Raw genomic sequence first — 288358 nt, forward strand, 5'->3', positions numbered from 1 at the left:
TTATATGGTCAATTAATCTTTGACAAAGCAGGAAAGAGTCTCTTCAACAAAAGGTGTTGGGAAAACTGGACAGCTACATACAAAAGAACAAAGACCACTTTCTTTCACCATATACAAAAATAAATTCAAAATGGATTAAATACCTAAGTGTGGCACCTGAAATCATAAAAATCCTAGAAGAGAACACAGGCAGTAATTTCTCTGGCATTGGCCATAACTACACTTTTTCTAGATATGTCTCCTAAGGCAAGGGAAATAAAAGCAAAAATAAACTCTTGGGATTACATAAAAATAAAAAGCTTCTGCACAGTGAAGGAAATAATGAACAAAACTAAAAGGCAACCTACAGAATGGGAGAAGATATTTGCAAATGACACATCTGATAAACGGTGAGAATCCAAATGTATAAAAAAGAGATGCAACTCAACACCACAAAACCAAATAGTCCAATTAAAACTGGCTGAAGAAATGAACAGACATTTCTCCAAAGAATACATACAGATGGCCGATAGACACATGAAAATAAGCTCAACATCATTCATCTCATTATAGTTTTGATTTGCATTTCCCTGATGATGATCGTCAGACTCTTGATTTCAGATCAGGGTCATGAGATCGAGCCCCACATGGGGAATGTACACTGGTGTCTCCACTTTGGAAAACAGTATGGAGTTTCCTCAAAAAGTTAAAAATAGAACTACCCTAAGATCCAGCAATTGCACCTCTGGGTTTTTTTTTTTTTTAAGATTTCTTTATTTATTTGAGAGAGAGAGAGAAAAAACAAGTGGGGAGAGGGGCAGAGGGACAGGTAGACAGTGGAGCGGGGACCCTAATGCAGGGCTTGATCCCAGGATCCTGAGATCATGACCTGAGCTGCAATCAAGATTTGGACATTTAACCAACTTAGCCACCCAGGTGCCCCATCGCTCCTGGGTATTTACCCAAAGAATATAAGAACACTAATTCAAAGTGATACATGCATTCCTATGTTTATAGTATACCTACAATAGATAAGGTATGGAAACAGCTCAAGTGTCCATCAGCTGATGAATAGATAGAGTGCTGTGAATTCTGTAAGATGGATGAATTACAGACCTGTACCTCTAAAACAAATAATATATTAAAAAAAAAAAAGATAGTAGGAAGGGAAAAATGAAGGGGGGGAAATCAGAGTGGGGAGATGAGCCATGAGAGACTATGGACACTGAGAAACAAACTGAGGGTTCTAGAGTGGGGGGGGATGGGTTAGCCTGGTGATGGGTATTAAAGAGGGCACATATTGAATGGAGCACTAGGTGTTATACACAAACAATGAATCATGGAACACTACATCAAAAACTAATAATGTAATGTATGGTGATTAACATAATAAAATAAAATAAATTAAAAAAATAGTATAACACCCAGCACTCATTACCACACATGCCCTCCTTAATACCCATCACCCAGTTACCCCATTTGGGTGTTATATGCAACTAATGAATCATTAAACACTACATCAAAAACTAATGATGTACTATATGTTGGCTAATTGAACATCAAAAAAAAGATAAAGAGATGGTGTATACACACACACACACACACACACACACACACACACACAAACTGAATATTAACCAGCCATCATAAAAAAGAATAAAATCTTGCCACTTGCAACAACATAATGTTAAGTGTAATAAATCAAAGAAAGACAAATACCTTATGACTTCATTCATATGTGGAATTTAAAAAACAAAACATACAAAGAAAAAAAAAGAGACAATCCAAAAAACAAACTCTTAACTATGGAGTGGTTTGGGGAGGTGGGTGGGGGAATATGTGAAATAGGTGATGGGGATTAAGGAGTGCACTTGTGATGTTGAGTACTAGGTGTTGTAGGGAATTGTCGAATCACTCTATTGTGCACCTGAAACCAATATAACACTACGTTAACTATACTGAAATTTAAAAAAAATAAATTAAAAAAAAACAAACAAAAATGAAATGTGGTATATCAATAAAAAATTCCTAATAATTGAAATACTTAAGGCTTTATATTCTTCCTGTACCCTATACTAATAGGAAAGAAAAATATGTTGAATATTAACAAAGACACCTAAATATATAAATCCATCCATTTAAACACATATGCAAAGATATTACAGAAAATAAACTAAATGGAGATACTCGTTTCAGGAAAGGTGTGAAAATTTTTCTTAATTAACATACAGTACTAAAGGAAACGTTAATTTTGATTTCTGTGGTTGCCAAACACTTTAGGTGCAGGAACCTGTGATTACACTTCTAGGTAAATGCCCACTACACAAAACAAATCAAAGAGGAACTGCTCTGGTTCAAGTCAGTGGTGTGGGGGTGGGGTGAACCTAGAGCCCCACTCACTCAGGCTCTATCAAAATAGCTGCAGAGAGCAAGATGGCGGAGGAGTAGGAGATCTGGATTTCGTCTGGTCCCAGGAATTCAGCTGGATAGGGATCACACCATTCTGAACACCTACGAACTCAACCTCACATTGAAGAAAAGAATAGCAACAACTCTCTGAACAGAAAAGCGACCACTTTCTGGAAAGTAGGACCTGAGGAGAAGTGAATCCGAGGTGATATTCCGGAGGATAGATGGCAGGGGAGGGGGCCTCCATCAGCCGCTTCTGCCAAGTGATAGAACCATGGAGCACAAAATCGGAACTTTTAGAAGTTGGCTCCACTGAGGAACGTTGCTCCAGTGGCTACGCAGGGGGTGGAACCCTCGCTGGGACAGTGTGGTCTCAGGACCCTCGGGGTCACAGAAAGACCGGGGGTACCTGAGTGCGGCAGAGCTCCCAGGTATCAGAGTGGGGAAGCCGGCTGCAGAGACGGAGCCGAGGAGTGGGCTCTCAGCTCAGGGTTGCCATAAACCATGATCCACGGCACAGTCCAGCCACTACTCCTCCAGCAGGGACCCAACAAGCAGCAGATCTGGGGAGACTCCCCTTCCTCCCCGGGGAGGAGCGGCATGGGAGAGCACTGCAGGGATCTGCTGGGTTTGGAGACTCCAAATGGGGTTGGGTGCCAGAGATAGAAATGCTCGGTCACAGGCCAGGTGCACACGGATCGCGGCCAGAGACCAGGGAGACATGAGTGATGGACAGCTTTTCTCTGGGGGCGCACTGAGGAGTGGGGCCCCTGAATTTTCAGCTCTTCCAGGGCGGAGATTGGGAGGCTGCCATTTCCACTCTCATCCTCCAAAGCTTGCAGGGAACAAAAGTCCCTGAGAGCAAACCCGAGCAGATGACTTAGACCAACCCGGCAAGGGCGGGGCAATTCCGCCTCCGGCAAAGACATTTAAGAACCACGGCAACAGGCCCCTCCCCCAGAAGATCAGCAAGAACAGCCAGCCAAGACCAAGTTTACCAATCAACGAGAACTGCAGAAATCCAGCACTAGGGGAATACGGCACATAGAATTCATGGCTTTTTTACCATGATTCTTTAGTCTTTCAAAGTTAATTTTTTTTTAATTTTTCTTTTTCCATTTTTCAACCAACATCTTATCAATCCTTTTTTCAAAAAATATTTATTTTTAATTTTTAGAGTCATATTTTATCCCTTCATAGTTACCCTTCTTTTTGTGATATATATATGTTATTCTATTTAAAATTTTGAGACACAGTTTCTTCTAACATATCAAAATATACCCTAAATCTCTAGTGTATGGCTTTGTTCTAGTCTCCTGCCTGATCACATTCTCTCCCTTTTTTTAAATCCTCTTCTTTTTCAACTAACATCAATTCCTTTTAGAAAATCTTTTATAATTTTAATATTTACAGTCATATTCCATCCCTTCATCATATTAACCCTTATTTTGTACATATATAAGTTTTTCTTTCTTTAAAATTTTGGGAGGCAATTTCGTCTAACATCCAAAATTTAGTGTGTGGCACTGATTTATGCACCAGCCTGATCATATTTGATCATATTCTGTTTTTTTTTGTTTTGTTTTTATCTTTTTTTTCTTATTTATTTTTTTCTTTCTCTTTCTTTTCCCCAGGTTACAGGTCTTTTCTGATTTGTTTGTGTATGTTTTCTGGGGGACGTTGTTACCCTGTTAGCATTTTGTTCTCTCATTCATCTATTCTCCAGAAAAAAATGACAAGACGGAAAAATCACCTCAACAAAAAGAACAAGAGGCAGTACCGACTGCCAGGGACCTAATCAATATGGACATTGGTACGATGTCAGAACTAGAGTTCAGAATGATGATTTTAAAGATACTAGCTGGGCTTGAAAAAAGCATGGAAGTTATTAGAGAAACACTTTTGGGAAAAATAAAAGAACTAAAATCTAACCAAGTTGAAATGAAACGGGCTATTAATGAGGTGCAATAAAAATGGGGGCAGTAACTGCTAGGATAAATGCAGAAGAGAGAATTAGTGATATAGAAGACCAAATGATGGAAAATAAAGAAGCTGAGAAAAAGAAAGATAAACAACTACTGGACCACGAGTGCAGAATTTGAGAGATAAGCGATACCATAAGACAAAAGAACATTAGAATAATTGGGATCCCAGAAGAAGAATAAAGAGAGAGGAGCAGAAGGTATATTGGAGCAAATTATAGCAGAGAACTTGCCTAATTTGGGGAAGGAAACAGGCATCAAAATCCAAGAGGGACAGAGAACCCCTCTCAAAATCAATAAAAATATGTCAACACCCTGACATCTAATAGTAAAACTTATGAGTCTCAGAGACAAAGAGAAAATCCTAGAAGCAGCTCGGGAGAAAAGATCTGTAACCTACAATGGTAGAAACATTAGATTGGCAACAGACCTATCCACAGAGACCTGGCAGGCCTGAAAGGACTGGCATGACATATTCAGAGCACTAAATGAGAAAAATATGCAGCAAAGAATATTATAACCAGCTAGGCCGTCATTGAAAATAGAGAGATAAAAAGCTTCCAGGACAGGCCCGGCCCGGCTTGGACCAGGCGGCAGCTCGCAGAGGCGCTTCCCCAAGTGTGACGCAGGGACTCCTCTCCCTGCCGCCCGCCCCCAACCTCACCTCCACCTCCCTCACTCCCTCAGTGAGCCCAGCGCGGCCCAGCGGCCAGGGCGGCGACCTGGGGCGACGCCGAGAGAGCGGGCAGGCTTCAGAGCGCTGGGCAGCCCCAGTCCGCGGCCGGTCGGTGCGCGATGGGCGGGCGGCGGGTGCCGGTCTATATGGCGTTGGCTCTGTCGGGCCTGGCTGTCCACCTTTCACGCTTGGCTGCCCCCACTCGTATGGGGTCTTCTGCAAGGGGCTGACCCGCACGCTGCTCATCTTTTTCGACCTGGCCTGGCGGCTGCGCATCAACTTCCCCTACCTCTACATCGTGGCTTCCATGATGTTCAACGTCCGCCTGCAGTCTAACCACCCCACGGCAGCCAAGGAATTAATCGGAAATGCAGATCCAGCCAACCTCTCCCAGCCCAACGTCCCTCAGTGGGTCTGCATTGCCTGCTGATGGAGGCCACGCTCCTTACACCGTGACCAGTGCCTCTCGTTAGCCCTGGTTGGCTTCACGCCCCTTCCCTTTGCTCTTTTTGCTTCTACTTCAGCCTCCAGTAATTCTTGTTTATTTTCTCCCAGTGTATTCTCTTTACATTTTTTAAAAATGTAACACACTTACACACTCACCTAGCTAGGTCCCCTGGTTAGAGAAACTGCAGCTTCCTGCCCCTTGTTTCTCTGTCCCCATAGCCAAGCCTCTCAGCTACAGCTGCTTCTCCTTATGCATATTTCTCTGTCTCTGAATCACACGCTTGTTGCTTCCTGACTCTTCACTCTTAGGCTTCGTCTTTGTCTCACTGTGGGAGATGGGCTGTCCGCTCTCAGGCTGCTTCTGCCTCACGTCCCACGTTTCCATCCCTCCTTTCTCCCAGCAGAGTTGTGTGTTTTCGTTAGATTGTTCTTCTTTAGTCTGGCCTCTTAGAAAAATTTCTAAATAGAGTTTATGTATTTATTTTCCATGTATTAATGCTCTGGGGTTATGGTTGTTTTTTAAAGGACCATGGGTCAACCTTTTTTTTAAATTCCTCAATTAATGAAGGAACTAGTGAGATGTTATAATCAGCTTAAAAGAGAATTTAGACAAAACATGCACGCACATGTAATCAGGACCACCAAAGTGAGGTACAAATGGATGTAAGAAATGGTCAGTATCCGCAGGGTAATAATTGCATTCCTCTGAACAAAATTTTTAATTTCTTTGGATAAGAAATCTTTTGCCTTGGGGGTTACCTGGGTGGCTCAGTCAGTTAAGCATCTGCCTTTGGCTCAAGTCCTCAAGACCCTTTGCAGGGTCCTGGGATCCAGCGCCGAGTCGGGCTCCCTGCTCCGCGGGGAGTCTGCTTCTCCTCTGCCTCTGCCTGCCTGTCTGCCTACTTGTGATCTCTCTTTCTGTCAGATAAATAAAATCTTTAAAAAAATACACAAAAAGAAGCATAAATTAAAAATATGTTGCCTTCCTCTCACATTTTTTACAACTCACATTCGTACAGCAGCTCAGACAGGTGCAGGGCCCCATAAACTTAGGTAACACAAGGACACACTGGACAGCACGCCCAGTCAGCTTGTTGTTCGCCTGTCTCAAGGCCCTTTCACAGCCTTTCCTGACATATCTTCCCCATTGGAGGCATAACTATGGCAAAGAGAGATGATTCTTGGGTCACAGGAAAAGGCTGGTCCCATTAGGGTTGCAGGTGCAACAAGAGTGTTAACCGTATGAGTCACCTTGAGTTTGCTCTTGAACAACCGCTGAGGTCACAAATCAACTTCTGTCCCGAAGTTTTCACGCAGAATCTCGGACTGGGCAAGTCTAAGAGTGGGGAGGTTCATATTGAGATCCCCTGAAGGCCTTCTGCTGACTGACAGAGGCGTGTCATCAGGCTCACCACATCAGAGAACACACAGCATGAGGGACAGAGTGGGAGCTCTGGGCACCTGCCTCAGGAAGGTGAAGGGGGCGGGAGAGGACTCAGACAGGCTGCTGTATGGACTTGAAAGAGCACAGTGAGAGAGACTTTGCCCGACAGATACACCTTCCTCCTCCTGTATGCAAATACCTGCGGTTGATGTGGAAGGAAATCACAAAACGAGGAGGTGTCAATGGAAATGAAAAATGCTCCGAGCAAGGCCAGCCTCTTCCTTCACAGCGGCAACAAAGCTCTTCTGTGTCTGAAAGAATCATTAAGAAGAAATTCAGCTTCCGTAGTGGGTCAGAGCAAGACTGTGCATGTGTTCTGTGCTCTTGCAGAAGAGCGTTTTGCTGGGGTGTCCTGCGGAGTGGGGGATGCTCTGGTGAGGGACTGGCTGGGAGGTGGGCCCAGGGCCACCGACAGCCACGGAGGATGGTGCCGCCCAGGAGAGCCTTGGGCGTCAGGACTACTGTGCTCTCAGAAGTGATCAGAAATGGGGATTTCTGAGGAGTAACCGTCAAGTGCTCTTTTAGAGGGGCTAGGCTTTGAGTTGGAACTGTCTGGCCTGCATTTCGTCCTGTCTACACTGCTGCACGCGTGCCCCGAAGTTTTCCTGAATGATGAGACAAAATGTGTTTTCCTTGGCCAACCAGAGCCCCTGTTTTCAGAGCAAACGGTAGAATACAAGAAAATGCTTTCAAGTATAAAAAGTACCTCAAACGATCTGCAAATAATACTGGGGTTACTGGCTCTACCAGCTTTTGAAGTAGCAAATCCATTACGCCATAGTTAGGTACAAGCCGAACAATAAAAATAGTGAAATTAAAAAAAAAAAAAAAAGCTTCCAGGACAAACAAAAACTAAAGGAATTTGCAAACACGAAAACAGCCCTACAAGAAATATTGAAAGGGGTCCTCTAAGCAAAGAGAGAGCCTAAAAGCAACATAGACCAGAAAGGAACACAGACAATATACAGTAACAGTCACCTTACAGGCAATACAATGGCACTAAATTCATATCTTTCAATAGTTACCCTGAATGTAAATGGGCTAAATGCCCCAATCAAAAGACACAGGCTATCAGAATGGATTAAAAAACAAGACCCAGTGATATGCTGTCTGCAAGAGACTCATTTTAGACCCAAAGACATGCCCAGATTGAAAGTGAAGGGGTAGAAAACCATTTACCATGCTAATGGGCACCAAAAGAAAGCTGAGGTGGCAATCCTTTTATCAGACAAATTAGATTTTAAACCAAAAGCTGTAATAAGAGATGAGGAAGGACACTATATCCTACTTAAAGGGTCTATCCAACGAGAAGATCCAACAATTGTAAGTATCTATGCCCCTAACAGGGGAGCAGCCAATTATATAAGACAATTAATAACAAAAACAAAGAAACACATCGACAACAATACAATAATAGTGGGGGACTTTAACACGGCCCTGACTGAAAAGGACAGATCATTTAAGCAAAAGATCAACAAGGAAATAAAGACTTTAAATGACACACTGGACCAAATGGACTTCACAGATAGATTCAGAACATTCCATCCCAAAGCAACAGAATACACATTCTTCTCTAGTGCTCATGGAAAATTCTCCAGAATTGATCACATCCTAGGTCACAAATCAGGTCTCAACCAATACCAAAAGATTGGGATCATTCCCTGCATATTTTCAGACCACAGTGCTTTGAAACTAGAACTCAATCACAAGAGGAAAGTCGGAAAGAACTCAAATACATGGAGGCTAAAAAGCATCCTACTAAAGAATGAATGGGTCAAACAGGAAATTAAAGAAGAATTTAAAAAATTCATGGAAATAAATGAAAGTGAAAACACAACTGTTCAAAACCTTTGGGATGCAGTAAAGGCAGTCCTGAGAGGAAAGTATATAGCAATGCAAGCCTTTCTCAAGAAACAAGAAAGGTCTCAAATACACAACCTAACCCTCCACCTTAAGGAGCTGGAGAAAGAATAGCAAATAAAGCCTAAACCCAGCAGGAGAAGAGAAATAATAAAGATCAGAGCAGAAATCAATGAAATAGAAACCAAAAGAACAGTAGAACAGATCAATGAAACTAGGAGCTGGTTCTTTGAAAGAATTAACAAGATTGATAAACCCCTGGCCAGACTTATCAAAAAGAAAAATGACCCAAATAAATAAAATCATGAATGAATGAGGAGAGATCACAAGCAAAGAAATACAATTATAAGAACATATTATGAGCAACTATATGCCAGCAAATTAATCTGGAAAAAGTAGATGCATTTCTAGAGATGTGTGAACTACCAAAACTGAACCAGGAAGAAATAGAAAACCTGAACAGACCTGTAACCACTAAGGAAATTGAAGCAGTCATCAAAAATCTCCCAACAAATGAAAGCCCAGGGCCAGATGGCTTCCCAGGGGAATTCTACCAAACATTTAAAGAAGAATTAATACCTATCCTGAAACTGTTCCAAAAAATAGAAATGGAGGGAAAACTTCCAAACTCGTTTTATGAGGCCACCATTACCTTGATCCCCAAACCAGACAGACTCCATTAAAAAGTAGAATTACAGACCAATATCCTGATGAACATGTATGCAAAAATTCTCACCAAAATACTAGCCAATAGGATCCAACAGTACATTAAAAGGATTATTCACCACGACCAAGTGGGATTTATCCCTGGGCTGCAAGGTTGGTTCAACATCTGCAAATCAATCAATGTGATACAATACATTAATCAAAGAAAGAACAAGAACCATATGATCCTCTCAACAGATGCAGAAAAAGCATTTGACAAAGTACAGCATCCTTTCTTGATGAAAACTCTTCAGGATATAGAGATAGAGGGTACAAAACTCAATATCATAAAAGCCATCTATGAAAAACCCAGAGCAAATATAATTCTCCATGGGGAAAAACTGAGAGCTTTCCCCTAAGGTCAGGAACACGGGAGGGATGTCCACTATCACCACTGCTATTCAACATAGTATTAGAAGTCCTATTCACAGCACTCAGACAACAAAAAGAAATAAAAGGCATCCAAATCAGCAAAGAATAAGTCAAACTCTGTTTGCAGATGATGATACTTTAGGTGGAAAATCCAAAAGACTCCACCCCGAAACTGCTAGAACTCATACAGGAATTCAGTAAAGTGGCAGGATAGAAAATCAATGCACAGAAATCAGTGGCATTCCTATACACCAACAACAACACAGAAGAAAGAGAAATTAAGGAGTTGATCTCATTTACAATTGCAACCAAAACCATAAGATTCCTAGGAATAAATCTAACCAAAGGGACAAAGGATCTGTACTCAGAAAACTATAAAATACTCATGAAAGAAATTGAGGAAGACACAAAGAAATGGAAAAACGTTCCATGCTCATGGATTGGAAGAACAAATATTGTGAAGAGCTCAATGGTACCAGAGCAACCTACACATTCAATGCAATCCCCATCAAAATACCATCCACTTTTTTTCCAAGAAATGGAACAAATAATCCTAAAATTTGTATGGAACCAGAAAAGACCCCAAATAGCCAGAGGAATGTTGAAAAGCAAAGCTGGTGGCATCACAATTCCAGACTTCAAGCTCTATTACAAAGCTGTCATCATCAAGACAGTATGGAACTGGCACAAAAACAGACACATAGATCAATGGAACAGAATAGAGAACCCAGAAATGGACCCTCAACTCTATGGTCAACTAATCTTCAACAAAGCAGGAAAGAATGTCCAAAGGAAAAAAGACAGTCTCTTCAACAAATGGTGTTGGGAAAATTGGACAGCCACATGCAGAAGAATGAAACTGGACCATTTCCTTATACCACACACAAAAATACACTCAAAATGGTTGAAAGACCTAAATGTGAAACAGGAGTCCATCAAACTCCTAAAGGAGAACACAGGCAGCAACCTCTTCGACCTCAGCCACGACAAGTTCTTCCTAGAAACATCACCAAGGGCAAGGGAAGCAAGGGCAAAAATGAACTATTGGGACCTCATCAAGATATAAAGCTTTTGTACAGCAAAAGAAACAGTCAAGAAAACCAAAAGACAACCAACAGAATAAGAGAAGCTATTTGCAAATGACATATCAGATAAAGGGCTAGTATCCAAAATCTATAAAGAACTTCTTAAACTCAACACCCAAAGAACAAATTATCCAATCAAGAAATGGGCAGAAGACATGAATAGACATTTTTCCAAAGAAGACATCCAAATGACGAACAGACACATGAAAAATTGCTCAACATCGCTCGGCATCAGGGACATCCAAATCAAAAGCTCAATGAGATACCACCTCACACCAGTCAGAATGGTTAAAATTAACAAGTCAGGAAACGACAGATGTTGGTGGGGATGCGGAGAAAGGGGAACCCTCCTACAGTGTTGTTGGTGCAAGCTGGTGCAACCACTCTGGAAAACAGTATGGAGGTTCCTCAAACAGTTGAAAATAGAGTGACCGTACGATCCAGCAATTGCACTACTGGGTATTTACCCCAAAGATACAAATGTAGGTATCCGAAGGGATATGTGCACCCCAATGTTTATAGCAGCAATGTTCACAATAGCCAAACTGTGGAAAGAGCCAAGATGTCCATCAACAGATGAATGGATAAAGAAGATGTGATACACACACACACACACACACACACACACACACACACACACACACACACATACCTACAATAGAATACTATGCAGCCATCTAAAGGAATGAAATCTTGCCATTTGCAACGACATGGCTGGAACTGCAGAGTGTTATGCTGAGCGAAATAAGTCAATCAGAGAAAGACATGTATCATATGACCTCACTGATATGAGGAATTCTTAATCTCAGGAAACAAACTGAGGGTTGCTGGAGTGGTGGGGGGTGGGAGGGATGGGGCAGCTAGGTGATAGACTTTGGGGAGGGTATGTGCTATGGTGTGTGCTGTGAATTGTGCAAGACTGATGAATCACAGATCTGTACCTCTGAAACAAATAATACATTGTATGTTAATAAAAGAAGACGAAGATAGCAGGAGGGGAAGAATGAAGAGGGGGAATTGGAGGGGGAGATGAACCATGAGAGACGATGGACTCTGAAAAACAAACTAAAGGTTCTAGAGGGGAGGGGGGTGGGAGGATGGGTTAGCCTGGTGATGGGTATTAAGGAGTGTACGTTCTACATGGAGCACTGGGTGTTATACGCAAACAATGAATCATGGAGGGCGCCTGGGTGGCTCAGTTGGTTAAAGCGACTGCCTTCGGCTCAGGTCATGATCCTGGAGTCCCGGGATGGAGTCCCACATCCAGCTCCCTGCTCGGCGGGGAGTCTGCTTCTCCCTCTGACCCTCCCCCCTCTCATGCTCTCTGTCTCTCATTCTTTCTCTCAAATAAATAAATAAAATCTTTAAAAAAAAAAAACAATGAATCATGGAACACTACATCAAAAACTAATGATGTAACGTATAGTGATTAACATAACATAATAATTTAAAAAAAGGAAGAAAAAAACATACAGTACTAAAAAAATTCTCAAAGTACAAAGGAATTACTTATAGAACTTTTAAAACATGATCCTAAAGTTTTACCTGTAAACATAAATAGTTCAGAATAGATAGAAAACACTTTAAAAAAGAACAGTGATATAGATATTGTACTAGATAGTAAGACATATCTATAAATATTAATACAATATATTAGTAGAGGAAAAATCTGTAAATAGGCCCAAAAAACCCCAGAATCAATGGCAGAGAAAATTTTTTTATCTGAATAAGTACACAATATGGAAATCATCAAAATCAGTGAGAAAAATATAAATTAAGCAACAAATGATTTGGAGGAAAATATTTAAATATAAACAATTAAAAGTCACAAGTTTGCCTTACACTATAATTCAAAATTAGTTCTAGATTAACACCTCAGAAATTGATATATATACTAAAAGATTTGTTGAAAGTGGTTTTTTTTAAGATTTTATTTATTTATTTGACAGACAGAGAGAGAGAGCACACAAGCAGGGGGAGTGGGAGAGGGAGAAGCAGGCTCCCCGCTGAGCCAGAGAGCCTGATTTGGGGCTCAATCCTAGAACCCTGGGATCGTGACCTGAGCTGAAAGCAGACACTTAACTGACTGAACCATCCAGGCACCCCAGTTTAAAGTGCTTTTAAATATTATATAAATAAGGATGGGCATGGACTTTTTTGAACAAAGAATTATAACAACAAATCACAAAGAAAAAGAATGAAAAGTTTGTCACAATGGAAACATAAATCTTTTTATGTCAACAACCTCATAGATTGAGAACAAAACTAGAGGTTTAGCTGTGAATATGAAAGACAAAAAGTTAACTATGCAGAGAATCAAACAAAATGGAAAAAAAAAAAACATGTCTCTGGAAAAAAAAGAGAGAGAAAAGTACCTAAAAAGACCATTTACTTATCTTCAGTAATAAGATAAGAAATGAATTTAAGATGAAATATTCTTCATGTTTTAATTTTTGATAAATAATTGCATTGTTTGCTATATTAAAAAATAGTAAGTGCTTTGGGAGAAAATATAGCAAGGTAAGGCAGATTGGGAGTACATTTTCATGGTTTGGTCAAGTTGGTTTGTTTTTCTATTCAAGTGTAATTAACATACAGCATTATGTTAGTTTCAGATGTACAATATAAGGATTGAACAATTCCATACATCACTCTATGTTTATAACCATAAATGTACTTCTCCATCACCTATTTCAGCCAACCTCCCAAGCAGCTCTCCTCTGGCAACCACCAGTTTATTCTCTGTATTTAATAGTCTGAGGTTTGTCTTTTTTCTTTGTTTTGTAAATAAGCTTCTAGAAATTTTTATTATTAAATAGAGATGCCATAAATAGTATGGTGTAAGAAACATTATAGTGTTGTTTAAAATGATGAAAATTGGGGCTCCTGAGTGGCTCAGTCAGTTTAGCATCTGACTCTTGATTTCAGCTCAGGTCATGGTCTCAGGGTCCATGTTGGGTGTAGAGCCTGCTTAACATCCTCTCTCTCTCTCTCTGCCCCTCCCCACCCCGCTCTCTCTCTCTCTATCTCAAAAAATAAATAAAAAATGAAAATTAGAAACAATCTAAATTTGCATACTAGGGGAACTTTGAATAAATTATGCTATGTCTAGAACAATGATGGGGAACCATAAAATCCTATTTTCTTAAGATATTTAATCAAGAGGGGTGCCTAGGTGGCTCAGTCATTAAGCATCTGCCTTCGGCTCAGGTCATGATCCCAGGGTCCTGGGATCAAGCCCCACATTGGGCTCCCTGCTCGGCAGGAAGCCTGCTTCTCCCTCTCCCACTTCTCCCTGCTTGTGTTCCCTCTCTCACGGTGTCTCTGTCAAGTAAATAAATAAAATCTTTAAAAAAAAAAATATTTAATCAAGAAAGCAAGTGATCAAAACACAGGAATAGGTGATTCAAATAAACATCTAATACTGTAAGAATTCACCTAAAAATATTTAATAAACATTTGTCTATTTATTTAAATACTTCCCAGAAATAAATGCGCCAGAATATCAGTTGACTGCAGCACTAAGGATTTTTATTTAAACTTTTCCGTATTTTCTGTAATAGCATATATTGATTGCATAATCCCCAAAAAAGAGAAATATTTTAATCTGTGGTTTAGGTATTCTTGTTCCCGTATTGGAAGCAAATACAGTATCACACCTGAAAACAAATAGCTCTGATGCAGAGTAAGGGGGGGTGGAGAGGTATTATAAACAGAATTAGTAAAATATCGTCACGTAATTGTATTTTTAGTTTAAAAGTATTTTGCCAGGGCATAATACTTTTTGCTTAAATCATAGGACTAGTGTGGAAAAATCTCTTAAAACATTTAAAATCTGTCAGAGTATACATTATACATAATAATTAAGACAAGAATATTATGCTGATGGTAAATGATAAGTTATACCTTTGATCAATATAAGGTAGATGTGGTCACTTTAGATTAGCAATACATCTACCCATGCCTGTTCTCTTTCCTGATTTATATCCCAAGCCCCAGGCACTAGGAACACAAAATGACATTTATATTTTCTAGTACCTGATACTCAATTTTCTCAACCATAAAATAGAGATTATATTGTGGTCCCTATATTTTTTTTCCACAAGGTTCAAAATGGACTAAAATGCAAGGCAGTGGTAGCAAGAAAAAAACTGAAGAAGAATTTACAATAACAGGACCAATTCTCCAGGTCATTTTAATTAAATACTCAACTTATTTTTATAGTGTAAATGAGTTTAAGTCTGAGTATTAGGATGCCTTTGAATATAAGAAACAGATTCAACCCATATGTTAAGAAGGAAATGCATTGGCTGTGAAACAGAATTTTTAATTTCAGTGGAAACCTCAGACTGGCTTGATCTGGGACACAACGTCAACAAAACCCCAATCTTCTAATTTCTCTGCTCTCCATCTGTGTTATTTCCATTCTCGGGCTATTAATGTTTGATTGTTCAGAATTTTTGTCTATTTTGTTCATTCTTGTATCCCGTGTGCCTGTGTTAGGCACATGGTGGATGTTGAGTATTTGTTAAGTGATTAAGTTAATAGATGAATGAAAAGAGATGTGGCCATTTTAAGTCCAGCTTCTTACACTCCCAGCTTCAATTCAGCAGAAAAAACTTTGCTAGCCTTTATCAGTAGCCCCAGTCTAAATCTTATGAGCTTCCTTAGCCTATCTCCAAACCAAACAATGCAATCCTCTCTTCAGGCATGAGCAGAGGCTGACCCCAAAAGGTAACTGACCTGCCTCAATTAAGGATGGAGAAATGACTAGTACCCAGATGAAAATTGAAGTATTGTTACCAAAAGAAGGTAGCATAATTGTTAGGAACTTAAAAGATGGCAGTCATTACTTTATCTCTGTGTTAGTAAAAATATCCATACGTAAACCCGATCCTAATATTTAAGTTATGCTTATGAAGCAATAAAAACACTTCCCTCAATTAATAAAGGAAAGACTTAAGAAACATCCCATAAAATCATTTCATGTTGATGCTTTGCAAAATGTTTTGGGTTTTGTTGATTGAGCCAAGAGACTCTAAGTTTGCAGTTGGCCACTCAAAGTGAAATCAATACATGCTTTTCTTGGTAGAGGGGATCACACAGAATAGAGCATAAATCTGATGCAAACTAAAAAACTGATGACATGCAAAGACATATTGGTTATCTTTGTATTAAAAAGTAAAAAGAAATTACAAGAATGGATGACCCCACTCACTTAAGGCCTTTCCATTACAATTTACCTTGGGTATCCTTCAGTGGACTGGTAAAAATGCTTTTTGAATTGGTTTCAAGGCACAAGTCCATTGATTGACTCAGAGCTTCATCTATCAATACAGCATCTCCAAGATGTCTGGCACACCAGTCACCTCCAGGCAGTGTTTTAAATGAAGGGTAGTTAGACTGCCTTTATATTTATTGTAGACTTTTATCTATTAAGAATTACATGAAATAATGAAATATAAAAATTGCCTATTACCTAATATTTCCACATTATGTTAATGATAAGACTCAATATAAACCATCCCATAATGTCTTTTTTTAGTGTTTTTTTTTAAGATTTATTTATTTGAGAGAGAAAGAGCACAAACAGGGGGAGGGCCAGAGGGAGAGAAAGAGAGAGAATTTGAAGCAGACTCCCCACTGAGTGCAGAGCCCAACCCAGTGCTCCATCCCACAACCCTGAGATCATGACCTGAGCCAAAATCAAGAGTCAATGGTCAACCAAGTGAGCCACCTAGGTGCCCCTAAAGTGTTTTTTTAAATATTTTTCAGGTATATCCCTAAAATTTTTCTTGAGAATAACTCAAATAAACCATTTTCCTCTTCTGTATATGTGGAAAGTAAAATGTGAATTAATGTTTCAACCTTCAATCTCAGAGCTGAGGAATTACTTGAAATACTTACATTGTATTAATTCAACTAATATCTATTGAGTTTACTCTCCTGGAGGCAGTATACATAGTGGTTTACTAAAGGCAGTATGCCAATATGGACTCTGATCAAACCCTGCTTTGACACATTCTAGCTATGTGGCCTCAGGAAAGTTTTTTTTAAAACTACCTGTTTGGGCGCCTGGGTGGCTCAGTTGGTTAAGCGACTGCCTTCGGCTCAGGTCATGATCCTGGAGTCCCGGGATCGAGTCCCGCATCGGGCTCCCTGCTCAGCAGGGAGTCTGCTTCTCCCTCTGACCCTCCCCCCTCTCGTATGCTCTCTCTCTCTCTCTCTCTCTCATTCTCGCTCTCTCAAATAAATAAATAAAATCTTTAAAAAATAAAAAAAATAAAACTACCTGTTTAAGTCTCTTTGACTCTAAGAGATATAAGAGCACCTACATTTACAAGGCTTTTGTAAATAAATATACGTAAGTCACTTAGGAAAATCTGTCTGACGACATAATAAATGTTCTATAAATATCGGCTAATATTATTATACATAAGTTGCCACATAACCCAACATAGCTGATGATCCAAATTATTTGTATTACAAATATATGACTCCTTTTCTGTTAAATGTAGCCATGTAACTAAGCTACAGCAAAGGGAATCTAAGTTAGGTATGCCAGGCCTATAAAACTTCCTTACATTCAATGCTCAGTCTCCCTTCTGACTTGCTGGAGTGTTAGTGTCAGTGCTAGCCTTGGAATGGACTTGGTAAAAATTGCAGTCTCTGACATCCTGGCTTCCTGAATGTGTAGAAGAAAGCCGCACAGCTAACCTGTCCATCTGCCTGGGACTTTTCCATAACTATGAAATACATTTTCTAATGAGTAGTGGTATTACTTTGGGGGATATTTTTTTACTATATCCTATGCTTTTCTAATTAACATAAGTAGCAGGAAATAAAAAGGCCAATAAGACACATTTTTGGGCTAAAAGAACTTTTAAACTTATGGAGAAACAAACATAATATTAAAGCTCAAGGTTGTGAAATGTTTCTAAGAGAAAAAAAATCTTCAATTATAGAAACTCAAGGTTTCGAGGAAGACAAGAGATAACACTCAGTTGGGAGATCTTTGACTATTTCTTGGAGTTGTACCTCTTGATGTTTGGCTTCAAGTAAGGGTGGAATCATGACAAATATGTGCAGCTTCTTGAACATAGGGAACAGCATAAACCAAGAGGCAAAGTGAGGAAATGCCAAATATCTTAGGAGAAAACAGCGAAGACTAAATTTGCCTGGAGTGAAAGAATGAGTTACTAAGGATGGAAATGTAGCTGGTATCAGACTTTTAAAAAAGATCTTTATCTCCCTGTATAAATAGGATTGATTTGAAATGGGATTGAGAACACCTAAAGGTAGGAGAACAGAAAAGAGTGATTACAGATACAATGAAGGAAAGTTTTATAACCCTTTCCAATGTGAACCTTGATCTACTTTCTCTTTTCTACTCCATAATTCAGCAGTATCACACGACTTGAATATTTCAACTTTTGCTATTCCACATCGCTATACCTTTGTATATGTTGCTCCCTTAATTGCAGTACCACCCAGATTAGATGTCCTCTTCTTCAGGAAAACTCACCTAACTTTTTCAAGGTTAAATATTTCACTACTCAGAGGCTGTACTATGTATATGAGTCTGGCCCATAATAGGTATTTAATGAATAGTGCATGTTTAATGAATATACTTTTATAGATTGCCTCACACTCTAGATCTATCTTTATTACAACACAGTGAACTCATGGAATATTCTTATTAGGTTTCATCTAGCTTTCTATCACCAGCATTTAGCACACTGTCTGGCATATAGTACAACTTTAATAATATTTGCTGAACTAAACTGATATGTGGTGAGAAAATAGAAGTAGGAAAACTCTTTAAACCTTTCAACCTAATTCTCATTCTTAAATAAGCACCATAAGGTTTTTTTCAAACTCATTGTTCGTGTTGTTAGAGGAAAAAAAAAAAAAGGAGCACATTACTGAATTAGTAGCTAATACAATATAAATGAGTTTGGGACGCCACAAGCCAATTTTAAAAGCATGATGTTCTTTGCATTGATGCTTTTAAACAGTGTTAGGACTAAAGTTATGTACTCTCAGCAAACAGTGGTATCACAGCAAAATAGATGGAAATACCCAAATCTCTATTGTATAGATGTTTCTACACTAAATCCAAGGTAGATGCAACTTTTAAATTTAATATAATATTAATATAGCTTAAATTTTGACTTAAGGTGCAGTGCTTGACAAAGTTTTGGAGACTTATGAGCCAGATTTAGAAAAAAAAATTGTGAGGAAAGCAACTAAATTGATCAACTCTCTCGGGCCACTAGAATTTTAGCTATAACTATCAGTTTGGTTGGCTTGTTTCTTTGAAAAAAATATATTTAAGTTAGTTTTTTAATTGGTGAGTTGGAATAAAATTGTTATAACTCAATTGTCTAAATAATAAATTTTAATGTTAGTATAGATAGAAACCACAAAATATACATGATATAAAATTCTTTGTTCTTACGTGTTAGTAAGACTTACATGCATAAGCCATTAGGAAACTGTCAAATTTTTCTCATGCCATTTTCTTAACTTGGCTGATCATAACCTTATAATAGAACTGACATGCTAATTTTAGAGACATTTCAATCTATGTAATTACAAAATACACAGTCCTTAAAATACCGAGACTTCATTATTATGTTTACATAACTCTAATATTTTATTTATTTTATTATTGACCTGCAGAGATTCTGTTAAATACCATGGTTGTATATGATTGCCTGAAAATGGTTTCTACGCTGGGATCAAAGAGAGTTTATAGATTTTCTCGACTTTTGATGAGAGTAAAACAGCTTCTACACAGAATGTCATAGAATAGGTTTCTTCCATTCCTAAAGGTTATGCCATCTGTGATTATATCTTGTGTTGAACTATTAAGTATTTCTTCAAGTATCAATAATAAGATTGAATAAAGGTGCTTATTTACTGCCTTAACCAGTTTTTTTTATTTTCTTATTTTAATCTTAACTTAGTCTACATAATGGTAAAAAACAATAAAATAAAATATCTGATTATTATGAATAGACTCTATAGTCTACAATGAGAGACAGGTGATATGATTAAAAGCACCAGCTTTGGCTCCATTAGAAATGGTTGTAATCTCTATCATATGACCTTGGGCAAGTTATTAATCCTCTATGCCCAGTTTTCTTCATCCAGTATGAAGAAAATAGTACTTGTGTTTTAGCATTACCATTAGGATTAAAGGAGTGAATAATATACAAACTCCTAGAGCACCATAAAAATATTTACTATTGTAATATACAGCAGTTTGTTCTTAGTGTGGGATAGAATTAGTAGAAAATTTGCATTAGAGGAAATATAAATCTCTGACTGTTAAAAAGGTATGTAATTATTTAAAGCATTGAGTCAAAGCCACTACAAATCTACTTTTATTTGGGTCTTTAATACTCCCTAGTAAATTTTCTTCCGGGGGTCTCTCTTATGCATTCCCCTTAATAGATATCCCTAAATTTTCACCTGTCTTCTCAAAGCTCCTATATTACTTATGCCTGATCCTCAGTCTACTTTATTGAGTTAATAAAGGACATCAGCCAAGAACTCCTTCAACTTCCTTCCAGGCCAACAACAACAAAGCTATTAGGATCTACATTTTCCCTTTTTCCCCCCAGTCCTTCAGTGAGAGACTATTCATCAGGTGTGTTCTCAGTTTTACCATCACTCACCTGATTGGAGACCCTGCTCTAACAATCAAGTCTGTAACTGGAACAAATCTCATTGGAGATCTATAAATACCTAAAGCTCAGCATATCCAAAATTGAATTTGATTATTAATCCTAGAAAGCCATTCCCCCCCCCCTTTCCTTTCTGAGTAGATAGGACCACCATCTAATCCTTCTGTGAATTCAGCACATTTGTAAAATTTAAAACCAAGTTATCTTTTTGCTTTAGATCCATTCTTTCTCACTTGCCATAAAATTACATTAGCTTATCTATCATCATCTATGTTTTCATGTTTGAAAACCTGCAACAGCCTCCTACCAGGATGTCCTACCTCTAGATGAGGTATTAAAAACAAAAGAAAAATAGAGAACTCCATGACTAAAATACCACTCTCTGGCAAGTGGTGTGTTAGAATCAGCTCCTACCAATTCATGAGAGCCAATAGTTATATATTCAGGGATTTTTTTTTTTTAATGAATTTTGGTAGCTTGAAATTAACCATGAATGGAGCAAGTTCTTGTACTACAGATGTTAACAAACACTTCAGTTGATTTAGCAGCACACATTAGGTCTTCACTCTGAAGCAACACTAATACATTTTTTAAAGATTTTATTTATTTGTTTGTTTACTTGAGTGGGGGGAGGGGCATAGGGGAAGGGAGAGGGAGAAAATCTCAAGCAGACTCCACACTGAGGATAAAACCCAATGTGGGGCTCTATAACACAACCTTGAGATCATGACCTAAGATGAAACCAAGAGTCAGATGCGTAACTGAGTCACTGAAGCACCCCAATAATTTTTTTCTTATTTGAGAGAGAAAAAGAGTGCATGTGCATGGACACACGTGAGTGGTGGGGGGAAGGACAGAGGGGGAGAGAGAATCTCAAGCAGACTCTGTGCTGATTGAAGAGCCAGAGGTGGGGCTCCATATGGTGCTTGATCCCACAACCATGAGATCATGACCTGAGCTGAAACCAAGAGCTGGACACTTAACTGACTGAGCCACCCAGATGCTCCACAACACTAATACTTTTAAAGCATAATTCTGATGTTTGTCATTCTCATGCTTAAATGCCTTAAGTCAATTTGTCCCCCTTCTACTCAACAGTGGCAGTGGAGGAATAGGACTTATCAACCTCCACACATTTTCTGTTTTTCTACTTGGTAAACCCTTCTGTCCCTGTCAGCAAACTTAATGCCCTTGTGCCTGTCCCAGATCAATAGAATCACCAACCTCAAAATTTTAGAATGGTCTGTCACCTGCATCTCCCTGTTACATACATACTTATCCTCCAGTGGCCTTTTACCCCAAATATTGGGTAATGTTGCCCTATGACTCTGGTCCCAGACACATTTTGTAATCTGAGCTATCCGCCCCTCCATCCTTTCTACCATATCTGGGGTCCCAATGCTTTAGTGTGACATAAAAACAAATCTGACATTTCTCTAGTTTAGGTCAACCACTGGGGACAGAGGAAGCACTGGGCCATCATCATCATCATTATCAGGAACCAGGAAATAAAAAATGCACCTCACACCCTGGGCAAATTAAGTTTTACCAGACTTTTTAGACCTAAGCAGAATAACCTTAAAGATAAAGAAAGAAAACTTAAGACCTTTCTACAGTAACATCAGTCCCAGCCACGAACACAGAGTAAATCATAGTTCTGCCTTCAAGGCATTATCTGTCTGGATGAGGCCATAAAACCCTGAACAAGACCTTGGTTTTTTCTTCCTCTGAACATGCAGTGTAGGATGTCTGTGTTTCTGATCAGTGTTTTTACTAAAGAAAAAGCTCTAATTGTTTTCAAAGTCTTTTGTGTGAAATAGAGATAGTCTAGGTATGTCTCAAGTGACTTATAAGACCCACTAAGCTTTCTAGTTTCTCATCTCAGTCAATATGATTGATCATTTAATTTGCTTTAAAACTCCCATAAAATTATGTGAATATTTTATAATTGCATATATTGGCTGAAAATTGATTTAAAGGAGAAATAAGAAATAATTAGTAAAGAATGGGCAAAATGTATGATGATTCATCATGAATTGCAAATGACCTTTACATGTGCCTAAATCATCATTGTTAAGACCCAAATCCTATGACTGGAAACACTGATTTTCAATCAAATTGCCATTTTAGACATACTGTCAAGTTAACCAGTCAAAGGGGGCATCCCAGAGTAAGAAACTGGAGAGACAAAAAAGGAGTAAACAATGTGGAAGTGAAGAAGAAGGGAAAAAAGGAGATACTACATGAATAAAACTCTAGACTGATAGAAGCAAGCACGCTTATCTTTGGAGCAAAGAGAACAAGAAATCTCTTGTCAGCAATATCACAATATGTGATATGTATTAGGCACACTATAAATACTTCTGAATTATTTTATTTTGCTTACATGTATCTTGTATCATGAATATGTATTATTTTTGCACTAGAAAAAACCCATGAACAATGAAAGGAAATAATGATAGTTTTTAAATAAACCCTATGGGGCCCCAAATTACCAGTTTTGGCAAAACAGGTGACTAGGGATATTCATTTTCACCCAGCAAGTCAATTCAAGCATATTTGTCATATACACCAATGTCCAATAATAACTCTAAACTGTTGTTCTCATTGCCCAGCCAAGTGTAAGTTCTCTGAAGAGAGGTGACAAGTTGACCATTGTCTTATCAGCACCTAGCTCAGTACCTGCAGCTCACTGTACACATTTGACAAATAACTCTGGACAGAATGAGTAGGTGCTCTTTCTAACACTTGTATACTTAGTTTAGAATGCCCTTGTTGATCTCCAAATCTAAACATCCCATGCCTCCTGAACATTTTCACTTGGGTGTCTCACAGACACCCCAACACAAAATTTCAAAACATGTCCCTTTTTCCATGCTCAGTGAGCAAATGGCACCACCACAATTGAGGTCATTAACTTTTGATTACCTTAGATTTCTCCCTTCTCAATGGCTGACTCCCTTCATTAATTACTAAGACCTATAGATTCTCCCTTTCTAAATCCCTTGAAATCATTTCACCTTTGCTATTTCTCCTGTCATTCTCCAGGCTCTCATCCCTTATTAACAGGATTATAGTCATATCCTTCTAATTTCACTAACTTCCATCTCATTGTTACCACAGTGACATTTCTAAAATGTAAATTTGATTAGTTTTTACACTTTTAAAAATCCTTTAATATCACTGGGATACCTTTTAGAATAAATTTTAGACTCTACTTTAAGGTAGTCCCTTTAATAATCTTTTACATTAAGAAAATGCAGTTTTAGAAAGAATTTATAACCCCAAAGGAATTTATAAGTACTCCCAAAATTTTGCTATAAAGTAGGAGATATCTCATATATATTTTTTGATATCTAACATGAGTTATCTACGAAAAATAAAATGTAAGATAATTGTCTTCATGATTCTAATAGTATCAGCAGATCCACTCCCGGTTTTAAGTATTCATAAAACCATAAATTTTTCATATGGTTTTTGCTTGTGCTTCTTTTTTTCCTGTGCTTATTTTGACATTCCTAGATAGATATACAGCCTTTTGGGCCTAGGTAACATGACACCTCAGCACTCTATGTAGAAGTCATAGATATTGAGGAAGGGTTAATAATAACCCTTAGTGTATTTTTTCTCCAAGAGTCCTGTCTCTTTTCATTCACTAATTTCCAAAAAAGTTTTCCTGCATTGTTAAGTGTTGTAGCTGCAGGAGACAGTCAGTATTCTTGCCTTGTTTGTTCTATATTATATTTGTTCATGTCTCTGAACTGCAAGCTCTCTGGGGCTACAACCTATTATTTGTCTAGGACTGGTCCACCATGTACATTTCCTGTCTTAAACAGTGAATAATAATCACCTGGTAGCTATAATGTGAAAGAACAGCATGAACAGAGCTGTAAAGCAAAATCACGATTCAGAATGTCACAATCATCTTGTGCACTCACATTTGCATCAAAGTGGTAGAAAGTCCGATTGCTCTCTCCTCCTTATTTAAAATAGTCAACACATTGGGGTGCCTGGGTGGCTCAGTTGTTAAGCATCTGTCTTCAGCTCAGGTCATGATCCCAGGGTCCTGGGATCGAGCCCTGCATCAGACTCCTTGCTCTGCCAGAAGCCTGCTTCTCCCTCTCCCACTCCCCATGCTTGTGTTCCCTCTCTCATTGTGTCTCTCTGTGTCAAATAAATAAATAAAATCTTAAAAAACATAGTCAACATATCTATTTATTTCTTCATGCAATGCTACCTAGTTTTTTTTTCCTATTCATACTTTATGTGATGAAGCCTCAATTTTGACAGAAAAGTAGTTAGCTTCATTCAGTTTCTGTCCTCTCCCCCCCATGGACACTACATTATAGATGTTTCTTTCTTAATGCAATCAAAATTTACTATTGAGCATCTCATTTTTAACTAACCCAAAGGCTAAATATTTATCTAATTTTTATATGACATTTTATTCTTATGCTTTTTCTTGCACAAATAAATTAAAACGGAGGGGGAGTTCTATTAGAATGCCTACATCTACAAATAAATGTCATTTATAATAAAGCTATATTCAGATCCCAAATGATTACCTATAGAAACAAAATATTGAGTTTTACAAAGAATTGTCTAAGTCTATAGAAGCAGAGCGCTCTATTGTGTCTAACCATATATAGGTAAATTGCAAAAAAAAAAAAGGCCACAATTCCTCTATTCCTCTATGCATGCATCTCTGCAATGTGACTTTGCAGTATCAAGTGATGAGCTCCATCTCTCCACCTGTTGCATCTGCATTTGGCCATGTGACTCACTTTAACTGATTAGACATTAGCAAGCAGGATGTAAGATGCTTAAAAATCACTTTTGCATTATGGCTTGTTCCCTCTCACTGTTGGGACCCTTTTCATCACCATGTGAAAAAGCCCCAGGCCAGCATAATGGAGCACAAGGAAACACATGAAACAGAAGCAAGTTGAGGGTCCCTGCACCTGCCAACTGCCAACATAAAATTCAATCATCCTAGACTCTTCAGCATTAATCAAGCTACCGGTTGAGAATAGATATCAATTATGCTAATCCAGACCAGAATAATCACCTAGAAGCTGACCTAGAGAAATGTGAGTAAATGAAATAGTGACTGTTTTAAGTTTTGGGCTAGTTTGTTATGTAATAATAGATAACTGATAGAAGAGCCATTTGCTCTTTGTATTATAGACAGGTAGCAAAGACAATGGTGCAATTTATAGCTGCAAATTAACAGGCTATATCTTGTTTCTTCCCACCAAGAAGTAATTAACTTCTTTTACTCTTCCCTATGTTTGTTTGTTTGGTTTCTTTTCTTTTGTCTCTCAACCTGAAAAAATTATTATCCAAAATCCCAAACCACTCAAGAAAGCCAATGACACTAAGGGAATTCAGAAACTAGAAAAGAGAGCTGTTATGTACATATTTTAATTGCTACCATTTTCATTGATCTACTATTAAATCTGATCATAATACCTGTATATATTTCTAGGGCTCTAAAAGTATAAATGTGGTTTATAGAACCGTATTAATTTTAAACAGTATCAATATAAAAAAGTAACTGGCCATCTCAGAAAGTTTGTTATAGTAGAATTTAATAATATAAAAAGTTACATTTACAGAATCTTGTAATTTAAAACCATTCTAGCTTGATAAATATTGGAAAGCCAGATAAATATTGTAAAATGATGAGTCCAGAATTCAAAGAAAAATAGCCAAGTCATTATTCATTTGATTGTATTTTCTTATGCCAGGTAATGTTTCATAGACTTCAAATTTCTTATATCTAGTCAATAAATAATATGAATTATTATAACCCATGCTGTGAATCATATATATAATATGTACTGGTATTTTTTTAATTATAATATCTTATAGTCATAAGCTCTAGGGAGGGGAGGGGTCTAAAATGAAGTTGTCCAAAGTCCTAAAGTGAATCTCAAAATTATCAAAATCATTCTTCTATAGTTCATTTTTGCTCAAAGTATCCAATTCTAAGTATTCTCTATGTAAAATAAACTACAATAGTCTCTTATTGTAATGTATATATATGTATACATATATATACACATACATATATATATACTTTGTGTCTTTTTTCCCCCATAGGGAAAATTATTCATCTGTAACAATGAATTGCATTGCTTAAATAAGCTTTCTTTCAGTTCTGGGTGGAGAAACCCCAGAAAATAAATATCCAGATATAATAGTCTATTTATAATTCTATCCAAAAGGGTTTGCTCTGCTTTGTGTTTGTTTTTTCTTTCTTATATTTGCGGTAGGCTATGAACCAGCCTGCCTTAGGCCAGATGACAGCATTAAGAAACAGAATATAAGAACTAGAGAACACCGGTGAAGCAAGAACGGCAGAATGACCTTACTGGTAATAGGGGAGACCCTTGATTATGATTTGGATTTGTCCTCAGGCTAATGGTTAAAAATTAAAATTTAAAAAAAGAAGAAGGGGTGCCTGGGTGGCTCAGTCATTAAGCATCTGCCTTTGGCTCAGGTCTTGGACCCAGGGTCCTGGGATCGAGCCCCACATCGGGCTCCCTGCTCCGTGGGAAGCCTGCTTCTCCCTCTCCCACTCCCCCTGCTTGTGTTCCCTCTCTCGCTGTGTCTCTATCAAATAAATAAAATCTTAAAAAACTAAAATAAAATAAAAAAGAAGAACAAGCCTGATAGCCCTGCTCTCATAGTCTCCTCTTACAGGATAGATTCTGTACTCTGGAAGAACTGCATTCGTCACTGAACTTGGAGTTTGCCCTCAGGAGGAATAAAGCTGACATCAGAGCAGCTCCCACACTTAAATGTGGATCTCTTTTACTGTTTGCTTGTTTAGTGGTTTAACAAAATGAAAGAGAACTTCAACCAAGTATAAATTGTCATTATAAAGAAATTCTAAAGTCTAACCTGGATTCGCCATCCTCACCTAGCAAAATATATCTTCATATGCTACTTTACAGCTACTTTGCAACTTCTTCAATCAGTTGGGCTTTATGCTTCCTAGCATCTGCTTCCATGACATGACTATAACCAAGGCAAACATATTAATAGCATTATATGCCCCTTAAATATACTCAAATGCGGCATTATACTTTTTTTAATTCTCTCCTCTCAAAATAATAATTTACAACCCTTACATATACTTACTATTTTCTGTGTCTATCGAAATTAACGGGCACTGTAATATAATGTATTATTTATATTGCTCCTAGAATTTAAGCTCTCTGGTGCTTTAGAGTATTTTAATTTATAAAATTATCTTCTCTTATATCACATGACAAATAAGTCATCACAACCCTTCTCTTAAACTTATTAATGTGAGCAATGAAACAGGACCGTAAGAAGACCTGAAACCTGTGAAAATCAGACTGGGAGAGAAATGCATATCTTCCACCTTAAAATTTGCTGTCTGCCAAGGCTTGAGTTGAATATGTGTTTTGTATGACCAACTTAAAGATTATGAAAATTACATGGCAAATAAGCATATGTAGGAACAAAAATTAACAGCAGCGATTTTTGTTTAATGGCAAGTGCCTGAGATATACTAGAAACTTTGCACATGATGAAGACAGTACAGGACTAAATCAGGGACATGGGATAATCTACTTATTTCAAGTAGGCTCTAGAATTAGCTCCTGTTTTTTCCTGGCAACCAACGCAATAAGAAAAATACTGTAAATACAGATTTCATTGTTGGACAAATGGGAATATTCGAGTGCATTTTGAAAGCAAATACATTCTTTGCACTCAAATCTGGGCAGCACCCACACTGTGCTTCCTAACATCATAATGAGTAGGGTTTTCAAATATGATTTTGTAATAGATACAGAATCATTTCTCAAAAGGCTGTGTCTTCTAATAAGCACTGGTAGATAAAACCCAGGACATGAAACTAAGTGATAACTCAAGAATGAGTAACTAAAATAATACCCAAGTATTTTAATTTATTGTGCTCTAAATTAATACAAGGGATATGTTTAGAAAAAATTACTTTCTAAATAGGATGACATAATTGACCTGTTCTTTACATTCTCTCTTTCAGATATCACATGTTTACACAGAGATTTTGGCAAGCACTGGATTACATATTATTCAAAGTTCAAATTTCTATTTCTATAGAATTCTGTCACAGAAAAGTTACAAGAACCATATCTTATATTTTCATAGTTCTTTAAATTTTATAAAACACTTTCTTTTCTATCATTTCATCCAAAACAAAACCAAAAAACCCTTGGATTACATTTTTATTTTCCATTTTACAGATAGGAAAACTGAGGCCTTCAGTAAAAGGTGGATTGCCCAAGATCAGTTTATTTATTCAAATGACATGAAGAATCTATCCACTGCATTCTTTTCCTCATCCTAGGCACAGTGTTTGCACTGGGGATACATTAATAAACAATGACAAGACAGACATGGTCTCTAAGCTGGGCCCTCCACACAGATCTCTCATTCATCAACCATGTCATCTGAATTCCCTCTGCAAGGCTCAACACAACCCTTAATCTCTAGGCCACCTCAAACTTTTACAGAGAGATCTGAAATACAGCATGAGAGGATATTTACTGAAAGTTTGTCTCTATTTTTTATCCAAGATCGAGTAATTATTTTTTTTATTGGTAAGGACCAATAAAAGTCCTGTTTTTCACCTAATTTCTTCACAGCATTGTGAATGTGAACAGCAAAATCTTTACAGGTAGTTTCTTCTGTTCAAGTCTGAGGTGAGCCTACTCTTACCAGCTTTCCAAAGTATGAGAATATTACTTTATATACCCAAGATTCAATGACCTCAAGTATAAAAAGCAGATATTAATACTATCTGTCTCAAAGGATCTTCATAATCAGATCACGATCAGATGTTAAAACACTGAAAACATCGGGCACACAATAAATGCTCATTAAAATGAAATGCTTACTATTATATTAGCCCCTGCCTGCATCATAGCAGCACATGTGAATCTCAGCTCACGTTAGAATTTAATTTTCTCCAGCTCAGCTTAATTGCTTACTCCAAATCTATTCTGCTCAGGTGGCTAAATACATTCTCCTTCTCACCGCCCCCCCCCCCCCACCATCGTTGTGCCAGGGGCCTAGAGCCATCTGTGGTGGCGGGCTCCTGGTTAAGGGAGGGGCTGGGATATAAGGTCCTCTGTCATCAGTTTGCTATATTAACTCTTTTGTGTTATGCTTGTGGCAGGGAAATCATGGTCATGGCTGCCTCAGATTGTGAGATGTCCCCTGCCACCAACCCTCTCTTGGGCTTAGCTACCTCTCTATTCTCAGACCGACATATTTCCATGTACTCTCTCTTCCATTCTTCCACTACCCAGAATGTTTTTTTCTAGGCAAGAAAAAATATCCTTTCCATCTCATAACACTAGCTGTACATCCTCCTCTCACTCTGGGGTTTAATTATTTGGAGAAAAACTATCACGGAGACCATTGCTTTCCCCTTTCTTCTAAATAAAGGAAAGAGGGAAAACATATCCTATAATGCCTCAAAATACTATTTGATCTTATAATTTTGGTCCTCCAAAGTCTGAGACCCAGTGGCTAAGTGTACCACTCTGTGGCTAGCTTTCCCTGATGCCTACTGGCACTCCACCTCCATTTAAAAACAGTGTTGAGGGGGTGCCTTGGTGGCTCAGGCAGATAGGCATCTGCCTTCGGCTCAGATCACGATCTAGAGGTCCTGGGATCCAGCCCCACACTGGGCTCTCTGCTCATCAGGGAGTCTGCTTCTCCCTCTGGATCTCCCTCACTCTTGCTGTCTTTCAAATAAATAAATAACAAATAAATAAATAAAATCTTTTAAAAGTTAAGTAAAATTAAAAAATAAAAACAGTGTCGATTCCCAATTGTCTGCCATATCATCTGCCTGCCTGAGACAAGAACAGTGCACCCCACTTACCTCTGAGAAGTCTGGCTCTAAGCTGAGAGTCTGTGTAGGATTTCTCAGGCCTGGCCATAGGCAGTCGGCGGGGGCATGAGCTGGCAGTTCTCCTGGAGAAGCTGCCCCCCACAGACCTGTGCACAGCCAGTGCATCAGGGTCACTGATGCTGCCCTGAGGTTTCAGCTCCCCCCACTCTCCCCAGCCAGCTACACTCTTCCACAGTGCCACATTCTTAGCCCAGACACCTTCATTCACAGGCCTCTTTTCAGGGGCCTTCAGCTGAGCCCTCTGCCCCCAGGTGCATCCACTGAGACCGCCTCATGGGGAAGGGAGTGTCTTGAAACACTTTTCTCCACTCTCAGAGCTCAGTTTGCTCTTACCTCTCTCCCTCTGCTCAGGCCATGGGTCTGTTAAATGGCTTTTTGTGCAGGGCTCCTTTGGGAGTGAGATAATGCACCCCACCTGGGTGCTGATCCACCTGCTCTTCTGATGAGATTCCGTGAGGGAAAGTAAAACATTGTGGGAGCCAGCACTCTCTCCTGTTCAGCCTCTTGCTTGTACTGTCACAGTAAGTGATTAAAGGTGTGCCTGTGCTTTCATTTTGGCTGGTTGCCTTAATCAACTACTCTGATACCTGGCAGCTCAGCTCTCTCCAGTTTAGCCAAGATCTTGACAACCCTCCATGCTTAGAGCTGGTCTGGACTTCTATTGCTGTATTCCCTAGAACTACATTTTTTCTACCTTTAAATAACTTAATAATCTAAATACTTCTTTATACCTGTAACTGTGCCTGTGGCGTCTTCTCCTCTCCCTGTATCTTATCTGAATTTCAGTCCCAGGATGGTTTGCCCTGCTCCTGTGCAGAAGCCAGGGACCAAACCAGTACTGCCATGAGATTACAATATGTAGGAGAACGAGAGTTTCTCTTCCAACTCCACCATTTTTCATCTATAAAAAAATACGTATGCTTTAGATATCATAAAGTTCCTTTATGTGTCGAAAGCATAGGGAAAAAATTATATGGGCCTATTATCTGTAGGAAATAACACTTTTTTTCTCCTCCAAGGAATTTCTCATGTAGTTGTGTTGAAATTTATATTTGCTTTGAAATCAGAGCAATGTGGATTCTGATCTCAGCTCCTCCACCTCCTGGAGTAACTTTCTTGAGTCTCAATTTTCTTAAATGTAAAAATGATTAATACCCCTTCCATAAGATTACTAAGTAAATAAAACTAAATAAAAATAAAAATAAATAAAATCAGTAGCATATGTAATATACCTAGGAATGCACTTAGCCTAGAGTATACACTCAACAAATGTTACTAACATTTTGTTTCCTTAAATTGCAAGTAAACAAATATGTATAAGAGAAATGATTAGAATTTTTATATGAAGAGAGGTAGCTTTATTAATTTATTATCAATAAAATAACTTGTTGACCTATTGATTTTTTTGACCTACTGATTTTTGATAGTGCTTTATCCTAAAATGTCCATAAGGATGAATTAACTATAAATACACTCTCAAATGCACTTTTGAATTAGCATTTTAGATAGATTATTTTTCACTGATGCTCACTTAGGTATTGAAGAATAGCTGCCCCAAAACTTTTTTAGTAGAGTTGACTTGAATTTTCTCTCTGATTCTAATATGGTTACTACTATAGTTACATTTTAAAATACATTTAGTTCTTCATGATAAAGTATGTTTTTAGTATGCAGGGGAATACATGTAATATCTATATACATGCAGTTTCTATATATAATCAGATGGAGAAATCATTTTGGTTCTTTTAGTAGTTATGTCAGAAACTGCAGATATAAGTTAAAAGAAAGAGTAAGGAAATACCCAGTTCCATACCATGCTAAATTAAAGCATAAAGTCTCAAAGACTTTATTCCCACTCTAAATCTTGATAGTACTATTGTACTTGGTTTGAAGAATAATTGAACCCTTCGCCAGGACTATAAAGCTTGACCAAAAGACAGGCCCAATATATGGAAATGATGAAATGTCAAGACATGTTTTAAACATTCTCATCTGCTTTATGGTTGAGGTGAGACAGAATATGATAGTCACCCTTAGTAGAATTCCATCTAAAAATATATTTGCAATCAACAATTTAATAAACTTCTTAATAAAAATAACTTGCTAAGCAAAATGATATTTTAATGTATATACACATTAAAGTGGTTCTAGAAGTTAATGCAATGTCAGGTATCTTTTGGCAGTTAACCCCACATCAGACCTTCAGATCCAGGGAAAGAATGGGCTTTCTACAATTACTGATCTCTGGATCATGCTCCCCTCTTTTATTTTTTCAGCAATTGGCACAGTAAGGGCTTCCTTTAATTACTGAAGTCTAAATAAAGTCTCACCCCCCCCTTTTGCTTCTCAAACCCTTCCAATACTTTTGTAGCCAGCTCCCCATGATAAATTTTTCCAGTTTGAATTTGTACAGTTGTTTCTGTTTTTCTATCTGGACAATGACAGATGTACCATGGTAGTTGGTGGGCAATATATACCATCACATCATCTGTATGTACCATAAGGACATAACATCCAAGAGGTTAGGAATAATGTTTGTCAATGTAAAATTAAATGAATTTAGTCTTGTTGGTTTATAAAGTAATTCCCCAAACATTATTTTTTATACTGTTTGGAGCATATGATAATAAGTAATACTTATAAATATTTAAATTGATATGTATGACCCTCAAGGGATTAATTGATCTGCTTACGATTAATTCATTTATGGAATAACTATGGCATCAAGCACTTTCCACCCCCAGACACTGGATGCTGGCTTCACAGCTCATCTGCAGCTGGGAATAGGTGGCTGCCCCTCTGTGACCAGGTTGAATGCTGCACTTTTCCTGCCGCATTACAGCCCTGAGTGCTAGTAACAGGTCTTATATTCATGCTTCAACTGCCATAAAGGTTGACAGGTCTTGCTTAGGTTGCAGATAGGCTCTACCCAACTAAGGCAAATAGCGTAGAAAATTCTCCAAACATAAGAAAGGGATTCATATGCTGAACTGAAGAAAAAAAAAAAAAAGGAAGTGAGAGAGGGAAGGAAGGAGAGAGGGAGAAGAAGGGGGAAAGAAAGAAAAAGAAAAGAAAAGAAAAGAAAAGAAAAGAAAAGAAAGAAAGAAAGAAAGAAAGAAAGAAAGAAAGAAAGAAAGAAAGAAAGAAAGAAAGAAAAGAAAGAAAGAGAGAGAGAGAAAGAAAGAAAGAAAGAAAATGGACAATTGTCCTCTCTAGCTACTTAACACCAAAGCCTGGGTTTTTCCTCTGAAGCTGAAAGATGAGTAAGACATCATTGCTACAGTAACAGCAAGCATTTGGGGGTGGGAATGTTGCCTTACTCATCTTTTATTTTAATAATGTAATCCTGGGACCAATCCTAGGACCAGTCCATACTTAAGAATTTCCTATAGAATTCATATCCAAGTTCTGTTATTCTGTATGTGGATAAACTTTGAACAGATTAAACTATATTTAGCTTCTCTTCTCTTAGCATCTAACTCTACTCAGTTTTTCCATGTTTCTTGATTCTAATGAAAAAGAGCTGATAGACATAGTGAGTCAAAATAGAAAACTTTTTTTTCTGTCATGTAATAACCAGCAAACTAAGTGTCTCAGGTGTAATCGTTGGGTAATATATTATTCTTGCCTGGAAGATTGTCTCTCCATGTCACCGTTTTCAGTCCAGAGTTTTATAGCACATAAACAGGACTTAACACCTCTCCCTTCTTTCATTCTTTTTTCATCTTTTCTCCCAATACATGAAATGAATAGGGAATATTTTGCATAATATGTTACTCTAGAAGGATGTCTGATTTAGTTACAAATATAGTGGGGATTTAAATACAAACAAGTGCTCTCTAACAGTCATTGAAGTCTATCCATTATTTTAATGATGTTATTTGTATTCTATCACACCTGGAATTCCTCATTCAGAAACTATCATCTCAATATGGTTAAAGCCTACAAAAGTTATTTTCTTTTCTCTAAATTACATTTCATTTTTGTACTAACCATACAAACATATTACTAATGATAATATAATAATTAGACTTGGTTGTGAATAATTTTTTGCAATAAAAATTCCAATTAATATTATAAAAATAATTTTTCAACTAAAAAGGATTTTCTTTAAATAGTATTGGCTTTGGAAATAATTCCTAAGTACATGTTTTGTTTATGGGGCTTTTTAAAACCAGTCTCATTTGATAACACCACATATCGTGGTTGTAGTAGTCATAATATATAAAATGAATCTCTTAGCTTTAATACACATCTCATCTGAAACTGACTTATTTAAGGTCATATTCCAATCCTGTCTAATCAATTATGGTCCCATTTCTAGTTATCTCACAATCCATATCTACCAATAAGAGACAAATATAAATACAGCCAGAGAGAAAAGAAAAGACAATGGAGTAGAGAAAATAAATGATAGAGTCCTGCCATTACATAGGCAGCTATTTAACCTCCGAACCTCCACACCTCCTGGCTAGATTTCTCTGAAAGACAACATCTTGAGAACTAATTCCATTTCCTTAAAACATTCTAAAAGCTTCAATTAAATTGTGTTCATACGCAGAAGCTGAACCAAAGGCCGCCTACCCAAGCAAACAGGGAAAACACATAATTGTAAAACATTCAATAAATGTGTTTTAAACAACTGCGAGATGTGTCCAGTTAACTTCCAAATTATATAGTAGAGTGAGGAGCTAGCCTAGAAAGCCAGCCCATATTTGGTTTCCCTCCTTCAGCCTCCCCCTATCTAATCGAGCCTAGGATGTTTCTCAATCATTAAGAAATCCCCATCACTATTTAATGTGCTTCTTTAAAATCCAATGAATCATGTCCATTAGCTTCATCTAGATAAGCTCATTAATGAATATATTATCATTATAATTGGCTTTGGACTCCTGAAACAAATAAGAAGAGTGAAACATTGAATCTTTAAGTACCTGGTGTTCTATATTGTGCTTGGATCAAACAAAAACTCATTTCAACAAATTCAAGAAGGAGGAAAAAATAAATAGATGCCTAAAAAAAGTAACAATCTCTTTTCACAGCAATTGTTTCTACAATATTTGGAAGATCAGAGAGCTGTCACTTTCTCTAACTTTATTTGCAATTTTCTGTAGCCAAGCCTGTTTTATCTACTTTGTTAGTGAAGTATTTGTTTTTGCAAAGCCATGGCAATAAAGACAAAATATAACTATAATGCATCATTGCAGGCCTACTGTTTTATCATCTCACACATGTGACAATACAAATAGAGTTTATATTTTAGAAAGTTAATTTTTCAGGTTGCCTAAGTATGGGCAGTTTTACAAGCAAATTTTATACAACTCTCATTGTACAATAATTAGGAGCAAAAATGTAGGGGAAAAAAGGTTGTTTTGGGAGGGGGGCTTAAGCAAAACTTTACAAATATGGGGCACCTGGTTGGCTCAGTTGGCTAAGCATCCAGACTCGATTTCAGCTCAGGTCATGATCTCAGGATCGTGAGATCCAGCCTGGTGTTAGGCTCCACACTCAGCAGGGAGTCTGCTTCTCTCCCTCTCTCTCCCCTTCTTCTGCCCTCTCCCAGACTCACGCTCTTTCTCTCTGTCTCTCTCAAATAAATAAATCTTTAAAAAATAAAAATAAAATTGAAACCTGAATATAAAAATGAGAGATCACATTGTCATGAACAGATATACTCCGTTTAGAATGCATTCCCTGAAGATTTCTGAAGGCCTGTAGCCTTCTATATGTTAAAGAGTAAAGGAACTGACATGAACTACTTATTTCCTTTGAAATCAATCTGGACAAGCTACAGAAGCCAGACAAGAACTTGGACTTAAACTAGGAATTAAAGTTAACAACAACAACAAAAACCCAGCAACAATAGAATTGACAAATCCCTGGGGAGACAGACTATTTTTCTTCAACTGGTTTGTGCTAGATGCAAGAAGAATGAACGCCAGTAAGCCAACCCAGAGGTAAGGACACTCAGAGATGGTAAGCAGAGGTTGGAAACAGAGTTTTACATTCTGTTTTTCCCTCTCCCCAGCACAGACTTTACAAATTCATACCAGGCCCTTTCCATCAGAGCAATCAACAGCAGCAGTCCAGACAGAAGCCCCTGGGAGAATCATTAGGTGAGCACAAGTCCTGCTCCCTATTGAGATGAGAAGTTGGAGGAAATGGGAGAGGAATGATCAGAAAACCATGGAAATTAATTCCTCCACTACTTCCCTTTGAAATATCTGGTATGACTGATTACAGCCTGGAGACAATACTCCGGCGAAGCTGCTTCTCCATAGGGATTTATAACGATAACTTCACTCAAGACAATTTTGGGCATGTTGTAGCTTTGGAGTCAGCCACCCTGGCACTCAGTGTTCACTTCTCCCTAAACTCCATGTGACCAACACAAATAATTCCTGGGTTTGGTCCTTTCTAAAAAGCAATGCAGGCAGTATAGCTGATATTTCTCCCTAAAAGAGCATGAAGCCACCAGTCAAAGTAACTGAACCCTTGCGGTATATGACTACCTTAAATATAAAATAACTTACTGGAAAACATATTATTCTAAACAGAGTTACTGAAGGGGATGCATAAACACTTTAAAATAATAAATTTGTACTTAAGAAAAGATCAGCAAAAGTAAATCAGAAATAAATTATAGTAATGAATCAAAAGAAGAAAAATGGGGTAAAACAAATGAAACAACCTATTGCATAAGTAGCAAGATGGAATCTGCTGAAGAACAAATTAGTGAGTTAGAAGATCAGATACATGAACTCTCCTAAAGGTAGCAGGAAGGGTTAAAGAGACATAGAGGATATATACATAGAGATAGCTATGCCAATTATCAGATAACAGGAGTCCCAGAAAATTAAAAGCATAAAAACAGACAAATGAAAGATGAAAAATCCCAAATTTAAGTGATCTATATCTATACATTGACAAAGAGGACAGATAATATGAAATGTGAAAACACTAAAGACTAAAGAAAATTCTGTAAGCCCACAGAAAGGGATCACCTATAAAAGTGCAAGGATCAAAGAATGTCAAATGTCGGTGGAAACAGGAAGACAGTATAATATTCCTAAAATAGTAAAGGAAAATAATATTGAGCCAATAATTTGATTCTACCTTAAAAATAATTTAAATAGGTGGCATAACAACAACAGCAACAGCAACAGCAACAACAAAAATCCCTGACATACAAGGTCTTAGAAAATGTGCCATACAGAGTCTCGAACTAGAAATATTTTGGAAATAAACACTCAAATAATAAGAAAACTTAGAAGACTTAAATATTTGTGCTGATATTTGAACCTCAGTCAGACTGCTTATGAAATCCTATTCTTTTCACTCTACTATACTGTCTTTATATTAATAGTAATATTATCTATTTTGAATGTCTTTGTATTTAAAGCATGGTACAGATGTAAAAACTCTTATATAATTATTAAAATTCAATTCACTTAAATGCCATGACTTCATTACATATTAATTAGAGCACCTTTCACTATATTTATAGGATTATAACATTATGATCATACTGGCTTATACAGCCAGTATGTATCTGAGAATGAATGTGAGATCCCCAAAATCATTGGAGGGAGCAGCAGACTTTCCAATTGAATTGACTATACCATGTGTGTAGCCCTGATCATGTGCAAGATATTGTGGTGGTATATAATGTGACTGAGGGTACATGATGGTTATAATGGCATAGTGATAAAAAAGATAGTCATTTTAACTCTTATCTACCAGCCCACATAAATAAATCCTATTTGTTCACCATCAAAATATATCCTAAATATAATCACTTCTTACAACTGCACTGGCACAATCTTGTTTATCACTGCTTCTATGGTAGTAATCTTCTAACTCTTCTCCCTACATCTACACATCTCTTCCTTCTGCATATTTATTTTCCCATTATCAGCTTGAGTGATCATTTTAACACTTTGATCAGATGACAGCATTCTCCTACTCAGTCTTCTCCAGTGGCTTTCCATACATTAAAATAAGCACTTTCCACATACACAGCACTGTTCTCCGTGCCAACATGCACCAACACATTTGTTCCTGAAACATACCTAGGATCCTGATAAGTAAATTAAGGCATAGAGAAATTAAGCATCTTACCCAAAATTATCTAACCAGTAGATAGCGGTCAACGTTGGAATTTATGGCCTTTCCTTCTGCTTCATTCAGCTCTATCCAGATTGCCTGATTGATGAATGTATTCTCCTCCACTATCGCATTCCTATTACTGCTGTTCTCTTGGTATTAGACTCCCACTCTTTGCTAGACACATGGATGCTTCAGATAAAGACCACACTGTCTAGCCTCTCATGGGGCTACTTGTGGCCATGTGCCTGAGTTATGGGTAAAAAGATATAAGAATAAATGTTCTGAGGAAGCTAAATGAGAAACTTCCTCATCAGATGTCAAGAGGGTCCCTTTGACTCTTCTTTTTCATCTCCTTATCCTTTCTAATCTTTTGGGTGCTGACATGCTGGCGGGTGCTTCAGTAGTCATTTTGGAGCTGGTAGAAGAGACCTAGATTTTAAGGATTAAAGAGAAAGAAAGGGCCTGGGTCCTGGATCATAATCAGCCCTGGATATCCTACCTCCAGACTTCTCTTACTTGAGACAAAAATAAACTCTATATTGCCTATGCACTATTATTTATGTTTTTTTTTGTCACATGTGGCCAAATCAACCCTAACTAAAGAATATTCAAGTGGAAATGTTGAATGTTTAAGTTAGATATAAGAAGAGCTGAGGCCACTTACATTAGATGTTAGTTAGCTGTGTAGTACTGAGACATAAATAGCATATGGATACTATTCAAAGTCATGAAATGGATGAATATTTAGAATCCATACAGACATCATTATGACATTTCTTAAACTAATGAAATAAATACATAGATGCAGTAATTATGTTCAAGATATGAGAAATCAGGATGTTTATAATATGTTTTTCACTTCTGAGATTGGTATCAGAGCTCATAATAATAAAATATATATTAAGGGCTTACTTGTACTGGGTACTTTTACACTTACCATAGGGATTGAATTTTTATATTCACAACAACTCAGTGAGGAAGGTATGAGTTTTATCTCCATTTAAAACAGGAAACTGAGGCTCAGAGAGGTGAATAACTAAAAATTAAAGTGCTTATACACATTGGAAGTTGCAAGTGAGCCCCAGCCATCTAACAGTGTGTACAAACATGTTTGATGCCTCTGTCAGAGAATGCATAATTCTGGTTTGTCATAATTACTTATTCAGTGTCGGTTTCTCCTTAGTATGTGATATTCTCCAAGCTAAGAAACAGGCCTTATGCAGCAGTAACTTCAGAGCAGTAAAGTGGCTGGCACTCAGGAGTCACTGAATAAATGGCTTTGAGTGAACAATGGAGTAAATTGAGGCAAATATCCCAATTCTCCCTTTATTAAATACAACCAAAGGAATAGGTTCTAAAGCCATTTGTATTTCCAATATTAAACAGTTATATATCCAACATTTACACTGTTGTTTGATTTATTTTTTTTAAGACTGCAGTAAGTCTATTCCTTACCATCAGCGAAGTGAACTAACCAATAACTCACATAATACCTTGCTTGACACATCAAAAACTTATCCTGGAGTTTTCATTTAAGAATGTAAATCTGTGTACACTAAGCGTTAAAGTCTGATTTTAATTAAACTATGCAACTTGATTACAAGATAGTGTAAAGGAAAAGTTTGCTCCAGATAAAATCCCTGTCAGTAGCACTTTTATGATCCTTATTGCTTTTAAGATGTTAGAGCAGCATGATAGACAATCCTACATTCAGTTCTGGTTTTGTGGATTTGTATGACATTGGCTTTCTTCCTTTTCTGAATCCTTTTTTTTTTTTTTTTTTTTTTTGGTCCTGCTTCATATGGAGGCCACTTCATTAATCCAGCGAAGATCTGAAAGATACTGGGATTTTTGTACATTTTTGCCCATTTGCTCAGTTTTACACCCACTTCCATGCATATATCCACAGAGTCACATGGCTAGATTTTTGGAGATGCCAGTAAATTGCACGGTCCCTTCATAGTAAATAAGAGGCCGCATACCACTCATTACTTCCCCCTCTGCCTTTGTTCACAGACTTGCATATGTGGAAGCAAAAACAGCCGGTCTGTGTTGTCAAAAGTCAAATGCTTTCAAGCAGTTGCCCTGGCTCAATTTCTACCACCCAGCAGATGTAGGAATAGTTTCCCAGCCCTCCATTACAAATCAGAAACTGCATACTGCCAAACAGAGCCAACAAATTCCAGACCCAAATTCCAGAAACTGAAGAATGAAAGATTCACAAAATTGAATAAAACCAAAATAGGGTTCCAAGCAAGATGGGTCTAACCCTTACCATGGTTTACCTGACCCATTCCAGGTATAAACACCTCTAGCTAATGCCAGAGGCTGGTCAAAACACTGGCAGAAGTGGGAAAAAAAGGCTTCCCATGACCCATTCAGAAGATCCTAATAAAATCTGCATGACCCCCACTTGCCAAAACATGAACATGATGAATAAACACAAAGCATTATACACACTTAGACTCGCAACATTTTCAAATGTGAGCACTAAAGAAAAAAGAGAAGAAATGGTTCACATGGAAAGATTTCCATTTTCTTTCTATAATGAGTTGTTTAAAATTGTGAGGATTCTTAAATCCCCAGATAAAAGACATTGATTTCATTCAGGCCTGGACTCTATTTTTTTTTTTCTTTTCTCAGTTTGGACATTGAATAAACTCCACCAAAACTCCACTGGTATCATCGCACACATACTTCAGGTTCCCCAGTAGGAGCCCTTTCTAGAGTTTTCTTGGCAGATCTATACCTACTCTATAGTAGCAGTTATTCTTTTAACACCAGCTCCCTCCCACTACTACTGTTTAGATGCCATAGTCACCACAGTTCCATCCTTTTCACCAACCTTTGAATAATCAAAGTCATGAAGTATAGACAAAGTGAGTCCAGGTCACATCTGTCAAAAAAAAAAAAAATAGAGGAAGTGAATTTTCATTAAGCACCTACAATGCACCTGAACCATTCTAAGCATTTGACATTGTATTAAGTAATTTAATCTCTGAACAATGTCCTAATATAGTTGTCATTATTATTGACATTTTTTCACAGATGAAGAACCTGAGCCCCAGAAAGTTTAAGCTGACACCTAAGATCACAGAAAGTACTAAGTGGTGGGTTAGGATTCAAATCCAGGCAGTCTCTTTCCAGAGCCGAGACTTTTAACTACTATCTGTGCTACTACCTCTCATTAATAATGATAGCTAACTTTAGTTCAGCACTTTCTAGGTCTTTCCTAAGAGCTTTGTGGAAGTGGGGTCATAAGTAGCCATCTCTCCTCCAGGTGCTCAGCAGACTGAGAAAGAATCTTCCTGGATATTCAAGTCATGTTAAAGTGGTAGAAACTGGTGTAGTCACCAATATAGTTTTCCATGATGGACTTTAGAAATAAAAAGGCAAAAATGGGGGGTGGCTGTATGAAAAAATTGTCTTTGATTACATCCCGGATTAAGTATTGTTCTTAAGGAAAGAATACGGTTTTCATTGCTTTCACTATATTAAACACTTAGTAGAAACTCGCTGAGTCCACAACATTCGGAAAGTTGAGATTCTCGGTGTCTGAGCATGAGTGAGAGCAAGATGGGAGAGGAAATTGTTCTCCATGAGAAAGTAATAGAAATGTGGAGGACTTGAATTTGGTAGCCTAGTGAGAGTAGCAAAAGATATCAGCTTAGAGAAAGAGGCCTGGGGAGATGGTGACAAGCTGAGGTCTAATGAAGCAATATAGTCAGCAAGAAATTCCCTATGGCATGGAAGACCTGATAAATTTTTAAGTTAGTGGTTTCTATTTGAATTTGAAATTTTTTTCTTCCTTGGGCTCTAATTACCCTTTGCTTCCCTGTTGGTAAGTGTCGGTAATATGCAATAACCTTGTATGAGTAATGATGTAGGAAAATGAAGGGAAAAATCAGGCCAACTGTGTCTGGCATGATGGCAGTGACAGAAGTTGACAGTTAGGGTGAGAAAATGGTGAAAATGGTGAAGCTGGATGGATGAAGCATCTTGTTAGTGGAGCATTGCAAGCCCCTGCAAGTGACTGGGGACATAAGGTGGCCCCAGAGAGTTAGATCAATTGATCTATATGCCTATCTGAGAGTCGAAAGAAGAAAGAAAGAAAGAAAGAAAGAAAGAAAGAAAGAAAGAAAGAAAGAAAGAAAGAAAGAAAGAAAGAAAGAAAGAAAGAAAGAAAGAAAGAAAGAAAGAAAAAGAGAAAGTCAGGAAGGAAGGAAGAAGAAAGAAAAGGAAAAGGGTAGGAGAGAAAGTTATGTTGCCGAGGAAATTTTAATTATTTTAACAAAGGGGCTACAAAGGATGATACACACTCCCCTATCTCATGTTCATCCCCAGGAATAAATATAGAAAGCACCTCAAAAACAATTGCAACTCACAGAGCAGCAGATGATTCCCACAGTAGTTACTGCATCAAAACCCAGACCTTGATCCCAATAGAAATATGATAATCACATTATCATCTTTTCTCTAATAAAAACAATGACCTCAATCTACTGGTTTTATTCAAAACAGTGGAAACAATCATTGCATTAGGCCTGTAACTATTTGGTTTTGTCTGCCAGTAACAAATAGTAGTATCATGTAGTGAAGGAAAAGAAATGAATTTTAAACAGAGTTGACACCTTTAAAGTCTGGCTGTGCACCAGCTTTCATTTAGTGATTGGATGCCCCTGAGCACATGCATAAATAGAGAAACAAGAATACATTTTTGAATTGATGGTGGGGACCTTTTAGGCATGTTAGATAAAACAGAATCATACAGAGCAAACAGTTTCTATCTAGGATATAAGAGGAAGGGAGAAGTACATACTGTTAAATTTACAAGGTCATGAAACCAGGGCATATAGACAAAAACCCAGCTTTAAGTCATTGATAGAAAAGAAAAAGAAAGAAAGAAAGAAAGAAAGAAAGAAAGAAAGAAAGAAAGAAAGAAAGAAAGAAAGAAAGAAAGAAAGAAAGAAAGAAAGAAAGAGAAAGAAAGAAAGAAAGAAAGAAAGAGAAAGGAGAGAGGAGAGGAGGAAGGAAAGAGCTTTTTATCTGCAAGTGTCCATTTTTCAGGGCTCATAGCAAGGTAAAGAATAGACCAAGATAATACACAGAACTTTCTGAGTAGACTTGCTGGACTCTACATATGTATTAGAATTGCATATCTTAGACTTCACTCACACCCCAGATGGATGATGTTTTAGTCTGTTCAAGCTGTTATAACAAAACTACTACAGACTGGGGGCTTAAACAGCAGACATTTATTTCTCACAGTTCTGGAGGCTGGAAAATCCAAGATCAAGGTGCCAGCAGATTCCATGCCTGGTCAGAGCCCAATTCCTGGTTCACAGATAGCTCTCTGCTACTGTGTCCTCACATGGCTTAAGGGGCAAGAGACCTCTTCTGGGGTCTCTTTTACAAGGCACTAGATCTTTCTAACTCTCCATGAGGGTTCCATTATCATGACCTAATCACCTCCAAAAGGCCCTGGTTCCTAGTACAATCTCATTGAGGGTCAAGGTTTCAACATGTGAATTTTAGAAGGACACAAACATTCAGTTTATAACAGATGATGACACATGAATAGACATGAAGTTATCAGTCCATTTCTAGTGAAGGAACATGCAGGTGAGTCAAAGGCTAACCTACCAGGGGTAATGTGACTGCCCATAGCAGAGAGGTAAAACTGATAATTGTCTATAATTTAGCAAGGAACAAGGCCTTTCCTAACTCACTGAAAACACAAGCCACTCAGTGGATATTACTTTTCCTGGAGTTTCATATCACTTCAAAATGAGGAATTGCCTCCAGTCCTGTGTCCCAGCCCTTTCTTTACTCTAGTGACTGAATATTACCAAAGATTCAGTTTCTGAATCTTTAAGAGACAGTTGAGTACTCATTTCATCAGGAAGATACATATACACTTTCTTTTCTGGGCTTCAAATATCATATGTCAGCATGTTGTATTCATCAATCCTGGAAAGAATTTGTGTTTCTTTTCAGTATGTAAGATCTATGTCTCACACGTCTCCTACACATGGTAATTTGGAGACGAAGAATTAGTTCATAATAATTTAAATTTTATTTTACAAATGCATAGCCACAAATGCTAATGCTGCAGGCCTTGTCTCTGTCTCTGTTCTATTCAGGACAAGTTATGTATAACCACTTGGAAGAAAGATTTGGTAGTTTTTATATGTATATATAGAATTTATATATATATATAAAGTTAAATATATACCTATCCTATGACACAGTAATTCTACTTCTAGGTATTTCCCAACAGAAATAAAAATATGTACAGTCCCCCAAAGACTTGTTCACAATAATTATAATAGCTTTATCCCCAATTCCAAAAATTGTAAACAACCAATACCGTGTGGTACATTCATACAATAGAGTACTACTCAACAATAAAATCAATTCATAGATAGACACATTAATAAATCTCACAGACATTATGCAGAAACAAGCCATATCCAAATGAGTACATACTGTATGATTCAATTTATATGAAGCCCTCAAATAGGAAAAATTAATCTATGGTGAAAAAATAAGGAGAGTATATGTCTCAGGGGACGGGTTATATTTGGAGACATAAGAGAACTTTCTGAGTAATGGATTCTGTTAATCGCCTACCTGTCTTCTTCCTAATAAAATCTTTTTATTTTTTTAAATTTTTTTAAAGCAGGTAGTTTCTTTTTGTTTGTTTGTTTGTTTTAAAGATTTTATTTATTATGTGACAGAGAGAGACACAGCGAGAGAGGCAACACAAGCTGGGGGGAGAGGGAGAGGGAGAAGCAGGCTTCCCGCTGAGCAGGGAGCCCGATGCGGGGCTCAATCCCAGGACCCTGGGATCATGGCCTGAGCTGAAGGCAGACGCTTAACGACTGAGCCACCCAGGCGCCCCAAAAATCTTTTTATTTTTTATTTTTATTTATTTATTTACTTACTTATTGTTATCTCTCTCAATCCAACTTCCAGAGAGTGATTCCGGTAACTGTAATTGTTGAAATGGCAACTCAAGTGGAACAAACATGCTTAGAAGGAGAACGATTATCCTTTCTTGGGCTAGAGCCTTGTCTCTTGCTGTTCCACTGGACACTGACAAATAAATATTGCCATAGATATTTCCAGCAGCCATTTTAAAAACATGATGGGAACCAGTATCAAAATGAAGTCTACAAGTAGGATGATAGAATAGAGATGTAGAAAGAATTCAGATTTTTTGGTCACAGTCAAAATCATTAATTCAGCCAACTCCGGAGACTGCCCTAGTCTGTACTTCTTCATATTGGAACCTTTGCATTTTCTAAACTTTACAGCAATCTGAGTGAGATATGCTGCTGCAGACAGCCAAAGCACGCTAAATGGAATGGCTCCATTTTTCATTTGAGATTCCTGTTAAATTATTTCACTAAAAATATTCTGGAACCTGGGTTTTTATTATGTCTTGCCTCATGCAAGATTTCCTCAACTTCAAGGAAATTTCCACACTTCAGAATTTTAGATTATCGCCTGACCCAACCAATCTTTAGACAAGAATGGGGGGAAATTTATCTCTATAACCCCAAACCAGCTTCTAAATGCAGTTTTCCTTGTCTATGTAAATCATATCTCCATACTTCCAATTGCTCCTGCCAAAATCTTTAGAAATATCTTTGACTATCTTTTACATCCCACAAACATCCCATCAGGAAATCTTTCCACTTCTGCATCCAAAATATTTCCAGATTGTTATTATGTAAGTGAATGTTCTTATCCTTAGGAGCTGTACACTGACGTATTTAGGAGTGACATATTGTGATTTTTCTATAAAGTAATTTTAAATGAGTTGGTTAAAAAAGAAAACAGTTGAATGTGTATGTATGTATACATATAACTTACATACATATATAAATGGCTGTGCCAGGATTTATGACCTGATTTGTCTGACTTGGAAGCCATTATGCCAAATACTTAATGGAGTACTTTCCTGGTCCAGGTGGGATGTGATGAGGCTAGGAATTAAAGTAATAGAAATGTGACTAAGAAGAGGAGGTTTGATTTATCATTGGCAAATTTTGAAGAATAATTAGATATGAAAATAAAAGATAAGTTAATGTTAAAGATGGCCTTAATGTTTTAAACCAGAGTAATTATAACATCATTGGCAGAGATCATAAGAGCAGAAGGATTAAAAGCATGGAGGTGAAGTCAATAATGATTTAAAACATGTTTCTCAAATTATTCATTCCTGATGAAGTAGAATGTAAATTACAGGAGGGCAATTGGAGAGAAAAGGTGAGATTAAAGAAATGGAAGAGAATAGCTTGAGATATATTAATAAGTTATATAAAGAAAGATATAAAATGTAAAATCGCTATTGCTCAGATAATGTACTTGTGCTTATTGAAGAGGAAAATCACAAATCTTTTCTCTGAAAGATTGTTTATAAGATGTACTACCTTACAAGTGGCCTGAATAGAATAATCAATATAATATTTGCGGTTGATGATGATGCTTTTTTGGAGGAGATATCTATATCCAATATTTTCTTCAAAAAACATCTTGATGACAGAGATTTACATTTTTTCCCTCCTCCAAAAAGCTTAAATTCTAGCCTTAATTTCTGGGCAATAGATCTGTAGTTATTATGCTTAACTATTTTAGATTTACAAAGTTAATTTATTGCTCAGCTAGAATGGTGGGTCATATTCCCTTGGCCATAGGGAGCAAGAATGTACACCAAATGCTATTTCCACACACACTGGTGTCAATGTGCCCTTCTTAGTCAAATATGACATACATTCTGGCTCTTGAACTTGCTTGCCCAGGTCCATCTGTCATGATGGCAGTGTGCCCATTCACAAGATGCTCTGCCAGGTTTATCTGGACAAAGGTACAGCCAAGGAGAGGTTAGACAGGGTGTTTATTTCACATGCAAATGGACATATGAAGGTAATAAAATGTGCTGATCTTTGAAGGCCCTACATCTGAACTGTGAACACTGAAAACATTTCACACCACTTGATCAATATAAGCACTAGCCTTCAAAAGTCTTGAAGATCCAGTTTGTTCCCTAGTGTGTTAATCATAAGTCTCTTTATTTAAACTGTAGGAACTAACTGTTGACTCTTCAGTACATCACTTTGGACTTTAAGAGCAGTAAGTCCTTGTAGGAGGATAATTATATAATAAAATAAAAGTTATTATGTAAAATTAGTAGAGTTGTAGAATAACAGAAAACTCAATAATCACAGTCTTCTTGGCAGTGCCGAGAGGATAGTGTTTAAACTGGACATTCTACATTCTACATTCTGTGGTTGCTCATTTTGCCATTTATAATTGTATTAGTTCCTCACCTTATTTTTCTATCATATGAGGTCCTAGGAATTCTATCACCAGACATATGTCACAGGATTTCTAATGAAAGTATAACATTCACTTGAGTAATGTTTTACTGGAGCATCTAGTTGTCTGAGAAATAATCAGCATTCCCTTTCTTTAAGGAAAAAAAAGAAGTTTTTTATGGTATTTGGATATAACAATTATGTAGGTAGCCAGTTACCAGAAATAAGTCATTACTGCTGGCTTTTCTATGTTTTCAGGATCACATTTTATCAGTTGACTATCCATCAATTTCTGCCAAGTTACAGGTTTTACTTATTTAACCACTCTTGTATTTAACTACCTTTTACTTTGCTGGTGACTATAAAATTCACCAGAAGTTCTTAGTGCACCAAGCACATCTTCACCTTCAGACCTACAGATATGGACCTCCCACGTTCTTACTACCTGGTTTCTTTTCATACTTCAGAGAACCGCTTCTGATCTAAATGGCTTCTTCTTTTATTGTATCACTTCATCTTACTGATTTTCTTCAAAGCATTGATTATTATTTGAGCATATATTTATTTATTTGCTTATTGATTATCTCTCTATATATAGGTTTTAGCTTCCATATCTAGGGTTGATGTCTATTTTAATTCACCAGTTTATGTGCAGCATCTAACCCAGTCTATTATGCTCAATAATTATTTTGCATGAATACACACACGAATAAAGATGATCTTATATGAAGAGATTTGAATGAGGCTCCTGTCTTTCAATGTTGAAAATTGCTGTATCACTTCAGGATTCTTAGCTGTAGATAACAAAGTCCACTCTAGCTGATTTAAGCAGAAGAGCCCTTATTATAGTCTGTTACTAACTCTTAGAATTTTGGGGAAGTTCAGGGAACTAAACTTGATACTAAACAGCCAAAATGACCCAGTTAGAAGACATGCCTAATACTATCACCAAAGATGTTACTTATGCTACCATCTGCTGTTTTACAGTCATGAAAACCAAATGCTCATACATTCATATAGCAGGATCTTCTTACAGAAGTAGGAATAAAAGACCTCCAAGACTATTCTCATTTGCCCCAAATGTTTATTTTTGCCTTCCTACTCTCAAATCTGTGTATCTATTTGGTGGAAGAAAGTCTCATTGGAATCCTGATGCACTGAAATCTAATAAATATGGTCTTTAGTTTTTTTAGACTTTTTTAGACTTTTAGTTTAAAGGAAGGACATTGGGAGAGTATGTGTTGTGGTGAGCACTGTGTGTTGTGTAAGATTGATGATTCACAGACCTGTACCCCTGAAACAAATAATACAGTATATGTTAATCTAAAAAAAATAAAAATAAATGAATAAATAAATAAAAAAGAAAGAAAGAAAGAAAAATAAAGGAAGGGATGCTATGAGAGAGACAACAGACATTGAATGAGCCAATCTACAATATTTTCCACAATCTCTGTGGTTGAAAAGGATGTAATGCAATCAAAAATGGAAAGAAAGCTAGTGCAACTGAGGCACAATGAGGTTAACTGTGCACTCCAAGTACATCTTCTCACTTCACTACAGTCCTCTAAATCAGGCAATCAACTATTTAAACCTATCTATTTGACTCCAGAACGGAGTACCTAAAAATTTACATGTGTTTCTTGTATTATTATTACCAAATTGAACACACTTAGAAATTACTTCACATTATATAAAATATAGAGACAAATAGATGTCTTGGGATGTTAATAACTTTAAAAAAAATCCCATTATGTTAGACCTCTTTTTCCAGTCCCCTAGTTGTCCTTTATTTTAGGATCTAAATTTTTAAATTGCTGTTATTGCCCATTTGTAAGCCCTGAGCAGTCCCACGTGATTCCAGAAAATGAGCTGTCAATGTTAGTTCGTCTTGTGGGAAACAGTCCAAAAGTATCCTGTTGGTCTACTTAAACTCAGTCATGCATAATTTACTGGATAATCACTAGTGTCCTAATCAATATCTCTATCTACCTACTCACTAATCCAGTTCAAGAGCTATGTGATTTAACATGCAACAGACTCTGAACTAGCCCTTGGCAAAATTGAAATCTATCTGTGGTATCTTCACTTTTCTTTTTACCAACTATCTTTCCCCAAACTCAGACTATCATTCCCATAAAACTTAAAGCAAAAAAAGGACTTTAAAGGATTTTTTTTTCAAGTCCTCTCTCTTAATGTGAGAAAATCAAAGCTTATAAAGGGTTATTGGTCTAAGGTCATTAAATTAAACAATGACAAGGTCAAAGCTAACAACCTATGTCTAGAGCATTCTTTTTTTTATTAATTTATTTTAGAGAGAGTGAAGGAGAGAGTGCATGCACACCTGCATGCAGGGGTGAGGGGCAGAGGGGGAGAATCTTCAAGCAGACTCCTCATTGAACACAGAGCCCAAACTGGGGCTTCATCTCACAATCCATGAGATCATGACCTGAGCCAAAACCAAGAGTTGGACACTATGCCGACTGAGTCACCCAGACACCCCTGTCTAGAGCATTCTGATTCCACATTCCATAACACTGTCCATGGTCCCTCTCTAAAATGTTCCTAGGATTGTCTGTGAGTCCAGGTTGGCTCTATGACACTGCTCACTAGTTTAAAAAAGAAAAAAAGGAAAAAAAATAAATCCCTGCCAGTGGGTGATAGGATATGTAAAGTTCTACCCATTCCGTTTAGTTCCAGCTGAAGAAATACACATTTGCCTTAAAGCAGCCTGGAATATTTAAAAAAAAAAAAAAATCACTGAGTTTCTAGTCTACCTCTGGAACTAACCAGCTCTTATCTTGGGCAAGTAATTTCATCTCTCTGGGACTTAAAAGTAAATTATTTAAAAAACAAGATTTTGGAATTGATGGCCTCTAAATTCTCTCCCAGCTTAAGAAATTGATGACACAGTAGCACTGCTGCTATATCCACTAAAAAAATGACCTCAGGCCAATGATGGCAAATTCACATTCTATGTATGACAACCATTTATCTCAGTTTGACAAAGAAAATGTTAGTTTACACCTGTTGTCCCCATGTAATCAAACACTTTCACTCCCAAAATTCTTCTGGTTTTAAAAATAAATTGTAAAAATAACTCTATATGTGCACGTAAGGAGAGATCTATACTGGGTCAGACTGATATATTTATATATCACGTAGAGTACTGATAAAATAAAAAATAATTTCTACACTTACAAAAGCAAACATGATGTCTTGCACACCTTTTGTACATTATGCCATTCCAGAAATATAGTGTTATTGCTAAGAGGATGATCTTTTGTGTCAGATTGCCGGATTCAAACCATATTATTATTCCCAAACAAGTATATGAGGTAGATCATATTAGACATATTTTTACAGACTCTCATCTGAAGTTTCTGGGAGGTTTAAAGTCTTACCTAAAAGGTGACATATTTTCCTTCATTCAACTTTCTAATGAGTTCTGCTCTTTCTTGTCATGGGACTTATAGATTCCACTCCCAATGCCTCAATCACTCTTCCTGCCGGTTTCCAAATGGCTGCCTCCATTATGGTTCAGAGTCTCAGTTTAAATGCCCCTTTTTCAGAAAAGTACTGTTTGATCCATCAATACCAACTGAGCTGCAAACCCCAAATCCTATTACTTTCTGTCACATCACTCTATTCTTCTTCATAGCATGGATCTCAGTGTTCAGTTATATTACAGTATTAAACACAGTACCTGGAGCATAGTAAACACTTTAATGAATTTTTAAAGGGAGTTTTGGTACATACTTGTTTAATGAATAGACAACTCGTAAGTGCCTAATTCAGGATTTACATCTACATTTATTCTTCTCAAGTTCTGTCCACACTATGAAACATGCTTTGTTGGTGCCTTCATCACATTGCAATTCTATGTTAGTTGATTCATTCAAGAAATCCTGTGGAACTATTAGAAAACCATTAGAACTAAGCTTGCAACTAGAGTCCTTAAAACACAATTCCTAGTCAGTCCTCTAGTCTTTCCACACACAGGACAAGAAATAGTTGTATTAGGTTTAGCCACATGAAGATGCCATTTTGTAGGTCAAAATCAGTCAAATAATTTCTAGCCCAGAAGAATTATTCATCCATTTATAAAGATGTCTCTTCTTGGGATTCAATTTTCCACTGTATATAGAGCTAATATGGTTAGAAAAATAAAATGATTTAGAGGCAGAGAATGAACAAATAAATAAGAGCAAAAGGAAATTCTACAGAAGTGGGTATTTATCACAAGTCCCTGGGATTAAAGTAAAGAAATTAATTTTTTCTAAATCTTGTTTGAGATTTTACGTCTGTGAAAATAATACTTTTATGAATTATAACTTTTCTTTGTTTTATCCTGATTTGTTTAGCTTAGATTAAGAGACAATGTCTGTATTAATATTGCATTCATGTAATAGGAGAATCATTACTACATGAAACACTAAATTAAACTAAGGCAATTATGTCTGAATAAACAGTATTTAATGACTAAAAATGAGTAATACATGAGATGGTCAGAATTTTACCTATTTTTAGCAAACATTGCTTTTGGTCCTCTATTTTTTAGTAGGCAGTTGGCAACCTAGTTTCATGGTCTCCCAGGGACTGGGGTTCTTTAAATAAAGATTAAATTAGATACTGCAGTGTATGCCAGTGTTTAAGACAATTTATTTCTACATTTTCCCTAATTCTCCACATCATACTTAGTTTAGATCTTAGCATCTTGAACGCTGTACATTTTATATTTTAAACAGATAATTGAATAAAATTGCAACTAAGAATTAATTAAATCTTTGAAATGATCTCTCTCCTTCCTGTTCCATCATGAATCATACAGTGGAAGAAACATCCTCTGAAGGATGGGAAGATTAGCAGAAGAGACTGTTTAGTCAGTTTTCACATTAGCAGGCAGGCCAGTTGAAATTACTCCCCAGACTTGATCTGGCCTGCAGCCAGATGGTTGATACTGTTAATAGAGAAAACATCTGTTTACCCTAATGTGTTAGTTTACTGTGCTTGGAGGCCATCAACATGAGCTGCTGTGCACAGGTCTTATGAAAGGAATGAATAATATTTTTTCATTTGGAAGTCAATAACAGATAGAAGAATCTTGTTTTATAGTCCCCACATTAGACCATGCTCAGACACTGAAGATAAAGAATTAGAGATAAACCAGGGACCACACAGTGTGCTCATTAATTCTAAATAAGCATTTCCCTTCTTTCAGTCCTGGGTGAAATCAGAAGACTATATTCTTATTCAATTGGGTAAAATAAAGCAATTAATAAGAAAAACATATACACTACATGCGGCTAATCAGCAAATTCAACAAAATCACCTATTATTTGGTTCTGTGACTTTTTCTGTAATAGCCTTAGAACATCAGCCTGGGATTTTTTTGCATCTAAAAGAGAAATACCTCATTTAAATATTTTCAGAGGCCTCCTCAAATTCAGTGGTGGTACCAGAAAGTTATCACTGTGAATAGATGCAACATTGCAGCTGTACAATTGTGTGAGAAAAAGACAATGAAGTGGAGTATTCCTCAAAAACTTGGAAATAACATGTTCAAAGACGTTGTTATGAAGGTCATAATGTGACCAAACTCTTGTACTATCTTAGGTAATTATGCAAACCTTCATAAATAATTATTAGTTATTGAAGTACAAGGAAAACAAGTTTGAGTTTATATGGAGAAAGTCATTACTTAAATGTAGATCATCTCATCGCTTTGTGGGATAGGCTAATGAAAAATGTACTTGCTCACCACAGCAAGAATCAGGGCATGAACTAAAGTCATAAAACTTTTATGGAGCCTTTCCACAGATACCACATTGCTTTCTTTGCCTTTGCTCTTTGCAGTACACTTGATAGGAAAAAGCTAAGTGCAGTATCAACATGTCAAAAGGATTGCTCAAACTTAAATTATTTTGCTTTGGGGCTGAAGCAAAGGGTCCTTCTGACAGTTTTACTGACTGCAGGTTTGGTGGGAGGTAAAGCCACGCTTCATGTAGTGTTGCAAGTATGAAGTATAAATCAGGTTTCATAAATATGCCCATTTGGTGTACTCAATTGACTGTAAAATAATTATGCTCTGCTGTGTAATTGTTGTGCTGTGGGAGAAAGCAGGACTTCTAAACATTTAACAGAAAATGATTATGCGACCTGAATTAAGACTGTATTTTCTCCCACCATTTTCTGTAGTGCAACAAAAGCATTTTGCAACAACTTCCTCTTAAATCTATAGGGTGCAAGGCTACCTAGATATTAGTTGTTGTTTTTTCTTTTTTTGTGTGTTTTCATAATTGTTTCTGGGTGTCTGTCTATTCTCCTGTCTTACAATTTTAGATCCAGTACATAACTGTAGCACATTTTAGTGAAAGTATCAGGAATTTCTTTTACTCTATCAGCATCTTACTGACCAACTAAAGGGTGAGATGCAAGGTTTGGGGAGAAAATATTTATATTAGCTAAAATATTTTGTTTGGTCCTTTTGTTCTGCTTTTTAAAAAGATAAAAACCTTATGCTGGAAATTTGATAGTTTATGTTCAAAGACTACACTTCATCTGGGAAACTTTGGACATATTAACAACATAAACATTTCAGATACACCTTGAAATGTATGCCCAAAGATATAGTAGCATCCATTTACTCATCATGATATAACCTAACAGAAATGTTCAAGTTCTGTGCATTTTGTTTTTTTCCAGATATAGCTATTGAACTAAGTAGAAAAAAATTACATTAGAAAATGAGTGAGATTTGTATTTCCCTGATGCAGAGTGATGTTCAGCACTTTTTCATGTGTCTGTTGGCCATTTGGATGTCTTCTTTGCAGAAATGTCTGTTCATGTCTTCTGCCCATTTCTTGATTGGATTATTTGTTCTTTGGGTGTTGAGTTTGATAAGTTCTTATAGATTTTGGATAGTAGCCCTTTATCTTTTATGTCATTTGCAAATATCTTCTCCCATTCTGTTGGTTGTCTTTTGGTTTTGTTGACTGTTTCCTTAGCTGTGCAAAAGCTTTTTATCTTGATGAAGTCCCAATAGTTCATTTTTGCCCTTGCTTTCCTTGCCTTTGGCGACGTTTCTAGGAAGAACTTGCTGAGGCTGAGGTTGAAGAGTTTGCTGCCTATGTTCTCCTCAAGGATTTTGATGGATACCTGTCTCACATTGAGGTCTTTCATCCATTTTGAGTCTATTTTTGTGTGTGGTGTAAGGAAATGGTCCAGTTTCATTCTTCTGCATGTGGCTGTCCCATTTTCCCAACACCATTTGTGGAAGAGACTGTCTTTTTTTCCATTGGACATTCTTTCCTTTTTCGTCGAAGATTAGTTGACCATAGAGTTGGGGGTCCATTTCTGGGCTCACTATTCTGTTCCACTGATCTACGTGTCTGTTTCTGTGCTAGTACCATACTGTCTTGATGATGACAGCTTTGTTATAGAGCTTAAAGTCCGGAATTATGATGCCGCCAACTTTGCTTTTCTTTTTCAACATTCCTCTGGCTATTCGGGGTCTTTTCTGGTTCCATATCAATTTTAGGATTTGTTCCATTTTCTTTGAAAAAAGATGGTGGTATTTTGATACCACATCACACAAGTCAGAATGGCTAAAATTAACAAGTCAGGAAATGACAGATGTTAGTGAGGATGCTGAAAAAGGGGAACCCTCCTACACTGTTGGTGGGAATGTAAGCTGGTGCAGCCACTCTGGAAAACAGTATGGAGGTTCCTCAAAAAGTAGAAAACAGAGCTACCCTATGACCCAGCAATTGCACTACTGGGTATTTACCCCAAAGATACAAATGTAGTGATCTGAAGGGGCACATGAACCCCAATGTTTATAGCAGCAATGTCCACCATAGCCAAACTAAGGAAAGAGCCTAGATGTCCATCAACAGATGAATGGATACAGAAGATATATACAATGGAATATTATGCAGCCATCAAAAAATGAAATCTTGCCATTTGCAATGACATGGATGGAACTAGAGGGTATTATGCTAAGCGAAATAAATCAATCAGAGAAAGATAAGTATTATATGATTTCACTGATATGAGGAATTTGAGAAACAAGACAGAGGATCATAGGGGAAGGGAGGGAAAAATGAAACAAGATGAAACTGGAGGGGAAGACAAACCATAAGAGACTCTTAATCTCAGGAAACAAACTAAGGGTTGCTGGAGTGGAGGAGGGTGGGAGGGATGGGGTGGTTGGGTGATGGACATTGGGGAGGGTATATGCTATGGTGAGTGCTATGAATTGTGTAGGACTGATGAATCACAGACCTGTACTCCTGAAACAAATAATATATTATATGTTAAAAAATAAGTAAAAAGAAAGTGAGTGAGAGTTTTCAACTGTAAAATGTTCTGTTCTGTCCTGTTTTCTGTTTATATGATCAATAAGAACTCATATAAAACATATGGCAAGTTACCCTCAAACTTATGTTAAGATTCCTATTTGCCAAATGTACATTTTAACATGAAAATATTTTTCCCACATCAAATCATCAGGTTCTGAACATTTGCCAGTCAGTATGTGGTCAAGTTTCTCAGTACACTGAGCAATGGTCTGAAAGTGAACTATCATAGTGTAGCATGTCCTAGTTTATAAATGCTATTATATGTGTATAATAAAGTCCCTTCAGAAATGTTATTTCATTCCCTAGCCTTTCATGCCTAAATTTGCCTTATGTTTTTATATTTTTCTCATGAATCTGGAAGATAAAATTAGGAAAATAGTAACAGGTGAGCTCTTCTGTCCATCATTGTTTCCTTAAAAAAAAAAAAGGATTCTCTCCAGCTTAAGTTTATCAACTCTCTTTTGTCGTCTTTATTATGACTTGCTACCAGTTACAACCAATATAATATACAAATCTTAGGGCTTTGACATTTAATTGCTCCATAGATGAAAAACCTATCTCAATCTATCTTACTCACTTTAAATTTTGCAGTAGCTGAAGAACTTTGGAATGCTTAGGGTGACGTCATTATTCTCAGGTCTAGGTTTCTTCAAAGACCATCACAACCTATGGGATAGTGTTTTGAAGTTTATCTTTTTTCTACTTGTCCTTTGAATCTTCAGAGGCCAAACATTTAATATTTGTTTAATCCAAAGTCAAAATGACTTCTTGCTCCAGTGCTGGCCTCAATTATGGTGCTAGAAAATTATCTTCTCTTAATTAAAGGAACCACAGTGCTGTCTTGGAACACTGAACATTAACTTTCAAGAGGAGGGATGACCATCTTCAGGTAAGTGTAAAATATTTTGTTTTTATATGATTTCTGGCAAGATTTTTGAAATAAAGATCATTTCTTAGTATTTAAAATGTAAATAACATGTAAATATCTAGAAATCATCTAATTAAAAGGACAGAGGCTAGAGATTCAAAAGATAGAGTTCTAGGATAGAGTTCTAATAGTTATAGTTAATTTATATAAATTGAATGTACTATTTTTCTGGAAAAAGAGGATAACACTAGACTAGATTTCAGGAAAGTTATTAGAATTATTTGGTAATAATGCAACATTGCTCCTCATTTAGACATCATTTAATAATTTATATAAGGCTTATAATATTCAAAGCATTATCTGGTATTAAATGGTTGGTTCACCAATTTTCCTATATATTATTCCCTTAAGTGAAATATTTGTCTTTAGAGGCATCTTCATTCTTATAATCTCAGTCCTTCAGTAAAGTTCTATTAAGTATATTCATGTTCAGTATTTCTATTAGAGCAGTACTCTCCAATGAAATTTCTGTGATTATGGAAATGTTCTATAATCTGTGCTGTTCAATATAGTAACCCTTGGCACATGTAACTATTATGCACTTGAAATGTGGCTAGTACAACTAAGGAACAGAATGCTTACTTTTTTTTTAGTTATCTATAATTTAAGTTTAAATACTCACATGGTGTCTAGTACTATACTGGATAGCGCAGAGTTAAAAGACATCCATTCAAATTCTCAGCAACTCATGCCAGCATGATCCTTAAGAAAAATTAGTAAAATATTTTCTGTGTGCTTAAAGACCCATCTATATGCTACCTACAAGAGACCCATTTTAGATCTAAAGACACCTGCAGATTGAAAGTGAGAGGATGGAGAAACTTTTATCATGCAAATAGATGGCAAAAGAAAGCCAGAGTAGCAATACTTACATCAGACAAAATGGACTTTAAAACACAGACTGTAACAAGACACAAAAGAAGGGCACTATACCATAATAAAGGGGTCAATCTAACAAGAAGGTACAACAACTGTAAATATTCATGCACCCAACATAGGAACACCCAAATACATTAAACAATTAATATCAAACATAAAGGAACTAATCAAAAATAATACAATAATAGTAGCGGAATTTAACACTGCACCTCCATCAATGGACAGATCATCTAAATAGAACAACAAGGAAACAATGGCTGTGAATGACACACTGGAACAGATGGGCTTAACAGATATATTCAGAACATTCCATCCTAAAACAGCAGAACACACATTCTTTTCAAGCACACACAGAATATTCTCCAGAATAGATCACATATTAGCCCACAAAACAAACCTAGACAAATTCAAGTAGGTCAAAATCATACCATGCATATTTTCTGACCACGAGACTATGAAACTAGAAGTCAACCACAAGAATAATTCTGGAAAAACCACAAATACAGGAGAGCTTAAATAACATGCTACTAAGGAATGAACGGTTCAACCAGGAATAAAAGAAGAAATTAAAAAGTACATGGAAACAAATGAAAATGAAAACACAACAGTCCAAAACCTCTGGGATGTAGCAAAAGTTCCAAGAGGGAAGTTTATAGCAATACAGAGTACTTCAAGAAGCAATAAAAAGTTCAAAAAAACAAACGAGCCATATACCTAAAGGAACTAGGAAAACAAAAAAAACAAAAACCTAAAATCAGCAGAAGGAAGGAAATAATAAAGATTAGAGCAGAAAGAAATGATATAGAAACTAAAAAACAATAGAACAGATTAATGAAACTAGGAGCTGGTTCTTTGGGAAAAAAAATCAATAAAACTGATATCCTCTAGCCAGACTTACAAGAAAAAAAGAGAAAGGATTCAAATAAGTAAGATCACAAATGAGAGAGGAGAGATAACAACCAACATCACAGAGATATAAACAATTATAAGAGAATATTATGAAAAACTATATGCCAACAAACTGGACAATCTAGAAGAAATGGATAAAATCCTAGAAATACATAAACTAGCAAAGCTGAAGCAGGAAGACATAGAAAATTTGAACAGACCAGCAGCAAGGAGATTGAATCAGTCATCAAACAACTCCTAACAGACAAAAGTCTAGGACCAGATGGCTTCACAGATGAATTCTACCAAACACTTAAAGAAGAGTTAATACTTATTCTTCTCAAACTATTCCAAAAAATAGAAAAGGAAGGAAAACTTCCAAATTCATTCTATGGTATCATTCTTTGGTATCATTATTCTGATACCAAAACCAAATAGAGAGACCACTAAAAAAGAAAACTACAGGCCAATATTCCAGTGAACATGGATGTGAAAATTCTCAATAAAATATTAGCAAACCAAATTCAACAATACATTAAAAAATCATTCACCATGATCAAGTGGGATTTATTCCTGAGTTGCAAGGTTGGTTCAACATTAGCAAATCAATCAACATGATACATCACATCAATAAGAGAAAGGATAAGAACTACATAATCATTTCAATAGATGCAGAAAAAGCATTTGACAAAGTACAATATCCATTTGTGATAAAAACCCTCAACAAAATAGGTTTAGAGGGAACATATTTCAACATAATAAAGGCCATATATGAAAAACCAATAGCTAGCATCATCCTTAATGGGAAAAAACTGAGAGCTTTCCCCCTAAGGTCAGGAACAAGACAGGATGTCTATTTACACCACTTTTATTGAACATAGTACTAGAAACACCAGCCACAGCAATGAGACAATAAAAATAAATAAAAGAAATACAAATCAATAAGGAAAAAGTAAAACTTTCACTGTTTGCAGATGATATAATAGTATATATATAGAACTAAAGACTCCACCAAAATTGTGCTAGAACTGATAAACAAATTCAGTAAAATACAAAATCAGTGTACAGAAATCTGTTTTATTTCTATAAACCAATAACAAAGTAGCATAAAGAGGAATTAAGGAAACAATCCCATTTATAATTGCACCCAAAATAACAACAGCATTTTTCACAGAGCTAGAACAAAAAATCCTAAAATATGTATGGAACCACAAAAGACCCTGAATAGCCAAAGTAATTTTGAAAAAAGAAGAGAAGAGAAGTGGGGGAAAAAAGAAAAGAAAGGAAAAGAAAAGAAAAGCTGGAAGCATCACAATTTTGGACTTGAAGTTATATTACAAAGCTGTAGTAATCAAAACAGAGGGTACTGGCACAAAAATAGATACATGGATCAATAGAACAGAATAGAACATCCAGAAAGAAGCACACAATTATATGGCCAATTGATCTTTGACAAAGAAGGACAGAATATTCAATGGGAAAAAGTCTCTTCAACAAATGGTGTTGGGAACACTAGGCAGCTACATGTAAAAGAATGAAACTGGAGCACTTTCTTACACCATACACAAGAATAAACTCAAAATGGATTTAAGACCTACATGTGAGACCTGAAACCATAAAAACCCTAGAAGAGAACATAGCGGGTAATTTCTTTGACATCAGCCATAGCAACTTCTTCCTAGCTATCTCCCAAGCAAGGGAAACAAAAGCAAAAGCAACCACTGGGACTACATCAAAACAAAAAGCTTCTCACAAACAATGAATCATGAACACTACATCAAAAACTAATGATGTAATGTATGGTGATTAACATAACAATAAAAAATTTAAAGAATAATAAAAAAATTTTAAAAAAGCTTCTGCACAGCAAAGGAAACAATAATTAAAGCTAAAAGGCAACCTACAAAATGGGAGAAGATATTTGCAAATGACATATTTGATAAAGGGTTAACATCCAAAGTATATAAAGAACTTACAAAACTCAACACTTCCCTTAAATAATTCAATTAAAAATGGGCAAAAGACATGAACAGACATTTCTCCAAAGAAGACATACCGATGGCTAACAGACACATGAAGAGATGCTCATCATCACTTATCATCAGGGAAATACAAATCAAAACTACAATGAGGTATCACCTCACACCTGTCAGAATGGCTAAAATCAATAATATAATAAACAATAGGTGTTGGTGAGGATGTGGAGCAAAAGGAATGCTCTTGCACTGTTGGTGGGAATGCAAACTGATGCGGCCACTGTGGAAAACAGTATGGAGAGTCCTCAAAAAGTTAAAAATAGAATTACCTTATGATCCAGAAATCACACTATTGGGTATTTACTCAAAGAATACAAAAACACTAATTCAAAGGAATACATGGTCCCCTATATTTATAGCAGCGTTATTTATAATAGCCAAGTTTCAGAAGCAGCCCACATGTCAATCAATTGATGAATGGATAAAGAGGTGGTATATATATAAATTTATGTATATAAATATTTATGTATATATATAAATATGCATATATTTATGTATATATATAAATTTATGTGTATAAATATTTGTGTTTGTGTATATATATATATATATATATAATGGAATATTATCCAGACATGAAAAAGAATAAAATCCTGCCATTTGCAATTACATGGATGGAGCTAGAGAGTATTATGTTAAGCAAAATAAGTCAGAGAAAGACAAATACCGTATGATTTCACTCCTATGTGGAATTTAAGAAACAAAACAAATGAAAAAAGGGGAAAAATACGAAAGAGAGACAAAGCAAGAAACAGATTCTTAATTATAGAGTATAATCTGATGGTTATCAAGGGGCAGTGGGTTGGGGGGTGGGTTAAATAAGTGATGGGGATTAAGGAATGCACTTCCTGTGTGGGCATAGGGTGATGTATGGAACTGTTGAATTACTGTATTGTATACTTGAAAAATATAACACTGTATGTTGACTAACTGGAATTTAAATAAAAACTTAAAAAATATTTTGTGTGTTTAATCATATATGTGCAAGTATACTCTACAGCAGTTACAGTCTATTTATTTATTTCATTTTGTACTATTCTAAACATAAGAATTAGTGACAGTTTGAGATTCTCATCATACTGATACTCCCTCAAGAACTGAGTGGCTCAGCAGAATCAGATCAGATTCTGAACCCCTGATCAGAGCACTTGTGGATAACATTTTAAATCAGAAACCCAGATGACTCATTAAGCTTGGGTAAATTTTCATAACATAAAGATACATTTACATGTGGTAAAATTTAAAGTAAATGTGTTTAAGATAAATTATGCCCGAGAGAAACTAAACATGCCTTATTAATATAAAAAGTCAGTTCTTAATTGTTCTCCTCCATCTATCTTGAACATAAAATACAACCTCAGGGTCTTGGCACTGGCCATTTGCTCCATCTTTTCCCCTAAGTTCCAGGTCTTACTACCTATCTCTTTTAAATCTGCACCAATATCACCTTCTCAGTCAGGTCAACTCTAACCACCTTATTCAAGAGCAAATCTCACCTGCCCCCCAAAACTTCCCAATTTCCATATCCTGCTCCATTTTTCTCCACAGCATTTATTACTTTCTAACATACTATATAATTTATTCAATTTATTCATCTACTGCTTTATTTTTGTGTCCTCTAAATAACCTCTAAATGAGATCCATAAAAGCAAATAATCTGGGTCATTTTTTCTCATTGATGTATCACCAGCTCCAGGACATAGCCAGGCAGTTTGTAGGCTTCAATAAATATTAGCATATTAGCTACTGTCCAAAAGACTTAATGAATTGTCTAATTCACAAACTGGTAAAGGTGAATCTTTTCTATAAAGGGCCAGGTAGTATATATTTTAGGCTTTACAAGACACATCTGTTGTCTCTGGCAAATTCTTTAAAAATATAAAAGCTTTCTTAGCTGGCAGACCATATAAAAACAGACTGTGGGTCAGATTTGAACGATCCAATTTAATAGAGAGATGCAACAGAACAATACCCATAAGATGATTAGTAGCATTGTTTGTATTTGATATTGTGAAAATTTTTGTGATTATGTGTGTCATGTCCAACTTTTCCTTCAACTAAAACAGAAATACTGTTTTGGCAAATTCAGTCAGAAAGGCCGGAAAGCAATCTAACTTGGCAACATACATCCTTTTCATTCCCCAGTCTACCAGAAAATTGTTATTCTGTCTCTTATAAAACTTTAATATTAAAGTAGTGTTTGGTCCTTAGCTTTTAAATAGATCATGAACCCCACTTAAAAAACCAATAAACATTATAAACACTTTTCTCACCAAAAGTGTACATATACCCATAATTTTGCATACTGATTTTAGGGGCTTATGAATTAAGCCCTTTTCTAAAGAATCCCTTCTCTTCTCCTTAGATTTGTTGTCTCTGTGGTTCTGTGGCTCATATTTGCTTTATGCATTAAAAAGAATGCAAAAATTTGCTTTAAATGACCTATCCTTCCAACATATTGTTAAATGGCATAGTAGAAAATATCAAAAGAAATTTAATCAAATACAGTACCTCGTAACTCATCAAATACTTAAAAGCATATGTGGCCTGAAATGATATTTCAGGCAAATAATTCCTTCAGTAATCAGGATTTCATTGTAATGGGGAAATGATTTTTTTTTTTTGCTTTTGTTTGGTTGTTTTACTAATCAAGTCCATAGCATCTTTGGATTCCTCCAGGTTAATAAGATCTTTATTTTCATTTTGAGAGTTTAAAATCATAGTATAAACAAAAACAAGAGCATAATGTGTCAGTATTCTTTCATTACTTTACTGGTATTACCAAGAAATCTAGGAATTGGACTTCTCTTTTCCCTATTTTCCTAACATAAACCGTTACTGATTTCATAACTGCATATTCTATAAAAGAGGTATGCAGTGGTAGCCATTTGACCAAACTCTGAGTTTTCAATGTTGAGTGTAGGTCTACAATCTTAGATATCATCTAGAGCCACAATTCTCAACCATGGATAAGGTACTAATGTACTACACTGGTGATAGAGGGGTATGTTAACTGATTGTTTACTGATGATATTCAAAGCATTGCTTTCCCAATAATTTACTCTGCAAAAAAGCTAAATAAAGCTGTTTGTAGTTATTCCTATAATCATAATTCATTGCCATTTAGTTGGGAATTCATGAATGAGTAGGATGAATGGACTCGCATGGGCAATTAAAAGTCCTCCAGTGTAACTCCATGGGATTATGTTGGTCATGAGAGTATGAGTTGTCAAGTGTATCTCTGCAGAAAATAATAAATGATGAGGACCACTGATCTAGAGAAATTATCTTTCCTTATAAAAGATATACACTCAGTGTCCTTGTTAAGGAAAAATGCTACACATATTCACTAATGGGCATCCTGTTTAATAATTCCCAAAGATACAAGAGGTAATCTGATTGCTTAGGCTCAAGAAATATAAGCTGAAAATTATTCTGTTGCCTGATTAATCACAATCTGTTTACTGAGGCTCTGAGGGAGGAAATGAAGATAGAGTTGTGGCAAAGCACAGCCAGGATTAACAATGTCAAGGTCAAATTGACACATATTGCTTGGAAATGACAGAAGTTGCAATAAGAAGAAAAACTATGAAAGAATTAGGATAATGACAATCTTTTAAATAGAAATGGATTGCTGCCAAGGAAGGAAGGAAGGAAGGAAGGAAGGAAGGAAGGAAGGAAGGAAGGAAGGAAGGAAGGAAGCTGATTTTCCTATTTGATTATTCACAAATCCCATTGCCCTTTGGAAAGACATCTCTTAGTCTTCTTTTGTCACATTTTTAGATAAAGAAAAAACAAAATATACCCTATTAGCCAAATACTAGATAAGTTTTTTTTAAGATTTTATTTATTTAATTGAGAGAGAGAGAATGAGAGACAGAGAGCATGAGAGGGAAGAGGGTCAGAGGGAGAAGCAGACTCCCTGCTGAGCAGGGAGCCCGATGTGGGTCTCGATCCCGGGACTCCAGGATCATGACCTGAGCTGAAGGCAGTCGCTTAACCAACTCAGCCACCCAGGCGCCCTGCCAAATACTAGATAACTTTAACAGATCAGAATTTGAGATACATAGCAGTCACAGAAGGCCCAATAAATTATGGGTAGAGGGGATTCTAAACAAGCTCTCTCTTCTCTCTTCCAAATATAATGAATTTTTTAAGATCAGAGCATATATCACATGAAGTTAATAAAGTAGAAAATGACACTATTTACCTTCATCAAATAATATGTCAAGAAATTTATAGCTCAGCTCCTTGGAAATCTGTCTTATTTAGCCTGCTGTTTTGTGTAACATTTTAATAGCCAGAAGCAAATGGGGAACATAAAGCATGTTAGGCCAAGAGAAATTTTTAACACATTATTTACTTTATTTACCGATTTCTTATGAAATATTATTCTTATTTTTTTCCTGTGGGTGGCACCTGTTAATGTCACAAAAATTAACATGTAGTATTAAGTCGTTGGAAATGGGAGAGTTTCATGGTAAATAATTAGCTAAACAACCAAAGGAAGAGATAATTGGCACGATGGCTTCAGGATAAGAGTTGTCATTATTCCAGATCTGTCTACAGATGACTGCATGTCCCCAAGAACACCAGGCTAAAGGTCATATCTCAAAGAATGCCAGTTTTTCTGATCATAAAAGGAAAGGATTTGCCATTCCAAATCATATTAATGGTTAATTTAGTCTAGCATCCTTTCTATGGAGGTGGTCAATTTTTAAAAAGGAGATTAGGGAGGGGAAGAGAATCCTTCTAACTCCATTTTTCCGTTGTCCTAGAGGAGTGGATTCTATCTAAACTCAGTAAGAGAAACATAAATTCACTGTTCCTACCATGAAATAAGAGCTATTTCTTATCTGGCACTGTTACTTACAGCAACAACAAAAAACAAACACAAAAGCAAACAAACTTAAGTCTCTCTTAGTATTATATCAAATCATATAATGGTATAATGTTGAATAAAAAGAAACTCATAGTTTACAAATATTTTAAATCATTCTTTAGAAATTATGTGGCATTTCTAAGCTTCAGTATTTTTTCTTTGTTAGTTAATCCTCATTACCTCTTCATGCGGTAAATGCTTTTCAATATCAGTTTTATAAATGCAGACATTGAGATTAAAATGACTTAGGAAAATCTTAACATGTAAATAATATTCTGGCATGTCCATTTGTACTATATCATTTCAGGATTCTTTTAATAGTCATGTGACAGCTAAATGCCCACTCAGTGGTATTATAAACTCTGTGTGGCTAAACATCTCTTGAGGTGACCCCCCCCAACACCACTGCACCCTGGGCATTCATTCAGTCTTTTGACATGGCTGAATTTTAGAAGATGTTTTTCTTTATTTGGAACTATATCTAATCCTAATTATAATGTTTTCCCTTAGGGTCATATAGAAGTATAAACTTGTTTTTAAATAATGTTTTTGTATATTTGAGCTGCCTACATTGGTGAAGTAATGAGGAATTTTCTATAAGATTTATTTTAATGTGTACCTTTTTAATATAATGAAATATTTCATTAAAAATATGAAATTATTTCAAGATACAGATGCCTTCTCTTACATATTTTAGTAACTAGCAGATTGTTTGGTACTATATTATTTAGAGCTGGTTAATTATAAGAAATAGTTCCACATTTAAATAATGTCTCAAACACAATACAAATTTGTTTGTTTCTCACAAGGAATTTCTATGTCAGCAGAGATGTTCTCCTCTACACATTGATTTAGGGACATGGATTGATGGTGTGTCTGGAATCCTCAACTCATGGCTACAAAAGTTGGTCATGGAAAAAGCATCCAACTGACAAAAAAGGAAGAGCATGTAAGCCTTAATAGAAAGATATTTTTTGGGCGCCTGGGTGGCTCAGTTGGTTAAGCGACTGCCTTCAGCTCAGGTCATGATCCTGGAGTCCCTGGATCGAGTCCCGCATCGGACTCCCTGCTGAGCAGGGAGTCTGCTTCTCCCTCTGACCCTCCCCCCTCTCATGTGGCCTCTCTCTCTCTCTCTCATTCTCTCTCTTTCAAATGAATGAATAAATAAATCTTTAAAAAAAGGAAGATATTTTTTGTTGAAATCACAAATCACTTCTGCTCACACCGTATTGGCTAGAACTCAGCCACATGGCCATACCTAACTGTAAAGGAGGCTGAGAAATGCAATCTGTCTGCCAAGGAGGAAGAGAACAATAATTCTGTTGTGTAGCTGCTAGAATTTACTGCCACAGACATATGGCAGGCACAGGAATAAAAGTGAACTGAATGGCAAACTAGCCCTTGGAATCAGGATTCTCTGTGGAGCTTTTTTAAAATACAAATGCCTGAACCACTATCCTAAATGTTTTAAATCTAAATATCCGACTATAAAGTTAAGGAATCTGTATTTAGTTGCACAGGTGATTTTGCTGTATAGGAAGGGGAATGATTCTACAGGTAATAACTAGACTACTGAACAGTCCTTATACAGAAATGGCAAGCAATCTTACAGCACAGACTTAATTAGAAGACTTAAAAAAGTTTGAACACAACAGTTGATCTATCTCATTAAAAACACAATAAAATGAATTTTAGACTCAACACTTCAGAAACTTTTAATTATTTTGCATATTTTCTTAAATTTCCATCTGTAATAAACACATACTACACATGACTAACTGAAGTATAAACTCTCCGAGGACTTGTTTTTTAATTTCCATTTCTCCTCTAAGAATATCTCCAGCAATAATTAATACTTACTTGGGACCAATCAAAGGATCAAGTTCTATCATTTGCCCTTTGCTTTGTAATAGGTTTGTGTAGAGGACTAAATATAAATTAATGAATGACTTGAGAAAAAGAGTAAGTAGCTTTACTTTTTTAGCTCTTTGGTTACATTATTTATGTGCAAATCAGGCCTCATGTTTGCTTCTGCTCTACTCTTGTATTCCTCAATCAGTTCAGGGCCACCTAATTGGCTTATAACCTGTAATCAATTTAGCCTTTCATTATCCAATGTGAAAACATTTATTCACAAGTGGTAATAAGTCATACAGAACACTAGACTACACTATACTGCTACTGTGTTCACTGAGTTCTCTGGCCTCCTGTCAGTTAACTGGAATACATATCGAATCTAGACCGGCATGAACACAATAAAATGTAATGGTTTTTAATTTTTTTAATTCCTTTCAAGATTTTATTTATTTACTTGACGGGGAGAGAGAGAGACAGGGGGAGCGTGCACAAGCAGGTGGAGGGGCAGGCAGAGGAAGAGGGAGAAGCAGATTCCCCGCTGAGCAAGGAGCCCAATGCAGGATCGATCCCAAGACCCTGAGATCATGAGCCGAGACAAAGGCAGACACTTAACAGACTGAGCCACCCACCCAGGAGCCCATGTAATGGTTTTTAAATAATAGCTAATTAAGTATAAGATAAGCTTATGTTCAATTCAAATTATTTTGTTCACTATACTGAAAACCATGAATCATTACCTGGCTTATTTGCAATAGTAACAGTGAGTTATTCAAATTTTCAAAATGATTATTATTTTTTTTATTATTATGAGATCATTTCAAAGCCTTTACCAGTATTTCTGGACATGGGAACATTTTACTCAAATCTATACTGCTATCTGGATTGGTCCCAAACTTACATAAAGATGGGGTAGGTCAGGTCCTTTGTGAAAACACTGTTAAAATATACTTGTTTCATAGAGATGTGGTATTGATTTGTCTTTGAAGCTTGAAGAGTTACATGGCAATGGATTTCCACTTTTTGTCTAGATGGAACTAAAGCCGTGGCCATGGAGGCACTTTTTATAAAAGGCTAGATGTTAACAATAATGACAATGCTAAAGGAAATTGTAAAAAGATTACTATAATAGAAGGGAGGAGAATCACATTTATTGTACATCTATGGACCAGGCTTTAGGATACTACTGTTTTGTTTTGTTTTGTTTTGTTTTGTTTTGTTTTAAACCTGTTGCAGTTATAATGAAATGGACCAAAAAATATCTAGGGAGACCAAATAACACTCTTTTGAAACATCAGGAAGTAGAAGGGCTTTAGTCAGTTTCCTCATTTAAGGATCCAGTCTTCAGCTTGGCAGTTCTAGAAATTCAATGGTTGAACCAAAGGATTGAACAAGTTCAAAGAAATTACTCATGGAAAACAAGTGCAAATGGCAGTTAAGTGAATAATAGAATTAAACAATATTGCTTTCATTAGCTACAGGTGCAAGAATACTTACTATAACAAGGCAATTAGATGATTAAAAATTATTACTCAGAATATTATATGGTATGCATGGATGCAATATTCTTTCATACATTACTGGTACATCTACTTAAAAAACTGTCAGTGTCTACTGAAACTAATCATATATATACTCAATCAGCCAGCAATTCCATATTTAGCTATGTGCCCAATAAAAATGTTTGTATGTAATCAATAATAACAACAAAATGTTTAAGAATATTCAGAACAACTCTACACATAAGAGCCCAAAACTGAAAACAGTCTAAATTTCCATTAACACCAGAATCAATCAATAAACTGTTATATTCATACAATGAAATATTAAATAGCAATCAGATGAACAATTTACCATATGAAACACCACAGATAAATTAATAAACATATAGTGAGCAAAATCATTGAAACATAAGAGAGGACATACTATATGATTCCATTATATAAGTTTAGCCACAGACAAAATTCATGCATGGTATTTGGAAGAATAGTGATTCCTTTGAGAACAGGAGTGGTCTTCTGGAGAGCTGGTAATATTTAAATTCTTGATTAAGATTCTGAATATATACACATATATACAATGAAACATACAGTATAATGTTTTGATTTTGTGGAAATGTATTGGGCTAGATACTTATGATTTGTAGACTTCTCTGTATATATCAACAACATGCTTTAAAAATGTTAATAACTTGGGAGTATGAGGAAGAGGGAAGGAATACACATGAAACAAGATTAGCCATGAGTTGATAATCATTGAAGGGGGGTGATGAATACATGCAGTTCTCTCCCATTGCATATGTTCAAATTTACATAGTTAAAAAAATACAATTGAATTTCTAGAAAAAAATCTGGGAAAAACATAGTAGTCTTTTGAACTTGTGTTAGGCATTTATCTAAGCTTATGTACACTATCAAAAGGACCATCTATAAAAAATGATAAATTAGACATCATAGATTTAGAAACTTCTTCTCTTGGAAAGATTCTGTTAAGAGGATGAAAAGATAAGGCACCATCCAGGAGAAAATATTTTCTAACCACCTATTTGATAAAGGACTTTATCCAGAATATATAAATAATTCTCAAAATTCAATAATAAGACTATAGATAACCCAATTTAGAAATGGGCAAAATAGGGGCACCTGGGTGTCTCAGTAGGTTAAGGGCCGACCAACTCTTCATTTTGGCTCAGGTCAAGATCTCGGGATCATGAGATCAAGCCCTGTGACAGGCTCTGCACTCAGCACAGAGTCTGCTTGAGACTCTCTTCCTTTCCCTCTCCCTCCCCCTCTTCCCCTTCCCCACTCACTAATGCTCGCACTCTCTTTCTCTCTCTCTTAAATAAATAAATAAATAAAATATTTTAAAAAAGAAATGGGCAAAATATTTGAACAGACAATTCAATACAGATGCAATAAGGATGTCAAATAAGCTTATGAAAAGATTCTGAACACCATTAAACATTAGAGAAACATAAATTAAAACCACAAGATGTCATTATATATCTATTTAAATAGCTAAAATTTAAAGTATTGATCATACCAAATGTTGGTAAGGATGTGGACAACTGGAACTCCTATGTTGATGAGAATGTAAAATGTTCCTACCCCATTTGGAAAACACTTTGGAAGTATGTTAAAATGTTAAATATATACGTACCTAAAACTCAGTATTTTCATTGCTAGGCATTTAACAAGAAAAGTGAAAGTATAAGGGCATACAAAAACTTGTGTATAAATTTTCATAATGGATCTGTTTGTAATAGTCAAAAACTGAAAATAACACAAGTATCCACCAAGAGACAAATGGATAAAAACATTGTAGTAAATCTGTACAATGGACTATTACTCTATTATATTAAAAAAATGAAGTACTTATATATGCAACATGGAAAATCTGAAAATAATTATGGTAAGTTAAAAAAAAGCCAGTCAAAACGAGTAATTGCTGCATGACTCCATTTATGAAAAATTATAGGAAATTCAAACTAATTTATAGTGACAGAGATCATAAGACTGATGATTGGGGGTGGGAGACAGAGGCAGAAGAGAGATAATAGAGGGACATGGAGAAACTTTGGGGGTGATGATTATGATCGTTATATTGATTGTTGTGGTGGTTTCATAGGTGTATACTTATATCAAAACTTACCAAATTTAGGGGTACCTGGGTGATGCAGTTAAGTCTCTGATGCTTGGTTTTGGCTCAGGTCATGATCTCAGGGTCCTGGGATCGAGCCGCACTTCAGGCTCCACACTCACTCAGCATGGAGTCTGCTTGAGATTCTCTCTCTCCCTCCCCTTTGCCCCTCCCAATCATGCTCTCTCTCTCTCTCAAATAAATAAATAAAATCTTAAAAAAAAACTTACCAAATTTACACTTTAAATGTATGTCATTTTTACACTTCAATTACACTTCAGTTTAGCTGTTAGGAAAAATAAATAACTGCACAATATGATACTTATTTTTCTAGTATGAACTTACACCATATGCATTTCTTCATTTGCAATAAAATAAAACAAACTTGAAAATCTTAGTTACGGGGTACCTGGGTGGCTCAGTCATTAAACGTCTGCCTTCAGCTCAGATCATGATCCCAGGGTCCTGGGATCGAGCCCCGCATCGGGCTCCCTGCTTGGTGGGAAGCCTGCTTCTCCCTCTCCCCCTCCCCCTGCTTGTGTTCCCTCTCTCGCTGTGTCTCTGTCAAATAAATAAATAAAATCTTAAAAAAAAGAAAATCTTAGTTATTTTACTCAATTACAATGAAGCCTTGTTATCTAACCCTACTTCTCAAAAATCTACACAACTTCAATGCCCAGAATATTCAAATCCATTTTTAAGGACTATGCTGGAAAAAAAATGAGACTAAATTCTTCCTATTTTAATGGTTCAAATAATTCTGTGGATGCTTTCTCTCTTTTTTTTTCTGTTAAACAAGGGCTAAAACCTGGAGAGTCTACAACTTGATTAGAATTTAAATTTTCCAGTATGCTTAACCATTAAATTATTGTTAGATAGGCATTTTTATTTCCTCTGATAAATCTTACTTATATGTGGATTGTCCATAATTTTATTCTCGAAATGTAACCTCATCCTCAAGTTTTGAGGAATAGCACATTATGCCCTTATGCACTGTCAAAATATGTGTAATTTAAACTTCACAAACTCTGAAGTTGTTATTATAACAAACTTTTACTGATGAAGAACTCAAATTCAGAGTAAAGCAATTTGCCTAAAATTACACACATGTTAAGTTGCTAAGCAAGGACATAAATCCAGATATGACATTTTATCATATTATACCACTTTCCAACAAATTAATGTTATGGCAGTTCTAAGATGCTAGAATTTTAAAACTTATTTCCTCCCTTATATCATTTTCTCTCAGAACAAAAATTATTTTAAAGTGACCCATATCTAAGGGCACTTATGTACTACTACATGATCTTTTGCAGTTGGAAATTCAGTCATTGACAAAGGTGGTGAGTTTCAGAAGAAAAAATTGGGATTTTCAAATCAGACATATGCACATTCTAGTCTTGATTCAGCAACCAACAATGAATGTGAGTGAGCTTCGGATAGTTATTTCAAATCTCTAGATTTCTATTTCCTGAATCTATAATATTGCAAAATAATACTTACTTACTAACTACTGTCAAGTTTCCAGGTAATGTATGCAGAGTGTAGCATGAAAGCAGTGTTCAATAAATGGCTGCTCTAAAAAATAGGACTGATGAGTACAGATACTACTTCAAAAGGCAGTCATTAAATATTGCTACTACTTCCTAACAATCATATACATTTCTGAAGACACGTTCTGAAAATACATTATAAGAACATTGAAGAAGATGAAAAACTTAAGCTGTATGTATGGGTATGTGTGTGATACACACACACACATAAACAAACACACTTTTATTCTTTAGAGTAAAAAAGAAAAAAACATGTTTTCCAAAGAAATATTTGGAAATTTAGAAGACTCCTCAGATGTGAATCACCATACTCCATTAACTCTACATATTTATTAAGTAAAGTTAAAAAGATAGGGTATATGAAAATCATGTTTCCACAACCTCTCTACCACCTACAGCTACTTTGTGTGGCTTTGGGCAATTTATAGCCAAGTTTTCACCTATTATAATATGAGATAATAGAACTAGGTATTCTTTAAACTATATTCAAACCCAAAAATTCTATCCTGACTGTATTACTCTAAGTAAATAATATTAAATTAGCACAATTTTGACTATTAATTCCATCCCACAAAATTAACACTCTGTGGGATGATAAATTAATCAATGCCAACCACATTGATAGTGCTTATTATTGTAGAAATGTAATGAATCACATTGGCTGGCTTTTTCAGGTTAGTTGTTACGGGATTAATACTGTGCTGGACAGTTCTGAGTTTTGTTCTTAATTTTGCATTGCACAAGCTCAAAATTATCAATTCAGCCAAAAGAAATCCCAATTTTCTGGGATTAGATGTACTCTCTAAAATTTAAACTCTGTGATGATTCTCTTTTCTGCAGCAGCAATTTACCTCTATGGTAGAATTGTCAACAGCACGAAAACAATCTGAAATAAAATCAACTCTCTCTGGACCCCATGTCCTCCTATAATTGCTACCCCTCGTCCCTCTTCATTTGTCCTAGGATTGCTTCTCTGAGTTTATATTATTTGGCCACTCAACAGTATTTGACACTTCTGGCTATCCTTTCTTTCTTGAAGCTTTGTTTGTTTTATTTTGTTTTTCCCTCCAGATAGCCAAGATACCTTTCCTAGTTCTCTTCTTTCTTTACTGGCTATCATTTCTCAGTCTCCTATTCCGACTTCTCTACTTCCACTAGACTTCTCACTGTTCACAGATAAGACCTAGAACCTGTTTCTCCAAGTCTTCCTCGACAATTTCATTTAGCCCATGGCTTTAAGTATATTGATGCACCTTTGACCCCTAAATGTACGCATTCAGACTTGAGGTCTTACTTGAACTGCAGACTCATATGCTGAACTATCTATTTGATATATCTATTTGGAATTCTAATAGGCATCTCAAAATTAACATGTCTAAAGAAGAACCGTGTTCATCATCCCCCAGCCCTACTCTCAAGTGACTCTGATGAACTTAACATTTTATAATCTTTGCTGTTCTCACCCAAGCCATTCATCTTTCATCTAGATTTTTGCAAAAAAAACTTATAATTGATCTCTCTGCTTCCACTCTTGCCCCCTTCCAATCCATTTTCAACAGAGCAAACAGAAGGATTTTTGTCTCAAAATATAAATCAGGTTTTATTGTACCTCTGCTTGAAACCAAACAAAAGCTTCCCTTTCCACTTAGAATATAACATATGTATATACAATACACCTCAAGATCTACCCCTGCCAACTTCTGACCACATCCACCACCACTCTGCCCCTTAGCTCAGTACACTCTAACTATACTGACCTTCTTTTTGTTCTTCATATATATCAACTTCATTCAAATCTCAGGATCTTATCCTAGGATATTTAAATGCCTGACTCCTTAAAATTCAGGAGTCAGCTTAAATGTTATCTCCTCAGGGAGGCCTTTCCTGTCCACTTAATCTCTAGCACACCACCCTGTTTGATATTCAAGATATTGTACTAATTATTTTATATTTATCTATTTGTTTATTGTCTTCTTTTCTCCACTAAATATAGCCTTTAGAAAGAACCTTTTCTATCTTACTCAATTTTTTATACCTAATGCTGAAAACAGTGTTTCCTGATAGAAGACTCTTCAATAAATGTTGAAGGAACAAAGTGTAAATATATGTAATTGTAGCTATTCACAATATGCATGAAAATGGTACCAAATATTAGAGTAGAGCTTGGAGACCATAAAATGGCAGCTTGGCTTAGGCCAAGAGGAGATTTATGTAATTTGGTAATAACAAGAAATCAGTAATTTCTAGTACCTATGAACAGCATATAAGTTACGAATTTTGTGTCTTTAGAACTTGTATATATTTTTTGACTAGTATCTTTCCCAAACCAAAACAACTCTAACATGTAGATAGCCACTTAAAGCAATAGGCATTAAGACAAACAGTGTCCAACGGTCAGTAACTGTTGGCCTGTTAATATTGGCACATAACTGTGAATTTTAAGTTAAGTCTGTGCCTTTAACTTAATTTGAATAGGAAGAACTAAATAAGACAAGTCAGTACACTCATTTCTGCAGATTACACTAATAAGCTCAGTTTTGGAGAGCTCTAGGTGCAGGACTAACAGTTCCCTTATTTCAGAGGTATATATGGACACAACACAAATCCTGGAGTTTGCGATTAGGCCATATTTCCTAGGCCAATAGTCAATTTTTCTATTTTTTTATAAATCTAGAATTGAATCTAATAATTTATACCATTGCAGGTATATTTTTAAGAATTACTGGTATTGTAGGTCACTATTTCCTTAGGAATATTCTAAAGAGTTACTACAGTTAACCCTAAGTATTGGAAACCATATGTGTTCAATCCTGAGTGTCTTTAATAAGCTCGGACAAACCCCTTCCCTGCTGTGTAATTCATAGCCACACTAGGCAAAGGAAAACACAGGCAGGAAAAGGTTATTCTTTAGTGATCTGAATCTTCTAAGTACTTTCTTGAGTGGCAGTCATCAGACAGAGGTTGCATCCCGGAGGATTCAGGGACATTTGCCTATTTGTAGATTCTCATCCCTATGAATAGCTCACTGTTAGACCACCATTTCAATAAGCGTAATAGGACATAGACACCTATCTTTTATTTTCATAGAGAAATTCTTTCTCTCCTTGTTTTTTTCCTCACCAACAGAAACTACTAATGACAGAGTTCTTGAACAAGTCTAACCTCATTTATCACTATAGGTGCTTGCATTTGATTTATTTAATTATTTTCCATTTTGCTAATTGTGATTATCCATAGTACCACAATTTATCATATTTCTCTACTTTTTAAAAGACTCATTTATAGTTCTTGTTCTTTCATGAATTCTTATTAATTTTCATAATTGCAGCTGCTTTAGAGGACCTTTCATATCTCCTTCTCCTTCTCAAAGTATAGCAGTATTTATCTTTAGTATCCCTAATAATTTTTCTCTAATTTTGCTAGTTCATGTTGCCTTCATAAATATATTTTAATCCAGGCTTTTCTACAAGGGAAATTTGAACTTGTCATTGATTTTCTGTTAAGACAATAATGACATAAATGTTACCTTGTAGAAAAGTAAAAGCAGATAACTTGAATGTTTTACTTAACAATTAATAAAATGCACTGGATTCAATTCAATTATTTGAATTAAAAATAGACCCTAAATAAACACATAAATCACAAATAAATTCTTCAAAAGAAACTTAGATTTTCCAGAACTCAGCATGCAAGGTTTCTAACTTATCATTTGTTAGCTTTTACCTATATCTATATTCAAGAAACACAGATAGTTAACCCACAAGATTTAGGATGCTATTTTAAGTGGTGATAAAAATTAAAGATGAGTTTCCATATTAAATATGTAGTATCTTCTAGATGTGGAAAAGATATAGAGCAATTTCAGGAAAATGCAATGTACATTAAGAATTCAGCAGAAGTTTCTTCTTGGTAGGAAAATCATGGAAGACTTAGGAAGACGTATCATTTGAGTTGGAACTTAAATAAGACTTATAATATTTGCTATAATAACTAACACTTGTACCCCAATAAAGCATATAAGCAGAAAAATATAGGACGTGTTTTGAGGATAGTAATATAGTAGGACTAGAGAAAAAGGTCTGTAGGGTATGATATACAATCAAGCCTAAGTGTAAGTTGAGCTTCCATTGCAGAGAAACTGAAATGAAAATTCAGCCCTAGTATGCAATAGAAAAGCACTCAACAATTTAAGTTTGAAAGAAATCTGATTGCCTGTATTTCCTCTATAATAGCAAAACTAATCTTATAATGGAAGGCACTCCTGCTATAAGACTATTACAATAGACTAAGTCAAGCTTGAACTAAGGTGGCAGGAGCGGAAATAGAAGTCAGCTTGATTTAATGCTAACTCTAGGAGATAGAATAAATATATTCGTAACTAATGAAATTAGAACAAGGCTTAAGCCAAAGCAAGTCCAAGATTCTGCATCCAAGTAACTAACAAAAATATAAATGATGATATCAAAAACTTACTGTGAGGTTACTAAATTTCAAGTGTCCTAAATGTATTCATTTATCTAATCCTCAGACCATTCCTATGAAGCTAAGGAACCAGACCACCATTAACAGAAATTAGAAATTTTGATGGAGCAATAGGTTTGGAATGAATGATAATGAGTTCCATTTAATTTTGTGGTTTTAGATACAGTTTTAGTCAAGACAAAGTAAGCAATGCTGCAGAAAGTTATCTCCTATATTTTAGAAATCAACTGTTATAAAGGCTTATTTTTCACACTCATTAAATGTCCCACACAGATCTAGAGACTATGCTTATACAGTTCTAGGCTGATGAAGTTTCTGCCATCTCAACTAGCATTTTCAACACACTTCCTCTGACAGTTTCATAGAAAGAGAAAATGTGAATAGAATAGGCACATACATTTTACTGCATCAGCCCAGACAGGACTGACATAATTTCCACTCACAGTTCTTTGTACAGAACCAATCACATGGCTTAAATATAATTGCAAGGGAGGCTAGGATATGTAGAGGAGCACGTGGACTACATGGTGAGCATTACTATCTCTGCCACAGGCACCATCTGCTCATTTAAAAGACATAGTAGTATAATAGAAATGGGATCCAGAACTAAGTATAGAGTTCCAAACTAATTTTTCCAGTCATGTGCTAAATTATTTATAGGTCTTAGATTCCACTATTTTTTAATTGTACTTTTGTCTTCTACCAGTGATTACACTTGCTGAAAATTCCTTCCCTTCCTGTCTTCATAGTTAAATCCTATTCATTCTTCAAAATACAATTCAATATATTCAAGAAACAGTGCTGTGGTAATTAGTTATCTATACTGAAGGGGAAACAGTCATCTGAACTAGTTATCTATACTGAAGGGGAAACAGTCATCTGAACTATAAATAGATTCTGGGTAAAATTAAGAGTGAACGTAATTTGAGGCACCTGGGTGGCTGAGTCAGTTGATCGTCTGCCTTGGGTCCTGGGATGGAGCCCCCTGTCCGGGCTTCCTGCTCAGCGAGGAGTCTGCTTCTTCCTCTTCCTCTCCCTCTGCTCCTCCTCCCCACCCCATCCCCCCACCCCCCCAACCCCTGCTCATGCTCTCTCTCAAATAAATAAATAAAACCTTAAAAAAAAAAGAGTGAACATAATTTAAAAAGACATAAAATATTGGAAGAAAACATAACTTAATATTTTGAGTCCATAATAGGAATAGTCTCAAAAAGAGATCAATTGATCCAATGACATAAATAAAATTTCTAGATATGAAATATATTGGAATATTTTAAAAAACAAGGAAAAACACTTGCAAAAAAAGCATATATTAAAAATATTTTGTCTCCACCCCACAACTATGAAGAACAAACCAATTCATAAAATAAATATAGATAACCACAAGAAAACTTCAGAAATACAAAATTTCTAATTATTAAAGAAATATTTTTTAATTATTAAAGAAATCTTAAAATGCACATAGCAATGAGGTTTATTTTACGTTTCCAAAACTGACACTTAGAATTCTAAACATAATGAATGAAAACTCAGACACTTTTTATGAGTATCATTACTAAAGAATGTTTCTAGAAAATATTTATTAAGTTCATTAATTCATTCCACAAATATTTGTCCCCCTTTTCTATACTTGGTGCTATTATAGGGATCTGAGATACATCAATTAAAATAATAATAATAATAGTAATAAAAGAAAAAATCCTTGCCTTCATGAAACTTACACTCTAGTTGATATCTTAGTTTGGGTTTTCTCAAAAGCGTATCCTAGATTTAAATTCAAATAATTTATTTAGGAGTTGGAGTTTTGGAAAGTATAGTAGTAGGCAACTGAATTAGGGATACAAAGGCAACCAATCAATGATAATATCATTATGTCAATTACCATGGTGAGAGATTGCCACTTAGTATTGTACAGAAACTCTGGGAAATAAAAATTAAACACAGCCTTGGGAATTATGCACAAAAGGCCTGAGAGAGCTGTCATAGTTGTGGAGTAACTCATGTGAGTTGGTTGAGAGCTGTTTTTGGTGTGTTAATTTCTCCACACAGTCAGTCTGCCACACATAGAACAATCTTCTACTAATCCAGAGGGAAGTTATCAAGCCAAAAGTTGTAGAAACTGGCACTTGGGTATGAGCAGTAATACAGTGAAAGGTCTACTAAGTGTAGGTAGGGCATTGGAAGTTATGCTAAACTAAGAAAGACAATAAAGAACAAACATTAAAAAAAGTGAGTTACAAGTACATTAGAAGGTGACAAATATTACTGACAAAAACAAAAGAAATGGAATAAGGTAAGAGGGATTGGTATATGCAGGCAGAGGAAAGACCAGATTCCCGTATTAAGTAAAATGATCAGGTAGACCCCATTGGGAGGATGAGATATATGTACGGATTTGAAGGAGGAGGGAGAATCAACCAAACAGATATCTGTGCAAGATTATTAGAGGCAGAAAGGACATCTGAGCAAAGGACACATTGGATTTTGCCTGGAAAGTTTGAGGGAAACAAAGGAGGCTAATGTAACTGGAATGAGACCCACAACAGGAAGAGAGGTAATCATTTGGCTTGGAGGGATAGTATGTGAATTGTGTAGGACCCTAGAGACTTGTAAGACCTTTCACTGTAGTTGAAATGGGAGTCCATAGCAAGGTTTTGAAAAGAGGAAGACAAAGTATTTTCTCTTTCAAAAGGATTATTCTAGCATTTTCATTCCTGCTCATGAGGAAGTAACTGGTGTCAGACTTAACCTACTGGAATAAACAAATAAGACACTAGACAAAATAGATGAGGGTACTGTTTTACATATAGTGGAGAACAGACAGCCCAAGACTGTGATGCCTGAGAAAAAGGAAATTCACAAGCTAACATAAAAACACTTAAGAATAGATTTAATGAATGTCAGGCACAGCCTCTACACTAAAAACCACAAAACTCTGTAAAGAGAAATTAAGAGGCCCAAATAAATGAATAAATATACCATGTTCATGGATTTTAAGACTCAGTATTGTTAAGATAACAATTTCCCCAAATTGATCCATATGTTTTGATATAGTCCCAATCAAAAGCCTAATAAAAATTTAGTAGCAGTTTAGAAACTAATTCAAAGTTTATATAGAAATGCAAAGATCTTACATAAACAAAATTGCTTTAAAAAAATGTCCCCAGCTTTATTGAGATAAAACTGATGTACAACATTGCATAAGTTTCAGGTATGCAATATGATGATTTAATATATGTATATGATACAAAATGATCACCACAATAAGGTTAGTTAACACATACATCATCTCACATAGTTAGAATCTGTATGTGTGTGTTGAAAACTTTTAAGATCTACTCTTGGTGACTTTTTAATATACAACATAGTATTGGTAACTATAATCAACATGATGTACATCACATCCCAGAACTTATTTATCTTCTAACTGGAAAAAACATTTTTAAAAAATAATATATTTGAAGGATTTTCATTGCCTGATTTCAAGAATTTCTAAAAAGGTATTGTAATTATGAAGTACTGATATAAGGACAGAAAATAATTCAATACACCCAAATAGAGAATTCAGAAATAGAACTCACAGAAACTTATTTTTCATCAGAGATGCAATGCAAATACTACTGAGCTATTTACAAAATTAACTATTAATTCAGCCAACAACATGGAAGAATCTTTAAAATAATCATACTAAACACAAGAAAGGGAATGAATTATCATTGTGCTTAAATAATATATACAATAAGAAGTCAGAAATGTCTGTGGTCTAAATTCCTCTTAATTACATACCTATATGGCCAAAGATGGCCATGAAGTATTTTGTAATGTTCTTTCAGATCAGATTATTCAAATACATTGTTTCTCAACTCTGCATTTATGATGTCATAGAAAGTACAAAAACTGTCTGAAAGAAGGGTAGAGTTATACATTTTTTTGTTGCTTTCTCTCAGCATAACAATACTTGCCAGGCTTCTGCAGTGTCTAAAACTAACTCTGCCTCCTGAATGTCATTTAGGGGATGACTCAAGGGACATCTGTGCTGTTCTGAAGTTCTGGGTGCAAATATAATGGTATTAGAGAGAAAGGTAGGGAAGGACAAGCTAGAGGAGCCCAAAGATTCAGGAATAAGTGTTGAGTGTCAAAGTTTTTTACTTTCTTGCTGAAGTATATATTATTATTAACTCATTTCACCATAATTCATGTTTGAGATGGAGGTTTTGTTGAAGGCAGAGGAAGGTATAATCTGCTTTGGCTCATGAGCCCAAGATTCCTTGGCGTAGTTCTTATCACAAACCTAAAATCCAGATGGACAATGCAAGATTTTTATAAAAAGAAATGGCTGCTGAAGTTGGAAATAAAAGTCTCTAGTAAAATCTTACTTATTGTGCTCATACTCATGCTTAAAAGAGGCAGTTCTGTTACGAATTAAAACATCCTTCATATCCATTGTCTCCCATTTGTCCAATATGACCTGAATTGGATTGGAACCATAGGTGATATAAATGATTCTAAACTCCAGGGACAAAAGCTAACAAACAGGATCTTTGGTTCCTCCCTGAGGGTCCAAACTGAGCATAGTCCTCACAAAGATCAAGAATTCTCCTCCTACTCTGCCTGGTTTTAATAACTCTAGATAAGGATTGGAAGATAAATGGAGATTGTTTCAGGTATATTCTGTGGCTCTTCCTTCTGAGCTCCCAAGTCTCCCACTGAGGATCTTAATTACTTTTAATTACAGCAACTTTATTCTGTCCACTTTTCCCAATATTTCCCAACTGAAATCCTTTATTATATAAAGCTTTCATTGAAGCCCACATAATCCTGAAAATGTAGGCAAATAAGACTCAGCTCTCTAAAACTTTAAATTCTTGAAGGGAAAAAACCCTCATATGGAAAGAAATAAGAACCCAGTGCTGCAGCTACCATAAAACCAGGGAAAGTATGTTAAGTGGGCATCCTTACAAGGAGTTCGATGGAAACACAAACTGTGAAAACAACAGGGTTTGCTTTTGATTTCCATGCGGTTTTTGCCGTTGCTATTTTTAGGCCCACAAGTACATGCACAGGTGCTGCATCAAGGAGCAGCCGAACCAGAAGGTGTCCGAGGCTTACGGAGTGTATCAGTAAGGATCATAGCTCCATCAACAGAACTTGGAAATTTCAAGGGCTTATGACTGTCAGTAGCCATGTTGTCATTGCTGAAGATTGCAGAGACAAGCTGTTCATCTTCTGATGCTTCTCTCTGTTGTTCAATGTCCATTATATCTTGGAAGTACAAGGCCATTGTCATTGGTGAACAACATTCAAAGTGATATATTGTTTTTCTACTGATATTTAGACTTTGGTTGCTCTGTATTATTTCCAAAAGTACAGGTTCTGTGTGTTCCGGTGTATTCTGATGTTCAAAATGACCTGAACTGGAAAGGCAGAAAAAGTGGGCAAAGAAGTCCATTGAGCTACAAAAGGCAATTTTAACTTTATGGTAAGGGGCTGCAAAAGGTCATCAAGATCATCCTCTTTTTTTGAAGCAGAACTTAATCTAAAAACGTTATTTCTCACCTAGTAAGACATTCTAAGGACTTTTAATGATCGGAAATCTCGTGCTATCTCTTGTCAGTGTCAAAGCCTCCACCCCCAGCAAACATTAATTAAATTTCTACCTGCCCCTCCCCTAACGAAAATGTGATACAAGTCATCATCATCCTCATTCTTTCTGTCTGTTTCTTCTCCTCTGTCTCTCTGTCTCTCTCTCTCTCTCTCTCTCTCTCTCTCTCTCTCTCTCTGTATTTCTTTCTCTCTCACACACACACAGACAATCCTGCTCAAAAAGCTTATATTTTCTCTTGGTACTATAATAGCAGTGGCACCAACAGCATTGTTCTAAAAAAGATACATCTAGAAATAGTCCTGTGAACATATCTCAATAATCTCCTTCCACTATAAAAAATGAAGATTTTTCTCAGTTTTTACATGTACAGCACCCAATGCCCAAAGGCATTGTTCTGGTTTTCCTCAAAAGGTGGCGGCAAACGCAGTGCTATCATCCCTTCTATTAAGTGCTCGATTTTGTGCTGGGCTGACATACTACATGAGGGTGGGGATGGGGAATGGTGCCTAATCTTGGCCAGTGTGGATCCCGTTACAGGGGATTAGGTTGACACTAATGGGGTTGATTCTGCAGCCTGTTCATCCTGTCTGCCAATAGTCAGAGTGAGCAGCCAGAGAACAGCGTATCTGAGGTTTCGTGCCAAGACAACTGCCATAACTGAGGCTTGCTGCTATCAATGCCTCTGCAGAATGGAGACGAAGGTAGCGTGGACAAGCGGAGGGCAGCAGCAGGGTTTTCAGATTTGCCTGGCAGGAAGGACCAAGCATGTCAGGTGTCGTATTCTGTTGTCAACGCTTCTTGTTTAGAAAGAGTTGATTCTCACTCAAGTGTGCCCCTCCGGCTATAAAGGTTGGTTTTCAGGCAAGCCCAGGATTATCACAGAGTCAATAAATAATGTTTTCTGCTATGCTTAGGAAGAACTGTTCCTATATTTGGTGTGCTATAGATAAGAATGCCTTCACATGGGGCCACCTGGGTGACTCAGTTGGTTAAGCGACTGCCTTCGGCTCAGGTCATGATCCTGGAGTCCCGGGATCGAGTTCCGCATCGGACTCCCTGCTCAGCAGGGAGTTTGCTTCTCCCTCTGACCCTCCCCGCTCTCATGCTCTCTCTATCTCATTCTCTCTCAGATTAATAAATAAAATATTTTTAAAAAAAAAGAGTGCCTTCATAATTTTTTTTCTTGGCACAAAATCTGGCAAAGAGGTAGAATTTATGCCCCAAATGGAAAGTTTCTATATATTTCCCCACGAGCCTTCTTTTGTGCCAGTTGGTAAAGCCACAGCTGACAGCCACTGCAGATAACAAGAGCCAATTCTCAGAAGCAAATAGGAGGTAAAATTGTGTCCAGAAGCAGTCTCAAACTCTCAAAGATGTCACAGAATCATTTGACAATATATAGTCCATGATTTATTTTTGTAAGACAAAAAGAAGAGGCTTTTTCTCAAAATCAGAGAACCAAGATAATAGTGTCTTGATTGGACAATTGGCACTTTAGGTTCAGGTCCTTAGATGTCACTATATTGTTCCACCTACCCAACCTTGATGAGGGAGTTAAAACTAGCATGCTGTCATGTTAATATTGCTTCAAATATTAGAAATGACCATCTTTAATCTTTTTAAAATGTTTATTATCTATTTAAAATGTTATTATCTGAAGTACATCACAAAGCACTTCAAAGTTTATTATTTTTGTATTTAATTTTGGATCTAAACATCTGCATATCTTTTTAGTCATTTCCTTGAAACTGCTATACAAATTCGTGAGCCCCCACTCAGTTCTTGGTGTCAGTGATTATGACTCTTTCCCTGGTATCAAGGGTATCAGTATTATTCAAGGATAAGAGTAAGAAGTTGAGGCAAAGTACCTAACTTCCAGAGACTAGCATTTCAAATGGGAATTTATGCTATACTAATGGTTCAAAATACATATGTCTATCTGCATTTGAGTATGGAGAGATGATAAATAAGACTGTATTTGTAATCCCTCCGTTTGAGGTGAGAGGGAACGAACATAGTCAATAAAAGTTTAATAATGTGCCTAGGCCCTTTCTTATACAATTTAATTTTTTAATTATATACACTTAACTATTTTATTAATGTAACAATTCTTAACTCTCAAAGTATTTTTAGATGATTGCCTATTTCTGTCAAAAAACATATCATGTAAGTAGGACAAGAATAAGTATTTTACTGTTTTAGAAGGAGAAACAATCAAATAGAAATTACACGTTCAGAAATACATTTAGAAATAGCCCACAGTACCTATTCCATTTCTAATACTATAATCTCTTCATCATGTTTTCTTCTGCCACTGCACCCTTATTATAACACGTCACTCATTACCCTGCCTGGTCTTCAATGAAGAACCTCACCAGGCAATTCAAGAATATATGAATGTGTGGCTAGAATGAGATCACTACTAAAAAAGAGGATTTGTTTTGTTTCGTTTTTTTAACCAAAGAGTTGAAATTTCTGCCTTTGGGCTCAACATCAGAAGGCCACTTAACCCTTTCTTCCCATAACTCTAAGGACTCTTTTAGAAACTGAAATATAGCCCAAAATATGCCTTAGACATTTTAATTAGCCAGTGATCCAGTCCTACTTGTTAGTCACAATCCAGTCAGGATGTAGAGGTCCCACAGCTGTGATAACTGGGAGAAGTAAATATAAATAAATGCTAACCAGGTATTAGAGAAATGAAACGTTAAAAAGAAACACTGAGGTATCCAGAAGCAGTAACTGCAGGAAGCAGATGCTAAGCCAGGGCCTGGAGAACGAAAGGACAAAGTTGAAATTACTAACCTTTAGAATCTTGGAGAAGGGGCCCAGTGGGACTGTGACTCGCATCTCTGCAAAGGGAACAAAGTTCAGATATTATTGGAGTGTCAGAGGAAGGACTCTAAGGAGTTGGGATTCAGAACTCTGAGCAGGCTGTCTCTAATGAGACTCGTTTTGCTATTGCTGGAAAAACTGTAGCTTGGAATTGGCTGCTTCAACTGTGGCAAACTTCGGCCTTTAGGTGAAGAAATGTTGCATAGAATCAGAAAATTTCTTCCTCCACTTCCCATCTTCTAGTCTCCCTGTGGCACCCCCCACTGGCAGAACCTAACAGGAACCAGCAGGTAAAGGAAAAAACATCGCGTCCAAGGTTTCAGTACCAGCTTCACACAGCAGAGTAAGAAAGGGTGGTTTTGAAGCTGAGACCAGTTTGATAATTATCACACATAAAGAGAACATAAAGAAATAATAAAGATCTTCTGATAGTTTATTTTACCAGTAATTATTCTCCCAATTTCATAGAGGGAGGCTCAAATCTGAAGTTGTATGTTTATGAACACAAAATACTTATTAATGAGTTTCAAGTAGTTCTCAAACCTGATAAAACATTATTAACCTCTGAAGCATTTTTTTTTTTAATGCCAGGGCCCGCTCTGGAAAAATTAAATCAGAATTTTTAGAAGTGAGACCTAAATATTATTTTGTTTTGTTTTGTTTTTTAACTTTCAAGATTACTTTCATGTTCAACTAGAGTTACAAATCATTGGTAATAGTAGATCAAAAGAATAAATATAAATTAGCAACAAAAATAAGACCTCAAAAATAAGTAGTAAATAATTCTATCTCTATAATAAAGAATTCAAAGTATACAAGATATTATTTTTTATCAAACAAATTGGCAGCATCTTTTTAATGTAATCTTGTTTTATTTGATGAGTGTTTGAAAAACCGATACCTTCATCCATAGAATTAAAAGTTAAAATAATATTTATGAAAGAAACTTAGTTGTTTGCTTCAGAAAACTTAAACTTTTATACCATTTGGTCCAGGGAGTCTACTTCTAAGAATTCATTCATTTTTTTTTTTTAAGATTTCATTTATTTATTTGACAGAGAGGACACAGCGAGAGAGGGAACACAAGCAGGGGGAGTGGGAGAGGGAGAAGCAGGCCTCCCGCGGAGCAGGGAGCCCGATGCGGGGCTCGATCCCAGGACCCTGGGATCATGACCTGAGCCGAAGGCAGTTGCTTAATGACTAAGCAACCCAGGCGCCCCTAAGAATTCATTCTAAGAATATCCATTCATTTATTTGCAAAATACTATTAAAAGACTATTATGTGCTCAATACTATTAGAAGAGAAACAGGCAGTAGACAAAAAAGATGATGTCATTAAATAATATGGAATTTGTATTCAAGAAGGCAGAGGCATAAAAAATACATAATCATATATAAAATCAGATAATATAGTACTTTAATGAAAATCAGTTCAAATAATGGGTGCAAAATGAAATAACTTTAGCTAGGAAGGTCAAGGATGGTCTCTGAGGAGCTGGTGTTTACAGAGTCAAATCTAAACAAATCTGTTATAGTTGAAATCCAGGAAGAAATTTAGTGTAGCCAAATTCAACAAAGGGCAAACAAGGTAAGAAAGAAAGTTAGAGTTACTCAGGAACCAGTTCAAGTAAAGCCTCAAAGACCACCATAAGGAATTCAAACTTTAAGTCCAATGAGAAGTCATTTAGAGAGTTTTAAGGATAAAGTGACATAATCTAATTTTGATTTTAAAATGTCACTCTCAATGCTGTGGTAGGGAGGAAGGGGGTGGTAAATACAGAATTAGGGTAATTGGTAAGAAAATATTAAAGTTATCTAGGTACAGGGTGCCTGGTTGGCTCAGTCGGTAAGGCATGTAACTTTTGATCTCAAGGTTGGGAGTTTGAGCCCCACATGGGGTATAGAAATTACTAAAAAATAAACTTAAAAAAAAGAAAGTTATCCAGGTGAGAGTTGAGAGTGGTTCTAGCAAAGCAGTAGTTGTGGATAAATATGGAACATATATTTGAGGTAAAGAATTGGATAATGAATAAGTAAAAAGGAAAAATACCTATTTTTTTTTCTTTACTAAGATAAGATCCTGAGGCAAAAAAAAAAATCTTTGGATGAAAATTTTTTAAATGCTTATTGTAGATTTTGTTTTAGAGCATATGCCAACATGATGGGTGGGTAAAAAAATCTGTCAATGAAGAGAGCAGATTATAAGCATATAGCTGAGAATCCTTAGCAAATAATGCTAATCAGAGATTCTGACAAATGTCTTCACAAGATCACTCTGGAAAAATTTTGTGTAATGGAAAACTTTGAAAATAATATGATAAAGATTAGTGAGGGAATATAGTGTAGATAAAAATAGAATCAGACTCACTTCTGATCTATAGCCATCAACACATTTTCTCTAATTAGGTAAAGTTACAGTGGAATAATAAGCTTGTGTGGCTCTGAAACCACATATATGGGTGTGACTAAGAAAAAAATCTATGTGGCTTATTATTGGTTCATTCACGATCATCTAAAGACTACTTAAACAAAAAAAACAGAAACATCCTTGATTTACAGGAAAAGTTTTCTGTAAACACAACAGCTATGCTTCCATGTGCTAATGCATCTGAGTTAGAAGGATTTTCATTCTTTCTGGCACATCTTGGTTGAAGTTATGATCAGTTAATTAATTAGCAGTTAATGTCAGTCTATTTCAGACTTTAAGTATAAAATATGGGCCCTTCTATTTGTTCATATTTAGATCTAATTATTCTATTCTGCCTTCCTCTATTATCTTTTATTTGGAATTTTTGCTAAACAAAAGATTTCAGATGCAAGGGATTCACTATGTAAGTGCCAGTGTATATTTCCTGACACAAAGCATTAGACAATGGAGTTCTCACATATGTTTTTGTTTTTTGGGTAGTTGTTTTGTTTTGTTTTGTTTTAGCAGCTTAAAACAATGCAAATTTATTATGTCACATTTCTTTTAAGTCAGAAGTCTAGTTTAGCTTGGCTGGTTTCTCTGTTCCAGGTTTATAAGACTGAAATCAAGGTGTGAGCCAGCTTGGCTCTTTGGAAGCCTCTGGGAAGAATCTGCTTCCAAGCGTACTCAGGTTGTTGGTAGGATCCACTTCCCTGTGACTTTTTCTTCACTGGCTGTCAGCTGGGAGTCAATCTTTGTTCCTAGAGGCTGTCTACATTCCTTCTAATGCTTTCCATGCAGTCCCTCTTCAGCAATCGATTGAATTCCTCTCATGCTTCAAAGCTTTCTAATTTCCCTTTCTGACACATCTCTGATTTTTTTTTTTTTTTTTTTTGCCTTTCCATTCTGCTTTCAACTATTCATGCGATTACATTGGGCCCACCCAGATAATTCAGTTTACTCTCCCTATTATAAGGTCAGTTGATTTTGTTTTTTAATAATAGTACTGTAATTCACCTTTTTATTTTAAAATGCACACCTGACCTCAAAAGTAAATTACTTACCAATTTGAAACCAATCTAGTTGAAGCACGTTCAATGACTTCTCAATTACACATTTTTAATGATTTTCTTTCAGCGCATGCCAGTAGTTAGTAAGGTTTACTCACATCTTGATACTCATATCTGCTTTTATTTTTATTAAACCATTCATGTGAGATCATTATTATTTAATTATTCTTAAATGGGTGTCACAACATAATAATAAATATTGTTAAATTCCAGTATAGACCTCTTCATCAATGAAAGCTATTACACATACAAGTCTTATCCTTCCTATGGTTGGTAGTTGCATACTCTTCCAACATTAGCCAGAAACCATTTATGGTAAAATACTTTGTATTAGTCTTATTTCAGTCCACGCTGGCACTACCTATTCCCTGATTAAAATACTGATATAGACTTCCAGGGTCCCAGACCAAATTCCCTTCCTCTAAGCACTAAGACTTCTAAAGAAAACAAGGAGAATGTATTCCTCCTGCATAGAAGGAACCTTCAAAATTAATAATGAGTTAATGACAACTAGCTAGTAATAGAAATAATGAGTAAAGAAATAAAATAAGTATGACACATTGGAATCAACTCAGGATTTAAAAGAGAATATTTTTTCAGATAGCTTTTTATTACCCATTTTCCCTAAGCTGCCCTAAACCTATCTCATTCTCAGAGAAGACAAGGGGAAAACAAGAAAAGTGAGAAAGAAAGAGATAAAGTAAGAGAAAGTTTCCTATTTACTTGATATGTTTTAGATAACACAGAAGCAACAAAGACAAGACAAATTTGTCCTTTTTGAAAATTGTCCTATTTTAGGAACTCTTATACATTATTGGTGGGAATGTAGAATGGTGCAGCCACTATGAAAAACAGTATGGATATTTCCTCAAAAAAATAAATAAATAAAAATAGAACTACCATATAGCCAGCAATTCCACTTCCGGGTATTTAACTAAAGAAAATAAAAACACCAATTTGAAGAGATATAAACATCCCAATTTTATTGTAGCATTATTTACAATAGCCAAAATATGGAAGCAACCCAAGTGTCCATTGATACATGAATGGATAAAGAAGATGTGGTGTATTGGGACGCCTGAGGGGTTCAGTTGGTTAAGTGTCTGCCTTCAGCTCCGGTTATGATCCCAAGGTCCTGGGATTGAGTCCCACATCAGCATGGAGCCTGCTGCTCCCCCTGCTCGTGCAGGCTCGCTCTCTCTCTCTCTGACAAATAAATAAATAAAATCTTAAAAAAAAGATGTGGTATACATAAAATGAAATATTACTCAGCCATAAAAAAACATGAAATCTTGCCATTTGCGACAACACAGAGGGACCTAGAGGGTATATGTGAAGTAAAATAAATAAGACAGAGAAAGACAAACACCATATTGATACCACTTGATTATGTGGAATCTAAAAACCAAAACAAACAACAAACAAAACAAAACAGAAACAGACTCATAGATACAGAAACAAATGGTTGGTTACCAAAGAAGGGAGGGGCTGAAAGCAGGCAAAATAGGTGAAAGGGATGAAGAGCTACAAACTTTCTTTTATAAAGAAATAAAAGGGGGGATGGGGATGTAATGTAGAGCAGAGGGAATACAGTAAATAACACCATAATACCTTCATATGGTTACAGATAGTAACTGGACTTATCATGGGAATCATTTTGCACTATGTAAAAATATTGAATAACTGTAATGTACACCTGAAACTAATAAGATACTGTATGTCAGTTATACTTCAATTACAAAAATTGTTCTATTTAAAATTATTCTCTTTGTTTTTCACATGAGATTTTTTTAAAACATGACAATAACTTCATTAATTAATTTGAGGGATCATGCATTTTACTTTAGGTATCATATTTCCTCTAACTTAAAAACTATCTTTCTAAATAATGAAAGCACTTGCAACTACAAGTTGTAAAAAAGAAAGAAAGAAAAAGTGACCTCACTATATAAATAGAACTATCAATTTCCTTGTATTAGCCCTACTTCTCTATCACATATCAGATATATGATAGTTTCCCTAGAGATACTTTTTCACATTCTTCCATGAAGAATGAAAATTCTGTATCAATTGATTCAGAAAGAGAATATGTTATTCTCTCTTCATTATCAAAAAAATTGAGCAATTATCATTCGTGTAAATGCACATGCTATACACAATAAATCTCTGAGCAATAGCTCAGCCCCACAGTTCTGTAATAGTAATTCTTATCAATCATTGAATAGCTCCCTAAAAATTCTGGATTCACCACAGGATTATAAAAAACTATCACAGTTCTCTTAATGTAGTGTTAAAAAGTTCTTGATATCTAAAATACTTATAGAATGCAGAAGAAACTGCTTTTGGTATTTCAGAGCTAATTTCACCAATTCACAAATAGAATAAAACAGAATGACTGGGAAAAGAAAGAGCTGGAAAACAATTCTTCCTTAACTAAGCTTCCAACTTCTGATATTAAAAAAAAAAAAGAAGAAAGAAAGAAAGCAACAATGTAAGTAATGCAAGTAAAATATTTATTTTATTCATTCACTTGCTGAACAAAGTCAATAGTGACTACTGAGCTTTTTTTCTGTGCACAATGTTATGGAAAACACAAGTAGAACAAACGTCCTGTACTCACAGTTTAAAATCTGGCTGAAGAATCAGAACACTGGAACATAAATGAATCAACTGGAAAACAAAACAACTGACACCATAAAAAAATACACATAAATGTGTAAGAAATATCAGATCAAGTGTGGTTATTGCAGACTAAAATTCAAGTTAAAGTGATTTTGGCAGAGGCAAATATAAGATTTATTCATTCATATAACCTCTTCATTAAGTACAATTTTGATGATGGTAGGGCTTTTGCTAATCCTAGATAACACCAAACTAAATAGAAAGCAATCTCTACCTTATATATGTAAACTAATTTTTAAGCCATTTTGTTGTGTGCTATATTCAAGTATGAACCAGAGATTAGAGAAGTTTAGAAAAAGAACTACTTAGTTATATCAGGAGATGGCAAAGAACGTATCACATTAAAAAGTGATGTTCATGCCACTGTAAACGATGGTTAATGGAGCATCCTTAGCAGACGAAACCATGAGTCAACAAACACACTTAATATAATCGTAATTCCCCCATGGTAGTTTCCTAGGGAAAATGTGCAAAAGTGTTACAAATGCTACAAAGATAAGTAAGATTTGGTCATGAATCCCTGTTTTTTTTTAATATTTATTTATTTGACAGAGAGAGAGAGAACACAAGCAGGGAGAAACAGAGGGAGAGGGAGAAGCAGGCTCCCCGCTGAGCAGGGAGCCTGATGTGGGGCTCAATCCCAGGACCTTGGGATCATGACCCAAGCCAAAGGCAGACACTTAACCAACTGAGCCACCCATGCACCCCAAGTCATGAAGCCCTTTTAGCTGATATTAAGAAATTTCTCATTTGTCATATGAGCTATGTGGAATCACTGAAGGATTTTAAGACCAGATTGGTAGATTTCACATTTAAAAGCCCCGGAAAGTGGCACTGCAGAAAATAGACTAGATTAAGGAAAGAAGGAAAAAGAGTTAGAAAGTGTGCTAGACGCCACTTATGAAACAATTCAGATCCACTCAGGCTCAGCTATCTCTGTGTGGCTCTGTCAGACATCAGATGTTTGCAATCTGACAGCACTTCCCCAGATGGCCTCGATGGTTATATGCCTTGTGTCTCTAGTCTTGAGTCTTCCCTGTTGACCTTTGTGGTCCCACTTGACATTCACATATGTGTGACCCAAAAGTGTGAGCCTATAAAAGTCCTGGGACAAATCTTTGACTAGCAGGATATGAGAATGGATTGATAAATTCTTCCAACATTTCCTTAACCTCTCACCTTTCCAGTCCTTAAACATAGGCTATAGGATCACAGAGGATAGGTTCTTGGTGCCTAACAGTCACACTTAGAGACACCCACCTAGATGTTGTGTTCACTGATGCATTCTCTTTCCTTCCCTACTTTATTTCTCCTCACTCCCACTCCCTGTATTCCATTAAAAAAACATTTACTAGGGAATTTGTTTTAACCATGGCAGTAAAGGAGGAAAGAAAACGAGTTTGAGAGGCATTAAGAAGATGGACTCAGGATGGCCTCATGACTGACTAGATATGGTAAATGAGTAGTAGACAGCAGGCTAGAGTAACTTCTGGATTGTCATCCGGGCAATTTGTTGGAGAGTAGTACAATCAAACAAAATAACAAATATAGGAAAATACAAATACAGGAAGAAAGGCAGGTTTTGAAACAAAATACTTTTGTTTTAGATGTAAGACATCATTTATCATTGAGGAGGAACTATCAAAAAGTCTATCGGAAATATGAGTATGGAGTTCAGAAAAAAGGTGTTTAGTCTAGGAATTATAATTTGGGAATCATCAGCTTTGGACTATCCAGCTGAACTCACAGATGAGAAGAGGATCGATGATGGAACTCTTAAGTACTCTATTATTAAGGGACATGGAAAAGAAAAGTCAGAAAGAGTCTTACAAGTGGTTGCGAGTGAGGAGGGAAGAAAAGGAGAAATAATTAGAGGCTTGGAAGCAAAGGAAGGAAAGAATTTAAAGGTGAGAGTGATCAACTATATTAAATGTGGCAAAGAGATCAAATAAGAGAGTGGAAAGTGTGAACTGGACTGAAGGATGATGTCATTGTTGATTTAACAAAAGCATTTTCAGAAGTAGAAACATCATGAAAGAAAGAAGTCCATAGAATAAAACTAATAACTGGAAAAATGCAATGAGCCAGGGTAACTGTAAAAACATGTAGGTAGATACGTAGGTAACAGGCATTTCTCAGGCTCTCTCCCTCTTGTTCCATCAGGACTTTCTCCATCAGTAACTTGCAGATACTTTAAATGAAAGAGGTCTGGCTGGCAAAGCCCCACTAAAAAAAAATATAATATGGACTTAAGCCTTCCATTGTTCTCGTAGGGATTCACTACTGCTATTATTGGCAATTCTTTCACCTTCTATTTTCCACTAACAAGATTCCTTGTTTTAATCCTTTTACTGACATGGTAGCACCAGGAAGACCTATCCATTGTTTTATTTTGAAAGAGTACACCATATTTCCATTGAGATATTTAACTATTTCATTTATTTATTCACTTAACCATGGGAAATATTTTCACAAAATGCTGGGAAACATTTAGCCCCCAGAGCAGAGCTGCACTGAGATAGACAGAGCCATCTCTCACAATTGCACTGGGAATATACACCCAGGATATACATGATACTCAAAGCACATAAATCTATGCCACCTACCACCATCTCCATATTCCACCCTCTAGCACTGAACCCCAAGAGGCCCTATCATATTTATCTCTTTTCTCTTCTTTCCTTTTCCAGGACATGTTTTGCTTTCACAGTTCTAACTCAAGCATTCCCGTCTTATTTAGGGGTTCAGTACCTAAGCAAATAAGAAGAGTATAAAATAATGGGAATCACATTAACATACTTGAAGCAAGCTTGTTCTTTACTAAGCAAAGACTATATTTCTTAAATCACAGGGACTTCTAAAATTTTAACATGATTCAGAACAATTAGAGAGTATCTTTATGCAAGGTGGATATTATGATAGAAATGATACTTCATAACTCCAAAGTTATCATTTCAATACAATTAGACAGTCTTTTATTTTCTGACTGAATACATTGGATTGATTTGGGACATCCCTGTGAGTGTAAGAAAGGCAGAAGAACATTAAAGAATCATGAAGTATCTTTTCCCAAGAAAAACAAACCCTCAACATACCAATATGTTAGAAGCCATGTATAGAACATGCAGGATCAAGTTTAGTAATAATTTGTAATGAGTAAAATAATACTGCTAGGCTATTCCAACAAAAATAAAATAAAGTTGCCCTGATCTATAAGAGTATAGTGTAATGCGTTCTGAGATTCTGGCAGAAATGAGAAAGAAAATTCAAAGTACAGATAAAATAACAGGAGAGGGATACAGGAGAAGAATGATAACGATGTTTGACCTGCTCAGGAATGGCAAAGAAAACTAAACCTTAATAGTTCTGAATCATACTAAAACATGAGAAATCTGTCTGGTTTGGTAAGGAAATGTAGTTCTTACTTTTTCAAGAATAAAGATAGTTCAGGGGCGCCTGGTGGCTCAGTCATTAAGCGTCTGCCTTCGGCTCAGGTCATGATCCCAGGGTCCTGGGATCGAGCCCCACATTGGGCTCCCCGCTCAGCAGGGAGCCTGCTTCTCCCTCTGCCTCCATCACTCCCCCTGCTTGTGTTCCCTCTCTGGCTGTGTCTCTCTCTGTCAAATAAATAAATAAAATCTTTAAAAAAAAAAAGATAGTTCAGCTTTGTGACACTGTCAGCTCTGCTCATTAACTGAAAGTAAAAAAAAAAATATATATATATATATATATATAGAGAGAGAGAGAGAGAGAGAGAGAGAGAGGAGCTCTTTAAAAATGCCAGTGTCAAGGAGCTATTTTTGGAAGGGTTAAGAAAGGGCTTCCTACAATATCTCTGACAAATATGGTTGCATAAAATATTCAACAAAATACTAGCAATCATAATTCCAGCAACATGAAAAGGATTATATACATTGACCAAGTAGGATTTATTGCAGGAATGCAAGGTTTGTTCAACATACAAATTCAATCACTGTAATACACCATATAGCTAAACAAAAAATATATATATGTATATATATATGATCATCTCAATAAATGCAGAAAAAAAATATGAAAAAAAACCAACATCCTTTCCCAATAAAAACACTGAAAAAAAACTAAAAACGAAGGGTAACTTCCTCAAGTTGATTGATAAAAGAGCGTTAAGGAAAAACTCACAGCTAACACCATACTTTACAGAACAAGACTGCAAACTTTTCCTATGATTAGGAAAGACAAGGATGTCTGTTCTTACCACTTCTATTCATCATTGTATTGAAGATTCTATCTACAGCAACTGGGCAAGAAAAATAAATAAAAGGAATCTATACTGGAAAGGAAGAGGTAACATTACTCACAGATGAAAAAGTAAGATCTTGCATATAGAAAATCCTAAGGAATCCATACAAAAATGGTTAGAGCTAATAAATAAGCATAGTAATTTTGCAAGATCCTAGATCAACATACAAAAATCAATTGAATTTTTATACACTAGCATTGAACAATCTAAAAATGAAATTAAGAAAGTATAGTTGACCTTTGAACAACACAATTTGAAATGCACAGGCCCACTTTTATGTGTTTTGGGTTTGTTTGTTTGTTTGTTTGTTTTTGGCAAGAAATACAGTTTAGTACCATACATGTATTCTTTCTTCCTTATAATTTTCTTAATAGCATTTTCTTTTCTATGGCTTACTTTATTGTAAGAATACAGTATATAATACATATAATACACAATATATGTATTAACAGACTGCTTGTGTTATTGGTAAGGCTTCCACTCAATAGTGGGCTATTAGTAGTTAAGTTTTGGGGGAGTCAAACATTATACACAGATTTTTTAACTGTATAGAGGGTTGGCACCCCAATACCTGATTTGTTCAAGGATCAACTATAATTCCATTTACAATAGCATCAAAATAATTAAAAATTAAGAATCAGTTCAACAAAAGAAATGCAAGACGTATATATTAAAAACTATAACATTTCATTGACAGATGATAAAGAAGTCATAAATCAATGAAAAAATTCCATGTACAGGATCAGAAGACAAATATTAGGACTTGGTGTTATGTCTTAAATTATGTCTACCTAAAATTTCTATGTTGAAACCCTAACTCCTAGAATGCAACTTCATTTGGATATTGGGTTGTTGCATATGTAATTAGTTAAATTAAGATGAGGTTATACTGGAATAGGATGGCTTCTTAATCCAATAACTATATAAAAAAGAATGCCATGTGAATAAAAAGAAATGTGTGTACAAGAAAGACAATATGAAGACAAATGAAGAATACCATCTACAAGGAACCTCAAAGATTGTCAGCAAACCACCTACATCTGGGAGAGAGACATGAAACAGATATTACCTCATAGCCTTCAAAAGGGACCAATTCTACTGACACCTTTATCTCAGACTTCTGGTTCCCAGAACTGTGAGAAAATAAATTTCTGTTGTTTAGGCCAGTCAGGTTGTGGTACCTTTGTTCAGCAGGCCCAGGAAACTAATACAGTTGGTAATACTCCCAAAATTGATCTGCTGCTTCAGTACAACTCCAATAAATATCTCAGCTGTTTTTTTTTTTTTTTGTAGAAATTGACAAACTGATCCGAAAAGTTATATAGCAATTCAAGGGGTTCAGGATATCCAAAAAAAATTGAGAAAAGAGGAACAAATTTGTTTCTGATTGTAAAACATACTACAAAGGCATAATAATTAAGAACAGTGTGATACTGACATAAGAATAGACAAATAGAATAGATTGAGAATTCAAAAATAATTCCTTAAATTTTTGGTTAACTGATTTTGACAAAGGTGATAAGGTAATTCAGAGGGGAAAGACCAGTCTTTTCAAGAAATGGTGCTGTGAAAACTGGATATCCACCTGCAAAAGAATGAAGTTGTATCCCTTCCTTATACAAAAGTGATTCAAAATGGATCATGGAATCAAATATAAAAGTTAAAGCTAAGAGATGAAAACATAAGAGCAAACCTCATGATCTTAGATCAGGTATTGGTTTCTCAGATACGACGCCAAAAGTACAAACAACAAAAAATAAGCTAGATAAATAAAACTACATAAAAATTTAAAATTTTTGTACTTCCTTTTTATATTTAGTCCTTTCATATATATATACACCTCTCAGATTATTTTTAATCATAGCCAAAAAAGTTATTATGCACAAAAAATAGTTACTCATTATCCCACCATCATAATTATTTTCATCATAACATCCAATTTTAGGTTTATCCATATAAGTGAAGTTATGGTACACACAAATTTATATTTTTATTGTATATTTGTATTTATATTATGTATTTTTATTATCATGAAAACTGCAATGAAGTGAACAAGAAATAACATGGGTATTGGATGGGTGGAACCATCCAATGGGTATTTACAATCATATATCTGATGGGATAGATATTTACAATCATATATCTGATAAAGGAATTGTATCTACAATATATAAAGAATCATTGTAATTCAACATTAAAAATACAAATAATAAATTTAAAAATTGACATTGAATTAGACATTTTCCCAAAGAAGATATACAATGGCCAACAAGCACTTAAAAGATGTTCAACATTATTAATCACCCGGGAAATTATATCAATCCAACAATGACATACCACTTCACATCCATTAGGATGAAAAGACAGATAATAACAAGCATTAGCAAGGATGTGGAGAAATTTAGAGTCCTCAGACATTGCTGATGGGAATGTATAATGCTGTAGATGTTTTGGAAAATAGTTTGCCAGTTTCTCAAAATGTTAACCATAGAGTTGTATATGACCTAGCAATTTTACTCCAAAGCACACACTCGAAAGAATTGAAAACATGTGCCCCCACAAAAATTTGGACATAAATGTTCATAAGCAGCATTATTCATCATAGCCAAAAAAGTGAAAACAACACAAATTCCCATCAATCAATGAATAGATAAATGAAATACGATATATTCATACAATGGACTATTATTTGGCCTTAAAAAGGAATGAGTTCTCATATTTGCTACAACATGGATGAACCTTGAAGACATTATGCTAAATGAAAGAAATGAGACCAAAGGACAAAGGACTGTGTATTGCATGATTCTATTTACACCATTTATATGAAATATCAGGAAGAGGCAAATCCATAAAAACAGAAACTTAGAATAGCAGCTTTCAGGAGCTGCAAAAAGGGAAGAATGAGGAATGACTGCTAATGTGTGAGGGGCTTTTTGGGGGGTGATGAAAATGTTCTGGAATTATATGGTCACAAGTGTACAACTTCATTAATATTCAACACATTTACACTTTAAAAATAATACAAGTTAATTGTACACTTTAAAATTAATAATAATAAAAATAAACAAACTCTTAAAAAATGCTAGCATTCGGCATTATCCCAGACCCATGAAGTCAGAATTCCTAAAGGTAGGCTGATTGTTAATATTTTTGGCAGCTCTTATATAAAAACAAACAGGTATACTGTAATATTAGTTTCAGGTGTTTAATATAGTGATTCAACACTTCCATATAATACCTGGTGCTCATCACAAGTGCCCTCCTTAACCCTCATCACTTTTAACCCATCCTCCCACCCACCTCCGCTCTGGTGAGCATCAGTTTGTTCTCTACAGTTCAGAGTCTGTTTCTTGGTTTGCCTCTGTCTCTCTCTTTTTTCCCCCCTTTGATCATTTTTTTTCTTTCTTAAATTCTGCATATGAGTGAAATCATATGGTGTTTGTCTTTCTCTGACTGACTTACCTCACTTAGCATAATACTCTCTAGCTCCATCCACATTGTTGCAAATGGCAAGATTTCACCCCAAATGTCCATCCACTGATGAATGGATAAAGATTACATATATATATATATATATATATATACATATATATATGTATATATATATTACAAATATAAAATATATTTATTTTTTTAAGATTTTATTTATTTATTTGAGAGAGAGAGAATGAGAGATAGAGAGCACGAGAGGGAGGAGGGTCAGAGGGAGAAGCAGACTCCCTGCCGAGCAGGGAGCCTGATGCGGGACTTGATCCCGGGACTCCAGGATCATGACCTGAGCCGAAGGCAGTCGCTTAACCAACTGAGCCACCTAGGCGCCCTATAAAGTATATTTAATGTATTAAAATTAAATTAACTAAATAATTAAATTAATTTAAGTTAATTAAATATATTAAAATATATTTAATATATTTGATATAAATATAAAATATATATTGGAATATTACTCAGCCATAAAAAAGATTATTTTATTTTAATAATGATATTTCAATGATAAAGATAATGCTAAAATTAGAATCTCAGTACCCATAAATTTTCTTTCTGCTGTTGACTTTTTTCTTAAGACTACCTTCCAGAAGATGGATTTTTGAGTTTTTGTATTTGTATGGCATACCACTCTCCCTTCCAGAAAGGGCGGTACTAATTTGTATGCTTTGGTGTTCATGTAAAATTTTTTTTCACATTTCACAAGTGTATTATTTTATCATGGCAATTAATTTTTGTTTTTTGCTGGTTTAATGTTATAACAGTGTTTAAAGATCGAATCTCTATTATTTGTTTTGTTGTTGTTATTTACACAGGAGTAAAGTTAGGCCCTCCTACGGGGTTGCTCATCTAGGGCCAGATGATAATATGCAGCCACAATAGTAGGTTAATTAAACTAGCAGTACTCCAGAATAATTTTTAATACCATCTATTCAGGGAATCATCACAGCTGAACCTTCCAACAAAATACTAGATTCACAAAACCTTCATTAATGGGCCAAATTAAATTTATTTCATAGCCACCCTGTCACATTCACAGAGTAGTTCTGAGTAAAATTATGAAAACTGGAAGGATCAATATCTCCTATAAAGGACCTCTCCCCACTTAATGGCCCTCTTTACCCCACTCTATTTTTAATTTTCATTCTTTATTGTATTTTATTAAAAACCAATACATATTTATTATAAAATGCAAAAAATAAAAATTTTAAAAATCATTTATCCATCCCTCTTCATCATGCCAGTCAAATCCCAACTTCATGATAACCAATATTAACAGCCTAGTGTGTATAACTTTCAGTTGTTTCCTTGATGTTCATATAAACAAATACTGAAATGTTTAACAACTTTTTTTCCCCCTCTAAGATTGCTGGGACCCTCATAATCATTCTACAAACTCCCACTAAAAAATGTCCTCCATTTTTTAAATTTACATGACTGACTAACCATTTAAGGTATTAATATCCCAATAATAATTTTTGTTAGCAGGCCAAAAAGCTGTAAACCGACATCAAATTCTGACAGCAGAATTGCAAGCATCAATCAGTGGATAAAAGAAGATTGGGGACAGTTGGAGTAGTGGAAGGGGCACTACATACCCTTCCTAAACCTCAGAAATATCTTTGAGTTCTTATCCTTTCTTATATGTAAGGCAGTCTTTAAGCAATTCTTATTCATTGAGCATACATGATCTGGAAGGTTTCAGTTTACAGAAAGATGTTGATATAACCTCATAGTCACATACATACATAAATACGTACCCAGTTACTCCATCCATTGCAGAATATACTAGTCCTTGCATGTTTCTGAAGAGCCATACATGTTCATCAATGAAAAGTGTCTTTGTTGTTTATGCACTGACTTTTTATATGAGGACAAACCAGGTGGAAAATAACATGTAATGTATTAAACAATAAAGATGATTATGAAATAATAGAAAATAATGAGGAAAGAATGAGGCAACACAACAGCAATGTTTAGGCAACTCCTCTCACCCCACTGCCTCAGGTAATATGTGGGTGAAAGGAATGCAGGGAATATCTAAGCATTGCTTTTGTCTGGATCTTTGAAGTTCACACCTGCTTGTTACACTTCTGTTCATTGAACTGTATAGCTTAATTGAAGCACTTACTGGGATTAGAGAAAATATAAACCCTACCTATACTACATACAGAATATTAATAGTTTTCCTACAATAAAATCAAAATTCAAAACTACCATGGGAAAAAAATACCATAGTTCTGGAAACTGTAATAAAGACAGTTTAAGTACTGAAATGAAATCTCACCAAATGCCATGGGAATATTGTTTAGAGACTCTCAAGATAGATAATCTTAGAAAAGATTAACATTTCATACATTCCTCTAGGAATATTTTTACTTACATTTCTCTGGAGAAAGCACTGAAACAACTTCATGAAACTAATATTATTGTGCCCACATAAAATCAACATAAATTCTGTAGCTGAGTTCACTTTAGTTATGCATGTTTACATTCTAAATACTGAAACAACATTTCAACACTGAAAGTCTATGATTTAATTGTGAGAATTACTTTGTGTATTATTTCTCTAAAGTACTGTTGGGTATTTCAATCTTGTATCCATTTTCCCATCTCTCTTGCTTAACACAAACCCATTTTGTTTTAAGGAAACTAATACAAATCTTAGTCAAAGAGGAAAGCCAAGGGGCACCTGGGTGGCTCAGTCGTTAAGCATCCGCCTTCGGCTCAGGTCACGATCCCAGGGTCCCGGGATCGAGCCCTGCATCGGGCTCTCTGCTCAGCGGGAAGCCTGCTTCTCCCTCTCCCACTCCCCCTGCTTGTGTTCCCTCTCTCGCTGTGTCTCTCTCTGTCAAATAAATAAATAAAATCTTAAAAAAAAAAAAAAAGAGGAAAGCCAAAGCTTTTATCTAAGGATAAGAGAAATAGTACTAGAACCCAAGTCTGAGGGATGAAGTAAGATCCAAGGCATTCAAAATGTTCTCGATATTAGTAACTGAGGATTTTGGAAACAGGTTAAGATGTAGAACACAAAACAGAATAAGGCAATAGTTAATATTGGTGACCATATACATTACAAAAGAAGCAGTGGATGGATTTTACTGTCTGGCAGCTAACAGCCCCAGGATGGATCTTCAAGGTTAACATGGCTATAAAACTGGATTTCTATGTTAGATTAGGGCACTATTTGTGAATATCCACGATTAAAGCTTACTTGACCTAATATTTTACAGTCATTAGCATATTAAAAATTGATTTATTATGTACTCTTTGGAAATGGGACACAAAATATGTTGTAGAGGTAAAGGTTAGAGTCAGAAGATAAATCATACATACATAAGGTGAGACATCTTAAATATGGTACCTGGGAATTCCTGGAGCAGTGTAAGGCAATTGATATCTCAAAGAACAAAATTCAAATATGATTAAAGTCATTTTACCCTGAGTAAAAATATATATATATTTTACACAATGTACATAATAATAGATTTTCTTGAATATTTTTAGAAGTGAAAATCACCTTAATAAAAATCTTACCAGATACAGAGAAAATTTGGGAAATAATGTTTTTAAAAACATAACAAATTTTCAAATATGTTTTTTTAAAAAGATCAAGTGTCAGATTTAAATATATCCTCAAAATTTCAATAGAACATATTGCAAAGGTTTTAAATGCTGTTGCAAATTGCTTTCTAAACAAAACAAATAAAAAATATGCACAAAATCTAGTATAATTCTACCAAAAATTAGTTCATGATTTGAATGAAGTATAAAATTTAACTAGAAAATACATGTCCACTGCCTTCATGCACAAAAATATACTAGCATTATGCTCCACAGGAAGTAGAAAAAACTATTATTTCCTGATGAAACAGATGTAATTATCTAAATTTTAATTTATTTTCTGATCCATGGGAGGGAAATGAACACCCAGAGGCCAATGAAGAATTACAGCAATTAGAAATGTTAAAGCTTTGACACGGTTATTAGATTTTAGACATTAATGAATGGACCACTATGATGACAAATATGATTTGTTTAATCTCTGAAGTAAAATAAATATTAATTATACAGACCAATTTTTAAAATTGTTAAATATTTCTAGTTTTGATTAGCTAAAAAGTTAACCTGCATATTTGAATTTACAGTTTCTTAGAATTAAAGAAATTCAGTTGCATAACTATTAAGGAAAAATAACAAAATAAGTTAACAAGAATTGCAGTTTATTAAGTTTAAAAAATTGTACTTAGCATACCAAAGAACCACCTTGTTACTCTTAAGATCTGATGGCACTGAAACTGACCAGAAGTATGTAAAAGCAGTGGGTTCTTTTCTGAAGGTAAACACTCTCCTTGACATTGCCTTAAGCTATTTGCTTAAAACTCCTCCTCTTCACATTTGGGTCTAAGTAAACTATAATCTAACCCTTGTTCCTATTATTACAATTAGAGAAGGTTGATGTAGTAAAGATGGCACTGAAAGGAAAGGTGGGAGAAACACCCGAGTGCAAGTCATTGCTTACTAGTTTTCTGTAATGCTTTGATCTCATCACCTAAATCTTTGACTCTAATTGTTTTCATCTCTACAGTGAGTGAATTGGGTAAGAGGATCTATTAGGATCCTTCCAGCCTAACTGGTAAAGTATTAATTAATAAAAAATAGCTGTGATAGACTACTACTTGATTTAATACTCTATCATACATTGATGCTTTGATAAATCAACCAAGACAGTTGGTAGTAGATACAATGTAATATAAGACTTGTGCTTAAACTTTAATACTTGTTGGTATATTTTTAACTGTATTTAACTGTCAGCTTTTGTTAGCACTATCTAATCCTAAGCTTTTTAAAAATATCTAAGATAGAGGTTAAAAACCAATAGCCAATGAGTTAAGCCTCTTTAGCGGTTAATGTTCAGTGTTCCCTGTGTTTGTTTAAAAGAAAGAACACATCAATATTTTTAAGTTAGGAAACCTATGACTTGAAAAATATGGATATCTGGATATCTAACTCCTTTAAAAAATAGAATATTTGGGAACACTGCTCCACTCATTGTTGGAGAGAAATAATTGCCTCTTGGTGAGTAACTGGGGCCCTTCCATGGGGCAAGAGTTCCCACCTCAGTCCCCACCCAGTCTTACTTTCTCATTTACATTGTAGTCTGTGGGTTTTTAACTAAATCTCTCTATTTCAGAGATTCATCAAGGGATTAATTTGAGCTGCCAGAATAAAATAACATGAAACTTGGTCCTAGAGCATTTCTTTGGGGAGAGCTATGTCCTTCAGGATTTTGAGCAGAATACTTAAAATTAGCAATCCTGACTATTACTATTATGTTTTTCTATTTGCCACTAAGAAACATATCATCAAAATTTCTTCCCCCAAATATGTGCAAACAAAAGGGCATCAGCTGATTTTTTTTTAATTTGTTGGATAGAATATACAACCAAGCTGTATATAGTTTTAAATTGTAGCTGTAAAAAATTAGCTGTGTGAACAGGAACCAAGAGACAGACTGTGCACTATATTTCCTGCTCATATGTTGTCTCAGCTGTTTTGCACTTTACAGTTTCAGCTGAAGAATGTCCATTTATCACGTAATGCTAATCAGTTATCATTCTACTCTACATTTTGTACAAAATGTTGCTGGGAAGTCTGTTCTGGATTTGACAGATAGCCAGAACGGGACAGCACATAACCAAAAAAGGCGTAAATACTCACAGATGTCTGGTCATACAGATGAGTTAAAATCAAAGAAAATTAGAGCTGGATAAGATAGACGTGATCATAGAGCACATCAGGGGAGCATAAACATAAGCTTTTTCTTCACCTCTCTCAACCAAATGGGCTTTCTTCTCATTAAAATAAATATTCAAACCAGTAAATCTTTCATTTGTTTCCTTAAACTAGTAGGTTTTCCCCCAAATATAAACCCTGCATCAAGAAGACAAAAAGCAGAAATACTTTTTACTACCAAAGGCGTCCAAAAGCTGTCCAAATCCAAATTAGAGCATATGGTAAAAATTCCTCCCCCCTTAATATCCTTCAATATTCCCTACCCCACCGCCCTTATTCCACTATTGTTCTGGTTTGGAAAATCTGTTTGTATTTCCTTATTCAAGAGCCACTAAGTCATTTTTCTGTACAAAATAATTGTCTAGCTAAAAATAGAGCAGTAATTTTACTTATTTTTCTTATTTTCTTGTATCTCCTAGTTTTCTTATTCCATCTGTTTTTTTTTATTTTTGTCAAGCACTATCTGATTATATTTCTCACATATTAATTTTTATTGTTGAATATTATTCTTTTCATATATTGTTATCCGTGTATCAACCTTTGTTCATCACAATGGTATCCTTTTCATGATGCCTACCAACCATTACTCTCAGAGCCACCTATGAAAATGATTTTATATTAACTAGACTCAGCCTGATCTTATTTCTATAGCTTTAATATTTTTGTCTATAAACATAACTAATTTTTGTTGTTTTCTTTTTTATCTCTTTAAATAATAAAAATTTAAAATTAAAGAATGGCAATTGTTTTCTTCTTTGGAATTGTCCTTTTTCATTGTGATACTTCAAAATACAAAGTAAATATATTTTACTTGGATATTCTGTCATATGATTAATTTTCAATTCACCCATAAATATAAATTCAGCTCTATTGAAGTGGTATTGTTTTTTAGATTTTCTTAATTGGTTTATAATATCATAATATTTAACTAAATGGAAGGTAACTTTAAAGTATTGAATATTTTTTTTAACAAATTTGTCACTATTTCAAATAGAGTGATAATGGCAATCCAAGAAAGAGGGTTGAAGATTATGCAAGCTCTGCAGATTTGAACTCCTCACACTAGATTTTTAACTTCAGAAGACTTATAAAGACCAAGGTAAGGTTGTGACAAAAAGGCTCAAAGTAATCATCCACTTCAAATTGATGTCTTCTCAAATGATTTCTGAGCATATATTTTCAAATATAAATTTCCCCATATTTTATTTTGAGTTGGACCTGCTAGCAGGAAATTGACTTTAATTCATATATAACTATGCTCTCTTTCCAAGAACAATGCCAACACATTTTAAGCAGAGAAAAAGTGCAAATGTAGCAGCCCACTCCTCACAAAGATGACCACTAATTCTATTTCCATTCTTTAACAGAATTATACAATTCTTGCCAATAATTTTAAATGAGTTAGCAAATAAAACCCATTCCCTCTTCTTCAAATTCTAATATCTAAGAAAAGATAAAGGGAAAATCAAAAATTATAAAATGTTGATGGCATATTCCACCTGGTGGATAGCAAATGAGAAACATAGCAAATGAAAAGAAACATATAAAAATCTAAAATAACCAAGAATTATGAATTTTAGACTCCCTTTTCAAAATTTAAAATAATCATTTGATGATTTATGTATAAATTTAAGACATAGCCTACTTAGTTCATGTATCCATTTAAAATTTTATTTATTCAATACACAATTACTGAGCAACTCTTACAGCTAAAGTACTTCACTAACATGTGAAAACATGTTATTAGTATCTAGTATTGTAGAGTCAAGGCAAATTAATTTCAGCTTGATTTGAAGGCACAGAGAATATACCTTATTGCTCCCTATGTGAGAAAGGATAGTTTTGGGCAATCAATAATATAAATTCAAGATCGTATTAATTCACTGTCCTGGACATGTCACCAGTAAAGGCTAGCAACACAATTGTCTATGCAAAAAGCAGTGCAATTAACTTCATTTGTCAAAAATTGAAGAAAAAATAGATAACTCCAATGCTTCATAATAATGGTTTTTACTGTTTTGACAAACATCTTAAATGTATTAATTCATCATTAATTTTATTCACAAATGTTTATGGAACACCTAAAATATGGCATATTTCTGTGCTAGCTGTGGTAAATAAGCATAAAATCCAACAAAGTAGAGAGAAAGACAGGCAATCTCATTATAAGGTAATGAATTAAGGGAGGCATCCCAGAGAACTTGCAGAGGGGCGCCATGCTTAGGAACTTCAGGATTTATCCTGAACCCAATAGGAAGGTACTGAGGGTATATAAGCTGGGAAGAAATTTAATATATTTTGCACTTTTAAAAGATTACTCTTAAAGTTTGAAAAAATGGAAAATCTATAGAAAACCATAAGGCTAGATACAAGAAGATCAGTTGGAAGATTCTTTCCAGAAATAAGATAAAAAAAGAATAGTATCTGGAACTAAGGCCATGATTATAAGGATGGCAAGAAGTGATTTGATAGGAGGTGAATCAAAAGAGATAGAAAGATATGCTAAAGTGATTGATTTGATGTTAAGTTTGGTGAGAAGATTATAGTTGACATTGATGAATCTGCATGTTATTAAAATTCACCATATATAAGACTCATTCATTTATATGAACACTCATCACATATATTTATAATTTCTATACCAAAAATTATATTACTAACTTGATATATATTTATTCCCCCTTTCAGATATTGATCTTCATTTATGCATTCATTCAGCTATTAACTTGTGAAGTATTTATTAAGAATCTTCTGAGTGTTCCACACTGTGATAAGATAAATAGGATATAACCAGTTGAAAAGAGATAGAACAATGGAGAGAAAACCATGTGTGATGTGACAAGAGGGATCCAGCATGTACAATGAACTATAATAAGGTAGAAGATTAGAACTGAAACTCAAAGGAAATATGATGCAAGAAGGAGCTCATTGATAGACCATACTGAGCCCTATATTCAATATATTGATTACTGTTAATCTAAGAAAAAGTGGTAAACTTCAATGAATTTTAAACAGAGAAAGAAAAGTAGTGCCATATTATATTTGTGATTTGAAAAGGTTATTCTGGCTGCAGTGTGTAAAAATGGATTGGGGTTGGAAGGAAATAAATAGGAGAGTGCTTTTTAGGAGATATATTTAACGGTAATTAACAGCAGGATAATGAAGTGAATGATATGGAGAGAAATAAAGATGTTTAAGATAAAAGCTACAAAGCTTGGAAAAAAATGTAAAAGGAGGGGCAACGGGAGTATCAAGATTTCTTTATTATTATATAGTCAGAAGTACCACTCATTGAGCAGGTAACATTGGAAGGAGGCAGTTTTGTTTGGGGAAATGAAACTTCATATTTTTGAGGTTCTTTTGAAACTTACAAGAAGAAAAGTCGTATAGGCAGTGGATATACATGTGTGTTCCAAATAGACTGGTATGTTGGACCTGAAAAAGATAAGTGATTCTATTTTCTCTGTACAGTGGCAGATAATATCAGGAATGGAGCAGAAAATAAAGGAAGTTGGAGTTTGTGAAGAGTAAAAAAAAATTTAAATAGTTGAATGAATGAATTGGCGAGAGAAATAGAATAAAGTTGACAGGCATTGTGGAGTTAAGTATCACACATTTATGGTGGAATTTGTTTTCACTGGACTTTCTCCAAGCTGGGATATAGACAATATATAATTGGGTTCATCCATGGCTGGGGAGTTGTCATACAGGTGTAGTTTTAAAAAATGAGAAACAGGGTGCCTCGGTAGCTCAGTCAGTTAAGCATCTGCCTTTGGCTCAAGTCATGATCCCAGGGTTCTGAGATCAAGTCCTACCTCGGGCTCCTTGCTCGTCAGGGAGCCTGCTTCTCCCTCTCCTTCTGCTGCTTCCCCTACTTGTGTTCTCTCTCTCTCTGTCAAATAAATAAATAAAATTGTTTAAAAAATGAAAAACAAGTATATTTGGTATATTTGCAGGAGTACAACTGAAATTATTAACCATGAAATTTAATTTGGATAAGGAGAAAAATGAAGAAGAAGCCTGAAATATTGGAAAAATAAGAGTTACAAATGTTTTCTCATGATTCTGAGAAATAGTTAAACTGGCAGTAGTAGAATAAACAAGGTGAAAGAGAGCAAAATGACATACTTAATTTAGACAGTGTAGGGATAGAGCAGGTATGGGTGATGATAGGATTTAAAGGGTGATTGTGGGAGAGAGAAACTGAAGAAATGAAAGAACTTCACAGAAAAAAACCAGATTACTGGAGGGTGAGACATTGAAATTACTCAAGATGAGAACAAGGCTTGTAATTAAGGTGCTTACATTTTTGCTAAATAAAGAATAATAATCAGGTTGAAGATTATTAGCAATCAAGACAGAAACATGGTAGTAGAAGTTTGATTTTCAAAGGTGCAAGAATGAGTAGGAGGGTGTTATGAACTGAATTGCCCCCCTCGGGTCACTAATTCATATATTGAAGTCCTAATTCCTAGTACCTCAGAATGTAACTGTATCTGGACATAGGGGATTTAAGAGGCAATTAAGGTTAAATGAGGTCATTAGAGTAGGTCCTAATTCAATATGACTGGTGTCATAAGAAGCAGCAATTAGGTCACAGATGCCCAAAGCGGGAACATGATACAAAGATCCACGGAAAAGGCAGCCATCAATATGTCAAGGAGAGTGGCCTCAGAAGAAACAACTCTGCTGACACATTGATCTGGGACTTCTAGCTTCCAGAACCATAACAATAAATTTCTGTTGTTTAAGCTGCTCAGTCTGTGCTACTTTGTTATGTCAGCAAACAAATACAGAGGAATTCGAGGAGGATGGCTGGGAAGCAGCAGTAGAGAGCTACCAACCCCTATTCTTGGCCCTGAGGTTCATGGAATATTGTAAAAGAAATTACACCCACTTAAAAGAACCACAGAGAAATTTAGTCCACAATAGGGGAAATTACCCTCAATATGGGTACCTTTCTATTTCCAACAACTGGAACTCAATTTCAAGAAAGAAAGCAATCAAAAGAAATCAAACTCTGCTAGCATCTGAGGTCAGGATATAAGCTGGTGTGCATCAAGTGCATCATCACTTCTAATAGGCACTCCTAAATACAAACTAAGTAGTTTAATTAGGTGCACTCTTTAGATCAATCCAGATTTAGATAGCCAGTTTAGATAGCAGCTGGTCTAGCACAGAACAGAGAAAAAATCAACAATCTCCAGCTTTCACATTTCTTCTATTTTCATACTGAGTAAAACATGGGCTACATTTAAAACAAAACAAAAAAATTGTTATCCTCAGTAAGAATAATGGGACAGGGAAATAAAAAAAAAAACGAATGCAGACACAGTAACTGACCTGTGGAAAGACAAATTTTCCTAGGAGAAAGTTGAGAAGTCTTAGATGACAAGCAAGATAGACCTGAAAAAGAAACAACGAAATACCCAATTATAAATATTTTTTAAAAGGAGTATGGAAAAGTTAAGTTATCTTAGTTGTTTTCCTAGAGAATGTGCCCAAGATTGAAGATGATTTAATAGAATGTGATAAGATTTCATAAAGGAAACTGAACTGACTTCTCAAGAGGAAGACAAGGTGAAGAAAATTTTTAGTCTGTCTCTGAAAGCACAGAAAAGAGTTAATAATTGGAGCAACGGGGGCACTTACCCTTCATGAATGGGTCAATTTCTTTAGATATGAATATATTTGAAAAAGAACGCTAGAAAGATCAGATGACAATACTTCAGAAACCATTTAGTAATTTCAAAGGGATCAAGGTATTGTACCTGGGCAAGCAGTTCTGCCCTGTGTGAAGGTTCAAGGAAGGTAAAAAGAAAATACAGGAAAGATTAAATACACACACACACACACACACACACACACACATACACAAAGCCAGATGAAATCATTTGTCAAAGCCTATTACAAAAATCTAACTCCTAAGCAAAAATGCCACAATCAGGAGGAGGGTGGTGGCAGAGTGTTTCATTTTGTTTCATGTTGTTTGTTTAAATTAACAGATGATTTGGAGAGACCTCCTAGTACTTGGCTTTTGAAGAAACTAAGGCAGAATATAGAAGAGTATGCTCAAGGAATAAATATCTAAACCTGAAACAACAACAATAAAAAAAGGGAATTTAAAAAAAATTCTACCAGCAAAATGTTGTTCCTCCTATCAAACACAGAAAAGAAACATGTGCAATTAAAAAGTAGTTTGGATTTTTTTTTTAAGTTAAACTTTTGGGAGGATTGGGGTAAATCAGGGGAAAACTGAAGACTTAAGGAACCTTGCCTTTAAAGTATAGAAGGTCAAAAGTGCTTTTCTCATGCCTCTGAAATAACTAATAAAAGATATTATGGCTTGGAAAAATAAAGCTCTGAAAGGAAACACAACATGTGGAGCAGCCAAAAAAAGATATTTTTCATCCCCTGAGTCGCTGAACATGTACATTTAGAAACGTCAATAATAGCACCTTAAATTCAGAAATCTATTGACAATGGCCCTCTCGCTAATTCAATGAGGATACCAGGAGAAAGCCTTCTCAGAAGGTAACAGTGGTAGTCACTATAGCACAGAGCAAAAAATTGGGAATCCCATTTGTGTTGAAAAAAATACAGACGAAGGCATAAGTTTGGTCATGTGCGGAATCAAGGCAATTAATGCTATTTCAGAGTTGACTGCTACAAATATGAAGTTCCCTACTCACAAGTGAAGGTAGAAGCTCTGATACCAGAAAGAGCTCACAACAAACCCAGTTTCGGAGTGGGCAGATGATACAGAACTGTTTTTATTTCTTTTTCATCCATGGGAATTTTGTAACAGTGAAAAACACAACAGGTTTGAGATGGCATTAATTCCCTTTAGGAATGGGAGAAGCCTTAGGCTAAAGCTATTATTATTAGCATACAAGGCCTCTGTTGCTGAAAGGGTTAATCAGTAGGCATGAATTCAGGGTTTAATATCTTTGAAATTTAATTGCTCTAATTATGAGGGGGAATTCATTTTTACATTCTGATTTCTATCTGAAAATGTAATAGTGAGGTATTAAGTCATGCTGTCAATGGCCCTTTTACATGGTATAATTGGATTTATTTCTGGGCTCTCAAATTTTCTGGTGGTGCAATATGGGTAGCAAGACTTTTCAAAACTTGAAATATTCAATCCAACAGAGGTTAAATTTTCAGCCTAATGTACAATATTTCTTTGAATTTGATATAATTAGTGTCTTATTAAGTTCCGTTTCAAAACTTCTGAAAACTAGAATAGAACCACTACCCATTTTTGTATCCTCATATATATATTTATTATTTATATTATTATATGTATATATTTCCAACAGAAAAAAAAAGGAAAGGAATGGACATCTTTGGGGATGTGCATCTCCAGTCTTTGAACATTCACTGGTATTCCAACATGGATTATGTAAAATAAGTACTCAATATAAAGTACCTTTATAACCTCAGAAAGATGAGGAAATCTATGTAGAACCAGTCAATTTATAAAAGGGCAAGAAAACTGCATATTGGATAGCCCTCGGTGAAGAAGAAAGAACTAAAAGGAGGCATATGGTGGTGTTAAGGGAAGCTTTGAGAATAATTTACCTATGTCCCAATTTTTCTTGGTAACTAGGCTTACTCTTTAAATTTTGGGGTGTCTTGCAACATTTAGAGTAACTCCTGACAAGTCAGACTGAAGAGAATAGTCTCCTGACATGAATAAGCTAATATAGCTCTCACCTATATATCCCACATTAGTGTTAAAATTATGTACATTGATACTTTCTTTTTTACCTGTTACAAGACTGGAGCATCCAATTCCTGGCATTTTTTCTGATATCCAAAGTTAGCACGTGTCATTTCTGCAGGCAATTTAAACAATAAAACAACATCAAGCAATGTAATTGCTGCATAAAAACTGCTGAAAGATACAATTAAGAATCTTATACACAAAAACAAATAAAAGGGGGGAAACCTCTCCTACCCAACCACCAGTCTCTTCTCACAATTCTGTTTCCCCTTCTCTGTTGTTATCTTACTAGTAAAAATTCTATATCTAAAACTCAAAGCAAGCTTAAACTATGTACATGCAACTAAAAGCTAGACTTTCACTTCCCATGACTTCCATATTTAATGCATTTTTCCTTTTTTAACAAATGGCTTGAATTTGTGTTAAATTACTAAAACTGAGTTCTCATTATAAATCACTTGATGGAGGTGTATATGTGTGCATGTGTGTTTAATTTATTGCGTAGAGTAGCACTGGGTATGCAAGATAAAGTATTCTGGTCAACATAAGTCTTTTAAAAGCCACTTGCTCTAGAGTAAATGTTTAATACTATTCTCTATATGGCAAATAACTTTGACTAGTATCAATAAATGTTATAAATATCTACTTATAAACTAGTCTTTAAATCTGCTTTATCATTCCAATTGTCCAGATATGCAAATGCTTATCTGGAAAAAATGGAATACAATACTGGGTAACTATCAAGCTGCCTATGATGTAGCCAAAAAATGCAAATAGTTCCACTTACCAGGCCTCTCAGGAGGATTTTAAAGACCACAATTTGCTGCCTTCTAACTCTGGATTTCTGGCATAAAAATAAGACATCTTTGGAATGGGGGAGGTTTATAATCTATCCATAAGACTATTGCCAGAAAATAAAGCATATTTAATTTCACTTAACATTCAGAGCGACATTGCTTTATGAGAAATTTAGTCTTACTGAAATTATATGGCAATATTTTGTTGAGTTTGAATCCTGTAGGAAGAGATCATTCCATTGTACATTTGTCTATTGAATATTTTCCACTGACAATCAAACTAAGATTATATTATTTGGCCAACAGCCAGATGTAGACTTTTGAAGTATTGTGTCATGTTCAGAACACTCCAAGACCACAGTAAACTTATTAGGCCAAGTCTTGCAAGACTGACGTGGGCTCAGGAAATCCACTGTTGAAACTAAATGATCTGTAGTAAATTCCACTGTGTCCTCAAGTTATGAACTATATGATTCTGGACAAAGCTATTTGCTGTATCAGGTGATTATCATTAGATGTACATTCCAATAATTGAAGGAAAGTCTGAATCTTTCTCTCAGAAGCATATTCCTGAACCACAGAAACATACACACACTCATACCCATATATACATGATTGGTGGAGTATTACATGTGGTGATGTCAAAATGTGTGTGTGTGTGTGATTCATCAGATTTTTTAAGGTATGCATTACATAATTTATATGTGTATTATATATATTATATATTTATATAACAGCATGTATCTGCATTGATAATTCTAGAAAGATACACTAGAAATCATTATATAGAAAATACTTTGGGAAGTGTGACTGGGGAATTGGGAATTTAAGAGAGAAATCTTTATTTTTCACCATAGGCCTCTCTGAATTATTAATATTATTTTGAGCAGCATTTACAATCTTATAATTTTAAAAGCTAGTTATAAATATTTATGTATGAGATTAAAGAAAGGATGTTATTAATCTGACTTCAGATAAAATGCAATTAATTTTCTATAAAAATCAAGAAAAATTGATTCCCAAGAGAAATCTTCACCATATTTACAGATTTAAATGTGCTGAACAAGAAATTCAGAAATTCAGTTTGATTTTTTATGTTATATATAACCTTAATACAAATGTAGCTTTTATAGAAAACTTTTATTTTAACTTTTATAGGCTATTTAACCCAGAGAGCACAGACTCACACAAATATTTAGACATCCTGATAACAATGTTCTCCTACTCTTAGCTAATTTAGCTGTATTTTCTAACAGTGAAATACTCCTTAAACTTCCTCCCTTGCAGAGGATTCACAAATGAATTAATGACAACCAGTAGTGTCTCCAAGATAAAGTTATTTTAAGTAATCTAAGGACTATTCTCATAAGAATTTGGCTCAAAAGGGGTAAAAATGGGCTGAGTTGGGCTACAATTGGTGAATTCCAGGGATCTCAAGTACTTTAATAAAATACCCTCAAGGGTAGACTTCAGATAGAAGTCTGACCACTAGCCTCTGTGATTAGAACATTAGTTTCAACTAGCAAGACTACAAATCTATGAACCTTTTTTTTTTTTTCCAGAGAATTCCCATCTGCCCCACTCCTCCCCCCTTACAGTTTCCCTTGTTGTTAACATCACGCACATAGTGTGGTACATTTGTTACAACTGATGAACCAGTATTGATACAGTGTTAATAGCTTAAGTCCACAGACTACATTAGGATTCATTCTGTGTTTTAGTTCTATGGGTTTTGACAAATGCATGATGTCATTTATCTACCATTACAGTATCACACAGAATAGTTTGTCCTAAAAATCACCCTGCTGCACCTTTCTGCTCCCCCTTCTCCCTCCTTTCTCCAAACCTCTGGCAAGCACTGAGCTTTTTACTATAATTTTGCCTTTTCCTAAATGGCAGGCAGTTAGAATCACACAGTAGGTAGCCTTGTTAGACTGGCTTCTTTCCCCAAGCAAATATGCATGTAAGCTTCCTCTGTGTCTTTTCGTGGCTTAGTAACTCATTTCCTTTCTATTTCATTGTATGGCTTTACCACAGTTTGTCTATCCATTCAGTTTTAGAAGGACGTCATGGTTCCTTGCAGATATATATGCACTTCTAATAAGTAATCTTTCTGCCAGCCCTTCTCTGAGTTTAACTGGTGTTTCAAGTGGGTGATGGACAGCTACATTATTCTTTCTTCCTGCCTTTTGTTGGGAAACTGAGTTACAAATGATGTAGCTTTGCTTTCTCACATCCAATACGGCCTGTGTTTTCCTTATTCTTTCTGCATTTTGCCACCTCCTGACTGAAATGGTATCGCTGGAGGCACTTGGACCTCTGCTTGCTCCACAGACCACTTCCTGCATCTTGACACTACAGTCTATGCCTGAAATGGGGGTAAATCTGCTCTTAAAAGTATTCATGGAAAGAAATATGAGAACTCCTAATATTACTTTTGGTTTTCCAAATTTAGATGCATCCATCTATACTCACTGAAACCATAAAGATAAGTCTTAAACTTGGAGATTTTAAATCGAAAGTGTAGAATTTAGACCCAAAAAATGCTGGTAAGGAGAAATAGGAAAAAAAAAAAACAGCATAAACTTCAAGTTTCTCATATAGATCTTAAATAAAAGGAGTTTAGGGCTAATACCCTGTAGAGAAAGTGAGTCAGATGATATTACTTATTTATCATTTAAGAAATATATATGAAACAAACACATATTTTAGCACCACACAAGTTCTTTAATACATAAAATTCTCTTTGAAGGTATAGGCCTTTGTTAATATTGTTCTAAATTATTACAATGCGAATTAATTTATTAAGGTAATCTGTAATTGTTTTCATTCTTAAAGTTATATTATTAATAGTAATGTCTTGATATTCTAAAATTAACATATTATTATAACTTTAAGTTTTTTTATATATCTAACTTCTACTTTGTAATTTCTCACAGGATGATGTCAGAGAATTCATTCAGTAAATGTTGATGATTTATTTATCCTTTTGGCCTTGCACTTAAAATCTGCCAAGCAAGTAACAATGCCTTATATTTGTGAATTAAAAATTTCCAAATGACAGGAAATCAGAAAAATCTTAATCTGTTCATATCTTACTTTTGTATAATATTACTCAATAATGGGCAGTTACAGACAAAAAAAAAACTACAGAATTGGGGAAAGGGATATGGTAAGCAGAATATGCACAAACACATGCACACACTCCACCCAAAGACGTGATAATATTTTAATTCCTTGAACCTATGAACATGTTACCTAACATAGCAAGAGGGACTTTGCTATGCTGTTAAGGATCTTGAAAAGGGGAGAATATCCTGACCCATCCAGGTAGACCGAATGGAAACACAATAGTACATATAATAGGGAGGCAGGAGGACCAGAGTTTAGAAAGGAAATGTGAGGATGGAATCACAGATGAGAGTCATGTGGTCATACGCCAAGGAATGCAGATAGCTTCTAGAAGTTCAAAAAAGTAAGGAATATATCCTCCTCTAAAGTCTCTGGGAGAATTCAGTTCTGTAGACACCTTTGTTTTAGCCCCATAAGACCCATTTTGGACTCTGACCTCCAGAACTATCAGATAATAAGCTTGTTATTTTAAGCCACTAAATTTATGGTAATTTGTTATAGTAGCAATAAAAAACTAGTACAAAGAATAACAGCTTCTGCTAGTCATTTGCTTGTTTCCTCTCAGAACCATTATATGGTCTACCCCATCTCCAGCTCTTTTTCCTCCAGCTTCTAAAAAAAAATAAAAAATGTAGCCAGGGGCACCTGGGTGGTTCAGTCAGCTGAATGTCCGACTCTTGGTTTTGGCTCAGGTCATAATCTCATGTCCTGAGATCAAGCCCTACATTGGGCTCCATGCTCAGTGGGGAGTCTGCTTGAAATTATTTCCTTCTCCCTCTGCCCCTCCCCCCATTCATGCACTCTTTCTCTCTCAAATAAAAAAAATAAATAAATATAAAAAATAAAAATAATGTAGCCAATGGAAGGGTGGGTTGGTGACTAGAGAGCCGGAGGAAGGAAAGAACTAAAGGACTCCACTCTGATTCAGGAGAGTTCCATCCGGGGCTTCCCCGTCTATAATGCCAACTCCTGCTGGATGGCTCATCTTTAATTATTTAAAATTAGAAGTAATAATTCAAATAGCCTAGAAAGATTAATATCTTGAGACCAGGTATTTTAAGGCATTTATAGATTTCTTTTAGTACTAGTTTACTAGATATCTTTTAATTGTATATAAAATTATTTAAAACATGTTTTATAATGTTATAAATTATATATATGTAAATTATAAAAAATTATAATCCCAAACCTAGATTCTTGTGCTACCCAGTGTTGGATTTTTATAACTTGTCACATGTTCTCAGCTTACGTTTTAGCTTGAAATTTCCAACTGCCCCTCCCAGCTGGAGCTGAGCATTCATAATCTAGTGCATCCCATCTCCTTTCTGCTTTAATGCCACCTTTTAACAGACCACATCCTACTCAAATTTGACTTGACAACACTTTCAGGCTACTAGTCCATTGAACATTATCTCCAGCTTTCATTCTGGTGCTCCATTAAAGCAATTGGTCTTTAAAGCTATGACACATGCAATTTTTTTAAAAAGATAGAGATATTTTTCATATTGTATAAGCTGTTAATAAAAGTCTAGAGCACAATACCCATCAATCTCATAAAATTATGATACAGTGATGCAAATGTGCCACTGTTTCTTGATATTTTAATAGATAGCTATTAAATATGTATTTTAATAGACACTTTAATAGGAAATAAGGAAGAGCAACACCAACAAAAATAAAAGAGCAGTAAGACTGCAGATATCAATGTGTTGTCCAGGTCCTACATTTTTCAAGGCAGCTTGCTTTCCCTAATTTCTTAAAAACTAAAAAAATTCCTTAGAAATATCAATACTTTTTGAATTTTTATTCTAAATGTTTTCAAAAATTTTTTTAAAATGAAATATTTTACCAATAATATAAATGAAATATTTCTGCCAGATTTTTCTACCATAAAAAAGCATTTTTAAAAAGTTAACATTAGGGGCGCCTGGATGGTAAAGTAGGTTAAGCAACCTACTCTTGGTTTCAGATCAGGTCATGATCTCAGGGTCATGAGATTGAGCCCCATGCTGGGCTCCATGCCCAGTGTGAAGTCTGCTTGAGATTTTCTCTCCCTCTCTCTCTGTCCCTCCTGCTTGTGCTCTCTCTCTTTCTCTCTCTCAAACAAATAAACCTTAAAAAGAGTTAATGTTATTTTCTTTTTCTACTGACAAATGACTGATAACCTTCCCAGATATGAATTAAAATTCTGTTATCTTCATAATATGGAAAAATGCATTACTCACCGCCTAAATACATCATCAATGCCTTCTCCACTTCCTCTCAAAGTGAACTGGGATTTCACAGTAGTACCCTCTCACAAATTATTTTTTTTCTAACATAAGCCCATATGAATATATTACTTGTAGGCAAAAATAAACATAGCATTGAGCTGTATTCAATTTGAGTCCAATTTGGAAAAAAACCTCCGAACAAACAGTACTGCACAATTTGCATAGTGTTTTTGGAAAAGCAGCAGGATGTCCAAGTATGATTGAGATTGGTCCCCTAAATGACAAAATTACATCAACTCCAGGAGTTATGGTTACTTTCATCAGAAAGGTGAAAGTTGCCTGCTCAGTCAGATTACTTTCAGCAATATGCCAGAGCTTGTTGGCCATATGTTTCAAGTTGTAAGATGTCCTGTTAGAGTTATGGATGCAGTTTTGCACTCAGGAAAATGAGAGATTTCTCTCCCTTGAAGACATTAACTTTATTCCACTTTGTTCTAACACTGTGTGCAGACAATGAGAAAGATATAGTAGTCCCCTGTTTTCTCAATGAATATAATTCAAGATGAGCCTACTGCTATATTCTCACATGGCTCCTCTCTGACCTTATGAATTCCAACTTATTCTCAGCCTTAATTCCCACCAGTGTCATTTCACTTATGTCATTCTCTTATCCATTATTAATGAATTATTATTCATTCAATATTAAAAAGTATTATTTATTATTATTGATGGTAGCTATAGTAGAGTTAATACATAAATACATGTTAAATAAAAATGTAAATAGAAAACTAAAAAACACAATTTATAATTGTTTTCATATAGAATAGTTTATGCTGATAATGAAAGTTCAAAATATGCCAATTGTTTAATACCATAACTTGCATTTATATATTAATCCAGAGGGGCTTCTTTCTTTCCATCCAAAATTTTTTGTTTAAATCAAATGTACCTATCCTTTAACTTACATTTTAGGTCTTTAACTATTCATCCTTAAACAAACATACACTTAAAAATGTCTTGACCCTAGGATGGTGCCAGCTCCCCAATCTTTCTATTCCACTTAAACAATTTTTTCTGCACTATCTTGCAAATATTGCTTCTTTGAATCACGTTAATTAACAAATATTTTTTTTAATTTTTTTACTAAACTCTAAGACAAAGATCTACCTCCTTTTCTTTTTCTTCTATAAAAATTCTATATAGTAAAGTGTACAACATAATGTTTTGATATACTTTATTTCTTTTACTTAAATCATTTCTTTATATTTATCAGTGCTTGTTTTATCCACTTAAAACCATAAACAACTGAAGAGCCCAATCATATATTGATTTTCCCCAGAGATTCCTGTATTTTAGCAGATACTTAATAAATGGAGTATGATTATAGTGAAAAGCTGCTTTTGGAAGAAATATTGACTCATCATGGAGTTTCATTTCATTTATTGAACAAGTACTGAGCGCCTACTAGGTGTCAGGCACTGTTCCAAGCCATGGTAAATATGGCAGATAAGATGCATGCCATCACAGAGCTTACATTCTGACATTCTAGTTGTAGAAGACAATGAACATAAAATGGATTACCTAAAATCACAATGCAAACAACGGTTCAGATACAAAACATGTTTGAAAATCCTAAAACAAGATGCTGTGCTGGAAAGTGAATGGGAATGGGACACTACATTAGTCTAAGGATGAAAAGAGGCCTTTCTGAGAAGATGACATCGAAGCTGAAGCTCGAATGATAAAAAGATGCCAACTATGCAAAGATCGTGCACCAGCTGGCAAGAAAGCAAAGGCAGATAGTAATGCTTTTAAAACAGCAACCAGATACAAAATCAATATAAAAATATCTGTTGCATTTCTATATACTAACAGAAACAGCAGAAAAAGAAATTAAGAAAACATTCCCTTGTATAGCTTCATCAAAAGAATAAAAGACCTAAGAATAAATTTAACCAAGGAGGTGAATGACCTGTACTCTGAAAACTATAAAACACTGATGAAAGAAATTGAAGATGACACAAACAAACAGAAAGATAGTCCATGCTCATGGACTAGAATAATTAATACTGTTAAAATGTCCATACTACCCAATGCAATCTATAGATTCAGTGCAGTCCCTATCAAAATTCCAATGGCATTTTTTACAGAAATAGAACAAACAATTCTAAAATTCATATGGAACTACAAAAGACCCTAAATAACCAAAGCAATGTTAAAAAGGAAGAACAAACCTGGAGGCATCATGCTCCCTGACTTCAAGCTACATTACAAAGCTATAGTAATCAAAATAGTATGGTATTGTCATAAAAACAGATACATAGATCAATGGAACAAAATAGCCCAGAAGTAAATCCATGCATATATGGTCATCAGTTTATGACAAAAAAGCCAAGAATATACAATGGGAAAAGGACAGTGTCTTCAATCTATGTGGTGTTAGAAAACCAAATAGCCACAGGCAAAAAAAAAAAAAAAAAAAGAAAGAAAGAAACTGGACCACTATCTTACACCATACACAAAAATTAACTCAAAACAGAATAAAGACTTGAAAGTGAGACCCACAACCATAAAACTCTTAGAAGAAAACACAAGTAAAGCTCCTTAACATCAGTCTTGGCAATGATTTTTTGGATTTGATGCAAAAAGCAAAGGTAACAAAAGTAAAAACAAGTGGACTACATCAAACTAAAAAACTTCTTCACAGCAAAAGTAAACATCAACAGAATGAAAAGGCAACCTACCAAATAGGAGAAAATATGCAAATCAAATATCTGATAAGGGGTTAATATCCAAAATATGTAAAAGCTCACTTAACTCATTAGCAAAAAAAATCTGAATAAAAAATGGGCAGAGGATCTGAATAGATATTTTTCCAAAGACGAATACAGATTGCCAACAGATACATGAAAAGGTTCTCAACATCACTAATTACCAGGAATTGCAAATCAAAATTGCAATATCACCTCATAACTTTTAGAATGGCTATTATTAAAAATACAAAAAGTAAGAAATGTTAGCAAAGTTGTAGAGAAAAGAGATCCCTTGTGCACTGTTGGTGAGAATGAAAATTGGTGCAGCCATTATGGAAAACAGTATGGACATTGCTCAAAAAATAAAAAATGGAACTACCATATGATCCTGCTATTCCACTTGTGAATATTTATCTGAAAAAAATGAAAACACTAACTCAAAAATATATTTGCTTCCATATTCACTGCAGCATTAGTTACAATAGCCACGATATGGAAACAACTTGTGTCCATTGATGGATGAATGGATTAAGAAAAACGTGGGCTACTATTTGGATTACTACTGAGCCAGAAAAAAAGAATGAAATCTTGCCTTTTATGACAACATGGATGAATCCTGAGGGCATTATCCTAAATGAAACAACTCCAACAGAGAAAGACAAATACTACATGATCTCACCTGTATGTAGTTAAAAAAGTGTTTTTGATAAAAAAAAAAAAAAGCTTACTGATCCAAAGTACAGATTGGAAGTTGTCAGAGGTCAGTGGGGGAAGGAGTTTGAGAGAAATGGGTAAAAGGGGACAAAAAGTAAAAACTTCCAGTTATAAAATAAATAAGTCATGGGGAGGTAATGTACAACATGGTGACTATAGTTAATAATACTGTATTGTACATTTAAAAGTTGTAAAGATATTAGATCTTAAAAGTTCTCATCACAAGAAAAAAAAAGTAACAATGTATTGCCACAGATGTTTTCTAGACTTACTGTGGTGACTCTTTCACAATGCAAATAAATATCAATAAATATCACTGAAACTAATGTAATGTTATATGTCAATTATAGCTTAATAAAAATAAATACAAAAATAAAATAAAACAGCTATTCCTGCAGCACAGAAGGCAGGGGAACAGTGACAGAACAGACTGGAAGGAGAAGTAGGTAGGGATCCTTACAAGGCTTACAGCCCCATGGTAAACAGTTAGGTTTATTCTATATGCAATAAGAAGCCTTTAATTAAGCGGGGTGACATGATTTGAATGACTGTTTAAAAAGATCACTCTGGAAAATGAAAGATATGCTGGCAAGATTGAAACAAGCAAGTCAATTGGGAGGTTATTATAACAACCAAAAAGTTTAGTTACAAACGAGATTGAAAAAAAAAAAAAAACAGAGGGGTGCAAATTATATTTCATTGCAACACTCTTCCAAACTCTTTATGTCCTCAGCACTGGACTATATTGCTATCTACCTTGAAAGACTTTCACTGATTAACATTTATCATGAATTCTTCCATATCCCAAATGAACTCTTTTTGGTTGGTTTATATATCCACTTCCTTCCCAGTGAAACAGAGTGCAATACCTGTGTTATATTAATTGTATTTTAAAACGGCAACATTCCACTTTTTTCTGATGTAAGCATTTTTCCTTTCTGTAGCTATATGGAGTCAGAAAAATAACAGCAAATCATAGGTAAAGAGCAATTAGAAAGAGAATATCCTGCTCTGTTTCAGCCTTCAAGTGTGCAACTGCCTCCATATCTACGCACATATTAGAGCTATGTTTGAGACCTGATTTCATCTATTTTTATCTGTACATTCATGTATTTTCTATATAAACTGTCAGAACCCTGACTCTGCCTGTTAAGCTAATGTTAGGTTATTATTAAATAGTGTTTTATAAAGGAAAATATTTTCTTAGAAATTTGTGTTTTGGGAAAGAAATGGGTCTGAAAGCAAGATGGGGAAAAATAGCTTTTTTTCATCTAGCAGTCAAGCTAAAGATAATTGTATTGATATAATGTGGTGACATCATTATGCCTTCAAAACACAGGATTCTTAATTTACAGTTTTGAGGAGAAGGGAACTGATTGTTCATATTGTAAACACCACCCATAATTCTGAAAGTATTTTTAATTTTTTTCTCAACAATTTAATTTTCTTCTGCGGTTAGCTTTTTTTTTTTTTTTTTGAACTTATTGTCTTAAGGCAGATTGATTAATCAAGTATTTGATCTTGAAACTAGTGTGAAGTATCCAACTTTCATTCAAATCTTCCAATCTCATAGGACAAGACTGGGGAAAGGAGACAAGCCTACATAATGCTTAAAGCCAAGACCCTCCCCGACATTCACAGTGATGACTAAAGCAGAGGAAATTTCACATTCCTGTTAGGAGTGAAATTGAGTAGAGTGGTGTATTTGGGAACTAGGGACAAACTAACAGGAAGGGCCTTTGTAGTGAAGGAAAATGCAGCTGGATTTAGTTACAAATCTCTAATGAAGGCCAGGAGTCTAGGTGAAGGTCATTTCTAAGGAGCAGTAATAAGTTATAGAGCAAGATTTCCATGGCCTCCTTCCTACTGCTGCAATAAAGAATTTGTTGCAGCTAAAATTCAAGCAAGAATGAAGTATATTTGACTTTATCTGAGACCTATCATTACCCCATTTTACCTGTCAGATACTCAGAACTCAAATTCTTTCATCCAGCCTTCCTAGAGCATTGACAGATGGGGAGAAGAAACAACTGCCATTCTTAAGTTCAATAGTCACATGCAGATCTGGAGGGGAAAAAGGACAGCAGCAACCACACAGAACTGCTTTCCAATGTGGCAAGTGCACCAAGTCAAGAGCTAGCATCTGCCTTCATCTCTGCCATGAATTTTAATAAACAAACAATAATAAGGAGTTTATTCATCCACCAGGGTTGGTACTGTATGCTAATTCTTCTGAAAGAAATAAGAAGGAAAAGTTATAGTAATAAGCTAGTTTTCTTAATATGCCTTATTTAGAAGGAATTCTGGAATATGTCTGGGACTTGATTCGGCTTTTAATTCATTCCCAAGTTGAGAGAAAGAGAAACAAACGCTTCGACAATTTTTCTTTTTCAAATTAGTTGCTGACACAATGGTGACTAAAGCTGGTCTTGTATTATAGCAACACAAAATAATTTTGTAAATTACAAAGCCAAATATTTACTCGTGGTTAAATGTAATACAAAGGTGCATATAATGTTAAATAAACATTCTCTATCTTCCCTATTTCCTTCTTATGACCTCTAGTCACATAACCCAATGGTAGCCATTAATAACACTTCTTAGTGTGTTCTTCCAGAATTTTGCTATGCATGGTCAACATATATAGGGATATTGCTTTTATGAGCACTGGGTGTTATAAAACAATTGATGAACACTACACCAAAAACTAATGATGTATTATATGTTGGCTAATTGAATTTAAATAAAAAATTAAAAGAATGAAATTAAAAACAATACTTTGAACTCGCTTACTCATTAATAACATCTAGAAACATAAATGCGTCCATGCTTCCATTAAACTAAATTACCAAAATAAAGGCTGAATTTATATGTGGCTGCATCAAAAGGCAATGCTAGAAACTCACAAATTTATTGAAACAGAGGTGTTTTCAATATTTAAAGCTACTTATAATTTTTTAAGTTAGTAAATAAATGGAAAAATAAAAGAAATTTGAACTTTTAGCCCAGAAAAATAACAAAGAAAACACAAAAATCCAACCCCTCACCAAAAAATGTCTAAATACTTGCAAATGTAGAAATAAGTACCAATGTGGGATTTTTAAGAGGAATACTATTTTTTTACTGGGATTGAAAAATAGTTAAATAGAGATATTGGCTGAATGAAGTGAGGAAAAGCTAATGACTCCATTGGTTAGATTCTCTTAGTCCATAAGTTACTCTCCAGAAATTTAAGTGTTTTGACAGGAGCATAAACTCAGCATCCTGCAGCTGGAACATAGTCCCAGGAGCGAAATTTGCACACAGAATTTCTGGCTCACCATCAAGAAAACTTTTATCCAAATAAATCAAAAAAATTATAGTGCTGGAAGGGACAATAGAATTCCCAAAAGAGATATAGTCCATTCCCCTACATTGAGACATTCCATACTTTCCAAAAGCATTTACCTTCCTTGCTTTTTAAAAATCACCAGCGTCAGTAAGTCTCCCATATCTTTGTATGATGCAGTCTATGACCTCACACCCTTATGGTTAGAATCGTATGGCTTTCTGGAAGTCTAATTGCAAATTATTTCAGCTACAATTCAGTCAATTCATCCTCTGTTCTTAATGAAAGAGAACTGAACACAACCTCGAAGTTCATTTAGTTTAAGAAGATTATTAGCATGTGTTAGTCTACAATATTCTCTAGAGAAATATTTTTCCAGTGTACCATAGTGCACCTAAAAGTTTCAGCAATAGTTTTGTAAAAGCATCTGCATTATTTGCATGTGCTGTACATAGCTGGGTGAAAACACATTTTTGATCACTGCTCTAGTATCCCTTACATGACAGGAAGCCGGAGAGAGTACATAAAATGAGAGATCTTATCCCTTCCTGAAATCTGTTTACTCTGTGGTAGGGAAGAAGTAAAAGTCATTTTGAAATGTTTGCTGCTGCCCCAGAAGAAATAGGTTTGAAATAAAATAAAACAGCTGAAGAGCCTTCATTCTGAATGGAATGTGGATCTCTTGGTTCCAAAACAAAAATCTTACAGAAGGTCCTTAAAGAGCAGCCAAACAAACCCCAGGAGGAAAAAGGCACAGTGGGATAAATGTGTGTTCTGCTAAAGGAAATACACTGAAAAATGGAGTTGTAAGTGGGATAAAGCCAAGGAGAAAACATGAAGTATTCATGGGTTGATTTCAGGGAATTCAAAGAAATAAACTTTTATGTGAAGTTGTAAATGAGCCATATGAAGGACCAGGGAAACGCACAAAATGATCAAAGACCAAAAAAAAAAAAAAAGTACATAGGATATTAACCTTCCAGAAACAGCCTGTTTGATTTAAAGAACACACGAAAACGATCCAGAAAGCAAAGGCAGAAAATGAAATGGGGACTACAAAGGGCATTGAGATATAGAATAAGATGTTTTACAGATAAATAAAGCAGCAATAAGTCTATAAGAGCCACAGTTGCTTCTTGAGAAACCAAAGAGCAACTGGGTAATGGAACAGGGAGATAGCATGGGATGAGTTATCCCCCTTTTCTCTGTCAGAAGGCAGAAAAAACATGCTTAAGTAGATTCATTTCTTCCAAAGGCAATGAGACACAGAAAAAAAAATTAAAAAATGGAAATAGAAAGCAGCTCAAAAACATGTTAAGAAAATTCTTAAGCCAGCTGAAACTAGAAATCTGAAGGGATTGCTAGTAATGGAAGAAGAAATAAATATTTTCATGCACTTACTAGTCCTGGAAAACCAAATGTATGGTTACAGTACATTTTTATACGGGTTAACAATTTTTTCTTGCCATTAAACATAGTAATATTTTTTGATATGGTACGAGATATGTTAGCAGAACAAAATTTAATTTCCTTTCTATTTGAAAGAAATGGAAATAAAGAAATGATTGACCAAAACATCATTTTTTTGAAGTATCCTCATGACATAATTTTACTTCAAATTTAGTACAGCTCTAACTTCTTGCACCATAGCAATGGTATAATCTTGTAACAGCCTAGAAAAAAATTAAATTATCAAGATAGCTCTTGTAGAGATATCATGAAGACATGCTTACTAAATATCTTTGTCAACTACTTGCTAACGTTATTTCTATTATGCCGCATTGTTTAGAAAATTTCTATAAATATCTGCATACTTTCTGTCCCTTGATTTGCCACTTTAAATCCATTACAAAAGTAAAGGTAGTCACCATTTTATGTCAGTATGGTGAGTTATACAGAAGGATATTCACTTTTCTTCATTGTGCTCCATTCCTATCAAATGCATACAGACGACCAGAAAGCAGTTATGCAGTTAAATCGGAATAACAATTGCAAAAGTAAGAATATGCAGTTTCTATTCACACTGTCTAGACCACATCTCCATATCCTCAAATTCTCTGTGTCTGGTAGCATCATATCTTCCTTCTCATTTTAGAAGAATTAATTGTCTACTTTGAATCTAGTGTTGTATACAACCCTGCTTGATCCAGGCCATTAAACCCAGATATGTAAGATTATCTCCATTACTTTTTATTCACCAGAAGAAAGAAAGGGAAATAAGCTTAGAAGTTTTCAAGTTCTTACAGTTTTTTTAGATCAAAATTAATTTGTTACCTCATTGTTACAATATGTAAGTCCAAGAAGGATTTATTCCATGGTATTCTCATATTTTAGAAGTATAACGCCAATAGTATTCTCTTCATGACCGCATGAGAATACTGCAGATATATACCAGAGTTAACAGAAAACTTGGGAAACTAACTCTAATGTGTTCTTCTGAGTGTGACCTCACTAACAGTAGAATATTACCCGAATGGTTTTTCTTCAGTAGTAAGTTTTACAAGCTGTATAGAAAATGCTTTCAATTGCAGCATAGTTGTAATGGAAACATAGATATCAGGACATTAGTCCTTTATCTCTCAACCATGCATAATTTCACTAAGGCTTAGAAGTGTTGCACTTGAAGAGAAGACCTCTGTTGACCATTCAATCTTAAATTATTTCCCATCAGTAAGTGCTCTATTAAGGTAATACAGTTTATACAATCTACACTGCAGCACAGTGTTGATTTTAAATTGATTCAACTGTATAATGCATACATTACCATCAAAACAAATATTCCAAAATGGATAGACTGATATAATGCAATACTCTATTGATATAATTAGCAATATGAACAATTTACCCTGCAATGTCTAGCCATGCAGCTAGTAGATTCTGAAGAAATAAACTGATCATCGTTTGCGATGGATGATGAGCATCGGATTTCTGCCAAATACAGCATTAATTTCAGTGCCAAAGCGACACACGGTGCCAATTCTTTAGTAATCTTTATTTGATAATTAGTTTACTATCAAGAATACAAAATGGTTGAGCTTCTGAATAGTGTCATTCAGACTTTTGTGATTTTACTTTGTCTTTTAATCAACAAGTTTAACTTCACCTTGTAAATCAAATAGCAGAAATGAATTGGGTGGTAAGGTATCTTACTCTCATGACTTTTTGGCCTCAGTCAATTTAATAAGATATAAGGCTGACCTTGTCAAATTACTTAGCGCTTAGGGAAATGACTTTTAAAAAAGAGGGATTTCTGCTAAAACTAGATTATTTGCTAAAAGCAAAAATATTTAATATCATGGTGAAATAAAAAACACAATCATGTCTCATTATATCACTGAAAATTATATCAGAAATAATACTATTAAGAGAAAAAGGCAGTAGAAATTATCTTATTATTTTAAGATTTTCTTTATTTATGTATTAGAGAGAGGGCACGTGCAAGCAGGGGGAGGGACAGCAAAGGAAGGAGAGGGAGAAAATCTCAAGCAGACTCCACGCTCAGTGTGGAGCCCCGAATGGGCCTTGATCTCACAACCCTGAGATCAGGACCTGAGCCAAAGCCAAGAGTCAGATGTTTAACGGACTGAGCCACCAGGCACCTGAGAAATTATCTTACTTTTTTATTAAATTTTATTTTCTTTCACTAGTATCTAGATTACCCTTAATTTTTAAAAGTACATATTTAACTAAATATGCTATTAATTTAATATCACTGCTACCTTTTGGAATGATTCACTCCCAAATAAGCAAGGCAAAAACATTAGCACAGTAATCTTTTAAAGCCCAGGCCAAAAAAAAAAAAGCTCAGGCATCTTTACAGTGTGAAGCAAATCTAGCATCCAAAATATTATAGATTCTGCCCAACTGATGTGTTCCACATGTTATGACTTATGTTTGCCAGGTACATTGTGAAGAGGCCAAATAATAATGGACTAAACAAAAGCATATAATTTCTATAAGACAAATTCTAAAGAGTTCCTGTGATATTTCTAAAATTATAATTACTCTCAAATGGGAACACCCTTGATTACGTTTGATATTCCAAAGGCTAAGTTCACTGTTTTGCATACTATGCTCAGCATATAAAATTGAGTAGTAGAAAAGACCATATATGCTTTTAATACCAGAATGGAAATCATCTTGGAAACTCTGGTTAGATACATCAATTAAAAATAAGATAAAGGTAGAGAGACACCTAGGCAGTTTAGAAAACAAACACTGAATAGATAAATACATATACAGTTTAAACTAAATGCATAGAAAGTATCTGGTAATGCTATTTTTTTCCCAAAGCTTTGTGGTTAAAAGTATTCATTTAACATAAGGCCAACTTTTAAATGCCAAACAAAGAGAGTGACATTGTTTCCAGATGTAGCTTTTAGCAGATCATGTCTTGAGTAATTAAGTGCAGTCAGATCTGAAAAGACCAGTAATTGAAGCAGGATAGAATACAATTTATTGCCAAACAATTCCACACACTAGGAAGAAAGTAAAATTAAAGAATTAAAGCTTCAAACATCAGACTCCATGTCCTTGGAAGCTGATTTTATGCCTTGCAGTAACAACATTCATTTTGTTTTAATACACACACACACACACACACACACACACACACACACACACACACACACAGAGTAAATAAATAAATAATAATGGTAGTGGACTTTAAGAGATAGGGGAATAGGGGAAGTTCCTAGAAATATATCATTCACCCCCACCCCCTGCCGGAGGGCTATCCATTGCTTTAGTGTTACTTTCTTTTATTTTGTCGTACATATATGATATTATTTAGTGCAGTTAATTGCACACATAATGAAAATTCTTTAGATATCCACTTTACCCTGCCTTACTTAGTCCAAAGAACAGACAGTTTGACTCTAAACATGAACATTATCAGCTCTTAGCACTCAACTCTGATATACTCAAAATAGTTTATGCCCATGTATAAACTGAACCATCAGAAATAGGACCACAATCCATTAAAACGTCAGAAGATCAAGTTCACAGTGAGGCAATGGCTAAATTTCCAAGTGCAGAGCCTACATCATTGTCAGAGTCTCAGGATTATTTAGGTGAGTTGATTTACTAACATGGCAGCCAACAAGATTTGTGTTCTTGGAGATTGATTTATAAATTGAATTCATTGTGTCCACAAACTGTAAATAATATCTACTTAGAAACAAAATTTCAAAAAGACCACTTTTAAATATCAAAAAACTATACAAAAGTCCTCAAATGTATTATTTCTGTTCAGGGATGGATGTTAGAGCCCTAGGGAAAATCTGCTTTAGCACATTCTCACTGAAAGGACTAAAATGATGAAAATAGATTTATCTATTCTTTATAACTGTCATTTCTCACTATGATGCTTTTTGAAAACACAACCGACCATAATAGAAAATATATATGTAAGAGAAAGATTTTCCCACTTTATTATATTCTTACTCTTTACTACATTTTTCATAATTAAATACTAATATCTATCTATAAGCTTCTAGGAAATCTAATATATCAAAGGTCAATGTATTATTTTTACTTATAGATGTGATAATTTAATTCCAACTGGGTTGAGTCTGTATTCAATTTTCTTTCACATTCAAAAGTATTTGGAAAAGGTTAAATTTTAATTTTTGCCTGGTATTTCTGGATATGAAGATACTCCAGGAGTACTGTGGGCCAAACCCTATGCATTGCTGAAATAATAAATTTGGATTTTAGCATTTTTATATTTGCCTCTTGTATATAAAAAATGAAGAAGTTAATTCATACTTGTCAACAGAATGGCCATTACCTACATATTATGACTTGAACATTGTAGGCAAAATATACATGAGTGGGATAACAAAAATTATCTATTAAAGTACATTTGTCAAAACTGTTAAAGAATGAATTTATTCATTTAGCAAAGCCTTAATTAAAAATGAAACAGCACTGGTTTTTGGCAAGAAATAGGTGGGAGAAATATAATTTGCCCTTTATTTCTAGCATACCTTTGTTTTCATCTAATAGCATTCCTGCTCTTCTAAGGGCAACCATTTTCCATACCTTACCCTTACAAATGAGCATATGACCTAAGGCTCAGAGAAGAGGAATATTCTTTGGGAAGGTTATAGGCTCAAAACAGGTGGATAGCCAATGCAGGCCAATCACCATCTTCCTTGAGCCAGTCCACCTAAGATATTCAATAAGCTGTTTGTTTTATTTTGTTTTCTTAAGATTACCATCCTGGCAGAATGTAAGTTTTGGAAAATCAGAAAATTTTTATCTCATCATGGCAGTTAAGCATGTCCAACAGGTGAGGAGGAAAACGGAGCCCTTATGCTCTTTAATCCCCAGAGTCCAGGCATATCAGAATTAAATTAATCACTGGTTTATCTCATTATGTGAAACAATAAATGTCTTTTTTTTTTGCTAGTTAGAATTAGGTAATGTTTCTTATAACTAAAGGAATTTTGACTTATACTAAGAATATGTGACATCTAAATATTAGCAGCACACCTTAATTGGACTGTCCAAAATTTCTTTTTAATTACTAAGTCTACAGAAGACTTTTTGATATGCTTTTTGGGTAGCATACATTATAAGGCAAAAGGAATTTAGGAATTCATGCATTCCATAACAATTAGTGATTGTTTACCAGGAGCCAAATGAACTACATAAGCATGGTCTTTCGTGTCAAAGACTTTACATTACAGTGAGGAAGAAAGACAAAAACAAGCAAACAAAAAAACTATTAATTTTGTAAGTTAGAGCATATGAGGGCTGGATGCTTAATTTAAAGAAGAAGATCAACAGAGATCTCTCTGAAACATTCATATTAAGGATGAGATGGACTCACCATTTGGAGAGAGAAGGAAAAATATTCCAGGTGAAAGGAATGATATATGCAAATAACCTAAGGCAGAATAGAGAATGCCTTGTCCCAGAGATACAGAAAAGTCTATCTTGATTGGACACAGTCAGCAAGAAAGAGAACAACAGCAAGGGATAACTTTGGAAAGAGAATGAGGATTCACAAAACAAGTAGGTTTTTGTAGATTATCATTATTATTTTGGAATATTTTTATTCTTAGTGCATTGCAAAACTATTGAAGATGTTTAAGCATGGAATAACATGATTAGATTTATGTTTAATAAAAATCACTCTTGATATTGTACAGATGAATTTTAGTAAATGTAGATAAATGGTAATAAATTTAGTAAATGTAGATAAAAGGTAAATGAGGCAAGTTAGAAAATTGTTACATAATCTAGGTGAAAGATGATACTTTCTTAGAATAAGGAGATAGTAGTACTCTATAGGAAACATCTTGAAGATGAAATTGGTGGACTTGTTGATGGGTTATTAGAAGAGAGGGAAAGGTAAGGACCTAGATTTCTAACCAATTTAATTATGTGGTCGCTGGTATCATGTATTCACATAGAGAATAATATCAGTGAGGGGAGGATTTGGGGGACAGAAGTGTGTAAGAGAAACGCAAGAGTTTTAGACATGGTAACTCTGAAGAGTCTATACTTACACTGATTGCTTATTGTGTTTATGTTATGGTGAGGAAGATCAAAACAAAAACAAATAAACAAAAAATGAAATAACTATGAATTTTGTAAGTTTCATGAAAAAATTAAAATGTGTAAGAGAAGGGGGAGTGGAAATATATGGCCTGACGATACCAATTTGAGGGTCAAATTGAGAGATTTGGCCTGACGATATAAATCAGAGCATTACCAGCATGAAGATTATGTTTGAATTTGTTGCACTGAATGAAATCACATTGGAGAAAGGGGGAGGTGGGTCAGAAGAAGGGCATAGAGAATGCAAGAGAGAGACATTGAAGAAAAAATTGACTTCTTACATTGGCTAAGCCATGCAATCAAATATTCCCAAGTTTCTGTTCGATAATTCAGGAAATGTCAGTGAAAAAGTAAGAAGTCAGCAAGATAGAGCTTTAGTCATATTCCATTGCATTTCCATACTCTTTAATCTTTGCCCATTTAAAAGATATTTCATAGGTATTATTTTATTATTTATGCTTCTTCGACATGTCAGGTCTATATAAATAAGAAGGAAGTCATAACTTGTCTACAAGTTCCCAGTCAATGTGTGAGAAATCAAGAACTAAAACAAGAACTCTGACATCTCATTCTAATGTATTCATTGCCCAGATCCCATATACTTTTGAGCACTTTGTTTTGTCTCCATTAAAGACAACTAGATAATAAAATCTCAATAAGTAGAATTAAGGTTCACTAAGCCCTTTGTGAGATACCATCGGTTACTTTGGATATTTACTTATAAATTATTCTAAATCATAGACTTAAAATTGATCAAAAGATAAATGGCTTGGTTTCTGAATGTATAATAATTATTAGTACATTTTTGGAAATATGAGTCTTTTTTACTTAGTGGTAAAGCCACAATATATATTTATTGCCAATATTGATTAGCACTTAAAAAATCTGTTTCTTTCACTTTGAACCATGAAAACTGAGGCACAGAATTTTTGCAAACAGGTTTGAGCATGAGGTTATATATGTGGGGAGAAATATATTTAACTTTACAATGTGTCACCATTTAAAATATATGTCATTCTAATACCAAGTTTGAACACAAACTATTTTATATACAAACATATAATATCTAAGAAGCCATTTAGCAGATAGAAATATGACTGAGGATTATTCCATTTTTTATAAGATAAAATATTTTCTTCCTTGATAGTCTATCTTTAGAAAGCCATTACTATAATCACCTTTAGAATAAACAAATAAATAGTAATAACTTTAGTCTAAAATGCATTAATTTGCTTTCTGTAGAATTATACCACAAAAGCTTGATAGTAACTCTTAAATTGAATCACTTATATTATAATTAATTGGTAGATTCTCATTACAGATAAATCCATAAAACTGAAGCTGAATTAAATTATGTTTTCAAAGAATGCAAAGTAAATTTTTTGTCTCCCATGATGTCCTGTGAGGCTTATAATGAGCTGGTCCCATTTTTAAAAATACAGCAAAAGATATGCAGAGTGAATTTTCAGGATTTCTTATCCACCCTACCCCTAAAATGAAACTGGCAAATGGTAGGCAGTAGTTGGCTATTGCTAAATTTATAAAAAAAAAAAAAAAAATGATGATGAATGTATAGTTTTCTCTCTTAAAAAGACTTACAGAGTTATGTTTTACTTACGAAAGTGCTAGATGTCATCACTAATTCACTTTTATTGCATTCTAAATTCTCAGAAAGTCAACTGAGACATTCCAACCAAGCACGCAGCAATGAATGTATTTCGCACAAACATGTCTATGTTTTGTTTTCTGATGAATGAAATTCACAGTTGTTTAACTCCCATTACACATCACCCAAAAACTTCATCATAATTTAGATCTGATAAGACATGACATTTGAGTATACTAAGATATGACGTCTATTCCTGAGCCTGATTCTGACAGACTTGAGGTACAAAGGCCCTTTGATGTGCATCTTGAGTACAAGACAATGTCAAAATAAGTTTCTAAGGCAGATTAGATATTGCCATGAACACCAATATAAAATCCATAATGCTTTAAAACATTATAACAGAACATTGTATATGGTTTTTCATTTCATGCTCCTTAAACACTGGACTCATTTTCTGAATCAATCTTCTTTACTCCTTTATATGCCTTTGGCAGATATTGTTTTTCTCCAGGCTATTTACAAGCTGAATTTCCTTGCTTGTCTTTGAGATTCTCAGTTTTTTTTTCCCTTAGTTTCCCTCAGACTTTTTTATTATTTTTTATTATTTTTTTAAATGTTGAATCAGGTATACTTGAGCTTGTGTAATAAAATCTCTTAAATATCTTGTTTATAAACAGATTGAAACCTAAAATAAAATATGAATACATTTTAAATCTATAAATACATTAATAAGGTACATATTAGGCATGTAAATAGCCTATTTAGGCTATTTAGGCATCTATTTAGGCAAATTTAGGCATCTAAATAGCATATGAATATATATCTATACATTTTGCCTAATTCATCTTTCTCATCACACTCACTAACAAAGTTTACTTTAAATCTCTTATGCAAAATCCATTTCCTCACTTTATTCTCATCAAAGTAAGCATTAATTATTTATGCTATGTTAATAATTCTAAATTCCACCTATGCCTCTTGTTCCATAGCAATACTACCTCTGAGAACTTTAGCTAATAACATGAGGTCCATGGGAAAATGCTAGATGCTACTTTTGAGAGAAAAGTTTGCAGCAATTGGCACTTTAGAGCCAATATGAGACCTTCTAGGTGCTTACCCATAGTAGGTGCTCAATAAGTATATTATTATTAGTTATTACTATAGCCACGCTTTATGTTTTATAATACTGTGACAGTTACAATGTATGTTTTCAAAAAAAAATCTTGTTATTTCATATATTTTTTTGAAACTTTTTTGAAACAGTGAGGCCGATAATCTGTTTAGATTTTCTTGGTCCCCTATTAATTCTCCTCAAGTGCAGGGACAATATCATAGCCAAAGACATTCCTCTGTCACCTGATCACATGATCAGTTACATGGTAATTCAAAATCAAGTAAATAAATTTAATTGAGAACACTAACACATAGAAAAATAGGAGTTTTGTCCAAGGTCACACTCAAAAAAATGAGAAAGCCAGAAGGTGATTCCAGAAGGGCAGACACCCAACCTTCCCCTCCACTAGAATATAGTTTCAAGGTAAGTTATTTATCTGCGGGGAGAGAGCAGGAAGAGTTCACTGCCTATCATCTGAAAATATATATGTATCCCATGTCAAAATTCCCAAGCAAAATGAAAAACTGTGTTGTCAACCTACAAAATCCAAAGTTGAATGCTTTTGGTGCTGTTATCTCCTGCTGAATTAAGAATACCTTACCAAGGAAATAATTACCTGTTTAGGGATTTGCTTCCAGTTAATCAATCAGTTCCCAGACTAGTTGACCAAGGATGTGTCACTAATTGTGAAGGATGACAGCAGTCTTTGACTCTGCAGTAGGCTGAATCTCTGTGGCTGTATTTACATATCCATTAGGATCCATGCTGCCTCCTTTCATTGCCCATCCTGGGATCGTTAAATTAATTAGAAAGTCGAGACACTAAGAATCACTCTTTCCATCACCCTTTGAAGGCACAACTGTCATAGGGCATTAGAGAATCTACTATCCTATAGTTCGTCTATTTTCTTCTTATTCTCATTGTGACTTCTCATTCACGGAAACTAAAGTTATTTACTTTTTTTTGCTCAAATAATACCTCGACTGTTATTGATTGAAACATGAAATATAACATGTAATTCATTTCCAGACATGCTAACCCCATTTTATAGATCTTAAATTGGTAAACTGACCATGAATTAATTAATCTATTCATTCATCAAATTTATACTGACACTTTATATTCTGGATACCACAGTTACTAAAAGGTTTTTACAGAGTAGTGGAGCAGTTAAGATATGTGTTTTTTTAAAAGAGTTAATTTTATGAAGAACATAAGCATAGAAAACAAAGGAATATTAATGGCAATTCATTAAAAATATTTTTTTAATTTTTTTTTAGATTTTATTTATTTGAAAGAGAGAGAATGAGTGAGAGAGAGCACACATGAGAGAGGGGAGGGTCAGAGGGAGAAGCAGACTCCCCTCCAAGCAGGGAGCCCCGATGTGGGGCTCGATCCCAGGACTCCAGGATCATGACCTGAGCCGAAGGCAGTCGCTTAACCAACTGAGCCACCCAGGTGTCCCTAAAAATATTTTTTAATGACCAGCTCATGACCTTTCTATTTTCACAGAATTGTCAGAATATCTGCCTATCTATATTTAGGACAATTTAAAAGATTATTAAACAACACAAAAATTTGAGGGAAAATTGGGCTTCCTGAAAAAGGTCATTTTTGTAAAATATCTCTTTACATGAGAGTAGGGTCAATGACTAGGAGAAATAATCTGGTGACATCCAAACTGTTCTGCTCCAGCTTTTTGTGGTTTCTTAAAGATTTTATTTTTAAGTAATCTCTACATACAATATGGAGCTCGAACTCACAACTCCAAGGTCAAGAGTCACATACTTCTCTGATTGAGCCAACTAGGCATCCTTCCATTTTTACTTTTCTATCTACTCTGATTTATAACTATCAATCAAAATGAGATATTTAAAAATCTACACATTTACAAACACTGTTGTGAGGATAAAGTGAGAATTTTTATTTTATCTTGAAAGGACCATTTAGCTCTAATTCATTAAACTATAAGGGTGAACCCATATTCCTCAGCTTAAGACAACAATGGGCAAGATTTTACAAGAGTATGTGGGACCAGAAATATTGTTGAAACCATTTTTTGGAAACTACTGTCTATCACAGTCTATTCTCTGGTCATAATAATTATCCCTCTCATGTGCAAAATACAATTATCCTTCCTTTAAGATCCCCCAAAGTCACGTCCCATTATGGCATTAGTTTCAGGATTGAGGTCCAGGATCTCATGATCAAAATCAGATAATTGTAGATAAAATTCATCAGGTGTAATTTGTCAAGTACAGCTTCTAGAGAATAATTCTTATTGATCTAAAGACCTGTAAACTAATCAGACTGGTTATCTGTACCCCCATAACCCCAACACACTATGGTTAGACATGCCAGAGATCCTTCAGTTTAAAAGGGAGAAAAGTTGGGGGCACCTGGATGGCTGTTGTTTAAGCATTGGACTCTTGATTTTGGCTCAGGTCCTGATCTCAGGGTCATGGGATGGAGCCCCTCCTCCAGCTACGTGTTCAGCAGGGAGTCTGCTTGGGATTCTCTCTCTCCCTCTCCCTCTGCCCCCCTACACCCTGTGCTTTCTCTCTCTTTCTCTCTCTCTCTCTCTCATAAACAAATATTTAAAAGGGAGAAAAATGTAAGGCATCAAGAAATCACAGGTCCATAAAAATTCTGAATTCCACCTGGGCACACATTACCAGAAATGATTCTCCATAGCTTTTGGCTTTGCATTTTAGGTTTTAGTACCTTCCTCTAAGTTATTCTTCATTTGCCATAAGAAAATAATTAGGGTTTGCAAATTAATGGGTTTCTTTAAGCCTGTTTCCTACCTACAAAGTTTGAAGATCCAAAAACATCTTTTTTTTTTAATTTTAAAAACATTTTAATCAAAGTAAAACATGCAGAGGAGGGCATATATTATAAGTATACAATTCAAAGAATTTTCACAAATTAAACTCATATATGTAACTAGCACCCACATCAATAAAAAAGATTCCCCATACCCCAGACAGCTTTTCTCCCATCCAGGCACTAATCCCCTTAAGTATACCCAGTCTCCTGACTTTTAATTGAATAGTTTTGCCTAGCTTTATATTTTATATAAAGATAATCATACGGTATATACTATTTTGTTTTTTAGTTATTAGACCCAGCATTATGTTTCTGAGATTTATTCATTCTGCTGTTTGTAAGTTATAGGTGAATTTTCATTGTTTTATAGTAACTCTTTGCATGAATATACCATGATTTATTTATCTGACTGTTAATGAGTAACTGAAGAGTTTTCAGTTTTATGCTATTACAAATAACACTTTTATGAATATTCCAGCTCGTGAATGTTATAGATTGAATTGTGTCATCCTCCAAAAAGATATGTGAAGTACTGACGTCCAGTACCTGTGAATGTTACCCTATTTGGAAATAAAGCCTCTGTAGATGTAATCTGCCAAGCTAAGATGAGGTCATACTTGATTAGGGAGGGCCTTAATTCACATGACAGTGGTCCTTTTAAGAGGAGAGACAGAGTGATGGAGGACACAGTTAGAAGTTGGCCATGTGAAGACAAAGGTATAGATGAGAATAAAGCATCTACAAGCCAAGCAAAGCTAAGGATTGCTGACCATCACTAGAAGGCATCTTTTCATTTGACAATACCTCTGTGTCTTTTCATCTAAGTTGGCACCAATATTATTTTCTTAGAGTCTCAGGATTTCTTATAAATCTTACCATAGTTTACTCCATTGAATAAAATCCACACTCAAAAGTCTCCTTGAAATAAGACTTTCTGTATCATGGATTATCTATGAAGGTATTTTAGGGCCATGTCCAATTGTCTTAGGAGCCTTATGTTTGTTAACAGAGGATCAATGAGATATGAAAAGGAATTTTGCCTGACCAGAGTACTACCTTAAATCCTGAACACTTAAAAAAGGGCCACACAGTTATATTCTGTCTTCATTTATAGATCATGTTTTTATGACAATATACTGATAATGACTTTATTAAATTTATTAAATTTAGTATTGTTTCCATCTGGAGAGCTGGGAATGGAGTACAAGTTTCTTTTCAAATTTAACAAATACTTGCTCATTTGTATTTACCAGTTTCTTCTAAGTCTATCTTTTTCCTCTTGAACTTTACAATAGATAATGCAAAGAAGCCAAGAAGCAATTTTATTACTCTACCTGGAAATTTCCTTAGCTAGGTGATCAGTTCATTAGTTATATTTTCTATTTCCCACATTTCTGCAGGCAACTGCTATAGAACTTTCTACAACTACAAGTTTTTCCTGGTCTCCAGCTTCCAATAACATCGTACTCACTTTCCTTTAAGCTATCATCAACAGCAAACTCAAATACCATCAGGCTTTTTGTCTTTTGTTCTTCCAGCTTTTGCCTATCCCACAGTCCTAAGTAAGTTTAAGATTTCCTTATATCAATAATTCTGGTCAAAAAACTGTGTGTGTGTTTGTGTGTGTGTGTGTGTGTGTGTGTGTATTCTAGTTATTTCTGCTCTATTTATCATAGCTTTTTATCTTCTGTATTTTTATGCTTTGACATCTGGGCCTTGCTGTCCCTGGAGGGACAGCCCCTCCCAGAGCTAGTCAATTCCTGCACTCTCCAGTGTGTCTTTAAATGCAAATCAAGCAATCTAGAGCCCATACTTGCAAACAGAGCCACTATTCCTGGGCTCTAATCACCCCAAGTCCAGGTACCAGACAATTCATGACAGTACCTCTGTTCCAGAGCCCATGGAAATTATTCAAACTAGCCAATCTTACCCCTGCTTATCCTACACACTCCTTCCTGTGGAACCACAATAAAGTCCCTTGCCCACATTTTTTCCTCCTTCCCTCTGCCTCCAGAAAGCCACTATGTGCCTTTCTGTAGTATGGTGGGCCCCTTCCTTTTGGAAACTGTGCATGTAACAATGTTTGCAATGACAATCCTCTTTTGGTCTTGCCATACCTAAATAGTAATAAAGCTTATATTTAAAAAAACATAACAAATCATATCAAAGGTAGTAACTTAAAAACAGCACACAGCTCATTGAATTTGGCAGGGCTCACTAGTTTAGTTTTAAATTAGTAGAAGAGCATGTGGGACCAGAATGGTGAGGAAGACTTTTCTGAGAAATAAAATCACCCCCATAGGTCACAATTTGAGGGGGAAAAAAAGAAAAAAGAAAAACTAAACCAAGGCACATTTTTTTTTCTTTTTCTGATGCCGCTAAGTCTACAAAATAAGCCAACTTAAATGTTTGATATTCACCATCAAAAGTAATAGCATTCCTAAAAACGAGATATGCAAAATATCATTAAAGTTTGAGTTAGAGTGTATTATTTTGGTTCATGAGACATTCCTCTTGCAACTACTTCATATACTTAGTGTTTCCATTGTGGATGTTTTAGTCCACAACTTTGCCGTGTAGAAATGTTAGATCATTTGTATAAACCGGGAAAACTGTCCCTTTGTCACCTACACCCACAAAGTGGGTGACAAATAAGTTTTGTTTTTTTTAACTAAATCTTTCTACCAAATTATTTTAGATTAATTTTTTACTAAATTCTTCTACCAAATTATTTTTAGATTTTATTTTTTAACCACCCCTATAAATTCACAAATGCTAATTTATTATCCAACCTTATAAGAAAATGGGATTCAATATTATGGAATCTTTCTGATAATTAAAGTTTTCACCTCAAGTGCCATCCGTTCATTTATTCAACAGGTGAGAGTATATGGTGGTTTCCCTTATTTGGTACCTAGGATCATACAGATTATCATAGATTTTTAATTTGAATTCTGAATTCACATTGAAATTTACATATATTTGATTTCAAAAATAGTGGTTTGATACTGTATATTTTAAATTGAATTTAAATTAATTTTTCCTGTTGAGGTTGGGAATTTTATTCCATCTCTCAAAATAATCAAACATCCCCTAGGGGCATTGCAACAGCAATCAATTAAGCATTCATAAAATTACTGTTCTAATAAAATTTTAATTAGTTTCTATCTCTTCCTGTCTTAAGTGGTTGCTGGTGTTATCATCAGAATTATCTAGTAGATTCTGAGATTTTTATTTTTTCATATATTCAAGAAGAAACATCTGGGGAAAACAGCGCCCTGATTAGGCATATGATACATACTTGAGAATTCCACATTTATAAATTGTTTACTTCCAATAATGAATGTTAGAAATATCCATTTAATTTATAGGTTTAGCTTATAAATTAGTAACTAAATGAAATAAAATTTAATAAAATGAAATAAAATTTAAAAGAAAATAAAATTTAAAAGAAGGCTTTTTTGTTATTTTTTCTCTAGTCAAGTCTGAAAAGATGGTGATGCGATACATAAATGCTAATTCTTATTTTGAGTGAATAAAAACACCTAGACTTCAGGAAGTCTTGAAATCATTATAAGAACTCTGATTTAAGGCTATCTACATACAATATCTACGTTGCTGACCTGTTACTGGAATTTCCTGGTGGTATATGCATTGCTATTATTTTGAAGTATATATTCAAAGGGTGAAAAAGCTTTTTAAACAATAGAAATAATGTAGGCAAAATGTGGAATACTGAACTTTCACCTGTAGAGAGTAAGCTGAAGGAGAATGAATGGCATACTACAAATCACATTCAAGAATTTAGCATGATGTGAGCTCCATAGAAGATAATGAGTGCAAATCATGATAGCTGTTCAAGAAAGTTAACTTACCATGTCAACAGGAGAACATTTATTCCTTTTATGCAGGATCAGCTTTGCTTCGGGCAATTCAAGGCAGAGCAATTGATAAATCAGCATGTATTCAGGCACTGCTTTGAAAGAAGTATTTACATTTTTATTTCTGATTGGGTCAAATGTAGCTATTAAATTTTAAAAGAAAAATCTCATTTTAAGGTACTTGGGAAATAAGTTTTCTAATAATTTAGAATATTCTAGAATGATGATTAATCCATATCTTGAAACACAAAAGAAACATAATTAACTATAATAATTTCAAATTTTTCTCTTTTTTCTTGAAACTCTCCTTGTTTATGGCTTTCTCAAAACTGCACTTCCCTCTTACTGGATCGGTAGTATCAAGGGCCTTTCCTTACTTTGCTGTCCTTTTTCTACACTGACCCTCTTAGCTCACTTATTTTCAAATCCTCAAAGGAAGTTGTCTTTGTTTTATGTTGACATTAGTAGGGAGACCATTCAGGGAGGTAACTGAGCGCAACAGACGTTGTCTTTCAAGCAACCTACAGAGAAAATCCAAAGACTTAGCAAAAGATTCAAAAAAATCCAACTAGCTTACTAAATCTCATGATTGTGCCAAACCACTCTTCAGACCCCAAATTAACATCAATTTAGAATTTAAATCACTTTATATTATGGATTCATAAAATAATGTTCACCATAAGGAGAAATTATTTCCTAAATTATTTATAAGAAGTCTGCAAAAACTAAAAGCATAGATATAAAAGTGAGGGTATTCAACTCAAATGTAATCATATTACTAACCTACAGCTGCAAGAACTGGAAAGAAACCAAAATCTTACAGAAGAGACTGGATGGCTTTGAAAACAAGTGCAATGGAAGATATTCTACTGGAATGAAACCGATTTACTGCAACAAATAATCTAAGGAAATACCATTGAGAACTATGTCTCTACCAAAACTAGAAACAAGCACAAACTTATTTAAGCCAACTATTCCAGATGTCCACCCACAGGCGCAGAGCCGCAAAATCAGATGGTATGACCTGAGTGCCAAAGAAAAACCTTAAAAAACACCATGAACAGGAAAAAAAAAAAGGCAGTTGATCTTAATGCCATACAACAGATGGCAATAAAATGTAGAAACAATTATTTTTCATACCTTGTGCCAAGGTTGAAGTGGAAAGGAGGCAATAAACATTCTCACTTGTGGTAAGAAAGTATATTGTTGTCAGGTCAAATCTAGAATATTCGGCAGTCCTTTTCAAAATAGAGTAAAACACTGAGAATTAGACATTTTAAACCAGATCATACATTTTAATTGAGCAAAATTGTAAATATTTATTTATTTATTTGTGTGTGTGAGAGAGAGAGATTGAGAGATTGAGTATGAGCAGGAGGGACAGAGGGAGAAAGAAAGAATCTCAAACGGACTCTGCACCGAGGATGGAGCCCAATGCGGGGCTCCATCTCACAACCATGAGATCATGACCAGAGATGAAAACAAGAGTCAAGCACTTAACCAACTGTACCACCCAGGCACCTCTTGAGCAAAATTATATACAATAAGGTCACATTTCTTTGCCTATAACCAATACATTTTACAGGGTTTGATGATGCTTGGGAAACCATCTCTAAAATGTAACAACACAATGAGAGGAGAAATGTATGGAATTTACTTTAGTCATGGGATAGATGATGGAATTTTTTATCACACTTTATTTCTTTACTTCAAAATTTTCACAATGTTGTTATCATTCATTGTATGCAGGGCTGAGTACCAAGATTTATGTTTTCTTCATTGTTCACTTCAGGTGGGCACTGCCATAACACAGGTGCAGATGATGTGAAACTACAGTGGACCAGTTTAACACCATCTTAGTGTCATTTGGTAACGTGGATGGACAAGAACATGTAACTTATATCTTATGACCCAGATAAGAGGAGTCCATGGAATCATTTAATAATGCCCATAGTACTTTGGCACTCAGAATACCACTTTCCTATCATCTGCTGGTATCATTCAGAGAAGGCAAAATAATGGTGATATTACTCAAAGTAAAATGAGAATAGAAGAACATATGTATAGAACAACTAGACAAACACATAATGCATACCAAAACGAAATGACAAAGACTTTTGATTTATCTGTTGCTTTGATTATGTGCCATTGTTTTCCAATGTATTTTCTAATTAGAGTACAATAACAGACCCAGCACATGAAGTGCTTCCTACGTGCCACACACATTGTACATAATCTCTTTATGCTCGTACCTCTTTCTAGAAGAGTAAACTGATGTTTATTGAGGTAACATAAATTGACTAAAGCAATACAACCAATAAGCCATATGACAGAAATTTATCCATACATCTCATTAATCTAAGGAAAAACCAGGAAAACGTAAGGAAGCCTCTATATACCTAACTCTGAAATAATCAATGAGATCTGCTGTATTCATTTTGTCTGCAGCAGCATGTTGTTGGAAATCTTTAAGACATCCAATGGGAATTATAAAATTCTTCCCAAATATTTTAACAGGTATCAATATCAATGATTTGTTAGGATACACGTGATTTTAAAATCGAGTTTTATCCTCGAACACTTAATTAGGCCAGATGGTTGATTCAAATGGACTGAATTTCTAAGCTGCAAGGCAACTAATATTTTTATTATCAAAAGTATCTCTCTGACAAAATAAACTAATAGTGATGCCCCAGAAATTACAGACTATAGGAATACTGTATATGCAAACAAATGGATTATGAGGAATTTCATTCTGTAATATTTTGAGTTTTTAATATGTCTTTGCTTATTTCATACTTTGCCATCTTAAGTAGCTTTGCAGGTTTGCAAATAAAAACGCCATATATTACCAGGCAGGTAATATAAATATGTGAACAGGCTGATATCACACAACAAAGAGTAGTAGATATATATATTAAGTCTAAATAATAATATTCAAGGTATTTTGAAATCATTATTCAGAGCATTAATAACATAATATATATGCACATACATCAAACATTTACACATTCCATTAAAATTAACCTCATTTTATAGATATAATAATAAATAACTTGACCATGAATTAATCTACTCATTCATAAAATTTATATTATAGTTTTACATTCTGAATTCCATGGTTCCTGAGAGCCCATCCAGAAGGATGATTATGCTTTGCATGAAGCCACCACAAAGAATTTAAGAATCTGGATATTTTATGGAAATTTCATTGATTACCATTTGGAATTTAAAATATAATGCTTTCACTATATACTCCATATTGATATAATGCCATGAACACAAGTCCCCCAAAATGTGTGATAATTCACTTAAACATTAAACTACTATGGTATTATGCTAAGGATCGATATCAAATGTGTAGGGATCCCTATGATTTATTAACAATAAGGTGATGATGGCAACATATATCCTTTAAAATATAATTTGTTCAAAGAATTTAATGTCAGTAACTCCATTATAGCTTTGAGCAGGATATATCAGACAATAGTGAATAGCAAATTTTGAATGCTGAGGAAGAAGAGAATATAATAAACCAGGCTCATCCTACTAGGTGCTGTTTTACTGCATACTAATTTATAAAGAATTCAGTTCAGAATAGGCACTATAAGGTTAGGAGGATGTGATCTCCCTGTTGATAGCTCTAACCAGTAATTGAAGTCTGCTTCACTCTGTACCATCTGTATACTCCATTTGGTCCTAAAACACAGAAAGCAGAATCGGACCCTTAAGCATGGATTAATCAATGCTACTCCATGGTCTTCATAATTCACTGCAGTTACAAATGTTATGGAGGAAAACTGGTATAATATTACTCTTTCAAATAAAATACAAAGAGCAATATAATCTACAAATTATAAAGAGCAATACTTTAGAAGCATTCTTGCAATTTCAAGCATGTTCATGTCTAATCTCTAAATTATTGGAATATTTTTTCTGGTGTGTCAATTTTGTGTTTTTATAAAGTAATATTTCTTTTTGTTTCCTTCCCCAACCCTCTTCTGCTTCTCCCCAGCTTGCATGCCAGGCAATGCAATCAAGTCTGCTAATTTTATTAGTTGTTGTTTTTCTTCCCCCCAATTTCTGGTACCAAATCAGCTGTATAACGAAGGATAATAGAAAAGGTATCTGGGAAGTTGGCTTTTAATCCCCTTTGGGAAAGCTCTCATCTACACCTTCACAGTTTCTTGTAAGAATAATCAATTCCCTGCAAAAACCCAGCACTTATAACTCCGGACTTGTACCCAGAATGGAACAGCTCATAAGTATAGAATTTTACTTGGGAATTTGTGAGAAACAACATCTCCCACTTGAGCCATTCAGAGATGACTACAATTATTAATGAGCTTATTGGACTCCAGAAGCCACAATAATGCAAGCACATTCCATAACAACTTGGAAAGTGAAAATACCATGGAAATTGTTTTGTTCCCCTTGCTTTTGAGCCCCTTGGGGATTTTTGGTCAAACACCCATTCCTGCCTAAAACATTCCTCCCACAGACCAATCACCTGGATAATTGCATTTCTACTCTGAAACATGCAAGGCGGAAAACAACAAAAAATAACACACGGTGACTCACCGTCATTAAAAGAAACATTTCTGATTTTGTTTCATATTTACCATTCATATTTCTAAAGGCCTTGGATCTTAAGTTAAACTACATTGAGCAAGCACCTTTATTGTCATTCGTTGTGTGTGTGCGTGTGTGTGTGTGTGTGTGTTGCCAAGACACGAAGTCTGATAAGTTCAAGTAGGTAGACTGAAAGGCAAAAAATGAAATTTCTTTACTTTTTAAGTCTTGGCTGGATAACCATGAATGGTGAATTTATCTCTCCCGCCCTGAAGAGGCATAAATAACAGGCCTGACAAAGGGAAAGTACACAAGCCACCCCCTCATAGGCTGAATTCCTTTCCAGCAAGGTCTTCTTGGTGATTTTTTTTTCTTTGAGTCCAGGTGCAAGCTATTACCCTGTTTGTGACAACAAAACATGTGATCTTAGCCTGAATATTTACAAACGAGTACAGGTGGCATTACAAAATAGGCTTTGGAATTGGTATTAGAAAGCAGAAAAACAGCAGTCTGTCAAAGAGATTTGCTTCAAAATTGTTTTACTTACAATTACGATCTTTTGTCATTCAAAGACCATATTTTCTTCCTGAAACTATTATCATTATTGTCAACATTACTGTTACATATTATTTATCTTATTATTACAAAAATGTTCACCAAAGACACCATTAATTGTTTTCATTATATTTACACAGATAAAAATGGTAACAATGTAATAAAATCTGAAATTAAGGCAGACTTAAATGATTAACCCTTTTTCAGGGCGCCTGGGTGGCTCAGTCGTTTAGCGTCTGCCTTCTGCTCTGCTCGGGTCATAATCCTGGCCACTCAGGGATGGAGCCCCGCGTCAGGCTCCTCTGCTCTGCAGGAAGCCTGCTTCTCCTTCTCCCACTCCCCCCTGCTTGTGTTCTCTCTCTCACTGTCTCTCTCTCTCTCTCTCTGTCAGAGAATAAATAAAATCGTTAAAAAAAATGATTAACACTTTTTCAAGGTTATTAATTGTGAATAGAGTTTGTACAGAAATGATTTGGGGATATCAACACAAAAGAAGAGATAAATATCAGAAAAATGATTTGAAAATGAGGATCAATCAGTAACTTAAATCCCTATATATCTATTTTTCTCTCTTATTCTTCATCCATTGAACCACATCATAAATGTCACATATAACAAATGGCCTGGCACTATCCCTCTTAAAGAGTCATTGCAAACAGATACTAGTTTTTTTAATTCATTTAATTTTGCCCCAAAAGAGTATTATTCATTTTTTTTCAGATATGATCAGCCACTGTTTTATCATATTTTTTAATTATGGAAAACTCCAAACATACAAAAGTAGAGATAGAATATAGAATAGAAGACATCTATGTATTCACCACCCAGAGTTGATAATTATTGACATGTTTCCTCTACCCTCACCCACTTTTCTCATTCCTAAGTCATTTTGAAGCAAATTTCAGTCATTTATTTAATGAACAAATGCTTTAGTATACATTTCCAAACACATGATTCTTTATTCACATATATCCAACTTTAGTTTTTCAAAAACTCCAATCAAATTCTCTTCTTTTAAAAATTTAAGAAATGACACTGAAAAAGAGACAAAGGATATGCCTTGGTGTTTTATAGCATTGATTGAAGATTATCTAAAATTAATATGCAGTTGACCCTTGAACAACATAGGTTTGAACAGTGTAAATCCACTTATACATGGATTTCTTTCAATACAGGACCATAAATGTATTTTCTCTTCCTTATGATTTTCTTAATAATATTTTATTTCTCTAGCTTAGTTTATTATAAGAACACAGTATGTGATACATATACAAAATATGTGTTAATCAACTGTTTATGTTATTGATAAGGCTTCCAGTCACCAAGAGCCCATTAGTAGTTAAGTTTTGGGGAAGTCAAAGTTATACTTGGAATTTTGGCTATGTAGGAGGTCGGTGCCCCTAACCCCCATGTTGTTTGAAGTTCAACTGTATACTGTCCAACTCTGACCTATAAATTTTTTAAATCTCTTTAGTGTATTTTATAAAATGTTTGTGGTTTTTCAAAGTTACGGTTAACTAATGGAAACAGTTTTAGAGTAAACATGTGCTAGAACACTTTGTTCTTGAATGTCTAAATCAGCAGGTTATACTACTAAAGGTTGTCATATCATAGTTTATAAAACTATTTGTAAAATAAATGACAATGTAAATTAGTTCTGGACTCAAAAATTTGTTTTACATTATGTTTAATTTCTAGCTAAGAGAATTGTTTTTGAAGATACTCCACTATTCCAAGACCATCATGCAAACTTTCTTTTCCAGATATCTTACCTCAAAAAAACCCCATACATTTGAACAACTTCAAGAAAAATTACATTTTTCTTCAAACACTAAAAAAAAATCAATACTGCAGAACTTTTTACAAAATATTAAATAAAATAATTCTTAGTGCCTACTAGCAAGACTCGTTAAACATAAATTTCCAAATTTTGTTATATCAAATAACCACTTTGAGTTTGAACTCATAAATAAGTAATTAAATAAATAAATACATTGATTTTTTAAAAGATCAATGGTATTGTTTAATTTTAAAATGTTCCTACAATGGTATTGTTTAATTTTAAAATGTCCTAGAACTAGCTATTTATTCACTTTTTCACTATTTCTTCATTCTCCTTTTCCATGAAAAATATCTATCAGATGTTTTATATTTCTCCAGTTGGTATGCAAAGAAAACTTTCAAAATTCAAACTATTCAAAATTTTGAAAATCAGCTGAATAACTCAAGTTGATGTGTGTTCATGTGTCTTTATTATGATTTTGAAATACAAATATGAAATACATGGCTCACAACAACCATAAAAATTGAACTCAAATCAGAGGGTAAAGAGTCTTAGTAAACTTGGCTAATTAGAAAGATCTTTTTTTCCCATGATTCTTAAATACACAGAAAAATGTATTAAATATGATATTATAAATTATCCATCCCAAGATGAATCTGATGACTAAGACTGCATAAAAGCTAAAATCGGAGACTAAGATATTTTTAAAGGTATAGAAAGATCTCAATTTATCAAACTATAACTAGTTCATATATCAATAAATGAAATAAATCTCATCTATATCTCTATAAAGAAAAAGGTTTTGACTTCCACTTAGATTTGTTCTATTCTTCATTTTCATAGATGTGTACACCCCCATTTTTACATAAAACCACCACCTTTCACCATCCCTAAGTCCCCTCTACCACTATCATTTTTAAAATATTTTAAGAGAATATAAACTTAATAGAATTTCAAAAGAGAATGCCATCAGTTGAAAATATCCATATTGTCTGTCATCACTCAAGAATAATGTAAACAAAAGCCAACAGTGGAGTTACATTAATAACAACAACAAGAGGTATAAAATTGTATTAACCCCAGAATATCTCACAAGGGAATTAGCATTACTAATTGAATATTTATGGTAATACTATAAAGATCATTGAATAAAAACTTGATTATAAGAAATACTGATTATAATAAAAACAAATCAACTACTCAGTTATAATTTTAGATTGTCCGTATAAAATAAGTCTTTTATACCCTTCTGATGATTAGTAAGTTCAAATACTTCTGAGTTGCTTATTTTATATCTTCTGCCATAAACTATTCTTGTAATTGTATTGATGAATTTAAAACAGTACCCATTAAAATTACTGGCTGATGGTGAGAATTTATTATGTGAACTTATTTAATATTTTATAGTTCATCTATCTTTCAGTATTTTGCCTTGTTATTCCAAATTTCATTTTCTCACACACATAAAGATTTTTCCCAACATGCAGAGTTTAGAAATGGAATTAAATAATTTTTTAAAGAACTATAGAAAATTTTCAATATCTCATTGAATAAAGTAAACAAGTCACAGTAATAACTTGACATATGCTTATATTTAAAAAAAGAAATGGCAAAAATTTTTAACTCTATTTTTTTAATTAATGAATAAAAGTAGGAGAGTACATAAAGAGATAAATATTCCTTGATCTCACAAACTAGAAACAAAAAACAATGGTTCGGTTTTTTCCAGAATAGTTGAATAGCACATGCTGTGCTCACACTTACAGTTTGAGAGGGTGCATTTTGTCCCTGTTATATAAGGAAAACTCTTTCCTGAGGTGAGAAAACAGTGACAAATTCCTGAGGGAAGCAATGCTTTGGCTGTATTAAATTTAATCCAAAGAAGAAAATGAGCTAAAATACCTATTTGCCAATTTCTAAATTCATACTCCTACTTGCAGAAAGTAAAAACATTTCAGTAAGGACAATGTATAAGATCTAGCTACAAAAGTAAAATTATCTAATGATTTATATATACATCATTTTCTAAAAAAGTATATTCATATCAGTTGTTTTTGCTGTAAAGCTAACCTCTCAGGAGCTCAGTGGCTTAAAACAACCTTTAGTTCATGGTTCTGTGTGTGGGTCACCTAGGGCCAGGAGCTGCTAGGCAGTTCCTTTTATTTCAGTTGGGCTCATTTCTCATGTCTGCAGTCAGTGAAGTAGCTGTGCTTGTGAGAGTTGGCTGACTGTTGCATGGAAGACAAGGTAGTCAGCACCATGGCAATCTTATCATCTGGCAGGTTTTTGCTCAGCCTTTTGCCTGTGGTAGTTGGACAGGTTTTCCAGGGAGGTCCTTGTGGGTAAGGCATCTGGAGGCCTATTCTTAGAACTGGCACAGTACTGCTTCTGCCACATCTCTCATCCAACAAAAGTAACAATGCCAACTCAGATTCGAGGACTGGAGAAATAGACTTCAACACATATAGAGAAAAGCTACAAAGTTATAGTGCAAGGAGTAGGGATACAACTACAGAAAATTTTATGCCCCCCCTTTTTTTTTGCACACTACTATGGTAGATTACATATATTAACCATCCCATGATGACTTGTTGATTGAATGAATGAGTGCATGACTAAGTGAATGATTGAATAATGAAGAGCAATACTAATTCTTCTCAGTAAGGTAACACCTTCGTTAACTGGGTATGCTCCAGATCATAGAAGTTAATAATTTTTTGTAGTCATTCTTTACTTATAGAGATAGACTACTTTGACTAAATGGAGCATTTGTTTGCTTTTTCTAATATTTTTAATGCATACCTTTTTTTCTGAGTTTTACTTTTCTGACCTATTAATATAATTCAGTTATTTCTAAAGAATATAGTTGTTCAAATTCCTTATTGAATAAAATTTTCAAACACTTGTTCAATAGTAATTGACCTCATTGAATTGTCTCTGGTCTTTCAATAGGTTTTTCGTTAGTCTAATTTTATCAAACTAAAAATTTATAAAAATTAAAACCAATGTTTATGTATATAAATAAGACTAATTGCTAACAAATATGTCTTATATTAAAGAACAATACTAATTCTTCTCAGTAAGGTAACATCTCCGTTAACTGGGTATGCTCCAGATCATAGAAGTTAATAATTTTTTGTAGTCATTCTTTACTTATAGAGATAGACTACTTTGACTAAATGGAGCATTTGTTTGCTTTTTCTAATTTTTTTTAATGCATACCTTTTTTTCTGAGTTTTACTTTTCTGACCTATTAATATAATTCAGTTATTTCTAAAGAATATAGTTCTTAAAGAATATAGAATATAGTTTTTCAAATTCCTTATTGAATAAAATTTTCAAACACTTGTTCAATAGTAATTGACCTCATTGAATTGTCTCTGGTCTTTCAATAGGTTTTTTTTTTTTAGTCTAATTTTATCAAACTAAAAATTTATAAAAATTAAAACCAATGTTTATGTATATAAATAAAACTAATTGCTAACAAATATGTCTTATATTAAAAACCTTACTTTCAGGCAAGCTTTCACTATATTTTCAATATCTATTCTTTCTTCTACCCCAAAATAAGAATTATTTGAATATGTCTTTTTTATCCAAATTGCATCTTCATTTCTGCTGGTGTATTTTTGTAAAATGAAGAAGACTCTGATAATGAGTTAAAAAATAACAACTGGAAATCATCCCAAATTAAACATCTGCCCACATGCAACACATCTCAGAGGAAAGGCACAGATCTGTGAGGGCAGAAATAATGCAAAGATAATTCAATATAGAAGTAATTTTCGAATGAGCTTCTAAAATTTTGTTATGTTTGACATTGTAGACCTCAGAAGTATGATGGTAAATACTTGCTCAAATGCAAATGTTAAATGAATGCATACAGAATATGAACTTGATTTTGGCTGGCATTCTACTTTGGTAGATCCACATGGTAAATTAGGTTCAATCTCATAATTGCACTTGCAGTTAGCATAGCAGTACAAAAAGATCAATGCTAGGTTACTGTTCAAGCACAGATAAGGTGCAAGGTTTTATGGTCCCTTAGCTTGCTTCACTGTGTGACACTATTAAAATTTCCACAGAGCACAGCATTATACAGAGCTCAATCAGAAAAAGGGCAATGCCCTTTTGAAGGAATTAGCTCATTTTCTCTTTATTGGTTGTAATGTGTGTGGTGCCAAGCCACTGGTTTCATCTTCATTGCTTTAACGAAAAAAGCTCATCTAAGTCAACATGTAAATTAAAATGTAACTACATCTATTAAGTTCTTTTGGTTTTTGTCTACAAAAATTTTAGTTTTTGTGGTAAAATAATCTAGCTGTTTCATTTCATTGCAATGGTTCCTCACAGCTGCCTCCTATGCCTCAGAGGTGGAAGAAAAACAAAATTTGAGATTACGAAGAATCTTTAAATTCTCCATAAATGAATCCATTTGAATTTAACTCAAATTAGGAGTAACGAGACACTTTACAGTAACTTTTAAGAGATACTATATATGCAGTCAGTTAATATCATTCAGAGGTTCTCTCTGGCTACACATAGGCAATTTGTGTGTCTGTGTCTACACTGTGTATGTGTGTGTGTGCATGCACACACACATCATGGTGTCACTTCCACATACAAATCACACAGCATGTGCTCATTACTTTGTTCCTTTACTATGGTTACAGACTCAAAACTTCATTATTATAAACAGAACTCTTCCCTCTAATTCAAGCTATAATATATTTTGTTTATGATGTACATGCAAATTAATATCCTTCTACTTGATAACTCCATGAGGAAAGTTGGTGAGTTTGCATAAGTGAAGAAAAATGGTTTAATGTTAAATGTAACTATCTGAAAATATCCACATACGAAGTCAACCTGTGAGTAATCATTGACTATATGATTATTTTTTTTCAAAGAACTTGGAAAAGTCAATAGTTAACAATCTTTTTCCATATGAGGATTCTTATACTCAGAAGCATGATTTCTCAAAGCACCAAAGAATAAAGAATCAAAATTTCCTCTCTTTCAACTAATGTCTTCACTCAGACTCACTGCAACAACAATTTGAAAGGTTGCTTTATCCAATGTCATCTATGCTTTGCTTTTGGCCATGGCTCAGAATGACTTTACAGCAACATTAATTAACATAAAATGTAAACTTAACAGCTTCTTAATAACTAAGAGCATATTTAAGACACAATATGTATTATTTTAGTTTCTATAAATTATGATAGTCTATATTTTATTTTTCTCCCAGCATTATTAAAGTATAATTGATAAACAAAATATAACCTATATTTTAAATATTTATTTTCTCAAGCAGGAAATGTTTTTATAAAACATTTTGGAAATGCAGGATCTTCAGTGTGGAAATGAACTATAGGGATTATCTCCTTGAACCTCCCATTCACTCTAGGATTCCCTTATATATGACCCATAATGTCTGCTTTTAAAAGTCAGCTGGGAGTAAGAATTCATTATTTCATTTAGGAAGACCATGTTAACTCTTTTTCCAAGTTCCTATATTGAGTTAATCTTCCTCACTTTAAGCCTAACCCACCATTAATAGTTCTGCCCTATGAAAACTGTCAGAGTTCTTGACACCTCCACACAAACTTCTTTCCAAATATTTAGTAGTATATTAACAAGAACAATGATAATAACCAAAATGTATTGAGCACAATGTTCCAGGAATGGTTCTATATGCTTAGTGTGTATCTTTTGAATGCTAACAACAATCCTAAAGATTAAGCCCAGCTGCCAATGCCATTGTACAGATGTGGGAAAAGAGGGGAAGGATATTGAAGAAATCTACCAAAGGTTAAGTAACTTGCCCAGTGGCACTGGATCAAACCCAAGAAGCCTGGTTGCACAGCTCTTGAAGCTAACTATTGTGCTATTATTTTTCCCTCTCAAAGAAGTGAATTTCATTAAACCACTTTTCATATATCTTGAATTAGAGTGTCTTCACTATCCTTTGTATTTTCCTATTTGTAAACTGCAACTTTTCAAAACTGAATACAATAGGTCAGATGTGGTATAACTGGGGCAGATCCTTGAGGATTAATTTTCCCACTTCATCTAAGGACTATCAATGTAGTATTAATACTAGTATTAAGGTATTGTATGCTGGCATAAGCTTGAGTAGACAGTATTAGTAATGTTATTGCTCTAGTGTAGCAAAAGAAAAATACAAAAACTCAAGACTCATTCACATGAACTTTGGCCAATCAGATCTCCCTGCCTTTACTTTGTAGATATATTATTAAACCTATGTACAAAGTTATACATTTATACACAGTAAATTTTGGTTCCATTCAATTTAGCCTGTCAAAAGCCTTTTGAATTCTGTTCTTTCATCCTATATATTAGCTATCTTTTTTAGCACTGTATCATTTATCTTATTATTGTTATCATCAAACAATTTCTGTTCATTAATATTTCATTTTTGAACTAAAACAATGTTTTTGGTCTAATAGTCAGCCTAAGGTTACCCAAATATCTTATATTTATTCTCACAAAAGCAGTCAGGCAAAACTTATTAAAACTTAAAATTGTTTTTGAGAACTCATTTGTCTTTCATTCACTTTCCATTAAAATTGCAAAGGACTTGCTTACTTGGTAAGGACTCTTCCTTTTTGACTTATTTACCTATTTTCTTTCAATTCATGAGATTCCTAGATGAAGAACAAACCTTTCCTAGCAGAGAATAAATGTAGTTTCACTTCAAAGTAGGAAACTCTATTCTCACATGTGCTCCAATAGGAAAAACATAAAAGAGAATAAAGTCACCGTGATTGGAGAAATTTCACTTGTTTTGTTGCTGCAAACTGCAGAATTCCCATTGGCATAGTCATTTTTCTTGAAGTCACTTGGAACTTTGATTCTTTCTATGGCTTCCTTCTGGGATTATTTGAAAATGCATATGAGAAACTAAAAAAAGTAATGGAAAAACAAATTAAACTAATCAGTGCTTTTATTCAGTTAGTATTACATTTCCAAAGTTTTCCCAGAATACTTTCAGAAAACACATTCATCTTGTTCAAGTGATAATTCTTGGTATTCACCAATTAGAGAAAGAAAAAGTCAAATATACTACAGGAAAATATAGAATAGTGCAGGACAACCAGGTTTTTATTTTATGTGAAGCTAGCACATAGTAATTTCTTATATGATATTGAGGTCTGAAAAATAAGTGAAAATACAAGTTTTAAATTGATGTATACCAAGAGCAATCTATTCTTTGGTAAAAACTAGACTTGTGTAAAGCCTTTAATAATATAATTAAGAATTCAACAATGCTTCTGTATGTAATTCACAGCTCCAAATGTCTACAGCTCTAATTCTGACCTTTCAAAACCCCATTAAGCTATGTAAATACAGTACAAAGAAATGTGTACTGTGCATAAACAGTATTCTAATGTCAACTAGACAAGGACACATTGCTTCACTGTTGTCCCTAGTGCTTATAAGGGCACTGTTGAGGCATTAATACATCTTTGATATTGATTTGTATATGACAGATCTACCATGGGACTCATGTTGTGGCCTTTCTGTTCAATATGTGGTTTGAGGGTGACCCCTACTTGTATTATTCTGATATATTAGACAGATTGTGATGGTTAATTTTGTGTCAACTTGAGTGGGCTGAGGGATGCCTGGATAGCTGCTAAAACATTATTGCTGGGTGCGTTTATGAGGGTGTTTGTGGAAGAAATTAGCCTTTGATTCAGTTGGCTGAATAAACAGATCTGCTGTCACAAACTTGGGTGGGCATCATTCAATCTGTTGAGGCCTGAATAAACAAAAAGGCAAAGGAAGGGTGAATTTTCTTTTTTTCTTCTTGAGTTGTTGATGTCCATCTTTTCCTGACTTCAGATATTGGAGCTCCTGGCTCTCTGGTATTCCGACTCTGGGACCTACATCACCTGGTCCCTGGTTCTCAGACCTTCAAACCCAGATTAAACCATACCACCAGCTTTCCTGGTTCTCCAGCTTGAAGATAACAGATTGCAGGATTCCTGGGTTCCAGAGTCATGTGAGTCAATTCCTATTATAAATCTCCCCTTACATATATCTATTTATGTCCTATTGAATCTAATTCTCTGAAGAACTCTAATACATACATATTACAAATGTTTTTAGAGTTCAATGAAAATAATAACAATGAAATTTTTTGAAAAGGGAAAGAAAATAAAACCAAAGGTCTAGGAAATATAAATATATTAAATATAAAAATTCTGGTAGGACAGTGTTTAGCTTCCTATGTGTATATATTTAAATTATATAATATTCACTATAGAAAATAAGAAAATATAAATCACCTCAATTGTACCAACCATCAAAAAGTTCCATTGACATTTTGGTATTTAACTTGCAAAGTATCATCTGTGCATATAGTGTGTGAATGCATATATGCTTACAATCATATAAACACATGTCTAGAATATAAAGGAATCAAGCACTGAATACATTTAGAACCTATTATTCTTTGATTAACAATATATTGGGAACATATTTCTATGTCAAGAAATATACCAAAATATCTACTAAAACATCATTTTGATGAATAATCAACATTTTATTTTGTGTGCAATCCAAGTAAAACTCCTTACCACTGCCTTAAGGCTTAACCATGTTACGTGATGAATTCAAAAGAAGCAAAAGTAGAATTTGTTAAAGTCTTGGCAAAGAATGGAAAGAAAACACCACTTATCTAACGATATTAGTTTTCAGTCTCTGTAGAGCAAATTACTATATATGTAACAACTTTAAACAATACTGGCTTATTATCTCATGGTTCCTGTGAGTTAGGACTGTTAGCTGGGTCCTATGCTCAGGGTCTCCAAAGCTGAAATCAAAGTGTCAGCTAACCTGTGTTTTCATCTTGACTCAGTAAATATCTGTCTCCAAGCTCAAGCTGGGTTTTGGCAGAATTCATCTCCTTGCAGCTTTGGGACTGAGGTCCTTGCTTTGTTCCTTGCCACATGGACCCTCTTAGGCAGTTCAACACCTGGCAGTTCATGTCCTCAGGCCCAGGAGGAGTGTTTCTCTCCAACTTCTCTGTCTGCTACCTGCCAGAGAAAAGTCTTTGCTTTTAAAGAACTTATTTGATTAGGTTAGGTCCAATCTGGAAAAGCTCCTTTTTACTGTACAGTATAACATAATCAGGAAAGCGATATCTCATATTCACAGGTTCATAGGGAAGGGATTACACAAGGGCTTGGGTTACTGGGTATAATCTTAGAATTCTGCTTACTATATCAACATAAATGGGACCAGTAGTTACTCAATTATTTGGAAATAAGTCATATACATATATAACAAATAAGTTTATATATGTTTGTAATTTTACCCAAAACAAAAAAATCATATTTATTCACCAACATTTTGATATGCAGTCATATTATCTTTCTTAATAAATGATGCATCTATCTAGTTTTGAATGCTTTACAATAGAGAAAAGCTTGATTCACATTTAAAATTATAATTTGTATTTCCTTTTTTACCCAGTAGATTTTTTAATTTATTATTTTTTCAAAAATTAACTTGTAGGTTTGTATAATATAAAACATGACTTATACAATCTTGAATTTTTATAATTTACTAGGACTTTTTTTGTGGCCTGGATAAAAACAAGATAAGTATTGCCTACATATTTAGAGGGGAAATGGAATTTAGGTTTTATAATTTAAAAAATTTATTTTGATAAAAGAGTACTTTTGAATTATGTAACTTAGGTTTGTTGCACATAACATAGTGTTATGACCACTGTGATAGATTAAAATAAATATCTCTTCCATCTTGCCAAACACTTTCAAATGCCTCCATTTCATTTGCTTGTTCCTGGGTCTTTGTTTCCCACTTTCTATTCTTCTCAGTCCCCTGTACTCTGTGACAAGAGTTGAATGATTTCTAGGTGTTTAATTTCTGTTTATTTCTTTATGGTTTGGTCATTTGTAAAAACCCTCTTTCTCCTGTTTGGTTTCTCCCAGCAATACACTCTCCTCCCAGGAAACCCCCACCAAATTTGACCCACTACAAATATTTGAGCTTCATCAATATCAGATGACTAATTGCTTGCCTTTTTTCAAGAGAACCATCTCCCTAGTTATATACTATGCAGAAAATTCTCTAAAGGAAAATATAATATTTATTTTTTGTAGCTTTTCTCAGTGAATTGTCTAGCTGCCTTAATGTTAGTAAGACTGTCCATTTATTTCAACAGCTCAAGAATTCTGCAAATAGCCATGAAGTCAAAGAATTTCATATTCTTACATAGAACCCAATGGGAACAAGTGACTGCACACCAAAGTATATGTCAGAGAATTCTTGGTAATTTCTGGTACTCTCAAGTCTAGTTTTTTTTATATCTCTATAGATATAATGGGACTTTCAAATGCAATGGCTTTTCAATCATCTGCATATTAGGAATACAACTTGATAAATTGTCAATGAAATGCAAGTCATAAAACTGTGTTACTATGTGTATTGCAAGAATGAAGCCTCAGTCAAAACCTTTAGAGTCTAAGAGTAAACTCAGGTATATTTTCGACCACATTAAAGATGAGGTAAGGACATATTTTACCTGTGATTTTAAGGTTAAATATCTTTACGCCAAGTTCCCAGAAGCAGATCTTGATTTGAGGATCTATATGCAAATGATTTATAAGGAAATGCTTTTGAGAAAACCATTAAAATGTTAGGGGAAGCAAGAGAAGTAAGACTAGGCAGACCATCTGAGCCCAAGTCCCAGAATAGTAGGTAGCTTCAGCCTGATCCTGCAGAGATATTCTGGAGTACAATTTGTCCTTGAGTTGTCTGGAGCCAAGGCAGCGGGTCTGGGTCTTGTGGACTCCGGCCCCCACTGGTTATTTGTTAAGAAGCATCATCCAGATGTTTTTGGCAAAGAGGCCTCCAAAATGCAAAGGCTCTGTAAATGGCTCAAGTTATTGAAAGCAAAAGCGCACCAAAGGGCACCCTCCACACACAGAAACATGGGGAAAACGAATGCTAGGAGATCTGTGGAAAGCATGCAAAACAATTCTTAATTGCATTCTAAGATGTAAATTGGCTAATTATAGCATTTTATATGACGAAAATTAGGCAGACAGAATATGAAAAATGTTGCTGAAGAGCAAATACTTTTCCAGTAGCTATTTGTCATAGTTGGAATGTATATGTATATAGTTTTATTCTCTCTTTTTAACAAATGACAAAGCCTATATATCTACCAGAGACTCCAAAAGGAAAGATATGATCATAGTATGATTAAGCTGTCTGAGAAACATGAATCAGTAATGCTCTCATGAAAAAATTGGAATTGTTCATTGTGGTCTAGGGTCAAAACATTTTGATGGTAAGTCTGTTTGAAACTGAAGTAACCAACTGTAGCCCACTGGGCAACAGCAAGACAGCAGCAGAGGTATTAGACTCAGTACTGGCCAGAGCATTGTAAGTTTCAATTTACTTACGTATGTTTAAGTTTTAAAATTAGTATGGATCATGTTATTAATAACAACAGGGGACTTTACATCAGGCTGCCTCCAGACACTTTCCTGGTAATTTATTTTACACTCTCAGACTTACATGGACCAAATGAACATAGGTAAACTCTGGCTCATTTTGACATACAGAGCAAATCTGAAAAGGATGTGAGTGTATGAAGTCATATTTGCATTCAGAAGGAAGATATTGAGCCTAGGAATGGATGATTCATTCTAGTTGTAGGGAAAATTCTATCTAATTTAGTAATTTTTTAAAAGATTTATTTATTTTAGAGTGAGTGAGCAAGTCAGGGGAGACGGGAGAAGGAGAATCTCCAGCAGACTTCCTGCTGAACATGGAGCCCAATATGGGACGCGATTCTACAACCCTGAGATCTTGACCTGAACTGAAATTAAGAGTCGGAGGTTTAACCGACTGAGCCACCCAAGCACCCCTAATTTAGTAGTTTCTAAAAAGTATTCTGGGATTTATGTTTTCCTTTATTTCCTCCTCTTTCTTCTTGATTCCCAATACTCTCCATCCAGTCAGCCCGACCATTCTGTATTTTTTGCCTCAGAGAACAGCTATAATTGCAGATACTAGAGAATATGTCTCTTTTCCTCTTTTATGTTTCTAATGTGCAGGCTTTAAGAAACCAGAAAAGACACGTGACTGAGAAAAAAAATGATCATGCAGAAAATACTGTGAATACAATGTTGAATAAATGAGTAAAGGACAGGGGCGCCTGGTGGCTCAGTCGTTAAGCATCAGCCTTCGGCTCACGTCACGATCCCAGGGTCCTGGGTTCGAGCCCCACATCAGGCTCCCTGCTCAACGGGAAGTCTGCTTCTCCCTCTCTCATTCCCCCTGCTTGTGTTCCCTCTCTCGCTGTCTCTCTCTGTCAAATAAATAAATAAAATCTTTTTAAAAAATGAGTAAAGAATAGATAATTTATTTTTAAATAAAAATTTGTTTTATAAAAACACAGTACATAATTGAGAAGTGTAGGAATCTATTGTCATTTTTGTTGGTTCGAGTTCTGAAACTCCCTAGCCACACTGAATTTTAAAAGGAAAATGACTCAAAGTTTTCTATTTGCTAAAATGAATACCCTGTTCAAAGTCATATATTTATATATATAAACATACATACATGTGTGCATGCACAAACATATCTAAATTTTGTACCCAATAAAGAATCATATTTTCTCAAATTCACATGAAATTAGGTGACAAATTGGCTATAAATATGTTCTCAACAAATTTCAAAACTTGTCATAGAAATCACATTCTATAACCATTATGAAATAAGGTTAGTGTGATGGTTAATTTTATGTGTCAACTTGACTGGGCCACAGGGTATGAAGACATCTGGTCAAACATTATTCTGGGTGTATCTGAGAAGATGTTTCTGGAAGAGATTAATACTTGAATAGGTAGACTAAGTAAATAAAGCAAGAGGCCATCCCTAGGTACATATTTTTTTTTTAAACACAAATGTTCATAGCAGCTTTATTTGTAATAACCAAAAACTGGAAACAGCCCAAATGGCCATCAAGAGATGAATAGACAAATTTTGGTATTTCCATAGTGGAATACTACTCAGCCAAAAAAAAAAAAAAAAAAGAACCACTGATATAATGAATATGTAACATAGGTAAACCCCAAAATAATTTATGCTGAAAGACACCAGACCAGAAAGAAGAATACATATGATGGGATATTTATATAAAATCCTAGAAAAGCAAAACTCATCCAAGTGACAGCAGATCAGCAGTTGCTGTGCAAAGCAGTGAGAGAGGGACCACCAAGGGGCATAAGCAATTTTGGGGGGTTATGGCTCTGTTTATTATCTTGACTATGGTGACTATTTCACTGGTGTATACATAAGTCAATACTTAGCAATGGTATTATAAGTAACACTTTTATTAGGTTCCATTATTCTAAGCACACCTATGTGTATTAATGCAATTAATCCTCAACACAAACCTATGAGGTAGACTGTTGTCCAGATTTTACAGATAAGGAAATTAGTAGGGTCTGTACTTAACCAAGGTAACACACCTGGGCTCATACCAAAGTCAGCCTGGCTCTGTATTATTATCCACTACTCTGCTTCCTGCAGTGGGCAAAGTCAAGCAGCTTGCAAAAGGGGAATGCTAAAACAGAACACGTTTATATCTTCCCTCATCTCCACTGGTAACAGAAAATAACGGACACTTCTTCCATGGTAAGATAGAACTAAATGAAGTTGCAAGGAAATGCTTCCTGCTGTGAGGGTCACTTGGGTGGGTAGCCTTCATCCAATAGAACAAAAGCTCAAATAGAACAAAAGTCTGACCCTTTCCCTACTGAAGAAGGATTCCTCCTCGTTGACTGTCTATAACCGGGGACATCAATTTTTTCCTGCCTTCCTACTCAATTGAAACATTGGTTCTCCTGGGTCTCCTGCTTGCTGACTCCCCCTGCAGATCCTGGGATTTTTCAGGCTCTAAAATCATATGAGCTATACATACATCTTATTGGTTCGGTTTATGTGGAGAACCCTGACTAATATAACTAGATATTAATAACAATAAACTTTAATTTTTAAAAAATCCTCATATATTTGTAAAATAAGAACTACATGACTAAACATTCTTGAATCAAAGAAGAAATCATAGTGAAAGCTAAACTATTTAGAACTAAATGATTCAGATAATATCATATATGAAAACTTATGAAATAACTGTGAGGAATTCTCTCTTCCCCTGGCCATCAAAATTAATTATGGTGCAAAAACAGCAATTTTGTTTTCCATTTTAATAACCACATTTGAAGTACTTCAGAAGAGCTCCTCAATAATTGAATATTTGTTTATAATTTCCATTGCTAGCTTTGGAAAAGATACTAATTTTTAACTGTGCTCCTATTACTACCTTTTATCCCCTGTGTTGCACCTATACCACTAGATTATAAATTGTCTGTTTTATGTATCTGTTTCTCACTAAAATATGAGCTTGATGGGTTTAGAGTTAAGATTATGAGTTATTCAACCTCTTTGTCACAGCACATAGCATATAACAGAAAAAAACTCACTGGATTGGTTATAACCATTTTGAAGTTCTAAAAATAAAATATTTGTCAGTCCTCTTGAGAGAGTTGGAGGAGAATTTAATGAAATCTTGCAGAATTTAATGAAATCGGTACCAACTTATAGTCTTCAATGGTTATATTACAAAAGAAAGATATGGAAAAATGGATGAAATAAATATTCAAGTTGAGATGTTAGAGAAAGAACAGAGTATATGCAAAGAAAGTAGAAAGAGGAAGACAGTAATGATAAGAACAGAAATTAAAGATCAAAAAGCAAAGATAAAGTAAAGCTAAACCTTGATAATGGAAGGAATAATATAATAGGCAAAAATTGGGAAAGTCTGAGAAAGAAAATAGGAGAGACTTCACCAATAAACATAAGGAAAACAAGAGTACATAGATACACATGCAGCAGAGAATACAAAGAAAATGAAATGAGATTAACAATTTTATGTCATTCATTTGAATACTTACATGCAATTACTAGATTCTGATATAATTAAAACATCAAACCTGACTTAAGACTATATCATCCTCTAACAATTATAGGCTCTGAAGCAATAATTAAATATATGCACATACCCCCCCCCACACACACACACATATACACATATAGCCTCTATGATCATATAGTTTTGGAAGAGAATTCTATCAAACTTTAAAGAAATATGTCTTTCCATCATTATAAAAAGTTTTCCAGAAGGTAAAAAGTGTGACATTCTCCACTAATTTTATAAAGGCAAAAATCAGAAAAAGACAGTAAAGAAAGACAGACAAAAGCCAACTTGATTCAAAACATAGCTAGAAATTAATTTAAGCTGATAAAGATTTGTTACCAAACACAGCAAATAATGGAGAAACATTAAAATCTCTTACTTTAATATCACAAAAAAGTCAAAGATGTCCATTGATTCATCTATTCATTCATTCACTTACTAAAAACATGTTGATTAGGGTGCCTGGGTGGCTCAGTTGGTTAAGCGACTGCCTTCGGCTCAGGTCATGATCCTGGAGTCCCAGAATCGAGTCCCGCATCAGGCTCCCTGCTCGGTGGAGAGCCTGCTTCTCCCTCTCCCTCTGCCTGCCTCTCTGCCTACTTGTGCTCTCTCTATCTCTGTCAAATAAATAAATAAAATCTTTAAAAAAAAATAAAAATAAAAACATGTTGATTAAACCTATACCAGCTACTCTTCCTGGCATTTGTGCTATATAAGTGATTAAAACATAAAGATCCCCAATTTCAAGCAACCTACATTCTCATAATGGATAATAGAAAACAAACAGTAAATTTCTATTCTATCACATAGATGACAGAATCTGAAAATATGATACTTATAAATGTTAAATAAACATGATAACTGTTATAATCTGAACTATGATTTAAAAAGAAGAAAAGTAGAACAGATTAAGAAAGTCTGGAGTACACGGGTGGAAGGGTGGTGTGTGATATAGCTTGTAGCATTAAATAGGTCATCATGCCCTAAATGTGAGACACGAAACCATGAAAATCCTAGAGGAGAACACAGGGAGTAACATCTTTGACATAGGTAGCAACTTCTTACTAGCTATGTCTCCTGAGGCAAGGGAAACAAAAGCAGAAATGCACTATTGAGACTTCAAAATAAAAAGCTTTGCACAACAAAAGAAACGATCAACAAAACTAAAAGGCAACCTAGGGAATGGGAGAAGGTATTTTCAAACATATCTGATAAAATGTTAGTATCCAAAGTACATAAAAAACTTAAAAAGCTCAACACCCAAAAAACAAATAATTCTGTTAAAAAATGGGCAGAAGACATGAATTGACATTTACCCAAAGAAGATGTACAGATGGCAAACAGACATGAAAAGATGCTCACCATCACTGATCATCAGGGAAATACAAATCAAAACAACAATGAGGTATCACCTCACACCTGTCAGAATGGCTAAAATCAACAACACAAGAACAACAGGTGTTGGCAAGGATGTGGAGAAAGGGGAAACTATTTGCACTACTGGTGGGAATGAAAACTGGTGCAGCACTCAGGGAAACACTATGGAGGTTCCTCAAAAAGTTAAAAATAAACCTACCCTATGACACAGGAATTGCACTATCAAGTATTTACTCAAAGAATACAAAAATACTAATTCAAAGGGATACATGCATCACAATGTTTATAGCAGCATTATTTACAATAGCCAAATTATAGAAACAGCCCAAGTGTCCATTGACTAATGAATAGATAAAGAAGTGGTATATAGAGATATACAATGGAGTACTACTCAGTCATAAAAAAGAATGAAATCTTGCCTTTTGCAAGGAAGTGGATGGAGCTAGAGAGTATTATGATAAGCGGGGTAAGTCAGAGAAAGACAAATACCGCATGATTTCATTCGTATGTGGAATTTAAGAAACAAAACAAATGAGCAAAGGGAAAAAAGAGAGAGAGAGAGGCAAACCAAGAAACAGATTCTTAACCACAGAGAACAAACTGATGGTCACCAGAGGGGAGGTGGGGGGAAGGGGTTAAAGAGGTAATGGGGATTAAGGAGCGCACTTACGATTAGCACTAGGTGTTGTATGGAAATGTTGAGTCACTAAATTTTACCCCTGAAATTAGTATTACAACGTATGTTAACTAACTAGAATTTAAATAAAAACTTTAAAAAAAAATAGGTAGTCACGCTAAGCCTCATTAAGAAGAAAGTATTTAGGAATCATATGAAAGCTATGAAGGAAATCAAACAAATATCTGAAGGAAAAGAATTCCTGACAGTGAAACTGTGGTAAGGTAGTAACATGCTTTTACGTTTGAGAAGTAGCAAAGAGGCCAGCATGGCCAAGGCAGATTCTAAACTGAGTTTCCCTGATAGTAATTCCATTACCAAGGTTTTGGATACTCAGAGTTTATTTGAGAGGTGATCCTGAGGAGCATGCAAAAGGATGGGAGGAATGTAAGGCAGAGAAAAAATGGCTAATAAAAGGTGGGTTGATGAATCTCAGTCCTATTGAGGACTAGCTGTGGATGCATGTACATGACATCTTAGAATTCCCCAGCAAGAGAGAGGGAAGCAGGAATATTTATCCACTGATTTCCATCCTCCACAGGTTAAGGGACAAAGTTGAAGCATCACATACCCAGCACTTCTGGGCTGCCCTGCAGTGGGCTCAGCAATCTTCTGGCTGCCAGAGTCAGTCTATGGACAGAGAAACTAGGATCAAGGCACACAAATATTTGAAATAGGATTGTACTAGTGGGAATTTTAAATACCCATCACCATAGCTATGAGTGAAGTAGGAGGTAAGTCTATGTGATATGGGGTGCAGAATTAACAGTGACATAAGGTGAGGGAAAAGGGATTAAGGGAAGGGTGATCTTATAGAGCATTGTACGTCTTGTAACGACTTGGTTTCTTACTCTATATTAAATGCGGGGAGTTGTAAAACCATTAGAGAGTTGTAAAACCATTTGGCTGTGCTACTGAGGATAAACTGTAGTGATAGAGTAGGAGCAAGGTAAGGGCAAACTGTTAGGAAGCCATTAAAATAATCCTCACAAGAAATATAGATGTCTTAGACCAGACTGGTACTGGGCAATTGAGACAAAGTCAGATTCTGGATAGATTGCATATGGTGAAGTCTTTTTCTATTTTAAATTGTACTAAATGTTCTTAACACTGAAGCAAGAAAAATAAAGACTTAAAATTGCAAAGTAAAGCATCACCTTATGTGATGACTTGACTGTGTACATGGAAAATTCAAAAGACTCTGGAATATAATTATTGGAAATAAGCATAGAGTTTGACAAATTAGATAGCTAGGAGATTGATATTTTAAAAATCAATTGCAATTGTATATATCAGCAACACATAATTATGTAAAAATATACACTGTATATTAGCAACTGATGAGGTATCTAGGAATACGTCCAAAAGAAGGTGTGTAAGACCCATACAAAAAAAAAATTATAACATGCTGACAGACATTAAAGGTCTATGGAGAAATATCTTGTGTTTAAAACATTAAAAACATTAAGTTGGGGAAAAGATGTAAAGTTACACCAAATTAATCTACAAAATCAACTCAATCAAATTCTTTAAAAAAAAAAAGATTTATTTATTTATTTATTTTAGAGGGAGAGAGAGAGGGAGAGTATGGGTGCAGGGGCAGAGGGAGAGAAATCCCAAGCAGACTCCATGGGGAGTGCAGAGCCCAAAGCAGTGCTCCATCTCAGAACCCTGAAATCATGACCTGAGTCAAAACCAAGAGTCAGATGCTTAATCAACTGCGCCACCCAGGCACCCCAATTCAATCAAATTCTAACAAGAATTTCAAATGCAGATCTTAAAGTTTTTGCGGAAGTATAAAAAAGAATGAATAATTGGCACAAAGATAGAAACATAAAGTGAGGGACTTCTCTTTCCAGATATCAAAACCCATCACAAAGCTATGGTGTTGGGACATGTACCATTTGTGCCAAGAGATAAAAACCAAGCAGTGCAACAGGTCAGAAAGCTTGGAACGGGGATACATTAGAACACAGTATCCAGACTGTGGGGGAAAGAAGTAGGAGAGAAGGGAGATAAAGAACTCACTTCTGTGATCTCCCTAGTCCTTGAAAATGATATTAATTATTTAGAGTAAAATAATCTCAAAAAGTATTATATATTTTGCTGAATCACAATTTCTCCAGAGAAACCACTAGCCTCAGAAAGAGTAGTTCTTATCCATTATAAGAATGGTATGAAGTTTCCTCTTTCCCCAAGACATTGGTATAAAAATAGTAACTCTGCTGCATTATGAGTAATTCAGTCAAATTATCTATATTAATAAAAGGGGGCTGCCTGTATGATCCTCTTTTGCTTTCAGAAATTGTTTTGAAACCCCCGATGTCCCTTTGGTGGCCCACTTGATATTTATCCCCCTACAATGACATTGGGAATAATTAAGCTGTTAAGAGAAGATTCATAATGAAGCAACAAAACACAAAACAATTAAGGCAAATATTTTATGCTCATTTTATTTCCCTTCATTAGTATTTAAAGGTCAGAAAAACATTTGTAATTTGGGGAAAAAAAGAATAAAACATAAATGCTCGTTTCCTTTTGTTTCACTTGGAAAAATATTAACATTTTTCTGAAATGTAAACCCAAAAACAATTAAAAATAAATAATAATATTCAGGATTAATATATGATATATTATTCATTTGCAGTTTTATAATTTTAAAATGAGTAGCCATAATGCTAAATTAAGAGAATGGTAGGTTTTAAATCCTTATTCATAAATAATTCTTAACTCAAACATGTTCCCTTAAGCATTATTTAGAATTGAGGTACAAGACCTATTACATGGCCAATGGGATTTGCATTCTATATGCCAACACTTTATTAGCTTACTCAGATAAAGGCCATGAGATCTAGGATTACCTTGTTTATCATAGGACTAAAAAGCTCTGATCAAAGTGAAGGTTCTTGGTTAGGTCAGAAAACCAGTAATTCCATTGCTGATTTTTTAAGTTCATTCCATGATTTTGTTAGTTTATTACCCCTTGTAGGAATTGAAATCTGTATTTCATTTCATTTGGGGGAAATTTATTGAAGAACCATTTCAATGAATACTGCTAAATGTTAAATGAGGTCAATTTTAAATGGCCTGTTACCCATAGCAAGCACTGCTATCCCCAAGTTAAAACATTTTCCTATACATAAGACTAAAATTTTATACAAATTTACATGCTTTTTTTCTAATGTATTATTTTTAAACTACCAGTAATATCCCTGCTACTATATTTGATATAAAAGTTATTTGACAAAAAAAAATAAACCACAGAATTCTGCTGTGGGAAAAAAATATACATTCCAAAGATTAACATAAGCATGATAAATTTTATTAACTCACAATCCCTTGGAATTTTCAATAATTTAAAAGGGATTTAGACTGAAGTTTACCTTAGTTTATCTAGCCAATCCTTTTCAGATTCTAGAAATGTATGGTATAAACAAAATAGCTAGGGATTTATTTTAAATAAGCAAGTCAAAGACCTATTTTCAAGAGCTTCTCAAATAATTTACATATAGTAATATATTAATTACAATGTTTCCCTGGTTATTCATAAAAGAAAATTCCCCTATGGTTTGTACTCAGAAAAGCATTTTAGGCTAGTCAGTTTTTTCAATTACTCCTGTTTGGGTAATTATGTGCATCTAAAACTAGAACACCGTGTTTCCTTTAAATATTGTCTAATTCAAATTTTAATTTAATAATACAAACTTTACGACCAATAGACCTCATTGGAGAGATATTTATCAAAATAGTAAATAATACTTCATCTTACTACTAGGACAGTTAAAAGCAGAAAATTTGTTATCCTTTAAGGACACTTGCAGGTACCATTTATTACTACTAGCTCGATACTGATGATAACTTTTCCTCAGACTTTTTCTCTTTTTTGTGTATTTTTTTTAATTTAAATTTTGTTAGTTAACATACAGTGCGATATTGGTTTCTGGAGTAAAACTTAGTGATTCATCACTTACATAAAGCACCCAGTGCTCATCACAAGTGCCCTCTTTAATACCCATCACCCATCGAGCCCATCTCTCCCCCCCACCTCCCTCCATCAAACCTCAGTTTGTTCTCTATCATTAAGTGTCACTTATGGCTGGGCACCTGGGTGGCTCAGCAGGTAAATCATCTGCCTTTAGCTCAGGTCATGATTCCAGGGTCCTGGGATCGAGCCCTATGTCAGGCTCCCTGCTCAGCACACAATCTGCTTCTCCCTCTGCCCCTCCCCTCCACTCATGCTCTCTCTCTCTCTCTCTCAAATAAATAAATAAAATCTTAAAAAAAAAAAAAGAGTCACTTATGGCTTGTTTCCTTTTTTTTTTTTCTTTTCCCCCTTCCTTATGTTCATCTGTTTTTTTCTTAAATCTCACATATGAGTGAAATCATATGGTATTTGTCTTTCTCTGACTGACTTATTTCACTTAGTGTAATATACACCCTAGCTCCATCCATGTCCTTGCAAATGGCAAGATTTCATTCTTTTTGGTGGCTGAATATTATTCCACTATATATACCACATCTTCTTTATGTAGTCATCAGTCAATGGACATTTGGGCTCTCTCCACAGTTTGACTATCTCTCAGACTTTTTCTCATGTCATTATGTCTCTTAGAATGGAAATTTTAAGTTTTAAATAGAAAAACATTTGTAATTTGGAAAAAAAGAATAAAAAATAAATGCTAGTTTCCTTTTGTTTCACTTGTTCACAGAGCACACAGAGAACCCACATGCAAACCTCAAACGGCCATAAATTTTGCCAGTGACTCTTCATAATTATTCTGTGTGATGGTTAGTTGTTATTGTTTTAGATTTTATTTATTTATTTATTTTAGAGAGAGAGAGAGCAGCGGAAGGGTCAGAGGGGGAGGGAGAGGGAAAGGGAGAGAATCCCAAGCAGACTCCACGCTGAGCACAGACCCCCATGCAGGGCTCGATCTCAGGACCTGGAGATCATGACCTGTGCGGAAGGCAGACGCTTAACCACCTGAGCCACCCAGGCACCCCAGATGGTTAGTGTTATGTTTCCACTTGGCTAGGCCACAGTACCCAAATATTTTATTCTAGATGTTTCTGTGAAGGTATTTTTTGAATGGGATTAAATTTTATTTTATTTTAATTTTTTAAAGTCTCATTTATTTATTTGACAGAGAGAGAGACACAGCGAGAGCGGGAACACAAGCAGGGGGAGTGAGAGAGGGAGAAGCAGGCTTCCCGCCGAGCAGGGAGCCCAATGTGGGGCTCGATCCCAGGACCCTGGGATCATGACCTGAGCCGAAGGCAGACACTTAACGACTGAGCCACCCAGGTGCCCCTGAATGGGATTAAATTTTAAATCAGTAGACTTTAAGTCCTCCATAATGTGGGTAGGCCTCATCCAATAAATTAAAATTTTATGAAAAAAAGTAACTTCCACCATGAGAGAGAGGGACTTCTGCCAAGAGACCGCCTTCAGATTCAAACAGCAACTCTTCCTTGGGTTTCCAGCCTGTGGGCCTACCCTGTAATTATTTTCAACATATGTAAAGTTGGATTTTCATTTTACCCTATGAGTACTCACAGTTCTCTGTAGAGTCAATTCCATGACAACAATGTGAAAAAACGTGACTTCAAGCTTTTTATAATTATGAAATATCAGAAACAACTAAAATATCCAATAATAAGTTGAATGGTTAATTAAAATTTGGTCCTTCCATATGATGAATTTTTACTAAATAAGTAAAACTAATATTTATAAAATTCTTCAGATACAGAAAAATGTTAATGCACTATATACAAAAGAGGTGTGCTAAAATGTATATGAAGTATACCCTTAACTATAGCTTTAACCTTAACTATAAAATATGTATATGAAATAAGATAAAGGAAATGTGTCAACAATGTAAATAAAGATTATTTCTAGATGGTTGGATTGTCTGTTATTATTATTCTATTCCCTTTTATATTTTCCAGTTTGCATAATAAACCTATGTTGTTTTATCATTAGGGAGAGTTCTAAGCTTTGAGCAAACAAGAAATATGATTTTCTCAAGGTTTCTTGATGAATTTTCCACTGACTTCACAGGATTCTGTCTTTCGAAAGCACTTGTTATATGCCTATATATGATAATCTTTATCAATTGTGCTGTAATCATATACCTATATATTTGTCTTTGCTTACAGTCTGTGAGCATTTTAGGAAAAGTCATTGAGTCCCATTTGCCTAGGCATGCCCTCAGCACATAGCAGAGTTTGTAATATTCAATAAATGCTTTTTCATGAAAAGCAATACATACATTTATGGATCTTTAATCATACTGACTATTGATATTTAATAATTGAATCATGGCTGTTATCAAGAGCATTATTTATTCTCCTAGTCGACAGCACTTTATTATTAGGGTCTACTGTAATATGAAAAGTTACACAATAAAATTCATAGTGGTAGGAGTAACCCTTAAATGGCCCTCCTTTCCCTATCCCCTAACCCCCATGATTTCCCCCCTAATCCATAGAACTGAGATTGGAAATTCACAACAAAAGTGATTTTGCAGATTTAATGAAGGTTACTGATCAACTGATTTTAGTTAATCCAAAGGGAGATGATTCTAGTGAATAAACCAAACTAATCACATGAAACTTTTAAAAGGCCTGAGTTTTCTTTAACTAGTAACAAAAGAGGAAATCAGGGATTCAAAGCATGAGAAAGACCTGACATGCCATTGCTGGTTTGAAGGTGGAGGGTGCCATATGAGGAAAAAATTCAGGTCACTTCAAGGAATAGAGAGTAATCCCAGGGGGCAGATGGCAAGAAAATAGGGACCTCAGACCTACAATCCATAAGGAACTGGATTCTGCCAATGACCTGGATGAGCTTGAAGTGGATTCTTCCCCAGAGCATTCAGGGAAGAGCTCAGATCTGCTAACACTTCAATTTCTACTTTGGAAGACTAAGTAAAGAACCCAGTTGAGTTTGCCCAGGCTTCTGACCTATAGATCTATGAGCTAATAAATGTATGCTGTTTAAGCTGCTAAATTTGTGATAATTTGTTCTAAAGTGATAGAATCCGAATACACTAATAGACTGTCCTTGTTTTAATGGAGAGGTTCCCAATTATTATGATGTTTGTCATACGCTATGAGTAATATTTTGCTGTGGTTATAAGACCCAAATGAGTACAGAACATCTTAAAAACATGGAGGATTGTTACATTTTCTCCCACAACATTCAGAAGTATACAGAAAAATATTGCTCCTTTATTCTTTAAATCTGGCCTAATCTTCTACCAGAGACTATTCCCCATAGAAGAAAATTATTCCCACCAAATAACAGTATTACATTTACTTCTGATTTTTACACTGAAAAGTCCAAATCCCTCACAGAACAGTTTTAAAGTTTTGTGGGCTTTTTGTTTGTTTGTTTGTTTGTTAGTGTTGCGGTTTTCTTTTGTTTTTGTTTTGACTGCTCAGGCTTCTCAGGGAGATATTCCATCTTTACATTCTTGCCTTTTTACTCTTTTCTTTCTCAAAGTGTGGTATGGGTATATCAGGGGGCTTACTTTATTCTTAAGACTTCAGAGTAGGAAGGGTGCTGGAATGCCCTTTGTCCTTTGACTCCTCTAGTCTCAGAGGAGATTTCTTATTTGGCTCGCTACTGTTTTTCCTGCTGGAATCCCCTCCTGTAATTCATAGTCAGGGCTCTGCAAGGCTTCATCAAGGTGTAGTGGTGAACTCTGACACACAAGGCCTCACCTCAGCCTCTGACAATACTGTCAATCTTCTTGTATCTCTTCGACATGTTCCATCTAGAACCTGGAATAGGCAACTCATCCCTAAACCTCTGATCACTGCCATCCTCAAAAGTTCCCAGTGGGAGCAGGGTCATACAAGCATTCTACACACACCTCATAGTCACTTGAAGCAACTGGGAAAGCTAAACCACATTCTTCAGGCAAACCATGCTGAGTTATAGAATTTAGTTTTCTATGGCCATTTCCTCCCAGAGTTCCAGAGCTGAATCTAGGTAAGTGTTCCTAGCCTTGGCAATTCCTTTAACTAAATTTATAACACACCTTCTCCCGTCCAAAACAAAGTCTGAAAATGGGAGATTCTTCACTCCTTTACTTATCTGCCTTTCTCTCCTTTATCTCTTGAAATTCCTTCGGACCAAAAAGGATGGGCTTTGAACTATCTGTCTACTGCTTTCTTGTGGGAAAACGACTGGGGGTGGGGGGGGGGTGTCAAAAATTAAACATTAATTCAATCTTAATCTTTGCATACTGGCATAAAATTCCTGATCCCATCTAACCACCATCTGAAATCAACAGAAACTTCAGTTTAGCTAGATAAAAGTCCTTATGAACAGAAAAGTCAAGAGAAAATCAGAATAATATAATCAAAATATCACCTTAGATGTATGAAAAACACCATAAAGTTGAGAGAAGTCTCAATGTAGATATTATTTCACATTTCTCATCTATGATAGACATTAACTAGTTAACAAAGTCGTAGGAAAAGATTTTACCTGAATCTTACCATGTTATAGGAGGGAAAACAAATGCTATTTTACTAAATTACTACATTAGATGCTGTAATGAGACATCTAGTCCTCCCATGGCATTAATGACTTTATCAATAGTAAAATTTAAAGGACATTTCCATGTGATGACTTATGATAGGTTCAGACTATATCACCATAATATATAAATGGCCAGCTTAGAAAAGGCTTCCTTCTCTAATTTAAAGCAAAGGTAATATTTACACATATCTGGAACTCTTTAAAACATCCAAGACCACCACTGTGGACAGAAACAGATCTAGCATCATGAGAGGCACTTCCCTGCTGATTCAATCTTGGATTGTAACTAAATTCTAGCTTTGGATGAAATTTAAATGCTCATAAATTAAAACATATTGTTTTTGAAGGCTTTTCTCAAATGTGTAGTGTTTATCCAGCTTTCTTATAGAGACTTGGCTGAAAATATGAAATAAGAAATAATCTTTTCTCTACATTTGCAAGGCTCTTAGTGTAAGAATAAAATAGAAGTATAGTATTGTCCTAATTTTATTTTTAATTCTTTCCTGTGATTTATTATATAGGATACTTGACACTCCCTAGAGAGCTAGAATTCTGTACCACAGCATATTCAACACTACCATTTATTCATTTAAGTCTATATGTCTGAAGTTGCAGTATCTGATATTACCAGGAAGTTCTCACAGTCATAGAGAGTTTGCTAAATGGAAATTCCACTGTGTGGTCTTTCAGCTGCAGAGATTTCCACTTTTCTATGGAGAAATGTCAGTAACAACTTAATTTCCTCCTGTTGTGTGAGCATCTTTTATCAACAAAATGTTCCCAATAATCACATCACATTTTAGAATGTTGCCTTTGGTTTATACAGACTGAGGAGTTAAGTGAGAGAAAGAGCAAAGGGAATTGGAAAAAAAAAATAATTATGTGATAAAGAGAGCTCAGTGACTACTAGCTGTGTATGAAAATGAAAAGTGTGCAGATTAACCAATCTGATACCATTTCTATTAATCTCATTTATTAGAGTATAGCAAACTGTTTACCCTGCTGGTTAGCTCTTGCAAGAGTGACTCTGATCTCACGAATGTCAGCGCTTGCCCTCCAGGTTTACTTAGCTTTCAGCATGGATATCTTTCTTGTCCAGCTCTTCAAAGCAAAGAAAAGAAGAAAGAAGGAGGAAAAAAGCAGCCAGTGGGAGATTACATCTTCCACGGGGAATCCCTCCTGAGATCTTCTGGCTGTAAGAACATGTTGAGAAGCAGCTCAGTGTGCCATAATCCATGCCGAATGTGACTGGAACCTTTTTGTGCCAGGTGGGACAAAGGTGACTCTGATGCCAACACAGAGTGGGCGGGGGGGGGAGGGAAATAATCCATATCTTGCATCTCTGTCAAGTAGTTAGTTATCATCTATAATTTCTTGTCAAAAGCCAAATTCATTCTTTCCTAAAGAATTTCACATTTTGCCAAATTAATAATAGCAGGGCAAAATATTCACCAAAAAAAATACATAGGCAATTATAATTTTGTTATTTCAATCCATGTAAAATAATAAATTCCAGCCCCAAGAAGGTGGAACTAGAGTTTGGACTAATGTTCCAGGTTATCTAAGATGTAGAAAAATCTCTAGAAAACTTGAGCAATTTAATAACTACCTTAGGGCAGAATCCATGAAACTATATTCTTATGCCATTCGTCTGGTTATTCTAAGTCTACTTCATCTGAGCCCATTTGAGAGCCTATTTTATTACTAAAGCTTTGTCAGTCTAACAAGAGAGGAACAAAATAATTTTTAGACAACTGTATATGTGTATAGGACAAATGTAATTGATTGGTAAATTGAAAATAGGATGTTTATCCAACACACTGAAACATTACAAATTCTTCTTTTTCCTGTTCCTTGTCACCTCTATGTGTTTATTTCTCTGTTCCAACTATAATGTCCTTACCCCACACTTGTTTAATCTCTCATATTAAGTATTTCCATAGCCTCCTATTAAGTGTCACTTCTTTCTCCCCTCTCTGCTATCTATTCATCTCCCACACCTCCACTCTGGCACCATATTCAGCTTACTAAAGCCTAGTTGTGATCATGACACTTCCCTGTTGGACCTTTTACAGATTTTCATTTCATACAAGTCCAAACAACTTACCATTCAAATATATTTGCTGTCTCTGAACTATCTTTTCAGGCTCACCTACTCCTTCACTGTTACCCCCACTTACAAATCCCACTCGTACAATGCTCACTCCTTATACAGACTCTAGATTCTTTCAGTTATTTCACATAATCTTGTAAAAGAAGGTAACTTCTATCTCTATGCGTTTGCACAGACCCCATATACCTAAAATGTTGGCTACCTCTCACACTCTTATTACCCTTAGCACCAATGTTATCACAACCCACCCTGACTACACAATGTGGAATTTATTTCTCCCACGATTATGTCCACCTAGAAGATAACTGTTTGTTTAGAGGTCCCTATCCCTATGGACTCTGACTTCCTTAAATCTAGGGCTTATTCAAGATTTTTTTAATAAGAATCATAGAAATTTTGTAAATGTCTATTGAATAAAAGCATATAAGGAGCCTAGTTAACTAATATTTGTTATTCTTTCCTATGGATCTATCTATCCCAAAACATCGATACTATTGGCTCATTAGTTCTAAGGCAATGCAATCTTCCACTAATACCTGTGATATAATTGCTGAGTCTATTGTAATTTCACCAATATAAATAAATTACAATCATACCAGCTGTGGTAAACAGACACCAGGGCTTTACTCGGATCTTATTATTTGACTGTAAATGAATTAGGCTGAGCTGATACAATACAGTAGTCCCAGTTAGTAGCACTTTAGACTTATTTGTGGCAGCATCATATGGCTTTGCCTGAATAACAGATTTCACAGATCCTGAGGCATTATTAAGAATATCCACATGAAACAATAAGAATATATCTTATGGTTTCACATCTAATTCTATACAAATATAAACCTGATCCTCCTGACAATGAGCTTTTACAACCTCTAGTAAATTGAGGAAATACAGGTTTTTTCCCACTCCAAGAACTGTACAGCTAACTACCTTCAACTTATCTTCATTTCAAAATATGGAGTTCATTTTATTAATATACAACAAAGGCAAAGAAGATAACAATAATTGTTTTGTGTATTAAATAATATATTCTTTTTAAAAATTGTTTTCTTGAGTTAACTTTAAATTATTCAAATTATTTCAAATTTATAACTTAAGGATAAGGCGCACAATCGTTCTCTGTCACTTCTTATATCTAAAAAATAGTCATAGTAAGCTGAGAGGAGAATTGACTGACCTGGTTATCATGGTTGAACACTTCCTACAATGCAATTTATTCTTTAACCAGTTTCATGTAAATTATGTAATTCTGCATTGTAAACTAGAAATATTCTGATGTCTCTAGTATGCTAACATTTCTTCATTATTTCCCTCACAAATGATTTATAGAAAGACATTTTTACCAACAAATTTTTCACATTTATTTGGCATTGTAATTCAGTAAGCAACCCATTTCCTAGATGGATAAAATGCAGCATATGAATGAGGACTGACTTAACCAGATAAATTTAGTCAACGCTTCTAAATTTGGGAATCAGAATTCTAGGTTGAGGAAAGAAAGAGAAACCACTAAGCCCAAGGTCAGCATAACAAATGGAAAAAATAGACAGCTATATACATAATATGATATATTAGTAATTTATATTTTTTGAGAATAAATTAATCCAAGTAATAACTAGAAAATACTTTTGATAAGAGTGGGGGACAGAGGGGGAAGAGGTAAGTGAGGGTATTGGCCTCCTTTATCATTTTGTATAGAGAGATAGGTAAAAAGTTAAGAATCAGCTGAGACTACCTCAAAGACATTTCAAGTCTTATCTTTTAGAGCCATTTTACAGTTAATTATCACCTCTAATGCTTTCTACTTATTTTTCTGGATACTTATCTGTATTGGGCATTAAAAATACTTGAGTATTTCTCATTTTTTCCACTTCATACATATATCACCATTGGCAGCACCTAGCTTGCCCCTTTCCTGACTATTCCAAGTGTTCCAATATTTGCCTTACTGTGGTTTCTCTCAGGGTGACCTTACTGTGCACCCTTTATCTTCCTGCAGCCAAGACCAGTTTTCAATTAACTCTGTCCCAAGCTTGGATCATATTCACCTTTGCTTGTATGGGTTTTAATGGTCTCTAGTTCCATACTCATAGGATTTAGCCATCCTTGCTTTTAAATAGGTTCTTAAACTCTAATTCTGACTTATTTTTGAGAATGTTTTTTAAAAAATAAATAAATAAAATTAAAATAACACAAATGACTATTCATATAGATCCCTTGTCTCATTTTTCATAAAATTAGGCCTATACATTTTACCTTAGTATTATATAATGATAATTTATGTGTTATATTTTCATATAACAAAATTATATATAAATATATTATATATTTAAAAACAGATATTACATTTTATTAATGAATCCCACAATGAAGCAAATAGACAGGAAATCCCAGTGAAGAAATACTCATTATAAAACCATTCCCTTAAGAAACAACTATTACGAATGAAAAGAGTTGAAACAAATGTTGGAATTGGTCTGAAAATTTAAATTTGGCTTTCCAAAAGATTCTAGTATATTATTCTCTCCCAATTACCTACCATATTATTATTATCTTTACTAAGCCCTTCTCATTTGTGTAAATGAAATTTAAGAGTATTTTGTTGCTTTCCCTTAAATATCCACTTGAGTATTCTCAGCTAGCTTATTATTCTTTAATAAAAAATTTATAATAATAATAATATAAAAAGATTACTCTGGGCCAAAAGATTTGACAAATATTCCTCTACATGACTGGAAGGCAACTGTGAAACTTATCCTCTCTCTATTTGAACACATTTATTATTTCTTTCTCATCATGTATGCTCAGGAATTTTTTTAACAACTATGGAGTGACCTTTGTGTCTAAAGCTTTTAATCTCAAATCCTTTTTAATTTTCAAATGCTAATAATGACTACATGTCAAACACAACAAATTCTCAAATTCAAATTATCTATAACTGAAAAGGAATTATGTATGCATTGTTACCAACATTTTCCTCTTTTATGTTCATATCCCAACATAAAGGATGTTAAAACTTTAATCTCAAACTACAGAAATACAGAATAATTAAAAAGTTCTGAGAAGGGGCGCCTGGGTGGCTCAGTAGTTAAGCGTCTGCCTTCGGCTCAGGTCATGATCCCAGGGTCCTGAGATAGAGCCCCGCATCAGGCTCCCTGCTCGGCAGAAGCCTGCTTCTCCCTCTCCCACTCCCCCTGCTTGTGATCCCTCTCTCACTGTGTCTTTCTCTGTCAAATAAATAAAATCTTTAAAAAAAAAGTTCTGAGAAATATTTATTAAAACAGAAAGATGAAATTCAGCTTTTAAATATAACTATAGACTTGCACATTTCAACTTAGTTCTCACAAGCAAACTTCCACTGCATTTAAAACAATATTAAACAGGAATCAGTGTTGCAGGGATATTGTTAATAAAAAAAAAAAAAAATGCACAAATTCCAGCTTGGTCAAAAATTTTTAAAAAGGAGAGCTGGGAAATTATATGCAAACATTTTGAACTGTTAATATCCATTATAGTTGAAAAGAGCCTGGAGCAAAATTGGGTATACATACATAATGATAGTAGTCTTAACCTGTCTCTGGAAACTTCTATATAAGCCAGATAAAATACTTTAGAACAAACATGGGGAAAATGGAAAATTTTCCTTCTTGTGCTTTTTTAAATTAAAATTCTTTTTGCTTGAATTATGCCTTTTAAAAAACAAAAGGATTATGTCACACAGAATATGTAATTTTACTGATAAGATGTTTCTAATCCATGATTTTGGATGAAATTTGCCTAATATCTGCCTGGTTCTATGATTAAAACTGTTGATCACTGGCTATTGTCAGATTCTTAGATGGGACTATCCTAACATTTTAGAAGTAAAAATGAAGTACAAATTATGGTCATTCTAAATCTGAGCCAAGTAAAAACAGAAGTAGTATCATTAAGATATTGAGCTCTCATGTACTTACCACTTACTGTGATGCAGACATTGTTCAGAATGTTTTACAAATAAATTGAATTTAAATCTTATAATATCATGTGAAGTATGTACTATTTTTATTGTCCCAAATTTACAGATGAGGAAACTGGGGCACAGAGAATGTTAATCAAATTGGAAAGAGTATACAACTGATTATAGGTCTGACCTAAGCAGTCTGGCTTGGAACCCAGCCACTACCCTATTCAATTCCTTGTTATGAAAAACTGCAGACATCTAGGAAAAATAATAATTGCAGTTTGCATATGAGTATAAACACCAAGCCACATATATTTTATTGCATATCATAAAATCTGCATAGCACTTTATCTCTCCCTCTCTTAAGGCACTTATTTCACTCTATCTAATATTAGAAATATTTTTACATATCTTCATTCATGTATATTTACATCAAGACCTTAACTTCCTTGACATAAAAGCTGGGTCTGATTTTTTTGTATCCTCCAAAATCCCTGGTAAAATTTTACATATTCTTTAAGCATTTATTAAGTATTTTTGAATAATAGAACATAAATCTGTCTCCTTCATTAAGAAACTGGATAAAAATCACAATGCAATACAGGTCTGGATTAAGTCTTTATATATGACTCCCTCCACAACCCCCTCCCCATTTGGGGCACCTGGGTGGCTCAGTTGGTTAAGCGACTGCCTTCAGCTCAGGTCATGATCCTAGAGTCCCAGGATTGAGTCCCACATCGGGCTCCCTGATCAGCGGGGAGTCTGCTTCTCCATCTGACCCTCTCTCCTCTCATGTTCTCTCTCTCATTCTCTCTCTCTCAGATAAATAAAAAAAATCTTTAAAAAAAACCCTCCCCATTAAAAGTAGAAATAGATATCAACTCTCTCACTGAAGCTGAATTCATTTCATAAAAACCGAGCAAAACTGAATATAAACTTTCAACCTACAGTGATACTATTTTTAATTTTTTATAATTTTAATAATACAATTACTTTATTTAAAATTCAATATACTTTTACTTAGTTAAAATTTTCCAGTCTCATAATTTAACTGGTAAAATGTTTTAGAAACCATAGAATGTATGCAACCATTTAATTTTTAGCATTTTATCACGTTAATGTTGGGAAATAGCTGAAACTAACAGCAGAGAATGACCCAGATAACAGAGATGAGAAACACTAAATATTTTGATAATGCAGTGGTAAGGTTTTCCAATTTGAAAGGTATCTAAGGGAATAATAGGAAGTAATAATGGAGAAGTAGTAGAAATTAGGGCAAGAGATAGAATTGGCATTTAACTTCATTTGAATAGACAGTTGAAGAATTCAATAATGTAAGAAAAATGAGTAAGAGAAAAAACAAGAAAAGATGAAGCGAGATCTTGAATATTAACTGTGCTTCATAGGCAAGGGAGTAGATAGATACACAAAAGAAAGGAAGATGTGAGGGGGAACTCGTTGGCATGCTAGCATAGTTTTTTGGTGGTTTTTTTTTTTTGAGTCAAGATCAGTTTTATTTTTTAATTGATATATAACTGATATATAACATTATATTAGTTTCAGGTATAAAACATAATGATTTGATATTCATATATATATATTCATATATATAGCAAAATGATCACCACAATAAGTCTACTTAACATCTGTCATTGTACATAGTTACAGAATATTTTTTCTTATGATGAGAACTTTTAAGATTTACTCTGTTAGCAATTTTCAAACATGCATATAGTATTATTAACTACAGTTGCCATACTGTGTTACATTACATTCCCACTTATTTATTTTAAAACAGGAAGTTTGTAACTTTTGACTCCCTTCACCCATTTTGCCAGCCATAACCCTGCCTCTGGCAATCACCAATCTGTCCTCTGTATCTCTAGCATAGAACATTTTAAAGAAAGCAAATGAAGAACAATTCAGGAAATAGGGAATGTTCAAATACTACAGATAGCGTAATGAGAATAAGAAGTGAAAAGAAGTTTTCAGTTTTGGTGACTAAACAGCTCTTTGTGACTATAGAATAGTTTTATTTGAATTGGGGAAGCTAAATCATGGCTGATAAAGAAGCTGTACGAATACTGAGAAAGAAAAATTTTGTATGGATTACTTTTTAAAGAAAGAATAGTGATAGAGTGGTGATCTAGAAGTTTATAAAATTATGGCTTGAGCATTAAAAACTACTGTTAGAACTCCTAGCAGAAAGAAAATAATTTTAACTCAAAATATTTTTAAAGTATGATCATTCTTGAGGTGAAAGTCATTGCAGTTTTCTGAATATACCTAACCATTAACTTATGATAGTATATTTTATTCTGAAACACCTTTAGAAATATAATGCTGAGCAAAATAAGTCAATCAGAGAAAGACATGTGTCATGTGATCTCACTGATATGAGGAATTCTTAATCTCAGGAAACAAACTGAGGGTTGCTGGAGTGGTGGGGGGTGGGAGGGATGGGGTGGCTGGGTGATAGACACTGGGGAGGGTATGTGCTATGGTGAGCGCTGTGAATTGTGCAAGACTGTTGAATCATAGATCTGTACCTCTGAAACAAATAATACATTATATGTTAAAAAAGAAGAGGAAGAAGAAGAAGAAGAAGATAGCAGGAAGGGAAAAATGAAGGGGGGGAAATCAGAGGGGGAGATGAACCATGAGAGACTATGGACTCTGAGAAAAAAACTGAGGATTCTAGAGGGGAGGGAGGGCGGAGGGATGGGTTAGCCTGATGACGGGTATTAAAGAGGGAACATACTGAATGGAGCACTGGGTGTTATATGCAAACAATGAATCATGGAACACTACATCAAAAACTAATGATGTGATGGGGACGCCTGGGTGGCTCAGTCGTTAAGTGTTTGCCTTCGGCCCGGGTCATGATCCCAGGGTCCTGGGATCGAGTCCCTCATCGGGCTCCTTGCTCAGTGAGGAGCCTGCTTCTCCCTCTCCCTCTGCTGCTCCCCCTGCTTGTGCTCTCTCTCTCTGACAAATAAATAAATAAAAATAAAAATAAACAAATGATGTGTTGTATGGTGATTAACATAATAAAATTAAAAAAAGAAATAAAATTTAAAAAAAGAAATATCATCTCACATTTATATAACACTTCATATTCTCCAAACAGATTTCCTGGCCTTTGAAGTATTGTGATTCTCACAATAACCATTTGAGTTAGAAGGATGATTATCTGTTCAAACAAGAAAATTCTGTCTGTAAGAAATATCATTTGACCCTGGTATTGCTTGGGCTAGAACTCAGTACACTGAATCCTAGTGCTGATGCTCTTTCCACTAAAACCAAGGGGGTTCAGGAACAGTTTCCTTCTGAGTTTACAACCAAGACTTGACTTTAAAGACCTAATAAGGGAGTGCCTGGGTGGCTCAGTTGGTTAAGCAACCAGCTCTTGATTTCAGCTCAGGTCATGGAATCAGGTCATCATGTCAAGCCTGCATCTAGCCCCACATTGGGCTCTGCACTCAGCAGGGAGTCTGCTTGAGGATTCTTTCTCTCTCCCCTCTCCCTTTGCCCCTCCCCCTGCTCTCTCTCTCTCTCTCTTTCTCTCTCTAAAATAAATAAATAAAAATGTTTCACTCTCTACTTTAGAGCAAAAATTTTTTAAAAATGAGTTATTTTTGTAAGTTCCCAAAGCAGATCAGCGACAGAACTGACATAAGAATTTAAACATCTCAACATAGGCAGCAACCTCTCTGACCCCGGCTACAGCAACTTCTTGCTAGACACATCTACAAATGCAAGAAAAACAAAAGCAAAAATGAATTATTGAGACTTCATCAAGATAAAAAGCTTTTGCACAGCAAAGGAAACAGTCAACAAAATAAAAGGCAACCTACAGAACGGGAGAAGATATCTGCAAATGTCTCAAAGGGTTAGTATTCAAAATCTATAAAGTTATTATTATTTTTTTTATTATTATTATTAAGGGGCCTGGGTGGCTCAGTCAGTTAAGCAGCTGCCTTCAGCTCAGGTCAGGATCTCAGGGTCCTGAGACGGAGCCCTGCGTCTGGTTCCCTGCACAGTGGGGAGTCTGCTTCTCCCTCTTCCTCTGCTGCTCCCCCTGCTCTTGCTCTCTCTCATGCATGTGTGCTTTCTCTCTCCAATAAATAAATAAAATCTTAAAAAAAAAGAACTTACAGAACTCAACACCCAAAAAACAAAAAATCCAGTCAAGAAATGGGCAGAAGACATGAACAGACATTCCTCCAAAGAAAACATACAAATAGCTAAAAGACACATGAAAAAATGCTCAACATCATTTGACATCAGGGAAATACAAATCAAAACCATGATGAGAAACCACCTCACACCAGTCAGAATGGCTAAAATTAAGAAGTCAGGGAACGACATATGTTGGTGAGAATGCAGAGAAAGTGGAACCCTCCTACACTGTTGGTGGGAATGCAAACTGGTGCTCCACTCTGGAAAAGAGTATAGAGGTTTCTCAAAAAGTTAAAAATAGAGCTACCCTACAACCCAGCAATTGTGCTACTAGGTATTTATCCAAAGGATACAAACATAGTGATTAAAAGGGGCACATGCCCTCAATGTTTATAGCAGCAATGTTCAAAATAGCCAAAATATGGAAAGAGCCCAGATGTCCATCGACAGATGAATGGATAAAGAAGATGTCATTTATATATACAATGGAATATTACTCAGCCATCAAAAAGAATGAAATCTTGCCATTTATAACAACATGGACGGAACTAAGGGTATCATGCTAAGCAAAGTAAGTCAGTCAGAGAAAGACAAATACCATATGATTTTACTCATATGTGTAATTTAAGAAACAAAACAAATGAACATAAGGGAAGGGAAGGAAAAATAAAATAAGATGAAAACAGGGAGACAAACCATAAGAGACTCTTAATCATAGGAAACAAACTGAGGGTTGCTGGAGGGGAGGTACGTGGGTGGATGGGTAACTGGGCGATGGGCATTAATGAGGGCACTTGATGTAATGAGCACTGGGTGTTATAAGCAATTCATGAATCACTGAATTCTACCTTTGAAACTAATAAAAATAAAATAATTTAAAAATCTCAATCCTTTATCCAGCTTCCTTTACTGAGTAATCCTGTTCTTCACAAAACTAATTCTATTTATTCTAACAAGTTTATTATGTTACAGTGAATATACAAAGATACATGTGTACATATGTACATACATTTACCAAATATTGGTGTATACTTAAATTATGTAATGTTGAATTTTCAAGCAAGGAGAGGACTGAAAGTTACTTTTACCCTCCTAACCATGCAAAACTGAGAACTAAAACACGTTTCCCTTCATTTTGTTACTTAAGTAAATGCACCCTGTTCTGAACTTGACTTTGATGTCCATGATGCTACATAAGCTGTTAGATTAGCTAGTGATATACTTCAAAGTAAGTGGTGAAGAGAAATATATAAATATGATAGATAAGTAAATAAAAGATAATTATAACTTAGATATCAAGCAGGATTTCAAAATTAAATAATGTGGGTTCAGATAGTCTGGTCCCTTATCACTACCTGGGGAAAAAAATAATGACATTGTAAACTTACAGTACTCATGAAACTGTAACAAAATACTGTTCAGAGATATCTACTGATTGTGAAATTAACCTTGTGGGGAAAAAAAAATGAATGTATATTGCACCAAAGACAGAGGAAGCATAAAATATATAATATTGCATTTACAGGGTACATAAAATCTTATTGGATCAGTGATAAATATCCTTGCTTCAGCAATTTTATTATTTTACAGACTACCTTCCTTGGGGATGTTTACAAAATACATTGACAATTTATTAATCAGTATTAAAACACAACAATTTTAAATCCTGTAGCATGAAATGTGTGCAAAGCAGCCACTCTAAAAAAATATTTAATTAATGGGATAGTTTTCCATTTAAAAAGTTATTTTGTCTGAATAAAGTTCTCTAAATATAGAGACAACATTTATGAAGACTGGAAGGCTCTTGTTCAGAACATATGTACAAATAAAAGGTATTTTGCTTTTGATACTAATCACATTTTAAAATACATTGATGTATACATTAAATATTGAATAGCAAATTTTTATTATTTATGACAGTCAGATATTTGCACTTTTTCTTCTGATTCCTGAAGATTTAATTCTTTTTTAATTATTCTTAGTTCTTATCTTTTCAGGCAATCAGATTCTACTCCGGCGCTACTGGTTCACAAGAATGTCAAGAAGCTATTTAACACTCGTATGGTTCATTTGGAATGATGAGAATGTGCTTATTATTTTATGAATGAATTATTCATTACTAAAGACAACATGACCCATGAGTACAAGCAAGTAGTATTAATCAAGGAAGACTTATGGCCATAAAGCCATCATATTTAAAACCTTAAGACAAAGAAGAGGAAAATAAAAAATTTTTAAATGCAATGAGCTGAAAAATGAACCAAAAAAAACTATATATCTTGAATTCTTCCTCAAGCATCATATATAATTCATGACATCTCACAAATCTCATATTTCTAATGATTTAAATTCTTATTAGCCATTCTATTAATTAGCACCTCAGCACACCGCAATCTTCAAAACTGAATTCAGCTTTCTCATCTCAACTTCAGATTTAAGAGACTCAAAATTGTGATCCACATTCTCTTCAAAGCAATTTTTTTTCTTACAAAGAAGGCAGAACAATAGCTTGAAATGTATTGGCCCTTGTTATTTGAAGAATCTAATTGAAATCCAATAATAATATTAAATTATTAAGTAGCTGAAGAGTTTCAACACTGATCTAAGACACTCAAGCCATACTGGTTTTATTTGGAGCCAGGATGATGATGATGATAATGATGATGGTGATGATGATGATGAAGACTATAGCCACAAAAAAACAAGCCATGAAAGCACTATATATATATATATATATATATATATCTTTTCTCACATAATACCAATGAGGTAGGTATTATTATGTACATTTTCCCATTGAGAAAAGAGTGGCTCAGAGAAAATATGTAACCTATTTATTACAACACCATCAGTGTGAGATTGACTCAGTATCTGAACCAAAATGTGTTTAACAGAACTTGTATTATTTTTACTTTGCTGAACTATCTCCAAGGGGCCATACTTTAATATCAAACATAGTAGATTAAATAATTACATTTATCTTTGCTCTCTCCAAAATCCCACTAAAATTACAATAAAGACAGGGGTGGAAAGCATAAACCCAAGAAGACAAAGAAAAGAGGAGGAGATAATATATAAAAGAAGTAAATATTTAGAAAATAAAAATCAGGGATGCCTGGGTGGCTCAGTCAGTTAAGCGTCTGCCTTCAGCTCAGGTCATGATCCCAGGGTCCTGGGATCGAGTCCCACATCAGCTCCTTGTTTGGCGGGGAGCCTGCTTCTCCCTCTGCCTGCCACTCTCCCCTGCTTTGTTCTCTCTCTCTCTCTCTCTGACAAATAAATAAAATATTTTTAAAAATAGAAAATAAAAAGCAGGTGGAAGGTAATTGGTATGGCAGCTAGGAAAAAGAAAATTCCTGTTAGAAAGCCCTGAAAAGATTAAGGCCAAAATATGGGTCAGGGCTAAAAAAAAAAAAAAAAAAATTAATGTAAAAAATATTTTTAAGTAGAAAACCTTAATATCCCCCACCCCTTAAATCCCTTACCTTACATTTCCCACTTGGGCAATTACTGTCTCAACCTAGCAGGGGATCCCAGTTTTAGAGAGATTGAACCTGAAAAAAATCTAGTCTTAAGAACACGGGCACAATTTAGGGTGGAAGAAAGATGCTAGCTTGAAAAAAGAAGATGAAACATTCACATCTGAAACAGTTAAGTCCCTCTCAGGCCCACCTACCGCTCAAGTTCCCAGAATAGTACCTAGTTAGCTTAGATTGCACCACCACCACCAAAACCATATCTACCTTACCTTGGATTGGAGTATTCTTCTCTGGAATAAGTGACCAGCCCCAGAAAAAAGCCCTTTGGTTACTGCACTTTGGTTCCTCAGGAAAACAGTCATATTTACTCAACCACCCCATGGATTTTCATATATCAATTTAAAGTCTTTTTGTCTCATTGTAGTATGGCTGGCTGCCTCATCTCACTTATGATTGCTGCTTGCATGATAAATCCTTTTATTTAGCTTTTATTTTCAACATATTTATATCTTTAAATCTAAAGTGTATCTCCTATGGACAGCATATAATTGAGTCCTGGGTTTTTTTACACAATTTGACACTATCTGACTTGATTACTTAATTCATTCATATTTGATATTATTGTGAATATAGTTAGGTTTTTATCTGCCATTTTACATTTTGTTCTCTATGTGATTCCTATCATTTTTGTCCCTCCTTCACTGCCTTCTTTTGTATTAAATAGGTACTTTCCAGTAACGTTTTAATTCTTTTGATAATTTTTAATTATATTTTTTAAAATTATTTTCTTAGTGATTGCTCTGGAGCTTTATATATCTTAACTTCCAAAATCTACTTCAGACTTATACTAACTTGATTCCAGTGAAATATAACAATTTTATTCATATATAGCTTCATCCTCCCCCATTTTTGTGCTCTTATTATTATACATATTACATACTTATATGTTACAGAACCTATAATACATTAGTATAATTATTACATTTTATAATCTTCTACCTTTTAAATATAAGGGAAGAAAGAAGAACAAATATGTATTTGGAGTTTGTATATTAATCTTCCTATTTGTCATTTTTAATTCTCTTCATTTCTTTCCCTGTGCATTCAAACTACCATCTGGTATCATTTCCTTGCTCATATAAAGCTTTGTTCCCACCCACCTCCTTTGTGCTATTTTTGATAAATACATTACATTTCTATATGCTATAAGCTCAACGATATAATTATACATATATATTGTTTTATGCAAGTACTTTTAAATTAGTTTTTTAAAAAGGAAAATAAATATGCAATTATACTCTCATATGTAATCACCCACATAACTGCCTCTACTGACACTTTTTTGCTTGTGTATGTGGATTTGAATTACTGTAAGGTGTCACTTGCTTTCAGCCCGAAGTACTTTAGTATTTTTGTAAGGTGGAATTGCTAGCAACAAATTCTCTCAGTTTTGCTTATCTGAGAATGTCTTTATTTTACCTTAATTATTGAAACTTAACCTTGCTAAATATAAGATTCTTAGTCGACACTTTTGTTTTGTTTTTAACTTTCATCACTTTGAATATGTTGAATATGCTGCCCCACTACCTTCTGGCCTCCATTGTTTCAGAGGAAAAGTTAGCTGTTAATTTTATTGGGATTTGCTTATATATATGAATCATTTTTCTCTTACTGCTTTCAAGGTTTTTTGACTTTCAGCATCTTGGCTATGTACCTGGGTATGACTATCTTTGCATTTATCCTACTTCAAGTTAGTTAAGCTGTTTGGATGTATAGATGATTGTTTTCAGCAAATTTAGGAAATGTAAGGAGATAGCATTATGGGTACTATTTTTTTTATTTTTATTTATTTATTTTGGAGAGAGAGAGCACAAGCAGGAGGAGCAGGGGAGATGGAGAGAAAATCTCAAGTAGACTCCACCCTGAGCATGGAGCCCCACGTGGGGCTTAATTCCATTACTATAAGATCACAACCTGAGCGGAAACAAAGATTCAGACACTCAACCGATTGCACCACCCAGGCGCCCCATGGGTGCTACTCTTAAAAGATGGTAAAGAAAGGCTAATCTTGGGATGTAAAATATGACCAGACATGAATTAAGTGACAGTAATTAAAGCTAGTTTATGTACTCAAAGCTTCTAATCTACTTTTTGGTGTTTCTTCCTTTTTTTTTTTTAAGATTTTATTTATTTATTTATTTGAAAGAGAGAGCACACAAGCGGGGGGTGGGGGGCAGCAGAATAGAGGGACAAGCAGACTCCATGCTGAGCCCAGAGCCCAACATGGGGCCCCAGCCCATGACCCTGAGATCATGACCTGAGCTGAAATCAAGAGTCTGATGCTTAACTGACTGAGCCATCCAGGTGCCCTTATTTTGTGGTGTTTCTTTTTTTTTTTTAAAGATTTTATTTATTTATTTGAGAGAGAGAATGAGATAGAGAGAGAGAGAGAGCATGGGATGGGGGAGGGTCAGAGGGAGAAGCAGACTCCCCGCTGAGCAGGGAGCCCAATGCGGGACTCGATCCTGGGACTACAGGATCATGACCTGAGCCGAAGGCAGTCACTTAACCAACTGAGCCACCCAGGTGCTCCTGTGGTGTTTCTTAAATAGAAAAAGACAAAGCATGATACCAGATATATTATTATTCTATTGTTGTGTAAGATATTATCACAAATTCAGTAGCTTAAAACAACATCCATTTATTAGCTCACAGTTCTCTAGGTCAGAAGATTTCTAGGCACTGGGTTCTCTGCTCGGTGTCTCAAAAAACTGAAATCAAGATGTCAGCCAGACTGTATCCTTATCTACACTATTAAGGAAGAACTCATTATCAAGATCATCTAGGTGGTTGGCAAAATTCAATTTCTTATGGTTGTACAACTGAAGTTCTTGTTTTCTTACTGACTTGGTTGAAGGCTACTCTCAGCTCCTTGAGACCAACCTCAGATTCTAGCCATGTGGTCTTTTCTACAACAGGGAAGTTTGCTTCTTCAAGGCCAACAGAAAAATCTGTCTCCAGTCTGCGAAAAGGGAGTCTTTCTTAAGACAAGGTAATTTCATAAGTGAAATCAAAGGAGTGACTATCCCATCACATTCATAGGTCCCACCACAGCCAAAGGGAGAAGATTATATGAGGCATATACACCAGGGGCAAGCATTTGGGGGGCCATCTTAGAATTCTGCCTACAAAACCAAGTGTTTCCAGAAATTTGAAAAACCTCTTATAACAAATTCAGAAAAAATAGCAATATTTTAGAAAATAAATCAGAAGAAATAGTGACAAGACAGGAAGCATAAGAAAACGTCAAAAGAAACACCTATGATTAATATCTTCAGAGAGATGAAAGAAAACCTTGTCTTCAAGAAACAATAATAGGAAATGATAAATAATGAATAATCAGAACAGAATAAAGATATCTTAGAAACTAAAACTGTAATAGAAGAAATTTTTAAAAATCAATAGAAAGTTTGAAAAGAAAGGAAATCTTTAAGAAAATATGACAAAAGAAAAAATAGATATTAAAAGAGAAAAAAGATAAGAAAATTAGAGGCACAATCCAGGAAAAATATTTGCAATATAAAATTCTATATCTACCTGAATTATTAGTCATTGGCAGAATATAATAAAAAACATTTTAGACATGCAATATCTAAAAAGTTACAACTCTCATGCACCATTTATCACAAACCTACTAAGGAGTCTACTTCATTAGGAATAAACCAAAAGAGGAAGAGATGGTATATAGGAAACAGGAAATTCAACACTAGAGAAAAAGGAATTCCCAAAATTAAGGCAAAGGGAAGTCTCAAAACTATCTATATTCCAGCTTAGAGAGCAATCTATATTGTATAGGTAAAAACCTCTAAAAGAGATATCTGCAATTAAAAAAAAAAAGTTAGAAGACCTAATGTGGATAAATGTATTGATAGGACCATTATAGATTTTCCAGAAATTTTGGAGTGTATTAGTGACAGGTACACAGAAGATTTTGTACTCATCACCCCTCTCCCCTTCCCCCAAAAAACTAACTATAGTATGGATGCATGGTGGCCACAGGTCATTATATTAAAGGTAATATACTCATACTTAACTATGTAGTTCAGCTTGAAATGAATACTAAAAAGGGTGCATTTCTCAAAGAAAAGCGTCCTTCTGTTTAAGAATGAAACTGTACCTCTCATGCTTAGAGTTGCAGCAATTCGCCATCATCATTTTACAAGCCCAATGCCATTCATTCTCCATGCTGAAACAAGATAATTAATATAAACCCTGTTACATAAAATTCATTGATAAAAAATGACTCCTTTTCTCTCTTCCTAAATTCTATATTAGAGTATGTCACTCCTCTGCTTAAATTCCAGAATGGCTTCCCTTAATCTTCAGAAACAATTTGCCAGTCTTTGTTTAGCATTCAAAATCCTCTGAGATTTTGCCTCCACCTACATTTTTTTAAAAAGATTTTACTTATTTATTTGACAGAGAGAGAGCACAAGCAGAGGGAGTGGGAGAAACAGGCTCCCTAGGGAGCCCAATGTGGGAGTTGATCCCAGGACCCCAGGATCATGACCCAGGACCCCGGGATCATGACCTGAGCTGAAGGCAGATGCTTAACTGACTGAGCCACGCAGGTGCCCCATCCTCCACCTACTTTTAAAGGCTTACTTTATTCTCTATTCCCTGCTCCATATACTCTATCTCCAGTCACAGCTCCAGTAGCTTATTTAACTGGGTTTTGGGTGGGTCCTTATAATCATCACTAACTCTGCTTCTCTATCTATATAATTCTCACCCTTCCTTGTTCCCAAATTCTAAGCCTAGATATTATTCAAGATCCCTTCCTCTTCTCCATGCCCCATGTGAAATTAAGGACTAAATTCCATCAGTTCTACTGACAATATCTCTCCAGATCTCTTATCTATCTCAGCTGCCTGTCTCCATCTCAATTTAGAACACTATTATTTCTCTTCTAGAATATTACAGCATTCTGTGCTTTTTATTTCCTGTCTTGCCTCTTTTCCAATCCATCACCCACACTGGTACTGGAGTGTTATTTTTTTTTTTTAAGATTTTATTTATTTATTCATGAGAGACAGACAGAGAGAGAGAGAGAGGCAGAGGGAGAAGCAGGCTCCCAAGGAGCAGGGAGCCCGATGCGGGACTCAATCCCAGGACCCTGGAATCATGACCTGAGCCGAAGGCAGACGCTTAACCATCTGAGCCACCCAGGCGCCCGGTACTGGAGTGTTATAGGGGTTGTATGTTTACTGCTACCCCCGTTCAGAGAGAAATTTTTAACTGATTATATCTAGTCCTATAGTGGACATTAAGTGGAAATTTCACTCCTCGTATCTTGGAAGAAATGGATATTCCTAAGGTTCATCCCAATCCTACTAAATTAAAATATGCATTTTAACAATAAATCAGGTGACACATATGTACATTAAAGTTTAGGAAGCCATTCTGAAAAAGGAAACCTTTCTACTAATCCACAGCAACTCACTTCACCCCACCCCTCTTCCAGGATTAAATGCCATTCCTTCTTTTTCATTTGTCATAGCTTTTTCCTCTATTCTCAGTCTGAATCTTCCTAGTTTCTAGAAGTGGAAAAACTTGCTCTGCTAGCATGCATCTAAATCTTTCTGTCTGGAACTTTGGCCAGAAGCTTCTTTTGAGTCCTAGTCTCTGTGTTTCTAGAACCTGTTCGTCATACTCATCAGAGTAATGTGGTAAGGCAAAAGGCCCTTGAGTTGAAGGAGCAAGAATTCTGCAAGTGCTAAGGGGCAGAGAAACTCACGGGAAACAATAGCTTAAAGTTTTGAAATTAATCCAGATACTGGACTACATTTAAATACAAATATAAGCATGCCAGGCCACACCATAAAAAGCCTTCAGTGGCAACCTGATACCCTCAAGAGAGAGTACATTCTCTTCAAAATGGCTTGCAAGGGCATATTGGACATTGATTATTTTATGGCCCCAGAAGATTTTCCTCTGATCTTTCTCAGAGCAACTATACCTCTTCAACTCTCATTCCAGGTGCTTCAGATAAGCTGGTTCCATTTTTAGTTCCATGGGTGGGCATGAAAACAAACTTGACAAATATGAACACAATCAATGTGACAAGATAGTGACATGCCTATGCCGCAAGCCAATTCTTTCAGGCTCTGTAATAATTACAGGACTTTCACTGAAGAAAGGGAGTTGGGCCAAATGACAATGTGCTAGGCTTTGAGGGTCCAGCCACATACTGTCTCAGTTACATATCCATTTTTGTTTTTGTTTGTTCACAAACCTTTAAAAGTACAAAAAGCATTCTTAGCTTGCTGGCTGTCTTAGTTCAAGCTACTATAACAAAATACCACAGACTGGGTGGCTTATGAAGAACAGAAATCTATTTCTCACAGTTCTCATGACTCCAAGTCCAAGATCAGGGTGCAAACATGATCATTGTCTCAGGAAAGCCCTCTTCTAAGTTGTAAACAGTCATTTTGTTGTTTTATCCTCACGTGGGTAAGAGGGCAAGAAAGCTTTATGGGGTCTCTTTTATAAGCGTTCATCCTATTCATGAGAGCTCCAACCTTATAACCTAATTACCCAAAGGCTCCACCTCCTAGTACCATTGCATTGAGGGTTAAGATTTCAACATATGAATTTGGGAGATGGTGGACACAAATATTCAGTCCATAACACTGGCCTTACATTAAAAGAATCCAGAACTGATTTGATCTTCAGACACTACTTTGCCAACCCCTGGTAAGTGATAAAGACAAAATAATTGTCTTTTCTGCTGTATTGAAAACTATGAGAGGTAAGTCTTTTCATTCAGAGAGAATAAATGGTTGGAGAAAAAGAGTGGAAAGACAGAGAAAGAGAAGATCCTGAGGACATTGCTTGAACTCCATCATCTTTACTCCTGGACTTTTTAGTTGCAAGAACTTAAAAAAATTCTTTTTACTTAAATCATTCTGTACTAGTTTTTCTTTCAACTGCAACTAGCAAGAGTCCTAGCAAATATCCTTCTTGATCATGTTCCCATTTAGATCAACCAGCATCAGTTCTCATAAGAACTCAATCTCACACTCTGTGCTCCAGTCATGCATTCTCTTGCCTCTGCTAAGTTACAGAATTTTCTACTTCATTCAACAGTGACCTTCCCTCCCAAATTTGCCAAGTTTACCAGGTGTTTATGAATTCCTCCTAAAGGATTCAAGTTAGAAGTCACTGCCTCTGGGAAGCCTTTGCTGATCCCTGCCCCACATCTAACATCATGCACTCGTTTGGAACTATTCATACAATGTTTTCCATGCAGGTTGGATTGCTTGGATTTTGACAATTTCTCTCCTTCACTAATAGCTGCTGCTTCTCCTCCTTCTTCCTCTTCTTCTCTTCCTTCTCCTCCTATTTCCTCATCTTCCTCCTTCTTCTCCTTCTTCTTCCACTTCTATTTTTCTTCTTCTTCATAATAGAGGTTAATATATTATGCTTACTATATGCAGGGATCCATTTTAATGTATTAAGTAATTTAATTTTCAGAATAATCCTATGAGGACTGTATTTTTTTTCCATTTTATATACAAGAAAACTGGGGCACAGAGGTTAAATAACTTACTCCTGGTTACATAAATGCTTGGTGGCAACTGAACTTTATTGAACTAGTACAGATACCTCAGCCACCAAAGTGTCCTATTTCTTATTATAACTTGCCACAGGGCCTGGTACAACAAAGAGTAAAGTACCCAGTGTACTTCCTCATCAACCCAGAGCATGCATATATTTTTATTATACCACTTTTCAAACTGAATTATAATAAATGATGTATATATTTTCTCCATTTGCAGACTTTGTAGATCTGTAAGAATAAGTAACCAGTCATATAAATCTTTGAATACTTAGTACTTAGCCCAGTTCTTAAAAATTAAGTAGGTGTTCAATAAATATACTGATAAATATTCTGTTTTTGTCATTGTCCATTCAATAACTATTTAGTTCTACTTACATTGAAGACCTTAATCAATGGTAAGCCACTGATAACCAGGATAAAATATTGCTTTAAATCAGCGGGATAGGGGTGCCTAGCTGGTTCAGTCAGTAGAGCATGCAACTCTTGATCTTGGGGTCATGAATTTGAGCCTCACACTGGAGGTAGAGTTTAGTTTAAAAAAAAAAGAAAGAAAAATATTGGGGCACTCAGCTGGCTCAGTCAGTAGAGGATGAGACTCCTGATCTCAGGGTCATGAGTTCAAGCCACAGGTTGGGCATAAGAACTTACTTTTTAAAAAATGGTAAGCAAGGGGGTGCCTGGGTGGCTCAGTCGTTAAGCATCTGCTTTCAGCTCAGGTCATGATCCCAGGGTCCTGGGATCAAGCCCTGCATTGGGCTCCCTGCTCTGCTGGAAGCCTGTTTCTTCCTTTCCCACTCCCCCTGCTTGTGTTCCTTCCCTCTCTCGATGTGTCTCTGTCAAATAAATAAATAAAATCTTTTTAAAAATTAGTAAGCAAGTAAGTAAATAAATAAATATACATTTGGTAAATGCAACACAATTTTTTTTACTATAGTGCTAAAACGTTTTCCTTGCTTTGATATTTAGAGGCTGAAAGGAAAATACATATATTCCAAGTGTTCATCAGCCATAAAGTTACATGTATCATTCTTTTTTGTGAAAATCACTGAGGCGATCAAATCAAGGGATTAGCAGAGAGTTCTCCTTTATGATACAAACAAAAGTAATCAAATCTCACTTATAAATATGATACATAATTTCAAAACAAAATATTAGCAAGTCAAATTTAGTAGTACATTAAAAGAATAAGTAATTATTATCTTTAAATTTTTTTTTACATTGCAGAGAAAAGAGACATGATGAATAGTTTCTTCAACAAATGGTTTTGGGAACACTGGACAGCTACATGCAAAAAAATTAAATTGGACCACTTTCTTCATCATACACAAAAGTAAACTCAAAGTGGATTAAAGACCTGTGAGACCTGAAACCATAAAATTCCTAAAAGAAAACACAGGCAATAATTTCTTTGACATTGGCCATAGAAACATTTTTTTTTCTAGATATGTCTTCTCTAACAAGGAAGACAAAAGCAAAATAAACTACCGGGACTATACCAAAATAAAAAGCTTTTGCACAGTGAAGGAAACCATCAACAAAATAAACAACCTAATGAATGGGAGGAGATATTTGCAAATGATATATTCAATAAGTGGTTAATATCCAAAATATGAGAAACTTCAACAACTCAACACACACACACACACACACACACACAAAACAAATAATCCAATTAAAAATGAGCAAAGGACATGAATAGATATTTTTCCAAAGAAGACATATAGATAGTTAACAGACATATGAAAAGATGCTCATCACTAATCATCAGGGAAATGCAAATCAAAACCACAATAAAATATCACCTCATACCTGTCAAAATGGCTAAAATCAAAAACACAAGAAATAAATGTTGGCAAGGATGTGGGCAAAAGGAATCCTCATGCACTGTTGGTGGGAATGCGAATTGGTACAGCCACTGTGGACAGCAGTATGAAAGTTCCTCAAAAAATTGCAAATAAAATTACCATATGATCCAGTAAGGCCACTACTGGATATTTCCCCAAAGCAAATAAAAATACAAATTTCAAAAGATATATGCACCCCTATGTTTATTGCAGCATTATTTTCTACAGCTGAGATATGGAAGCAACTGAAGTGTCCATCCATAGATAAATGCTTAAGAAAAGTAATATATAAATACAATGGAATATGAACCATAAAAAAGAATGAAATATGAGATAACATGCATAGAGCTAGAGCACATAATGCTAAGTGAAGTTAAGTCAGTAATAGAAAGATAAATACCGTATGACTTCACTTGTACATGGAATTTATGAAACAAAACAAATGAACAAAGCAAAAGAAGACAAACAAGAAAAAGACTCTTAACTCAGAGATTCAAAAGACTCAGAACAAAATGATAGTTACCAGAGGGGAGGTGGGTGGGGGGATGGCTGAAATAGGTGATTAAGGAGTGCACTTGTGATGAGCACTGGGTGATGTATGGAATTGTTGAATCACTATATTGTACACCTAAAACTAATATAATGCTGTATATTAATTATATTTGAATTTTAAAAAAGAAAGAAAGAAGACATAATGAGGCTACATCAGAGGGTAAGCATTAATTTTAAAAAGAAACCAGAATATAAGAACAAAATAGGAAGGGCACCTGGGTGGCTCAGATGGTTAAGCGTCTGCCTTCGGCTCAGGTCATGATCCCAGGGTCCTGGGATTGAGTCCCGCATCGGGCTCCCTGGTCCTTGGGAGCCTGCTTCTCCCTCTGCCTCTCTCTGTGTCTCTCATGAATAAATAAATAAAATCTTTAAAAAAAAAAGAACAAAATAGGAATAGCCCACAGCCAGGCTTCCAAGAGCAGAGGACACATTTTAGAATACTATTGAAATTGTAACCAGGCATTATTGGAAGTTGGACTCTTGTAGATGACTAAGGACGCTCCTGAGTTCTCACTGTGTTATCATCCTTCAGCAGTAAGAATCCCCTGCTCATTTCTCCACTGCTTTTTGGCTTCATTGACTCAGCTACCCTCTAGCAATGCTTCTACTCTTCCTATGATCTTAACTCTAACTTCCTTATAGCTTCTACTTATCATTGCATCTGTTGCCCATAACTTGTAATAACCAAAAGTTTTTTAAAAGCCTGGGATATATGACATATATCATGTTCCCAGATGATAAGATTAAATAATGTAAAGATATAAATTCTTGTCAGATATATTAATAAATGTAATACACTTGCAATGAAAACACATGATTTTTCTTTTAAAACGTGTGTTTATCTTGAAGTACATCTAAAAAATGAAGCGAGACTAACAAAAGTATTTGGGAAATACTCATAAAAATAAGAGATCTCTAAAAAAAAGAACTCTACCATGAACTATTAAAACATTTTTAAATTATAATTATGAAAACAGTAACATTATGGCAAAAAATTTTACAAGGCTATATATTCTCTAGAAGCATTCTCTAGTATTAATAGTAAAAAAATTCAACATATTATTAATGAAGTACCACAGATCAATAAAGAGATGAGGCTAAGAAATAAATAATGTTGAAAAAATGGGCTTCCAATTAGGGAAAAGTTCCAAGTATATCTTCACCTCACCTCAAACAACAAAATAAATCCCAGATAGATAAAGTTGGTAATAGAAATATCTATATAAAACCAGATGTTCACCTTCAATATAGTTAAATAAATATAAATTAAAACAAAAAATAAATATCATTTTTTGCTACTCAAATTAGTAAATATCTTTCATAATGGTGATTTTTATTGCTAGACTAGGTGCTAGAGCCAGACAATGATATACTCAAGTGAAAGTGTAATTGTCTACAACTCTTTTTAGAAAATGATGTTTTAGTATGAATAGAGAGGTTCAAAAATGTTCAGACCCTTTCACCAGAAATTTCCCTTACAAGGAAACAGAAATGTGTACAAATATGCACATACAAAAATGTCTACTGGTCTATAATTTAACATAGATTTTTAAAATCCAAACATTTAGGGTGCTTGGGTGACTCAGTTGGTTAAGCATCCAACTCTTGATTTTGGCTCAGGTCATGATCTCTGGGTCATGGGATCAAGTCCTGCAACAGGCTCCATGCTCAGCACAGAGTCTGATTGAGGAATCTCTCTCTCTCCTTCTCCCTTTCTCCCTTTCTCTCTCTGTTCTCTCTCTCTCAAATAAATAAATCTTTATTTTAAAAAATTAAAATATCAAAAATAAAAATAAAGTTCAAACATTCAAATATAAAAGATTATTTTATAAGGACAGTACAATACTTTTATTAGGATAAAAGTTACTAATAATCATAGATTTCCTTAAATACTTAAATATCTCCTAAAATTTGATAAATAAGGCACTCATAATTAAAATACTATCTTGTCAGAGAATGATAATTCCGGATAGTTTAGTATCATAGATTGAGCTTTTAATTACATCATTTACTATTTTGGGAGCATTATACATAGTATTCCTACTTTCTGGGCTCTGCTTTCCGGTAAGCAATGAGGGGCAGGAGGGGAGAGGCCTAACTCTATGATGGTTTTGAGGATTATGTAAGATGATTATAGATGTTCAAGAAATATTATAGCTTTCTCTACATTCTCCTCCCAATTTTTCCTTGAGAAATATATCTAATAAAAATGTGTGTATGTTTTACAGTTGAGTTATATATAGCATCATATAAATCTGGATACCCAGTTTTACTTAGGAGACAATTGAGACAAGAAATCTGGCCATTTGTCCCTAGTCACACAAGCACTAAGTGGCAGATCTGAGATGAGGAGCCAGGTCTCCTGGATCTCAGTTTATTGATGTAGAGCACGCATGAAATATCAATGCTGAAACTGAGGTAGCCTGTAAATACCTGAATGCCTAAAAGACATCTTCCCACATTTAAACAATTACCTTCTTGTTTCTGTTATCTATGAAGCGTCCTGACTTGGATGTGCCCCAAATCATTGTCTTGATTCTGTTTTGATCTTAATAGGGATTCAAATGCCGGCGGTAATAAGGCCTGCTGGCATTTGAAATGCAGAAGTCAATTTTCTTGACCATTTAGATTGGGTACCTTTATAAGGAGGAGACTGATGGTTATGGAGAAGAATTTATGCTAAAAAGACCTGGCATTTGTTTAAAAAACAGTGGGTGAATTGATCCCTATTAACTAAGAGTTAGTTTTAAAGACCAAATAACCCTAGGAATATATTTGCTGAATATTTTTGAAGATTTTTTATGACCATAAAGATTATTACAGCATCATCATCTTTGTATCTGCCTACTCACCTTTGGAAAACAGGAATATGAAACCAGAATAGATTGTGCTTCACTCTGCATGATTGTTCCGAGCTGTGTGGGAGAACTGTGTGTGTTCTTTCTTGCATATCTCTGTGAAAATACATTTTAGTGATCCTGATGGCCTGAGGAGTGGTGGGTGTTGTGCCATGTGGAGTTAGTAGTGTGTTTGTGGGATGGAAAGATGTAGGAGGCTGGTGTGATGTGTCGGGAACACGCATCAGGGTATGAGCTAAGGATGAGTCAAGTGTGTACCTAACAGGCAGTAAAATCTTTCACATGTGCCCAAGTGGGCCAAAATTTATTCTCAGTATACCTTGAATTAGATTTGAGCCTGCCCATTGAAAAATTCATGGAATCACTTCCATATTATCTTTACAGTTAAATATAAACCAAAGGTAGTCATGGTAGCACAGGAGGAACTGATTTTCAAAGATACAGAAACACTGCATTTCCATCACTACCAAGAAATGAAAGCAAACTTCCTAATTTACCTCCAGTTAGAAACAATGCTGGGTCTTAACATGCTGTACACAAAAGAGCTTTGGAAAAACTCAAAATTTAGTGAATTATGTACAAATTAAATGTTTAAAATTTGTTCTTAAAAATAGAATGTCATGTGACATTTGATCAATCAAAAATATACTTCTTAAAAAATTTTTATTTATCCATTTGAGAGAGAGAGAGAACCCAAGCAGGGGGAGTGGCAGAGGGAGAGGGAGAAAAAGGCTCCCCACTGAGTAGAGAGCCCAACACAATGCAGGCTTCATCCCAGGACCCCAGGATCATGACCTGAGCCAAAGGCAGACACTTAACTTACTGAGCCACCCAGGCATCCCTCAAAAATATACTTTTAGTTATTCATTACTTCATTAATATTGTTGCCCTGGGAATTTATTAATCAGTGTATTGCACATTAATTGAGATCCTATTAACTGTTGTTAGGTGTACAAAGTGAACAACATATTCTTCCAGCCCTGAACCCCTTTCTAAATTAAATGCATTATCAGTTTTATTTTGTTTTTTTTTTTTTACTGCAGCCAATGGACATCTCTATGCCTATATGTCACTCAAAATATTAAAATTCTAGTTTACCATCTGTTTCCACAACTAAATTGCAAATTTTTGAAAGGAAGTATGATAGTATATTTTTGTTTGTATGCTAATCCTACTATAACATCTAATGCAAAGCAAACAATAAATATGGACAAATTGAGTTCATATAAAATGAATACGCAATAAATGAGGTATGTAGAAAATACCCAAGGGAAAAAAAGGACAAGTGTCTAAATCATAGAAACCTGAGTCTTGATAGGTGAATAACAGTTTGTAATATAGGTCTTATAACCCAAGTCATTTGTCTTTCTAAAGTACTATTGCATTAATTCCTACACTAATCCCCAAGACACCTTGCTCCTACCTTTAGAAAGAAGGTGGTAGGCTTTACTGGCTTCCCCATGGAGATGGTTTCCTGGAAGGCAGTGTGTAGCACTGAATCAACATTGAAGAATAACATAAAAAGAAGCCAAACTCATTTTTCAGCTCTCAGCCACATCAAAGAGATGTTTCATAACAAAATTAAGTTAAAACTTTTTAAACATTGATACCCCAAATGATGTTTTATTTCATTATTCATTGCCAAATATACATTGTGCACCTACTGTATACGAGGCAGTATTTAAGGTTTGGTGGGGAGAGAATTCTTTCCAAACTTTTTTTTATAACTTTTTGACAGAAGAGAATGTGGGCCAGGGGTGGAGGGGCTGGTAACATACCTCATTCAGGACTTTAAGGAGGACACATTTATCCCAGTTTTTAGTAGAAGCATTCTAAAAATTAGCAAAAATGATTTCAAAATAAAGATAAATCTTTAGGATAAAATGGATAGATATTACATATTTGTTATATAAACAAAAGATCCTTTAACTTACTAAGATCAGTAGTTAGTCCACTCTGATTTCCCTAAAAGAAAAAATTATAACTTTGAGGTATCAGAGAATCTTAGCACCCATAAGGAATAGTCTCAAAATTTTCCCATAACTAGCACCTACTTACAAGGACTCTTCAAAGTGACAAGTCAATGAGCATACCCATAGGAAAAATCTCAAAAGGACAAACACAGGAACTGCCTGTATATACTGGTATCATTTTAAATCTTATAGTAAAACATTCGCATGAGGTCATTTTGAAACCTGTATGCAATTAATCCTTGCATAAGCCCAAGTTCTGGACCAGTCATACCGAATTCTACTTGAGGCCTGGCATACAGCCATTTCCAGGTAATTTGTGTAAGAATTGTGCCTAGAAAGCTGTGCTGAATTATCTTTTGGCAACTCAGCAAGAGTCCCCCACTTCTATGCTCTCTCCTGCACCACAGGAGCTGTAATCCTGGAAACTACACTTCCCAGAATCTCTGGGTTAATTCCCACCAATGAGAGGTATTCATTGGAGATCTGGAAGGAAGAAGGAAAGCAGAATAATCTTCACAGAAGTGAGATCTTGCAAAAGCCTCCTGTGAGTTACTCACCTCCGTTCTGAAGCTATTCCTATCACCAAGTAGTTTACTATACTTTTTAAAACTTCTGAAACAATCCAGAAGCAATGATACAATTTCCCTTTTTTAAAAATCCATTGATTAAAAAAGACTTATTGAGAACCTCCTATGAGCCAGGTACAGGCAAGGCTCAGTTGTTACAAAATCAAATGAACATTTCCCTTCCCCAAAGGAGCTTATTATAATTTTTATAACTATCTGACTACAACAAAAGACTCAAACCTACAGAGATTGATTTTCTCTCATTTACAGATGGGGAGAAGAGGCAGCGCTGGTTTTGCTTTCACTGAATACTGAATGCAGCAATTTGATCCTGTAAGGCTGCCAAGGCAGTGCCAACTGTCTATGACAGCATATGGGGGTAGACAGACACTCACATACACAGACACAGTGATTTTGTAAGCCTCCTTTATAAGATACCAAACTAAAAATAAAAGTTTTCATCAAGACTATATTTTATCACGTTAAAATAGCCTAATTTGCCAGGCTGTGGAGAAAAGATGCCGAACCACTTCTGGCAGTTTGAAATGTGATCTAAATGTATTAGAAGATGAAATTTCTTTTGCCTCATGTACTCCAGAATCTCCTCACTGTATAGTATTACAAGTAGCATAAAGAACAGAATAGGAACGTTTGTCATGCTCTTCATTCCTGTATGACTTAACATATACCCACTTCTTTATATCGGACTGAAGAAGACCATAATGAGGAAATGATGAATAAATCATTTAAGCCAAGTGTCTTTCATATGTAGTATAAGCCATGATTTTAAAACTGAAGTGTTTATAATCCCAAAATACTTTGGGATGGATTCAGGATGTCCATCTTACATTAAATTCAAACAGGAGACACAGTTGTTTTTATAAGAGATAAACTTAGATAGCACTAAACTTTTGATGTTGTCTTTTCACTGAAATCAATGAAGAAGCCAAAAGGAAACAGAATAATTTGCTTTTCATTTTGTATTTTAGTCTGCACATTTCTGTTAATAAAAAACCTTTTTCTTTTACCCTTATGACACTACTTAAGCATGAGTATTATATATGGAATAATTCATTAGGTTAACAAAGAGATTAACAATAATGTATCCAGGAACACTTGATGATAAAGAAAACCAGGGCTCAAAATAATCTCAGCCAATATAAGTCATTGACCTTTTCAGAACATAAACTTTCTCTCCATTAATTGCTCTGTGGATTCTCCACAGCCTTGTTCTAGCAAAATTTCTGTATTTTCCTTCACCTTATTGAGACGGACCAAAACAATTACCTTTTAAGTGAATAGGCAAAACTAGAAATCTCAAACCTGTCAAGGTGAAAATAAGTCATTAATAAGAAATTGGAGACTATATCCAGAGCAAATAAGGAAGTTCAACTTTAAGTTCTCTTCAAAGAAACCTAATGTTTTTATAGAATAATACTGATAGTATGCAATTACAGTGGAAATATAACTACCAAAGGCAGGAATGTAAGAACAAATGAAGTCCACTTCATGGCAATGGGATGGTTACAAATAATGCCACCCTAGCCGATGCCACAAGGTGAGTGCTGAGGGTATTAATCAAGGCAATGTCATGATGCTTCCAAGGAAGGCATGCCTTCAGTTTGATCCCCAAATGGAAAGGGACATTGCTTATTACTGTGCTTGAATTAGTGAATAAATGAATGAGTGAGTGAATGACTGAGTGAATAAATACAATGCTCCTGATCTATCCAAGCACACACAGTAAACAGAACAGCAACTCAAATGCAGAACAGCAAACTCCAATTAGAGAGAGAAGCCATTTTTAAGTTAAATAATCACAGATACTTTTCAGGAAATACTGCAGGGAAAAATATCCATGGAAAATGTTTGATAAAAACTCAATGCTTGCAACAAAATACTATCAGATGTTGGCTAACTGAACATAATAATAAAAATAAATAAAAAGTTAAAAATGCTATCAGAGACAAAAAATATTCTGAAAACTGAAAATAATAATCCTAAAATAATTGCATGACCAATTCACAAAGAACCCTCAGCACTGCTGATTAATACACTGCTTCCCATATTCTGGTGCTCATCAAATGCCTGGAATTTTTTTTTTTAAATACAGATTTGAAGGGGCGCCTGGGTGGCTCAGTCAGTTAAGTGTCTGCCTTCAATTCAAGTCATGATCCCAGGGTCCAGGCATCGAGCCCCACATCAGGCTTCTTAATCAGTAGGGAGCCTGCTTCTCCCTCTCCCTCTGCTGCTGCTCCCCCTGCTTGTGTTCTTTCTCTTTGTCAAATAAATGAATAAAATCTTTAAAAAAAATAAAATACAGATTTGTTAAGTGGGCAGGTATATCCTGAAAAAAATTTGCGTATGATTTCTCAGTAACTTCATCACTACAAAGTCCATATTGGGAAGAACTGGAAGTTCATATCACAACCAACAAACTATTTTTATGGTTGAATATTTGAATGCTTAAGCTAATGAATCATTAAATGTATAATGTTCTCATTCCAGAGAGAAGATTCAATTGTATTTTCCTATTTCCAAGTCATTTTATAACTAAAGCTAAAAAATTATTTCAAGTATTCTTTTAAGTAGTTCCTGAAGTGACACAATTCTACCTGACAATTTCAGTTAAAATTCTCACATTTAGAGTGTTAAAATGAAGTGAGCATCATCTCTTAGAGAATTCTTAGTCTTATTTCAATCTAGGTGTGATATATGTTACTAAAAATAATGTTTCCACTAGGTTTATAATTCTGCTCTTAGATACAATCCCATGCATTTATATTTAATCTGTGTAGACAATATAATAATTTAAATATAGTTTGGGCTCCTGTAACAGAAAGATACAGAAATAAGAGAGAAGCTTCTTTCTCTTTTAAGTAATAGCCTAAATATAAGCATTGTAATCTGCTACAGAGTCTCTATGGTGTGTGGTATCTAGACTTCTGTTGTCATTCCCAAATTTGCAAAAGTCGTAAGCCTTCTTCTGCATGGTCAAGATGGCTTAGCTCTATTTAGTGAGGAGAGAAAAGGAAAAATGACAAGATATCCCTATTATTTAAGGACACAACCTCGAAGGTGCAACAAAAATTTGTACCCATATTCTATTTAGCAAAGATTAGTTATATGATCATATATGGCTGCAAAAAGAACAGAGAAATCTAGTCTTTATTGTGAAAAGCCATAACACAGCCCAAACTAAAGATTTCTATTCTGTGAGAGAGTAGGTAAGAATAAATATTGAGAGATGTCTTTGTTTTGGTAGCCCCCAAAACAAACGGTTACACAAGGGGGATGATTTTAAATAGTGATCTTAGAAGCACAAATTTTAAAAATGGAAAAAGAAAGGGAAAAAACCCAAATCACAGAGCATCAATAAGCAGGTTACTTGTATGGAGTTCTAGTCCTTTGGGTACACTCAGAGAAATGACATGAAACATACATCAGAATCATTCCACCTGAGAAAGGGAGACTGAGGCTCTCCTTTAAGACCACTTTCCCCGTTGGACAAGAGTTCCCTATGAGAATATTCATGATCTCACACTTCTTGGTTGCCATGTGCTATAAAACAAGCTTGTACCATAACTAGAGAAAGACTTCAGGCAAAGAGCAAAAGAATCCCAGCCCTTGAGGTAGGAAGCTAGAAACGCACTGGAAATTTCACTGCTAATGCATGTAATCTCAGGTGGGTCACTGGAATATGGGACTCCAACAATAACCACAATAGGCAAAACTAACATTCTTTGTGTTTCGTTAAAATGACTTTTTTTATAAAGATTTTTTTTAAAGATTTTATTTATTTATTTGAGAGAGAGAGAGAGTGAGAGATAGAGAGCACGAGAGGGAAGAGGGTCAGAGGGAGAAGCAGACTCCCCGCTGAGTGGGGAGCCCAACTTGGGACTCGATCCTGGGACTCCAGGATCATGACCTGAGCCAAAGGCAGCCGCCCAACCAGCTGAGCCACCCAGGCACCAAAAATGACTTTTTTTTAACTTAGAAAGTTTGTCTCTTATCTGGCAATATTGCAAGCCTAAAATTACAATATCAAAAGGATATCTCCTGCAAAATTTACATTTTATATGTCTTCATGTATAAAAACAAATCTCAAAAAACTGTCAAAATACTTTAATTTTTAGGACACATTTATATAATTGGCTTGAGTATCTTTTATATGTGAGAACCATAATCATATTCTATTCCACCTAGTCAAATCCACCTTTGATGACAATCATCTTTTAGAGCAAAAACTGCATGCTCTAATAGTTTTGAAAATATAAGACAAGGATGGTTATTTATAAGTTAATATTAATTATATCATGCCTCTATTATAGTACTCCCAGCATTCCAAACTGTACATATTAATATTGGGTTGCATCTCCTATCATTATAAAACACTTCAGGACAAGGTATATGTCTTATTACCTTTCTAATCCTCATGGAGACAAATCTATGTATTGTTTATAATGGGTATTCAATTAAGGCTTGCTGAACTGAAAACATTCTCCCATTTTAAACTTCACTCACATAAAAAATAATGAACAAAAAGTGATAAATCCTATCTCTGCAAATAGAAGTCACTGGCAGTAAAAATAATAATAGTAGCAAGAATAGAGAAAATAAAATTATTTATACTAGTAATACAATAAGAACAAGTAAAATTAAAAAATAATGTATCTTGGGGTGCCTGGGTGGCTCAGTCAATTAGGCATCCAACTCTTGATTTTAGCTCAGGTCATAATCTCATGGTTGTGAGACTGAGCCCTGCATAGGGCTCCATGCTCAGCTTGAGATTCTCTTTCTCCCTCTCCTTCTGTCCCTCTCCTGGCTCTCTCTCTCAAAATAATAAATAAAATCTTTTTTAAAAATTAAAAAAATGTGTCTTTTGCTGACTTTTATCACTCAGATCCTACCCTAAAATTAGGTCCTGGCTGGAATCTGGTTTACATAAGGACATGATATTCCTGGCCACTTCTTGAGAATAGGATGCAAGTCATTATCATCATGCAAAGACCAAAGATGTAGATTAATATTTGGTTTGAAACTTAAATATCATTAAATATCTTCTAGATAATGTAACATCATAACAGAATGATAATAAAAATCTTTTCCATGAAGAATTCAATCCAAGTTAAGTCCACCTTGAGCTCTGTTCAAATCTCATTGGCTAGAATAACAAAATGACCTTTTAGTCAGGGAAGCAAGAGGACTTCATGGACCTAAAAATAATGCCATATTCAAACTACAGTACCTATAAATACCAAAATTTTTGCATTTTTTTCTATTCTTAACTTGGCTATTTTAACACTATCTTTTCAATTTAACTCACATCTGATTAAGAAATATTTTGTACTTTATTCACAATATAACTCTGGGCCAGAAGGTAGTGAAATATACAGATTGATTACATAATAAACAGGAAAATACTGATATATTATAAATATATTTATATATCTATATGCATGTATATACAGTATAATAGTATTATAATAGTATAATTACATATTTTGCAATAGTGTGTGTGTGTATATATATATATATACACAGAATATATACATATATATTCATATACATATGTATATATTCTGCAATGTTTATAGAAGTGGGTCTCAGTCGAGATTCCACTTTGGAATCATCCAAGGAACTTTTCAAAAGTACCTAATGCCTGGCCCCATCCCCAATCAAAAGAATCAGAATCTCTGAGGTTGAGATATAGTAATCTTTTCCAGACTTTCCAGGTTATTCTAATGTTGCAGGTATGGTTAAGACCTATCAAAATTGTATAGAAAAAAACAAACACCATATTATTGAAGTAACATCATATCTCATTACAATTACCTGATAAAAACATAAGGATGCTATTCTGTGACACAAGAAACTATTAAAGATGGGAATTTAGCATGCAAAATATCCAATGAAAAGATAAAACATTGAATGAGATAGTGTAATAATGGTGCTTAAAGAGCAGATCTCCAATTTGCTGATTATTTTCCTTATCTGTTACCTTCTGGATTGAATTATAAATAACTAACCTGCATAAAAGACTTTCAACATATAAGAGGAGCTGCATCAATCAAAATGGCTGAGGTAGTAGATCTTAATAAGCAGTTTTCAGAAGTAATGAAGCAAATTCAATTACAACATACACTTTCCCCTTCTTTCAAAAATACTCAGGATTTGGGGCACCTGGCTGGCTCAGACTGAAGAACATGCAACTCTTGATCTCAGGGTTGTGATTTTGAGCCCCATGTTGTGTGTAGAGATTACTTGAATAAAAAAAAAAATACTCAAGATTTTACCTAAGCAAACTAAAAATGAAATATCAAAGCTATAAATGGAAAACTTAATTAACATTTCTTGTAGGTTTTTTCTTCTTTCAAAACCAATAATTACATTGAGTTATAAATACGAAAAATTGCATGTAAACATTGTCTTATTTTTAAATATTTTTATTGTGTATCCATAACTCAACTAAAATGCATAAGCCTTTTGCATGTTTTGCAATTAACCATAACGCCTCATCCTATATGTAGCAATAAATTATCTTACGACTGAAAGAGATCTTCAGGTTCACTAATTTTCAGTTTAGGAAAAAGTCAAGGATCACAACTTCCTCAACTATATTATACACCTGAAACTACTGGAACATTGTGTGTTAACCATACTTCAATAATAATAATAATAATAATAATAACTTCCTGAAGATTACAGAGGAGTTCTCAACAAGGAATCACAACACATTGTTATCATTAGTAGTTTTGAACCATATTGCAAGTAATGTGTCATTTAGAAAATAAAAACAAAATCTTGCTAGTTATTTTCAGTTTTTTAGTGCAAGAACTTCTCAAAGAATTTCTCACTCACACAAAGAGTATCTGCATTCGTATATTTCTGTCTTAACTCAATGTGAGTATGTTCTTTCGAGTAAGTGTAAAAGTATTACACTTATGACTAGGATGCTTAAATTACATTTATTACTAGGATGTGAGAATGTATCACATAAGTAATTTTCATTTACTATGTGCATTTTGATAAAACAAAAAAACAAAAATTTTTAAAAGTTCTAATATAAAGAATCTGTTGTAGATTCAAGCTCAGAAGCTAAAGTTTCTGATAGTATACTCAGTAATCTTTCTACATGGACCAATAAAAATCTATATGTTTTGGTGCAGCATCTTAAATGTACCCTTGTAACAGAATGCTAAAATGGAAACCAGCTGAGACCCTAAAATGAACAGTGTCAAATACCCAAGTGGGATGTCAAACTAAATATAAATATCAAAGTAGGTGATGAAGAACCATTTAGATGAGACTTAGACTCCTCACCAACATTGAGAACTTAAGAGAGTATAGAAAAGAAAATGGTTGTTAAAAAAAGATTTTTAAAAAGAGTTTTCAGTTTTCTGTGAGTCAATAAAAAGGCCTGGAAGTTGTCTTTCAGCATGGATTCTGTACACCATTTTATCACTTGTTGACAATCTGCTAATCAAATGTACTGGGCAATCTGCCACCAGAGCTCTCCCCACCTATTCCCAAACAAAGCTTTGAACTTGGATACCCCATGTTGGATTGAGGGTTTGAAGGAAAGATCTTGCCCCTTCACCAAAGAAAATTAAATTGAATCAGTGGGAAATTTCCCTTTGAGCAGAGGCAACAGTGCACACAGTACCACAATAAATCCCTATTACATTTTCCTGTTCAATTGTGTTCTTTATTAGATAATAAAGACCATTTTACTGACTATTCACTTCAGTTTCATGTAAGGAGTAATTTTGATATTCATGTCATCTAGAATATTAATGATTATTTTGAACAGGGTAAGGCTGAGGGCATACTCTTGTGACATAATGTTAAATGCATTAACAATTCTTTCCAGGTTGGTCTTGATATATTAATCATATCCTCCAAGGAAAGCTTTTCAACTACCATATGTCACTGATTTTAAGACCTACATTTTTCACATCTTAACATTTCTGAAACCAAATAGTGTCTCATAATTTCTGTTGACCAGGCAGTGGTCAATGGCTTGTTTCATTGTCAGCCCTTGTACTAAAATCAAAATGAGCAACATGAAAACTTACAGAATGGTTAACAGCTGTTTGGTGGAAAGTTTTGGATACAATAGTGGAGGTCTGTTTGATAACTACTGCCTGACCAATTCTCTTGAAGCCACAGAGGTCAGTACTGTGTGGGAAAACACACACCTCAATGACTAAGCTAAAACATGATTCAGAAGAATCTGAATGAGAAGACATTTTAGAGATAACCAAAGAATTAATTTCATTTAAATGTTTGTTTTAATATTTATATGTGTGTGTGTGATATGAAAAATCTACATCAAAAAAACTCTTTCAGTAAATATAATGTAATACTTCCATGGAATAAGAAAGTATTGTGTCATACTAATTGAAAATGCATTTATTTTCTTTCTTTGTGTTATGGAATGAGGAAACATACAATTATTAATACTTTAGGTTTATAACATAAACATCACATATTAAAATTATTATATTAATTCTTACATCTTAATATAATGTGAAATATAATTATACAAAACTATAGCTAGCAATCAATATAAAATATAATATACACAATAATTATTTTAATATAATTAATTGTTAATTACATTATGCATTTTATATATTAAATATTACAATATAAAGTATTTATTTAAGAAATATAACTTTGACTCTCAAAGAACTGAGAAAAAAAAGAACAAAGCAAGTTCAAAGTTCCCAAAAAGCAGGAAATAATAAAGACTAGAGGAGAAATAAACAAAATACATGGTAGAAAACCAAAGGAAAAAATCAAAGAAACTGAGTTATTCTTTTAAGATTAACAAAACTGATAAAACTTTAGCCAGACTAAGAAGAAAAAAAAAACACAGAAGATTCCAATAAATAAAATCAGAAATGAAAGAGGAGGCATTACAAATGATACTACAGAAATGAAAGGAATTGTGAGAATGGTAGGACAACTACATGCCAACAAATTGGATAACTAGAAGAAATTGAAAATATCTAGAAATATTTCACTTACAAAGACTAAATCACAAAGAAATAGAAAATCTGAACAGACCAATAACTGGTGACAAGATTTATTTAGTAATCAAAAGCCTCCCAACAAAGAAAAGCCCAGGGACTCATTGCTTCACTAAAGAGTTCTACCAAACTTTTAAAGAATTATTTGCAATCCTCCATAATTCTTCCAATAATTGTAGAGGAGGGAACACTTTTGAACCCATTTTTAAGGCTAGCATTCCCCTAATACCAAATCTAGGAAAGGATAGTATAAGAAAACTACTAGCCAATATTCCTGATAAACATAAATGCAAAAACTCTCAACAAAATGTTAGCAAACTGAATTCAACAGCATATTAAAAGCATCATACACTGGGATGCCTAGGTGGCTCAGGCATTAAGCGTCTGCCTTCGGCTCAGGTCATGATCCCAGGGTCCTGGGATCGAGCCCCGCATTGGGCTCCCTGCTCAGCAGGAAGCCTGCTTCTCCCTTTCCCACTCCCCCTGCTTGTGTTCCCTCTCTCGCTGGGTCTCTCTCTGTCAAATAAATAAATAAAATCTTAAAAAAAATAAAAATAAAAAATAAAAGTATCATATACCATGACTGAGTGGGATTTATCCTTGGAATGCAATCATTGTTCAACATATGAAAATCAATAAATGTGATACATTATATTAACAGAATGAAAGACAAAAATCATATGATCACCTCAATAGATGGAGAAAAAGTAGTTGACAAAATTCAACAACTTTTCATGATAAAAACACTCAACAAACTAGGAACAAAAGACTACATCAACAAATAAAGGCCATATATGACAAGCCACAGCTAACATCGCACAGCTCAGTGAAAAGCTGCAAGCTTTTTTATAACATGAGTAACAAAACAAGAATGCTCACTCTCACTACTTCTATTCAGCATAGTACTAGAATTGCTAGTTATAGAAATTAGGTAAGAAAAAAATAATAAAAGGCATCTAAATTTGAAAGGAAGAAGTAAAATTATGTTTGCAGAAGACATGATCTTATATGTAGAAAACTTCAAGATTACACACACACAAAAAAGAACTATTAGAACTAACAATCATATTTAGCAAGGTGTCATGAAACGAAATCATCATACAAAGATTAGTTGCATGTCTGTGCTCAAATAACTAATTCCTCTTAAGAGGAAATTTTTAAAGCATATTCATGATAGTATAAAAAAGAATAAAATTCTTAGGTATAAACCTAAATAAGGAGAAAAAGATTTATACACAAAAAACTACAAAACATTGCTTAAAGAAATGAAAGACAAATAAATGAAAGACATCCTGTGTTTATGGACTGGAAGATTTAATATTGCTAAAATGTTCATGCTACCCAATGCGATTTACATATTCAGTGTAATCTCTATCATTATCACAATGGCATTTTTCACAAAAATAAAAAACTATCCTAAAATTCATATGTAATTACAAAGGACCCCACATAAACAAAGCAATCCTGAGAAAGAGGAACAAAGCTGGAGGCAGCACACTTCCTCATTTTAAAACATATTGCAAAGCCACAGTAATCAAAACAGTATGATAGAGTTATAAAAACAGGCATACAGACCAATGGAATAGAATAGAGAGCTCAGCAATAAACCCATATATAGAAGGTCAAATGCTCTTCAGCAAGAGTGGCAGAAAACACAATGGGAAAGGATAGTCTCTAACAAATGATGTTGGAAACCCTGGATATCTGCATGCAAAAGAATGAAACCAGACATTTATAATGCATACAAAATCAATTCAAAATTTATTAAAAACTTAAACTTAAGACCTAAAACTATAAAACTCCTACAAGAAAGGAAGAAAATGTCCATGATATTGGTTTTGGCAATGAGTTATTAGATATGATACCAAAGGCACGGGTAACAAAAGCAAGCGGGACTACATCAAACTAGAAATCTTGTACACAGCAAAGGAAACGACAGAATGAAAGGCAACCTATGGAGTAGGAGAAAATACTTGCAAACCTTATATCTGATAAAGGGTTAATATCTAAAATATATAAGGAATTCCTACAACTCCCCTGGAAGAAGAAGGAGGAGGAGAACAAGAACAGTAAGAACAAGGAGAAATACAAATGTCTAACAGCTGTTCAACGTTACAAATCATCAGGGAAATGCAAATCAAAATTACAATCAGATGTCACCTCATATCTGTTAAGATAGGTATCATTTAAAAATAATGTTGGCAAGGATGCAGGAAATTTGGAATATTTGTACACTGCTGATAGGAATATAAAATGGTACAGATATAATGGAAAAGACAATGGAGGTTCCTCAGAAAATCAAAAGTAGAATCAGCATATGATCCAACAATCCCACTTCTGAGTATTTATCTAAAATAATTGAAAAATAGATTTTCTATGAGATATTCACACTCACTTTTCATTGGAGAATTATTCACAATAGCCAACAGGTAGAAACAACCTAACTGACTGTCAACAGAGGAATGGAAAAGAAAATGTAGTGTATATACACAGTCGAGATTATTCAGCCTTTAAAAAGGGAGGAAATGCTTCCATTAGCTACAAATGGATGAATTTTGAGTTTGAAATAAGCCAGTAAATAATGGAGAAATACTGCATGATTCCACTTACATGAAGTATCTAAAGTCATCAAACTCATAGAAGCAGAAAGTAGAATGGTTCTTGCCAAGAGTAGGGGTGGGAGGTATATGGAAATGGGGAGTTGCTACTGACAAAGTATAAAATTTCAGTCCAGCAAAGATGAAAAATGTTCTAGAGATTTGCTGCACAACAATGCACATATAGTTAACAATATTATACTGCACACTTAAAAATTTATTAAGAAGGTAGACTTCATGTTATGTGTTTTTTAACCACAATAATAAATAAATAAAACTCTATTGTCTAAATACCCATCTGTAAAACATGGGCTATATATTTGGGTAAATGTATAGAAGTTATATATATATACATCATATATTATTATGAGGGTAAACTCACTAACATATATAGAATTTATAGAGCAGTGTCTGGAATGTTGTTAGGTACTGTTGTTTATTTTTATATAAATTCATAAATAAGTAAAATATATTGATTTTTGTGTTATATAAATTAAGTATCCTATTGATGTTTAGTAAATATTGATAACTGATTGATAATTACGAAATGTAAAGATAATGAGCCAAGGCACTGACAATGCCATTAATTAAACCAACAGTAAAATTTCTCAGTGGGGTAGTTGTTTGAAAGTTGCATGATGATATCTTGGTAGTGCACTGTTCTTTTGTCACTGTTAATCTTTGTTGAAAGCAACTGGCAAAAGATTACTACTGTTATTATTTTCTCATTCACAAACATTCACTTAAATTTTTTTCTCATATCCAATATCAATTTCTTTAATGACACCCAGTAATAAACTGAATATATTAACACCCTGCAACTGTGTAGCATTAACTGAGATTATGTATAGATGCTAAAATATGAGCAAGAATGCTTAGATTCTAGTACTAGATTTCCCATAGTAGCTATATGACCTCAGGAAAATTATTTAAACTTCTCTGGGTTCACTTCTCTTTCTGAGAGAATGAGGACAGACAACTGAGGTGTATTTCAGAGCTAGTGTTTTTTCCTAACTAACTTGAATATAACTAGGCCTTGCCTTCTTGCTTCTATTTTGTAGCAAATTTCCATAAACTATCACATTCAAAAGATAAAAGTCCCACATTTCAAATGCACTGAAACATATTCTTACTTAAGTTACTGAAGGACAAAGGAGATACATGAAATGGCATGACCCAGAGCAATATGCTCTATAATTTGTCTTTGCTATTTTCTGTTCCCAAATATCCACAATGGCTTGCTCAGAAATTCTCTCCTCTCTCTGACACTATATTTGATTTCCAAAAATCTTTCCTCTTAAAATAACCTCTGGCTCTTCTGCTTTGGCTTTTATTTGTTATACACTCTCTCTGCACTGATCCACACTCAGCCATATGTTATGTAGATCAACTTAGTCTTTTTAGATTTCAATCAATAATTTTTACCCATTATTCCAATCAGCCCAATAGAGCAAAGTAGGCAAACACTTATAACTTAATTCTTTTCCTTTCATCTGTATGAAATTTTCAAATGTTGCCAAAAATTCTCGCGTCCCAATTCTGATCCAATCATGGAATATCCTTGAAAAGCTCTGGCAGTACCAATAGTGACATTACTGCCAGACACAAGATGTGTAATTAATATGGATGACACAATGCTTTTCCTCTTAGGCAAAACACTGGTTGTTGAGAGTACATTGCAGATATTGGCCAAGAAACAGAAAATAATAAGTGAGTTAGAGTTATACTTTCTTCTATTTGCAAGAGATTCTTCCATTGTGTATTGGGTTCAAAGTAAGATACAATCTTCTCAGGCAAATTGCTTTTAGAAATAAGTTGCAAGATTTGTTACCAAATATCACATTAAACAAATTACCAATATTTTTAAAAACAATCTTTCTATCAATTTTTCTTCCTTTATTTTTATCTATGTATTTATCAGAAAATAAATTGTTTCATTTTCATTATATATACTTAGAGATACACTCTCTAAGTGAGAAATTCCAATGATATGAAAAAAACTTTACTAGAATCATTCAATCATATTTCACAGAATAAGACACTGAAAGATACAGAGACCTATCTAAAGTATAGCTTGAGGAGCCCGGGAAGATGGTGGAGTAGAAGAATCCTAAACTCACCTCATCCCACAAATACACCTAGATAACAGCCACATCAGTGTAACTAACATAGAAAAGAAACCAAAGTCTAGCAGACTTTCCATAATTAATCATACAGAGGTGGCTACATTGAAAATGGTAGGTAGGGTGGAGTCCCACTCTGGAACCAAAGTAACCAGCAAAACTAATCACAAATGGGAAAGACACCACAAGCACAAAGAAGCAAGAGGAACAGACGCCACACCAGACACCCCAGACACAGGGGACCTATGCTGGGAAGACAAGTTCCTATACCACTGGGCTTTGAAAATCAGAGGGGCTTAACTTCCTGAGTTTTTACAACCATTGAAGCTTAACACCAGGAACTTTAAAAATCAGTGGCCTCCTCATATCAGTGAGGTCATATGATACATGTCTTTCTCTGATTGACTTATTTCACTCAGCATAACACCCTCCAGTTCCATCTGCGTCGTTGCAAATGGCAAGATCTCATTCCTTTTTATGGCTGCATAATATTCCATTGTGTATATATACCACATCTTCTTTATCCATTCATCTGTCGATGGACATCTTCTCAGAAGAGCCCTAGGGCAGTGGGAAACTGAATCCCTGCCCTGAAAGAGACAGCAGAAAAAACAAGCTCACCAAGATATGGCATAAAAGTAGCAGTTTAAAAAGAGTAGCAGTTTAAACAGAGTATAGAGGAAGATTTATTTACTGATCTCAGAACTTGCACATAAGTGGCAGATATCTTTAGGAGACTACTCCAAGAACAAAAGAGCTGGTGGGCACTAGCCTAGCCTAGCCTAGATGTGCAGACACTGCAGGAACACTTGCCATCTAGCTTGCTAACACCATACACCCCAAACTGATGTTCTCCTGAAGACTTCCCTCACCCAACCCACTGCACTCTGCAAGAGTCCCTCCACAGCAGCATCAGATGCCTATCATTCTTCAAGCAAACCCAACAGTAGCCAGCACCATTCCGAAGTGACTCTTGCCCTGGAAAGAGGGGAAGATAAGCACACACACCGTTTCTACTGCATCCCTTTCACTGAGCTAGGGCAGACATCTGATCTGACTACAGGTTCCCTGACCAAAAAAATTTCACAGGGGTTACACAAAGAGAGAGCACTGTAATTCAGGGTCATGAAAACCCCAACAAACAGATTGGGGCCGACATCTGGCCTGGCTGCGGGCCCCACCCACCAATGAAAACCTCTCAAGGGACAATGCAGGAAAAGCACCCTGCAGTTCAGTGCAACTGCAGTTCTGACAAACAGGTTGAAGGCAGGCATCTGGTATGATACAGACTGGGCTCTTAATAGCACAGGGATTAAACCCAGCCCAGAACAGGCAAAAAAGATCATTGCAAATGACTGGACTGAAGGCAAACATGGTTCAACCACAGTAGGATGCATGCAACACACACAGGAGACACTAGTGAAGCACCAGGTTCTGGTGAACATGGTACTTTGCACTACAGGGCCCTACAGGACCTCTTTTTCATAAGGCCACTACTTTCAAGATCAGGAGACATAGCTGACTTCCTAAAACATAGAAAGAGATACAGAAATTTAGACAAAATGAAGAGAGAGAGGAATATGTCCCAAATGAAGGAACAGGATAAAAATCACAACAAAAGAGGGGCACCTGGGTGGCTCAGTCATTAGGCATCTGCCTTCGGCTTGGGTCATGGTCCCAGGGTCCTGGGATCGAGACCCGCATCTGGCTCCCTGCTCGGCGGGAAGCCTGCTTCTTCCACTCCTACTCCTCCTGCTTGTGTTCCCTTTCTCGCTGTCTCTCTCTCTGTCAAATAAATCAAAATCTTTAAAAAAAAAAAATGTCCTTCCTTTAAAAAAAAAATCACAACAAAAGAGCTAAATGAAATGAAATATACAATTACCCTGAGAGAATTCAAAGTAATGGTCACAAAGATACTTACTGGACTTGAGAAAAGAGTAGGAGATCTCAGTGCGACCTTTAGCAAAGAGAAAATATAAAAAAGAACCAATCTGACATGAAAAACTCAATAACTGAAATTAAGAAAATACACTGCTGGGGACAAACAGTAGACTAGAGGAAGCAGAAAAATGGTTCAGTGAGCTAGAAAACAGAGTAATGGAAAGCAATGAAGCAGAACAGCAAAAAGAAAACAGGAATAATAAAAAAAAATTACTATAGGTTAAGGGAACTCAGCAACATCATCATCATGAGACAGGGAAACTGAAGGAACCTCATGAAAAACAGTTTTTTGTTTTTTTTGTTTTTTTTTTCCTTTTCCAGCTTCTATTCCCCCTAGGACCAGCACCCCCACACTATACATGTCTTATAGTTCTGATAATGTATTTCCTCCTTGTAAAGGTCAAGGTGTTAATAATTTCTTTAAAGTAGGGCGCCTGGGTGGCTCAGTTGGTTAAGCGACTGCCTTCGGCTCAGGTCATGATCCTGGAGTCCCGGGATCAAGTCCCGCATCGGGCTCCGAAGTCTGCTTCTCCCTCTGACCCTCTTCCATCTCTTGTTCTCCATCTCTCATTCTCTCTCTCTCAAATAAATAAATAAAATCTTTAAAAAAAATAATTTCTTCAAAGTCTTCCAGCACAATAAATAACATCTAAGGAGTGAAGGGTGAAGTTGTCATGTATATTTTCCAAGACCACTGACTCCAGACACCTTGTTGCCAAAGCCCCTGTTTCCAAGGCATAAGGGATATAGAGGATACTTGGGCACTCTTCCTTGTTTTAACCAGTTCCTGGTTACCTGAGAGGACATGTACATCAAACAACCAACCTTAATAAAAACCCCCGACTCCAAGCAAAAATGAGACTCATTCTTCGTTCCCTTTCTGAGTCTCCCAGATGCTCTCGTCTGTATTTGTACTCTCTCTGCATCTTCAATGAACTCTGCTCTCACTTCGTACCAGCTCACATTTGATTTCTATTCTGCACGAAGTCAAGGATCAACCCTTATGCTTGGTCCTGCAAGATGCCCCTCTGAGTCACCAGACCCAGCCAGCCTACATCAATCAAGCACAATAACATTCACATTATAAGGATCCCAGAAGAAGAAGAGAGAGAAAAGGGGACAGAAAATTTATTTCAAGAAACAGCTGAAAGCTTCCTTAATTTAGGGAAGGAAACAGAAATCCAGACCCAAGGGGCACAAAGAGACTGAAAAAAAAAAATCAACCCAAGGAGGTCCACACCAAGACACATAATAATTAAAATGGCAAAACGTAGTGATAAAGAGATAAATTTTAAAGCAGCAAGAGAAAATAGTTACATACAAGGGAAACCCAAAATATCTATCAGCTAATTTTTTCAGCAGCAGCTTTGCAGGCCACAAAAGAGTGGCATGATATATTAAAAGTGCTGAGAGAAAAAACACCCCACAACTAAGAATACTCTATACAGCAAGGCTATCATACTGAATAGGAGAAATAAAGAATTTCCCAGACAAACAAAAGTTAAAGAAATTCATCACTACTAAACCAACCTTATAAGAAATGTTAAAGGAAATTCTTTGAATGGAAAGGAAATGTCACAATCAGGAGTAAGATAATCAGAAAAGGAAAAAAAAAATTCACAGGTACATACAAATACAATAAAAGTAGTATATTAATCATTTATAAAACCAGTATGGAGGTTAAAGCACAAATGAAGTAAAGTTAATTATATCTATAAAAATCAGTCAAGAGATTCACAAGATAAAATTATATAAAATATTACATCATATACATAAAATGTGGGAGGGGAGTAAAAGTTTAGTACTTTAAGAATGGGTTCAAACTTAAGTGACCATCAACTTAATATAGACTGCTATATGCATAGAATGGTATATATAACCCTAATGGTAACCACAAATCAAAACCCAGTAGTAGATATGTAAAAATAAAGAGAAAAGCACCCAGGCATAACATTAAAGAAAACCATCAAACGACAAGGGAAGAGGGCAAGAGAAGAAAGAGAGAACTGAAAAATAAAAAAACCCATAAATCACAAAATGGCAATAAGTACATACCTATCAATAATTACTTTGACTATAAATGAACTAAACACTCTTAACAAAAGACATAGGGTGATGGGATGGATAAAGACCTATCTATATGCTGCCTATAAGAGATTCATTTTAGGGGCGCCTGGGTGGCTAAGTCGTTAAGTGTCTGCCTTCAGCTCAGGTCATGATCCCAGGGTCCTGGGATCGGGCCCGCATTGGGCTCCCTGCTCAGCGGGAAGCCTGCTTCTCCCTCTCCCACTCCCCCTGCTTGTGTTCCCTCTCTCACTGTGTCTCTCTCTGTCAAATAAATAAATAAAATCTTTTAAAAAAAGAGAGAGAGATTCATTTTAGACCTAAAGACACATGCAGACTGAAAGTGAAGGGATGGAAAAACATTTATCATGCGAATGGAAGTGAAAAGAAAGCCAGCATAGCCATACTTACATTGGACAAAATAGACTTTAAACAAAGACTATAACAAGAAAGAAAGAAGGACACTACATAATCATAAAGGGAATAATCCAACAAAAAGATTTAACAATTGTAAATATCTATGCACCCAACATAGAAACACTCAAATACATAGACCAGCTAATAAATAACATAAAGGAAGTAGTTGATAGTAATATAATAACAGTAGGAAACTTTAACACCTCACTGACATCAATGGACAGATCATCCAAACAAAAAATCAACAAGGAAACATTGGCTTTGAATGAAACATTGGACCAATGGATCTAACAAATATATTCAGAACAATACATCCTAAAACAGCAGAATACACATTCTTTTCAAGTGCATATGGAACATTTCCAAAACAGATCACATGTTAGGTCCCAAAACAAATCTCAACAAATTCAAAAATACTGAAGTCATATCATGCATCTTTTCCAACCACAATAGTATAAAACTAGAAATTGACAAGAAAAAATCTGGAAAGAACACAAATACCTGGATGTTAAATAACATGCCTCTAAACAACGAATGGGTCAACCACAAAATTAAAGAGGAAATCAGAATGTACATGAAGAAAAATGAAAATGAAAACATAATAGTCCAAATTTGGGAATACAAGAAAAGGTATTCTAAGAGGGAAGATCATAGCAATGCAGGCCTACCTCAAGAAACAAGAAAAATCTCAAATAAACAACCTAACCTTATACCTAAATTACTAGAAAGAGAAGAACAAACAAAACCTAAATCCAGTAGAAAATAGGAAAAAATAAAGATTAAAGCAGAAATAAATGAGACTTAAAAAACAATAGAACAGATCAATGAAACCAGGAGCTGGTTCTTTGAAAACATCAACAAAATTGATAAACCTTTAGCCAGACTCATTTGGTCTGGCTAGACCATAGAGAGAGAGAGAGAGAGCACTCAAATAAATATAATCAGAAATGAAAGAGGAGAAATAATAATCAACCCCACAGACATACAAAAGATTATAAGAGAATATTATTAAAAAATATATGCCAACAAACTGGACAACCTGGAATTAATGGATAAATTCCTAGACATATAACCTCCCAAAATGGAATCAGGAAGAAATAGAAAATTTGAACAGATCACTTACTAGCAATGAAATTGAATCAGTAATCAAAAAAATAAAAAAACTCCCAACAAAGTCCAAGACCAGATAGCTTCACAGGTGAATTCTACCAAATACTTAAAGGAGAGTAAATGTCTATTCTTCTCAAAATATTCCAAAAATAGAAGAGGAAGAAAAGCCTCCAGATCCATTCAGAGGCCAGCATTACTCTCATACCAAAACCAGATAAAGACACTACAAAAAAAGAAAAAAATACAAACCGTTATTTCTGATGAACATAAATGTTAAAATTCTCCAACAAAATATTAGCAAATTGAATCCAACAACACACCTTAAAAAATCATTCACCATGATCAAGTACGATTTATTCCAAGAATGCAAAGGTGGTTTAATATTCACAAATCAATTGATGTGATACATCACATTAAGAGAAAGGATTTAAACCATATGATCAGGGACACCTGGGTGGCTCAGTCAGTTAAGCGTCTCCCTTTGGCTCAGGTCATGACCCCAGGGTCCTGGGATCAAGACCCACATTGGGCTCCTTGCTCAACAGGGAACCTGCCTCTCCCTCTGCCTGCCGCTCCCCCTGCTTGTGCTCTCTCACTCTCTCTCTCTGACAAATAAATAAATAAATAAATAAAATCTTTTTAAAAAAAAAGAATTATCCAAAAATAAACATGATCACTTCAATAGATGCAGGAAAAAATATTTGACAAAGTACATCCATTCACGATAAAAATTCTCAACAAGTAGGTTTAGCAAACATTCCTCAACATAATTAGGGACATAGTGAACATCAAACTCAATGGTGAAAAACTGAGAGTTTTTGCCTTAAAATTAGGAACAAGACAAGGCTACCCACTGACATCAAAATGTGAAGCTTGAAACTATAAAGTTCCTGGAAGAAAACATAGGCAGTAATCTCTGACATTAGCCATGAAATAATTTACCTGGATATGTCTTCTCTTGCAAAGGAAACAATGCAAAATTAAACTATTGGGACTATACAAAAATAAAATCTTTTGCACAGTGAAGGAAACTATCAACAAAACAGAGACAACCTACTGAATGGGAGAAGATATTTGCAAATGCTATATTTAATAAGGGGTTAATATCCAAATTATACAAAGAACTTACACAACTCAACACCAAAATAACAAGTAATCCAATTTAAAAAATTTGCAGAAGATATGAATAGACATTTTTCCAAAGAAGACATACAGATGGTTAACAGACACATGAAAAGATGCTCAACATCACCAATCATAAGGGAAATGCAAATCAAAATCACAAGGAGATATCACCTTACACCTGTCAGAATGCCTAAATTCAAAAACACAAGAAATAACAAGTGTTGGCGAGGATATGAAGAAAAGGGAATCCTCATGTACTGTTGGTGGGAATGCAAATTGGTGCAGCCACTGTGGAAAACAGTATGGAGGTTCCTCAAAAAATTAAAAATAGAATTACCATGTGATCCATAATTCCACTGTTGGGTATTTACCCAAAGAAAATGAAAACACAAATTTCAAAAAGATACATGAACCTCTATGTTTATTGCAGCATTGTTTACAATAGCCAAGATAAAGAAGCAACTCAAGCGTCCATTGATAGATCAATGGATAAAGAAGAAATAAATAAATATATATATGTATACACACACACACACACACACACACACACACACACACACACACACACACACTAGAATATTACTCAACCATAAAAAAGAGTAAGATCTTGCCATTTGCAACAACATAGATACATCTAGAAGGCATAATGCAAAGGGAAGTAAGTTAGTCAGAGAAAGACAATACCATATGATTTCACTCATATGTAGAATTTACTAAAGAAAGAAAGAAAGAAAAAAGAGACAAACAAAAATGCTTTTTTTATTGTTAAATTTTTATTTTTTTAATTTTTTAAAATTTTTTATTTAAATTCAAGTTAATTAACACAGGGTGTATTATTAGTTTCAGGGTAGAGTTTAGTGATTCATCAGTTGCATATAACACCCAGTGTTCATTACATCAAGTGCCCTCCTTAATGCCCTTCACCCAGTTACCCCATCCCCTCACCCACCTCCCTTCAAGCAACTCTCGGTTTGTTCCCTATAGTTAAGAGTCTCTTATGGTTTGCCTCCCTTTCTGTTTTTATCTTATTTTTCCTTCCCTTAAATATAGAGACAAATTGGTGGTTACAAGAGGGGAGGTGGATGGGGGAATACGTAAAATAGGCGAAAGGGATTAAGATTACACTTACCATGATAAGCACTGAGTAATGCATAAAATTGTTGACTCATTATTTTGTATACCTGAAACTAATATAACACTATGAATTTTAAAAAATAAATAAAATAAAATTGAGGTTGAATGACTATTACATCACATTTCACCCTCACTGGTTAATCTTTTTAAAGAACAGTGCTATGTGTAATACAAATCTGAAATATCTTTCCAAGACTTTTAACATTTATAGGCATTATTAGTATTAACTTTAGTTGAATCTGTAAATTTACCGAAATTGCTTTTCAATCATCATGGACCCAAAGATTCAAACATATTTTCAATCAACTCGGTTATTCAACAGTTTGTCCTCTGGTAAATTGAGGGAACATAAACAAAGTTTTCTAAATTGAATACTATTTTTGATTCTATGCCTACAATTTCAGATTTCCAAAACAACACATGCCTTCCTCCTGAAGTGTGTCTTAGTAACTGGAAAACACACACACAAAGTGTGCACATGCATGCACACATGCACACATGATTCAACTACCTATTCCTTTTATCTCCTGGTAGCATGTCTCTTTTATTCACAATTCTTCTGATTAATTGGATTTCTTAGAATTATCCACTAATCAACCAAAAGAAAAATGCCACATAGCTATACCAGCATGTCAATTCTGATATCCAACACCCCCCATGGCTCCATTTAAGTGAAACCATTCTATTCACAGCTCCTGATGAGGGGGGTAGCTCTAGACAGTCATGACTTGTACAACTTGTCTTAACTCCCTGAACTATAGATACTTAATTCAAGTTTAACAATGATCTATAGGCTCACCAGCAACACATGATGTTGCCTGATATAGCAAGATAAGCTTAATTAAGCTAATTTTCTCTGGCATATTGTCTTGGAGAGAACTGAGCAATTGGTGGAGGGACCTAAAGCTGAACAATTGCACATAGAAGATCAAAAAGGTATATTAGTGCCTAGCGGCAGGGAAGTTGAATCTGGGAATGAGCAATCACAGAGAGCTAAATTCATGAGGACACAGAGGCAAAGAGGTACTAAAAAGTTGAGTGGAGAAAAGGGAATAAAACTAAGTCAAAAGCAAATGGAGAACAAAAATAAGGGGAATAAATGAGATAATAATTAGATGGAAGACAGAAGCTAGCTACTTAATGACTAGGGAGAAGATATATGCCCGTTGGATTTCTGCAATAACATCCGAACTTTAGCTATGCTGTTGTTATCCTTGCCCACTAAAATCCATCCATTCTCCATACAACTGCCAGTGTAGTCTTTTAAATTATGCATCTTATCACTTGAATGCTTGCTTGAAATCATCCAAGGTCTTCCCATTATACTAAGAATAAAATGTAATGTCCCATATGATCTACCCAGTTCCTACTCTCCAGCTCATATTGTACCACCTTTTCCTCCTGTTCACTGAGCACCTGTACCTAGAGGGTTTTGTTTCTAGATCTTTTCTTCAAATATCAGCTCTTCTGAAAGGACTTCCCTAATCACCCACTCTAAGGCATCCTCATCTTATTTCTCAACCCTTCATCTAGTAACTAACACATCATCTAGTTTTTCTTTTTAGCACTTGTCACTACCTGCAATTCTTATTTATTTATTTATTTATTACCTACAATCCTCTTATTTGTTTACTGGTTAAGGGCTGTTATTTTTCCCATCCAGGAGAATGTAGACAGAGAACTTGCCTGGATACCCAGTGCTTAGAATGTTGTAGGAACTCAAAATATCTAAGAAAGGAATGATGAAAAGATGAAAGGAGAGGAAGGAAGGAAGAAGGAAGGAGGGAGAAAGGAAGGGAAGGAGAATATGGGAAAAAGGAAAGAAATTCCTCTTGAAGAAACTCCAATGCTGCTTTCAAGTCTTAATTAGACTCTTTTAAGATCTTGCTTTTCCTCCATGAGTCCTTAGATTTTCTACAGTTCTATAGTTCTACAGTTCCAGCATTGTCTGGGAGCTAATAATTCATATTTTCCTAGTAGTGATGAACTTAAGCTTTACACTAAACTCTCACTTATATGAAGTAGCTTGCATAAATTTCAGTTCTTTCTTAATAAAAGAAGAAAAACCCTTATAGTCATAGCAGTAATGACAGAAAAAAACCGAGTAAGAATAAAATGACTCTACCTATTTCTTCACTAATCAAAAAGAAGAAAAAGCTCACATAATGACATTTGTTTTTAGTTTCTATTATCCTGTCACACAGATTATTTCCTCTAGTTAAGTTTCCCCTTAATAGAAAAAGATGTTCATGTTAGAATGTTTATCAAATATAGAAAAGCACAAAGAAAAAGCAAAAATGTACCATAATCTTATCACCCAATGAAGATCACTGAATGTTTTTTGCATGCATTTTTGTTAAGTTTTTTTTTAATTGCCTATATTTTTTTAATTTTTTTATTGTTATGTTAATCACCATATATTACATAATTTGTTTTGGTGTAGTGTTCCATGATTCATTGTTTGTTCATAACACCCAGTGCTCCATGCAGAATGTGCCCTCTTTAATACCCATCACCAGGCTAACCCATCCCCCTACCCTCCTCCCTTCTAGAAACCTCAGTTTGTTTTTCAGAGTCCATCATCTCTCCTGGTTCGTCTCCCCCTCTGACTTACTCCCCTTCATTCTTCCTCTCCTACTATCTTCTTCTTTTTCTTTTTCCTTAAAATATGTTGCGTTATTTGTTTCAGAAGTACAGATCTGTGATTCAACAGTCTTACACAACTCACAGCGCTCACCGTAGCACATATCTTCCCCAATGTCTATCACCCAGCCACCCCATCCCTCCCACCCTCAACCACTCCAGCAACCCTCACTTTGTTCCTGAGAATAAGAATTCCTCATATCAGTGAGGTCATATGATACATGTCTTTCTCTGATTGACTTATTTCACTCAGCATAACACCCTCCAGTTCCATCCACGTCGTTGCAAATGGCAAGATCTCATTCCTTTTGATGGCTGCATAATATTCCATTGTGTATATATACCACATTTCTTTTATCCATTCATCTGTCGATGGACATCTGGGCTCTTTCCACAGTTTGGCTATTGTGGACATTGCTGCTATAAACATTGGGGTGCACGTACCCCTTCGGGTCCCTACATTTGTATCTTTGGGGTAAATACCCAGTAGTGCAATTGCTGGATCGAATGGTAGCTCTAATTTCAACTGTTTGAGGAACCTCCATACTGTTTTCCAGAGTGGTTGCACCAGCTTGCATTCCCACCAAAAGTGTAGGAGGGTTCCCCTTTCTCCACATCCCTGCCAACATCTGTCGTTCCCTGACGTTAATTTTAGCCATTCTGACGGGTGTAGGGTGGTATCTCATTGAGGTTTTGATTTGGATTTCCCTGATGCCGAGCGATGTTGAGCACTTTTTCATGTGCCTGTTGGCCATTTGGATGTCTTCTTTGGAAAAATGTCTGTTCATGTCTTCTGCCCATTTCTTGATTGGATTATTTGTTCTTTGGGTGTTGAGTTTGATAAGTTCTTTATAGATTTTGGATACTAGCCCTTTATCTGATATGTCATTTGCAAATATCTTCTCCCATTCTGTCGGTTGTCTTTTGGTTTTGTGGACTGTTTCTTTTGCTGTGCAAAAGCTTTTTATCTTGATGAAATCCCAATAGTTCATTTTTTCCCTGGCTTCCTGTGCCTTTGGTGATGTTTCTAGGAAGAAGTTGCTGAGGCTGAGGTCGAAGAGGTTGCTACCTGTGTACTCCTTTAGGATTTTGATGGACTCCTGTCTCACGTTTAGGTCTTTCAACCATTTGGAGTCTATTTTTGTGTGTGGTGAAAGGAAATGGTCCAGTTTCATTCTTCTGCATGTGGCTGTCCAATTTTCCTAACACCATTTGTTGAAGAGACTGTCTTTTTTCCACTGGACATTCTTTCCTGTTTTGTCAAAGATAAGTTGACCATAGAGTTGAGGGTCCATTTCTGGGCTCTCTATTCTGTTCCATTGATCTATGTGTCTGTTTTTGTGCCAGTACCATACTGTCTTCATGATGACAGCTTTGTAATAGAGCTGGAAGTCCGGAATTGTGATGCCGCCAACTTTGCTTTTCTTTTTCAACATTCCTCTGGCTATTCGAAGTCTTTTCTGGTTCCATACAAATTTTAGGATTATTTGTTCCATTTCTTTGGAAAAAGTGGATGGTATTTTGATGGGGATTGCATTGAATGTGTAGATTCCTCTAGGTAGCATTGACATCTACACAATATTTGTTCTTCCAGTCCATGAGCATGGAAAGTTTTACCATTTCTTTGTGTCTTCCTCAATTTCTTTCATGAGTATTTTATAGTTTTCTGAGTAAAGATTCTTTCCTATTTGGTTAGATTTATTCCTAGGTTTCTTATGGTTTTGGGTGCAATTGTAAATGGGATCACCACCTTAATTTCTCTTTCTTCTGTCTTGTTGTTGGTGTATAGGAATGACACTGATTTCTGTGCATTGATTTTATATCCTGCCAATTTAATGAATTCCTGTATGAGTTCTAGCAGTTTGGGGGTGGAGTCTTTTGGGTTTTCCACATAAAGTATCATATCATCTGCAAAGAGTGAGAGTTTGACTTCCTCTTTGCCGATTTGGATGCCTTTGATTTCTTTTTGTTGTCTGATTGCTGTGGCTAGGACTTCTAATACTATGTTGAATAGCAGTGGTGAGAGTGGACATTCCTGCCGCGTTCCTGACCTTAAGGGAAAAGCTCTCAGCTTTTCCCCATTGAGAATGATATTCGCTGTAGGTTTTTTGTAGATGGCTTCTATGATATTGAGGTATGTACCCTCTATCCCTATACTCTGAAGAGTTTTGATCAAGAAAGGATGCTGTACTTTGTCAAATGCTTTTTCTGCATCTATTGAGAGGATCATATGATTCTTGTTCTTTCTTTTGTTAATGTATTGTATCACGTTGATTGATTTGCGGATGTTGAACCAGCCTTGCAGCCCAGAGATAAATCCCACTTGGTCCTGGTGAATAATCCTTTTAATGTACTGTTGGATCCTATTGGCTAGTATTTTGGTGAGAATTTTTGCATCCATGTTCATCAAGGATATTGGTCTGTAATTCTCCTTTTTGATGGGATCTTTGTCTGGTTTTGGGATCAAGGTAATGGTGGCCTCATAAAATGAATTTGGAAGTTTTCCTTCCATTTCTATTTTTTTGGAACAGTTTCAGGAGAATAGGTATTAATTCTTCTTTAAATGTCTGATAAAATTCCCCTGGGAAGCCATCTGGCCCTGGGCTTTTGTTTCTTGGGAGATTTTTGATGACTGCTTCAATTTCCTTAGTGGTTATAGGTCTGTTCAGGTTTTCTATTTCTTCCTGGTTCAGTTTTGGTGGTTGATACATCTCTAGGAATGCACCCATTTCTTCCAGGTTATCTAATTTGCTGGCATAGAGTTGCTCACAATATGTTCTTATAATTGTTTGTATTTCTTTGGTGTTTGTTGTGATCTCTCCTCTTTCATTCATGATTTTGTTGATTTGGGTCATTTCTCTTTTCTTTTTGGTAAGTCTGGCCAGGGGTTTGTCAATCTTGTTAATTCTTTCAAAGAACCAGCTCCTAGTTTCGTTGATCTGTTCTACTGTTCTTTTGGTTTCTAGTTCATTGATTTCTGCTCTGATTTTTATTATTTCTCTTCTCCTGCTGGGTTTAGGCTTTATTTGCTGCTCTTTCTCTAGCTCCTTTAGGTGTAGGGTTAGATTGTGTATTTGAGACCTTTCTTGTTTCTTGAGAAAGGCTTGTATTGCTATATACTTTCCTCTCAGGACTGCCTTTGCTGTATCCCAAAGATTTTGGACAGTTGTGTTTTCATTTTCATTGGTTTCCATGAATTTTTTTAATTCTTCTTTAATTTCCTGGTTGACCCATTCATTCGTTAGTAGGATGCTCTTTAGCCTCCATGTATTTGAGTTCTTTCCAACTTTCCTCTTGTGATTGAGTTCTAGTTTCAAAGCATTGTTGTCTGAAAATATGCAGGGAATGATCCCAATCTTTTGGTGCCGGTTGAGACCTGATTTGTGACCTAGGATGTGATCAATTCTGGAGAATGTTCCATGGGCACTAGAGAAGAATGTGTATTCCGTTGCTTTGGGATGGAATGTTCTGAATATGTCTGTGAAGTCCATTTGGTCCACTGTGTCATTTAAAGTCTTTATTTCCTTGTTGATCTTTTGCTTAGATGATCTGTCCATTTCAGTCAGGAGGGTGTTAACGTCCCCCACTATTATTGTATTGTTGTCAATGTGTTTCTTTGCTTTTGTTATTAATTGCCTTATATAATTGGCTGCTCCCATGTTCGGGGCATAGATATTTACAATTGTTAGATCTTCTTGTTGGATAGACCCTTTAAGTAGGATATAGTGTCCTTCCTCATCTCTTATTACAGTCTTTGTTTTAAAATCTAGTTTGTCTGATATAAGAATTGCCACCCCAGCTTTCTTTTGGTGTCCATTAGCATGGTAAATGGTTTTCCACCCCCTCACTTTCAATCTGGGGGTGTCTTTGGGTCTAAAATGAATCTCTTGCAGACAGCATATGGATGGGTCTTGTTTTTTAATTCAATCTGATAGCCTGTGTCTTTTGATTGGGGCATTGAGCCCATTTACATTCAGGGTCACTATTGAAAGGTATGAATTTAGTGCCATTGTATTGCCTGTAAGGTGACTGTTACTGTATGTTGTCTGTGTTCCTTTCTGATCTTTGCTGCTTTTAGGCTCTCTCTTTGCTTAGAGGACCTCTTTCAATATTTCTTGGAGGGCTGGTTTCGTGTTTGCAAATTCCTTTAGTTTTTGTTTGTTCTGGAAGCTTTTTATCTCTCCTTCTATTTTCAATGACAGCCTAGCTGGATATAGTATTCTTGGCTGCATATTTTTCTCGTTTAGTGCTCTGAAGATATCTTGCCAGTCCTTTCTGGCCTGCCAGGTCTCTGTGGATAGGTCTGTTGTCAATCTAATATTTTTACCATTTTAGGTTACATATCTCTTCTCCCGAGCTGCTTTCAGGATTTTCTCTTTGTCTCTGAGACTCGTAAGTTTTACTATTAGATGTCGGGGTGTTGACCTATTATTATTGATTTTGAGAGGGGTTCTCTGTGCCTCCTGGATTTTGATGCCTGTTTCCTTCCCCACATTAGGGAAGTTCTCTGCTATTATTTGCTCCAATATACCTTCTGCCCCTCTCTCTCTCTCTTCTTCTTCTGGGATCCCAATTATTCTAATGTTGTTTTGTCTTATCGAATCTCTTATCTCTCGAATTCTGCCCTCGTGATCCTGTAGTTGTTTCTCTCTCTTTTTCTCAGCCTCTTTATTTTCCATCATTTGGTCTTCTATATCGCTGATTCTCTCTTCTGCCTCATTTATCCTAGCAGTTAGTGCCCCCATTTTTGATTGCACCTCATCAATAGCCTTTTTGATTTCGACTTGGTTAGATTTTAGTTCTTTTATTTCTCCAGAAAGGGTTTCTCTAATAACTTCCACGCTTTTTTCAAGCCCAGCTAGTATCTTTAAAGTCATGATTCTGAACTCTAGGTCCGACATCGTACTAATGTCCGTATTGAGTAGGTCCCTGGCTGACGGTACTACCTCTTGTTCTTTTTGCTGAGGTGATTTTTTTTGTCTTGTCATTTTGTCCAGAGGAGAATAGATGAATGAGAGAACAAAATGCTAACAGGTTTACAATGTCCCCAGCCAATATACTGTATACAAATCAGAAAAGACCTGAAACCAGGGGAAAAGAAAGGGAAAGAAAGAAAAAAGAAAGAGAGAAAAAAACATAAAAGAAAAAAAAGATAAAAACAAAAACAGAACAATACAAAAAAAGCAGAATGTGATCAAATATGATCAGGCTAGTGCATAGATCAGTGCCACACACTAGATTTTGGTTGTATTTTGGTCTGTTAGAAAAAAGTGCCTCCTAAAATTTTAAAGGAAGAAAGACATATATGTACAAAATAAGGGTTGATACAATGAAGGGATAGAAGATGACTATAAAGATGAAAATTATAAAAGATTTTATAAAAAGACTTGATAAGATAAGAAGTTGTTTGAAAAAAGAAGATTTAAAAAAAAAAAAGAAAAAAGGGAGAGAATGTGGTCAGGCAGGAGACTAGAACAGAACCATACACTAGTGATTTAGGGTCTATTTTTATCTGTTAGAAGAAACTGTATCTCAAAATTTTAAAGGGAGAACAACTTATATATATATGCCAAAAATAAGGGTAACTACTATGAAGGGATAAAATATGACTCTAAAAATGAAAATTAAAAAATGTTTTTTTTTTTTTAAAGAGATTGATAAGATGTTGGTTAAAAAGGGGAAAAGAAAAAGAAAAAAAAAACAGTTAACAAAAATTAACTTTGATGAACTAATGAATCATGGTAAAAAAAAGCCATGAATTCTATGTGCAGTATTCCCCTAGCGCTGGAGTTCTCCCATTCTCCTTGATCGGTAAACTTGGTCTTGGCTTGCTGGCTGTTCGTGCTGATCTTCTGGGGCAGGGGCCTGTTGCTGTGGTTTCCAAATGTCTTTGCCAGAGGCTGAATTGCCCCGCCCTTGTCGGTCCGGGCTAAGCAAGCTGCTTGGGTTTGCTCCCAGGAGCTTTTGTTCCCTGCAAGCTCTCCGTACAGCCTTGGAGAACCAGGGCAAAAATGGTGGCCTCCCAATCTCCACCCAGAGGAGCTGAGAACTCAGGGCCCCACTCCTCAGTGCGCCCCCAGAGAAAAGCAGTCACTCCCTTGTCCCTGGTCTCCGGCCGCTCTCCGTGCTCACCCGGCCTGTGACTGAGCATTTGTATCTCTGGCACCCGACCCCGTGTGGAGTCTCCAAACCCAGCAGATCCCTGCGGTGCGTTCCCGCGCCGCTCCTCCCCGAGAAGGAAGGGGAGTCTCCCCGGATTTGCCACTTGTTGGGTCCCTGCTGGAGGAGCAGTGGCCCGACTGGGCCGCGGATCACAGTTTATGGCCACCCCGAGCTGAGAGCCCGCGCCTCAGCTCCGTCTCTGCAGCCGGCTTCCCCGCTCCGATACCTGGGAGCTCTGCCGCACTCAGGCACCCCAGTCTTTCTGTGACCCCAAGGGTCCTGAGACCCCACTGTCCCGCGAGGGTTCCACCCCCGCTTAGCCACTGCAGCGACATCCCTCAGCGGAGCCGACTTCTAACAGTTCCGATTTTGTGCTCCGCGGCTCTAGCACTTGCCAGAAGCGGCCGGCGGAGGCCCCTCCCCCGCCGTCTATCCTCCCGAATATCGCCTCAGATTCACTTCTCCGCACGTCCTACCTTCCAGTAAGTGGTCGCTTCTCTGTTCAGAGAGTTGTTGCTACTCTCCTCTTTGATCTCCTGTTGAGTTCGTAGGTGTTCAGAATGGTTTGATCCCTATTCAGCTGAATCCCTGAGACCAGACGAAATCTAGGTCTCCTACTCCTCCGCCATCTTGCTCCGCCCCCCAAGTTTGTTTTTTAAAGTTTTTATTCAAATTCCAGTTAGTTGACATAAAGTGTTATATTAGTTTCAGGTATACAATATAGCAGTTCAGCACTTCCATACATCACTCAGTGCTCATCACAAGTGTACTCCTTAATCCTCAACACCTATTTCACCCATTCTCCCATCCACCTCCCTTCTGGTAACCAACAATTTATTCTATAGTTAATATATTCTATAGTTAAGAGTCTGTTTCTTATTTGCCTCTTTCTCTCTTTGCATGTATTTTAAATAAAAGTGAAATCATAACCTATAAATTTCTAGCCTGACCTCTCACTTATTAACATAATATTCCCACATCTTTAAATATTCCTCTCTACCCTTCATTTTCATGTTTAGTTTAAAAACTTTTATACAATATGAATGATTTTATATAGTTTACCATTTTTTTACATTTGGATTAGTTGGAATTTTCACAAATGTAAATAATACTGAGATGAACATTCATAAAATTAAATTTTATATGTCTACAATTTTTCCATAGGATAAATCAGTTATTTATGCCTTGTACTATTTTTTCTTCTAAGTCACAATCATACAACTATAAAATACTAAAAATTCAACAATCTAAATTAAATTGAATTATACTCATTGTTTAAAAAAATGGGAGTGGGAGAGAGTATATGCAGACAGCATAAAATAGCTGGTTTTTTTTTTTTTTTTTACACTATTGTAGAACAGGGCGGATACAATGACCAGTTTAGATAATGAGGAAAGATAATACCTCAAAATATGCACACAAGAAACATTAACAGGAACCTAATGAACTTTTTAAAAATTGCTTGGGTTTTTTAAAAACCTACAGTGAGGAAAGATATATAAAGTGGAGTTGCCAATCAGATGACGAATTGGCAAAATTCTTGTTTACAATCATGGACGCCTTTAGAGTTTGTCCATCAATATATATTAAAAATAGTCTTATTAAACACTCTGAACCTTTCCATTGACTTAAGACCAATGTCTATGTTTCTTTAATTTAAAAGTGAGACAAACCAGGGGGAAGGAAGAGGAGAATAGATGGGGGAAAATTTGTCCTTTCCATACATTTTTCAAAGAAGCCTGCAGTTTGAAATCCACTGGAAGAAGAACTGCCTCATGTGCTGAGGAGAAGAGAATAGGCCCTCCTTAATCAGAGATGACACAAAATCAAGACTTTTCAGGGCAATACCTGCAGTAAAGGATAAGTATTCTGACAATGTCATTGTCTGCAAACATCTCCTAATGCCACCAGGTAAAAAAGAATCACCATCAGCAGTATCCAATGCTTATTCAGCTAGTCATGGACTAAATGACCCTTACTCAGATTTATGCTACAAGATTTACAGAGGAAAAGAAGCTAACATTCAGCTGAAAAAGAAAAGTCACTAAAACAGAAAAGAATCGAAATAGGATATATAATCACCAATAATCAATCAATGGTATCTAAAGGGCCAAATAGCAGGCAGTAGGTAGAGATTTTCTACTGACTGTTTTGGATCTTGCCATGCTTTATGAAAAGCATTTTTTTAGATATATAAATGTTGAATGTATATAGTTATACCTAGTGATGTGTTGAAGCTACCCCACAGCTAATTATTGATGATCTCTTCATAATTCTGTTTTTAATGACATCACATTGGTAGCTACAAATTGGCCACGGTGGAACTATTTACATGGAAGTTTCTTTTTCTTTTTTACCATAGTGCCAATTGCTAATTTACCCAACATGCTGCTGGCAACCTAATTGTATTTTTGTGAGTTATATATTCATATACACAGACTGATGGACAAAGGATAAAACGATAAAACAGTCAGTATAAAACAATAAAATACTTAGTCATTAGTCACAGGCTATGCTAACTAATGATGTTAGTATTAGGTCCAGAAAGCAAATTTTCAATACAGACCCTTCAGTGAGAGCCAAAAGGCAACTTGATTTTGCTTGGCTACATCTCTTGCTGGAATGACAATTTATAAATGCACTTTTTATAATTAATTTTACTGAAATATCTTTGACATGGAGTAAAATGCACAACTCCACAACAGTTCCATGAGTTTTAACAAATGTACATGTAACTCATGTAACTAACAAGAAAATCAAGATATAAAACATTCCCTTCACCCCTGAATGGTCTCCTGTTTCCTTTCCAATCAATAATGAAATCACTCCCTACTCCCTGCCCAGGGAACCATAATTCAGATTTCTAACATTATGGATTGGCTTTATCTATTCTAGAACATCATCTAAACAGAATCATACACTAAGGGCACTTCTGTGTTTGACCTCTTTCCTAAAAATAACATGTTGAGGTACATCCTTGTGTTTTTCAGTGTTTTTCTTTTTTTTAATAATCTTTTATTTGGAAATAATTCCAAATTTATAAAAAATTTACAAGAATTAGAGTAATAACACAAAAAACTGATATCTCTTATCCAGATTCACTTGACAGTATTTACCTATTTCTTTTGACATTTATGTATGCACTCTCTCTCTTATTTTATACATTTTTAAGGTTGACCCATGAACAACATGGGAGTTAGGAGGTGCCAACCCCTTGCAAAGTCAAAAACCCAAATATAACTTTTGACTCTCCAAACCTGAACTACGAATAGCCTACTAAGAAAACCAGAAGTCTTACTAATAATATAAACAATCAACACATATTTAGTATATTATATATATTATATACTGTATTCTTTCAAAAAATAAGCTAGAGAAAAGAAAATTAATATCAAGAAAATCATAATGAAGAGAAAATACATTTACAATACTGTACAGTAAAAATATCCATATATAAACGGATCACACAGTTAAACCTGTGTTGCTCAAAGGTCAGCTGTGTACACATACACGTACATATGTATGCACATATAAACATCTCCATACTTACATTTGTGTGTGTGTGTGTGTGTGTGTGTGTGTGTGTGTGTGTGTGAATGTAAGTCTTTATTTCTCTGGGATAAATTTCTGGGTCATGTGGTAAATCCATTCTTTTTATTTTATTATGTTATGTTAATCATCATACATTACATCATTAGCTTTTGATGTAGTGTTCCATGATTCATTGTTTGCATATAACACCCAGCACTCCATTCAGTACATGCCGTCTTTAATACCCATCACCATGCTAACCCATCCCCCCACCCCACTCCCCTCTAGAACCCTCAGTTTGTCTCTCAGAGTCCATAGTCTCTCATGGTTCGTTTCCCCCTCCGATTCCCCCCCTTCATTTTTCCCTTCCTACTATCTTCTTTTTTTTTTTTTAACATATAATGTGTTATTTGTTTCAGAGGTTCAGGTCTGTGATTCAACAGTCATACACAATTCACAGCGTTATATATACACAATGGAATATTATGCAGCCATCAAAAGGAATGAAATCTTACCATCTGCAATGACATGGATGGAACTGGAGGGTATTAGCCATACTTACATTTTAAATAATATATAAAATTTTTCTCAAACATTTGAGAAGTTACATACATGATGGTTCCTTACCTGTATATACTCAGTGGGCTACCTACAATTAAATATTCTCCATAAAATCACATCATATTCAATAAATTTAACATCAATAAGATTCTTTAATAAAACTACCCCATATTCTAATTTTGTCAATTATGTACTCTCAAGTATGTCTTCTGTGATCTTTCCCTCCTAGGGATCCAGTCTAGAATCAAACTTTTTTCTTTTTTATTGATAAGTATTCCTTTGTATGATAGATTTGTTTATTCATTCCTTTGTTCAAGGACATTTGAGTTATTTCAAGTCTAAGATTGTCATGAATAAAGTTGCTATTAACATTTTTGTCCACATTCTTTGTGAGAACGAATGCTATCATTCTCCTGGATAAATAACAGTAAAATTGTTGAGTCATAATAGATGTTTAACTTTATAAGAAATTGCCACACAGCTTTCTTTAAAGTAGTTGTACAATTTCACAGGCCCCAGAAATATATGATCATCCCAGGTGCTCCATACATTCATAAACATTTGTTATTGTCAGCCTTTAAATTTTAACAATCTAGAAAAATGTGAACCATTATCTCACTGTGCTTTATTTAATAATTCCCCAATGACAAATCATGTTATGCATCTTTTTGTGTCTTATTGACCATTTTTATACTTTCTTTTATCTGCTCAAGGCTTTTTCCCATTTTTTTATTGATGTGTTTTTCTTTTTATTGATTTTTAGAAGTTCTTTTTTTTTTTAGAAGTTCTTTTATGTCATTCATGAAAGCCCTTTATCAGATGTATGTATTGTGAATGTTTCACAATTAAGTTTTTTTTTTTTTTTTTGGAAAGGTGTCTTTTGATAAGGAAAGGTTTTGATTTTGATTAAGCAAACTTTTTATGTTCCTAAGAAATATTTGCCTAATCTAAGGCCTAGAACTTTCAAAAGTTTTAATTTAATATGATTAGTTCTGTGATCTGTCATGAATTAATTTGGGGGAATGGTATTCAAGAGTTGACATCCGTTTTTTCCCCCATAGTTATCCAGTTTTTTCAGAAATATTTCTTTAAAAGACTTTCCTCTTTAGATTGCATAAGCACATTTGTTTAAAATAATTTGATCATATATTGTGGATCTATTTCTGTACTTTTATTATATTCCATTGATGTATTTGTCTGTGCTAATGCCAATATCACACTCTCCTGATTATTGCAGCTTTAAAACATATCGTAGCATGGGTAGAAGTTGGGGGTATTATGCTAAGCAAAATAAGTCAATCAGAGAAAGATAATTATATGATCTCACTCATATGTGGAATTTAAGAAGCAAAACAGAGGAGCATAGAGGAAGGGAGAGACAAATAAAACAAGACATAATCAGAGAGGGAGACAAACCATAATAGGCACAACCCTAGGAAACAAACTGAGGGTTGCTGGAGGGGAGGGGGGTGATGGAGTAACAGGGTGATGAGCATTAAGGAGGGCATGTGATGTAATGAGCACTGGCTGTCATATACAACTGATGAATCACTGAACTCTACCTCTGAAACTAATAATACACTTTATGTTAATTAACTGAATTTAAATAAAAAATAAAATAAAATACGTCAGCATTAAGTAATATAAGTCTTCTCACTTTTTTCAGTTTTAAGATTGTTTTGTTTCCTTTAGGGCCTTTACATTCTTCTATACATATTAGTATCAACAATTACTCTAAAAAAAATCCTTTACTAGCAGTATGATTGGGTTTTCATGGAATCTATAGCTAAATTTGAGGTAAATTTACATCTTATACAGTGAGTCTTTTAATAGCAAACATGGTATATCTCCCCATTTATTTATTCTTTGTTTTCTCTGTAATGTACTGTAGTATTGTACAGTACTATGCAGTATAACAGTGTACCATTGCTAGTATATAGAAATGCAATTTTTTTGATAAATTGATTTTATATCATGGGAAGATGCTATAGCCAATCTTTATGCTCTTCATTTATTTTTTTGACTTGTTGCACTACTAGGACTTTCAGAACAATGTTGAATACAATGGTAAAAGCAGGTATCCTTCCCTTATTCTTGATCTTAGAGAAAATGCATTATTGTAGATTATCATAGATACCTTTTATCAGATTGAGGACATTCTATTCTACTAAGTTACTGTGAGTTTTTACTATCGATAAATGGTAAATTTTATCAAATCTGGGTTTTTTTTAAGATTTTATTTATTTATTTGACAGAGAGAGACAGCGAGAGAGGGAACACAAGCAGGGGGAGTGGGAGAGGGAGAAGCAGGCTTCCTACCAAGCAGGGAGCCCGATGTGGGGCTCGATCCCAGGACCCTGGGATCATGACCTGAGCCGAAGGCAGGCACTTAACGACTGAGCCCCCAGGAGCCCCAAATCTGTTTTGTTTTGGTTTAATTTTTTTCCCATCTACTATAGTGTCCATTAGATTTTTACCCTTTATTAAGTAAATGTAATGAATTACATTATATGAATATAGTTTAGTGAAATAAAACTTTTTTAAAAATTCACAGTATTAAGTGTACAATTCAATTACTTTGATCAAATATACATGGTCAGGCAACAGCCACCACAATCGTGATAGAGAACATTTCCATGATACCAAAAAGTTATCTTGTGTTCTTCTCCCCTCACTTCAGTCAAACCATTGCCCTCACTTTAGGCTGTGACGATCACTGACTGGTCTGCTTTATATTTTCAACTTTTTTAGAATTTTGTAAATCGTATCATATAAAATTTCTTGTGTCTGGAGTCTTTCATTAAAATATGGTTTTGAGATAACACTATCCTTCCTTTCTGAAATAGCATATTTGTCAAAAATCAATTAACGGTGTATGTGTGAATTTATCTTTTTCCATTGACCTATCCTATCATCACAGCAATGCCAAACAGCTTAGATGACTATCATTTTAGAATTAATCTTAAAATTATGTAGTTTAAGTCCTCCAAATGGTTTTTCTTCAAAATTCATTTGACAAAGTCTAGATCTTTTGCATTTTCATATGAATTTTAGCATTTACTTGTCCATTTCTACAAGAAATTTTGCTTGAATTTTGAATGATTGTTTTGAATCCATTGATCAATTTTTATACGCTTGACTTATTAATAATATTGAGTCTCCCAGTCCATGAATGTGGGATATCTCTTTGTTTAGTTAGTTTTTCCTTAATTTCTCTCAACTATACTTCATATTTTTAGTGTACAGTTACTTCTCATGGTTTATAAAATTTTTCAATGAAATCATGTTTTTATACGTACTCATTAGGATTATTTTCTTGATGAATTGATTTCTTTATCATTCTGATCTTATTTCTACTCAAAGGTATGTGTTATTGGGTCACCCACAGTAAGATACCTACTGGCTGTAGCACCATTACAGCAAAAAGAAAAGCATAAGGAGCCATAAGTGAAGCTTTTCTTCCTACAACATCCTATCAGATCCCTTATTGACAAGGTCTAATATTACCTGAATGATAAGGAAATTACCCCCTTTGTCCTTGGTGATATTCTATGTCCAAATCTACTTTGTCCAATATTAATATGAACACTCCAGACTCCTTTTGCATCTTTTTCTATCATTTAAATTCATTCAATATTTTCCTTTTCATTTAATCTGTGACTTTATATGTAGAAGTGAGTTTCTTATAGGTAGCAGTTGGATTTTACTTTTTTTATCCTATCTGACAATTTCTGCTTCTTAACTGGTTTCACTGATCTACATATGTAATGTAAATAATGATATATATATATGAGTGGATTTCAGTTTACCATCCTGATATTTCTTTTCTATTTATCCCATTTGAACTTTGTTCTTTTTATTCTTGCCTTTATTTGGATAAACTGAGGACTTAGGTTTCATTTTATCTCCACTATTCTCTTGTTAGTGATACTTCTTTTGTTTTCCTTTGCTTGTTTATAGTGATGTTCTAAGGTTCTAGTAGTGTTCTAGTGTAAGAACCTGTAACATTATATTTCCATTTTCTTCTCCCATTCTTCGGCTCACATTTTCATACATTTTAATTCTACATATGTTATAATCTCCACAATACTTTATTGTTATTTTTACATTAGCGAATTGTCTTTTAAAAAGAGTCTAAAATCATTTGAAGATAGTTTTTATATTTACCTCTTCTAACACTATTTATTCTCTTCTCTGGGTCAATTTTTTTCCTGACATTTTTTCTTTTCTGATTAATAAAATTTCTACAACATTCTTTGGAATCTGTTTCTAATCCTCAAATTTCATTTATCTGGAATGACATTATTTTGCCTTTACTTCGAAAGACAATTTCACTGGATGTAAAATTCTAGTGACATAGTTTTATGTTTTTTTTATTTTAGCACTTTAAAGATGTCATTTGATTATCTTCTGGCTTCTGTTTTCTTTGTATGACCCGTCAAATGTGATTCTTCTTATTGTTCCACTATAAGTAATATGTCCTTTAGTCCTCTGACTACTTTCAGTTGTTTTTTCTCTATCTTTGGTCTTCTATAGATGACATTCCTATATGTACCTTTCTTTGTATTTATCCTACTTGAGTTTGGCTAAGCTTCTTGAATCTGTGTGTTATTATTGAAATTTGTAATATGTTTAACCACAGTCAAATTACTAGCTTATTACCTTGATTTTATGTGATCTTAGTCATTATCTTTATTAAAGTGGTTCTATTTTTATTTTTCTCTTAGTCCTAGCGTTTAGCCCTTATCCTGGGCTTATTTCTACTCAAAGATATGTGTTATTGGGTCACCCACAGTAAGATACCTACCGGGTGTAGCACTGTTACAGCAAAAAGAAAAGCATAAGGAGCCATAAGTGAAGCTTTTCTTCCTACAACATCCTATCAGATCCCTTTACTGACAAGGTCTAATGTTGGGCCAGCTGGCAAGGAAAAAAATTTGCAAAGTGCAGTTCCAGCATCATAAAGCAGGGCAAAGAAGGATGGATTTTGATAATTAGCACAGATGGTGTAATACATAGAAAGGAAAGAGGTTGCAGTAATTTCATTGTCAATTTCCGGTCATCTGGCAGATCCAATCTCCAACCGGTATCTCTTCATCGTATAGTGATAGTAAGACTGCTATTTCCTGTTTAAGTTCTGTTTACTCATGTATCATTCCAAATTGAGAAGTGTCAGATATTGCCAACTGCAATATCTGGGTCATCTGCGGATTTGTAAGAACCTATTTGGGATTCAGTGGAAAACCTGAGGTGTGCAGAAAGACCTTCTTACTTGGCAGGGCTTAAACTCCAAACTCTTTTCACGCATCCCAGCAACAGCTTCCTAGAAAGTATCACAAGTACACCAGTGCACAGTATCTTCCTGAGTTTTGCTGACACCCCAGTGAAAACCTTTCCAGATAGTCTCATCACCAATGTAGCCAGTTGCTTCCTGGAACATTTTGCCAGCATCAAAATGAACAGTGACCTAGAGAATTTCCCTGGAACCCCAGTGGGTGTTTTGCTCCTCACCAGCCTTGGCCAGTGACACCCCACCAAACCTCCTCCACCCAGTGTTCCACAGCCACATCTTGCCTATGAAGAGTGAATTTCAGCCCTGTTGTAGGTAGTATCTCTTTCAAGTTTGTTCCTTCCTTGAGTATCCTCAACCTTATATTTGCTATCCCAATATTGTCTAGGATTCTCTTTACTAGCTAGTCCCATTTTATAAATTAATAATTCTTTTTAAATTACTAGTGTGCTTTCTGCTCCTTACCATTACCCTGGCATCTTTAAACAACCTTAATGCAACATGAATTACAATGTTTGAAAGAACTTTCTCAAATGATGCATAGTTCAATTCAATTCAATTTAGGATTTTACAAGGTATGTTTGATACCTGAAATATCAACAATGGACAAAAGCAAGAGATGTAGATTTTAGTTAGAATGGCAAAATTAGGGAGACACTAGGAAACATTGTTCATCCTGAAGCCTATACCCATTCTTCAAAAGTAGGGTCTAAGAAATATAGTGCAGATGTTAATGTTTGAGGCTCCTATGACAGTTACACATTTGTGTTCTATTATGAGGCTTAAAAAAACTCTTTATTTCATGTCACTTATCACAATTTTAAAATAGATGTCACGTCTGTAAATATAACTGAAAATAATACGAGGTTATTTAACAAGAGAGAATACAAAACGTTACAATCTCCACCCTATGATAAATAGACCTTCTATATAACTGATATTTCTTTTCTATGTGAACATGGGTTCAAATACTTCTTTCAAAGCCTATTACTCTAAGTACCTGTTTTTTTCTCACATTCCCTTTCCCAAAACAATTCATTTTTTCCCTCCCTCTTCAGTCTCACTGCTGCTCTTTTTTTATGCTTGCTTGTAGTGGTGTTTGTTTTTCGTTGTCGGTGGAAACCTGGAGCCTGGAAAACTGGTAAGTACTGGTTTAGTTTTACCCCCTAAGTACTTGAAGGAATGGATTCTTTTTCCATGCCGAGAGGCCTGAAACTTGGGAGGCCCACTGTTGTTTGCTCTTCTAGAAGCTTATTGACTGTCAGTGACTCTGGGAACCACCTGCTGCGACTGGGGAATGTGATCTGGCCTCTGCAGTTCCTAGTGAGAAAGTACTCATTTTCTTAATAATAAAGTGTTTCCCTCTAAAATATTATTGAAAAATCATTGCTGCTGGCTGCTGCTCTTCTCAGGAAAGGGTGCTTTCCTATCAGAAGACATTGACTGATGTAGATAAATAAATTTTGATTTGATTTGTCATATGGGCTTGCCAACTCTTCTATTATGCAAAGTAATAGAAACTGTCACATTAAAGATATTCTAATTGTTGAGCACATACAGTCATTCCATTCAACTCAACAGGCATTTATGAAGTGTCTAGTATATGTTTAGAATCATTTTAAAGCAGTAGGATTTATAATTTAAAGAACATTAGACCCTGGAGTCAAACTTTCTGTTTTTGAAATTTAACACTTTTATTTACTACAAGTGTAATATAGGCTGATTTGTAAGCTCCAAATTCCTCATCTGTAAATAGATATGGTAGTATTATCTATCTCATTAGAGGAAACATAAGATACATCACATAGGTTATTTATAACTATTAAAATTTAAAATATTTTTTAAGTATTGGAGAATTGTGTGAAATTTTTCCTGCCCCCAAGAAGTTTGCATGAAGGAAGAAATAAACAATAAAAGAAAATATAAAGCAATAAATCACCAGGTCTCATAAAAAAATTTTATAAATTATAGCACTACAAATATATGTAATGAGTATTTGGGAAATAGTCATTTCCTAGAGCTTTCCAAATAAATTTTAAGAAAAAGTTGAGGGGCACCTGGGTAGCTCAGTCGGTTAAGCATCTGCCTTCTGCTCAGGTCATGATCTCAGGGTCCTGGGATCAAGCCCCACGTCGGACTCTCTGCTCAACAGGGAGTCTGCTTCTGCCTCTCACTTTTCCTTTGTACTCGTCCTCTCTCTCTCTCTCTCAAATAAATAAAAATATCTTAAAAAAGAAAAAGTTGAAAATGTAGATAGGCATAAATAAAAGCAGATTATACAAAAATAATTAACATCTTTGAATTTCTTTCTATATCCAAAAGTTCCTGGTCTCCATAAGAGCATATATGGATTTTAAAAAGTAACAGCTTTTCATCTAAAACTCATGAGCTCTCAAAATCATCAATTTTTGCAATGTTACTAAAGAAGAAAATGTCAAAGTAAGAAAGTCTTGGTCCCTCCTTCCCTAGTGAAGTAGTGTCAATACCTGGTAGCAAAGCAAAACTCCCTATGTATATGAGAAAACATGAAAGTACACCAAATTATATATGAGCTAAATATTTGTGGAATATATTGGCTAAACAATTACTATTTTTGTTCTACTGCTCTGTGCGACGTGTTTTGCTTTATTTTTGTTTTATTTTTATATGTCAGAGAAGGGATCTCTCCCATCTGCACCAATTACCCTAAACTGTCTGCTCCTACCCTTCCCTAAATTTTGGAGAATGGTAAGTTCCCTGCCCAATTAGGACACTTAGCAAACTAAAGTGAAATGAAAGAAAGACATGATTCACTTTCCCTACCAGCAAAACTGCACCTTTCCTGATGAATTTTTATTAGTGACTAGTGCTGGTGTTAGGTGACCTTGGAAATGACATAAAATGTATATGGAATAATGCCAGTTCAGAGGAAGTTCTGTCACCTGACACCTTCCTGGGGTATGGCTCCCTGAATATGTTTTGGGAAACTACCTTCTTTCATATAATTTAGGTAGGACAGCCAAGGACTGGCATATGACCTAAACCAGGCCAATCAAAATCTCTCTCCTGAGTGTTTGTGTCTTAAGCAGAATGACATGAGTTAAAACAACAACAGGGGCACCTGAATGGCTCAGTTGGTTAAGCGTCTGCCTTTAGCTCAGGTCATGATCCCAGAGCCCTGGGATCGAGCCCCGCATCGGGCTCTCCGCTCAGCGGAGAGTCTGCTTCTCCCTCTGCCTGCCACTCTGCCTATCTGTGCTGTCTATCTCTCTGTCAAATAAATAAATAAAATCTTAAAAAAAAAATAAAACAACAACAAACAAACGCAAAAAATGAATGGCCTTTTTTCCACCACCTAGATATGAGCGGTTCACTCCATTCTCTTCTCACAAGACTTTCAGGATCAAGTGATTGCTGAACAAGAAACAAAATCACTACACCAAAACAAATGATGTAATATATAGTGATTAACATAACAATAAAAATTTTTTTTAAAAAGTTAAAAAAAAGAAACAAAATCAAAATCATCCCATGCTCCAATTGATCCAGATAAAAATTGGTAATGAAGTCACATACAGTGACACAAGGAGATGTTGAGGAAGACCTAAGCTGATTCTGTAAGAAATTACACATAAGATGGCACCAACACTTACACTGTATCAAGGTCATTCACATCTTACCATAACAAGCTACAAAGGTCACTGGACAGTTGGACATGTTTTACTCGGAAAACAATGAATTTTCTCTTTGTTCTCTGCTTCTGTACTCATAGGGTACTTCAGTAATATGTGAGACCTTTTGTTTAGGAGGAAAAAGAAAACAATCGAAACTGCCCCAAAGAAAGGTACCTGAGGAGACTACTGATACTTGATACTACCCTAATTTCTCTCCTGCCAAAAGCTTGGATGTTTGGATTTTTCTGTCAATTTTGAGAGATTCTCTGTGTATTTCAACAAACTATTCTTTTATTTAAATTAGATGAGTAAATTTCAATTATTAGCAACAAAAAAAGCCCTAACTAATGAACATTTGTACAAAGAACATTTCTAAGTATCAAAAATAAAAGAACAAATCCAGACTTTTTTCCAAGTTTTTTAATCCATGTTCAATAAAATGCAAACATGATGGAAAAGAATGATTAAATCCTTTTTATGGCTAAATAACAAATAATATTCCATTGCATAGATATACATTTTTTATTCATAAATTAGTTTATAAACATTTGTGTTGTTTCCACTTTTTGACTGTCATGAATGATGATGCTATGAATATTTAAATTCAAGTTTTTGTGTGGACCTGTTTTCAATATTTTTGAGCATATCCTCAGGAGTGGAATGGCTGTGTCATATGGTAATTCTATGTTTAATTGTTTGAGGAACCACCAAGCTGTCTTCCGAAGTGGCTCTGAGGTCAATTTGAGTGGACAAACCAGTCTCTGAAAATGATGCTTGCAAATGAAGTACTAGCATGTCAAACACTCCATGATATATTTGACCCTAAAATACTCCCAGATGACAACTGTAGTGCTACTAGAGTATCTTGGTACCTTTTTCTGCACCTGTCAGGAGAGGCCCTACTAATGAGAGACTGTTATACTCTGTGATTGATTAAGTTCCCAAAAACAATTTTTTCTTCTTCCTGTTATGAGTAGTTCTGAATATTAGATATCTTTTTTCCCCATGGAGTCAAAAAGTACCCGAGTATATATGATTGCAAGTTGAAAAATAGGAGACAGAAATCAGGTATTGGCAGTTTATCCATTTTCATTTGTGTGTGAATTGTTAATATAAATGTGGGAACATAAACATTAATGTAAGCCAAATGTTTTGATGAACAAGTTTTAGCAGTTTAGTTATAAATAAATGTGTTAGATTTTTCTGACAATGCCAGCATTTGAATTTTTTTAAAACAAGTAAATTTCTTATTGGTGGCAACTAAATGGTGTTTATAGCATTTTTATCATACAGTAGATTCCATCCATTCACTATATTTTTCCAACTGAGTTGTCCTACAGGTTTTTAACATTGTCTGTCTTCTGTGCTATTCCTGTAAGTTTGCTTTGATTTAAAATATATCAAACCATAAAAAAAGACATTAGGTAGTATGATTATATCTTATGATATTTTTGTAAGTTTTAACATTATACATTTAAGTAATCAGAAATTTTGGTTATAAATTAAATAGTCCACCTGAATTTTTAAGATGGAGAATTTTACTGAAGGACATTTAATACTCTCCCTAACTCTAAGCGACAAGAAATTTTTCCAGCTCCTAATATAACTTTAAGTATAAAGAAATAACTCCTTTAAACATTTTGTTGCTAGATATTTTTTCATATATGTCATATCTAAATAAACTGTGAACTCTTTGGTTGTGGACACTGAGAAGCCAAGATGTATGAGATAAAGAGAGCAGGGCGCCTGAGTGGCTCAGTTGGTTAAGCGGCTGCCTTCGGCTCAGATCATGATCCTGGAGTCCCGGGATTGAGTCCAGCATCAGGCTCCCTGCTCAGCAGGGAGTCTGCTTCTCCCTCTGACCCTCCCCCACCCCATGCTCTCTCTCTATCTCATTCTCTCTCTCAAATAAATAAAATCTTAAAAAAAAGAAAGATAAAGAGAGCATAGAGTTGAGTAGAGGCCTCCAGGATCTGAATCCAGGGTCTCTTACCACCTGAATAAATGTGGTCACATTTATAAATACAACAGAAAAAGGTTGAGGATGATGTGCTATTTCCTTATAAATTTTGATCTTACAACTATATAATCACTAGTTTTTTAGTAATTATTTTCTAATATATCCTCAAAGATATGGCAAATAGTTGATATACTTTACATGTACATATATATATATACATATACATATACACATGTATACATATATAAGTATATACTGAAACTATTAAAGTCAATGATCATTGTCAAAAATATACTATTTTTTAAGAAAGAAAAAAATATTCATTTCCCCATCAAAATGTATAACTGTGATCGTCATTAATTCTGGCCCCTTAATATTTCTTACTCTCCTCATGAGACCATGGTAGATTTGTACTTCCCTCCCTGGAAGTTAAATATGGCCATGTTTGGCCAACCAAATGAAAGCAGAAATGTTGTGTATCTCTTTCAGACAGAAGTTTGAAGAGCCAATGCGCAATTCTCCATGGGCTCTTTCTCTCTGTCCTAACAGCAGTGTTTTGGGAGCAGTGGTACTCAAGCACTACTTGTGCCACCTTTGGGATGTTTGGCAATGTCTAAAGATATCTTTTTGGGTGGCGTAAGTTGAAGAGTAGATATCTAGTTACCTGCACTTAGTAAATAGAAGCCAGGTCTGCACGAAATATTCTGCAGTGCACAGGACAATCCTAACCTCTCTCTGGGGCAATAAAAAATTATCCAACTCAGAATGTCAATAGCACCACTGTTAAGAAACTGTGGCTTAGCGTAAGGAAGATTTAGATGGTAGGTCCTAGCTATCCAGAAGTAAACAGGAAGCATAAGCAAGAAACAAACCTTAGCTATTTCAGACCATTAAGAGGTTTAGATTATGTGTTATCACAGCATAGCCTAGCTTTTTCTAACTGATGTTTATTTTGCAATTTGAGTGATATTAGAACACAATGCACTTTCCTGAGTAATGTTTAAATAATTTGGTTCTTATATTTCTGTATTTAATAACCACTCAATATATGACTGCTGAGATTAAACTTCAGGTTGAAATTTGTTTAAAAGTAAAAATAAATTGATCAATTCAGATTTCAAAATAGTTTAGCTTATCTTTAGAGGGAAGTCATCGTTCATGATAAGCAACTGGTTTTAATGCCTAATGTCCTTGTTCTAAGAAACCCAACAATCCAGTCAAATGTTTGGGGAGAAAGAAAGGGAGAGATTATGAAATTTGCTTTTGAAAATAAGCTGCAGGTTACAAGCATATTGAAAAAAGTGAACTTTACATCACTTTTAGTTTAGATCAGGAAGAGAGCCTTGGTCAGAAACCAAATCTGCCAGAACCTTGATCTTGGACAAGCCTCCAGAACTGTGAGAAAATAAAATTTCTGTTGTTTAAGCCAGCCAACCTGTGGTATTTTGTTATGGCAGCCTGAGCAGACTGATAAACAATGATGAAAGAAAAAGGAACTAGATCCAGGAAACTCAATCTATAGAGGGGGAAAAAAGGACCTTAAAGAATTCATGAGAGAATAAAGCAAACAGATTCAAAGTAATAATCAAAGAAATAATAGATAGAAATATTCTTAAGCTAAAAACTAACATTAAGTTAAATATTTAAAAGGATATTTAAAAGGTTCACCAAGTACCAAGAAAAAACAAATGCATACATATATAAAAATAAATATTTCAATGAATAAAAATAATTTCTGCAAATATCAAGAGAAAAAAGTTACCTACAAAGAAATAAAAAATGAAACTGCATTCAAGTGTCTACTATACAAAAATAAATGACAATAAGAATGAATTAATGTTTGCAGTATTTTGAAGAAAAATTATTCGTACTTAAGAATGCTATATCACAGTTCCTAACATTTTTGTAGGGCAATGCACTAATCAAGTTGGGCTAAATGTTATAACTAAATACCTCAACATATTAATGGACTGACACCGTCAAGATTTATTTCTCACTCACCAGCAGTTTTGTGCCCTGAACCACAGGTAGAAAAAGTCTTTTGTAATAAAATTGCGATCTGTTTCCTTTTCTGTTTTCAGTTTGGGTCACCTCAGTTTTGGTTCTCAATTCTGTTTGTACATTCAAATCACCCAGGGGACTTTTAAAAATACTTGGCCCTACCACATGACAATTAAATAAAAATCTCTGAGGATGGGCCATGGCAACCCTTTTTTTTTTTTTTGTAGTTCCCTTGGTAATTCTAATGAGCAGCTAGAGTTGAGAACTATTGCCTTAGATCAGTGGTCCTCAAATGTTAGCATGTGTCAGTATCACCAGAAGGGCTTATTAAACACAGATTGCTTGGCCACACCCCCAGAATTTTGGATTCAGTAGGTCTGGGGTGGTGTTGGAGAATTTACTCTTCCAACAAGGTCCCAGGCAAGGCTGATGCTGCTGGGTGAGACCACGCTTTGAGAACTATTGCCTTAGACCAAAGAATGGTGCTTTTTGTAGTATCTAACCAAGGTTTTAAAGACCCAATCTGCTCTGATACTCTGATATTTTCTACCAAGTCTCCTAAATTTCTAGGCTTCACAGGCTCAGAACCTAAGCACCAATATTCAGTACATAATATTTTAACCATTTGCTGAGGGGGTCATATCACAAATTCCCATAGTGACTATTCGTTTTGCCTCCAAATTTTTATTATTGCCAGTAATGCCCAATAAACATCCGTGAACATATATCCTATTGCCTTATGCAAGTGGCCTGCATTCTCCAATATGAAAGCTATCATTCACACTATTTACATTTAAATTAATTAAAATTAAATAAAATGAAATATTCATTTTCTCTGTCACACTACATTTCAAATGCTAAATAGCCACTTACAGCGTAATGCTTACCATATTAGACAGTACAACAGAACATTTTCATTATTAAAGGAAGTTCTATTGGATAATGCTGGTTATATTTTTTTAAGATTTTATTTATTTATTTGAGAGAGAGAGAGAGCATGAGTGGGGGGGAGAGGCAGAAGGAGTGGGACAGGCAGGCTCCCCACTGAGCAGGGAACCCGTCTCAGGGCTCTATCCCAGGACCCTGGGATCATGACTTGAGTTGAAGGCAGAAGCTTAATCGACTCAGCCACCCAGGCACTCTTGGATTTTTTTTTTTAAATGTGTTTCCTTTACCTGGTATGCAGCTAAATACATTTTATAGTCTCTTACATTGAAGACTGGCCATCTCACTACTTTCCATGAGTTATGAAGGAATGAAATTCTCTTCTAGGCTAAGCATGGAAGCAACCAGTCCCTGAATGATTGCATGAAACTGAGGTGGGCCCCCTCCTCAAGCCAAGATGGTACCAGGAAAGTAAAAAAGTCTGAAAGCCCTGGGCCAGGCCCTTGCATAAGCCCTCTCACAAAGCCTTCCTGAAATGCATCCTGGGATGTTCCCTTAGACTCCCCTCATAACCCAGTGTTGCTCAGTGCTCTAAAGAAGAAGTCAAGGCCCATGTGGGACAGTGTCATGTAAGTATTCTTGTGCACCAAGTGGGGAGCCAAACTAATTCAGTTGAATTCTAGTTCTGCTTCTTATTAGCATGTAACTTGGGAAAGTAAGTGAACACTTTTATGCTTCAGTTCCCTTCTCTAAAATGGTGTAATACTATTTTATCTATCCCATAGGGTTGCTGAGATAGAAGAACAAACTATTACATTGTTAAGACATTTAAAACAGGGCTTTACACTTATTAGACTTAGAAATAAGATTAAAAACAGAGCCTATGCTATCTGTAGCTAAAAAACAAAAACCAAAAAGGCAGGTCAACATTAAATGATCATGAGTTAGGCATTGGTTACTAACCATAAAAATAATTATATATACATCCAATATGATACATAATTACATATATATAATTATATATATGCATACATATAGAGAAAAAGATAAAATATTCCAGCAATGAACAAAACAAAGAAAGCCTTATAGTGAGAGAGATCATATTCTAGCATTTTAGTGGGGTGATAGAAAATTCACAAATAATATTTAATATCAGGTAAATATAAGCCTTATGAAGAAAAAACAACATAAGGTATAGGAGGTGACATTTGAGGGGCAAATTGAAAGAAATGAGGAAAGTCACGTTCACATCTGGGGATAGAAAGATAGAGCTGAGGTAACAGCAATATAAAAGCCCTGAGGCATTATGAGCTTAAAGTGTTGGGTAAAAAGCAGGAAAACCAGTGGTTTTCCTGTGGTCAGAATGGACAAGCAAGGTGGAACCCATTACGGAATGAGACTTCATAGATGGTTATGGCCAAGACATATAGAGCCTCTCAGGGTAAGGCCAGGATTTTAAATTTTATTTTAAAATAAAGAAATGAGGGGTGACTGGCTGGCTCAGTCATTAAGCATCTGCATTCAGCTCAGGTCATGATTCCAGGGTCCTGGGATCGAGCCCCACATCGGGCTCCCTGCTTCTTGGGAAGCCTGCTTCTCCCTCTCCCACTCCCCCTGCTTGTGTTCCCTCTCTCACTGTGTCTGTCTCTGTCAAATAAATAAATAAAATCTTGGGGCGCCTGGGTGGCTCAGTTGGTTAAGCGACTGCCTTCGGCTCAGGTCATGATCCTGGAGTCCCGGGATCGAGTCCCACATCGGGCTCCCTGCTCAGCAGGAAGTCTGCTTCTCCCTCTGACCCTCTTCCCTCTCATGCTCTCCGTCTCTCATTCTCTCTCTCTCAAATAAATAAATAAAATCTTTAAAAAAATATATAAATAAATAAATAAATAAATAAATAAATAAATAAAATCTTTAAAAAAATAAAATAAAGAAATGATAGGATTGTTTGAGCAGACAGGTTTCCTTGATCTGACATACAACTTTAAAATAAAATCTTTTTCTGGCTGCTATTAGTGAATTTACAGGAGGAGTACTGATTCAGGAAAAGAGGTGGGAGGCTAGTTATGAAGCTTCTGTATATGAAGCATGTAGTCCCCGCAACAGCTTATGTTGGCTTGAATCAGGATAATGGCCGTGGAAGTGGTGATAAATACTCAGATTCAGAAAAAAACTTGGATTTGTGCATAAATCAATGACTTATAAGAGTGTTTGGCCTGAGAATATGGGTGAATCACAGAGCCAGAAAGTAAAACATGAGAAAACCCACTGGTTTGGCTTCTTTAAATTAGAACTTCCAAAGAGGAGTTGGGAATGCAAGTCTAATGCACAGGGCTAATGTGGGGAGTAATATATTTACTGAGCTTCATAAATGTCCTTAAATCTATGAAAATACCTAGGAAGTTACTGTAGAGAAAAAAATTCCAGTTGCCTGGCATCCAACCAGTTGTTTAAGTATTTGCCACCCAGGCCTGGCTATCAAAATCCTATGACTATTAAGTCCCTAAAGCAATTCCAAGATTTCCCAAACTCATAAATAGGAAATAGGACTTCCAAAGTAGTATTATCCACAGATAGGAATCTTCTCAATGAAGAGCCATCATGGAGGACGGTAGGTGAGCAAGTTCCAACCCTTTTGCTTATAGGAAATATGGCTGCTCCTTTGTAGAATTCACTATTCAGCCAGGAAGGAAATAATTTAGTGACCATTGTCTACTAGAATAAAATCTGTATCCTGGAGCTTTGATCTCTGCATGTTGCATTCCATTTTCCCTGTTTCTAAAAGAGAGGTCTTATAGTGTTTCTTTTATTGTTTATTTATCAGTTAGCCCATAAATGGCCAGATCATGAAGTGGTACATGTAGACCTGAGTGAGGAAAGTGAATATAACCCTGAGATTCTTTTTTTTTTTTTTTAAGATTTTATTTATTTGACAGAGAGAGAGAGAGAACAAGCAGGGAGAGCGGCAGGCAGAGGGAGAGGGAGAAGCAGGTTCTCCACAGAGCAGGAAGGCCGATGTGGGGCTCAATCTCAGGACCCTGGGATCATGACCTAAACCAAAGGCAGATGCTTAACTGACTGAGCCGCCCAGGTGCCCCTAATCCAGAGATTCTAAATGCAGTAACTGAACAAGATTTCAGATAGTGTTCTGATGGAAGAAAGTAAAAGTGTGTTCAGTTACTCTCTTCCTTAAGTATGGACATTGTTGCAAGTTTATATATTGGCAAAACAGACATTCTGTGTCCACCAAAGAGTGAAATGTAGTGAATATTTCTATATTTGCCTTTTTAGAACTCCTCTTTTTCCTCCCTCCCCCAACCTGTTCTTTTGTGAACTACTTCTTCAGTTCAGAGTGATTCAATAACCCACCTTTCAGGTTTAAAAGGTAGGCATATAATCCAAGTCTAGACTCATTTTGTCATTTCACTTGTCCACAGTGATTGGTTCAAGCTGATTATGTGATATAATATAGGCCAAACAGATTCTTGTCCTGAGTTTTTTGATTGAAGCAAGAGAAAAGGGTCCTTCACTTTAGGTTATGGAGTTTGAAAAATGTGAATTGGTGGCTACTAGAAGCCATTGCCTTTCACTCAACATGGGAAAAAGCTGTCGGGTGTAAGGGAAAATGAAGCCAAGCAGAAGCAATCCCAGATGAGATGAATCTAGAAGGAGCCCTGATGGGAACAGGACTCTGGTTCTGGAGTCTGATATCCCCAGAACTCTTCTCAAACTTGAAGCTCTTTCTTTGAGTCTATGACCTTCCAATTTCTTTCCTTTCCAAATTATGTTATGTTAATCACCATACATTACATCTAGTTTTTGATTTAGTGTTCCATGATTCATTGTTTGCATATAAAATCCAGTGCTCCATGCAGAACGTGCCCTCTTTAATACCTATCACCAGGCTAACCCATCCTCCCAACCCACCTCCCCTCTAGAACCCTCAGTTTGTTTTTCAGAGTCCATCGTCTCTCATGGTTCATCTCCCCCTCCGATTCCCCCCTTCATTCTTCCCCTCCTGCTATCTTTTTTTTTTTTTTAACATATAATGTATTATTTGCTTCAGAGGTACAGATCTGTGATTAAACAGTCTTGCACAATTCACACCGCTCTCCATAGCACATACCCTCCCCAATGTCTATCACCCAGGCACCCCATCCCTCCCAACCCCCACCACTCCAGCAAACCTCAGTTTGTTTCCTGAGATTAAGAATGCCTCATATCAGTGAGGTCATATGATACATGTCTTTCTCTGATTGACTTATTTCGCTCAGCATAATACCTTCCACTTCTATCGACGTTGTTGCAAATGGTAAGATTTCATTCTTTTTGATGGCTGCATAAAATTCCATTGTACATATATAACACTCTTCTTTATCCATTCATCTGTCGATGGACATCTTGGTTCTTTCCACAGTTTGGTTATTGTGGACATTGCTGCTATAAACGTCAGGGTGCACATACCCCTTCGGATCCCTACATTTGTATCTTTGGGGTAAATACCCAGTAGTGCAATTGCTGGATCGAATGGTAGCTCTAATTTCAACTGTTTGAGGAACCTCCATATTGTTTTCCAGAGTGGTTGCACCAGCTTGCATTCCCACCAACAGTGTAGGAGGGTTCCCATTTCTCTGCATCCCCACCAACATCTGTCATTTCCTGACGTTTTAATTTTAGCCATTCTAACTGGTGTGAGGTGATATCTCATTGAGCTTTTGATTTGGATTTCCCTGATGCTGAGCGATGTTGAGCACTTTTTCATGTGCCTGTTGGCCATCTGGATGTCTTCTTTGGAAAAATGTCTGTTCATGTCTTCTGCCCATTTCTTGATTGGATCATTTGTTCTTTGGGTGTTGAGTTTAAGAAGTTCATTATAGATTTTGGATACTAGCCCTTTATCTGATATGTCATTTGCAAATATCTTCTCCCATTCTGTCGGTTGCCTTTTGATTTTATTCACTTTTCTTTTGCTGTGCAAAAGCTTTTATCTTGATGAGGTCCCAAGAGTTCATTTTTCCCTTGCTCCCCTTGCCTTTGGCGATGTTTCTAGGAAGAAGTTGCTGCGGCTGAGGTCGAAGAGGTTGATGCCTGTGTTCTCCATTAGGAGGTTGATGGACTCCTGTCTCACATTTAGGTCTTTCAACCATTTGGAGTCTATTTTTGTGTGTGGTGTAAGGAAATGGTCAGGTTCATTCTTCTGCATATTCCTGTCCAATTTTCCCAACACCATTTGTTGAAGAGACCGTCTTTTTGCCATGGGACATTGTTTCCTGCTTTGTCGATCATAAGTTGACCATAGAGTTGAGGGTCCATTTCTGGGCTCTCTATTCTGTTCCATTGATCTATGTGTCTGTTTTTGTGCCAGTACCATACTGTCTTCATGATGACAGCTTTGTAATAGAGCTGGAAGTCCGGAATTGTGATGCCGCCAACTTTGCTTTTCTTTTTCAACATTCCTCTGGCTATTCGAAGTCTTTTCTGGTTCCATACAAATTTTAGGATTATTTGTTCCATTTCTTTGGAAAAAGTTGATGGTATTTTGATGGGGATTGCATTGAATGTGTAGATTCCTCTAGGTAGCATTGACATCTACACAATATTTGTTCTTCCAGTCCATGAGCATGGAAAGTTTTACCATTTCTTTGTGTCTTCCTCAATTTCTTTCATGAGTATTTTATAGTTTTCTGAGTAAAGATTCTTTCCTATTTGGTTAGATTTACTCCTAGGTTTCTTATGGTTTTGGGTGCAATTGTAAATGGGATCAACACCTTAATTTCTCTTTCTTCTGTCTTGTTGTTGGTGTATAGGAATGACACTGATTTCTGTGCATTGATTTTATATCCTGCCAATTTAATGAATTCCTGTATGAGTTCTAGCAGTTTGGGGGGGAAGTCTTTTGGGTTTTCCACATACATTATCATATCATCTGCAAAGAGTGAGAGTTTGACCTCCTCTTTGCCAATTTGGATACCTTTTATTTCTTTTTGTTGTCTGATTGCTGTGGCTAGGACTTCTAATACTATGTTGAATAGCAGTGGTGACAGTGGACATCCCTGCCATGTTCCTGACTTTAGGGGAAAAGCTCTCAGTTTTTCCCCATTGAGAATGATATTCGATGTGGGTTTTTCATAAATGGCTTTTATGATATTAAGGTATGTACCCTCTAAGCTGATACTCTGAAGAGTTTTGATCGAGAAAGGATGCTGTACTTTGTCAAATGCTTTTTCTGTATCTATTGAGAGGATCATATGGTTCTTGTCCTTTCTTTGATTAATGTATTGTATCACATTGATTGATTTGAGGATGTTGAACCAACCTTGCAGCCCAGGGATAAATCCCACTTGGTCCTGGTGAATAATCCTTTTAATGTACTGTTGGATCCTATTGGCTAGTATTTTGGTGAGATTTTTGCATACATGTTCATCAAGGATATAGCTCTGTAATTCACCTTTTTGATGGGGTCTTTGTCTGCTTTTGGGATCAAGATAATGGTGGCTGCATAAAACGAGGTTGGAAGTTTTCCTTCCATTTCGATTTTTTGGAACAGTTTCAGAAGAATAGGCCGTAATTCTTCTTCAAATGTTTGGTAGAATTCCCCTGGGAAGCCATCTGGCCCTGGGCTTTTGTTTCTTGGGAGATTTTTGATGACTGCTTCAATTCCCTTAGTGGTTATAGGTCTGTTCAGGTTTTCTATTTCTTCTTGGTTCAGTTTTGGTAGTTGATACATCTCCAGGAATGCATCCAATTCTTCCAGATTATCTAATTTCCTGGCATATAGTTGCTCATAATATGTTCTTAAAATTGTTTGTATTTCTTTGGTGATGGTTGTGATCTCTCCTCATTCATTCATGATTTTGTTTTTTGGGGGTCATTTCGCTTTTCTTTTTGGTAAGTCTGCCAGGGGTTTATCAATCTTGTTAATTCTTTCACAGAACCAGCACCTTGTTTCATTGATCTGTTCTACTGTTCTTTTGGTTTCTATCTCATTGATTTCTGTTCTGATGTTTAGCATTTCTCTTCTCCTGCAGGGTTTAGGCTTTATTTGCTGTTCTCTCTCCAGCTCCTTTAGGTGTAGAGTGAGGTTGTGTATTTGAGACCTTTCTTGTTTCTTGAGAAAGGCTTGTATTGCTATATACTTTCCTCTTAGGACCACTTTTGCTGTATCCCAAAGGTTTGAACAGTTGTGTTTTCATTTTCATTTGTTTCCATGAATTTTTTTTAATTCTTCTTTAATTTCCTGGTTGACCCATTCATTCTTTAGTAGGATGCTCTTTAGCCTCCATGTATTTGTGTTCTTTCTGACTTTCCTCTTGTGATTGAGTTCTAGTTTCAAAGCATTGTGGTCTGAAAATATGCAGGGAATGATCCCAATCTTTTGGTACCAGTTGAGACCTGCTTTGTGACCTAGGATGTGATCTATTCTGGAGAATGTTCCATGGTCCTAGAGAAGAATGTGAATTCTGTTGCTTTGGGATGGAATGTTCTGAATCTATCTGTGAAGTCCATTTGGTCCAGTGTGTCATTTAAAGTCTTTATTTCCTTGTTGATCTTTTGCTTAGATGATCTGTCCATTTCAGTGAGGGGGGTGTTAAAGTCCCCCTCTATTATTGTGTTGTTGTCAATGTGTTTCTTTGCTTTTGTTATTAATTGCTTTATATAATTGGGTGCTCCCATGTTAGGGGCATAGATATTTACAATTGTTAGATTTTCTTGTTGGATAGACCCTTTAAGGAGGATATAGTGTCTTTTCTCATCTCTTATTACTGTCTTTGGTTTAAAATCTAATTTGTCTGATATAAGGATTGCCACCCCAGCTTTCTTTTGGTGTCCATTTACATGGTAAATGGTTTTCCACCCCCTCACTTTCAATCTGGGGGTGTCTTTGGGTCTAAAATGAGTCTCTTGCACACAGCATATCGATGGGTCTTGTTTTTTTATCCAGTCTGATACCCTGTGTCTTTTGATTGGGGCATTGAGCCCATTTCCATTCAGAGTAACTATTGAAAGATATGAATTTAGTGCCATTGTATTGCCTGTAAAGTGACTGTTACTGTATATTGTCTGTGTTCCTTTCTGGTCTGTGTTGCTTTTAGGCTCTCTCTTTGCTTAGAGGACCCCTTTCAATATTTCTTGTAGGGCTCGTTTTGTGTTTGCAAATTCCTTAATTTTTGTTTGTCCTGGAAGCTTTTTATTTCTCCTTCTATTTTCAATAACAGCCTAGCTGGATATAGTATTCTTGACTACATATTTTTCTCACTTAGTGCTCTGAATATATCATGTCTGTCCTTTCTGGCCCGCCAGGTCTCTGTGGATAGGTCTGTTGCCAATCTAATGTTTCTACCATTGTCGGTTACAGATCTCTTCTCACGAGCTGCTTTCAGGATTTTTTCTTTGTCTCTGCGACTCGTAAGTTTTACTATTAGATGTCGGGGTGTGGACCTAGTTTTATTGATGTTGAGAGGGGTTCTCTGTGCTTCCTGGATTTTGATGCCTGTTTCCTTCCCCAAATTAGGGAAGTCTCTGCTATAATTTGCTCCTGTATACCTTCTGCCCATCTCTCTATTTCTTCTTCTTCTGGGATCCCAATTATTCTAATATTGTTTCGTCTTATGGTATCACTTACCTCTCGAATTCTGCCTTTGTGATCCAATAGTTGTTTATCTCTCTTTTTCTCAGCTTCTTTATTTTCCCTCATTTGGTCTTCTATACCACTAATTCTGTCTTCTGCCTCACTTATCCTAGCAGTTAGAGCCCCCATTTTTTATTGCACCTCATTAATAGCCTTTTTGATTTCAACTTGGTTAGATTTTTAGTTCTTTTATTTCTCCAGAATGGGTTTCTCTAACTTCCATGCTTTTTCAAGCCCAGCTAGTAACTTTAAAATCATCATTCTGAACTGTAGTTCCGACATCGTACTAATGTCTGTATTGAGTAGGTCCCTGGCAGTCGGTATTGCCTCTTTTTCTTTTTGTTGAGGTGATTTTTCCCATCTTGTCATTTTGTCCAGAGGAGAATAGATGAATGAGAGAACAAATGCTAACAGGGTAACAACGTCCCCAGAAAACATACTCTAAACAAATCAGGAAAGACCTGAAACCGGGGGAAAAGAAAGGGGAAGAAGGAAAAAAGAAAAAGATTAAAAACAAACAAAAACAGAACAAAACAAAAAAACAGAATACAATCATATATGATCAGGCTGGTGAATAGATCAGTGCCACACACTAGATTTGGGGTGTATTTTGGTCTGTTAGAAGTAAGTGCCTCCCAAAAATTTAAAGAAAGAAAAACTTATACAAAAATAAGCGTTAACATGATGAAGGGATGGAATATGTCTGTAAAAATGAAAATTACAAAAGATTTTATAAAAGGAATTGATATGATAAGAAGTAGGTTGAAAAAAGAAAGAAGAGGATTTAAAAAAAAAAAGGAAGAGAATGTGATCAGGCAGGAGACTAGAACAAAGCCACACACTAGAGATTTTGGTATATTTTGATCTGTTAGAAGAAACTGTATCTCAAAATTTTAAAGAGAGAACAAGTTATATATATATATATATATATATATATATATATATATATATGTCAAAAATAAGGGTAACTACTATGAAGGGATAGAATATGACTCTAAAAATGAAAAATAAAAATGTTTTTTTTAAAAAAGAGATTGATAAGATGTTGGTTGAAAATGGAAAAATTCAACAACAACAACAAAAAGACAGTTAAAATGAAATTAACTTTGAAAGACTAAAGAATCATGGTAAAAACGCCATGAATTCTATGTGCAGTATTCCCCTAGCGCTGGAGTTCTGCCATTCTCATTGATCGTTAAACTTGTTCTTGGCTGGCTATTCTTGCTGATCTTCTGGGGGAGGGGCCTGTTGCAGTGGTTCCCAAATGTCTTTGCCGGAGGTGGAATTGCTCTGCCCTTGCCAGGTCCGGGCTAAGTAATCTGCTCAGGTTTGCTCTCAGGAGCTTTTGTTCCCTGCACACTTTCTGTATAGCTTTGGAGGACAAGAGTGAAAACAGCGGCCTCCCAATCTCTGCCCGGAGAAGCCAAGAACTCGGGGCCCCACTCCTCAGTGAGCCCCAGAGAAAAGCAGTCAGTCACTCCCATCTCCCCGGTCTCCAGCTGCACTCTGTGCTCAGCCGGCCTGTGACCAGGCATTTCTCTCTCTGGCACCCGACCCAGTGTGGATTCTCCAAACCCAGCAGATCCCTGCAGTGCGCTCCCATGCCCCTCCTCCCGGGGAAGGAAGGGGAGTCTACCCGGATCTGCCACTTGTTGGGTCCCTGCTGGAAGAGCAGGGTCCCGACTGTGCTGTGAATCATGGTTTATGGCAACCCCGAGCTGAGAGCCCGCTCCTCGGCTCCATCTCTGCAGCTGGCTTCCCCGCTCCGATACCTGGGAGCTCTGCCGCACTCAGGCAGCCCGGGTCTTTCTGTGACCCTGAGGGCCCTGAGACCACTGTCCCCGCAAGGGTTCCTCCCCCCGCTTAGCCACTGGAGCAACTTCTAAAAGTTCTGATTTTGTGCTCTGCTGTTCTATCACTTGCCAGAAGCGGCCAGTGGAGGCCCCCTCCCCCGCCATCTATCTTCCCGAATATCGTCTCGCAGTCACTTCTCTGCACGTCTTACCTTCCAGAAAGTGTTCGCTTTTCTGTTCAGAGAGTTGTTGCTATTCTTTTCTTCGATCTCCTGTTGAGTTCATAGGTGTTCAGAATGGTTTGATCCCTGTCCAGCTGAATTCCTGGGACCAGACGAAATCCAGGTCTCCTACTCCTCCGCCATCTTGCTCCAGCCCCTTTCCTTTTTTTTTTTTTTTAAGAATTTTTTAATTTATTTGACAGAGAGAGAGAGAGAGAGAGACAGAGCACAAGCAGGGAGAGGGGCAGAGGGAGAGGAAGAAGCAGGCTCCCCACTGAGCAGGGAGCCAGATGCGGGGCTCAATCCCAGCATCCTGGGATCATGACCTGAGCCAAAGTCAGATGCTTGACCAACTAAGCCACCCAGGCACTCCAATGACCTTCCAATTTCATCATCTGATGAAAACCCTTGTATAAGCAAGCTTGAGTTGCATTTCTGGAACTTGTAACTAAGATTGATCTTTAGGGCACCTGGGTGGCTCAGTTGGTTAAGTGTCTGCCTTCAGCTCGGGTCATTGAGTCCCGCATCAAGTTCCATGCTCAGTGGGGCGTCTGCTTCTCCCTCTCCCCTTCACCCTGCTCGTGCTCTCTCTCTCTCTCTCAAATAAATAAAATCTTTAAAAAAAAAGATTGATCTTTATTTGATACATCAATTTATATAACTAACCTTTATATTTTTAATGGTGAGTATATTTTGATTTTATAATAAAAAAATACTCTTGAAAAAAAATTAGTACAGAAACCCACAGTGATCACATTCAGGTTGGAAGTCCCTAGGTGAGGATGCTGCGTGATTCATATGCCCATGGATCACAGGAACTAGAGAGATGAGAACATTACAGAGACAGGATGTGACATGGATTTGGGATAACAATCCCTTGCTTTTATTCTAAACCAGTATTTCCCAACTAGTAGTCCAAATATTAGTGGCTTGAATGAGGTTAAAGAATATACTACTAAAATTATTTATATAAAGTTTAAACAAAGAATCAAGTTTCTTTTCTGTTAACATTTTTTCAAAGCTTCTAATTGCATTATAATTCCTGCTGTGGTATAAAGTAGCCATGGTGCCATCTATTCAAAGAAAACCATATCATTTATTAACATCTCCACAGAGCACAGTTTGGGTAAGACTAGGCTAGTCTTATGTTGTTGATAGGGAAAATTGTCCCTAGGAATCTTATTCTTATCATATTCGTTCTGATTTAAAGTCTCAGAAAGAAAGAAGAATGAGGCCAGAAGGAAAATACCATTTTTCCCTTGTGCAAAAACAGTCCCAGATAAGGATGCAAACGAATTCAGCCTAGATACCCAACATCCAGGTTGCTAAATGAAATCACAGAGAAGCAAAGCCCTAAGCCAAATAAACAAATCTCTAAGTGATGGAGTCACAGTGACTTTTACAGCAAATCTGGGAGTATTTATGAATACAAGAAATTTTCTAGTTCCAAAAATGACTGATATGCCTAGATTCAGCAGTGTATGTATGGGTCCTAACTGATAGACATCAACTCTCTGATAAATAGAAGTTTATTCAAGCTGTTTTAGGTGTTAAGGATCTTCTGATGCTATATAGTTATGAAATGATAGTGATTTATGAGAGAATTGTGGTATCTTTAGCTTCTAGATTAATCTTAAAATATAAAGGAGTCATTTTCAGTTTAAAGATAAACTAAAAAGAGATTAAATCCTCTGCTCTCAACTGTTAGGTTTAGTACTAGCCTGAAAGCATGAAGATAGACTAACAGCCTTGAAAATCCTTGTGATCAGTCTTCTTCTAAGATAAAATGCACTGGTATTTTGCAAATAATTGATATTCAGTTCATTTCTTTTTTCTTTTCTTTTTTTTTTTACTTCAGTTCTGCCCAGTTTTTTAAAGTGATAAGTACTATTTGAGGAAAAAATAGATGTGCCCTTATATCTTGTAATTGAAGGTATTAAAAATGCTCTAAGATCCCAAACAATAAAATCCATATAAAACAAATGTCAGTAGCTTTGTGGAAATAAATCCAGGAACTGTCTGTATATGACTGATATGTATAGGAATATTAAATACTTAAGTAGACCTAAGCGATATCTCAGGGAGGTTGGATTGTAATTTCCAAGTTCAAAAGGTGGAAATCAAATAAAATATTTAGAAAAAGATTTGATGAAGAGAAAGGTAATAGCAGAAGATAGGAAAATTATGCCAAATAAGGCTCAAGTTTGCAATGTTTAAAAGTACTATGTACGTAAATCATAAAATAGGGTGAATATCACTCATCAGGGGTCACTATGGCCCAAAAGAACTATACCTCAAATCATGTAGTCTATTCATTCTGAGTCCATGCACAATGATCCATCTTTTGATTGCTACAATAACATCACATACAACAAGACATGGAGTAATCTGAATGGAAAACAAAAAGCAATTCAATGACTGGAAATGCTGATTTCCTATGGTAATAACACACTTCCCAGTCCAGGGTATAAAATAGAGACATACTAGCAATAAATTTTACTTATTCTTGTTCTGACTTTCAGTTTCTCCAATTCTTGATAGAATTTTTGTCCAGTTACATTGGGAATGCCCCAATAGCTATCTGCAAGTGTTCATGAGCAATTCTGTTCAGTAACCGTGTGACCACAACATTTGTACATTATTTGTTTTGATTTGCCCCAGTCATGACTACGGTCACTACTTCCTTCCTGCTGAAAAGTGAGAAGACATTTCACCACTCCTTTAAGATGTGTTCCATAGAAGCAGAGCCTGAGTTGAGACTTTCTTTGAGTGGTATTTTGGGATGGTGCTTTTATGAGGAGTGGGATGAGAGAAGCAGGATTGACCAGGGGGTGAGGGGGAAGCTAAGCAAGGACGTGTCTCAGCTGGTGACTAGCTTCCCTCTGATTCTATAATGAAGTTCTGAAATTTAAATTGCACCGCAAAGGTAGCCCCACCTTAAGGCAAGAAGCTGCCCTTTTGAACACTCATATTGCACAATCATTGGCCAAGGTCTACTCGCAGGAAGTGGGGGGAGGTGTCTTCTGTTTGGCCAACAACAACTTTTGGGAGAATGGGAGAGCAATGGGTTGTTATTACCCAACACTCAGAGTATCAGGAAGATGGGTGTATGTGATGGCAAAGGAACCCAGGTGAGGCACCAACAATATCCACTTCTTATATAACTCAGATCCACTTGTATGTCACATTAAATGTATTTCATCTGAGCACAGCTTCTCTAGGATTCTGGTTAATCTCATTTTCTGGGAAAACTTACAAGAGAAAGGTTAGTGGAATGAACTGCCTCACCTGATGCTGCACCTGGTCCTGAACCCATAACCAAATCATCTTCCTCTTCCATCACCCTTTCTAGGTTCTCTTGCTCATTTTCTAATGTTTCTGATTGTCAGAATTTCTTCTTTGCCTTGTGAGATGACCCTGACTACCTACCATGCCTGAGGGCTCTTGAGCCCTTGGTTATCATGCCTTTCTCAGACCATGGTTACTGTACTTACCATTTTCAGTTACAACTATAGAGATGTCCCAATGTATAGTAGCAACTATGCCTCCTCATGATGATTGAGATCAATTATGCCTGCCAGTATGTTAGAGGTAACAGAAACAAACAAACATTTCTTTGTTTACTAGTCTACTGGCTTGAAGTATACAGAGACCATGTAGTGTCTTTAGGTTTAAATTTGGTGAAAATCTCCCTGTGTCCTCCAGCGGAGTGACTCCTGCAAATCAGAATCTGAAGATCAATAGAGCCTGAAGTTACAAAGATGGGAATCTCAAATTCCTAAATGAGTCACGAGTAGAAAAGGTGAGCCACTATCTTATTTCCTACACCAAGTATTCTAACTATTGGATACATAGCTCCAAACAGTGTTAGTCATTACTTAATGACTATTAGTTTAAGATGTCTTAGAGGACAGCACCCAAGCATCTCTGTGATTCATTACCAAACTGATTCTATTAGCAAGCAGCTTTTGCATGTGTGCTAGGTGGATTCAATGGACAGAGTTCATCACAACAGCATATTTCTATAATGTAAGTCTCTCAGTCCAAGGCAATATTCTACAAAATCTCACACTGTTGGATCAGATACCATGAGCCCTTAATTTTGTGGAGGAAGGAACTGAAGGGGAAAAAAGTAAATCTGTATCTGGATCACATGTCAATCTCAATCCAAAACATTTTCCTTTTTATAATGTGTAGGGACTGATATAAACCACTTGACTCCAAGTCACTAGTTTGCCTCCTCCAAGAAGGGTGCCATACTGGGAGCTCAATGTTATTCTTTGTTGTGGGAAGGGTGAATGTTCATCTTTGATGAGGTAGGCCATGCTGTCAGGTCCATGCATAGCATCCTTCACTGCTACGATAGGGTACTAGCACTAAGAAGGTCAAGGACGGAATCTTACTGATATCTACTAACTGAGACATTTGGTGCACTGGTTTCAATGCCTCTTCTGCAGTGGATGCTCTCTGGTAGACATTAGGATGTGATACAAGGAGCCTCACACTTTCTGTCTATCCACATGTTTTTTCTCCAAACCTTCTTGTCCCTAATCTTTCAATCTTGCTCTTTCCAAGCCACTGATCATAAATTAAGCAGTATGACAGTGCTCATGTGTCCATATATACACTTGCCTCAGGCTATTAATCTCTTCACAAAAAGTGGAAGGGCTGCTACTCTTCAGAACGCAGTACGTATTTGCAACCAATGGCAGTTGTGTGGTGATGTGTCCCCAGTAATTAGAATACATGGGTCTGGAAACCAAGAGTAAGAAGTTGAAGTGACCAGGATGGAAAATTTGCTTCCAGAAAGCAAAAACAGAGTTACCATACTGGCAGTAATTGACCATGATCACGAGTTACTGCTCATCTGCAACTGCATATTAGGAACAATGCGGAATATGTTTGGCAATTCTACAGGTAAGGGACCATCTGTGAGATGAAATGAGATAACACTTACAGCAATTAGGGAATAAGTGTCTAAACCAGTCAACAGGAGCTGAAAGAAACACCAACAGCATCTATTACCCACCACTGCTTCCAGCAGTTAGAGAAAAACTGCTTTCCACCAGTTCACCCATTTCTGCCTGATACAAACTCTTCTGCTAGGCATTGTTGCCATTTTGAGTACATACTACCATCATGCCTCTCCTAGGTAATGCTCCTGCCTCTGGTATATCACCACTTCCACAGGGAACAGCCCCATCTGTGAACACTTCCACCTCTCCCTCTGGATCTTATACAATCACCTCACTCTAACACAGCTGCCTCCTCACGATATGCCATCAGTTTTTAAGGAATAACTGATTCATCTGACATGCATTGTTGTCTCCCACTGCCAATATTATTGACACATGTGAGACCTTGAGAAGCCAAAGCTTTATTATGATCTTTGGGTACATGGGAGAGAATGTCTCTTCCTTTTCGTGTCACACTCTCTTAGGGGAGAACTTAACACAGCATGGCCATGGTCCCCAAATCTTTGAATTATTTACTCAGAGCTCTTTTGACTTAGGATTCAGCATGAGTTCGTGGAAGGTAGGATGGGGATTAATTTATGTGACAAACATGTGTGATTCTTCTCAGAATCATTACTTCTATTTGAGAACTAAGGTTAACTCCCTCACCTCTTAGGAGGTTTTTTTTTTCTTAGAAGGCTTCTCTGTCATACAAATAAGTTTCTGGAAGCTCCACCTGCTCAGTCTGTCTGTCTGAGATTTCCAGAGGTACCTAAATCCCAAAAGAAAATATTGCTTAGGTTTAAATCAAAACAGTATATACAATTTGGCAGATATTTTATATACTCCAGTGTCTTCTAAATCTAATTGCTTTATTTGCCTCCCCATGTCTGGTCAGAAGCCCAGTGAAGACTGAGTTTATACCCTGAAACTCCATGAATTCTCCAAGGTAATGCCATGCCATTAGGCCTTTCTGGAGACTGCAAACAAGGTTTCTCCTCAATGTACCCCAACCTCATTATTGTTTCATTTCCTTCCTAAAACAAATACATTTCTGACTCTCCTGTTTTTTTATTGTATTTTTATGAATTACATTTTTATCATTTTTATTTGATTTTATAACAGATGCAGATTATAAACAGCAGCAATGATTCAGAAGCTCCCGAAAAAAAAATCCAAAGGTTGTAAAACACATGCTGCATATGCTTTATAAACACTTTCATTTCATAATTGACTCTATGAAGATCTGAAATGTTTGAATCATGCTTGAGGTTGATAGGATTCAACAGGCTTAAAATTTGTGGGGTGTTTTTGCTCTGCTTTTCAAATGTTAGATTTGCCATCACTTTATCTATCCATCTATCTACCCTTCATATATAAATAATCTTATATATATATGCATATTTATAATCTTTAATAAAGATTAAAGCAATAAAGTAAATCAAGTAATAAATTCAAATACTTCCTGGAAAATAGAAATAATTCATTTTTAGATGACTCTAGGTATAAGACTTCTAATAATTTGTTTTCAAATCAATGAATAGTATACTTTGGTAAGCAACAAAACAAGCATAATTTCTCCTATCAATCTTTAGTTTTAACGTCATAACACAATATTCTTGTGAATCAAAATTATTAAGTGTATAAAAAGAAAATAATGTTAATACTTTGGACTCACATTTCATCTCTAAATTCATTGAAAAAGATCAGAATATATTTTTCTATAGAGATATGTCATGAATATTTCTGTCTGCAAAGAGATAAGAAGGCTCATGCTATTTTAGCATTTGCTTGAAGTCTGAAAACCTGAGTTCTATTTACAACTCAGATCGACATAATCAGATAAGACCAAACATTTCACTTATCCTGCCTGGAGTTTCTATATCTGTACTATCAAAGAGTAATTGCTGTGCTTAATTATAAGAGTAACAGTATGTTCTTGAAGTAAGTTTGGTACTTTAGAAATACAGCATGTATTTCTAGAGAACAGGTAGCACGGTGGTGCCGAGCAAACATTCCACTGTCACACTTCTAAGCTCAAATAACAGCAAAACCTATACAACTTTGAAAAAGTTATTTATCGTTACTCCGGCTCAGTTTCTTCATCTACTAAGTAAAGAAAATATTAGTACTCATCATGTAGGGTGGCTATAAGAATTCACAATCTCACTGTCTATAAAGCTTTTAGAAAACTAGTTGACAAATAGTAAATGATATGTTTGTTAATAAATACTATTTAGGTAACTGTCAAAAATTTAACATTGCTTAATTTGTATACATAGCTAAGATAATAGAAACAAAACATCATTTTATTTTTTTAAGATTTATTTATTTATTTTGAGAGAGTGAGAATGAGAGAGAGAGAGAGAGAGTACATGAGAGGGGGGAGGGTTAGAGGGAGAAGCAGGCTCCTCGCTGAGCAGGGAGCCCGATGCAGGACGCGATCTCGGGACTCCAGGATCATGATCTGAGCCAAAGGCAGTTGCTTAACCAACTGAGCCACCCAGGTGCCCAACACCATCATTTTAAACATACATGAAATAAATACACTAATAGCAGAAACAAAACAAAAAAAAATGTGGGATTTTGTTAGAGTTTTTTTCTGGTTTTGGGGAAATTATTTTTTGTCAGTTGCTAAGCCACCTACTATACTGTTTTTATCTCTGTAAAGAATGGTGTCCCCAAGTTTGTGACTTGACTTAGATTTTTTTTTTTAAATGGTTGAAATGGGGAAAATCAAATCTATACATCTCTTAGCATCACTTTAACTTTAAAAACACCATAGAATTCTCTAGGCTTCCTAAATAATTTCAAAATACTTAATAGAAAAATCTAATATTTGAGGCATGGAAGAGTCTGAAATTTTATTGGCAGTGTGGATCTTAAAGTTTAACGTTCTTGCATCCCTAGTACCAAGTATGACATTGTGACTCTGTGCTGACAACCAGTACCTAAGCATGAGCGCTGTGTGAGATTTTTTTAAATTCCACCATAGTTAACATACAGTGTTTTATTAGGTATATAATATAGTGATTCAACAATTCTATACATTACTCAGTGCTCATCATGATAAGTGTACTCTTAATACCCCTCGCCTATTTCACCTGTCCCCCTCCCCATCAGTTTCTTCTCTATAGTTAAGAGTCTGTTTTTTGGTTTGTCTCTTTTTTCCTTTGTTTGTTTTGTTTTTTCAATTCCATATATGAGTGAAATCATAATGTATTTGTCTTTCTCTGACTGACTTATTTCACTTAGGATTATACCTTCTAGATCCAACCATGTTGTTCCAAATGGGAAGATTTCATTCTTTTTTGTGGCTGGGTGATAGTCCACTGTATGTATATATACCACTTCTTCTTTATCTATTTACCTCTTGATGGACACTTGGGCTGATACCATAATTTGGCTCCTACAAAGAATGCTGCATAAACAAGGGGTACATATGTCTTTCAAATTGGTGTTTATGTTTTGTTTTGGTGTTGGGTTGTTTTGTTTTGTTTTTTGTTTTTTTTTGGATAAAAATACTGAGTAGTGGCATTACCCATCGTATGGTAATTCTATTTTAAATTTTTTGAGGAACCTCCATACTGTTTTCCACAGTGGCTGCACCAGTTTGCATTCCAACCAACAGTGCACAAGCGTTCCTTTTTCTCCACATCCTCCCCAACACTGGTTGTTTCTTGTATTTTTGATGTTGGCCATTTTGACCGGTGTGAGGTGATATCTCATTGTGGTTTTAATTTGCATTTCCCTGATGATGAGTGATGTTGAGCATCTTTTCATATGTCTGTTGGCCATCAGTATGTCTTCTTTGGAGAAATGACTGTTCATGTCTTCTGCCCATTTTTAATTGGATTATTTGGTTTTTTGGTGTTGGGTTGTATAAGTTCTTTATATATTTTGGATACCAACCCTTTATCAGATATGCCATTTGCAAATTCTCTTCTCCCATTCTGTAGGTTGTCTTTTAGTTTTGTTGATTGCTTCCCTTTCTGTACAGAAGCTTTTTATTTTGATATACTCCCAGTAGTTTATTTTTGCGTTTGTTTCCCTTGCCTCAGGAGACACATCTAGAAAGATGTTGCTATGGCCAGTGTCAGAGAAATTATTGCCTGTGCTCTCTCCTAGGATTTTTATGGTTTCAGGTCTCGCACTTAGGACCTTAATCCATTTTGAGCATAGTTTTGTGTATGGCGTAAGAAAGTGGTCCAGTTTCATTCTTTTGCATGTAGCTGTCCAGTGTCCCTAACACCATTTGTTGAAGAGGCTGTTTTTTTCCCATTGCATATTCTTGCCTCCTTTACCGAAGATTAATTGACCATATATATATAATTGTGGGTTTATTTCTGGGCTCTTGATCCTGTTCCATTCATCTATGTGTCTATTTTTGTGCCGGTACCATACTGTTTTGATTACCACAACTTTGTAGTATATCTTGAAATCTGGGATTGTGATACCTGCAGTTTTGTTCTTGTTTTGAGACTGCTTTGGCTATTGGAGGTCTTTGGTAGTTCCACACAAATTTTGGGACTGCCTCTTTTAGTTCTGTGAAAAGTGTTCTTGGTATTTTGATAGGGATTACACTAAAACTGTAGATTTCTTTGGGTAGTATAGACATTTTAACAATATTTGTTCTTCTGATCACTGGGCGTGGAATATCTTTCCATTTGTGTCATCTTCCACTTTTTCATCAGTGTTTTATAGTTTTCAGAGTATATGTCTTTCACCTCCTTGGTTAAGCTTATTCCTAGGTACTTTATTCTTTTTTGTGTAATTGTAAGTGGGATTGTTTTCTTAATTACCCTTTCTGCTGCTTCATTATTAGTGTATAGAAATGCAACAGATTTCTGTATATTGATTTTGTATCCTGTGACCTTACTGAATTTATTTATCAGTTCTAGTAGTTTTTTTAGTGGAGTCGTTCAGGACTTTTATGTATACTATCATGTCATCTGCAAATAGTGAAAGTTTAACTTCTTCCTTACTAATTTTGATGTCGTTTAGTGCTTTTTCTTGTCTGATTGACAATTTCTTGTGAGATTTCTAAGATGCCTGCCTAAAGATACTTTCCACTCCCAACCCTGTTCCTACTCCTGTAATGGAGATGTAATGGTGGGAGCTCCAACAGCCATCTTTGTCATGAGGCAACCTTGGAAGGGGGACCACTATGCTGTGGCTGGTAGAGCTGAATGTTAGTAGGAGACAGGGACCTTGCTACCTGTGGAACCAACCAAATCAGCCTTTCCTTAAGTCCCGCGCACACAGGCACCCCATATATACAGCCAGATCTAGTCTTAAAAGAGGCCTACTCCCACAGAAAGGACATAAATTGATCTACTCAGTGAAATGTGGAAATATCTGAGACCCTTTCGTATGGAGAGGATCACGGCAAGGGTTACAAATTAAAGCAGGCCTTATTCCCTACTTTAGATGAAAACATGTATCTTAGCAAAAAGAAGTATTCTAGTGATTCAGTTCAAGTTACAGAGATTGTCTGCTATGGAATATAGGGGGAAATTAAATTAGATAGTTTTGGTTTTATTCCCTTTCTTCCTGGGTATGGGCAGCAGGATTTTACATTTCTAGGCTCCTTGTTCATAGACTTATTTAGCATCCTAGATGCCTCTTTTCCTCTCCATAGTGCCAGAATGAGGCCACAACTCCTTGCCTGAAACTGATTAGAGCTCTGGTACGTATTGGCCAAAAAGTATCTCTGACAGTACTTATACACTGAAGACACTGCAGCCTTCTTTAGTCATGATAACTGGTCAAAAATATTGCTTGTATATTCCATTAGATAGTATCAGAAAAGAAGCTAATTTCCAAATATATATTTAAAGTCAAGTTTTAAATAGCTCAGAACTGAGCAAGAAGGTTGAGGGCATTTGTCTAATTTTATTTTCTCTTTATATGATGTAGCCACCTAATGAACTAATATTGAACAGAATCAAAGAGCCAGTGATATAACAAGTAGTAGTTGTTCAATAACTAAACAAGATTCACCTTAAGTATGTGCTCCAGATAAATAATTTCTAAAACTTCTGTGGGAATTATAGGTCTAATCAAAATGAGTAACAGTATTAAGTGAGAATATCTGGAACAAATAGCTTGCCCATTCTCTAAAAACATCGATTTTAAATTTTGCCAATATTAAGGATATGTTTGCAGTATAGTTTGTCAATTCCTTATCAAAAACATTATTTCTTATAATTTTATTTAGCCATAACTAACCTTGTGGAATTCAGATAATCCATCAAGGAATGGATCTTCTGTCACACAAAAAAGGCTGTTTTTGTTTGTCTTTTTTTTCTAGAGAAAGAAATGGTAGAGGCTGGAGAGAGAATGTTATTTCAAGGACATGAGAAAAGACAGGTCTAATAGAGAAAGGATGAGGCTGAATTAATCACTCCATGTTCATAATTCAATAGTTATATAAGTACTCACTAGGCTTAATGGGATATAGAAGTAACCCATCCTGAGAAATAATATGGAAAAAAGTGGGTCACATATTGGGGGAAACAAATTCTAATACAAGTGACCAGGAAATAGTCTACAGAGAGGATAACAACTAATTTCCATGTCTAAAGCTGAGAGAGGAATATGTTAACCCTGGGGAAATGGTCTGCATAGAGTTTAGAAAGGCCAACCCAAAGAAAGAAAAGTTGGAATATTTATGCAGTGTTTCCCAAGGAAAAGGGATATTAGATCTGACTAAAGAAAAAGTTCATTAAAGTCAAAAAAATGCATGCTCAAAAAAGATTTTCATTCTATTTTATTTAAACACAGTACTCAAAGAATTAGCAAGGTAATATTACTAAAACAAAGAGGTAGGTGAGAGAAATGCAGCCTTTAATTTAATTTTATCTAGCGGACACACTCCTGCTTTGAACGACCATGGGTAAAAGTGTCATCCATATTAAAAGAAAATAAGAGCAAAATTATGACTAGAAATCAAAAGGATGTTTGGCAGAAGGAGAGTGAGAAAAATTGTGTAACCACCAAAAGCAGTAACTAGGGTAGAAAGTACAATTTTATCAGCATCTGTTTTTACCAAATCCTATTTCTATGTCTGCCCTGGGTAGAGGAGAGAGATGTAATTCAAAGGATTATGAATGGAGTGCCCTATATGTAAGAACATCTTACTCTCAAACATATTGTATCCAAATTCATATATTAGACTATGAGAATATGAGAGAGACAGAGAAATCATTTCCCAATAAGCACTGGGGAATGGATTGAGAATACAGGCTTTACCATGGCCAGGCTAGAATTTCTTTTTAGAATATCCACTCAAACCGGGGCACCTGGGTGGCTCAGCTGGTTAAGCGACTGCCTTTGGCTCAGGTCATGATCCCAGGGTCCTGGAATTGAGCCCCGTGTCAGGCTCCTTGCTCAACGGGGAGCCTGCTTCTCCTTCTTCTGCCTGCTACTCCACCTGCTTGTGCTCTCAATCTCTCTCTCTCACTCTCTGTCAAATAAATAAATAAAATCTTTAAAAAAAAAAGAGTACTCAAACCTATAATGAAAATATATCATAGCTACTTTAGCAGCTTCTCAAGTATTCCGATACTGAAGGGCTGTGGGAGTATTACAACCTTCAGATCTCATCAGAAATTTCTCAAACATCATAATAATTGATCAATGTTACTTATGAGTTTAGGGAGCATGGGACCCACACAAACTGAAAGTCCCTGGAGGGCATAGTCTGAGTCTCCTTCAATCTTCTGTAGCCATCTATGGTAGGCAGAACAATGGCTGGATCCTATGAGTATGTTATTTTACATAGCAAAAGGAATTTTACAGATGTAATCATCCTGGACTAAGGCAAGTGGGCCCAGTCTAATTATGACCTTAAAAGTAACCTTTTCTGGCTGAGAAAGATGAGATAAAAGATGAAGGAGATATGTGAAGAGGGGAACTCAACTCACCATTGCTGGCTTTGAAGATGGAGAAAGGAAGAACCAAGGAATGTAGGAGAACTCTAGAAGCTGAGAATGGCCTTCAGCTGATAGCCAGCAAGAAAATGGTAGCAAGGAACTGAATTCTGGCAACAACCGGAACAAACAAGGGAACATTTCCCCCCACAAAGCCTCCAATAAGTAACACAACCTGTCAACACTTTGATTTTGGCCTAGTGAAGCCCATGTCAGGATCCTGAACTATAGAACCACATGAAAATAAATTAAAGCTTTAAACCTTTATGTCTGTTGTAATTTGTTATGATAGTAATAAAAAACCTAATACTAGAGCATTTACCATTTTGCCTGACATCAGAAGTGTACAATACAAACTTAAAGTATGAGTCATTTTCTCATTAAAAATAAAAGAAAATCTACTCAAGACCTTTTACCTCTCAAACTTAACCAAAATTTACTAAAATATGTTGCTCGGAACACCAGAGCCAACAGATACCTTGTGGTGATGGGTTAGGGTTATAAAATACATTGAGAGAAAGAGAGAAAATTCCCATTTCATGATTTGTAGTTCACACCAACAAAGACTCAAAGAAATCCTACAAAATTGAACTTTATAAACTCTATTCAATTTCATGTTTCTCACACTTATTTGACCCTTTTTATTCCCATGTATTTTTTTAAATATCCTCTGGAATAATATAAGGAAAGCAAAACACTGCCATTTGCCTGGCTTGAGCCCCTTTTCTTTATACTACAAGAGAATCAGTAACCTTATTAGTAGAAAGAATAATAAAATGATCAACATATTCAGCAATTATAAAGGCCATATGGTTACTAATAATGTCAAAAGGATAATGTTCTGAAAAAGTATACTGTAACTTGGCAGGTCCATTTATTCAAGAATACACACCCACAAAACCATTTATTTTTAACCTTTTTTAAGTGTCAATTTTCTATTTCTATGTGCAGAAATATTGTTATAATATCAAGAAGTTAAGAACTTATACATCCGGAGGGGAAGGAAAGATGGCGGAGGAGTAGGGGACCCTATTTCAACTGGTCCCCGGAATTGAGCTGGATATCTACCAGACCACTCTGAACACCCATGAAACCAGCCTGAGATGTAAGAACATCTGGATCTCTACAAACAGAATATCGCAGGCGGTTGGTTTCGAGGTACGAAGCGAGGAGCCAATTCCGTGGGCAGATATTGGAGGAAAAACAGCAGCAGGAGGGTGCCTGGCCGTGGGGATCCTACACCGCTGGTGAGCAACAGCCTCGTGCACTGGGGACAGGGCACAGACTCACAGACTGGTAGTGGCAGGGACAGGACTTTAGGGCAGCCCGCGGAGAGGAAACCCAGAGCAGCGGAGTCGCCGGTGCTTTTAGAAGCACAAAGGGCAGAGACATGCTCCGACCTAGAGGCAGGACTGGGAGCACTGCAGAGGGGTGCACAACCCAGGACCCTGCAGTTTATAGCAGAACGGACAGAAACAGAGACAATGTGGCCTGGAGGGCTCACTGAAGAACAGACTGCGATCTCTCTGCTCTGAGGAAAAGGGTTGGAAATGGTGTCTTCTGCTCTGACTCATGGAAGAGACTCGGAAAGTTGCCAGGGAAAGCCACCAGAGAACAAAAGCCCCAAAAACTGATTCCGACTGAGCCCATCCCCCACCATAGGGGGGCAAGGCAACTCCATCCAAACAGGGTTGCCTGAGTAACAGCACAGCAGGCCCCTCCCGCAGAAGACAGGCTGGAAAAACAAGATGCCAGCAACCCTAAGGTCCCCAAAAAACAGGTGCATCTTGCTTGGGTTCTGGTCAATAATTTGGACCCTATACATTCCCTCAAACACCCATCATCAGAAAGACTAGGAGGAGGAGCCCCCAAAATAGAAAAGACTCAAAGATTATGACTTATGCTGCAGATTTACAAATGGATGCAGATATAACCAAGATGTCGGAGATGGAATTCAGGCTAGCAATTGTGAAGACAATGGCTAGAATGGAGAAATCAATTAATGGAAACATAGAGTCTCTAAGGGCAGAAATGAAAGCTGAATTGGCAGAACTTAAAAATGCTATCAATGAGATCCAATCCAATCTAGATAATCTAACAGCTAGGGTAACTGAGGCAGAAGAACGAATAAGCGACCTGGAAGACAATATAATAGATAAAAAGGGAAAAGAGGAGGCCAGGGAAAAACAACTCAGAATCCATGAAAATAGAATCAGAGAAATAAGTGACACCATGAAGCATTCCAATGTCAGAATAACTGGAATCCTGGAGGGAATGGAGAGACAGAGAGGACTAGAAGATGTATTTGAGCAAATCGTAGCTGAGAACTTCCCTAATCTGGGGAATGAAACAAACACTCACGTCCTAGAGGCAGAGAAGACCCCTCCCAAGATCAAGGAAAATAGGCCAACACCCTGGCATGTAATAGTAAAACTTGCAAATCTTAGAAGCAAGGAAACCATCTTAAGAGCAGTTAGGGAGAAGAGATTCCTTACGTACAGAGGGAGGAACATCAGAATAACGTCAGACCTATCCACAGAGACCTGGCAAGCCAGAAAGGCCTGGCAAGACATATTCAGAGTACTAAATGAGAAGAACATGCAGCCAAGAATACTTTATCCAGCAAGACTTTCATTTAGAATGGATGGAGAGATGCAGAGCTTCCACGACCAGCAGAAACTGAAAGAATAGGTGACCACTAAGCCGGCCCGGCAAGAAATATTAAGGGGGGTTCTATAAAAGGAGAAAAACCCCAAGAGTGATATACAACAGAAATTTACAGGGACAATCTAAAAAAACAACGTCTTCACAGGCAACATGATGACAATTAATTCATGTCTTTCAATAATCACTCTCAATGTGAATGGCCTAAATGCTCCCATAAAATGGAACAGGGTTGCAGATTGGATAAAAAAGACAGGACCCATCCATATGCTGCCTACAAGAGACTCATTTTGAACCTAAAGATACATCCAGACTGTAAGTGAAGGGATGGAGATCCATCTTCCATGCCAGCGGACCTCAAAAGAAAGATGGGGTAGCAATTCTTATATGAGACAAATTAGATTTTAAACTAAAGTCAGTAATTAGAGACAGAGAAGGACACGATATCATTCTTAAAGGGTCTATCCAACAAGAAGATCTAACAATTATAAGTATCTATGCCCCCAACATGGAAGCAGCCATCTACATAAGCCAACTGTTAACCAAAATAGTCATATTAATAACAATGCATTAATTGTAGGAGACCTCAATACTCCACTCTCAGCAATGGACAGATCATCTAAGCAGAAAATCAACAAGGAAACAAGAGCTTTGAATGATACATTGGATCAGATGGACCTCATAGATATTTAGAGAACATTTTACCCTAAAACAACAGAATACTCATTCTTCTCAAGTGCACATGGAACTTTCTCCAGAATAGACCACATGCTGGGCCACAAATCAGGTCTCAACCGATACCAAAAGATTGAGATTATTCCCTGCATATTATCAGACCACAATGCTTTAAAACTGGAACTCAATCACAAGAAAAAATTTGGCAGAAATTCAAACACTTGGAAGCTAAAGACCACTCTGCTCAAGAATCTTTGAGTCAACCAGGAAATCAAAGAAGAACTTAAACAATTCATGGATATCAATGAGAATGAAAACATATCAGTCCAAAACCTATGGGATACTGCAAAGGCGGTCCTAAGGGGGAAATACATAGCCATCCAAAGCCTCACTCAAAAAAATAGAAAAATCCTGAATTCACCAACTAACTCTACACCTTAAAGAACTAGAGAAAAAGCAACAAACGATGCCTAAGCCATGCATTAGAAGAGAAATAAGTAAAATTAAAGCAGAGATCAATGAATTAGAAACCAGAAACACAGTAGATCAGATCAACGAAACTAGAGGTTGGTTCTTTGAAAGAATTAATAAGATCAATAAACCACCAGACAGACTTATCCAAAAGAAAAGAGAAAGGCCCCAAATTAATAAAATTATGAATGAAAGGGGAGAGATCATGACTAACACCAAGGAAATAGAAACAATTATTAGAAATTATTATCAACAACTGTATGCCAATAAACTGAGCAATCTGGATGAAATGGAGGCCTTCCTGGAAACCTATAAGCTGCCAAGACTGAAACAGGAAGAAATTGACAACCTGAATGGGCCAATAACCAGTAATGAGATTGAAGCAGTGATCAAAAACCTCCCAAAAAACAAGAGTCCAGGGCCTGATGGATTCCCAAGCGAATTTTACCAAACATTCAGAGAAGAAATAATACCTATTTTACTGAAGCTGTTTCAAAAAATAGAAACAGAAGGAAAACTTCCAAACTCATTCTATGAGGCCAGCATTACCTTGATCCCCAAACCAGGCAAAGACCCCATCAAAAAGGAGAATTTCAGACCAATATCCCTGATGAATATGGATTCCAAAATCCTCAACAAAATCTTAGCTAATAGGATCCAACGATACATTAAAAGGATCATCCACCACGACCAAGTGGGATTTATCCCCGGGATGCAAGGGTGGTTCAACATTCACAAAGCAATCAGTGTGATAGAACACATTAATAAGAGGAGGGAGAAGAACAATATGGTCCTCTCGATTGATGCAGAAAAAGCATTTGACAAAATCAGCATCCTTTCCTGATTAAAACTCTTCAGAGTATAGGGATAGAGAGAACATTCCTCAAGTTCATAAAATCCATCTATGAAAAACCCACAGCGAATATCATCCTCAATGGGGAAAAGATGAGAGCCTTTCCCTTAAGATCAGGAACACGTCAAGGATGCCCACTCTCGCCACTATTGTTCAACCTAGTACTAGCAGTCCTAGCAACAGCAATCAGACAACAAAAAGAAATAAAAGGTATTCAAATTGGCAAAGAAGAAGTCAAACTCTCTCTTTTTGCAGATGACATGATACTTTATGTGGAAAACCCAAAAGACTCGACCCCCAAATTACTAGAACTCATACAGCAATTCAGTAATGTGGCAGAATACAAAACCAATGTACAGAAATCCGTTGCTTTCTCATACACTAACAACCCAACTGTAGAAAGAGAAATTAGAGAAACGATTCATTTTACAATAGCACCAAAAACCGTAAGATACCTCGGAATAAACCTAACCAAAGAGGTAAAGGATCTATACTCTAGGAACTACAAAACACTCATGAAAGAAATTGAGGAAGACACAAAAAGATGGAAAAATATTCCATGCTCATGGATCGGAAGAATAAACATTGTTAAAATGTCTATGCTACCCAGAGCAATCTATACCTTCAATGCCATCCTGATCAAAATTCCAATGACATTTTTCAAAGTGCTGGAACAAACAATCCTAAAATTTGTATGGAATCAGAAAAGACCCCGAATCGCCAAGGAAGTGTTGAAAAAGAAAAACAAAGCTGGGGGCATCACGTTGCTCGATTTCAAGCTATATTGCAAAGCTGTGATCTCCAAGACAGCATGGTACTGGCACAAAACAGACATAAAGACCAATGGGACAGAATAGAGAACCCAGATATGGACCCTCAATTCTATGGTCAAAGAATCTTTGACAAAGCAGGAAAAAACATGCAATGGAAAAAAGACAATCTCTTCAATAAATGGTGCTGGGAAAATTGCACAGCCACATGCAGAAGAATGAAACGCGACCATTCTCTAACACCATTCACAAAGATAAACTCAAAGTGGATGAAAGACCTCAATGTGAGACAGGAATTCATCAAAATCCTAGAGAAGAACATAGGCAGTAACCTCTTTGACACCAGCCACAGCAACTTCTTTCAAGATACCTCTCCAAAAGCTAGTGAAACAAAAGCAAATATGAACTTTTGGGACTTCATCAAGATAAAAAGCTTCTGCACAGCAAAGGAAACAGTCAACAAAACAAAGAGGCAAACCACAGAATTGGAGAAGATATTTGCAAATGACACTACAGATAAAGGGCTGGGATCCAGGATCTATAAAGAACTTCTCAAACTCAACACCCAAAAAACAAATAATCAAGTCAGAAAGTAGGCAGAAGATATGAAAAGACACTTCTCTGAAGAAGACACACAAATGGCTAACAGACACATGAAAAAATGTTCATCATCACTAGCCATCAGGGAAATTCAAATCAAAACCACACTGAGATACCACCTTACACCAGTTAGAATGGCAAAAATGGACAGGGAAAGAAACAACAAATGCTGGAGAGGTTGTGGAGAAAGGGGAACCCTCTTACACTGTTGGTGGGGATGCAAGTTGGTACAGCCACTTTGGAAAACAGTGTGGAGGTTCCTCAAAAATTTAAAAAGAGAGCTACCCTATGACCCAGCAATTGAACTACTGGGTATTTACCCCAAAGACACAGATGTAGTGAAAAGAAGGGCCATATGCACCCCGATGTTCATAGCAGCAATGTCCGCAATAGCCAAACTGTGGAAAGAGCCGAGATGCCCTTCAACAGATGAATGGATAAAGAAGATGTGGTCCATATATACAATGGAATATGACTCAGCCATCAGAAAGGATGAACACCCAACTTTTACATCAACATGGATGCGACTGGAGGAGATTATGCTAAGTGAAATAAGTCAAACAGAGAAAGTCAATTATCATATGGTTTCACTGATTTGTGGAACATAAGGAATAGCAGGGAGGACATTAGGAGAAGGAAGGGAAAAATGAGGGGTGGGGAATTGGAGGGAGAGATGAACCATGAGAGACTATGGACTCTGAGAAACAAACAGGGTTTTAGAGGGGAAGGGGGAGGGGGGACTGGTTAGCCTGGTGATGGGTATTAAGGAGGGTAAGTACTGCATGGAGCACTGGGTGTTATACGAAAACAATGGATCATGGATCACGACATCAAAAACTAATGATTTATTGTATGGTGACTAATATAATAAAATAAAATTTAAAAAAAGTTAAACACTTATAAAAATGCATGCCTATGATCTCATGATAATATTTTGTCATTAAAGTATACAATTTTAAAAGGTTGAGAATTTTATAACATCTTGAAAGTTGGTAATAGTTAACCAAAAGCAACAGAAAACATTTAAAAATGTTTTTCTATTTCCATTTCTTCCAAGATGCCTGAGGATTTTTATTAGGAAAAAAAAAGTTAAATGATACAGTCTCAAAATTTTATAGTATTCTTAAAAATTAAAACTTTATTTTTACTCTAATGATTATTCAACAAGAGGCCTAATGAATCAAACTGGAAATCATAAAAATAAAATTTAGTCTACTCTATGATGTGCTTCTTTATAATAGCCTTGCCTTCTTCTAAAGGAGATTAATATAATGGTAATACAAAACTTCCAACTATAATTTTTTTCTATCATTGGGCTCATAGGGATTGATTTTACAATCCTGAATTGCAAAGCAAAAGACTTTTACTCTTCCAAAACTCAAAAGTTCACTTTGACAACAAGTGTATTATAAATGTTCTATCGAATATTAGAGGTCAAGTTTTACTGAAGTGATTGTTTCCCAAATCCCAGAATGCCAGCATTTTGAGTCTATATTAATAGTGAAGTAGTAAAAAACACAATTTCAAATAAAAAATAATACATATATATGTTTTATATTACAACCAAAATGTGACAATAGAAAAAAGTTTTCATTTGTAAGTTGAAATTTTTCATGATGACTGCTTCAATTTTGCCTTAGACTAAAAATTCAGCCCCTCTTCTGATCACATTTAGTCTTGCCTTTATATATGAAATATATGAATTCTGGCATAATTAATCCATTATTTCAGCCAGTATAACAGCTGATATTAACCACTGTGAGTCTGACGTAATCTACATCAATCATGAAAAGGGATAAAATGGATGATATTACCAGGACCTAGTGTCATAATCAACAACTACTCAAAGACATGGCTGGCTGTGTAGATTTGAGTGATCTAAGTACTTATGCCTCCAGCCACATGTAAGCTGAAATTAATGAAATTGTGTGTAGGGGTAGATTTTGGTGATCTTGAAAAGACAGTTATTTTAAACATACACACACACACACAAATCATTCTCTAAGAGATTGGAATGAACATATATGGAAGTAATCCTTTTGACAAATCAGAATTATTAGTCTAACAGTCACTTTTACTTGTCTCTAATAATCTTGATAAAGATGATTTAAGGATATGAAAAGGTCATCAGGATAATCTTTAAAAAAGAAAAATTCTCCTTTCTCTCAGATTTGTATTCCAAACACACAAATAAGCTGAGTAACATAATTGACTGAGTCATTGTGAACACCAAAGTTGAGGGTAATCATTAGATGTGCCCTTCCATCTCTAGACTCTGCTCTGCCTAAACAAGGCTGCACTTCTATGAGAGCTAGCTTAGTAACCTCAGACACATTTTCTGTTTTTCTGACTTGAATGAGAGGTAAGAATTAAACTACTTGTTTACCTTCAGGCAGGACTCCTAGAACACCATGGAAATTGGCTACAGCTGAGTGCTTATGCCAACTGTCTTAGTAGACTGTGGAGCTGGTTACCAGGCCTTTGGTCTACTCACTAGCTCTGAAAAAATGTAGCAGGAATCTTGAAATGCATCCTCCCTGATTATATCAAAGAAGCGTCTGAATCTTGCCCCACCATGTTGGCAGAATGGTGCTAAAAACTAGGATTTACCATTTATTGATGCTAGAATTGCATCCCAGCTCCCGATGATGCATGACATGGGAAAGACTAATGATTTCCTAATCAAGATATTTAACAAATTCAAAACGTTTGAGTTAGATTCCTGGCATTGAAACATCCATTTGCTGTCCTTGAAGATGTTGGTCAATAGATCATAGGGCACTAGTCTCTGTGAGTTTCCCCCCAAGAAATGGTTTCCAAAAGACCTGTTTTTTGTATGCTGGTTCACCATTCACCTTGGTGCCTGACTTGCCCCAGCATCTGAAGTACCATCAGCCTGTATTTTTTTTCTTGCAAGCTGAAAATGCACAACTTAGATGCTATTTTAAATAGTTCAAATAGAACAAAATTTCCAGACCTTTTTTTATGAAAACACAAATCTTGCCAAGAAAACAAATATTGGCAAAAGAGGACAAAGAGCTTAAGATTTTACTGGCAAAGTTTAATTTTAAGAACGTGAAATTTCTCTGGAGAAATATTTAGTACTGAGAGTCTCTTTCACCAGAGAATAGTACATATTCTCTTTTACAAACTAGGAGGCAAAATGATGTAGTCAAAACAGCCCTGGATTAGAAGTCAATAGACATAGATTACGGACCAGACTCTGAAAACAATTCAAATGTGTAACCTGGAGCAAGTGACTTATTCTTTCTGAAACTGTTGAAAAGAGATACTGTAAGAGAATGAGCAAGAATTGACATGGGAAATGAGGAGTATCTAATCCAAATGCATTTTGTGGCTTGAACTTGGAGCCAGTAAATAGCATGTATTAAAACAGTCCTATATGGTAAAAGAGGGGCACCCAAATATTTGCATTTTAAAGGGCCCACCAATTCCTAAGAGTAGTGAAAATATTTTATCATTAATACTTCAATGTCTGTATGTCCAGTGCTGGATGAGGAAGTAGATGAGGACTATATTGCAACCTTTCCTGACATACAGTATATCCAGCAACTTCACACAACAAAATTATTTTGGAATAAACTATAATTGGCATATTTTGAAAAACATAAAGGCAAGACAGCAAATAGTCACTGCCTCTTCAAATATTAACCACCAAACTTTGAAAAATATTTAGATGAAAAGAACGTTCAAAATGTGTTCACTCAAGGGAAAACCCATAAGGCATTGTTCAGCAGAAACTTTGCAGGCCAGAAAAGAGTGACATGATATGTTAAAAGTGCTGAGAGAGAAAAAAACCCTCAAATAAGAATATTCTATCCAGGAAGGCTATCATTCATAACAGAAGGAGAAAGAGAGTTTGCCAACAAACAAAAGTTAAGAAAGTCACAACCAACTAAACCAGCCAACAACAAATGTTAAAGGGGATTTTTCGAGTGGAAAGGAAAGACTAGAAGCAGGAGTAAAAAAAGTAAGAAACACAAAAGCAGTAAAATTAAGCATATCTATGAAAATCACTCAAGGGATTCACAAAATAAAAGAAAATAAAGCATGACACCATATACTTAAAATGTGGAATGGAGGAATAAGAATAAGTTCAAACTTAAGTGATCATCAACTTAATATAGACTGCTATATGCATAAGATGTTATATATAAACCTAATGATAACCACAAATCATAAGCCAGTAATAAAAATGCAAAAAAAAAAAAAAATGAAGAAAAGGGAATCCAGTATATTACTTAAAAAGCCAGCAAACTGGGAAGGAGCAAGATGGCAGAGGAGTAGGAGACCTGGATTTCGTCTGGTCCCAGGAATTCAGCTGGATAGGGATCAAACCATTCTGAACACCTACGAACTCAACAGGAGATCGAAGAAAAGAATACCAACAACTCTCTGAACAGAAAAGCGACCACTTTCTGGAAGATAGGACGTGCAGAGAAGTGAATATGAGGCGATATCCGGGAGGATAGACGGCAGGGGAGGGGGCCCGCTTCTTGCAAGTGATAGAGCAGCGGAACACAAAATTGGAACTTTTAGAAGTCGGCTCCACTGACGGATGTGGCTCCAGTGGCTAAGTGGCGGGGAGGAACCCTCGTGGGAGAGTGTGGTCTCAGGACCCTTGGGGTCACAGAGAGACCAGGGGTGCCTGAGTGCGGCAGAGCTCCCAGAGATTGGAGCAGGGAAGCCGTAAGCAGAGACGGAGCCGAGGAGCGGGCTCTCAGCTCAGGGTTGCCATAAACCGTGATCCGCGGCACAGTCGGGCCACTGCTCCTCCAGCAGGGCCCCAACAAGCGGCAGATCCAGGGAGACTCCCCTTTCTCCCCAGGGAGGAGGGGCGCGAGAGCACACGGCAGGGATCTGCTAAGTTAGGAGATTCCACACCGAGTCGGGTGCCAGAGATAGAAACGCTCGGTCACAGGCCAGGTGAGCATGGAGTGCAGCCGGAGACCAGGGAGATGGGATTGACTGACTTTTTTCTCACTGAGGAGTGGGGCCCTGAGTTCTCGGCTCCTACAGGGCAGAAATTGTGAGGCCACTGTTTTCACTCTCCTCCTCCAAACCTGTACAGAGAGCATGCAGGGAAAAAAAGCTCCCAAGAGCAACTCAAGCAGATGACTTAGCCCAGACCAGCAAGGGTGGGGCAATTCCGCCTCCGGCAAAGATATTTGAAAACCACTGCAACAGGCCCCTCCCCCAGAAGATCAGCAAAAACAGCCAGCCAAGACCAAGTTTACCCATCAATAAGAACGACAAAACTCCAGCGCTAGGGGAATACTGCACATAGAATTCATGGCTTTTTTACCATGATTCTTTAGTCTTTCAAAAAAATTTTTTTTCTTTTTCTTTCTCCCGTTTTCAACCAACATCTTATCAGTCCCTTTTTAAAAAAACATTTTTATTTTTCATTTTTAGAGACATATTCTATCCCTTCATAGTACTTACCCTTATATTTGTTCTCTAAAAT

At 35.4% G+C, this 288358-nt stretch overlaps 1 pseudogene; it reads left to right on the plus strand.

Annotated features, from left to right (window-relative positions):
* The first annotated feature begins 6925 nt into the window (after positions 1–6925).
* Positions 6926–7722, plus strand: LOC113924048 (annotated as a pseudogene).
* Positions 7723–288358: the final 280636 nt, after the last annotated feature.

This window comes from Zalophus californianus, chromosome 2, assembly GCF_009762305.2.
Source record: "Zalophus californianus isolate mZalCal1 chromosome 2, mZalCal1.pri.v2, whole genome shotgun sequence".
Classification (NCBI taxonomy): Eukaryota; Metazoa; Chordata; class Mammalia; order Carnivora; family Otariidae; genus Zalophus; species Zalophus californianus.